General features: G+C 37.8%; 6 protein-coding genes across 11 annotated transcripts; 2 read left to right on the top strand and 4 right to left on the bottom strand.

The window, feature by feature from the left end:
- Positions 1-8030: 8030 nt before the first annotated feature.
- fjx1 (four-jointed box kinase 1) lies at positions 8031-10814 on the bottom strand. Its single transcript, XM_053640825.1, has one exon. It carries the CDS (start codon positions 10510-10512, stop codon positions 9256-9258), a length of 1257 nt encoding a protein of 418 aa, XP_053496800.1. The 5' UTR covers positions 10513-10814; the 3' UTR covers positions 8031-9255.
- Positions 10815-43049: 32235 nt separating this feature from the next.
- Positions 43050-83069, top strand: pamr1b (peptidase domain containing associated with muscle regeneration 1b). Its single transcript, XM_053640813.1, has 14 exons — positions 43050-43286; positions 57745-57921; positions 60178-60303; positions 60544-60658; positions 69237-69454; positions 69688-69795; positions 76301-76471; positions 76797-76985; positions 78578-79483; positions 79577-79762; positions 79930-79996; positions 80573-80805; positions 81260-81609; positions 81985-83069. The coding sequence occupies exons 1-14, from the start codon at positions 43160-43162 to the stop codon at positions 82543-82545; spliced, it is 3534 nt and encodes a 1177-aa protein (XP_053496788.1). The 5' UTR covers positions 43050-43159; the 3' UTR covers positions 82546-83069.
- Positions 83070-96858: 13789 nt separating this feature from the next.
- Positions 96859-127948, top strand: slc1a2b (solute carrier family 1 member 2b). 5 transcript variants are annotated; one of them, XM_053640823.1, is made up of 12 exons: positions 106674-107469; positions 110425-110564; positions 113985-114137; positions 114248-114498; positions 114584-114731; positions 114814-114940; positions 115120-115353; positions 116177-116371; positions 117999-118133; positions 119272-119457; positions 126558-126612; positions 127497-127948. In XM_053640823.1, the coding sequence occupies exons 1-11, from the start codon at positions 107465-107467 to the stop codon at positions 126571-126573; spliced, it is 1590 nt and encodes a 529-aa protein (XP_053496798.1). In that variant the 5' UTR covers positions 106674-107464; the 3' UTR covers positions 126574-126612; positions 127497-127948. The 5 variants fall into 5 exon arrangements, with proteins under 5 accessions (XP_053496796.1, XP_053496798.1, XP_053496797.1 ...); XM_053640821.1 differs by lacking the exons at positions 106674-107469; positions 126558-126612; positions 127497-127948 and adding exons at positions 96859-96923; positions 123679-124364 and having other exon boundaries at positions 119272-119503; XM_053640822.1 differs by lacking the exon at positions 127497-127948 and having other exon boundaries at positions 126558-127186.
- A 7544-nt stretch (positions 127949-135492) lies between these two features.
- cd44b (CD44 molecule (Indian blood group) b) lies at positions 135493-155408 on the bottom strand. The gene is made up of 8 exons (XM_053642030.1): positions 154743-155408; positions 147203-147371; positions 145874-146010; positions 144026-144097; positions 141134-141571; positions 138846-138953; positions 137881-137959; positions 135493-137499 (listed from the first exon to the last, which is right to left on the bottom strand). The coding sequence occupies exons 1-8, from the start codon at positions 154807-154809 to the stop codon at positions 137286-137288; spliced, it is 1284 nt and encodes a 427-aa protein (XP_053498005.1). The 5' UTR covers positions 154810-155408; the 3' UTR covers positions 135493-137285.
- Positions 155409-169597: 14189 nt separating this feature from the next.
- pdhx (pyruvate dehydrogenase complex component X) lies at positions 169598-218812 on the bottom strand. Its single transcript, XM_053641225.1, has 11 exons — positions 218652-218812; positions 210151-210234; positions 201105-201205; positions 191719-191915; positions 188968-189066; positions 182293-182467; positions 179506-179653; positions 178115-178173; positions 175232-175390; positions 172733-172797; positions 169598-170480 (listed from the first exon to the last, which is right to left on the bottom strand). Exons 1-11 carry the CDS (start codon positions 218776-218778, stop codon positions 170231-170233), a joined length of 1464 nt encoding a protein of 487 aa, XP_053497200.1. The 5' UTR covers positions 218779-218812; the 3' UTR covers positions 169598-170230.
- A 9798-nt stretch (positions 218813-228610) lies between these two features.
- Positions 228611-236318, bottom strand: ehf (ets homologous factor). Of its 2 annotated transcripts, none has more exons than XM_053642195.1 (9): positions 236211-236318; positions 233725-233833; positions 232668-232925; positions 231773-231832; positions 231610-231666; positions 231453-231521; positions 230181-230225; positions 229830-230025; positions 228611-229722 (listed from the first exon to the last, which is right to left on the bottom strand). In XM_053642195.1, the coding sequence occupies exons 2-9, from the start codon at positions 233822-233824 to the stop codon at positions 229623-229625; spliced, it is 885 nt and encodes a 294-aa protein (XP_053498170.1). In that variant the 5' UTR covers positions 233825-233833; positions 236211-236318; the 3' UTR covers positions 228611-229622. The 2 variants fall into 2 exon arrangements, with proteins under 2 accessions (XP_053498170.1, XP_053498171.1); XM_053642196.1 differs by having other exon boundaries at positions 232668-232907.
- Between the last annotated feature and the right edge of the window lie 7470 nt (positions 236319-243788).

Here is a 243788-nt window from a genome sequence, read left to right as displayed (position 1 = left end):
TTTCATATCTTTATTCCAGAAATATTTCTCTCTGCAGTAGTGTCACAGCATTTGTCTTATGAAGTAGAAAATGTAGGAGTGAAAAAGCAATAAAACAAAAAAAAAGCAATAAAGAAATAGAAAGGGCAAGAAAGTGAAAATAAAATGGGATAAAATTTCCCAGGTGACTGGGTCTGCCTTGTTCCACATGCAGCAGCTGGAGTTTAGATGCAGCTCACGTGGCAAGGAGAGATGTCTTTACAGCCACCTTGTCTGATTATGTCTTACAATCAGCTGATCCATGGAGGTGCTCTCAGCAGCAGTGTTTAAAGAGAGAGAGAGAGGAGAGAGAGAGAGAGAGAGAGAGAGAGAGAGAGAGAGAGAGAGAGAGAGAGAGAGTATTCACCATCCCTGGTTGGTAGCTGCTGTATGATAGGGGAGAATTGGCTGATGGGTGAGAATTGGCAAGTGACCAAAACTGGGGAGAAAATGGCAGGAAAATTTAAGAAAAATGAAAAGAAAAAGGTTAGATTTCTTGGTTGAATATTTGTGTCAATAGAAGCAAAATCTGTATCTCAACCAGTTTAACAACAACAACAAAAAAGCGCAACCCATTTTTAGTGTATTTATAACAGCAGTATTATCCTATATTCATTTTTCATATGATATCAAAACATGTTAAAATAATAAAATAAACAGTAGATATATAACTGAAATCTGTCTTGCTTTTACATATAGTAATTCTGCTGCATTTAATAGAACAATGTTAATCCAAGGGGGGCACAGTGGCTTAGTGGTTAACACATTTGCCTTGCACCTCCAGTGTTGGGGGTTCGAGTCCCACCTCCACCCTGTGTGTGTGGAGTTTGCATGTTCTCCCTGTGATTCAGGGGTTTCCTCCCCAGTCCAAAGACATGCGTTGTAGGCTGATTGGCATCTCTAAATGGTCTGTAGTGTGTGAATGGTGCCCAGTGATGGGTTGGCATCCATTCCAGGGTTCCCTGGTATAGGCTCCAGGCTCTCCACAACCCTGTGTAGGATAAGTAGTACAGAAAATAGATGGATGTTAAGCACTTCTGCCATGATGAACTTATCAATGGTGTTGTGTGCTGAAATGCATTCACTTTAACAGTCATCACTGGCTATGTCTCGATCAGCTCCCTTGTTCCCTAAGTCGTGACTCAGTATATTGTGTACAAGAGTTTGGGCACCCTGGCTCAATACACATTGGGACATTGATAACTCAATTTCTGGCAACACGATTACGTACTCACGTTGTGAAATATGTAAAATATCACCAAAAAAATAAATAAATAATTAAAAAAAAAAACATTTTATATGTCATATAAATTTGTTAGCTTAATCACACACATTTCTGTTCTGGTACATCAAGCAAGATGCTAGTACACTAGCTAGCAGATTACATTTTTTTAATCATTAAACACTGAAAAGTTGTTTGACTCAAACAAACTTATATATAAAGTTAAAAATTGTTAACATATGTAATAATTTGAGAGCTACTTGTACAACAACGATAACAAGCTACTTACATTTGTTTCCGGAAGTTGGATGAGAGTCCGTCCACCATGTTTTTTGGAACTGAGAGGCTTCAGAAAACATAACATAATTTTCAGTAAGGGAGCATAGTGAGGATTGATGCTCCCTGTTTTTTTGCGGTGCATTGTCGGATTTTTTAGCGAGCAAATGTTCCAATGCACTGGAAGGATTTTGAGATTGAGACATCCCTTAAAATGGCTGACTCTCTGATCAGTGCCCTGACTATTAAACTAGGGAACTGGTTGAGACATGCCAATGTGATTGTTTTAGATTCCGTTGTCCTGTTTGGGATTGTTTTTGGTTTTGAATATGTAGTGAGAAAACAGGAAGATCGATAGCATTAAAATGTCTGAAACATCAAAAAAGTCTCCGGTGCAGGCTAGCCGTGCCTGCCCTCTAACTGGCTTGCTCACCATAAATATTTGCTTTTTGAAATCTGTGGTCACTGATGCCACCCATTTCGTCTGTCTCTGTATCTCTGTGCGGCTTATGGAGTGTTTTTGTATGTGTAGCTTTGGCAAAATCCGAAGCACAAAATACTTCCTCACACTTCAGCAGCTTTTATGTGTTATACAGACCATTGTCTTCTTAACAAAATAGACCACCACACCCACTATTGTACCATAATAGCTATGTCTCAGAGCCTGAGAAGGCCTGAAAGAGACCTGTGATTCTCAGTGACTCATATCTCCAGCCTCCTGGCTGGCAATTCATTGAAAATATCCCTACAGGGGGAGATTTAAACACACGCCAACCGGTCTGAATGTTGTCTTGAATGGACATACACATTAGCAAGCCCATGCAGGCCTAATCTTCACTGTCTGATTCCTTCTCCCAAGCTGTTATCTTCCTCCCAAAGAATCATCTCTGAGACAAACAAGAAGGATTAGTGCTTGCAGGCTGGTAACGTGAACTACTAGACGTGTTCGAGTAGTTAAAGAGCTGTAACACTAAGCTTGTAATCACCTTGCATGTGGCACCACTGTCCTTATCAAGTGTGCCATTCCTTAGCTAGCAAATTCTGGTTTAAGATATGAGAAGCCTGTGAAGTAGCACAAATCGCAATTTACATACAAATGGCTGCATTACTTTGGTTTTGTGCAAACAAATTATGTGCTTACTCAAAGATACAACTGGATACACACATGCTTCTGGAACATTAAATACCTTTAACCAAGAGTCTAAGGGCAGAAAACAGGCGGCAGTTATATGTATATTTAGCATTAGACACGATTTATGTGAAAGAATGTGAACTTTGCTATTGTCCCTTGGATAATATATTTGAAACATAGCACCTTCATTTTTAATGCTGAGGTCAACTCATTTTTATGTGTGCAGCTCCAGGGTGCTGTATTCAGTTTACTGTCTGTACTGAGTTTTGCAGATCCACCGTGACTCTGACCACTGAAGATGAATGAATGAATATTATGTGTACAGTGGTTATCCACATGAAATACATGACATATTAACGAGCACAGAAATATTCTGTTCCACTTTAATAGATGCTGACACTCATCATCTTGAATCTTCAAAATCTTGAATCTTGATTGCTGTTTCTATTCAGAGTGAATGCAGAACTTGCAGAAATAAAGGTTTATCTAAAGGTGAGAAGGTCACCATGTCATCATGTTCTTTTAAATGGGTCATACTCAGCTCAGTTCCAAATAATAAATCCACTGCAGTACATTTGTATAGTAATATTCATCTGCATCCTTATTCAAGTTCCAAAACATAGTTATAATACCATCTGAATTGGGTTTTATATCTCAAAACAGTCCACACCCCCCATTGCACTATTCTTAATAAGAAATTGTCCATTTCCATAGTGATGAGGCCCGTGCAAATAAGCAAGCTCATTGTACTGGAGATGATTCTTTGAAGATTATGCAGATGGATCGGCAAACTTTACCCCTCCAGGATGTATGTAAATTCACTGAGCATGTCAATCAACACAATTTGTTTTCCAAGTCAATCATGCAAATGCAAAAATATAACCATTTTTGGTAAATGAAACCATTTATAATCGATTGCATTTTCATGCATGGCTTACAGAAAAGGATAAATGATGGAATATGTAAAAACAGCAGATATTTTATTGTAATTCTTTCTTTCTTCCTTCCATCCCTCCTTTCTTTCTTGTTTGAAAGCCCTCCAAAAAAATCAAAGGATTGTGTATACTTGGTGTACCAAAAGTCTCCCTACATAGTGTAAATTAATAGTTTTTAGCAAAATGTCTTCCAGAATTTTTCATACTTATATAATTTTTTTTTTCCAGATAGCATTTGGCAAGCACATCACATATGACACTGTTGGCAAGTTGACTGTTGACATGGCAAGCACAGCACATATGACACTGTTGCCAGACTGGGAGCCAAAGTTGAAAGAGACGACTCTATATGTGTTTACAAAAAATGGCAATCATATAGAGGATGTTTTGTACATAAAGTTACATTTTGTAAAAATTGTAAATATCCCCTATGTATGGAGAATTTTGGTACACCCTGTATGTGTGTAATCGAGTTTGACATTGATAAAGAGAGAGTCTGACAGACAAAGAGGGAAATAGATATTGTAGTTAAAGTGAAAGTGGATTTCACAAGAGAGTGCCTAGCATTTATATACAGTAAGTATGTGGATCCTTTGTTCTCTGACTTTATCTGATGTAAGTGCTCTTTTTCTTTCTGATCACCAACTATAAATCTCTACAATCGTGCTTAGACCTTGTAGGGCTTTTTCCATGTGACGTTCCAAATGACTCTTTCAGCAGTCAGCAGAAGTGCCATTAGAGCAAGCCAGCCTTCGCCTCAGAGTTTGTTTATGAGAACATTGTGGGTGGAGGACTGCTTTTTTGCAGTGAAATAACACCCAAACCCACATGCAGTTTGGGTAAGGCTGCTGGAAGATTTGGCTATCTACCTTACGTTAGTGTGGCATCTTGCCCGCCAGCCAAGTCCAGCCAGCCAAGTGTAACTAAATGTCTTTCTCTTCTCTGTTTGTAATGTGATCAAATCACTCATGCACGGAAAGTTTGTAGTCCAGCACGCTGAAAGAATGCCAAATGCGCACTTAAACTGGCAATCCCAACCTCGAGTCCTCGTGGTAGCATTCTCTAGGAGCTAATTAAACTTTTCTCTCAAATTGCCCTTTTATATATAATGTGCCCTGCTACAATGCTTACAAAAACAGGTCCATTAGTAAAAAGGTGTAGTCCTTTGTCAATACAGAATTTATTTGGTCTCTAATCATATTAGTTCACATTATTATGTCTAATACCTCTTTAACTTGATTGAATTTCTTCATGCACTATTGCTTTTTACTGCTTTTACTGGTATAAAACCTTAAAGACGTATTCTATGTGCATATTCATTAATAATAGATCAGAAGTGTATAAGACATGAAGAAGTTATGTTTTTTGAAAAATATATTTCTATAGAATAAATGAAAAAGCCAGATGCATAGTTTGCAGTTGAAAGTGAGGCCTTGGTAAACAGCTGGGCCTCTGGGAATTTGCTGTCCTGAAGGTAATGTATGCACACATCTTCTTCCTCTGGAATGTCTGCTATGTGTTTGTGTCTCCTGTGCCCCTTGAGGAAAACAGAGACGTCCCTGTGAATACCTTCAGACTGGGTATCAGCCAGAATAACAATCCGGTAATCTTAGAGTAACTGTGCTATGGATATTTTTATTTCCCCTGCTCTAATACACCTGATTAAACTCATCTGCTAATTCAAAAACATTTCCTCAGTCTACATGGGTGTGCTAGAGGAGTGCAGAGCAGTCCATGTGAACTGTACGAGCAGCATTGGGAACTAGTTGCATAGGTCACAGGGGTTTCAGTTGGTCCACTAATACAGCTAATTCTACATTAACTCAATATGCCAAACTTTTTATATCCAGAGTTTCCACTTTTCTGCAGATCTGCGACCATTTCTTAACAATTTCCTGATTTTTTTTTATGGTTGCAAGTGCAGCCCAATAAAGCAGGTCCTAGCTAAGGACTAAAGGCCACGTTTACCCTGAGGCTGTCTTTAAGCAGACCCATTGCTGACAGGAAGAATGAGCAGAGAGGTCACAAGGCCATGCCATTAAAACAAAGTCCAGATGGGCTGCCCTGGTCTCTGTAGTGACCAGTGGGGGAGTGTGGTAAACAGGCTATGTTGCACAGCAGGGGGGTGGAGGGTGGGGGGTTAGGGAAGTGGCTGTCTGAGAGACACTGGTTTTGTCTGTGGGATGTTTTTGTGGTTTCGTGGTGGGAGACAAGCTGTAACAAAGCCCAGACATGGATAAGGGGCACATGTGCGAACAAACCAGTGGTGGCTTTGATTTTAGCCCACAGTGCTATTAAGGTCTACTTGAGGGTTTATTTTAAAAGGCTGAATAAAAGAAACAGGGAGGCAACTTTCCTTTTCAACTTAGAACAACATGGTCCAGATGTTGGGTAAAGTGCATATGATTGTGTGTGTGTGTGTGTGTGTGTGTGTGTGTGTGTGTCAGCTTTACATGGGTTCTGTAATCCCTGGTGTCTGCAGACTCTTATAAAATCTAACTACAACACTGCATTATAGGAAAAAAAAATCCCTAGCTACAAAAACAAGGCCCAGCACAATATTAACCTTCATGCTGCACATTCTTGCTGTCTACATACACAGTAACTTCTCTGTCTATATTGTCTCAAAAGAAGATATGACACTCCCTATCTATAGTACAATCAAAACTTCAGTATTATAAGGTTTTATCTAGGTAAAGAGCCATTTTGACATCGAAGTTTGTCTTTTCAGCTAACAAAACTCAGAAATTTATATTTACAGCTCAACAAAGACTACTTTTTAAATTTACATTACTGAAATTCTGAGACATTTTTTTTTTTAAATACAAGCTAAATAGATATATAAGATCAAATACTTGTTGGTTTTATAAGGTTCTACTTGGCTTTTATTTATTTATTTATTTATTTATTTATTTATTTATTTATTTATTTATTTAGCAATACATTTTAACCCTATTAAGACAATGCCATTATGATCAAATATGCTTTTCAGTTTTTCAAGGTTTATTTTTCTAAATGTATCCTCTTATATCTTAAATGATTGCTTAACATTTTTACATTGAAATTTCATTGTAAAACATTATTAAAAATATTAAAATACATTAGAGTACACAGTACTATCCTTCCGTGCAACCACCTAAACACTTCTTACAAGTCTGTTAGCTGACCTTCAGTTCCCAGTTACATGGGAAAGTTTCTTAACTGCATTGCAAGTTGTTAATGTCAGTAATATTTAATGCTAATGTTATCTGATGTTAACCATAATGTTAGCTTTCTAATGCACTGGAGACTTTCTAATGTGCCAGAACATTTTGCACTGTAAAACCAGAGATTATAGGAGACCTTTACTGTACCTGTTTTGGGCACTTACTTTATTTTTTTTTGGAATTATTATTCTCACGATGCATATGTGGAGCATTTACAACTGAAAGTTACTTTTTTTCAAGTCTGTTTTTTTTTTTTTTTTTTTTTCAGTCAGAGTGGAAATAGAACATGGATATTTATTGGCCAAGGCTGCATATGTTGTGTTTATCCTAAATTTATTCTGGGTGATGGGTGATGACTGGTTGGCAGAAAGAACCTTATACAGCCAGGTTTCTCTATGAGTTTTATAAATGGAATGTTTAATTTTTTGTTTAATATTAAGCCAAAAACTTAAAAAGTAAACAGGAAAAAAAAAAACACCACAGGAGAATAAAATATCCACCATGATACTGCGGGTCATGAAATCCTGGTCCCAAATTCTAACAATTGAATTTAAAGTTTCTCTGTGTGTGGTAAATTTTTAACCTTTGACAAATCAGACACTGCATTCTTTACAACAAAAAAAACCTCACAGGATGGACTGAAGAAAAAAGTCCCAAGGAAATCAACGAAGATGTAAGTGTATTTTTCGTGAGCTGAAACAGATGTGAGCATGGACTGGAAAGCATTAACTTTGCTTTGATCATTTATCCCTCCTCTGGTTTTGAGGCACATCTCCCTACTTTCCCTTACTCATAATCCGGGATAGGGAGAGCACCATGAGCTCCAGCTAAGCAAAAAGTACATATAAACTAGAAGCTACATTGTCTATAATTGAACAAACTCTGTGTATTGATGAGTGAACATCAAAAAATGTCCTGGAGTGCAAGAGCTCCGTCACTTGCCATCTGATGTGCTCCTTTCGTACATCAGATGCTTTGAACTAGCTGTTAGCAACACCAATTAACACCACACACACTGAGATATCAGCCAGGTTAACTGATATTTGTACATTTACAAGGCTGATCTCAATCTCCACACCTAAAGTAAGGACTCCAGTCTCCATAACACAGTTAATACAAGCAGCCCTGAAATAAAGGACTGTTGTGTCTGGAGCACTGAAATCACACTGAACTGTGCATTTCCTGCCTCTAATGTGTGCTATGAAGAAAGGAGCCTTATATGAAGTATGAAAGAAGTGAATTATTGAGAATATGAGTATGGAATTGCATTGTCACAATAGGTCCATTGTACACGACTGAGAGAAACGTCTTCCAAATCATCTCTTCTGCATAGAGAAAGAAGACTCCAGACACGTGCTGTAGTGTTCAACATAGTGAAACACTTTAGTTCCACTAGATTTAATGGCATGTAAAAATGACACAACTTTTTTAATATAAAAAAGAACTGGAATGTTATCACAGATTGTGATATAAATTAGTTAAATAGAATTCAGAGTTCACAAAGCAAAATCCCACAACACACTTTCAATTCAATGCACATCCCACCACTTCATTAAGGCCATGAATGAAATTGTGAAGCTACGGAGGATAATCAAAGATGTCCTTTTATATGAATCACTGACCTTTCAGCAGTGTGAATATTACCATTTCAACACTCTCTGAAAAGAACTAAGTACTGTCAATAAATTACAGATATTGTCAGATTCGTGTTAATCCAGATGTAACCGTTTATCAAGGAAAATATTCTAATAAATAGAGATTCATCCATCCAGTACTGAGTATTGCCATTTGGCCTGATACTGTGTGAAATTCTGGGTCAGTATTTATCTTATTTGATGTATTTTCTGATACGAGCCACTGATGTGTCTTGCAACAAATTTGACTGGCCCAAAACAGACCTTGCCTTAAACATAGGACACAACATGTCATAAATCACACCAGCATCACATGGACGATGTTTTGTAAACTTGGAAACAAAAGCTTGCAGAAAATTGCCCGGTTACTTTAAGGAGGTCAATATTGGATCGATATTGGGGATCTTTATTAACAATAATTTAAGCCTGTCCTAAATGGAAATAATGGGATTAGTGCATCCCAATTAATAAAAGACAAAAATGGCAGAAGAAGCAGCACACATCAGCACTTAGGCCTGTTTCCAGTGTGTTTACAACGACATTTTATCATGACTCATTCTATCACAAGTAATATGCATTGTGTTTCCTGTGAAATTAAGACTTTTAAAACTTAAAGTAATGGCACATACAAAACAAACAGTAGCCTATTTAGCCACATTTAAAGGTTTGTCCCTACAGGAGGTAGCTAGTCCAGATATTCAGAAGTCACACTGAACACAGTTCACGGGTCGCGTGGTGTAATGGTCACCTTGGTAACTAGCAGTCCTTATCCATACTAATGTGATAGCAGGATCCACGCGAGGCGGGGAAAAACCACAGAAAGACAAAAACCTTACAGTTTTTCGTGGTTTTCATTGCAGTGCAAAATGTGCTCGTGAATTCTGTTTATTCTGTCCTGTAGTATCCTCGCGTGCTCGTCGGACAGAAAGCCGAGCTCAGCCGCTAAAGGCTCGCTGTCCCGGTAGAGCTGCAGCAGGCGTGCGCGCGTGTCCCTTCGCCGGTGCAGCTCCGCCACGCGCCGCGCTGTTCTCCTCCTGAACACGCACACAGAACGGAGCGCCACGCTGTGATACTTCTCCCACATATCCAGCACACGGTAGCCGTGCACTAGTCCAGCCTCGTTGTCGATGAAGACCAGGCTGCCGTGAGGAGTCCTCAGCAGGTTGCTCGCGTCTCTCTCCATGGCTTTGGCGTCCCACTGCAGGCTAAACAGGTTGCTCACGAGCCGGTCGAAGTTGGCTGTGATGTAGTCGAACACAACCAGGTCACTCCACTGCACCAGCTCGAGCAGCTCCGCTTTCGTTTTGGTTTGGAGCTCGAGCTGTAGCGGTCCCAACCCGAGGCCGGAGCGGCGGAAAGGAGCAGGCACGACGGCCGGGCTGAGCTCGGGCACAAACTCGCTGAGGGACACCACGGCACTCGGTGTCCACTGTAGCGCCTCCATGCGACGCCTCACGTGCGTCCACTGCTCGCCATCGAGGCGCAAAAGCGAGAGCGGCGGCACGTTGGTGATCCCGAGCAGAGCGGCTAGGTAATAAGACAGTGTTTCTCCTTGCACCTGCTCGGGGTTAATGCCGTAACGTACACACGCACGGGATCCGTCCGAGAAAGTGGCCAGCTGGTTGGACGTCCTGCCGCAGCCGGGCTCCAGGGACACGACTCGGCCGCGGCGGACTCGCTGTCTCCACGCGCGGGCGTCTTCCTCTGCGAAGCCCATCGACACACCATCCTCGAGATGTCGACTCCAAAAGATCCCATCGTCTATAAACTGCTCTGATTGGTTTCCTGCTTGAAGCTCGCGCTCTGTGGATTCGAACCCATGTCCGTTATCTTTACTGCCTGAGAGCGTTTCACGGTCGCTGGTGTTGCGCACCGACTGTAATTTGGAGCCCGGCGGAACAGCGAGTAAAGCTCGGAAAGTTCCTGGAAGGTCCGGAGATGGGTCAGGATAGGCGGGATGTAGGCTGTGATCTCGCACGCTACGCGTATTCCTCTCTAACCGCTTTTCCAACCCGCTCCAGAAGTGCAGCACGCCTGCACAAGTGCAGAGCAGCAGCAGCGCCGCCAAGTTTACCAACACTGCCCTCATCTCGTCCGACAGCAATTTACGGGTCCACCCGCCTCACAAGCTACTCATTCACTACATATCCTCCATTCACGACGCTGTAAGACAGAAGTATGCTGAGAAACTGGGGCCGTGCACGCGGCATTTCTGTTGTGCTGCTAGAATTTCACCGCTCTTGTGCACCAAACTGCTCATCTCCGTTCATTCTCAGACTTCCCAAGAACACAGCATAATCTCGTACAACTGAACCGTTCCTTCATCCAGGCGCTGATGTGTGTGTGTGTGTGTGTGTGTGAGTCGCAGATGTTCAGCGCGCTCTCTCGGTGTTCAGGTCCTCCTCCTCCGCCTCCCTTCTAGTGAGCTAGACTCCAGGCTGCTCCGCTCGCAGAAAGAGGCTCGGGCACGTGATCAATGGAACGCACTGGTCAGCCAATCAGAGTGCAGCGCTGGATCGCACACCTCAGGGTGCGACTCACAGCGGAGACCGGAGAGCTGTGTGCACCCTAATTACTCCACACTACAGCGTGACAGAATACTACAGCAGCTAAAGAAACGCACTAATGTGACACACCAAGTACTACAATAATGCAAAAATCTGACCTAAAGACTGGGAAGTTGATTTGACCATTTCAGTGAATAAAACATGATTTATATCCAATATAAAAATATTAGTAAAATATGAATGAATAAAAATATAAAACATTAAATACTTATATTTCATATGTCTTCAGTAAAAAAATCTGAAACATCGTCCTTAGAATGTATGCATTTAATGACCATGTCACAGATAGCATGTTTCCCTCCTATAACACAATTACGAGAAATGTGAACACATCAGGGTTTCGCCCTGTCCCAAATGGTGCACTTGCGTTGGCACGAGCCTGCGAAGTCCTCGAGGCGGCAGTGTGTCCTATTTCTAATTTTAAGCTCTAAAGTGTGCTCATGTGCGCCCTCTATGGGTCCTTACTGCGACCTCTGACTCGGTAGCGGTCTGAGACCCACTACAGGGGCGTAACCTGGACTAGGCATTGGGGGCTGTAGCCCTGAAGATTTTTTCTTTAGCCTCGAATAATTCTCCACTTGGAGCAGTTAGTCACTGCGTAACTGAACGTCAGTAAAAGACAGCAGTGTTGTAATTTTATATCTTAAGTGAACGGAGGCGAGACCAATCAGACAGGGTTTACAGGAAAATATGTGGAAATACTCGTGTCTTATTGGCTGACAGATCTCAATTCTGCCAAACGATAGCTCAAAGTCAGTGTGAGGAAAATGTGATAAATGCTGATATTATTTATTTATTTATTTATTTATTTATTTGAACCAGTAAATGGGTTGAAACTGAAACAGTAACATCCTCTGATGCTGAGCAGGAAAAATAAGGTGTTTAAATGTCCATATGAGTTCCAGTTTACATGAACATGATATGAGCAGAGCATAAGGAAGGATAATGTACTTTGCATGGCACTGTAGCAGCTAAACTCTACACTACTAGCTGAGCTGGAAAAAAATGCAAGAAATCAATACATGGAAATGGTCTATTTACAAAGTACGTTTTTAAATGTTTTTTTGATGGAGAAGAATCTGGGCTCAGCCCCATAATTAACAGTCCAGCTAACGCCCCTGCACACAACCCTTCACGGTTATGAGTGAGGACTAATCACATCAGATGGATTTATACAGACCACATAGAAATCCAATAAGACATAAGGTGTATGCAGTCTGATGTCATCAAGCACAGAGACACTCAGAATATAATAGAAATGAATAGAGTAGAATAGTCTAGAATAATTGTTATTGACATACAGGATGTCCTAAAAGTCTCAAATTTTTTTTTTTTTTTTTAGCAAAATGTCTTCCATTTTTTTTATGTTTAGTTTATATATATATATATATATATATATATATATATATATATATATATATATATATATATATGTATGTATGTATATATAGGAATGTGGAATGGAAAATCTCGAGGACTTTCCCAAATGATCATGTTTATGTGTCACCTGTAGCCTACACCATAGGTCTGTGCCTTGATGACATCACCAAAGTGCAGACTTAGAGGAGAAGACCCGATTATTTGGAACAGGGCCTTTGTTCTGTTAACTGTTCTTCAGTATTTTTATACTGTAACATTTAACTTATAGGCAGGGAAAGTGCAAGGGTCCAAATACTGTCTCCTCTCATTAATGTTTATGTCCTGATGAGTCTGGATGTAATTTTGTAGTCTGATAATGACTTTTTTAAAATCACCCTCACAAATGATAGTGTTCAGGATGGTATGAGGGTAAACATGGCTAAAAGGGGTGTATTGTAAATGATTACAGCTTAGGCTTCAGTAAGGCTAACTATAAGTGCAATGGGCATCATCTAAGTCTTCTGTGAATTACAGTATTGTTTTTTAAATCTATTAGTCAATTACAGTGACTGTATAATGCCACATTGTGTTGCTTGTCCGAGAAGTTACAAATGCTTTCTTTCTGTGGGCAGACATGTTTACAGTTATAATGTAAGATGGTTTTCATATGGTTTTACTGAAATACACTCTCTGATGTGCCATTAGGTATGACCACGGCACAGAAGTATTACAAAGCATCAGTCTGAAAGATAAAGATAACGATAAAAAAACTTTATTGATCCCACACTGGGGAAAGTCCCTCGTTACAGCAACTCAATTACACACACACACACACACACACACACACACACACAAAACAGATAAGAAAGAACACACAATAAATAGGAATAGAATTGAAAAAAAAGTCTAAAAAATATATAATAGGAAAAGAAAAATAAGAATAATAGTAGTACAAAATAATAATAATGGTAATATGTATACTATGAACACCTCAATGTATGTACAGATGAATACAAACATGAATATATACAGATGAGTAACACTTCATTTGTATACAGATAAGTGATAAATGGATTACTGCACAGTTCACAGTAGACGGTGAGCAACAAATAGTAATAACATTTCATGTTTATTCTGTGACATCAGCGATCATTAAAATGCTCCTGTTATGCTTCCTCAGACATTACCTTTCAAGTAGTGTGTTATATAGCTGTTTGTGAATGTAAACATTCTGCAAAGTTTCAAAAATCAAAGTGCATGACAAATGGAGTTATCGTCTCCCAAAAGAAAGGACTGATTCTGAACAGCCTGAAATGAGACGTCAGTAATTCCAGACTTACTTCTGCACAAACCTGGTTTGTAACAAAAAAACCCCCACCTCTGGTCTTCATTTGCTGCTTGCGAACAGTGTGTACTTTAACCAGCCTTTGTTGTTGCCCTAGTATCCAAAGTATGCGCTGTAAAGGCACAGCCCAATTCTGGAAAGGGGCGGGGAGCAGCAGCTCATTTGCATTTAAAGAGACACACACTAAAAAGAGCATGCTTTTGCTTCCACCCAAAAAGGGGCGTATACAGCATGGTATAATAAATTATCCGTAGGGTATTTTGAGCTGAAACTTCACAGACACATCCTGGGGACACCTGAGACTTATATTACATCTTGTAAAAAGGGGCATAATAGGGCCTCTTTAAGTTTAAGTTATAACAGAACAGTCAACAAGGCAATCACTTACACTGGCACATTGCAGCTTTTATGATATATGTTCTGCTCTTGTTACAGTTTTAGTAAGGAGTAAATGAGCCATCAATGTTCAAGCTATAAGTGCTTTCTCTGAACATGATGCATGTAATGTATCTGCCAGAATCTGATGGTTAGGGGGGTGTCTGTATCGCTTTCACTGACCCATCAGAGGGTCTGATGTTTAATATACCAGAAAACCTGTCAAATAATGGAGGCTTAGGACAGATGCAAATGCAGATATGAGCTGTATTAAAGAGAGGCAGGCAGACAAATCCAAATCGTGACTCAAAAGTGTGGTCTAAAACAGGCAAAAGTTCAGGCGATTGGCAAACGGGCATAACCTAGGCAAGGCAAAACACAAAACGAGAACCTAGACACGAGATCAAAACCATGAAACAAAACATGATGAACAAATGTTTGGCACGGTGAATACATTCAATACTTCGCGACGGACATAGATACACGAGGGGTTTAAATAACAAACATAATCAGGGGTGAAACACAAGACAGCTGAAAACAATGGTGACACACATGCAGGAAACAACCAATGAAAACACAGGGGTGGAGACAGCACAGAAATCATCACAGATGAACTCAAATGTAAACAAAGTCACTTAAAAGGTCACTTAAAACCCAGAAGCGTGCGCTCGTGCTTAGCGCGAGGGGAAGTCGTGACAAAACCATTCCACTGGGAATATGTTGAACAGCTGAATATGATAAAGGAACAGCACAATGATAAAAGAGATGAAGAGAAAAGGTTTGAATTATTTCGAAATGTTTTGTATGTGTTATTAGTAACATTATGTCATTGCCTTGAATTTTTGGAACAAAACAGATGTAAAATGGCCAGTCTGTAGAAACACCATCAAAGATGCTTTCATAGCATCCACTCATATTCCATCCATACTACATTCACCTCATTTTAATACAAAAACAGTTTGTTTTGACCTTAGATAGATAGATAGATATATAGATCTATCTATTTTTGATCTAGATAGATCTATCTATCTAGTTTTGACCTTAGATAGATAGATAGATAGATAGATAGACTTTATTGATCCTGCAAGGGAAATTGTTATAAGGTCTGTGTATTATAGCCACTTGTTGTAGGGTGTGTTGCTGTGCACATTGCGCTTGAGTAAGTGCAACCAGTCACATGACCATAATACATACTATATGTAGACTATACCTAAGCTAGGAACTCAATAACCTGCCTAAATCCCCTGGAACTTGCTTCTCTGACAAGTCCTTTCAAACCTCATTTATATTTTTTCGTTTTATGCTTTTAACTCGACCAATACTTGGTTTCAGTGGGAGACAACAGAAAAGAGTGAGTGGTTCCTGAATTGTCTTTATACTGAAGAAATAGCACAACATCTCTTTTCCCACTGCATATATTGGAATCTTTACTAACATATCAATTTGAAAGGGATATACAGCATCATTTTTTCAGACATGTTAGCACAAGTTAGACCTTGCCTCATCCCATTTACATCTTGAAATGTGAATCATTCCTATATAGGAAAATGAAACCATGTTTGATATACAGTAAGAGGAATGCCAGGAAAATCCTCAGTGGAGCTTCAGTTCAGCTGCATTAGAATTCAATAATGTATTTCAATTTTATATAAATGTACATACTACAGAAACCATAACCATAATATACCATGTGTTTCCATATGAGACATATATGAGATGTAGCGATGCCTTGGACTCATACCAAATCAAAAAATGCTGTGAAGTCGAAGATAAGCATGCTAAATTTAGAAGCTTGTGTGTTAATACAATTACATTTATTTGTTACTGTGTTACATTTCTTCAACGCAGCCCTATAGATAAGTAGCAGATATAGCCCCGTATTTCCTCTATAGCCCAGCTGAAAATACAAATCACAGTGAATTCTAAGGAATGAAGAAAAATGGGCATGCATATTTTTGACACATAAAATACATCCATGTAAAGCAAATTAATCCATTATTCTGTTCCATGGGCCAGTTCAAATCATGATACTATTCTTAAACAGAAAGGCAAATACATAGCCTATAATTCCATTAGAATTTTCTTCAGAGGAATGAGCATAAAGTGGCATGTGGACTCCAGGATAAAATACACAATTACCAGTCAAAATATGAAAGGTATGTGATGGACACATAGCCAAAAGCATCTGCAGTCAGGTACTCAAACTGCAGATGGCCATGAGGTATTAATATTCCAGACCTCATTCGCTTGACCCTCATATTACATGAAGGGGAAAGTCTTAAAAATGGACTGTAGAACAGTCTGACTCTGGAGCACTCACATACATTATAAACCATAGATCATTCTCTTTAAATGAATGTAGGTGAACACAAGCACTTTTTTTATTGCATCCGGCAGGTCCAAAAGTAATGATCAAAGAAGAGTAGCTATGGTTTCATGTTAAAAGTTGCACATTATCTGGGTCTTAAATCAAAGTTAAACTGAGCAAGTTGGACAGGGAATAGTAGTGGCCAGAGAGCCATTGGAGCACAGTCTATGGTATGCTCAAACACAAATGTGCCCATCCTTACATATCAACCATATCCATTTCCTGCCATGTGTCATCTGGACGGGAATCCCCGTAACATTCCTCACTGGTTTTCACCATAAACATTTCCCACTGTTTCCCCCAAGAGGCCTGTAAGAATGGCTGCCTGCACCACTCTCCCCCTCTTCATGTCTCGCCCTAATCTAAATGCATTTTAGACAAACTTTTCCCCATATACTTAAACATAACCTGTTCACCAGTGCTCTTGAACATGCAGTGTTAAAGAGCAACTTGGAGGAATTTCATGAAAACACAACAATATAAGCACATGCATTTTAACAATATATGTTTAATCAAAAGTATTGTTCTATTGTTAGTGTATTTTATTTGTTGATTTAAAGTTATGGTTTGGTTAGATGGGAGTAAAAGCCTACGAGTCTACATGAATTGGAGCCTACATGGTATTTGATTCACATGCTGTTCACATGCAGAAATGCTGTACAGTACTGTGCAAAAGTTTTAGGCAACCAATTTTTTTTAGTATAAACTTTGTTATAGATTTTTTATTTGATTACCTTTTACATTATGTAGTCAATACAAAAAAATTTTAGATTCCCAAACATTAGTTTTCTAGCACAAAATTAAATGTTACAGAAAAATTTTGTATGTCATTAAAGAAAGCAACATATTACGTAAGAGACCACTTTTCAGACAAAAAACACAACGAAGGCTGCTGGGTTTTGCTGCAAAAATAAGAAAGTAGTGCAACAGTCAAAGTCTCCAGAAGAACCGTGGTTGGTTCTGCAACATGCTCAATAAACTTTACAGCTCATTTCCTTATAACACTGCACTAATTGTACCTGAGACTACTATTTTTATTTTTATTTGTTTGTCACACCAAATATGTACTTTGTTTAATTTACCACTGTTTACTGCTTTTTACAGTTGAAATGTTGAAACATCTTTGCTCTACAGCATTTCTTTGAATGTGCTGAAACTTTTTGCATGGTACTGTATATATGGCTATGGATTTGTCATTTTTCAGTTCTCTATATTTACATTTATGGCATTTTGGCAGACGCCCTTATTCAGAGCGACTTACATTTATTTCATTTATACATCTGAGCAGTTGAGGGTTAAGGGCCGTGCTCAAGGGCCCATCAATGGCGGCTGAGAATCAATCTATCTGATTAAAAGTTCTTTTACCAGTTCTGAGACATCGCCATGTGTTGCATGGAAAGCAATGTGGTATGTCAGCTACATTAACCATGGGTTGCATGAGACTGAACCACTCTCATATAATCTCCTAAGGTAGGCTTAACCACTTTTAGTCTCATTAAAGACAACACATTTGCTGGACCTATAAAACAGTGCCCCTCTGGAACAGGCTGCATTGGCCCATGACTGGCCTCACCAATTGCTAAAAGCGTTATCTCCTCAAATGCTGATTCTTCCCACATTGCACAGAATTTAGCAATAAGGCCACAGCAAGTCCTGCTTATGGTCTCTAGATGGCCAGCAAAAACTCAGTTTTCATTGCTACTTTTGCTTATGATTGGAATGCTCTGGAGGCTTCATCCCTAATAAGATTTGTTGTCCTGAAAGTGATGGAGAGGTTTGACACCTCTACATGAAAGACCAATTAAAGACTGCAACTCAGCAGTCTAGGAATGTGCCTGTTATCTCAGAACACCACAGCAAACTGGAGGGCATCTCTGTCTAGCTCCTTCAACCACCACATTTTCCATATGACCCTAGCATGGGATCTCTTACTTGAGCAGGAGACCCATGAGACCCCTCTTATGGCCAAGATGCAAACTGAAATGGGTGTCTCAATGCTGTTCTGCTAGCAATTGGCATGCATTGGTGGTTGAACCCAATATCATATAATCAATTGACTTTGCTATGTTTCATGAAGACATTCTTACTGTGGATGTTATCATCATGTCCTCTAGGGGGCTGGATACCCACCTTGATATGCAACTCTATGAGAAGTGTCTCTTTTTGATGGACATTATATAGGGATATGCTGCTCCAGGAAGTACGTGCTACTGACACCTGAATTTATTGAAAATACTGTGTAATATGTAACTTTATAACTTTGTTTGAAGGTCCCTGCATGCATAGCTACACTGTTGGGGTTAATAGAATCACAATGAAATATGTAACTAATGTTACCCTCACTACAGCACTCCACTGCCTTGCATTTAAACATAACATTTTGAGTGACCTCAAAGTGTCGGGAGACATGACATAGTATGTGTTATACAGAAAACAGCCAAAAACTTTTTCAATTTCCATGCTGCTTATCCTACACAGGATCACAGGGGAGCCTGGAGCCTATCCAAGGGAACCCGAGGCACAAGGTGAGGGACAGCCTGCACAAGGTGCCAACCCATCACATGGCACAATCACACACACATTCATCCACTATGGGCAGTTTAGAATCAGCCTGCAACACATGTCTTTGGACTGGGGAGGAAACCCCTGAAGCACAGGGAGAACATGCACACAGAGTGGAGGTGGGATTTGTACTCCCAACTCCGGAGGTGTGAGGCAAATGTGCTATCCACTAAAGGCTAGTTCACACTACATGACTTTCAACGCCGGCAGATCTCTGTGTAGTTCAGACTACACAACTTGCTGTCTTGTAATTGGGAGTCTTGAAGTCGTTGTGGTGTTCACACTGGGTCATTGCTCAGTGACAGGGGGTCACACAGTACACGATCTGACAATGACAATGAAAACACACACGAGAAGTGACACGGATATATGATGCGAAAACCACGCGTGAAAAAGGAGTTGTCAGAAACAAGAAACTAGCGGTGCGCGATGATTTGTGCTGAATAAACCCCAAAAAGGAAAAGACAAAGAAAGTTGTACAGCTTCTCCCCATCATGCTTCTGCCATAAGTTTCACGTGTTTCCCTTCCACATGGTGACTTCACCCCATACCTTGCTTTCTCATTGGCTGTAGCTCATTGCCACAATCACTGCCAGTGACCTCACTTTTCACACCACAGGATGTGGAGTCGCCAACAGCTCCACATATTTAGCATGTCAAATATCTGTCTGGTGTAGGTGATGCCTCGGCGATGTGTCGTTGAGTAGTTCACACATAACGATCGACTGACAATGGGCGAGTGCTGATTGCTCGCCGATTTGTATCCCCTCAAAGGTTTTTTGTCGGCAAGTTCGGTGACTTGCAAATCGGGCTTAAAATCGCGTAGTATGAACTAGGCTTAACCGACAATGCCCGCCAAAAGCTTCTATTTTGATAATTTTGTCAGTCACAATTAAACAACTCACTGGTAAAATGACGTATGTTCTATCTAATCAAATAAAAGTAGATACTGGGATTTCAGTATCTAATTCTTGATATTATAAAATCAATGTTATAAAAATGTTATGTTAAAAAAAAAAAAAAAAAAAAAAAAAAAAAAAAGAGGGTGGCAGTGGTGGCTTGGCGGTTAAGGCTCTGAGTTACTGATCAGAAGGTCAGGGGTTCAAGTCCCAGCACTGCCAAGCTGCATTGTTGGGCCCTTAAGCAAGGCCCTTAACCTTCTCTGCTCCAGGGGTGCTGTATCATGGCTGACTCTGTGCTCTGACCCCAACTTCCTAACATGCTGGGGTATGCGAAGAGAAGGATTTCACTGTGCTGTAATGTATATGTGACCAATTAAGACTCATTATCATTATGCATTTGTTTAAGTAAACACATTAAACAGTGATAATAAAACTGACCTAAACTAAATAATCTAACTAATTACCTAGTGATCACAATCACACAGCAAAATGAATTAACCATTAACTCAAAAAATGGAGTTCTAGGGTACTTTAACTTGTTCTAACCTAACCAACCTGATCTTGCATAAAATTGTAAAATCTTGCATAAAATCGCATAAAAAGCTAAAGTGATTTTGTTGGAATGAAGCCATAAGTAAGTACAATCTGTTAACCTTAACCAATCTTATGACTGTTTTGACCTTACCATAACAACAGAGCAGTGGATACAGTTTAGATATTCTGTCTGGGACTGTGTATTATGATCCCTCCATATGCAGCATGTTGTGGCTCGACCTTTGCCTTGTGTCTGTCACTACACACCAGTGCCGATATCTCCTGTGGCGACTAAATCCTCAGCTGGTCTGCTCACATTCTCCCTGGTGTCTGGACCATATCAAGAAACCAATCAACAGAAACCCAAGCCTAATACTTCACTGGCTGTAAAATATGTGCACACATACAGGGTGTCACACACGCATGCACGCACGCACGCACACACACACACACACACGCACACACGCGCACACACACACACACACACTCACACACACACAGTACTTTATTACTAATGCTTGCCTTCACTTCCCCCCTTGTGTGCAGCTTGTATAATGGATGATCAGACCTAACATTAGCGCTGAAAGCCACAATCATTTCATTTTTGCCAAACATAGCTCAAACGCCAACTGAGGGACATTCATTCTCTACTTGTCCTTGATTGAAAGCGTGTGTGTGTGTGTATTTTGCATTCTCTTTATTATAGAGATTAAAGAAGTTAGCACTATAACAAACTAGAATAAAAAATGGTGATATTCTGAACTACATGTGAGGGAGTAAATGAACAAGACTCATAGACTCAAAAGACTCATGATCTGATGTGCATTTTCCTTTTATTACATCCGGAATGATTACACCAGGCCAGACAACTATAGGAACACTGGAGATATTTTTGGCTTCATATGGGAAATATTATGTCTTTATCAACATAAGCAGGTACTAGCTTTCACTTTATCATAAATGTTTTACAGAGCAGGATGAATTATGATGGGAGACGTATATCAGAAAGTGCAGTCTTTGAATCTGGAGCCTATCCTTGGAACAATGGGCACGAGGCAGTATGAGACAGTTTAGATGGATGGATGGAGCACACATTCAGACCTAAGGGCAATTCGGAGTTCCCAAAACACCTACCAGCATGTTTTTTTTTTCTTGGAGAAACCCAGTGAGGACAAGATTGAAGTGGGGACCCTGGAGCTGGGAGACAACAATGCTACTCTGTGAGCCATTGTGCACCCCACCTTCGAAATCTGAGCATGTAATAAATAAATTGTGTTTAAAGATTTTCAGAGAAATACCATATTCCTAGATAAATGTTGTGAAAGATGGACTTCTATTAATTTCTGATTCAGTGAACACTTCAGGTTAAGAATCAAAGGCCCAATCTCTTTAAATGCAGATATACCCTGATGCTCCATTTCATGAAAGCAGATCCATTCTTTGTGTGAACTGTTGAGTATAGCAGCACATGCACACTTCATAAGCCTCAGGAGCCCAAAGGCTAAAGCTTAAACCTGCAGGCTGTTCTTTCACTACAGGGGTCCTCTTTATTAAAAGAGGGTCCTTTCACATGGGGTCCTCTGCACTGAAAACCTGCCATTTTCAATAATTAATGCACCTTTATTAGCTTGCCTCTGCTGGTTTTTCAGAAGCATTTGGTATTCTCTAGTAAGGCAGCCCATAGTTGTCTGCAATTATTAATATCACTCAAGCTTGGTCGATAAGCTCTTCTCACTCACCTTCCATCTGCACAAGAGTAGTGTAGACTGGAAAACATTAGAGGTGAAAGTTTCTTTGCACTCATCTTCACCTGCAGCACTCAATGTCACTTTCAGTAGTGCTGAATAGCAGCATTATGCAAATGTACTTACTAATCAATTCTGATAGTGAGACAAGACCGTAAATATACTGCCATATAACCTCATTAGGACAACAAGCCTCCAATCTTTCAGATCACTAGCTGTACAGCAGGAGCATATAATCCTCCATTAAACAATTTAGGATGCCAATTCTCTCTCTCTAACTGGCTTACTGACTTCAGTTGGCTCAAGTATTTTATAATGGGACATGTACAAATCGGCTAACAAGGAGCTTAAATGTGCTAGCCAGTTTTGCACAAACGTCAGGGCTCATTTCAATTTATTTTTTATAATGAAATGCACGTGACACAGCTGACCCAGGGAAAGGAGGTATTTGGGTCACACAGCCCATTAGGATTAGTGATTGTGCTCTCTGTGTTTCCTCTGAAGATTTAACTAGTGAATGGAGAAGATGAAAGTGGAACTCTGAGGCTACTAAGCTGCCCATGCTTAGTCACATCACATCACATAGGCAGGACTGTCATACAGCAGAACCCTTCAAAGCCAGTTAACTGATTAACATGGCTGCAATCGAGACAAAAAAAAAAAAAAAAGATGAGTCCAGCTGCACCAGTTCAGCAAACAGCTCCTTCCTCTAATATCTCTCACATAAAACCTGCATGCAACTTGGTGTTGAGAGAGTAAAAATAAAAATTTTCTATCAGTGTTCTGATCCACTGCATCAGTAATCCAATTCATACACCATGAAAACTCAAAAGCTGTGCAAGGCAATGCTCAGAGCTATTATATAGAACAATAAAAGCCCACATGTGGAACAGTCTCTGGCTCCCAATGCAGCGTAGAATGGCTAAGACTCTTCAGGGAGCTCTGAAGTAGCCATTGTACTGGTCTTTTCCAGCCAGAACAAGCTGGAATTTAGCTAAAAAATAACGGAGCATGATAATAGTGTCCCAGTGAAATATGAGTACATAGTGTTTCTTGGTAATTGCGAGCCATGATGTTCACTCAGTGTTAAATATAGCTCAGATTATGCATAATATATGACTCTTCATTGTTACTGAGTCTAAAAATAGGTTCAGCTTTAATGCCTGAGGAAATTAAAATGTGCTTTATATAAAAATGTGCTTTGCATGTGCTGTATACTCATAGCCCAAGGAGAAACAAAAGTACAACATGATGTACATAGAAGTTCTGTCAGTTATAAGAGACTTTATTCTGCCTTTAAAAATAAAACATATTCAGTGCATATTTGGATATTATTACTTCTTGGGTGTCAAGCCAAGTACACCATGCCATGTACACAAGTATGAACCATGCCATATGTTTAAAAATATCTGCTCCATTCTTACAATGTATTTCTTTTCTAACCTGGCTGGTTTTTCCATCTGTTCTGGACAAATGAGCAGTATGGTGCGTGTACTCACATGCTCACATACACATTATAATGTTTAAGCAAGAGCATTTGCCTCCAGCAGGGACTAAAGGCACCACAAAGCCACTTTCACCACTGAATTATTTAGCAAGCCTAGGATGTGGAGATACGCTCAAACTATCTAATGACTTATAGAGGGTTGCTAGGACACACATGCACACAAATTCAAATAAGCTGCTGAAATAAGTTTCAGTGTTTAATACCATAATAAATGTTTAGTTGACATAAGCCACCACATTCAAAAAATGAATAAAGACAAATATCAAATTTATTCGCCTTTCACATTTATTCTGCAAACAGTTACAGCTAAATAGAAGAGAAATATTCGAACTGATTTGCAAAGATGGGTTTGGTTCACCAGACTATCACACCCACTACGATGGCAATGGAATGGCTCTAAAATTTATCAGTGAGCTTATTGCTCCCTCTAGTGGTTAATAAGTAAAAACAGCTTAATCTTTCTTTGAGCCTTGGTCTAAATAAGATATTAATAATAAGGACCTAAATAACAAAGAATCCAGAAAGATGAGTAATTATTATTCTCTTTACTTTAGTTTGACATATAGATCCTTTCACAGCTACAACAGGATTTTTTTGTATATCATTTGCATGCACTTGTACTATTACATTGATGATGCTGGTCAGTTTGTCAAATTTTGGGCGTTTTAAGATAATCATATACAGTATTATCAGTGATAGCACAGGACATAACCTCCCTCATGGACCTTAGATTGTAACTCACTCACTCACATTTATCTGAAGAGCCTCCACAAGGGGGAGCTATTAACACTCAAGTGAGCTTTCTGTGTTTCTATAATGTCCATGCTCACAAATGAATGAATGCTCAGTTCAACCAACCTGATATTCACCCCAGACCTTAACATGTTGCCATGTAACATGTTTCACAATGATATAGGGGTCCTGTTTGCGCTGTGCAATCAGAGAAGTCTGTGCTTAAGATACATTGCATTATGCTAAAATACACATCAAATATTGAATTTACACATTAGATTTAGCACCCAACATTTTTTAAAGATGACAAGACATCAGTATTAGGTTTACTTTTTGGAATACATCATATTATTTGCAGTTAGCAAATGTTTAGGACCGGTAATTTTGGAATTTTGTGGGCAACAGCACCAACAATGGTTGGAAGAAAAATACACAGAATGGTATGAAGATGTAGCTGATATGAGGTGTAGAAGAAGAAGGAGAAGCCTTTATTTGTCACATATACATTACAGCACAGTGAAATTCTCTCTTTTTTGTTTCTTTTTTTCTTTTCTTTTCTTTTCTTTTTTTTTTTTTGCATATCCCAGCTTATCCCAGCAAGTGGTAGCTTGGCAGTGCTTGAACCCCCTTCTGATCAATAACCCAGAGCCTTAACCTCTGAGCCACCACTGCACCACTGTAGCCCAGAGAGTAGATTCATACAGCCTATCAGTGCCAGACATTTCAGGTGATTACATAAAGTAATTTGTTTTCTATTTTGATTTTCATTTTGCCTGCTTCACTGACACATCCTTATCATGTCATCACCAGTAATTGAGTGGCCAGTGCAGTGAACACGAATGAGGTACATTATTTACTCTATCATCCTTTATTTTGTGCAAAATCTATTTGAAGGAAAAACTAAGAGTAGATATACTAAGCACACACTGTACAATGGTAGTACAAATTATCTAACAATACAGATGACAGAACTGCAAGCTTTGTGTTTGATAGCAATCCTTACAACTTGTCTGTTTACCATGTCTGGTGTTCAGAGAAAATATGACATTAACCAAGTAGGGCATTACATAATTGAAACACATAAATTAGCATGAATGCATGAATGCAGGTGTCTATCTGTCTTTGAGTGTGTGTGTAATAGTTTGCTCCAAATAATTGTGTCTTGTGAAATAATGTATGGTTAAACTCTAATAGCTTCACCGTCGTTCTGTTGATAGATAATAAAGATTTTAGCCCTCTAATCTAATATCATGAGTCATCATGATCTATCACTTTTCACAGCAGTATATTCTTGTTTGGGTTATGCCTTTGCAGTAATTAGACTGACTACAACATATTTACAGACTTTGTGCCCTAAGTGGTGTTATCTTATTTTGGTGCTGAAATGAGACTACATCTGCCTGGGCAGTAAACCACTTGCTCCAAGACAAAGAAGCATGATACTTGTACAAAAGATGTCAGTGTGAAAAAGATTAGAAATACCAAATAATAGAATTACCACCTGTAGGGTCAGGACAACCTTTAGATTAAAGAAAGACGTGCACAGTATTTTCATACAGCAATTCCCACCTCAATTTCAGGTTCTTGTTGCCATTTTGTTGTACTGACCTTTTGTAAGTACATACACAGTTTGACTTTTACTCAGTAATGTCCTGAAGACCTTTTTATTGATGATATTTTGTAAATTAATTAAACATACAGTATATTGGTATAACAATACTTGTCAATAATCAATAATGTACCAGGTTTTTAGGGACATATTAGTGAGAAAAACATCATATATGCATGCTCAGACCTGTTTGACCTCAAAGAGAAATAACATTACCCCATAAGGAAGCTATAAAAATGATGTTTTTTTTGTCCGTGTCTTTTAAATTGGCCTTTTATTCTCACCACCCACACAAATATTCATAAATGCACAAAAAGAGACAGACAAGAATGCATGCACCCACATGTAGACACAAACACACACAAACACACACACACACACACACACACAGTGTTTCTGAATTCCCACATAAAAGTGCCTTTCACACATGCACTTTTATGTGGGAATTCAACAGTACATATTTGGAAAGTGTTATGTGTGAACACAAGCCAGAGTCCAGGGAAGATTGATGCAGCAATTGACTGGGAAAATTCCTAGCACAATAGTATACTCAGATAAGGTTCCAAACTTTCATGCTAATACACCATCAGCGGCATCTCAATCTCTAACTATACTAGCTGAGCCTCCACTCTAACTGTTTCGTATAGCTGCATTGAATTCTAGCACAGTTCTGGAAAATAGTGAGTGAGAAAATAAACACTTGCTCTTTTGTTGTTTACTCCTATTATTATCAGAGTTGGGTGTAATGTGTAATGACTTTTTCTGAGAACGCAGTAATGTAACACATTACAATTTAAATGTATGTAATTTGATTACAGTTACTGATGTCAATAAAGTTATGTTACTTGCTTTACAAATTTATTCTTAAGAAAACAATATTAAGTAAAATTCATTTTTAAAATAAATTACGGTTCTCCCCAAAGATTTTTCTTTAGCCCGGAATAATTCCCCACTTGGAGCTTTTTGTCACTAGGTAACTGAACGCCAGTAAAAGAAGAGGTGTTGAAGATGCTGTCATTTTTTTTTAACGGAGGCGAGACCAATCAGACAGAGTTTACAGGAAAATATGTGGAAATACTCATGTCTTACTTGCTGACAGATCTCAATTCTGCCAAATGCTAGCTCACACAGTCAATGGATAAACACTGAGTTTTTTTAACCAGTACAGGGGAAACTGTAACACTAACATCCTCTGATGCTGAGCAGGAAAACAATATGTGTAAATGTCTATATGAATTTCAGTTTACGTGAACATGATATGAGCAGAGCATAAAGAAAGATAATATACTTTGCATGGCACTGTAGCAGCTAAACCCATACAATGATAGCTTAGCTGTTCTTCCCCTTGGCTAGCGACACCAAATTACCCTAGTTAGAAAAATTCTATACTAGTTTTATACTGTTTGTAGGATTATCGTTCTGGCAGTCCTACAAACATTGATAACAGCTGAGGCAAGTGTTACGATAAATCCAACTTTTTCTTATCATGTGATACATGTTAAAATTACTGAAAGAACTATGAGTTTCAGTTTATAGTGTATTTTTGTAGGTTGATAGGCATTGAAAGTAACTTGAAATTAAAGTAATTAGTAATCTGATTACTTTTTACATGCAGTAATCAGTAATTACATTACTGATTACAATTTAAAAGTAGTAATTAGTTACTAATTAGTAATCTGTAGTGGATTACTTTTTTTGAGTAATTTACCCAACACTGATTTTTATATGCCATTGAACTGTGCTAGCAATGTTCTCATGTGATGTCTGTGTGGCACACAATTGCTAACTCCTTGTGGGAGTAATGAAAATACAACCAATTTGCTAAAATAACTGAGCATGTTACATAGATTTTAATGTAAACATATTCATTTAAGTGACAAATGTAAAATACAATTAGAAAGTTGCAAATTTATATATCGTTATGCAATGCTTAAATATTCCCCATCAGGACCATGTAATATACCCCTATTTGTAAGTGTGTTGTCATAGCAAACAATGGCTTTCCCCTAATTACTTCCTGGTATGTATAAAAAAATACTTCTCACAGTCTCAATGACACAGTCTCATAGTTTTCCCCAGTTCATATATGCTTTTGTACTTTTGATCCTGTACTTTTTACCTGTTATACATTTGTGAATTATATCAGTAATTCTCCTGGTTTCCTGGTTATCAAAAGCAAACAGTTACCATTGGGTTGTAATAAAGAATCTGTTTGCATTGGACTCTGATTGTGGCATTAAACCAGGCACAAAATTACAAACACTGCTTCTCAACAGTCCTCACAACACTGTCTAGTCTGTCTTACACACAGCAAAAATAATCCTTTATTATATAGACATAATTACACAGAAGGTTGCCATTCAGACTGTTCCTATGGAAATATAATATGAAGAACAAAAGGGATTAAATATGGAAACTTAGCTGCCATGGAGAACCAAAACAAACTTCAAGTGTGATGTGTCTGTTCCACTTGCCTCTGGCCAATCTCTCTCTCTCTCTCTCTCTCTCTCTCTCTCTCTCTCTCTCTCACACACACACACACACACACACACACAGACACACACATAACTTAAAATGCAGTGTATTGTAGATGGTTAGGTTTGGCTAGGTTCGGTTTATTGGTAAACAGTACAAATTTAGAAGCATTGCTGTGACATTTTGTATGGTTTGGGTGTTTTAGTTATTGTGTGTTTTGTGCATTATCATCGTTATTAATATGTTTGGTTCTTTCTTTTTAAATATCCATTTTTTCCAGTTTCAATTTAAGTGATTCATCCCAGCTACAATTTCCTATGTGTCTAAGAGGAGCAGATTCTGACAGAACACCTAGTTTGAACAAGTCACTTATGGGTATGTTTGAGATAAGGCAATCCTAACAGTTTAACAATACAAACTATAACTATTTAGTAAATTGAACAATGATATAACATGGAGTTGTGAGGGATGATGAGAAAACTAATACTTTAAATACAAGCAGTTGTTGTACTACTATTTGATTTTAATACCAAATTAACTTTCAGTATCCTGAATGTAAGATTTTGATATTTGGTGGAAAATGTAATAAGTTACTCTAAGAATTTGGTAATGTGGGTTGTGATGCACAACTTTCGTCTGTACCTCACACTCTCAGGTGCTAATGCCAAGTAAATACACATTCATATAGACTTCATTTACACTAAGCATGGTGTATAAACAGTAATAACACCAAATATGTGCTGATACAATTTATTACAGTGGGACATGGTCCACGTACAGTATTTATAACTCTGAGGATATAAATAATGTACTGTTATTTTGGTATAATGGTGTTATTGTGCACATTGTGCCTGCAGTGACTGTCACATTAATTGAATATTAGTCACTTGATATTAGCTATCTAGCATAAATATAAGTTTTAGTTGAAGTAAACAGTTGTTTTGCTGTAATCTCATAATGTGTTGCTGACACAGTGCAGAGCTTGGGGCAGGAGAGTAACTCATAATCCCTCACACAAGTATTTTGTTTGGCTGTTTGACTCGTTGCCCTTGTAGTTATTGACAGGGAAACACAAATGTTACTGTCCTTCAAATGTTTTTTTTTTTTTGTAGTTGGCTATAAATATCAGGATGATGGCTAGTGATCTGAGAATAAGGATGAATAAGGATGAATCATGGATCACTTCAATACAGATTTGGATACAAATATTGAAGAAGGCAATGCTCAAGTTTACATGCAGATTCTGTAAACCCTTTCAGTGGTAAAGCATTTTAATCGTAGAGGTTAATATTTCACTATTAAAACTACTGCAGTTCCTTTGCTATCTTAGCCCTCTAGTAGCTCATCAGATGGCAAACAGGCTGTACCGATTAGAAAGGATCTCCTAAAGTAAATGGGGGATCTGTGGAAACACAGTCTTGCTTCCTGTGTAAGTACAGGGTAACACCTCTCCAGCTCTATCATCAAAAGAATTGTTAATGGGCAGGAAGCTAAAGCCCCATCTGGACCAAGCCTCTACAAACTCCTGTAAAAGCACTTAAAGAGAGTTCAGGAAACCTAAATATGAACTTACAATGTTCAAGTTAAGGTAAGACTATGCATACATAGAAATTCTCTGATAAATTTTGAGCACTTTTCCATCTAATGGTGCAGCGCAGCTTTGCAAATTTACCATCATTTCACATTTTGTTGCTATTTCCACCAAGAGGTGAGCCATGCTGTAACTGACTACCTGTGCTGATTTGGGTTATCATTTTACAAGATCACTGTCAGATAGGCAGGTATGGACGCAGGTGCAGACATATAGAGCTTTACTGAACATAGCAGGCAAGACAAAAATACATTATCCAGAATCAAAGTCAAGGTGCAGGCAAGGGGTCAGGCGATCAACAACCAACAGAGGCTAGGGCAGGCAAGAGCAAGTCAATAAAAGCAGAAACAAGATAGAAACCAGGAAGACAATCAATAAACAAAGGCTTGACATTGCCTGGTATAATAACACAGAGAGTATACTTTGCAAAGTAAAGGTGTAGTGAGAGTGCTTATATGGGTGTGCAGGTGATTGAGTCCAGGTGTGTGCCATCAGTAATTGGGTGAACGTTAACATGAGACTGACTCTGGTGTTGATATGACAGTTACCATGTATGCCAAGATGTAGAACTTGAATTAATGACTAGTAAGCTTGAATTTGCTTATTAAAATTCATAACCACAGAATCACCCTGATAATGATAATGGGTAGAATTTATTAATGGAGCAACAACCTTCAGCTGTAGTATAGTGGTGGCCTGCCAGATATTCTTTAGGTATGTCTCAATAGAATCAGTATATTTTGTACACGAGTTTGGGCACTAGTAAGGACCCTGTCTCACTACACATTGGGACACTGATGACTCAATGTCTGGCTACATGTCTATGTACTCGTTCTAAAATGTCACCACTGGCATTTATCAACAACAGGCAGGACTGATATCTTCCTGACATTATTTTTTGTTGTTTAAAGTACATTATGAAAAATACTTTGGTTGTTCTGTTACATCTCCTTTCAGGCAAATATTAATTAGAAATGTGAACTAGATTGGGTTCACTACCTGTCTAGCGATGTGTTTATGGTTATGTTGAAATATAAGGGTTTGTTTTTTCAAAACGTCTATCACGTGTGATGATGTTTATTGACTTTAATTAAACCACTTGCATTAATCCATTCATCACTGCGAGCTGTTATATTTTTTCGAGCTGAGTGGCTTCAAAAACTTTTACCATTATTTTCAGTAAGGGAACTCAGTAATCAGTGATACTCCCTGGTTTTTGTGGGATTTTTTTAGGGAGCGTATATTCCAGTGCACTGGAATGATTTTGGGATTGAGACTTTTGCAGACTCCCTGATCAGTGCCCTGACTACTGAAGTAGGGAGCTGATTGAGATGCACCTTTTATCTTTTCAAAAGTCCAAGTTCTGGTGAATTTAAAAGGCAATATCATAATTTTATCATACACTTTCGTTATTTACAGACAATAATGTTTTTTTGTCACTGATATGATATTTAGCTTGATTTTACATTACTTATACATTATTATGTTATTCATGTCAAATCAGCAACTATCCCATTATGCAGAACAGCAAATGGCTTCCAATTTACTTTGTTGGCCCCCTACATAGGGTATAATATACCTAGTACACTCCAAGGCACATTAGAACGACATTTGGGACACTGCCATGGAAAATGTATGGCTATTTGTGTTTTTGTTCAAGTAACATCATGGGATAAAATTTGTGCTAAAACAAACTCAGGCTCAGTAGCTCACCCTGTGAGGGAGACACATAAAACATTACAGTCATCAAACATCAAACTCAATTTGTGAATTTCAAGTAGTATTTTACTGATTCTGCCCACCTTCACTCACAACAACAAAACCTCCCAACAGCTCTTCTTTCAGTGGTAGTATTATATGGTGGGAAAACTACACAAGGATTTGAAGAGATACGGATAATCCTGGATTTGGATTACTGAGCCGTGCTATGCTGTCTGGTGAAAAAAAAACTATTTGTAAGTGAAGAGTAATGGTTTAGGTTACTGAGTTCTGCTCATGGATGGTTAAGTAATTAGACAACTTTGGAAATACTTTTGACATACCAGATCAAGAGGTCCCAAGAACATAACCTTAAGGTGATTAGCAGAAGGTGGATCTGGAGTTCTCACAGTCAGGTATCCCTGAATATTTCATTTCCCATGAGCTTGCTGCTCTTGGCTATAGAAAATTATCCCTGCTGTGCTCAGAAAAAAAAGAAAACTCCACTTGGATTGCACTTGGTCATTGTTGGAATGGTCGTGGTGTTCTAGGATCTGGGCTTAAAATAGGTTGTCCCACAATTGCATTTCAGTTATTGTTTTGATATTTTTAGTGACAACTATTATATTTTCAGGGTAATAACCATCTTTCCTCTCATTCCTTACAACAGTTTTAATAAATGTTTTATGACAGCTTTGATGTACGCCAAGTTAAAATCAGGTTATAGCTATGTTTTAGAGTAAATTAAATGCATATTTGTGTCTTTGTAAGTATATATATACACTATGGCTTATGTGTAAAGGGTGTGCGATATGAGTGTAGTGTGTAATGTGTGAGGCTAAAGGAAAATATTTAAGAGTCTGGATGTGCTGTGAGATTTTTTCTTCCTGTTTTGTTTCTCCTCTGCACTTTCCATTATGTTTCCTCCAGAATACCTTGGCATTCACCAGAGCTGATGAACCTACCTCAACCTTTTCTCTTGTTTATATGGCTTCACCTTATTATAATGTCCTTGATAAAATAAACAAAAAAACCCACAGGTAATGTCTGGAAGTACTGGATGCACTTGGTAGCATTCTCTGAATGTTTAAAACAGTATCAACGTTAAAAAATACTGTTACTTTAAGAAGATCTTGTTAGGAAATACAAGAGTATTCAGAAATACACATATAGATGGACAAAGAGAAAAATAGAGAGAGATGAAACAAAATATTATGCATGCTATTATCCTATGGTGGTTTAAAATATGGGCATAGCTCCCACAGGTCTAGCTATGACAACATAACTAAAAGAGAGAGCCAGAATGTAACACAGGAATGCGGGCACCCTGGGATATAAAGCATATATAAATCTGATTTCTGCTTTCGATTCTGAAAGTATGTGTGTGTTAGAGCTCTGTAAAATAATATTATAAAAGGAAAACATGCACTACTACAGATGCAGCCAATATATTTAGCACAAGTAATCATTAAAATGTTTGTCTCTGATATTTTATAAAGACTGAATTGTTACACATTATTAGGCTAACAGGAGATATAGACCTGTCAACAGGAGCAATCATGCTCAGTAGAATAACAATCTCTCCATGTTAATACAGGATATAAGTGGCTGACTTTGTCTCTAGTAATGGACAGAGAAGACAAAGTGACCAAATGAGGCTTCATGCAAAACAGCTGCCACCCTGAATCCTGAAAAAAGATGCACCTGAAATTGAACCCTGAGTATGAAACTTTCCAACCAGACTGCCAGTCAGTGAGCAGAAGAACAAAGAAAATCACTGTGAGGATGTGAATTCTAAAGCCAAAGAAGCATCAGAACAACTCAAAACCTGAAAATGATAAATAAATAAAAAAACAAAGACAACAATCAAACTTTCCTTAGTCTAACTACCTACAGGATGTCAGATTCTGGAACCTCAGTCAATAAATAACTTCCCCATGAGAAAGATCACAGTGTCAAAGCTCTCAATGTCAAAACTCCTTGTACACAAATTGGGATTCTCCTCACTTCTAGACAGAACTATGATAAATTGTTATGAACTATGATAAACTATGATAAAAAAAACTAAAATAAATGTTCACAATGTGAACATTTGCTGATGTTCACAATGTGGCACTCTGAAATGCAATATGAAGGTACTGTTTTGTTGAAAAAGTTGTGTCAGTACATCCATCCATCCATCCATCCATCTTCTACTGCTTACTCCTTTTCAGGGTCACGGGGAACCTGGAGCCTCTCCCAGGCAGCATCGGGCACAAGTCGGGGTACACCCTGGACAGGGTGCCAGTCCATCGCAGGGCACAATCACATACACACTCACATGTGTCAGTACACTTAGGTGACAAATAGAAAGACTGGTATAAGTTTGGTTCACTGCTATGTAATGTATGACTACATATAATGAAAAAGATAACGATTGAGTCTGAGTGTGGACTCTTGCTGAATAGTATGTAAAGTCTTAACAGGGTACACCCACAGCTCCCAGACCTTAATTTGGGACAGGGCCCAAGTGTTATGCAAATGTTCCTTATGCACCTGAGAACCTCTGGGCATTTTTTCTTCCCTGTGCCTTATCTGTTTTTCCATTTCTTATTTAAGGGTTTGCTTTTTCTGTAGTAGCCAATTTGGCAGTACTGACCTGTCTTTTTCCATATTTTGACTTTGAAATGTGACGTTTTGACATTATTTAAATAATAAATGCATTTCACTTGTATTCTATTCCTCAGTGCAGTGTGAATCACCATGTTGAGTTTTAAAGACTTGCCATAGATGAGGAAATCATGTGATTCCTGGAAATTGTCATATATCACGGAGGTAACTCTGGACTTCAGTTCCCATCAGCCACTGCACGTACTATAAATTGTCACATAACCACCTGCACCTGAATCATGTTTCTGTTTAACGGGCACACCTATATATAGCCATTGTTTGCACTGCTTCTCTGTCTTACGTTTGTCTTAGACTACCGTGTTTCATGTTACCGTGTTTTGGTCTTGTTAGTTTATGTGTAGTCTGTACCACAGTGTTTTGCATCAGTCTTAGTATCCTTTGTGTTTTGGTTGGTTTATATAATAAAACACTGAAAATATGTGATTGCTTCCGCACCTACCTTTGAAACGTGACAGAAATCTCAAACCTAAGTGTTTATATAGGTCTTATACAGACATTTAAAAATGGTTAACAGTTAACCTATTCAGTAGTGACAAAATAAATTTTCACTTAATTAATAACTGTTAAATGTTCCATTGTATGTCCTCCAACATGAATTTGTTGTTCATGTCATATAAGTCAAGTAGGCTTTATTGTCTTTCCCCTCATCACAGACAGATGTAATGTTAAGAATAACACATAGTTCAATTAGAAGTGTGGTGCTACACTGACAATAAATACAGTAAATACAGACAATGCACTATAGAATAAACTGTACAATAAACAAGACAACAAACAATCTATACAATAAACACTAAATTCTATAAAACATCAACAACAAAACTCTGTAGTATAACAGTTTATAAAATCTGGTCATATACATGAGCAGAAGTATGAACATGTAAAGTAACTTGTTCATCTTGTTAAAATCAATCAGTATTATGAGCAGCAGAGTGAATAGAAATGTAATGGCAATCAGGATCTATTATTATTATTATTATTATTATTATTATTATTATTATTATTAATATTAATATTAATATTAATATTGTTGTTGTTGTTGTTGTTGGAACAACAGGAGAATGCCACCTCCCACCATGGCCAATTTTGTTTCCTTTGCTCCTAGCCACGGATGGCTGTGGCATCATCAGGACATCATCGAACTTGCAATCTCCAGGTGATAGGGTGCTTATCAGGCAGATATATTTAAAAGTCTAATGTCCTATGGGAAGTAACTGTTTATGAATCTGGTGAACTGGGCCTACATGCTCTGTAGCCTTCTTCTAGATGGGAGGAGTGTGAACACCTGAGGGGTTTTTAAAGATTCATCTCATACATTCATCTCAGTTGGTTTTCTGACAAACTCATCACAAAGAAAAGGCTAATTAGGATTCTGCTGTTCTTGATTCTGATTAAAACATTTTGGATCCAGCCATATCAACTGCTCCACTGAATTTGCAGTGACTTGCTGAGTTACTTTACTGTGTTTACTACACAGACAAGCCTGTTTATTCTGCCTTTTAGACACTCTGTTTGTTCTCTTGTTTTTGCGGCAACAGTGCGTGAGCACAAACCTCAGGCAAGCACTAAATTTTTGTAGTGTGTTTTATGTAGAATACTGATATGTGAACTACAGGATATTAATTCACTCCGAGAACAGCATGATAGATGGTGCCATAAACACCTTACCCTTCAACACTTGTGTTTAGCATCCAGCCTTAAGATTTACACAACTGGCATGCTGAGCTGCTTTTATGGTAAGTCGATTACTTGATGTGCAGCCCAGGGTTTGTGCGATTTGTACTCAGAGTGGTTATACAAAGAATAGAAAAGTCAAAGAGTGTGTGTGTGAGTGCCAGTATTCCCAGAAATAACATTTGTACTCCAATATGACAATGTCTATTGTTAAAAGTGCTATATAAATGTAATTGAATTAAATTTTTTTTATATAGTGCTTTCAACAATAGACATTGTTAGAAAGCAGTTTTACAGGAATCCAAATACAGATTTAGAATCCTAATGAGCAAGCCAGAGACTACAATTGCAAGGAAAATCCCTGAGACGATGTGAGAAAGAAATCTTGAGAGGAACCACATTCAAAAGGTAACCCATCTCTTCTGAGTGACACCAGATAGTTGGATTTTAAATCATTACAGTATAGAAGTGTAAAGGCAAACAGTATTAAGCATAAAGGATGTTCAATAAGAGAATATTGTGAATACGAATTCTGGGATTGGCACAGGACAGTCTTTATTATTACAGAAGCATTCCTTATACACAGTACAAATCTACACTAGTCAGCTGAAGTTACCCAATGAAGCAAGGGTGAGACATAATATCCAGGGGGTCTGTTATTATTATTATTATTATAGTGGTGGATAATCACAAAATCACAACCTACCATTATCTGTCATGACTTCCCCTCGAGTTAGCGCTGCAGTATTGCAGTGTGCTCGGAAAACCGAAGTGCAACCCCGTTGCGCGAGCCCGATGTGCGAGCTCTTGGCGAATGCACGCTTTAGGTTCTTCAATGATATTGACTTTGGATACATGCTTTTGTTATGGTTTATATCCTTTCTCCGCCCCGTATTGTCATTGGTTGTTTCCCGAATGTGTGTCATCATTGTTTTCAGCCGTCCTGTGTTTCACCCCTGATTATGTTTGTCATTTAAACCCCTCGTGTCTCTTTGCACAGCGCGTAGTATTGAGTGTATTCTCCTTACCAAGCGGTTGTTCCTGTTCTCATTCTTGATTCATGTTTATTGACTTTGCTCCTTGTTTCTTGTTCCGGATTCTAGCCTAGCCCAGTTTGTGCCTGTTTGTAGATCGCCTGACCTATTGCCTGTTTTGACCACGCTTCTGTATCATGATTTGGATTTGTCTGCTGTCGCTCGTAAATAAAAGTTTTTTACCGCACTTGCATCCATCCAAACCTCCATTACATAAATTACGTGACATAATACTACGCATCACCATGTATGCAATAGGAAGACGTAGGAGACGTCACGCTAAGGAAACCAAGCAAACCATCCCAGCCTTGGATTCGATCCAATTTCCACAATGGACTGCCATGGAGCTCCCAGATCCTTACGATGGATTTTTTTTGCTATCCTGAATATTTTCTTGTAGACTGCCAGTTTTATTTTGCAAGCCTAGCAGACCCCAAGCCAGCGGAGAAGCAATGGCTCAAGTTCATGTGGCCCCGGTTCTTTGGACCAGCCTGCCAGTAGGTGCGGCTCCTAATGAGCCAGGGAGCCAGGGAACTTGGGACTGTAACCCAGTTTGTGGGAATATTTGTGATGACTTTCGGGAGTCCAACATCTAAGGCCGACCAGGAACATCTTTTTTGGAGGGGGAGGTCAGCCTGGCAGATAAACATGCCCTGCCGTTCACCAAATATTATATGCAAGCAAAGAGGGTGGCCTCCACACCAGCGCTCCAGCTCAAGACCCACGAGGTGGTCTCACCTGCCCAGCTCCAGCTGGAGGTCAACATGCCGACCTCATCTCCAGAGCTCCAACCTAAGACCCATGAGGTGGTCTCGCCTGCCAAGCTCCAGCCAGAGGTCAACGTGGTGACCTTGGCTCCAGAGCTCCAGCTTGAGACCCACGAGGTGGTCTCACCTGACGAACTCCAGCTGGACGTCAACATGGCGAACTCATCTTCAGAGCTCCAATCTGAGACTCACGAGGTGGTCTCACCAGCCGAGCTCCAGCCGGAGGTCAACATGGCGACCTCATCTCCAGAGCTCCAACCTGAGACTCACGAGGTGGTCTCACCTGCAGAGCTCCAGCCAGAGGTCAACATGGTGAGCTCTGCTCCCGAGCTACAGCCTGAGATCCATGAGTTGGTTTCCACTGCATAGCCCCAGTCGGAAGTCAACATGGCGACCTCCTCCCCAGAGCTCCAGTATGAGACCCATGAGGTGGTCTCATACTAAGGTGACCTCTCAAGCCAAGTTCCTGTTGGAGGTTGAAGAGACGACCTCTCAAGCCAAGTTCCTGTCTTAGGTCAAAGAGATGACCTTTCAAGCCAAGTTCCTCTCCGAGGTCAACGAGACGACCTCTCAAGCCAAGTTCCTGTCTTAGGTCGAAGAGATGACCTTTCAAGCCAAGTTCCTCTCCGAGGTCGACAAGATGGCCTCTCACACCAAATTCCTGTCCGGAGTGGAAGAGATGACCTCTCAAGCCAAGCTCCTGTCTTAGATCGACGAGATGGCCTCTTGCGCCAAGTTCCTGTCTGAGGTCAAAGAGACGACCTCTTAAGCCAAGTTCCTGTCTTAGGTCGAAGAGATGACCTTTCAAGCCAAGTTCCTCTCCGAGGTCGACAAGACGACCTCTCAAGCCAAGTTCCTGTCCGATGTAGAAGAGATGGCCTCTCACGCCAAGTTCCTGTCCGAGGTCGAAGAGACTGCCTTCCAAGACATGTTCCTGTCTGACGTCGACGAGGCGACCTCCCAAGACACTTTCCTGTCTGAGGTTGACGAGGTGACCTCCCACGCCAAGTTCCTGTCTGATGTCGACGATGTGACCTTCCACACCACGTTCCAGTTTGAGATCGACAATGTGACCTACCACACCACTCTCCAGTCTGAGATCAATGATGTGACCTTCCACGCCATGTTCCAGTCCGAGACCGATGTCACAACCAACCAAGTTATGCTCACGCCAGAGTCTGTTAACATGACCAACCAAGTTCTCCTTATGCCAGAAACCGACGTCATGACCAAACAAGTTCTGCTCATGCCCGAGTCTGCTGACATGGACAACCAAGTTCTGCTCACGCCTGAATCTGCTGACACGAACAAGCAAGTTCTGCTCATGCCCGAGTCTGTTGACACGGACAACCAAGCTCTGCTCACGCCCAAGTCTGCTGACACAACCAACCATGTTCTGCTCATGCCTGAGTCTGTTGACACAGCCAACCAAGTTCAGCCTGCAGAGTCGATGGAGGACGACGCTCCGTCTTCCTGCTCCACTGAGGACGACGCTCTGTCCTCCCACTCCGCTAAGGACAACACTCCGCCTTCCTGCTCCACTGAGGATGTTGCTCTGCCTTCCTGCTCCGCTGAGGATGCCGCTCAGTCTCCCGGGTTCAACTGAAGACATTTTGCCCAAAGGGCCAGGACCGCCAGGGGAGGGGAGTGTGTTCTTTCTTTTGGGGGGGGGGTTCTGTCACGAATTCCCCTCAAGCTAGAGCTGCAGTATTGCAGTGTACTCAGAAGACCGAAGTGCAAGCTCGTTGTGCTAGCCCGTTGCGCGAGCTCGAAGCGCGAGCCTGATGTGCAAGCTCATATCGAACGCACGCTTTTGGTTCTTTAGTGACATTGACTTTGTTTACTTTGGACACATGCTTTTGTTATGGTTTATGTCCTGTCTCCGCCCCTGTATTTTCACTGGTTGTTTCCTGATTGTGTGTCACCATTGTTTTCAGCTATCCTGTGCTTCACCCCTGATTACCTTTGTCATTTAAACCCCTCGTGTCTCTTTGCACAGCGTGTAGTATTAAGTGTATTCTCCTTACCAAGTGGTTGTTACTTGTTCTTGATTCATGTTTATTGACTTTATTCCTCATTTCTCTTTCCGGATTGTAGCCTAGCCCAGTTTATGCCTGTTTGTAGATCGCCTGACCTATTGCCTGTTTTGACCATGCTTCTGTATCATGATTTGAATTTGTCTGCCTGTTGCTCATAAATCAAAGTATTTTACTGCACTTGCATCCGTCCAAACCTCCATTACAAGGATTATGTGACATTATCAAAGTTGTATTTATTATTATTCAGTTCTTATAGTTAACTTGGTAAATAGTTCAAATACAGTACTGCCAACGTGGACCTGCTCAGAAATAATAATAAAAAAGTCTAATAAATACCTAGAATATTATTGTACAAATTTTAATAATGAGCATAATATTTTAATGAGGTGTTTCTTTTGTATTTTTTACATCTAATGGGCTCCATAGCTGCAAAAGGTTTGAGAACCACTGTATCAGTGTATCCATATGGGATGATCCACAACAGCAGAAAGTAAGTCACAAGTACAGAAATCTCCAACTAGAAGTAGAGCACCAAAATCTGAAGTGAAAAACATTCAAATTTGTTTAAAGCCTTCAGAACCCAGCAGCACACTCATAATAACTATCTTAGAGCTCCACAACATCAGAAAGACCCAGATGTGTTGTGAGACATGAATGAGTCCATGAGGAAAGTCAGAGTCAGCCTCAAATGACCCCACTGACTCATAAAAAAAACACGTCCTCATCTGAGCAAACAGAGTGGAGCCAGAAAAAAGGTGAGTGGATGTGGAGGGTGTGGGATCAGCATGTAATTCTGTTATTTTTGGACAAGCTCATTGATATAAGATCCATGGAATGAGTTTAAGCTGCTTACGTTGTAACTGTATACATTAAAATGTTCTGCTGATTCCCATTCACTGTTCCATGTGCTTATATAATACCACCATAAAAAGTCAAGAGACTATAGCTAACCTCACAATGTAGTCAGTTTTCTTCAGTGTCAGATTTTCCTTTAACAATGGTACTGTACATCATGAGACATGGCATGAGACTTTATTTCAACTTTTGAAATGGGGCAGTGGTATGTTCATTGGATAAAATGAAAAAGTACAAAAGTACAATTACTGTAGTAATAATTCACTTGAGTAAAAGTAAAACTAGTGGTCAAGAAAATTACTCAAGTAAAAGTAAAGAAGTCATCTGGTGAAAAACTACTTTACTTTACAAATTACTTTCCTGTTTACATATCTACAATAGACACTATCTGAGGAATGTAGTTTTTAAACAATTATGTGAACAAGTCAGCTGTGCTGAAGTGACCATCACCTCGATTATCAACAGCAAGAAAGGCAACTTAGCTACATGCTATTGGGATTCAGTAACTTGCTAGGTCTCTTATCTAGCTAGCCCATGTTAATTCATGAACTTCAAGCTACATAGTTAGCTATCTAGCAAAAATGCCTCTTACACATTATCCCGAGTGTTATGTGGCAGCAATTGGAGATATTTAACACAACAAACAATCAAGTGACATTTTAATTTTAACACAGAGGTTGCATACTGTAAAATTTCAACAAGATCTGGCTAGCTAGGTTATAGGCAGTGGTAGCTCAATGATTAAGGTGCTGGGTTACTGATAAAAAGGTCAGGGGTTCAAGGGCCTTGAGCAAGACCCTTAACCCTCTCTGCTTCCTAACTATCTGGAATATGTGAAGAAAAGGATTTCATTGCACTCTAATGTATACGTGACAAATAATGGATTAGCTTTATATTTCCACTGGTTTGATGTTGAGCAGTGAAATATCAATATCCACAGGTTCTGGCTGTCATAATTTTTGTTGGGGTACTATGTGTTACTATGAATGCAGACTTTAATGCACTGAAAAAGACACACTATTAGCATCACAAATATATATAAATAAAAGTGGTTTCACTCTGCCCACATTTGACATTTTTGCCTACATGGAATAAAATAAAATATCAGATGCTATGAGTGAACCTTCTGAAATCATTCACACATTTGAATGGCCATGTAATACGAAGCAGAGCCACAACATGAAATGAAAAATTACATTATATGGCCAGGGGCATTGTTTCGACTCAGGACAGCTGTCATTTGCTGCTATTGTCAAGCAACTCTTTGATGCCATACACAACAGCGTTTCACGTGCTTGCTGAGAGTAGGCTAATGATTGAGAGGCAGGAATTTGGCCAATAGATGCTGCAAGCCTTTTATAATCAACCAATTGAAATTAGACCTCTTTGCACATCATAATGAAACTAAATCACAATCCCGGACATTTTCTCAAATTTAGAAATCCCGGGCGTATGCTTTTTTAATGTCTGAAAAAGAGGACATATGGTCACCCTAACAAAAGCATTTCAGAGTATTATTTGTGTTCATTTCTACCAAATTAACTTTGTGCAAAATTTATTTGTGCATGCACCAGGAGGTTGCTCATGTGAGTCACAACTGGCAAAAGAGAACCAGAAGTATAATCAAGCAGCTGTCTATATTATGTTATGTCAAAAGATTAATTTCTTTGGTTTTAAATGAAAAAAAAAGAAAAATTGTAATCCTGATAGTGTTCCCATTTTTTTACAAAATGTACCTGTAATCTGATTTTGTTTTTTGACATAACTGCAACGTATTACAGTTACCACCTTTTGTATTCTGATTATGTAACGTGTGAACATGTGAACATGTTTTCCGTTACTCCCCAAGCCTGCTGGTGTAAAATGTGAAAGACTCCAGTTGGTTAAATGAAGTCTATGTGTTGAGTCTACACTCATTCAGCATTAATGACGTTAACCAGCCAGCAGCAGAAGAGTGGTGTTTTTAGAGGTCTGTTCTAGGTTCAGAGTGGATAGTCTTATGAGGCCACAGTGTAACATGAAGCCAGGAGGAAGAAAAAGAGATAGCAGCAGCCAGACAAAAATACAGAGTTAGAAAGAGGGAGAAAGACTTATAGACGATAGAAATATTAAAGTGAAAATGAAATAAAGAGAGGGAGACAGACAAACAAAAGAAAGACAGACAGAGTTGGAGGAGGAGAATGAGAATGTGAGTGCCAAAGAAAGAAAGGGGAGCGTGTTTGGGAGAGAGAGAGAGAGAGAGAGTGTGTAAGAGGGAGGGAATGAAAGAGCAAGGGGTGATGTCAAACCAGCTGAGCTCAGAAAGTAAACAGCGCTCCAGAAAGCAGCATGCCTTCAGCGGCACGGCTGCAGAGGCAGAGCCAGCGGCAATGCTGCATGCTCCCTCACACCTCCCTGCTCTTCATCCTACTTCTCATCTTCCTACTGGTCTCTTCAGGGATGGCATGGCCATATGGTAAGAGTCTGACTCGTATCTGTCCATTTCAGCTATCTCTAAGAGCAAGTTTTAGCAAGAATCTCTACCCTGATCTTTTGTTCCCTTAAAGACAGCATCAGCAATCCTTTCTCTCCTTCTCCTTCCTCTTTCTTTTATTTCTTTCTTTTTCACTTTCTGTATGACTCTTATTTTAGAGAACTTGTGTATGGACCGTGTTGCTGTTGTGGCTCTGTTTGTTTTGAACTTCAGCATGCTTCACGTCATTCCTCTTAGTCACACTTCAACAGTTAGGACACATTAGAGAGCAAGTGGAAAATATTTATGCAAGACTGTTTCAGGATGTTTCTTAAAAAAAAAAAAAAAAAAAAAAAAAAAAAATCAAGTCACAAGACACCTCAAGTCATTCTTCAGGAATCCTGGGCAAATCCCTGTATCCCTGTTCATGTTTTGAAGGGAATCACCTCTCTGTTGCCTTGTGTTAGTTGTTATTAGGCACTGTGTTCTCTTTCAGTCACTGATAGCATGCTTGTTTTAACAAAAGTATCAAATGCAAAAATGTGAAGTATTTCCCCGTGTATTCCGATACTGATTGTGAAACAAAACTCAAGATGACACTGAATCTTAATTGAACATTGCCTTAGGTGAATACAGTGTGTGTTGGACTCACAAAATGTCTAAGTAATACATGGGTGAAAGAGAAACAATTAATGTCTCACTACTTGTATAGTAATTCTTCAAATGGGTGACAAACTAGTTGTGATAATAAGGTCAAGGCTAAGCAGCTTGGCTGGGAGCATTCTAGGGAAGAAGCTTCTGCAGATGAGACACTGAGACAGTCACCAGGATAGAAGTGAATTCAACAGAGGTGCATCATAAGGATCATGAATCATCTCCAGCTTATTTCAGAGCAGATTTTTGGTTTAGATTAAGGCTGAAAGTACAGTTGTCTTAGGTCAGTCTTAGAGCGGAACCTCATTCAGTATTCAAAACGTACTTTCCTGTTTCTTTTAGGAATATAACTACACCTCATGCTTATGGACAATTTAAGGTCTAGATCAGTGGTCACCAACCCTGTTCCTGGAGATCTACAGTGAGGGAAAAAAGTATTTGATCCCCTGCTGATTTTGTATGTTTACCCACTGACAAAGAAATGATCAGTCTATAACTTTAATGGTAGATTTATTTGAACAGTGAGAGACAGAATAACAACAAAAAAATCCAGAAAAACGCACATCAAAAATGTTATAAATTGATTTGCATTTTAATGAGGGAAATAAGTATTTGACCCCTCTGCAAAACATGACTTAGTACTTGGTTTAAAAACCCTTGTTGGCAATCACAGAGGTCAGACGTTTCTTGTAGTTGGCCACCAGGTTTGCACACATCTCAGGAGGGATTTTGTCCCACTCCTCTTTGCAGATCTTCTCCAAATCATTAAGGTTTCGAGGCTGACGTTTGGCAACTCGAACCTTCAGCTCTCTCCACAGATTTTCTATGGGATTAAGGTCTGGAGACTGGCTAGGCCACTCCAGGACCTTAATGTGCTTCTTCTTGAGCCACTCCTTTGTTGCCTTGGCCATGTGTTTTGGGTCATTGTCATGCTGGAATATCCATCCACGACCCATTTTCAATGCCCTGTCTGAGGGAAGGAGGTTTTCACCCAAGATTTGACGGTACATGGCCCCGTCCATCTTCCCTTTGATGCGGTGAAGTTGTCCTGTCCCCTTAGCAGAAAAACACCCCCAAAGCATAATGTTTCCACCTCCATGTTTGACGGTGGGGATGGTGTTCCAGGGGTCATAGGCAGCATTCCTCCTCCTCCAAACACGGCGAGTTGAGTTGATGCCAAAGAGCTCCATTTTGGTCTCATCTGACCTCAATGCTTTCACCCAGTTGTCCTCAGAATCATTCAGATGTTCATTGGCAAACTTCAGACGGGGATGTATATGTGTTTTCTTGAGCAGCGGACCTTGCGCGCTGCAGGATTTCAGTCCTTCACGGCGTAGTGTGTTACCAATTGTTTTCTTGGTGACTATGGTCCCAGCTGCCTTGAGATCATTGACAAGATCCTCCCGTGTAGTTCTGGGCTGATTCCTCACTGTTCTCATGATCAATGCAACTCCACGAGGTGAGATCTTGCATGGAGCCCCAGGCCGAGGGAGACTGACAGTTCTTTTGTGCTTCTTCCATTTGTGAATAATCGCACCAACTGTTGTCCCCTTCTCACCAAGCTGCTTGGCAATGGTCTTGTAGCCCATTCCAGACTTGTGTAGGTCTACAGTCTTGTCCCTGACATCCTTGGAGAGCTCTTTGGTCTTGGCCATGGTGGAGAGTTTGGAATATGACTGATTGATTGCTTCTGTGGACAGGTGTCTTTTATACAGGTAACAAACTGATATTAGGAGCACTCCCTTTAAGAGTGTGCTCCTAATCTCAGCTCGTTACCTGTATAAAAGACACCTGGGAGCCAGAAATCTTTCTGATTGAGAGGGGGTCAAATACTTTTTTCCCTCATTAAAATGCAAATTAATTTATAAAATTTTTGACATGCGTTTTTCTGGATTTTTTTGTTGTTATTCTGTCTCTCACTGTTCAAATACAACTACCATTAAAATTACAGACTGATCATTTCTTTGTCAGTGGGCAAACGTACAAAATCAGCAGGGGATCAAATACTTTTTTCCCTCACTGTACCTTCCTGAAGACTTTAGCTCCAACCATAATCATGCCCTCCTGAAAATCTAATCATTCTAAGAAATTATTAGAATAAGAATAAGAAGTTCTTGATCAACTAAAACAGGTGTGTTAGATTTTGGTTGGAGATGAAACCTGCTGGAAGGTAGATCTCAAGGAAGACGTGTTAGATGGTGTTTTTTATTATTATGATCTGTTCTGCATGTAGTAATAATAGACAATGGGTGTGGTGGACAGTGGAATAATAGCAGGGCATGATCGCCATGATCGCGTCTGAAGCAGTGGCTGTGCTGAGGTTGTGATACAGACTCCCATTGGACATCAGGTGTGCTCCTACTATAATAGGTTTTAAATCAATACTAAAACATACTTTTACAAATTAACAGTTTAATCTGTGTGACTGTGTCATGTGTGGAATGTTTCTTTTCATATCAGTGGCTTATATACGTTCTGTGTTTTTGTTTGTTTGTTTTTCTGTATACTTGTATTTTATATGATCTTAACTTTGTACAGCACTTTGGTCAATTTTAATTGTTTTTAATGTGCTTTATGAAGAAAAAATGTACTTACTAATTTACAGCGGAACTGGGTGAGCAAGAGTTAAATCTCTTAGTGTAAGAACACACTTGAAAAAGTAATATTAGTTCATCTGAAAGTTATGTCTTACCTCACATGCTAACACAGTACATATAGAACATGGTGGAGGGGAGACCATGGACACATTTCATGTTGCTGCATTCAGCTAGTTTGCAGTTTCCTTTGGAAACAGAAACATTTACTTCTCCAGAGATATCTAAGCTTAAACATGTATAGTGTATATGTGTTTGTTGCGGTCCAAGCAATGCCTGCAGAAACCCAGAGGATTTTCCTTTTCCATGCCTGCTAAATCACTCAGGCATCAGTTAATCACTAGTACAGCTGTAGCAGAGCGCAGCATGCAGTGCTATAGTCGGCTTTTTTCACCACACTCCGCGTCACAACAAATACAGTTCACTGGCTCACCGACTGTCTGCTTTCTCTCAAAGTTTCTTCCTTTTTTTTTCTCAAATCTTCTCCCTATGACATTGAAGTCTTGCTTCTCTTTGCAGTCCTGCTGTATGAAAAAAAACCCAAATGGTTTAAAAAAGCAACTGAATCAAACTCATGAAATCAACCAGATTTAATCCAATTGACTGGATTTCTTTCCCCCAATTTTTTCCCTCGATTTCCAGAAGTAATTTCTTATTGTTTAATGATACAGGAGTGTGAGGAATAACATGAGCTTGTTTAACTCCTGCTCTTTTAGCTTACCAGGGCAGCTAAACATGCTTGGAGAAGATCATTAATTGCTATATTCTTTTTCCTTAAACAGATAAATGTCTGTGAGATCAGGGGCAATTATGCTCACATGTACTCCTGTCCTCAGATGTGGCATAACTCTTCCAAAACTTTACATAGTCACACTACTCAGGAGCCCTGAATCAGCCAACTTCTTACAACATCAGTGAGGTATCAGAGCCGGAGGGAGCTCATCATCCATGACATCAGTATAGTGTGCACTTTGTTAATTCAAATTGCACTTACTCTGTGAACTGCTGATCCAGATTTCAGCACCATCTGTGACTGTGTGCTCGTGTTTTGGCACGCACAAGACTCATCAGCTGCAGTTGCTTGCTTAGTTTTGGGAGCCATCCTGAAACAACTGGAGCAGAGAGAGAGCAGCCAGCAAAACAATGGCGAAAAGATGAGATGAGATCGGGGAGAGGTAGAAGGGCAGCTGCATGGCATGGATGGCTTCATTGTAAAGTCAGAGCATTGTTAAACAAAAACAGTTGGTCTCAGGGTCAAGTGAAACACTGTATGTGGCTTCATTAATGCCTACACAGGACTCTTGACAAGTATGTTTACTTTTGACCATATCCTTATACTAGTCTCATGCAAATATAGAAAATGTTAACTATTACTATACTTTAGAATCAGCTTTTTTCTATTACCAAAGTTGCTAAGTACTAGTCTAATTTGTCTAACAAACAGTACAGTTCACTACTTCAAAGGCTTTCTTGATGAATTGGAAAGCATTTTCTCTCCAGTGCTTTAATATGTTGCAAATGGGAGATGACCACAGGACTATTTTTATTTTTGTGACGAGTTAGCAAGTTCAAAATCCTGCAGCAGCCCACAGTCTTCAGACACAGACTGAACAAAGTTCAGTACCGTAATTTAGGTCTATAGTGAGGTTAAATGTTTTATAGTTTAGCTGGGGTCACAGATGACTAACAAGTCCTGGAAAAACCTGGATGAGATTTCAGAGGGTTTTGTTCCCAGCGATACTATCAGGGCCTGCATCCACTTCAACATTTCTAAAACAACAAATCTACATGCTGTAATTCAAACAACCTGTCTTTGAATCAGTATGCCATATGAGTGTAGAACATCTGCATGGAAGCACTGGGAGAAGTTGCTGTTTCTCTTGATTGAATGTAGGAAAAGCTTTGGGAAAGCTGGTGCTTGGCCAGTGTCTTTGCATTTGGCCTGTGAAACGGAATACGATCTTAATAAATACATTTTATTTATGGATGACTTTCAAGACACTCAAGGACACCTTACAAATAATAAGATATATAAGCAATGTATTAAAAAAAAAAAAACTATATACAATAATATACAAAAGCTATATCAGACAGAATAAGCTATTCTAAAAAAAAAAAAGACAGATTTAAGATGTGATTTATAAATTGAAAGACTAGAACTATTATGTATGTCTTGAGGCAAGGTATTAAACAACTCTGAGCAGTACAACTAAAAGCTCTACTCTCCCATAGTCGTCAAACATACAGAAGGTGTAACAAGAGTTATAGATGCAAAAGACCTAAGGGATCGGATAGGTGAATAAACATGAAGAAGATCATGAAGATATGAAGATGCTAAATTATGAAGAGCCTTATAAGTGAAAAGTAAAATCTTAAATTGAATCCACTCTAAGAACTGGAGACATGTCCTCAATTGATGGTGTTTGTGTAATGATCCATTTGAAGTTTGTGAAGAAGCTTTTGTGAAACACCACTGAGAAGAGAATTACAGTAATCAATATGAGATGTAACTAAAGCACATACAAGGACAGCAGCACTATTAGTTGCAAGAGATGGTCGAAGACGATTAATATTTCGCAGATGATAATATGCTGACCATGTAATGTTATTTACATGTGCCTCAAACGATAAAGTACTGTCAAGGATGACTCTTAACCTGAAGGGAATGAGAGATAGCATAGTTGTCAATAGTAAGTGTGAAATTTCCACAATTTTTTCAGCTTTGATTTAGTGCCTACTAATAAGATCTCAGTTTTCTCACTGTTGACCTTAAGAAAATTGCAAGTAAAACAAGCCAAGAGAGAAGAAGGTGGTAGTATTAAATTAGGCTTTGAAGACAAATAGAGCTAGGTGTCATCAGCATAACAATGAAAATTTATACAGATTTTATGGAAAATGGGACCTAAATGCAAAAAATAAATAATAAACAGAAGACGGCTCAAAACTGAGCCCTGAGGCATGCCACTAGTAATCTGAGAGGTCTGTGCTCTGAAGCCTTTAATTTAAACAAACTGAGTCCGACCCAGTAAATAGGATCTAAACAAGGCAAAGGGAATACCAGTGATTTCAATGCAAATCAATCCCTCCAAAAAAAAATTTTAAAAAATACTATGCAAAACAGTGTCAAAAGCTGCCCTTAAATCACGAAAAATGAGTATTGTTAAAAATCCAGAATCCGCAGCCATCAACAAATCATTTGTAACTTTAATAAGCACAGTCTCTGTGCTGGGATGGATGGATGATACGCAGACCTTGAAATTTCTCAAACAAGTTATTCTCTGTAAGATGAGCATATACCTGTCGAGCAACTATATTTTTCCAAAAATTTAGAAAAACAGTTTTCTGGATTATTATGATCCGTGCCAGGTTTCTTTAGAATTGGGGTTATGGCTGCTACTTTAAGATACGAAGGAATAATACCAGTAGCAAGAGAGGAATGTATGATTTGAGTTATCAGCGGTAAAAACGAAGGTAGACAAGACTTAACCAGATGCGTAGGAATAGGATCTAACTGTAGTTGTAGACTTAGATTTTTGAACACACTCAGTTATTTCATCTACCGTAGACAAATGAAAACTACAAAAATCTGTTAAGGAAGAATCTACCTGAAAAGAAAACCATGTATTACATGCCCCATTGTTGTGAGTCATCAATTTTTGATGAATATTTTCAATTTTATTATTAGAATAAGTCATAAAAGTATCACATAGAACAGAAGAATGCAGATGTAATGAAAACGCATCAGGTGGTTGCAGAATACTATTCATTGTAAAGAACAAAATTCTTGTATTCCCACCTCCAGAATGTATTAAATTGGCATAATAATTAGATTTAAGGCCCATTCGCCACGGGACATTTCGCGCTACGAAAAATGGTCCGTTTAATGCCCCAATAGCTGTCAATGGGAGTGTTCACACTCACACGTAAAACACCTGGCATTAAAGCATAAATTTTTTTAACGTCTAGGCGTTAACTGTCCTACCAGTGAGATTCGCGCTTTTGTTCACACACCTGGAGCCACTGATGTTAGATAAAAGTACGACTTGATGGCGCTCAAGTACAAATCTGTCTTACCGACGAAGAAGAAGCCGAAAAAGAAGCCAAAGAAGAAGATGCATGCAAGTAGCAAGATGAATGTTTAGCTGGTGGTATCTTTGGTGTCTGAACTCTGAGAGCTTTATGATAAATGCCACAGCAACTACAAGAATGTTGATAAAAGGAAGTTGTTGTGGTAAGGAATATTTTATATATATATATATATATATATATATATATATATATATATCTTCTTATTCTCAGTGATAAGCGTGTGTCAGAAACGAAAAGTTGTGCAGCGCCACCTTGTGTTCCGGCCTATTTCTGCTTTTCAATAAGCGCAATCTACTGTCAGGGAGTGAATTTGCACTCTCATCCAGTGCGTCGTTTGCATTTAACGCTTGGGTGTGAACACAAAAAAAGTGGCAAAAAAAACGGATCATTTAACACGCTACAAAAAACTTCCCGTGTGAACAGGCCTTTAGCCGTACAAAGTGCTTCCTTATAGTGTCTGATGTGTTTATCATATATTTGCTTGTGTACAATAAGACCAGACCTTAAATGTAAAAATTCCAGTCGACGACATTTTGCTTTTAACTGATGTACTTCAGGAGATACCAGGGAGCAATATGAACAAATTAAACAGTCCGAGTTCTCACAGGCGCAACAACGTCCAAGATATTCTGCAATCGGTCATTGTCTTGAGAAACCAATTCATCCAGACTAAATAGTATGTTCAACAGGTCATTAACTTCATTAAAAAACAAACAAACAGATAAATCAATATTCTTAATGTTACAAAATGAAATAGTATGACTTGGAACAATCTTTGATCAGCTAAATTGGCACTAAAAGACACCAATTTATGGTCAGATATAGACAGGTCAAGTGCACTAAAATTTAAAGGTGTTATTCCAGTGCAACAAATATCAAGTGTATGATCTTTTATATGAGTCGGAAAAGCAATAAATTGTTTCAGTCCAAAGCTGTCCAAGCATGATAAAACATATTTTGTATCAGTGGCACTTGCCTTGTCGACATGTATGTTAAGATCACCAACCATAGAAAAAAAATAGAACATAATAAGCTGAAAGTTCAGTTAAAAAATTAGTATTGCCTTAGGAGGATGATATACAGTAGTTATAATAGTAGGTATAGGCCCATTAACTTGTAAAACCATGGATTCAAAAGTAACATAAGAAGGAACATATATGGTGGACACCTTCCATTTCTTATTGTAAAGCATCGCAAGACCACCACCTCGACCCAAGACATGGGGTTGACAAGCATAGACAAAACCTGGGAAGGGATTGATTCAACTGTGAGAAGCCATTTTGTTGCTGCCATGTTAAACAGAACAAGTCAAACTTACAATCCTTCAGTAGATCCAAAACCATTGGTGCTTTGTTGTTGATTGAATGGATATTGAATAATCCAAAAGTAAGGTGTTCTTAATAGATTTGGCAATAATTGAACTGCCTAGGTGGGCCAGCACAAAGTACTCCACAGTACATCCCAATTTTTGACGGATGCGAAGAGAATGAACAGAAAGACCGTATGGAGTTCGAATCATTGGGATTGTAATTCCATCTTGACCCATAGTGAATGTATTTACGATGAGGAATTTACGGATAAAAATGTCCTGTAATGATGGAGATCTGGAATAGGCTCATAGCAATAAAATCACAGCTGAAAAAGTTCTTCTGCTGTATATTGAAGTACCAATGCAGCAGGCTTAAAAATGATTGATAAAATCATCCAGTTCAAGATACTCCATGGAAACATCACATAGAACCTCACTGTTAGCTGACCATAGACAGCCGGAGATCATCGTGGGGAAACAGGGAAAACAGTTAGCCAAACACAGAACAGGTGAAATTGCAGAACTGACTAAATATAGTTAGATTTTTCCAAAGATAAGTGCGTGCAATTTTAAGAACATAAGCCAAATTCGTTTTAGCTTAAAAAATACTAAATTAAGTTTAACATAGATTTAAAACAATTGTGGCCCAGCTAATAGCGTTCACTTCCTTGGTGGCATGAGTTTGGAAGCTATTTTGAGAGATATTTTTGGCTTCCCGTTCCTTCTACAGATACTGGTTAGAGCTAAGCAGTGCACATCTGGAAAGGAAAAAGTAGATAGCAATTATACAATCCAGTAAAGTTAAAAGAGAGATTTGCATGAATGTGCTGGAATCTGAAGACTGGAATGTGGAATGTGCACAGAACATTTGGGTTGTCTTGGCACAGAATGAGGAAATTAACTATGAAGAGAGAGAGAGAGAGAGAGAGAGAGAGAGAGAAATGAGAAAGTGAAGAAAAAGAAGATACAAGTCTGGAATGAAAACAAGGTTAATGTGAATGAGAGTCAAAAAAGGTCAACAAAAATCTGTGATTGATTAATGACCGGCGATTAGTAGTGCCTACTCAGCATGGCTCAAGGTCCCTTTCCAGAACCTTCACACTATCTGTCCCTCAGTGGTGGAATGAACTTCCAACCTCAATCCAGACTGCAGAATCTGTCACTATTTTCAAAAAACAGCTAAAGACCCACCTCTTCCGTGAACACGTAATAAACCCCTATAAAAAACCTTACTCTGGGACTTACACCTCTACTCTGCCCACTTTGCTTTTCTAGAGCTCAATTAAAACTCTTGTATGGTAGAACTACTTGTATTGTTTTCTGCATGATATATCGCTTTGCATGTATTTCCACATTTGTAAGTCACTTTGGATAAAAGCATCTGCTAAATGAATAAATGTAAATGTATTAAACAAAGTCTATAAAATGTTTACTTAATTGTTAGTCTGGTGTGAGTTGGTGAGCTGTATTTATGTTCCATATATATTAAATTATTGTTGTGGGGTTTATTTCTTTTCTTTTTTTTTTTTTTTTGGAGTTTTTGCCAAATTCTTTTTCAAAGTATTTTCAACAATATTTTCTCCCAAACCCTCAAACCCTTTCCCTCATTATGTGGGCAAATAATGCCTCTTTCCAAAAATATCTAATTAGTTTATAATAAGTGAAACACACATGCGTGTACACGCACACACACCCACACACACCCACACAACACACACCCACACATACCCACACACACTGACTCCTCATGCTTTCTTCATGCTTTCGGAGATGTAAATATGGCAGCTGTATAATCTGGACACATTTTGCAGGTGTTGGTGGATGCCTGTCTGAAGGTGTGCGTGCTAGCCTAAATATTAACCATTACATTATAAAATGTAAAACTGCTTACAGATAATGATGGGCAGGGGTGCCGTGACACATGCATGATTTTACGACCAGAAGGTCTATACATTTCAGCTTTATTTCTGAAGGTCATAAAGTTAACCATCTCTATATGTTGCAGATGTGCAGAACTCCTCTTTACACTGTCTCCAGTTAACAATATACTCAACCAGTATACTTAAAAAAACTCACTGAGGGTAACATATTTTACTCATATTCACAGAGCATATGGCTTTGCTACAGTTTGACATTTGCTTGTTCTCTGGTAAAGGTTGACTTTGGCTATGACTTTCATAATAGAGACTAATAATAATAATAATAATAATAATAATAATAATAATAATAAAAATAAATAACAGCTTCAACACAGAAGTCTTTAGTTAATGCTTTGTGTCTACTTAACATATAGATGCTTGAAATAATTAACCTTAATGAGTGTGAAACTAGTCAAAGGAAACCACATAAAGGGTCCCTAAAACAGCGGCAAGTATTGTGCACATTCTTCTCAACGCACAGACCTTTTGGGATATCTCTTAAGTGCATATATTTAATAAGTTGTTAATGACATACAGGCATAAAAATATATATAAATAGAAGTAAGTATCTATGACTGATATATATTAGTGAGGCTTTCATTACATACAGTATTATATGAATAATTACTGTGCTTTATAAATAGAATGCACATCAACAGGAAGTTAAAGAATATTGATAGGATGCCTAATATCGTTTATGATGCATAATATCACACTTATTTGATCAATGTTCTTGTCTTGCATTTTGCCTTGTAAGGAAGCCAGTTGAGACTTTCTTCCTCTCCTTAAGTTACATAAATCTTAACATTATTATTTAAACCACAGTGTGCCTAAGAGCCTATAAAGGACTCACACACCCATTGTGTGCATTAAGTAGCATCTTGGTAACAGGAACATAAAACCCCATAGCACTCACACGCACATAGTTTTTCCACCTGGTCTTAAGAGAGTGTCCTCCAGATAGATCTTAGATAATATGCTGGATTAGGTACACTTATTCTCCTACTTAAGATTATGACCAACAGTCCATTAATATTGTGGTTTTAATCTTGGAGGGGGGAGGGGGATGGGGAAGGGAGGAGCTAAAACTGAGTGGTACTATATACTTTACAGTATTCAACTATATACAGTAATTCCCATATTCTCTTAAAATAACATGCATGTACTCTATATGTGTAATATGTATTTTTGGTTTTTGATGTGCAAGAGATTAGAAACGAGAAGCCCATACTAGAAAGGGTTGGCAATATGTTGAGAAATGTCAGTTGTAAAATGACATTTCTCAACATATTGCCACCGTCACACTGGCACAGGTTTTGAGCCCTTTAGTTCCAATGAAGCCGGAAATCTTAATGCTAAAGCATACAAAGACATTCTATACAATTGTGTATTTCCAACTTTGTGAGCACAGTTTAGCGAAGGTCCACATATGGGTGTGATGGTCAGGTGTCCACATACTTTTGGCCATACACTGTATGTCTAGTCTTGTAATTTACATTTGCTGTTTCATACAGAAACAATAGATTATTTAAAAAATAAAAAAATAAAAATTGTTCATGTTATGACCTGTGTACCACTTCAGTCCCGATGACAGCTCTGATACAAAAATAATAAATGAACATAAAAGTCACCTTGATTTTAAGAAAGTTAATAAAAAAAAAAAAATTGGTTTCTTGGTCACTATCACATAAAACTGAATGCATAAAAAAAAAAAAAGTTTGGTTTCTGATCTCCTCCTCATTGGCCTCTTTAAAATGCTAATGCCAATAATTCTGTAGAACACAAGAATGCTACTGTTTATTTTGGTAGATCTGGAAGAAACCAAAATAAATAGAAATAGAAGGCAGACTTCTTTAATCTTCTTAACTTCTTATAATCTTCATTAAACGCTTAAATTGCCAGCAAGCAATTGCTTTAATGATGAAGTATCTATAATGAGTGAGTGAAATTTGCAGAATGGACTTAAAATGTACTTATTAGGCTATTTAGTTAAATTAAAAGGCAGAATAATAATGGCAGTGGCAGAGCTATTATTTATATCTTAAATTATATGATTACAGATAACGTGTGGACTATAATGCCATGTCGGTTTCAAGCTGCCACTGTTAGGCCATTGAGTAAGGCCCTTAACCCTCTCTTCTCCAGGGGTTACGTATTATAGCTTACCCTGAGCTCTGACCCCAACTTCCTTACACACAAGGATAGGAAAAGTCAAAAGAATTTCACTGTACTGTACTTCTATATGAGACAATAAAGGCTGTTTTACTGTCTATATGGAATTTTAAACACTCCTTTTCTAAATATAACCCATTCAATTTAATGATTGTTAAAATGATGACCCCATTTTATTTCATGTAATCTATGTGGTGAGAGCCTTGCATGTTCCCTACAAGCCCCTAAAAGGTTTTAACATGGGCCTGGTCCTGCCTCTGTTTTGGTATGTTCTTTAATAGTCTGTGCTGTTTTTCTCCAGAAGACTGTGATTACTGACGTCTGAGTCATGACGAACTGCTAGCAGTGTTTGGATCTAAAGTTGGCTAACGTTCTCTTTCTTACACAGAAATAACGTGACAACATGGATTCACTTCAGCTGAATGTCCACACTGCACAAGTATAATCTGTGATGAATCATAATTCATCTGTTTGCCAAAAGGAGAATTCCCAGTTTGCACCACAACAACAATAACAACATGGTACAAGGATGTTGCCATGGGAGATGTGGAGCATGTGAGCAGTGAGCTGAGCAGAACTGCTCAGTGCTGCAAATCAAAGCTTCTGTTTTTCTCTGTTTTCTCATTCCATGGCTGAGTTTCCACCTCTCAGCTGAGGACATTTAAACTCCAGGTTACATAAGGCAGGCCGTGTGCTTCAGCGTCTGAGATTTCCCATCTCACTCTTTGACATGCAGAAATAGAGCATGGATAAACAGATATTTAGATTTAATTTAGTTTATTATCAGAGAAGCAATTCCTGGAGTAAGAGGTTTTTTTTTTGTTGTTGTTTTTTTGTTTTGAGGTTATTCCTTGGAAAATGCCTGACATGCCTGATAAGCTGGACACACACACACACACACACACACACACACACACACACACAGCTTTCCTTGTGGGGATCAGCCAAATATCCCCATAAGGTCAAAACTGTCAGATATTCATGAAAACACATTTATTGTCACTTGTGTGAGGAAACTATATGAGGACATGCTACTGTGCTTCACTGGATTTTGTTAACTAATAGAGAGACAAATTAGTTTTTTCTGGGTTAAAACTCAAACTCCCACCGTGGCCCTGTGTGTGTGGAGTTTGCATGTTCTCCCTGTGCTGCGGGGGGTTCCTTCGGGTACTCCGGTTTCCTCCCCCTGTCCAAAGACATGCATGGTAGGCTGATTGGCATGTCCAAAGTGTCCGTAGTATATGAATGGGTGTGTGAATGTGTATGTGATTGTGCCCTGCGATGGATTGGCACCCTGTTCAGAGTGTATCCCACCTTGTGCCCGATGCTTCCTGGAATAGGCTCCAGGTTCCCTGTGACCCTGAAAAGGGTAAGCGGTATAGAAGATGGATGGATGGACGGATAAAACTCAAACTTCAAATGCCCACTCATAAAAGTACAAGTTATTAGACTGCACTAAATCATTCCTGCAACATTTACAGTTTGCTAACACTGCAGAGATGATTTGTAGCAGTGAGGTCATGTTAAAAATATTAACAGACAGTCTTACAGGTTTACTGTAATAACAATCAAAAACTGAATAAAACATCCCATTTTAGTCCAAATCTCAGTGTGTGTGTGTGGAAAAGCAGCCCTCAGGGTCTCAAACATTTAAGCTCAGAAACTCTTCACAAATGTACTAAATAGAATAATATGTTAATACAGTAATCCATTTTGTCTTTCAGACTACAGATATCTGTATAATTTTTGCCCTGGGCCTGAGTGGAATGTAATGTGTAGAGGATGCTGCGAATACGATGTGATCCGATGTAAATGCCCTCTTCAGGGTACACAAGTGGGATATGCTGTTCCATGCTGCAGAAACGCTCGCCATGAATGTGACCCCTGCATCATCCATCCAGGTAAATCAGGCCTCCAACTTTGCACACAAGTTCGATATGAGAGTCATAGAAATGTGTGTGTATGTGTGTGATCCTAATGTCTTATAGCTCAGATACTATACTTTTATACCACAGCAGTTTTAATTCTCGATTCTGATTGGTCAGAAGGTGTTTTTTTATTTTTTATTTAACAATTTTATATAACAGCAGCTCTGACAGTAGTCAAGGCAAATCATAGGAATTTTTATGTCCTCGTTCTAATATGCTGTAAGGAGGACGCTCATATTTTAATCCAAAAAGAAACTAAGTGTTGTTATTTATCAATAACAACAAAAATGTATAATGATTGCTATGGTAACGCTTTCTATAAAGAGAACTCTTTCTTAACATTCATAGAAGGAGGTTCCACATGCTCTAACTTTAAAGCTGTAACTTAAAAGTTTCTGTCTCAAAGAAAGTTCTCAAGATGTAATGCTTTACAGTTTGCGGTTTCTCGCTAACTTGACAAGCTGTGTTTTTTGTCTTAATAACTTCAAGGAAAAGAGAAAAAAAAGTGAGGCTGCTGAGGGAATGACTGTTTATAGCTGTTATAAAGTAAGCGATAACAGAAAGTAACTTGTTTTGTGAACATTCCACATTAAATGTTATTATAAATGGATAAAAATAAAATGTCATTCGAGTCTTTAATACATAAAATTGTGTAATTGTTGCAAATTGCTATGGTAGAAATGGAATTAAAGCTTCAGGGCTTGCTGTTATAGTAGAATAAACTTTGCAGTAGTGCTGCACCACAGCACCTCATTATTAATTATTTTCACCATGTTGGTGGAACATTTATTTCTTATTTATAAAACAGTGCTGTTGAATTCTTGAATCTAATTGGTCAGGAGGTTTTGATTTATTATTTATAATAGCAGCTCTGACAGTAGTTCTGGCTGCAAGGCAAGCCACAGGTTATATTAATGCACTCATTCTAAAACATTACAGTTGCTATAGTAACAGCAAATTCACAGAGAATTTTATGGCAGACACTTTGCAATAATGTCTTATAACAAACAAACAAACAAAAATGTTGATATGGGGATATGTTAGAAAGTAAGTGATCAGAAACAGATGTTCCTTCTTCCACAGACATTCCACAGCATTAAATGTGACTATATATAGGTAAAAGGTATGCCCTATGGTTATAATTGCTGACAAATTGCTGTGATATAAGAAGAATAAAACACTTGTGGACATGCTGTTATTGAAAATTAATCAACTCTCTAATGACTTTCTATCTCTGCCTTTGACATCAGAATATCTTTTACACCCCAGTGTCCTGTTCCAAACTCCCATGGCCATCTTCAGCCTGTGAAACTTCATAAACTGTGCACCTCTGTAGACTTTCATTTCATTGATCTTTCTCGATCAAGGTCTATAGTGTTTCCTTAGATATTTGATTTGGCAATTATACCTCAACTAAACTGTCATGACTGTGTGGAACTGGAGGCAAAGGAAACATTCCGGGTCATTAGGTGAAGGGAAATTGATTGTGATGGCTCAGTGTGAAAACCCATATGACACAATACAGGATTTTCTATCAATCTTGTGCTGTTTTTGCTTGTTTTTTTCTTGAACCCAGTGAGGGTGTATACAGGGAAAACAGACATCTCAACATCTTAACATTAAGTTGTTATATATATATATATATATATATATATATATATATATATATATATATATATATATATATATATATATATATATATATATATATATATATATATATATGTGTGTGTGTGTGTGTGTGTGTGTGTGTGTGTGTGTGTGTGAGAGAGAGAGAGAGAGAGAGAGAGAGAGAGTGGGTGTTCACAAATACCAGATGTTCATAGTTAGATTCATACCTAGGCAACTGTTTTACTACCAAAATGTTAAGCAAAAAGTCTTTAAAAATAATATCCTCATAAACTGCACAGTGACGTAGTCATAGAGCTACTTGTACTGTTCTGATACTCCATACTCCTTACATACATTTTAATGTTTCTCACTCCTTATGTAAAGCTCATCCCTACTGGCAGGATTTCTCCAGAGCTTTGTGAACATGTCTAGTTCAGGAAGTTCCTTCTCAATTAGCTCAACTGTAATACATTTATCAGCTTATATACTTATGTGCGCATGGGGCGAAGCCTGTTAGGCATGGATAAAAGCCAAATTACCACATAGCTTTATAATTTCTTGAACATTGAACAGTCCCTTTCTTTCATTCTGACTGTTTTCTCCTTCCTCTTGTCAAAGGCTGCAGCATATTTGAAAACTGCAAGCGGTGCAATAATGGGACATGGGGGCCGAGGGACGACTTCTTCATCAAGGGCCAATACTGTGCTGAGTGCCGTCCTGGGTGGTCTGGTGGTGACTGTCTGAGTAAGCTCTACTCCCATCCATATCTCACATGTCAATCTTTCATAGATACCTGACACATTGATGATATCTGCAAAGTGCCTGTGGCAATATCAGTGAAATTTTGTGTCAGCTGTAAGTTAAAAGACATTTAAAGACCATATACTGTACTGATACCTACAAATGATATTGCTAGAAAATGTAAATGAAAATCAATGAGTGGATGAACAAATTGATGGAGATGTATATATATCTACATTGTAGCATGTGGTGGTGTGATCAAGAAGAGGCAAGGTCATCTGGTTTTGGAAAGTTACCCCACTAATGCCCGCTGTGAGTGGGTCCTGCAGGTTAATCAGCCTTTCACTATAGAACTCAAGTAAGCATCTCTAAACTTTTGCCACAAACTGCTCATGTACAAACCACCTCTGTTCTCTATACAATCATCTAAATTCACATCCTTTACTGCCGTTCAATCACTTTATATTGTATATCTTCCAATATAACTCGTTAAATGTATGTAATTTATGTAGTAATAGCAATTACAAAAACAATGCTGCTAACTATTCCATCACAAAACCCAGGAAATCAGAAATGCTTTACCTCTTAAAAGAAGAATTTGTCCTCAAAATATATGGCTAACGGCACAGTCGTTTCGAAACCATTCAAATTTTCAATCATTTCTCCTGTTCTTCTTCATTGTTGACTGTATGTTTTTCCATGTTCTAGCTTCACAGTGCTTTAAAATCACCTTAAAAGATGTCTGTGCATCCCTCGATAAATAGTCAACAAAACTTCATTACTTTTCAGGTAATGTGTTGACCTCTGTCCAACATGGGAGCCTGATAATTTACTGGGAACCACACTGGATTGCCAGTCAATTGAGTATTTGCATCAATCTTTCCATGTTTGACAGGAGCTTAAATGATTCTGCATCTGCAAATAATTAAAAACAAATCTTTGGCAACAAAAACCAAGTCGAAGATCTCTAAATGGTAAATAGATTGTGCTGATGAAAAATATCATTTGTCTTGTAAATAAGGTTCAGCTTTTGCATTTATCTTCTTATAAACTGCTTAAAATGTGCTGCATGTCATTTTATAGCCTGCAGTTTATTACAGAGAACCATTAGACCCTTTAGACAAGAAGTCATCAATTAGATTTGAAATATGGCCAAGTTCTCTCTTTGAAAAAGAAAGAAAGAAAGAAAGAATGCCTCACATAAACTTCTTAACAACTTCCTCACTAGCTGGGATATGCAAAGAAAAGAATTTCACTGCACTGTAATGTATATGTGACCAATAAAGGCTTCTTCCTCTGAATTAATAATTTTTTTATACCATAAGATATTCAGCCCCTGAAAAAAAATTAATTATCTACGTTTCTGTCTATGTCATGTAATGGAGGTGAAGATGGATGCAGTTGCAGGTTAACCAGTTTTTTTAAAACACAAGCAAACAAATCCAAGTCGATAAGATAGACAGGTTCGGTGTCAGAAAACAGGCAAAGGTTAGGTGATGAGCAAACACACTGAAAGAGGCAGAAATGTAAATCGATAAACTATAAATAAAGGCAAAATAAGATTAGCAAACAGATTACAGGTTGGTAACTGAGTGTACACTTTACGTTACTGTTCTGACTGAGAGTCTCTTTTAAAGTGTCAGTGATTGCATGCATTTGATTGGTGTGTTCAATCATAACACTGGGCAGTGAAGAATAGCGCTCATACATATCACAGAAACTGCTCTTCATCAACATCATTGGGCAGCCACTGTATAATGACATCTCAGGTCTGTAGCATTAGAGAGATTGGATTACATAAAAAATTAATCCTGGCATCATCAAAATGGTAACATGAGTGAGTTTTCTTTACCCACATTAGTTTTCTTACTGCACATTAAAATTATGTTGAATCTGTAAAAAGAGTAGATTATTCAATACTGTCCTATCATCAAGACACATGGACTTATGGCAAATTACACCACTTTGCTTTATGAAGCACCACAAAACAGTGATGGATTTCACAACAGTCGCTGAGCCACCTGTAAATGGAATTAGGGTATTTTCTTTTATGACATTACTTCATACTGGCAGAGATAATTCTGGCTAATGGAAAGTTATGACTACTGGCATGCTCAAACTAAGCCTTGCTGGCTGGGCACTCTAAGTGTTTACCATGACTGGCTGTGTCTGATCCCTACAACAATAATGACTAATGAGTAGCAAAGTGTGTCTGGACATTTAAGGCACACTTAAAACGGTTGTGTCACTCTCCCAGCTGTGTTGTGGACGCCAATCCATTGCAGGGCACAATCACACACACATTCACACACCCATTTATATACTACGGACACATTTGGACATGCCAATCAGTCTACAATGCATGTCTTTGTACTGGGGAGGAAACCAGAGTACCTGGAGGAAACCCCCAAAGCACAAGGAGAGCATGTAAGCTCTGCACACACAGGGCCGTGGCGGGAATCAAACCCTCAACCCTGGAGGTGCGAGACAAACACGCTAACCACTAAGCCACCATGCCCCCCGATATAGTGACCATTTTTTCCAAGAAAAAGGAAAATTATAAGAACAGTGATAGAAAAAACATCAGAAGTCCTTGTGGCTTAGAGCAACATTATTTTAATCCACTTCTGCAGTTCTCTAAATATGTGTGGTGAGTGCTTGACTAAAAGTGTGTGACCACATCCTGTAATGAGCTATACTGTATGCTTTGAAAAGCCCAATTTTCAAAAAACCAAGGGCAGTGTCCTGCTAAATTATGGTCACAAGGACACGTCTCCCTTTGTATTGGAGTTTTTCTGTACTGCAGGGACGGTCAGAGGGAAGTAGTGTTTGCCCAGAAAGCAATTAAACACTTGAAACAGGACCTAGCATATAACGACTCATTTGCTGATTCCAAATGTTGGATGAAAGATTCAGTAGCGCAGAGTATAACAGACTCAGTTGCAAAGGAGGTCAGTGCACTTGAATCACACTTGAATGTGTATTGGTGTGTAGATTTCTGTGAGTGGTATGCTTTCATTCAACTCTTATACAGGAGAAGATTATAGTATCTTAAAGGTGTGGCAGCCTGGAAAAAAAACTTTTCACCTGGAGAAATTTTGACTATCTACTGTATATAGTTCTGAAAACTACAAGATTTTCTGAACTGAAGTATGTTTCTCTATTGCATAATTTGGAAATTGCAGTTTTAGCTATTTTCCAGAATTCAGACATAGTGATACAAGGGGTTTTGCCAGATTGCTGCACAAAAAGGTACGATGAAAGCACAATAGACTATTATACTACCTAACATGTTGCAACTGCATGTCCATAGACATATTTTGCGTAATTCATCTGTCTAAGTTAAAGACAAAATTCTTGTTTTCTGTACTTTCTATAATATGGAAACTTTCCCTGCATCTGATTTCTTACTACAATACAAAGTGTTATCTACCTGTACATCCACCCCCAGCTGTCATCGAGTGAAAAGGCTCAGCTTTTTCATTTGAAAATGTCTGGGTTAGGTGTGTAACCTTGTTCCATGAGAAGAGAACGAGACGTTGCGTGAGCTTCACACTGTGGGAAGCGCCCTCGCGTGTGACCGGTATCTGAAGCTTGTGTAACATCATGCCTATTTATAGGCCTGCCATGATCAGGTGATGTGGCAATTAAGAGCATATATAAATATAAAAATGTATCTATGTACATCTATTATATCTATGTAGATATAAAAATGGCACCTGTGAACTGTGCCATCAGCCTCTTTTATATGAAGCAATGATGCATTTCACAGGCATGCCCCAGTATGACAAAGTTATGAAATGTATCGTTCCCTTCTCAGGGAACAGGGTTACATGCGTAACTCAGACATTCCTTTTCAAAGGGAACTCAACATTGCGTGAGCTTCACGCTGTGAGAATGAAAGTACCCATTCCATCATACTGAGGGCATGGCCTGTTCAAAAGTTCCAACCCTGAGGGTCACTGCAAGATACTTGAGCCCGGGGTGGAATGTATATCCAGGCTGTAATATTGAATGAACTTGTGCAGCGTAGACCACCCCACCGCTGCACACATATCCTGTAAGGGTACCCCTTTGTACAAAGCCTTTGAGGAGGCGACTCCCCTAGTGCTATGAGCCCTTATACCCAGAGGTGTAGTGAGACTGTGCACCTCATAAGCAATAGAAATTGCTTCCACTATCCAATTAGAGATGCACTGCTTCAACACAGCATCACCTCTACTGTTGCCACCAAAGCAGACCAGTAGCTGCTCCAACTTATGCTACTGGCCAGAGCAGTGGACGTAAGTACAGAGAGCCCTTACTGGACATAATAGGTACAATTTCTCTTGTTGTGGTGTGAGGAATAAAGGAGGGCAGAAAGCCTGCAACATTAGCGGCTGGGCAGCACTTTAGGAATATATAATCCGGCCTAGGATATAGGAAGGCCTTGGTTAATCCAGGGGCAAAGTCAAGGCAGGAAGGGCCAACAGAGAGAGCCTGTGGATCTCCTTCTCGCTTGAGAGATGTCAGGGCCAGCAGAAAGACCATCCTTTAGAGTCAGAAGCTTCTCTGAGGCTGACTCTAAGGGCTCAAATGGGGCACCTGACAGAACTTCCAGGACCACAGAAAGGTCCCAGGAAGGTATACGTGGTCTGCAGATGGGCCTCAGCCGCCTGACACCACACATAAACCTCGATGTTAAAGGATGTTGCCTGACAGAGGTTCCATCAATAGGGGTGTGGCTGGCTGTATTGGCAACCACATAGACCCTATTTGTAGAAGGAGCCAAACCTACTGAGAAACATCCTTGTAAGAACTCCAGGACTGTAACTTTTGCACAGATTAACAGTCTAACTGATGTTCCACACAGCATGAGACAAAAAGTTTCCATAAAATTTCCTTGTGGATGGTGCTCTAGCATTCAACATGGTTTATACAACCTTAGTTGTGATACCAGAATCTATGAGCTAGTGCCCCTCAGGGGCCAGACCCACAGTTTCCATAGTTCCAGCTGAGGGTGATAAATCAGTCCTCCGGCTTGAGACAGTAGATCCCTGCAGACAGGAATTTCCCAAGGGGTGCCATCTAGCAAGGATATTATTTCTGAGAACCATATTCGAGCTGGCCAATAAGGTGCTATTAGCAGCAGATGTAGACAGTCTTGGCGAACTCTCGCTAGAACTTGTGGGAGCAGAGCAGTCAGGGGAAAACTGTATAGACCTGACCTCTGCCATGTGTGCACTATGGTGTCCAGTCCCAATGGTGCAGAAGGAGTGAGGGCGAACCACAGCAGACAGTGTGTTGCCTCCTCATAGGCAACCACATCCGCTTGGCCGACCCTCCACCATATGCACTCCACCACTTGTGGATGGAGCCTCCAATCCCTGGGCCTCAGCCCCTGCCTCAACAGGATGTCTGCCTTAGTTGCCCAGAATATACATTGCACTCACTAGCAAAAACTTTCCCTGCACCCAGAGAATAATTAGTTGCACCTGCCAGAACAGGGAGTGCAAACGTAACCCTCCCTTGTGGTTTATATATGAGACCACCACTGTGTTGTCTGTCACAACTAACACATGGTGACCTTTCAATTGATGAATTTCAGAACAAAATCTCGATGTTGAATTGCCAGTTCCCTGGATCATGCTATAATTAACCAGTCATCCAGGTAGTTTAGAACACGGATGCCCTGAAGTCTCAAGGGAGCCAGAAAGGCATCCATGCACATTGTGGAGGTGCGAGGGGATAAAGCTAGTCCAAAAGGAAGAACCTGATATTCAATTCAATTCAATACAATTTATTTGTATAGCACTTTTTACAATAGACATTGTTTCAAAGCAGCTTTACAGAAATATATAAACACGGTATACAGATATTAAAAGTGCAAATTTATCCCAATTGAGCAAGCCGGTGGCGATGGTGGCAAGGAAAACTCCCTAAGATGTTAAGAGGAAGAAACCTTGAGAGGAACCAGACTCAGAAGGGAACCCATCCTCATCTGGGTAACAACAGATAGTGTGAAAAAGTTCATTATGGTTTTATATGAAGTCTGTTTGGCCTTAGAAGCAGCCGTAGTCCCAGCAATCTGGAATTGGAGTAGATGAGAGTTCCATCCAGACGTAGGACATCCGAAACAGATCAGGCAGGTCCGGAGAGCAGAAAGGATCAGGATCTTTAGTATCTCCATAAAATCGTGTGTGGCTCGACATAAGGAGAGAGGAAGAGAAAAGATTATACGTTTTATACAAATACGTTTTAAGCCTAGACTTAAACACTGAGACTGCATCTGAGTCCCGAACACTAATTGGAAGACTGTTCCATAACTGTGGGGCTCTATAAGAGAAGGCTCTTCCCCTGCTGTAGCCTTCGCTATTCTAGGTACCGTCAAATTGCCTGCATCTTTTGATCGATATTGGTACACATTGCCTCCAAACGCGAACCTCAGGAACGTCCTATAATGGGGCGATATCTCCTTGTGGAAATATGCGCCTTTTAGTTCTACCATCACAAACCGGTCCTCAAATTGAATCTGTGGAATGATAAGTTTGAGCTTCAGCATCTTGAACCTGTATATCCAAAAGGTATGGTTCAAATGATGCAGATCTACAATTGTTTCTGTATTGTGTTATATTTTTATGTTAGTAACTGGTGTTAAAAATTGGTCTAACCATCAATGAGCCGGTGTGTTATGATGTGGCATGTTGTGGGCTGGGTGTGGTGGTCTGCTCTGGGCCAGAAAGTCCAGGGCCACTTTTTGGTCCCAGTCCACCCCTGATTATTGCTATTAATGCTAAATAACGTTTGCTGAAAATTTAAATATCAATGTTAAAACACTGAAATGAGGGCCTCATTCCTATATTTTGCCTAGGGCCCCCAAATCACTAAATCCGCCCCGGTTACCAGTATAATATATGAACTTGTAATCAAAACACAACTCCTGTCACAACAGGTTCATGTCAAAATAGGTTCAGGTCTGGATAAAATCATATAAATTGTTGTGAACTTGTTGGTTATTACTAAGATTTGTCCTGCTTTGCTCATTTTACTTATGACTAATTGTCCCATAAGCAGCATACAGAAACAACTGCAGCCTTGTTCCCTGACAGGCTCTCAACCCAACCATGACCTCAACTTGAAATCATGAATTAATAGCTCTTTCGCCACTTTAATGTCTCTTGCAGACAAGGTAAAAGTAGAAAAACATATAAACTCAAGACTCAAGAATGCTGGTCTGACTTTGGGACAGTGTTTATGAAAGAACGAAAATAAAATGCACCATTCTCACCTCTCATAAAACACGGGACTGGAAAAGTATGAGGAATGGCTCTTGGTGCAGTTAACATATTAGCTAACTAGGATGGTAACTCAATATTAGCTTTAATATCACAGTAAAAAAGACAGAACACAAAAGAGTGACAGAAAAATAAGAAAAGGAGTGTAAGTGCTTCAGGAAAACACTGCACTGTATGCTTGATTTCTTTTAGTAAAACGAAAATTTCCATGGAACTGAAGTGAGTTAATATGGGCTAATGACTTGCAGGACCTTATTGGGGTCTTTGTGACTCAAGTAAAATGCCCAAGCAAAGTATCAATTTTTCTTAATTAAAAAGTGGCTAAAGAAAATAACATCTTGTGGATGCATGACAGCAGTGGAATAATGAGGAGAGCCAAAATGGCATACAGTTAAACATTATTAACCAATTAATATTGGTTATATAAATCCTATTATTAACCAACCTCTATTATTAAACAACATTTTTTACTTGGTAGCACTTGTGCTCCTAACTTGAAAAAGTTAGGAGCACCATAAAAATTATATGTATTTTATATCAAAGCGGCCAACGTGGCATCTATATATGTCTATGAATACAACAGCCATGAGTCGCAGTGGAGTGACATCAACTCCCCTCTTTGATTGATTGTCTAGAGGAGGAGCTGTAGTAGACCAATGGTGACACTAAAGCCTGCCCTGATTTACATGAAACTCGAACTGCAACATTTGAAAAACCAAGCGGAGAATGTGGAAACAAGCGCGATGGGAAAAACAGCATATGCATTCAAAAAAAGAAAACATGAACAGAAAATGTCAGAGAGCACAATAATAAGAGTAATATAACCAAGGAAACATGATTTTGTGTGTGATTCAGAAAACTTTGAATTAATATTTAAGTTTTGTGCAATATAATTGTAAATGCTTTTTAAAATTTTTGAGTCACGCATAGTATTTTTCGATGCGTGACCACGTTGTTTGCTATTCTTATAGCTTTGCATTTATTTTTCAGTTTTGTACAACCACAATACTTGTGAAAGAAAATAAATCCCATAAACCACGGCATTGACAATATGAAGCAGGCCGATGCTGCACTCATACAGAGCGTGAGACAGAAGGGCGGTACAGCGCTAATTGTGGAATTAAATTCTAAAAGAAAGACAGACTACCTGACGTGTTGATTTTATTTGTTTGTGTCTGTGGATTAATTTAATAATTTGATCCGAGATGAAGCGAATACACTTGTGCTGGAATTATAAAGCAGAGTTTTGCGGGATTGGTTTAGATTATGTGCAATCCCCGCAATCCCATGCCGAAATTCAAGCCCTGGGAGTGATTGACGGCTAATAGTAACCAATCTAAAATCTTCATTAACGTTAAGAATGTAAAGATGAAGTTTAATTGGTTATGTAACATTGGATAGAACGATGGATCGGTTACTCTACAAGCTCACAGCATGCACATTCTGTGCAGTAATTAGTGATCTTTTTGTAGAGAAATGAAAATCGTTCACACCACAACAATTATTTTCACTCGCACAAACGCTCCCAAATACATTTTGAGGTCATACAGATTAAATTTTGGAACATATGTGACCAAAATGGTAGCAATTTCGAGCCTTGAGCCTCAGACTCTTTTAAAATCAATCTCTGTCGTGCTCACGCTCTCTCTCTCTCTGTGACAGGTTCATGATGCTGAGTCTTGAATTTGACCACAGTTGTCGCTATGACTATGTAGAAGTCAGAGATGGTGACAATATAAACTCTCAAGTGATTGGTCGATTCTGTGGAAATGAACGCCCCCCTCTGATCCATAGCACTGGAAATTCCCTGCACATACTGTTTGTTTCTGATGGCTACAAAACTTTTGATGGGTTGTTTGCCATCTTTCAGGAGAACTCAGGTAAGTTGTTTAAAAAAACCCTTTCTGTACTTTAGCCTGTATGGTATCTAAATAACAACTACACATATGCCATCAGCTACAACAGCCCAATTTGCAGTAATAATCAAATTATCATTTAATTTATTCATTTTTGTGCATATCATACAGATATTCTTACCTTCTACCCATAATTTACAACTAAAACATGCCAATTGTTGTTGGACTTTTTCTTTTTACAATGAAAAACTGTGCAGCATGCACCTCCTCCCCCTGTCTGCACGATGGCACCTGTATACTGGACTCTTCTCACTCCTATCACTGTGCATGTCTAGCTGGTTACACAGGCAAGAGATGTGAATATGGTGAGTGATCAGCTCTACATACATTAGCTCTCTATATACAGTCATCTGTGGAATTATTGGCACCCTTGATAAAGATGGGTAAATTCTGTGGTTAATTAGCATAATATTGATTACATATATATATATATATATATATATATATATATATATATATATATATATATATATAGAGAGAGAGAGAGAGAGAGATACATACACAGTGCCCTCCACTAATCGATTATTGGCACCCTTGGTAAATATGAGCAAAGAATGCTGTGAAAAATTGTCTTTATTGTTTGAACTTTTGATCTTTTGTTCAAAGAATTCACAAAAATACTCTGCTCTCATGGATATCAAACAATTGCAAACACAATACAGGTTTATCCATATAGGTGTGCAACAATTCTTGGCACCCTTTTAGTGAATACCTCCCTCCAAGATAACAGCTGTGAGTTTTCGCCTATAATGCCTGATGAGGTTGGAGAATACATGGCAAAGGACCTGAGACCATTCCTGCATACAGAATCTCTCCAGATCCTTCAAATTTCAAGGTCCACACTGGTGGACTCTCCTGTTCAGTTCACTCCACAGGTATTCAATGGGTTTCAGGTCAGAAGACTGGGATGGCCATGGCAGAACCTTGATTTTGGGTCAGTAAACCATTTTTGTGTTGATTTTGATGTATGTTTTGGATCATTGTCCTGCTGGAAGATCCAACCATGGCCCATTTTAAGCTTTCTGGCAGAGGCAGTCAGGTTTTCATTTAATATCTGTTGATATTTGATAGAGTCCATGATGCCATGTATCCTAACAAACTGTCCAGGTCCTCTGGCAGAAAAACAGCCACAAAACATTAAAGAGCCACCACCATATTTAACCGTGGGCATGAGGTACTTTTCCATATGGCTACCTCTCTGTGTGCGCCAAAACCACCTCTGGTGTTTATTGCCAAAAAGCTCTTTGGTTTCATCTGACCATAGAACCTGATCCCATTTGAAGTTCCAGTAGTGTCTGGCAAACTGAAGACACTTTTTTGGATGAGAGTAGATGCTTTTATTCATGAGATCCTTCCAAAAAAACTTGTGGTGATGTAGGTGACTTTGGATTGTAGTTTTGGAGACTTTCTGACCCCAAGAGGAAACTAACTTCTGCAATTCTCCAGCTGTGATCCTTGTAGATTTGTTGGCCACTCGAACCATCCTCTTGACAGTGTGTTGAGACAATATAGACACATGTCCAATTCCAGATTGATTCATAACATTTCCAGTTGACTGGAACTTTTTATTAATTGCAATGATGGTAGAAATAGGCATTAACAATGCTTGTGCTGTTTTTTATAGCCACTTCCCATTTTGTGAAGCTCAACAACCTTTTGTCACACATCACAGCTATATTCCTTGGTCTTACCCATTGTTATGAATGACTAAGGGAATTTGGCCTCTATGTTAACTCATATATATACACAGCAAAATCACCAGTATTGATTTAACACCCAGAGTGTTGAATTTACACCCTACAGTGTTTATATAAGTCCATTGGACTCAAATGAACACTCTGTGTGTTAATTCAACACTAGGGACTGTGTACTGTGTACCCCTGTGAAACAGGAAGTCATGGTTAAACAATTTCCTGTTCCTAGTCACCCAGGTATACTAAAAAAATATATATATATATATATCAATGGGAATATACTTCAAATATATTTTTCTCATGTGAAGTCATAGGGATGTCAGTAATTGTTGCACACCTATATTTAACCAAGATTTTTTTAATAAACCTGCGTTGTGTTTGCAATTGTTTGACATCCATGAGAGCAGAGTATTTTTGTGAAGATTTTGAACAAAAGATGAAAACACAAAAAGGGTGCAAATATTAGTGAACACCTTATACACTGTATACAGATCTGACTCTATAGAAATATATAGAGAATTTCAGCATAAATGTTTAAATGACCTACATTTGAACTTATTTAATATGTTTATATGTAAAACATATATTTTAACATTTTTGTTTAAATGATATTATTTTAACAGTCCTAAATTTAAAATGCTAACCTCAGAATAGGTATAAGAGAATCAAGAATGTTTATTATTAAAGGTTTAGTGAATTGAGAAATGTTAGAAAATTATTATTTTTTTTATTAGAACAATCTAATTTTAAAAGGTCAAATTTTTTATCACTCACAAATTAGGCACTTGTGGAAAACATATTTATGTTTTATAGTTAATCCAAACACTGCCTCTGAGTCTTTTATCCATAGGTTTAATGACTTTACCATCCAAATGCATTTGCCTTTAATAAAACACTCATTTAGAGTCTAAGATCCATAAAGATTTAGGTTTCCTTATTTAATTGCTGTTCTCTATTTTGTCTGGTCTGTAGCAATAATACTGATTATACTGGAATAAATAAAGCATAAAGAAACTGGAGGTGGTCAACCACCTTTAACAGGCAGTATAACATTTTCATTGATGTTTTATATATAAGTTGCATTGCAGTGGAAAGTTAAATAGCAAATAGCGTTTTGTCAGTGTACATTATGCACACAATGTGTTTTTGTGTGAACCTATAGTGCCAATGAAAAAGCCACTGTGACTTTTCTAGACCACCTTCCACCCTCTTTAGTTTTTCTCCCTCTCCATCTCTCTCATGTTTGTGTTTGGATGCTGCCACATGTTTCCATTTCCTCGTTATTACAATACCCACAGCTCCTGTGAACACTGACTGGCCAATGAAAAATGTTTCTGCCTTTTTCTCATATTTTGGACCTGGTGGTTTCATTTTTATGGCTAAATGTGATGCTATAAAGCTAATAGCGAACAAACCTTCCTTTAATATGAGCCAACGTTTTCCATGATCGTAAAATCTGTAGGTGGAATTACATACCACACTGTGACTACATATAGCCCTGGTTCTCATGAGAAATATACACTAGACTACCAAGCATGCATCGAGCAGCAATGTGGACTTTAACTTGTACTCTTATAACGTCCTTACTGTAGGAAAGCTTCATGAATTCTGGTTTAGATATCCCTCAGGACAAGAATGTGACAATAACTTATTATACTTGTGACATTAAGTGTATGCTTCCACATTTACACCATACATGTGATTTCAAAGACACAATCGGGTTTTACTTGCTGCAATTCAATAAATAGCTTGCAGGGGAAAAAAAGAGTAGTCTGAACATTCCTGACAGTCAGTGCCTGCATTGTTTGGAGGGTGTGAAGGAAGGACTGAGGCTATGGTTCGGGTCGTGGCAGGGTTTGGGTTTGGATTTGGACTGTGTGTGCTGTGGTTGGGATGACTATCATTTTATCACCTCACCACAAGAACAGCTTTGCAGAGCAATTGAACAGGATGGGTTATTCCCTGACTGGCTTTGCTCACGCACTTTCCAAACTGGATATCCAATTGCATTTTTCCCCAATTTGAGGGATGAGAAGAAGGAAATAGAGGATCATGGAGAGAGTGAGGTGAACTAAGGGAGGACTCCTTTTATGCCTTGAATGTTAGAATTAAATATTACATCTGGAACATGCGTTAGGTTTATCCTTCTGAGATGCACAACAGCATGGCAAGATAACTACCTTGATCAGGAGCCAGTATTGTAGTCATTTATCTTTCCAGACTATGTTTAGATGGCTTAAGCATTGTTGTTGGAATTACCTAACTCCATTCCATTCTGTAAATCTCATGCTCAATAAAGCCACAACAGCATATTAAAGACTGCTTTATCTCTACAGAATACAGCTGTTTCTGTCCTCATTCTTCACGACTTTTTATTGCTTTCCAAGTAAAACATTTTTCTGTCATTACTATGAAATTGTAGTCTTCATCGTGTCTTTTCTACGTAATGACTCAGATGCTCTGACTATGATGCTCTTAGTAAATGTTCAGTAACTTAATTGTGGTTTGGTAATTTTTTTGGGAGCTGTGAAAAGATTTATATGAGCCAAGGGGCTTTTAGCCTTTAAATTTTGGAAGGTGTGATTTATAAGCATTTGTAATGTAATTTCTCTCTCTCTCTCTCTCTCTCTCTCTCTCTCTTACATACACACACACACACACACACACACACACACACACACACACACACACACACACACACACATGCACAGGCTAATTACAGAATGACGGGGGAGTGCATTATAAAGAATGTTGTTCAGCTTGGGGGAAACTCACCAGAGAACACTCTGAGCATGCTGAAGGTTGAACAGATGACAGGAAATACAGTGCGTGTTGTTCTCACAGCAAATGCAGGTCATAAGTGTTTGCTGATCAGACCATAGACACAGCCAAGCTGCTGCTCTATTGCACTGTAATGCAATTTGTTAACCAGAAATGGTTATGCAATAATGCAATTGGGTAACGGTGTCCCAGAGAAGGCATCCATTTTTTATGTAATCGCTCTATAATTACTGAAAAAGGGGAAATACGAGGAAAAAAAGTTGACCTCTAAAAGTTTGATGAACAGTATGAAAGTATGAACATGACAAAAACGGTTTATGTAGTAGCAGCATTGCACGCAAAGTTTCCAGAGAAACAGGATGTTTTAGGTCAGGAGTTCACAAACTGAACAAATAACCCCAAATAGATTTTATTAATTTTCTGCAACCTCAAGCCTTGCCATTGTTATTTACCATCATGCTTGTCAATCCATATTTAATAAATGTTTCATAATATTTACTTGCTCATTTTCTTGACTTCTGTTGTTCAACTGAATCAGAATCACTCAGTGTGTTGATCAGGACATAGCAGAGGTAGCTGGAGAGAAAATCCTGCTAAATACTACTCCTATGGTAGTGCAGCATGTCATGATACAAGTCTTTCATCAGCTGTAAAAGTTACCGTATGTATCATTTTAAATACTACTATTTAAAAAATATGTGTTGGTTTTCCCCCTACACATTTACTGTAGACACACTTTGCTTGCACAGTTGATGGACTTTCATCTGATTCTGATTCTCTGGAGATTTTGCAATGTAAAAATGTAAGTAATATAACAATAATGTATAATTTATTTATTTTTTTCATTTTGTTCACTATTGTTGCAATTAATTTATTTTGTAATGTCTTCTATAGCTCCTGGCAGGCTAACTAGCCTGCTATGCAAACTGTCTACTTAAATCTGCATAATGGAAGGTTTTACATTCCTCATCAATAATCCACTAACAAAACAAATCAAAAACAAAAAAAGTTAATAACTAGTTAGCAAAATCAACAAGATCTAACAAATAATGTACTAACAGAAAGAGAAGGAGCTAAATATGTGCTTAATGATTTGAGGCAGATAATGCAGGATCAGTGGATGGATCTCATCAGAGATGTATAGGAAAACTGAAATATATGCATAATAATATTCGAAACTTTAATTACAGCAGTAAAATATAAAAAGTAAAATAATTATACACAAAGTTAAAAAATAGAAACAATTAATAGTACAAGATATCAGTTTTATATATATATATATATATATATATATATATATATATATATATATATATATATATATATACGTACACACACACACACACACACACACACACACACACATACGTACACACCTTAAAAGGCCTATTTGAATTTTGCCAAAACACACCTTGATGATCCTCAAACCTTTTGGGAGAATGTTCTGTGTACTGATGAGTTGAAAGTGGAACTGTTTGGAAGACAGGGGTCCTGTTACATCTGGCGTAAACCAAACACAGAATTCCACAAAAAGAACATCATACCTACGGTCAAGCATGGTGGTGGCAGTGTGATGGTGTGGGGATGCCTTGTTGATTCAGGGCCTGGGAAACTTGCAATAATTGAGGAGAACATGAATTCTGCTCTCTACCAGAAAATCCTAAAGGAGAATGTCTGGTCTTCAGTCCGTAAGTTGAAATTCACGTGCAACTGGATTATGCAGCAAGACAATGATCCAAAGCACAGGAGTAAGTCCACCACTGAATGGCTAAAAAAAGCTAAATTAAAATTTTGGTGTGGCCTTGTCAAAGTCCTGACTTTGTCCTGACCTTAAACAAGCATTTCATGCTCGAAAACCCTCCAGGGTGGCTGAATCAAAGCATTTCTGCAAAGAAAAGTAGGCCAAAATTTCACCACAGTACTGTGAAAGACTGATCTCAAATTATTGGAAGCGTTAGGTTGCAGTTACTCCTGCTAAAGGTGGCACAATCAGATTTGATTTTAAGTTTAAGGGGACAATTAGTCTTTCACATGGGTGATAAGTGTTGGATAACACCTATATATATATATATATATATATATATATATATATATATATATATATATATATATATATATTTATATATATATATATATATATATATATATATATATATATATATATATATGCATTGTGTGTTTACTCTGGTTGCCTTTGTTTTATCTTGTATTTCGTTTGAAGATCTAAAGCTATTTTGTATGAGATACACAAAAACAGAAGAAATCAGGATGGGTCAAATACTTTTTCACAGCACAGTATATAATAGTGACTGAAGATACATGTCTCATCTCACAGTCTTGGAGTGTAAGACACCTGTGCCACCAGACCATGGCACTGTGGAGAGTTTGGATGTGAGGGTCGGAGGTCAGGCTCTATTTCGCTGTGATCCAGGTTTTACACTCAAAGGCTTCCACATGGCCACCTGTCTGCTGGATGGCTCCTGGAGCACACAGATGCCATACTGTGGTAAGCAGCTGGCAGAGCAGAACACAAAGACAGTAGCAAATGTGAAGTATAAATGGTGGAAATCTAGAGTATGCACTAATTAATGACAAATCAGAACCTTTCCCAGCAAACGTTTGCCTTATTACATTACACAACAAGCAGCAGAGGATGTGTATTTGGCATGTATGAGGTCATATAATTGTATATTGACGTATATCTATCCAACTTTGAATTTCCCATGAATACAGGCAGAAAACCTTTTTTATGAGTGGGATCTTTTTTGATCTCTCTCATTATGCAATTTCATGTTTTGGATAATTAGGTGGTGTATTTTTTGTCTCTTCAGTGCCTGAAAAGAACTGTGGTATCCTTCCTAAGCCATCACATGGAGACCATTTCCTGGTGTATGGTCCAAACGATGCGCTTATTGCACTGCAGTATCTGTGCTATAGACCGTACACACTGGTTGGAAATCCCCAAAGAACCTGCCTGGGCAACAACACATGGAGTGGAACAGCACCCACCTGTGTCAAAGGTACAATTTAATCATAGACCAAAACTAATTGGGGAAAAATTGGTTTAATATGTGGTACATTTACAACATGGAATGATTAAATGAGTGCTTACCTAACCTCATAACTCTTGTTCTAATGCCTGGTCAGTATTTTAAGAGCATGCAACAAACACATGATGTTCATTTATGAGTTCAAGTTCACATTTTATCTCATTTTTATTGTGCATTATGGGCTGTTTTCAGAATTGGCTGCTTACATCAGCAAAGGTTACATCCAAAGGCTTTGTGAATATTAAAGCAGGGAAAGTTATATATTATACATATTCAAAGATATTAGTTACACTTGCTTAAATTGATTTTCTGGGCTCACCATTCAGAATATCAAAATGAACTGCATGCAGTTCATACCTGCAAGTTGCCAGATTTTTCTTGAGTATAAGCATTTGAGATGGGATTATTTAATAGTGTCTACACCACTGCCTTGAAACACAAGCATTTGCCTTTAAGCCCAAATAATGGAGATAGTGAATAAAAATGCAGATAGCATTTTTTTTTCCTTTGCTCTCAAACGTAATAGTACGTAACATAAAAGCAAGAGACAATGTAAAATTGGAAAAAACAACAACAACAAAAAACCTAATACGATAATATTAATAATGTAAGAACAAGACAAGACAGTTTATTTCAATGACAAGCATTGAAATAAATCTGAATCAAGTATATTGCCAATATATTCCTGTATGTGTGTCCTGCTTATAATAATTACTTTAATCACTGACAAAATCTGATTTATTTTAACAATATGGTTTCCACCCTCTTTGTTTACTTATAAAATAGCACTTGATCCAGCACATCTCGTTATTTTGACAACAGTTAATTGTAAGTACAACTTAATGCTGAGATACTAAATCGAGGTCATGAAATTATAATGTATGCATTGGATGTAAGCTATTTTATCACAAGTTTAATTCATTATTTTGATTTGTCAAATTAATAATATAACACTGCGGTTTTTTTTTATTTATTATTAATTAAGTGTGCTGTCCTGTAAAGAAAATGTACTACTTTTAAAGAATAAGCAGACCGATCTAGACCAATGTCCTCTGTGCGAAAAATATATAAATAAATAAAAATAAACCTGGACTTTAAAAGGACAATGTGATTAAGTAATTAATAGGGTCATGTTCATTTTTTTTTTACTACTGGCCTCGAATGGCATTCCCTACTTCTTTTTTTTTTTTTACATTTACAGCACAAAACATACATTTCTGTGTAACATAACATGGGTAAATCAGACAGTGGGATTAATACTGCTTCTCACCCAATCCAAAATAACACAAAAAAATTACTTGTGTTACAAATCACACTTAACTGACATAAGACTCTGCTTTAGGCAGACTCTGCCCTGAGTGCAACTATCGGAATATTGCATAAGTCTGTAGTTGTATCTGAGGTCTGAATACCAATGTTTACAAGGTATTAAATCCTCACTACACCTGCTTAACTGAGCTCTGAACATGTTAGTTTTTCAATATATCAGTGATTTATATCTTGTTAATAGGACAATTAATATCAAGTTAACCTTTTCTGAAATATATATAAATCTCTTTCAGAGGGCATCAAGCCTGTACCAGATAAAGAAAAGGACATAATAAAAGGTTCAGACATCGGAAAAGACAAACAAACTGACTTCATAGGTAAGACTGGAATAGAGAAGACTTCAGACAAAACAGTTAGCCTGGAAATACCGACAAGTGGGAAGGACAAGATCGGATTAGACATAGACATTGGTAAAGGCCAAGAGGTGGAGAAAGGCATAGGGAAGGACCCAGGCAAAGACCTTGGAAAAGAAAAACCAACAGTTGGGCTAAAGGACAAAATTACTGGCAAAAAATCTGAAGATAGCATAAATGCAGTCCGGAAAAAAGACTCAGACAATGGGAAAATTGTTCACTACTTGGACAAAGATGGAGATTTGGACAATGCAGAAAATGTTGTAATAGACCCAACTAATGATTTGGACACGAACATTGTAGATATTGTGCTCATCGATGACAAAAGCACCATTAAAGAGACCAACATACACAAGGCTACTGAAAAAGATAACAAAGAAACAGTGACTGAAATACCACAGTACACAATAGTTAGCCTGAGAAAAGATGAAAAAGATGAGCACATCCCTTATAAAATAGACACTTCAAGCACAAATAACACAAATGAGCCTGTAGATAGCAATGATATAGAGGAAAGCCTGCAGGCATTGCTCCCTAAAGAAACCCCAAAGATTCAACTGCAAGCCCATGAAGATAACAACACAGAGAGAGCCATTGTACCACCACAGAACCCTGACAATGAGAGATTTATGACTGGGGAGACACGGCAAGGTGTGGACCATGAAAAAACAACAGGACCAGACTCGGAGAGTTCAAGCAAAGAAAAGCCTAAGACAGATATGGGTACAAAAGCTGAAATGGAGAGCCAATACACTGAGAAAGAAGTGGAAAACCTCAGCATCATTGGTAATCTTATGTGTTCAAGCACTTCAAGTTACAAACAACATACAAAGTACACTGAATGTCCACTCATGTCACCTTTTTCCCTCTTTCTTTCAGAGGCTGAGGGCAGAAAGTGTCCCCCACCCCCTCGGCTATACCATGGTTTCTACGAGTGGGTGCCTGGCGCAGATCCAGAGATGGTGGAGTTCTCCTGCAACCACTCGTATGCTCTGAGTGGCAGTCCTCGCAGGACCTGCCAGCCTAATGGCACCTGGAGCGACACACAGCCCATCTGTGTGCGGGGTATGTGCTGGCTCAGTGCCTTCCTGCCAGACTGAAATGTGGCCCACTTAGATTTAGAGTAGATAACTGTCTCTCTTTCGCTGATGCAAATTCATGGCACTTTTTGTGTGCCATATCAGTTGACTCAGATAGGATTATATAACATATTCTTGTGTTTGTACGTGCAGCCTGCCGGGAGCCCAAAGTGTCAGTACTGGTGAGACAGAAAGTCCTGCCCCAACAAGTCCCATTCAGGTAGATATACTTAGAGCTTCTCTGACTCATGACGACCTTATAGATGGGTGATGAATTAAAGGAAAACTGTGCTTTATTATGCTGTGGGGGACATTTAGCTGCCATGGTTTGGGTTCACTTGATTTTCTGACTGATCACCTTCAACCTATAATAAAGCATTCCTGGTGGGCATGGTCTCTTCCAGAACGGAGCGTAGTCTACTCTATCCACAGAGTACAAGAGCTCACTGAATGTTTTAATGAATATGAAAATAATGTAAATCATTCTGTATGCTATGGACTTTACATGATGCCTCAATATCTTATTAAGGACACTATATGTTGTTGTTTTCATTAATTTGTTACCCACATGTAGGTAATTGGTAAGGATATGCTATTAACCAGCTAACAACTTTAGCTAATGATTCTTTGTGTAATGCTCAATGCATTTACATTTCATCCATAGACACCCATTCATTAAGCACATCACTCATTAAAGAATCCAATTATGTATGGATAAAGTGGGGAAAGCATTATCAATCATTAACCATAAAAAGGATTTTTTTTTTATTGTTCCTATTTACTTCTTTTGTTGCAGGAAAACGCCTGTGCAAAAGTTTTACTCTGCCTCAGGCTTGACAAAACTCTTCAGCCCAGTGAGTCCAACTAAAGGACCCCCGACTTTGCCTCCACTCCCCCAGGGGTTCCACCACCTCTACACACACATTGAGTATGGGTGCACCTCACCTTACTACCATCACGCTGGGAGCACCCGCAGAACGTGCCTCAAGACCGGCAAGTGGAGTGGCCGCCATGTCTCCTGTTCACCAGGTGAGGGAGCTGGATACAATATAAAACACACAAATGACTCATGACTAAATGTGTTTTCAAAAGATTGTTTATTTACAGTTTCTATATAAGTTAGTATGTGCTATTGAATAAAAACTTGCATGAGCAGTTATGAATTTTTTTTTTTAACAACATGGGCAAACCTTTTGCTGATTGGAAAAATTAGGAAGTAGGGCATCTTACAGGATGTAGAACCCTGTGAAAGAACGTCATACCAAAGAAAAACATGACACACACCCATCCCTTTAGTGTAGCCCACACATTTGGGAAAACACAGGAAAAGAGGATGAACCAGAGACCTTCAGGCATAGAGCAAGCTAGCTCATCTAAAAAAAGGGCTTTTATTGCATTATTACTAAATTGTCACCTAAGATTCATTCCTCTGTCCTCTTGTCCTGACCATATGTTTCTTTTATTTACACTCTCTGTATGTTAGTATGTGGCAAGTTGCCGAACTTTAACCCACAGCATCCAGCAGACTCTCACTGGCCGTGGCTGGTTGCTATTTACCGACGGTCTGGCCAAGATCAAGGAGAAAAGCTGGGGAAAGTGACTAGCCTGGGGAAGGATGAACGTCGGATGTATAAGGAAGATGATATGTCTTTAGAGAACTGGCAACTGGTTTGTAGTGGAGCTCTGCTCAACCAGCGCAGTCTGGTGGTTGCTGCCCACTGCGTCACTGATCTTGGAAAAGTCTACCCACTGGATGTGTCAAAAATACGCGTGGTGCTGGGAAAACATTACCGCAATGACCTGCACCACACTAAGAGCTTGCAACACCTCAGGGTGAGAAATGAATTTAAGGGAGGTTGTGGAAATGAATACCGGCACTGTGAAACAAGGTGTAACAATAGTGATAAAAACTTATTGCACTTTATCACGCTCTTGTTTGCACTGGCCCAGGCATTTGAAGGGGCTTTTTTTTTTTGCCTGTTTTCATAAATTTTGCTTATATTGCTAATGACGAAGATGAAAATAAGAATAAAATTTAAGGTAACTGTACCCATGGTCATGTAAATGTAAAAATTATATTGCTGTAAAAAATAGTCTTGGTCAGTGCTATGTAGTAAAGAGTTCATGAGTATTAAAGCTAAGTCTGCGGTAGTGGTGTTAAGATTTTTGTTCTAACCAATTAATTTTAATTCATCTTTAATTTCCTAGGTGTCCTCCATCACTGTACACCCTAATTATGACCCTCTGGTACTAGACTCTGACCTGGCCATCCTCAAACTGCTGGATAAAGCACGTATCAGTGAGCATATTCTGCCCATCTGCCTCCCAACAGCCCACAATGCAGAGGAAGAGGCTCTCCCCAGACAGGCCATAGTGACGGGCTGGTCCCTCATTCCTGACGCCAGTATTGGGGAGAGCGAGAAGGCACGTGTGGGCTCAGTGATGCTGGGTGATGTGGTACACTGTGAGCAGCAATACGCCCAGTATGGCCTTCCCATCAGTGTCTCTGAAAACATGTTGTGTGGGCGCCTGGGTCCTGGCGTCAGTCCTTCTAACATATGTCCAGCAGAGACTGGAGGGGTCCTGATTGCCCCGCCCACTTCCTCTCCTGACCATGCCCCTTCACTGTTACCAAACCCCATGCAGGAGTGGAAGCTCCTGGGATTGGTCAGTTTCGGGTATGACTCACTAGAGTGCAACCCAGAACTTTATACTGTCTACACACACATCTCTAACTTCCTTGACTTTTTTGAGAGCAATATGAAGTAAAACATTTGCAATTTAGTTCCTCTTTCAACCAATGCCTCCTCTATTCTGCCCTAATAACCCTTTCATATGTAGCTTGATATAAAGGCTGAACTAACACTGGACTACACTGCCATGAGAAGAAAGCAGTAGTTAGGAAGGGCATTTATTTTATGCTGAGCTAGGAGCAGCTTCTCTCAGCTCTATCTTTCGCTTAAATGAGTAGCAAAGGGACCATCAAACTCACCTTAAAATATCATCAAAGGGAAGCTTCTACCAACACTGACCCTTCACTTAACCACACGTGGGTCCTCAGGTAATCGGGTGCTGTAACATTGACCAGAAATCTAAACCACTGGTATTTATTTCATACCAGTGATATTTGATTTTCTGAATATTGGTTATGTACATATAGTGTAATGTATTATTCAACAACTGTAAACATGACAGAAATTATGTATATATTGTATAAAATTATTGTGAACTTCTTGCCTTTTAAATAAAATAATTTGGTGGTTGTGTTGTGAAGGAATCTTTCTTGATTGTTTTGTGGTCTAAGGAAGAAAAACACGAGGATGTATGTTAAACATATCCCACCACCAGACTAAACCCCCAGCCCACATATAATAGTACTGGGTAGTGTTTGCTTACTTTTCATTCCTTTATTTTTAAAACTTGGAAGAAAATTCTTTATATTTAAAGTATTGTCCAATTTGAAAATATTTAGAAGGGAATGGTTCAGGGGTGGCCTACACGTCCAAACAAAACTTGAACCAACACCAAACATGTCAAGTAAATCGAATACACTTAAGCCAAGCCCTTAAACAAAAATAAGCACAAAAGGTCAAAAAAACAAACCAAAATATGGCACCATCAATATCATGTCTGTAGTAAAGCTCAGCAGAGAGGAGTGGAAGCACAAGGCAATGCATGCAGCTACCAGATAAGCTTCCTGTCTTGACAATTTAAAGTGAAAACCTGTACACCTGCTCATTTATGCAATTATCTAATCATGTGCTTGGGGATCAGTAGTTTCTGAAATACTCAAACCAGCCATGTTTGAAGTCCCTGAGATCACCCCCAATCTAATCCTACATGATTTTATGAATTGCACTGCTGTCATGTGATTAGCTGATTGGGTGATTGGATAGTTGGTTAATTGCATGAATGAACAGGTGTAAATGTGGCTAGTGCAGTGAGTGTATCAGTCCCCTCTGATACCTTTTGCACTATTTAGTTGTTCCACAAGTTCGCAACAGTGACCCAAGGCCATTGATTCTAAAGGTAGTCGAAGAAAAAAAAACTAGAATAAACAGAAGAGTGCAAGCTCTTTTCTGGTTGTGTGGTCACACAGACCATCTTCTCTTTCTCTTTTTAATTTTTTTCTTCCTCTAGTAACAAGTGAAGCAGCATGTCTTTCTCCTCCATTGTTCCTTGTGCTGTTGGGATTCTTCTTCACTGTCATTATTCACACCAGAAGACCTGCTTTGCTGCTCTGTACTGACTGTAGGCCAGGAGGGGTAGTGCAAGTTGTCATAATGCGCATGAGTCGACCACCTGTGTCAAATGTCAAATAGATTATACTTTTGAAAGGCTATTGTTAGACTGTGTGCATACGCTAGCGTATGTGTAAAAAAAAAAAAAACACAAAAAAAACAAAGTATACCAAAAGCTTTACTGTGCTTCGGGAATCACACCAGATACTGAAAGCAAAGGTTCACATACTTTTGCCACTCACAGATATGTAATACTGGATAATTTTCCTCAGTAAATAAATGAGCAAGTATCATATTTTTGTCTAATTTGTTTAACTGGGTTTTCTTCATCTACTTTTAGGACTTGTGTGAAAATCTTATAACGTTTTGGTCATATTTATGCAAATTTATAGAAAATTCTAAAGGGTTCACAAACTTTCAAACACCACTATGTATGTATGTATGTGTGTGTGTGCGTATATATATATATATATATATATATATATATATATATAATGGTCTTGGATGATTATATATAACATGTGACATTCATTCATCACACAAATCTACACATTTATCAGTGGACAGATAAAAAATTTGGTCCTTTGTAAATTATTAAATAAAAGGTTATTCTGGTGTTGCTTGATTCAATTAGTATTACAAAAACAATAGGGCATGACCACTAGATGGCCATAATGGTTCAAGTTTGTTTTAGAGAATCACAACAAACTGTATTGTCTGTACTCTAATCAATTGCACAGCTGAGCTAAGTAAGCAATATTAATAAAAACTAAACTCAGATGTCTTTCTTGTGCTGCCACTTTATCTGCCATTTATTATATATGATATATATCATATAGTAGTCGTTTTTTTGGTATCAGGGTATCAGGAAAATCTACAGTTAGTTGGGAGCTGGAGCATTCTCTGGTAAGCACTGACAGTAACATGGGAGTGTATGAGTGCATGAGCACAGTAGCTTTGTTTGAGTTTTTTTTTTTTAAGAGTGTGTGCACATAATGGCCACTTTATTAGTCATTACCTTGTTTGGCCACTTTGAAGGTGTACATCACATTATTTTTTCCATGCAAAAAAAATACCATCCACACTGCAGTACCTTATACATCTATAACAGAGCAACACACTGTTTTCTGTGTTTCATGTGCAGATGAAAATATGAGCTATGGTCAGTAAATGTATACATACAAGGTGTCCTGCATGTTAGTTGGTAGCAAGGCAGGTGTACCTAATCAACTGACACCCAAATGGAATCCTACCCACTGTGTTGTGCTGCCAAATTTATATACATTATATACAATTTAAACACGCATGAAAAAAGAAAACAATCTATTGGAACATTGTTGCATTCACAACAATGAATGATCATGAAAAGAAAAAGAATAAATACATTAAATATTTGTAGAAGGAAATAGAACAAATTCAAATTCCCTTTTAAAATATAGACTAAGCTTTTAATGTCCACGGCTATGAGGTTGTGCGGAATGTGGTACAGGCAAAGTGTCACACACACACACACACACACACACACACACACAGAGACACACCTCACTCTCAGGTGGTATAGGATTAGATCCATCTGCATTGAACCTCCTTTCCGGAAAGATGCACACAGAGATGAAAGTCCTACTATGAGCTGATGCTGTGAGTATAGTTGGTGTGTGTGTGTGTGTGAGTGTGTGTGTGTGTGTGTGTGTGTGTGTGTGTGTGTGTGTGAGAGAGAGAGAGAGAGAGAGAGAGAGAGGGATGGAACCCTTTGTTTCTTCTCTTCTCAGGGGCACACACCCTTCCCCCATTCACAAGCAGAGGTGTTCACACACACGCATGGTGACGTATGATTCAGGATTTAGTGTCTGAGCATGTCCAACAAATGCTCTGTTTAATACTGAGGCAAAGTACTCATGGGCATTTGGATCGAACGTTTTTTCCCATTCGTCCACAATAAAGATTTGTGCAAATGATTTGCTGTTGGAGGTGATTTCACTTGGGAATCTGTGTGCCCTGTGCCTTTGTAAAAGACCTCTTGTTGTGGTACCTCTTTACATTACAGGCAATTCTACAGAATCTTTAAACATGCCAGGCGAAGTGGGAAAAAGCTTTTCCAGTGCCATTGAAGTGGAGCTTCTTCTCACGCTCCATTAACTCATAGGGCATCATTAGCGACTGAGCAGAACTTCTCATTCACCTGATTGGTTGAGGGCTTAAAGTTGACCCTGTTATTTGCAACTGCACTGGGAATCGGTAGCATAAAAGCTATAAAATTTTCTTAAGAAAAAAAGTATACAAGTGGACATTGTGTTCACTGGGGTGCTTCTGAAGCTTTTTCTAATCTAGCAAGCCACATATATGTGTATATATATATATATATATATATATATATATATATATATATATATATATATATATATATATATATACAATGAGGGAAATAAGTATTGAACACATCAACATTTTTTTCAGTAAATATATTTCCAATGAGGCTATTTACATGAAAATTTCAGCAGACATCAGTATTAACTCAAGAAATCCACACATATAAAGAAATCCAAACATGAAAATCCATGAATGAAGTTATGTGTAATAAAGCAGAATGATACAGGAAAAAAGTATTGAACACGCTAACCGAAATGTATTTAATTACTTAGTGGAAAAACCTTTGTTTGTAATGACAGCTTCAAGATGCTTCCTGTTTGAAGAAATTAATCATCTGCAGTATTCAGGTGTGATTTTGGCCCATTCTTCTAAACATATTGTCTTTAAATCTTGTTCATTTGGATTCAAATCAGGTGATTGACTGGGCCATTCTAACACCTTGATTTTTTTTCTCTGAAACCAATCAAGAGTTTCCTTTGCTGTATGCTTTGGATTGTTGTCCTGCTGGAAGGTCCACCCATGTCTCAATCCACAACGCAGAAACTGTCACCATTTTCAAAAAAACAGCTAAAGACCCACCTCGTACATGAGCACTTAACTAACCCCTGAAATGTTAACTCCAACATTATTTAAACAAAAAACAAACAAAGAAAAAACTTACTCTGGCTCTTAGACCTCTACTCTGTGCACTTTGATACTCTAGAACTCAATTATAAATCTTGCATGGATGCACTACTTGTATTGTTCTCTACTTGATGTATCACTTTGCTTGTATTTCCTCATTTGTAGGTCGCTTAAAAGTGTTGTCTAAATGAATAAATGTAAATGTAAATGTCTCATCATCATCCGGGTGGATGGCAGCAGATTCTTTTCAATAATCTCCCGGTAAAGGGCTCCTTTCATCGTTCCTTCAATTATATGAAGTCTGCAAGTACCATGCAATGAAAAACAGCCCCACACCATGATGCTTCCACCTCCAAACTTCACTGGTGGTATTTTGTTTCTAGGGTGATATGCACTGCCATTTCTTCTCCAAACATGGTGTGTAGTATGACAGCCAAAAAGTTCAATTTTGCTCTTGTCTGACCAGACTACACTCTCCCAGTATTTCATAGGTTTGACCAAATGAATTGTAGCAAACTTTAAACGAGCTTCGACATACTTTTTCTTTAGTAATGGGGTCTTGCGGGGTGAGCGTGCATAGAGGCCATATCGGTGGAGTGCATTGCCTATTGTTTTCTCTGTGAAGATGGTACCTCCATGCTGACTACAGGTGTTTCTGGAGCTCTTTCTGAGTGGTCCTTGGCTCTTGGGCTACTCTTCTGACTATTCTTCTGACTCCCTGGTCAGAAATCTTGCGAAGAGCTTCTGTGTGGCCGGTTGATGATGGATTGACGTTGCTTCCACTTGCGGATAATGGCCTCAATGGTGCTTACTGGAGGATTCATAAGTTTTTTTAAAATACGTCTGTATCTGATTCCATCAACATGTTTTGCAACATTAAGGTTGCAAAGGTTTTGGGAGAGGTCTTTGCTTTTACCCATAATGAGATGTTTCTTGTGTGACACCTTTGGTAATGAAAACCTTTATATAGACCATCAATTTACTAACCCAGCTGATATTAATTTGCACAGATAGGAGGTATAATTACTTACGGATTTCATCTAGTTCCTTGCCTTACCTTGCCTTGGAGAACTACTTTTCTTAACGTGTTCACTGCTTTTTTTTCCTGTGTCATTCCACTTTATTACACATAACTTGATTTACAGACTTTAATGTTGCGAATTCTTTATATTTGTGGATTTCTTGAGTTAATAATGATGTCTGGTGAAAATTTCATGTGAATAGCCTCATTGGAAATATATTTACTGAAAAAAATGTTGATGTTTTCAATACTTATTTCTCCCACTGTATGTATGTATATATATATATATATATATATATATATATATATATATATATATATATATATATATATATATGAAAATGACAGGTTTTCCAGAGCTGAAATATGTTTCTATTTTTCATACATTTAAATTACAAGAAAGCTTTTAGCATTTTGATTTTTTTTTTCACACTCCCAAGAAAGAAAAAGGAGATAAGGAACAAATTACATTTAAAGATTATATTCCAAATGTGGTGGACATTTTCAGAGACATTTTGACAGCAGGTATCTGCTTAGGTTAATGTCCATTGTACTATGGCTCCTTACAAACCCTCAATGATTAAAGCCTGATATTCACACAGTTCACATTACAAGCTTTATTGCACAATTCAGATTTTTTTTCTCCAATTGGATCTATCTTTCTTGAGAGCCAAAATTCCAATCAAATTTTATTGGGCACACACAACCATAAACAGTACAACATGCAGCGAAATGCCTTTTACAACTGTCTGGTGACCTGAAACAGAAATTTACTAAAAAACAGAATTTACTTACATAGAAATAAAAATATATATATAAAAGATTGATGGCAAAAAAAAAAAAGTATAAACTGTATGTGGTGTAAAGTGCAGCTATGTGCAACATCGAGTTGAGGTAGTTGCAGTGAAAAAGCTAATAATACAATAAATATTTTTAAATAAGGTATATGTCAAGTGTATTGATTGGAATGTTGGGTGTGTGGGTGTTGTGCAGAGAAATGCAAGGTCTGTATTTGTATGTCGATATATAAATAAGTTCACATTTGTAACCATAAGTGAGCCATACAGTATTGGTTTTTAATGTGAATGCACTTTTTTCCTGAAATGTCAAACTTGTGCAGATAGATTTCTTGGGAAAGTGTTTTGAACGCTACTTGGTTTCATTTGGTTCCTTCCAGATTGTTTCCCCAAATATCAATTAAATCACCAATGACGATGACAGTGCCATAAGCATGCACATTAAAGTATATTGGGAAAAAGCCACATGAATTCTGATATGACAGTTCTCATTCATGCTACGTGGCCACATGTCAGATATGTACAGTGGGGGAAATAAGTACTTAACGCGTGAACATTTTTTTCAGTAAATATATTTCCAATGAGGCTATTCACATGAAATTTTCACCAGACATCATTATTAACTCAAGAAATCCAGAAATATAAAGAATTCACAACATTAAAATCCATAAATCAAGTTATGTGTAACAACATGGAATGACACAGGAAAAAAGTAGTGAACACTCTAAGAAAAAGCAGTTCTCCGGGGCAAGGTAAGGCAAGGAAACAGCTCAAATCCATAAGTAATTATACCTCCTATCTGTACAAATTAATATCAGCTGGGTTAATAAATAGATGGTCTATAAAAAGGCTTTTTGTTGCCAAGGTGTCACACAAGAAAAATCTCATGATAGCATCACTGGGGCCATTATCCACAAGCGGAAGCAACATCACACCGGTACACACAGAAGCTCCTCACAAAATTTCTGACCAGGGAGTCAGAAGAATAGTCAGAAGAGTAGCCCAAGAGCCAAGGACGACTCGGAAAGAACTCCAGAAACACTTGGAAGCAGCAGGTACCATTGTCACATAGAAAACAATAGGCAATGTACTCCACCGCCTTGGCCTCTTTGCATGCTCACCCCGCAAGACCCATTATTAAAGGAAAAGCATGACGAAGCTCGTTTAAAGTTTGCTACAACTCATTTGGACAAGCCTATGAAATACTGGGAGAGTGTAATCTGGCCAGATAAGAGCAAAATTTAACTTTTTGCCTGTCAAACTACACACCATGTTTGGAGAAGAAATGGTACTGCATATCACCCTAAAATCACTATACCAACGGTGAAGTTTGGAGGTGGAAGCATCATGGTGTGGGGTTGTTTTTCATCGCATGGTACTTGCAGACTTCATATAATTGAAGGAACTATGAATAAAGCCCTTTACCGGGAGATTATTGAGAAGAATCTGCTGCCATCCACCAGAATGATGAAGATGAGACGTGGGTGGACCTTCCAGCAGGACAACGATCCAAAGCATACAGCAAAAGAAACCTCTAGACTAGATTATTGTAATGCCTTACTATCTGGATGTTCCAGTAGGTGTATAAACAAACTCCAGTTAGTCCAGAATGCAGCTGCAAGAGTCCTTACTAGAACCAGAAAGTATGACCACATCTCCCCTATCTTATCCACACTGCATTGGCTCCCAGTGAAATCTCGCATTGATTATAAAATACTAATATTGATCTATAAAGCACTCACCACAGTACCTAAGTGAACTTTTGGTCTTCTATGATACGTCACGCCTACTTATATCAAAAGATGCAGGCTACTTGTCGGTACCTCGAATAGCAAATGCTACAGCAGGGGAAGAGCTTTCTCTTACAAAGCCCGACAGTTATGGAACAGTCTTCCAATTAATGTTCGGGACTCAGTCTAAGTCTAAGTTGAAAATGTATTTGTTTACTCAAGCTTACCTTGAGTAGACTTTCTTTTATGCAAAGCACAGTCTTACGTAACAATCTCTCCCTCTCTTTACCTAACTCTCCCTCTCTCCTTCTGTTGAGCAACACATGATTTTATGGAGATGCTAGTGATCCTGACCCTTTCTGCTCTCCGGAGCTGCCTGATCCGTTCGGGTGCCCTACCTCTGGAAGGAGCTCTCATAAACTTCAATTCCACATCAACATTCTCACTGTGGTTGCTGGGTCTATGGTTGCTGCTCTGGCCTTGGGACTACAATTACCACATGCAGTTTTGCACTCGGGTCTCCTTTGAAAGTGGACTAGTTCAACAAAGACTTCATGTACAAACCATAATGAACTTTCTTTTACTTTCACACTATCCGTTGTTACCCAGATGAGGATGGGTTCCCTTCAAGGTTTCTTCCTCATATCATCTTAGGGAGTTTTTCCTTGCCACTGTCGCGACCGTTGCTCAATTGGGATTAATTCACACACTAAAAATCTGTTTCCTGTGTTTATATATTTCTGTAAAGCTGCTTTGAGACAATGCCCACTGTAAAAAGAGCTATACAAATAAAATTGAATTGAGTTGAATTGAAACTCTTAATGATTCTCAATGAGAATGAAACTTGTTTCAAGCCAATAATTAAAATTAATTTGATTAAAACATGACCTGTGATAAAACAGCACTAGGCTTTGACTCATGCACTTATTTAATTTAATGATGTTTAATGATATCAGGTGCTAATTATATCTGCTCTTCATTTTTCACACACACAAAATGTGCATTTTAATGTGCAGATTATACTATGTAATGTGTACATTTAGATGTACATGTGAGTTTAATTTCATCATCACTCACAGCCCACTGTTGGGGGATTAACTACAGAACAACATTATGATTTATAGAGCTTAATTTTTTGCCTGCTGCATTCCAAGACAGCTTGTTTTGGATTATAAGGTTAGAGACCACAGCTAAATTTGATTTCCAAGAAAAAAAATATATAAATCAATTGATCCACATCCAATGACATATTCAGAGATTCAGTATGTGCACTTTGCTGACAGTTTCATCTGTTAACTGCTTTAGTAATTTACAGGATGTGAAATCAAACGAAGATGCATCATGATGTGAAATTGCAAACCACCTCACTCATACCATACCCATTAATCTTCCAGATGTTAATGAGGAACCAGCATCATTAAGAAAGGCAGCTATTTTTGCCTTTACTATGACACAATCCTGAGGTGATGGTTGAATCTGTGTGCCTGCTGCCCATCCCCCATACTGCTCTCATGAGTGGCCTTGGGCTTTGCTGCCTTATTAAGGATTAAACATGTTTGGAGCAGATTCACTGCTTTCCACAGGAATGATCTAGGTGCATTAGTACACAGAAGCCAGGATTCTATACATTAACACCACATTGTGCCTTGCTTACACATATACACTCACCCACACTGGAGTTTGGCAGAGAAAACATCAGTCAATAAGTCAAAGTCAAAGAATGCTGAGACTAGCTTTCAGTAACCATGATTGGTTGAGCCTAATCTTATTTTGATCTCTTACTACTAGTATGTTTTAGACTCGTCCAATGATTAAAAGGCAAGGTAAAAACAGCCTTACAATTGAAAAAAACCCCTGCAATATTCCGATTTGTGTCTCTTCACTGTCTCATAACTATAACACACAATCCATGGAGTCCTTGGATGATTCACACATTCTACACAATCTCTTATCCATCTCTTATTACTGGCTAAGAGATACACCAATTTATCCCTTATGTTATCTTTGAGTAAAAATAATAACAGCTCTGACAGTAGTTCTGGCTGTTATTTAAGTTTATATTAATGTGCTTGTTACGTGCTTGTAATGTGCTTTATTTAAAGCATTATTTTTTCTATAGTAACAGCTCATACACAGGGATTTTGGTGGACTATCCTTATAATCTAATAATAATTAGATTTTTAAAATGTGTTCTTATTTAACAAATATAAACACATAAACATTGATATTGTGACCGTTTCTGTAAGGACAGGTTTATTTATTGTCTACAGAAAGAGTATCATGATTCATCACTTTGTAACAGTTAAAATGTTTTCTGACACAATAGAAACAACAGAAACCCTCATAGAATTTGTAATGGTTTTAATAGTTATAATGGAAATTGTAATGGTCCCCGTGGGTCTCTACTGGTAAATTGTTGCCTTCCATTGGTGCCATGTCTAGTGGGTACAATTTAGGACCAATAATGGTAATGGTTTTAATGGTTAACTGGTGGTTTGCAATAGTATTTGTAGTGGAAACCATTTGAATCTCTGTGATGGCTTCTGTTGTTTATTTTTCAGCCGGGAGGAGACAGGACTGTGTTTTCTGGTCTCCCTGTTACAATTTGCATTTCTAACTGCATTGCATGTTTATTGCTTCTATAACGTAATTGATAACAGAAACTAACTTGTCTTGTGGACTTTCCATAATCCCTGCTTCATCTTGCTTTCCCAAACATATATTAAGCCATTCCACTAATGATTACAAAAAGGATTTGACAGAGAAAAGGTTCTGTCCCTTAATTGCAATAATTGCCTCAAATTAAGTGATTTACCCATGACAGCAAACCTTGTTAGTAATATGAAATATTTCCTCCAAAAATTACTGTGAAACAGAACATAGTAGCATAGCAACACCTGGAGGGGAGGCTTCATCTGGAGGCTGTGAAGTGTGACAACTATAACTAGAAGCTTCCTCAGAAATGCAGCAAAGCCACTTCATTAGCAGATCTACACAGACATAATAGAGTGCACAGTATAAACATCTCAAACCTGTATTTGATGTCTGAAGTTAAACAAGAATCCAAATCCAAAGTTCTCCCACAGGAACTGTGCTGAATGATGGAGCAATGATGGATAGATCAATATCAATTTAGATCAATTAAGCAATACCACAAGAATAACAGTGCAGTTACACTGAATATTGACAAAAGTGTGATTTGGCGAGTACGATATCGCTTTTATACAATAAATTAATATTGAGTAAGTGACAATTCAAACACAATGTGGGTTTTATTTTGTGCTCTATTCTCGGAAATAGATCCTAAAAAAGCTACACTCACTTAATAGCATGCAAGCGAGCTCACATTGATTTATAAATTACAGGTCCATTAAAGATCCTTATTTTTTTCATATTTGTCTGACAAGCTTTCATATTTTAAGTCAAAAGTTATATTCCTGAAAAGTATCATTTGGCATGTCTGCTGATTATGTCAATAAGGCTACTGTAGAGTGATACACACAGTGAAACATCCCAGTGCGATTATAGGAAACATAAGCACGCTTGAAACACTGGTCACCTAATCAAATTAGTGGAACGGAACAAACAGTTGTATTATATAACAATACAACAGTACATGGAGTATCTCTTATGGCACATCCTAAACTCAAAAACTGTTTCCTAACTGTATTACATTTGAAATATGATTATATTTGAATATAATATATTTTATGTACATCTTTACATGTGGTGGAATCAAAACCCCTTATGCATCGGTTCATTATGGTTTAATGTTCCCTTATGGAGAAATCTCACACATTCCACAGCTGATCATATGTTTTTCACATGTGATTATGTGACTAATATGTGATCACATGAAAACATATGAAGTTGCAATTCCCCATGCCCTGAAATTGTGAATGTGAGTTCAAACAAACAAAGGTGGGGAAAAGAGAAACACATAACCTATGTGCAAAAAAAGTAAATAAATAATTGGGTGGAAAAAAAATCATAAGTGAAAAGTTGACATTAAAAACGTGTGAAACACAATGTGTAATATTCACATGAATCATGTGATTATTCATATGAAGTCTGTGTCTTTTCGATAAGGTCTAAATGTAGTAATTCATACAATTATTTAAAATATTTAAATTAGTCCATTTCAAAGAAACCAAATTTCTCATGTGACCTCCTGTAGTTTTTAAGGTTTAGTACCTACTTTTGTATATTGTTTAGCAATCCAGTTACTTTTTTTTTTCAGGTTTGTGAACCTAGACTGCAGATAGAAACTACTAATTTATAATTTGCTCAAACATTTAAGACTTAATAAAAAGAAAATATCCATGTATTTAGGCATCATAGAAATGAACAGTCAATGTACATTATGTCAGCTGAAGAGATCTAACTCTCTAAATGAAGTCTGCTCCATATCATCCCACACAATCCATCATGACTGCTCTAATCTGTCAGCATGCCAGTGAAACAGCCTGAGGTGTTATCAGTGAGAGAATCTAAATGGATTCATGCTGTTATGTTGGGGTGAGTGTCACTATGTAGATTCAAAGCCTTTACTACTGAAGGTAAAATCCTATCTTTATTCTCCTTATTCTGTATTCTTTTTTGTGTCTGAAAATGAAGACCCCTAGGTTTCATAGCAGCTTTCTTAGAAACTTTGAGTTCACAGTTTAAAAATAGCACACTTGATAAACGGTGTTATCACCATAAGCTCCTCTTTACACAGCTCACTACATGGCTTATCTTGGATTAGAATCTATCCTGCGTGTTTGAGTAGTACAGAAGCATGAATTAATATTTCATCAAATTTTCATTTAAATTTTCTCTTTATTAAGTCTGTTGATTTAAAGGACACCTTTGGGTGCCGGTCATTTATGGGTTTGGAATTCAGTAGCTATGGTCTGTTTCACTGTTATTACTGTATAAAGGAGCCAAGATATGCAAATTCATATCAGTTTGGTATGAAACATTACAGAGGTTAAGGTTATGTTTTGGTATGAGGTTAGTGTCTGCATCATATCTTACAACTTTATTCATATGAAATCAAGCAAAATCCAAACAGTCATTCTTTACTCAATTGTATTTTCATGAGTTCATAACCTGAAAGAGAACTTGTACTGAATTGCACGTTCAGTAGAAATGCGATCCAGTGGATTTCCACTGATTTAATAGAAATGACATATATATATATATATATATATATATATATATATATATATATATATTTTTATATATATATATATGTATATATATATATATATATATATATATATATATATATATATATATATATATAAAATGAAATGAAACTAATAATAATAATAATAATAATAATAATAATAATAATGCACACACAACAAGGTATCTGTAGTTTTCCTTGTGCAGGGATGATTTGCATCTTTAGTATGCATCTTTACCTAAGAGTGTGCATGTGGTGTACTTACAGTTGCAATCAAAATTATTCAACCCCCATTGCAAATCAGGTTTATTGTCAAAATTAACAGACTTTCATCTGTTTGCAATGAACAAATCAAACAAAAGCAACTGAAATAGTTTAAAACAACAAATGCTTCAATTAGTTTCCCCAAATTCAACTGAAAATGCAATGACTTCTCCAGTCTCAAAATTATTCAACTCTGATTGCAGCTTTAGACAGAGTAGTGGTCCTTAAGCTCTAATTACAATTAAAGATTCTAAATTATTATTATTATTTTTACATTATTTTAGGTAAAAGATACATACTGAAGGTACAAAACTTGTACCCATTATGGTGCCACCCCAGTGACAAGGAAAAGAACAGAATGTGCTTTAGCCATATGCTTTTTGTGAGACCATTTGCATGACCATGTTAGTTTTCATAAATGTCCTCCTTCTCTATATCTTGATGTCCAGAAAAAGAAAAGTACCTACAGGGAACAAATTATACAATTTGTGTATACAAAAGCACACTTATAAGCTTGAATTGGAGCTTGACTTTCAGGTGATTGCCTGTCCACTTGACCTACACAACATCACCTGTTATAGACAGAGAGGAAGACAGAAAGAGAAAGAGAGGGAGAGTAGAAGAGAGAAGAGGAGGAGGAAGAGGAGTAGAGGGTGTGTGTGTGTGTGTGTGTGTGTGTCTGTGTGTGTGTGTGAACGACACACAGTCAGTCGTCAGTGAAGCAGCCTTTATTCAGTGGGATTGTTGAGCTCGGTGCTCCACGGATTACCCCGTAGAGACCATCGTTCTCTCTCTCTCTCTCTCTCTCTCTCTCTCTCTCTCTGTCTGTCTGTCTGTCTTCACATCGCAGCGGATTTTCACCCAAAGACGTGGATGCAAGACAGCAGCGCGCCAAACAAGAATCTGATTTCTCCCAGGTTGACAACAAAGGTGAGTCTCTCTCAGTTTACAGAGCCACATGCGATAGTGTGTCTTCCAGAGCGCAACATTAATAGATCAGATATAAAGCTACAGTAATTATTTCACAATGGGAGTACATCCACTTAACAAAGCGGAACTAAAGTTTAACCTGCGTGCATATCATAAAATAAAATCATGTTACAAAGTATCATTGTATGTTATAGCAATATAATTTAGAACCATGTCTCATTTTGTATAGTGACCGGATTGCCATGATTTCATCTAGGCTCCATGATGGAAGTCTGCGAATAATTAAACGGCCGACTAATCCAACTATTCCAAACCCGTTTGGAAAGTCCGACTAAGCATGTAGTAAACAAGAAGATTACACGTCACTGAGTGCATTTGAACATTTGAGTCTTATTGACAGTAGCTGTGCACTGCGTGAGCGCGCGCTTCACTGCAATACGCGCTGCAGAGCGACGCGCAACCGCGTTTCCGGCGGGGAAACTCTTATACTAGTGTTCATCAATGTCCACCTTCAAGCAAATGAACACCAAGGTGTTAATTCTGCTCTAGGTATTTTGTCTGGTTCAGTAAGTACTTTAAAAATCAATTAACGAAAAGTCAACCAGTTGGCGCGTGCATTATTGGGCCAGTGCGCGGGTCGGCTATAAGGCATATTGGTTTTTGGTCCGAACATTTACTGACACTTACTGAATTGTGTTGTAAAGTACTAAAAATTGACATTAATGTAGAAGAATAGTATTTTAATGAGGTCACATACCAGAGACAGAACAGAGCGTTTCTTTGTATTTGATAGCTAGCTAGCTTAGCTAGCTAGCTATCTAGATATGTAGATAGCTTACATTTGGGTAACAATTGCACACTGCTATAAATAAATCACTGGTATAATATTTTCTGTAATGCATGTCCAGGACACACTGCAAAAATTTTTATAAGTTTTTTATATAAGTTTTTTATTTTTATAAGAAATTCTCATTACCTCGTAACCTCTTAATTTGGAGGATGGATGGATGGATGGATGGATGGATAGATAGATAGATAGATAGATAGATATGAATGAAATAAATTAAATAATGTGGAAAAACTTACATATGTAAAGTCCATTACATGAGAAAAATGTGTGAAAAATGAGGTTTGTCTGTCATTGTAAGGGGTTTGGAGGATTTCCTTTGTTAGAAATTCCAGTGCGAGATCTAAACACAGGGCAATGTCTGCCCTGGGGCTTGTAGCTGATGGAATGTTGTGGTCTGTGTGATTGTGGCGGAAACCTGAAAGGGTGAGACAACTCATGTAGGTAATCTGTTTTGGTTTGTGCATAGAGGCCCTTCTCATTAAACTCCTTACAGCACAGGCAGGGTGGAGCTCAGTTTAGCGGCCCCTATAAATGATAAAATGTGTGTTTATTTGTGTGCCTATTGAGGACATTTATATTTGTTTTTTTTTTGTTCATTATTGTACATAGATATATTCATGTTTGTCCATCATCCACGTCTCCTATTGCTCAGAAATTTCCTATTGTTTCACATATATGTAGTGTTATATATGATAAGGGTAAGCACATACATTATCTGTTATTACTTTTCTTTGATTAGTTAATGAACAACAACCATATGCTAATATGTCTTTTCCCTCATATTTATGAATGTACAGCGTACCAAGAGCAATTTTTTTTGTGAATTAATGGGACAAGAAGTCCTCATACAGTTTATAGGATCTATCTTCTGTCAGTTGTGAGAATTGTGAGAATAATGCCATTTCTTTTACTTTGATAGCAATAGAAACAATAAAAACAGCATAATAAAGAAGAATTTTAGTCTGTGTTTAAAATGAACAAGTTTTTTTGTGGCCACACTAGCCTTTTAAATGGGGTAAAACAAAAAATGTTGGCAAAAGCCCCTACTGGTTTTCTGTAGAGAGTAGTGCATTTGAGATTCAGATTGAGATGAAAGACAGTGGGGCTCTGTTCATTTGGGGAGCTGTAGGAGATTTGGGAAGGGGTGATGTGGCAAGGAAAGGAGTGGACAAGAGATAGACCATATCAGTGCCTGATGTTTGGGGCAGGTGAACCTAACCTGGCAAACTGCCATAACAGGGAAAATTTAGAACAGAAATGCTGTAGCATTGCACAGAAAGAAAAAAAAAACACAAGGAGAAATGGAATAGGGATAATATAAGTGGGAATAGATAATCCTGAAGTGGCAAAGACTCCATAATTTGTGTGTGCTTGTGTATATGTATGTGCGCATATCCATTCAGTCTTTTCAGAGCTGTGGACAGGGTGGTACTGGGCGGCATCTACTGTAGCACTTGAGTAACAAACATGGGAACATGGAGACACTGTCTAACTCCAAGCCGTCCAAATGCTTTTCTCTTTCCTCCTCATCACTTCTCCCTGTCCTTGTACATCTGTTTTGCTCCACATTTCTCCCTCTTTCTCTTCCCATGTTCCTGCTCACCCAGTGCCTGTGTAGACTATAAATGAATTTGAAGGAGCACAGGGATTAGTCACTTGCTCTTTCCACTGTTTGGAGTGCTACAATCTGTGAACATTTCCAAAAAGAGTGCTAACAAACCAAACCGTTCCCCTGAGACTTAGAATGCCAGAACAGCTCTCCATAGACATGCATCACTGTTCTAATGGACATCATTCACGCCTTTTTAGCCTATCTGCTACCCAGATAATCCCATGTTTAACAAATTGATGACATATTTTTTAGCAATATAGAGTGCTATAAGTAATAAATCCACTGGGATGGTGAGAGAGGCTTGGCTCTGTTTCTCTCTCCACTATTTAATAAAAAATTGTTTTGCAAAAAAAAAAAAAAAAAAAAAAAAAAATTGTCAAAGTATGGTTGAAATATAATGTCTCTCAAAACATATACTGTATATATAATATATATTTGCACTTTATGTAGTCTTGTGCACTGTTATGCTTTGTACCGCGGTCCTAGAGAAACAACATTTAATTCCAATGAATACAAGCTATATAGAAGGATGACAATAAAAACCCAGTTGACTTGACTTAAAATCTGCCAAGGCTGGACAAAATTCACAGAGACTTTTGTGTAAACTGAAAATGACAAATCCTTACAGAAAAACTCATATGCAAAGATGAGTGCAAAACTGTAATTTATGCTTTCAAGTGATTGTTGTTTGAGCCTCAATTATCTACAAATGCTGTAACTCATACAGTATGTTAATTCAACCCAGTGTTTATTGAGTATTAAATGCAGCCTTGAAGTATAGTTGTGGAAGAACAGAACAAGTTGAGTCATGCTGTCTAATTTATGATCTCAGTTTAATGTGTTTGCTGTTATGTGCTTGTTTTGTAGGTGTGATGTTTCCAGAGTAGAATGCATTTTAATGGTTATAATTTGTATGGACAAATTGATAGTGGCCTAGAAAGACAATGCACAGTCTGATTTACTCTGTGTTTACTCTCAAAATTACTGCAGTTATCAATTTAGACATAAGTACTGTTATTGTGTATTGTGGCATTGGTCAATTCAAAATTTTTAATTTTTTATATTTAGTTGATTGTATAACTATGTATTTTTAATTTATTTAAATGACCAGATTCACTGTTTGTTGAGCCCTGTGATGGACTGGAGTTCCTGCCCCATACCCATTATAAGCTCCATATCCACCATGACCCTGACCAGGATAAAGCAGTTACTGAAGATGAAAGAATGAACATTTGTTGAAGATCTAATAGTGAATGAGCTACCAATCTTACCAAGCCTTAGTCTTTAATTGAATCTATTTTATTAATTCACTAAACCACTTTAAAGACATCAAATCATCTTCTGCACATTTGGAAAACTATGAAAAGTACATGTCAGACCTGTCCCCCTCAATACACAATAAAACCATCTATAAAGTCTTGGACAGTCTTACGATGGAACGTGGCCTTTCTGTTCATATTAATAGATGAAGGAGAAAAAAGTGTTGAGTGGTCCTTTAGGAGTCTCATCGGTTAGTGGAACAATCTCTTCTCACCTCAGACCCTTCTTAAGAACTACGGATGAACCTCGGGGCATCTCTGCATCCCTCTTCTGTTTTCCTCTTCTATCCTCTCTTCCCTCATTTAATTTGCAGCTAAATCTCTAATGGCTCTTTGAAGAAGCTTTGTGTGCATCTTTGTGCCAGCTTCAGGGACTGTAGGGCATTAATTCCACTCTTGAGTATGTAAATAGCCAGAGCTGTGGGAGCGGAGGGCCGAGCTGCCACTTACTCACTTAATCTCGTAGAACTTCATCACTTTTACTTGATCTTAACAGGCACGCATGTGAACCCTGATGCCATTCACAATGTTAGCTCTCCCCAGGAGACACTACAGCACCTTATACCCACCACTTTCTTCTTCCGGAGGGCCCCCATTCCTCCTCATCTGCTGTGTTTTGCCCACCTCTTCCCAGCAACCCTGTGGAGGCACACAGGGACGTCTGTGTTTACCTCCGGCCTGGACCAGCGGAACACTAAACAATCCCCTTCACTGCTTCTTTGTCAGTCCCAGTTTTGAAAGCAGGGGAGAGAGAGAGATGAGGAAACAATTAAAAAACCCCTCCTGAACCTTTGTGCTAAGAGTTTCCCATCACAGGGAGCCTGTGAATGGGCATGGAGCCCTATAAACTGCTCTATTATTCCTCTGCACTTGGCGCATTTCAAGAGCGATTTGCTTCAATGGCTGGCCCAACACAGTGGACGTTTTGTGGTGGACTTGGCTCACCATACCATGCACTGGTTAATTAGGAATCACATTCATTTATTTATCTATCCATCTGTCTGTCCACCTACCTATGACCTCTCATGCAGGCTCCATAGCTACGCCGCATTATCTGTTTCAGTGTGTTGTTTTTCACTATATGAAAAGGCAGTGATACGAAGGTTACATCTCAGAAATCTCTCAACTTTGAGGTTTCAACAACAAAGGATGACGTAATTTATAAAGTATATAAAGTTTATAAAGTTTGTATTATAGTTTGTACCATAGTAGCAGGTTCATGTCTTTTTTGTTAATATTAATACTGATACAAATCATATTAAGTAAAACATTGAGTAATTGAGTAAAACAGTTTTTTATTTTATTTTACATTGCTTATGTTTCATCAGTACATTGGCATTTAATAGTTTTGGTGAGTCTGATGTCAAATGCCTACACTTTTCTGGAGTACAGACAGCTGATGAGCAGCTCCATATACAAAAGGAAATACAGGGTCAGCCTGGTAGTGGCATTGGTATACCTTATGGCCAAATGAAATTGTTTAAAAGGAACAGTTGGAAGACTGTCTAAATAATTGGCGAAATCTATGTGAATCCAGTAAATATGCTGCACAGTTACACAGCTGGAAAAAGCATTTAGTAAATCATTACGTGGAAAGAAAAGCCTTATTATTTTCTGTGCACTATTAAAATAAAACATTTCATCAAGGATTTTTGGATAGTTAGCAGTTAGATCTTTTAAAAGGTTATACATGGAACAGTTTCTGTAAGAGATAGTTTTTGTTTTAAGGTTCACAAAAGAGTTCTCCCAGGTGGGAGTATGTGATAGAGATTGGTTTTATGTTTTGCACTGCACTTGTGTAAAGCTGTTAATTAAACATAACACTAACAACATTTGTAACAAAGATCTCTGCAGCATTTGGTCTTCATCTTCTGTGTGGTTCTGATGATACTGTTACTGTGTGGTTCATGTGATACATGAATTTCATTGGACATAGTTCTACATGAACCACATTCCTTTGCAGTTCTTTTGGTGGTTGTGGAGTTTAGGTTTTATTTCATATGTTGACATGATCCACTTTATTTTCCCCAAATGAATTTGGCTGTTACGGTGTACATTATTAACAGAGCTTCATGGAATGTGTGTAACTAGTGCTGAACCAATTTCCAAAGCCCCTATCCAATACTGGGTTTATGTCATTGGGCATTCTTCAAATTATAGGTGGCTTTTTTGTAGGTTGACGTAGTTTGTGGAATTTCTTCCCTCTGGATGGTCAGGTTTTGTTCTGTGGAATCTGCAGTCTTTTTTAAAGAACACATTACGGGTACGAGCAGTGAGCTAACTGTGACGTCTTTGGCCCTTAATGATTTTTAAAGTGAAAATTATTTTCATATTCATGTGCATTCATCATATATGACCCGTTACATACACACATACATACATACATATATAGTTTTATTGCTCCGTTGCTGTTTTGTGTGTTATGTGCGAAGTGTTCAGGTTTGTCTCTGCTGTCAAATCCATTCTGCATAAACTCTTGCCACTCCCCATCTTTGATCCAATCAGCTACCTCAAAACACAATGATAACCCCAGTCTTTTGCTGGCCCTCTCTCTCACTCTCCGAATCTGTGTTCTTTTCCCTGTATGGATGACTAGTAGAATGGGGGAGGGGGTGATGGTCCAGGCTGATTTAATGTGATCCTTGGGGATTCACACTGAGCTGAGCTGATCAAAAGCATTTCATCACAACGACAAGTCCTTAAACATATACGCTGATGCAAATCATAAAGCCTTGTCATGCTGTACTAGATAAAGCAAGGCGATTTCCCACTGGTACATGTTAATCAATAAAGTGGTGAATGTGAGATCTCCAACAGTCAGATACTGATCACTGAAAACCCTTGTGGATCTGGACAAAATTCTTGAGAGTAGAGTTATTTCAAGCAGTTGAGATGTAAAGCAAAAGAAGCATTGGCCTAGGAATAATGGGATGGAAGGTAAGAAAGAAAAGAAAATAGAGCAGAAAGTGAGAAAGTCCTTCATCCCTAGGGCCCAATTTTATTCATTTACAATTTATCAGATGAATAAGTATTCTCCAGTGTGCTCTAGCTACAGGTCTTGGCATAATGGCTCTTTTAGCACATAATTGTGATGGAGCTGCGCACATGTGAAAGCCTTCTACATGCAGTGGCATGGCAATTTCCCATAATTCCCTAATCACCTCCTCATTATGAAAACAACAAGGTTGCTCCAAACAAAGCAAAGAACTTTGCTCTTGTTAATAGCATCGTATATAATAGCCAGTAATGTGTTTTTATGTAGGTCCAACGTCTCAGAACAGGTAGATAAATGGGTAGATGAAATAACTGTATGAAAACCTCACTTTTAATAATCTCTTCTCTTTTATTGACATGGATGATACCTGTGACAAAATTCATTTTGTACTTTTTTAAATAGAAAGGATGAATTGATGTTACTGTATATAGACAATGCAATTACAAAATGTGAGTTAATTGAATCATTATGAAAAGCCTGAGGATATGGTTGTTATAACAACAATGGGACCAATAATAAAATGCCTTGTGTATATAGGGTGTCATTAGGCATCCTAAGACATTGCATAACTGTACAATTGACTCATTAGAAGAGCAGAATCAACCACATCCATATAAAGCATCAGTACATCACATGAGGGCACAGCCAAAAAACATACAATAGAGATAGCATTTTGTATTTTGCATGTGTTTAAGTGCATTTGCATCCTACAGCAGTAATTTGACCTTTGCCTGGATTTGCTCAGATTTTGAGCTGCCTCTAGCTCTGACGTCAGACTGCGTGTTTATATTGTGGTGTGTGTGTGTGTGTGTGTGTGTGTGTGTGCCACTGATAGTCAGATGGTCATGTTCATTTTCTGCCCCTACTTCCACCTGCAGCACAACTGAAATTTACTGTGCACTTTCATCCTGTTCTACTAATAATTCCTTATGTAACCTGAAAATGTCTGATTCTTGGTACTACCAAACATAATTGATCTTAATAATTTGCTTATATTAATGTAGGTAATTTTCCAGTGTTTGATGGTTAAGGTTAAACACATTGGACATGTGAGTGTGAGGCCCAGAGGGGCAGAATGTATCCAAACTGCTGGAGATCAATATGGCAAGAGGTTGATCAGGGGGTGGGGGAAGGGGGCCTAGCCAATATAGAGCCTTCGCAATGTGTACTAATAAGAACATATGAGAATATATGTCAAGTGCAATGAGGGGAAATGTTGCGTTTGTGTGGATATTTTAAGGCAAGACACTACGTATGAATAGCGTAATTTCTTCACCAGCTGACTGCTGATATTCTTAGAAGTATATTTTGTATTGGAACTTTTTTATTTATGCTAATGAAGTCTGATCAAAATACTTAAATAAAACAAAAAAATCTGGTCTTTAGATGATGTTCGAATGAAAATGTTTATTCCACTGTAAAGATCTTTGTCATGTCAATTTTTGTCACAAAGCTTAAATACTTCATCAACATTGGAAAGTTTAAAATATTGAAGTGGACGTGTGTGTTCAAAAAGAGTCAAATGAACGCTTTTCTGTTGTTTTGATTATTTTATTACTATAGTTTAAGAGAAGATATATTATGGAAGCAATGTATCCCAAATAATCAGAAAAATGATTGACGTGACCAATGCTGTTTCTACATATAGTGTCTTGCAACCGATTCTGCAGTATCGGTTATTTGGAATTTGGCATTAGTGTATATCTGGTGACAGTCGGTCTCTTCACATATATTTTTATATTCTTGTATTATTCAGCTGCTACTTTATTAATTCTTTAGAGTGACTTGAGCCAAGGTGGAGCAAGGTTTCTCTCTCTTTTTCCCTCTTTTCTTTTCTGTGGTTGCTAAGACAACCTGTCAGGCCATCATTGCCTTGCATCCTCTATGAAAGGACTGGAGATGCACAGAAAGAGAGCAAGACCAAGGGAGAGAGAGAGAGAGAGAGACCTCTCTTCGGGAAGGCAGCATAAAATTGGGATAATCACTGTCGATTATTCTGCACAATGGGCTGCCGTTTCTGAAAGATTCATTCATACCGGAAAAGAAGGGCTGAAGAGAGAGGAGAAAGGGCCTTCCATCACCCTCTAAGCCCCTCCACAGCTCTCCCACGGTGGGCACAGGCATGACATCAGTGGCCTAAATGGAGCTGGCATTCTGCATGTGCCCACCATCCCTCCCTCCACTATGCAAATTCGGAGGCTGAGCTTGGGCACCGAGGCTGGGTGCCGTGGGGTGGGGGGTTATGGGATAGCAGAGGCCACTGACACTGTTTGAGTGTGGGACAAAGAGTTCTCAGATGAGGAGAGGGGTAGCAGGGGAACTTCACATGGTGCTGGCCAAGAGATTGAGAAAGATGGAGAGAGAGACTAATATGCCTCTCACTGGCCTCTTTTGGCTGGCTAGTGTGAGCCTCACACAGCAACAAATGCACGCAAATGTCCACATTTCCTATACATTCCCTATACATCAAGATTCTCTATACACAAAAAGCAGAGTGTCCTTGGCCCCATAGAAGATTATGGGATTCCAGTGGCTGTTACCTTGGAGCTGTCTTTCACTCTGCTTTAATATGACCCCAGCTTTCTGTTTTCATTCTTCAACCAAACTTTTAATGGACTTATTGCTTTTTCTAACATGATATATGTTGTTTTTGCAGTGTTCTTTTAGAACCCAAAGGTTTAAAATGGCTTTCCGGATAAATTTTCGATTCATTTGCCATTCTTGCATAATACACTCATTTCTAATGTTTCTGTTTATAATAATAAATGTTGTTAATGTAGGACTAGGGATTAGCACAAGCATTGTGCCCTTAGTCATTATTATACACTTCCTTCAATATTGAAAAATTCTAACTTCAGAAATACTGTCTTCAAACCAGTAGAATACCTTAAGTGTGCTTTACAGTTTGATATTGTAGCTTCCCATGTTATGTTACGTTATATTATGGTTATCTATCTATCTATCTATCTATCTGTCTATCTATCTATCTGTCTATCTATCTATCTATCTATCATTTGTCATATACAGAGGATAATATTAAATCACAGTGGTGGTTTCGTAGTAATGTACTGTTATGAATATGTTGTCAGGTACAAACACAGTTTTGCATTAAAAACACAGTACAATGTATTATTACTGTAATCAAACATTACAGAACATATCTGCAAATATTAATTACAATAACTTTCAAGAATATAGTTAATAATAAGGTACTGTAAATGTTCAAGTACTGTGTACTTTTGGGACCTTTAGAAAAAATTCTGAATATGAATATGTTGTGACAATTTAGCCCTGATGGGATGTTTGGTCTGCTATCATGGTAGTGGTTCTTGCATAGAAAACTTATCCTGAAAGTGGGTGAGAATGCTTTCTGGGGGATTAAGGTTAGAAACTCCTCCTTCCCACTGTAGCTACTTCCTTTGGAGAATCTCAGGCTCTCTCTGTATCACTAAGATGGACTTGCACTGGTGGAAGGCGTTCAGGATTTGAGGCTTTACAGTTGGTCTGCAAGTTAGATTGCAGTCAGGATCTGAAATCTGGAGGTGGCCTGGGATTGGATTTGGAGTGGAATGAAAGGCCTTTAAGGGGCTCACATGGAAACTTGAAGCTAATCTGGAAGTTATCGTTAGTGGGGAGTTTGGAGCCTGGGACTCTGGAAGTAATAGATTTGTTCTTTTATTTATTTGGAGACGTTTAAACCAGGAACTTGAGCATTCTCTTCTGGATTGAAGAGTTTGGTGGCTATTATCTATCAGAATAACTGTAATGACGTAAGTTTTTCCCCCAATTATTTTTTCCTGAAAACTTGCATCACAAGTATAATTTTTTTGTTTTGTTTTGTTTTTTTTGTTGTTTGGTTTTTTCTGGCAGCTTTAAATGCTTGCCATATTGGATTAAGGTTATTACTTTATATATGGTTAAATGTATTAAATTATACTTTTTGCCCTTGTTGTTGTAATTGATTTGTATACCCAATTCATTTTTGAAAAGTTCCTTGAATTGCATATGCTATAAATTAATAGTCTTTATAGTATTTTACCAGTGACCTCCAAATGTCAGTGCTCGAAGCATGTGTCTAGTGATCAGACCATGTTTTTGTAGGGTCATGTGTTGTGTTGACTGTAATGAGGAAGAGAGAAACAGCCTCAGAATATTCATGTTAATGAATCAGTGTGTTCTCTGCATTGTCTGTTGGCTGGAGTGAGACAGGGCCCAGAGCTTTCCTTATTACACATTAGCCCAAATTTACTGCAGGTTGTTGTTTGTCTGACCTTGTTCTATTTCATGGAAGGTCACCATATGTGATTGGAATAGAGAGTGGGTCATACATATGCTCTATCAAAGAGTCATTGTGTTGATTGAACTTAAGTAGCCTTCACTGTGGTGGCAGGGGAGTAAGAAAGCTAGAAATCCTTTTGCCAACTTTAGCAAGTAAAATATATCTGTTTTCAGTAAAATCATTAAACACAGCGGCTGAGATCAGAAAGAAAATTTTGAATGAAGTATTGAGAAAACTATCTGAAAGAGGGAGAGAAAAGGAGAAATCATACCGGAGATACTTGGCATTTTAAGGCTTGATAAAAGCAGATGGTGCAGAAACATCACTGTGATTGGCACCTTGAGGGAACGTGTGTTAACCTTTTCACAAGGCAGCCCTGAAATCTGTTGTACCAGGTCTGTGCCATTTATTTTTCTTTTAGAAGTGTTCATTTGTCAATCTTTGCTGCTGAGAAATTCAATTACATTTTCAGCAAGAGCCTAACTCATTTAGAAGGTCTAATAGAACAAGAGCCTGCATTAAATAAAAATAAATGTACATCCTACACACTGATTTACCTCACCATTTCTGCCTATGGTTTGTGTCACTTCCATTGTCATTCTACCAGCTGGTTCAGTAATAAATATTAGCATTCTTGGTGTCGTACATTATAGCGATATGCAATAGCTCTGATCCACAATAGCTGACATTTTTCACTCTTTGTTATCTGGATCTCACTTAGTCAGGATGGTGTCAGAGCATTTGCTGAGACGCCTTGCTGGTAAAATGCCACTATTACACATTCACACGTATGAACTATTATGGCGCTCCATCTGTGTGCCTGAAAGTTGACCAGCTGTTCTGCCTATAGGGAGCCTGCAGGGAGTGCGTTGTTAGGACAGAAAAATTTAGCCTTTACTTCATGATTTTATCAACACACCTTACTTATCTAACAAAATGTGCTTAATTAGGTAAGAACAAACATGAAAAACAAGGAGAAAAGATGAAGTACATAATTTGAATGCACTGTAGCACTGGTTAGAATACACACACACGCACACACATTACTTGTGCATTTTAGCAATATTCTACTTCCATACACTAGGTAGGTCTCCTCAATCATGTGACAGCTACCTGTGTGGAAGGATATTGGCTAAAATTCTTCTGAGATACATCAATCCAGCTATTGCATATTTTCAAAAGTTCTGCTTGTGCCAAATCTTAGAGGAGCTGAATTCACATGGAAGTGACCACTATTTCCCTATTAGGTGTTCATGAGCTAAAATACTCTGATGTACAGGGAAGAGAGAAACACCTTCCTTTTCAGCCAACAAATTCATCTTCTGATAATAATAAATCTAATTGAAAGCTCTACTCTACTTTTAATATGTTACACAACATTACAATACAATATAAAGTGTAAGATTGAGAAACAGTTCATGATTAAGTTTTAATAACAGTTTAAAATGATCCCTAAAACAATGAGAAATTCTCCACTGGGTTTCCAATCCTCCTGAGTGTATTTACTCAAATAGCTAGTTTGACACCCATATGGTGACTATAGGAGAAAACTAACCATAAGTCCTTCATGAGAGAAAGATGAAGCCAGTATCTTCTGTTTTCACACCTCTCTCGCTCTCTCTCTCTCTCTCTCTCTCTCTCTCTTTCACATACACACACACACACACACACACACAATAATTAAAACATCTAACAGGCAGTCTGAAATAGAACTTTCTCTCAGATTTCAGAGTTTCTGAAAAAATGTGCGAGCATCACTATATGTTTATGGAGAGTGCAAAGCAGGATGGAAGTCTGTGCAGTGTTTTTATGGTAATGTAGAGAGTTGGTGCAGAACTTAAAAATGGTTGCATATTTGTTTTCAGAAACTCCATGTATAGGCAAGACACTGGCATTATCTATTTCTGGGGGCCAGGTCATGGATAGTACTCATTACTCATTACTCTGTGCAGTGTGCAATATGAGCAAAAGCATGCATAACCTAATTTAATGTTAGTAACGTCCACGATATACCATAGTGAAATGCACACTTATAGAATAAACCCAGTGCATTGCATCAGTTTATTTTTAAAACATATGCAATAATTTTGCCAGTCTACTTACTAATTGAAGGATAACTGCTGTGTCATTGACAAGCATACAACTAATGCCTGGTTTCACATATTTTTACTTTTGACGTGTTTGTGATAGGAGCCCAACAGCACTCCCAACAACTCAACATCTGTTCTTTCTTAACAGCTCAGTGTCTCATGCTAAGTGTACTATAGATAAAATCTGCTTTTTTTTGCTTTTAATCATCAGCAGCCTACAGTCACTCTACAACCACCATCCATCTGTTCCTCTCCCTAAGTAACTGTTTACTTAGTATAGTTCAGTTCAGTTCATTCTCTCAGTGCACTCTGTAATTATACAGTACTGCAACTTGATTCTTGGTCTGACCCTACAGTGCCAACAGCATGCCTAAGCAAGTGGAGGTACGAATGCATGAGAGCCACCTGGAGCCCATCGAGGCCACACCACACTCAAAATGTGCCCTCATCTGCCAGAAGATGCTCAAGAACCTGCTCCTCACACTCACTGTAATGGGTGAGTATCAGTCTATCGCTCTATCAGCCTGAGTTGGCTTTCCATTTACCATATGCTTAACGAACCTGATTGAATGGAACATTTGTAAGAATAGGACTTTGACTTTAATGGCCTATCTAAACCAAAGCAGATCCAGGACCCATTTCCGGAAAAGTATCAATCAGGGTTATAAATTTTTTTTAGCAAAGTGTGAGCATCTTATGGAGCACCATTAAGTACATTATTAAAAAAAGACAGCATATGGTACAACCATATTCCTAGAGGAGGAATATGGTTCCTTAGAGGAGGCCATCCCCCAAAAGTCAGTGGCCAGGTAAGGAGGGAATTAGTCAGAGAAGCAGCCAAAAGGCCAAGAGTAATGCTCAACATGATGCTACCACCATCATGCTTCATTGGGTATAGTGCTCTCAGAGAAATGAGCATTTCCAAAAATAGAGCTTTGGGCCAAGCCCAAAAAGGTTTTCCACATTTGCTGAATCTCTAATAAGACATTTGGCAAACTCTAGTTTGCCAAAAGGAGTTTGGGAGCTACGGTTGTCCTATGAACAGCTTCTCTCATCTGAGCTGTGGATCCATCCAGCTCCATCAGAGTTCCTCCAGAGTTCTTCCTGGCCTCTTGATTGCTCCTCTGACTGGCCTTCCAGGAGTAGGTGTATTTACTTAGATATCACACTTGAGTTGACTTTTGCACCGGAAGTAATTTAGTAATATATTCTAACTATATTGAATTTTCTCCGACTTGAATATTATAGGCTGTTTTATATAGATTTATGACATATAAATACCAATTAAATCCATTTCATTTACAGGCTTTAAAATGTGGAAAAGTTCAAGGGGAGTGAATATTTATGTAAGCCACTACATGAACATTTCTATGATGAAGATGTGCTGACATAATTTGGGGATGTATTTAAAAGGCATAAACTGTTAGTCATGATTATTTTCTGTAAAGTTATTCAGGATGAGCAAGCACAGTGCGGATTCTAGTATATAAACAATACACTGTCATTTTGTATGAACATCACATGTTAAGTGGTGCCTAAAATGCACATACAGTAAACACATGCAGCTGTATTTAGGGCATATCTGAAATGCATATGGCACCCAGCTCCTTGCTTTCATTGCTGCAATGGGAGCATGCACAAAGTAGTGATTCAGATATAGTCATGTGAAAAAATAGGTGCACTTCATGGAAATTGTTGGTTTTTTTGACATATTTGGACAAGCAAATATTTGATCCTTGTTGAAACAGTACCTATTAATGAAGCTGATACACTATCAAATGACACATATAACTGACATTTTGACAGTTTCACAATTTAAATTAACAAAAAAACATCTCAGTTACATGGAAAAAGTAAGTATACCCCTGCGTTTATCACACCTTCAAATCCATAAAACTAGAATCAAGTGTTCAAGATTGGGTGCCAGTGATTAGAACCTACATATATCTAGTGTCTTGTGTTGCCTTTGCTATTAAGCTGTGGGGTGTCATCATGCCAAGACTTAAAGAGTTCTATAAGGCCTTCAGAAAAAATGGATTTAAAAACATTTTAAAAGGTCTCAAAATTATTGTAAATGCATCATTCCACTGTAAGGAAAATCTTCTACACTTGGGGCACATTTCAAATGACTGCCAATTTGTACAGGACTAGCCATCCCAGTAAATTCAGCCCAAGAGCAGAGTGTCTGATGCAAAAAGAAGTCTCCAAGAACCCCAAAATTTCATCACTAGATCTGCTAGTAAGTCCTCCAACTGTTGTTGTAAAAAGTGCATGCTTCTACAATCAGAAAGTGATTGCACAAATTTGACCTGCATGGGAGGCATGCCAGGAAAAAGCCTTCTCTGTTTAAAACGAACATTAAAGTAAGACTACAGTTTGCCAATGAGCATATAGGCAAAGTCCAGGCCTTTTGGAATAATCTGCTCAGGAAAGACAAATCAAAGATAGAGATGTTTGGCCACAGTAACAGCAGACATGTTTGGCAAAGTCCACAGACAGCTTTTCAGGAGAAGCACCTCATACCAACTGTGAAGCATAGTGATGGAAATGTTATGGTTTGGGATTGATTTGCTGCCTCAGGGACTGGACAGCTTGCATTCATTATTTCAACTATGAATTCTGCATCATATAAAAGAGTGCTTGAGGATAATGTGAGGCCATCTGTCCAAAAGTGGAAGTTGAACCGAAGGTGGACCTTTCAACAGGATAATGATCCTATGCACACTAGCAAATTTACCAAGGAATGGCTAAAAAAAGAGATGGAGAGTTATGGAATGGCCTAGTCAGAGCCCAGATTTGACATTGATATGTTGTGTGGAGATTTGAAACAGGCAGTACATACAAGAAAACCCTCAAACATCTTGCAACTGAAAGAATATTGCATGGAAGAGTGGTCAAAAATTCCAGCAAGTCGATGTCAGAGGCTGGTAGACAATGATGCAAAACAAGAAGTTATTTCTACTGAAGGGCTAAATACTAGCTTCTGAGACTTACTTTTTTCACTGAAGAATATTACATCTATTGATATTTCTGTTGAAATGATTGAAAATGCTATTTTTCCTTGTGGTTTTGTTAAAGTATATCAACTTCATTAATAGACACTGTTTCAAATATGATGAAATGTTTGCTTATCCAAATATGTCAGAAAAGCCAACAATTTCCATGGGGTGTACTTATTTTTTCACATGAAAATATATTTATGTTAAGACATGTTTTGTGGATTAAAAACATCAGACTCTTTTACAGATCGGACCTTAAGAAGCCAGTGGGCTTGATTGAAAGAGGGTTTTGCTGGTAAAAGATATGCTTGCTAAGGAATCAGGTGTGCTTTAATAACGTAAAGCATTATTGAACAGTATCTCTGGATTTTAATCTTTGGCACAAGAACAAAAGACACACGTCTGCTTTCATGGCAGATGGGCTACTGATCTTGCACACAATATTGTCTGGCTGTGAGGGCTCTGTTCACTGGCCCACAGAGAGGCCATTAATACAGAAAGGCCTTCCATAATCTCTGGGGAAATTATTGTAGGAAGCCAAGATTTTCAACATGGCTTCCAATTTAGAGTTCAGAAGCACCATTCCAACCCACCTTCAAAGATGTGTTTAAAGACCCTGCTTACTCCTTATGGGGAATATTTTTGTCTGTTTATGACACTGATGATGCAGTGCATTTTTATGTCCTTTCACTCCTCTCACTTCACAGTCTTATCTTTTTTTAATCACATGAGATATCACCAAGATTTCTAAATCTATGTGTTGGTAATCAGACTGCTGGATATTCTATCAGATTTTCAATTTTTGGAAAATCTATGCAAACTACATTCCAATAAGAATGGATAATGAATGGGTCTATGAGAAATGAATCTGTTAATTTCTTCCACTCAGTCCTATTTTCCATCTAATATCCCCCCAGGTGTGATATTGGGAGCTGTAGCTGGTATGCTTCTGCGTGTGGCCTCTCCTATCGATGACAACATTGTCATGGTAATTGCATTCCCTGGCGATATTCTAATGAGGATGCTAAAAATGCTTATCCTTCCTCTCATCATTTCCAGTTTAATCACAGGTAACTACATATTTAAACTATCCGGCCATCAGTATAAAGGTGTATGGCAATATACAACTCACAAAAAATTTGAGGTACATGCACTGACCTGTTACATATCCTCAATCCAGGTCTTGCAGGTCTGGATGCCAAGTCTAGTGGCCGTCTTGGTACTAGAGCAATGATTTACTACATGTCCACCACTATAATTGCCGCCGTGCTGGGAGTAATATTGGTGTTGATTATCCATCCTGGCAACCCCAAACTAAAGGAAAACCTTGGGGAGGGACTCAAGAACGATGACGTCTCTAGTCTTGATGCTTTTTTTGACCTCATTAGGAACCTCTTCCCTGAGAACTTGGTGCAGGCTTGCTTCCAGCAGGTTAGTGATAAAATATTTTAACCCTTTTTAATGATTTTAAATGTCAGTTATGACATTTTGCCCAAGCCTTTGACTGCATTTATAGATCCAGACTGTTGTGAAGAAGGTTGAGGTTGAGCCAGAATATGACACCAACAGTTCCACGCAGAACTTCCTTTCGGGTGCCACTAAGCCTCCTCCCATATTCAAGGAAAAGAAGTCCCTACAGTATAAGAGTGGAATGAATGTTTTGGGTATGGGACCAAACACTTGGCAGAATTATTTTGTTCACAATTTGTCTCAAATCTGAATATCAATGTCATTGCAATCTCTCAGGTGTGATTGGATTCTTTATTGCCTTTGGAATCTGCATGGGGAAGATGGGTGAGAGGGCAAGGCTTATGATTGACTTCTTTAACATCCTGAATGAGATTGTGATGAAGCTGGTCATTATGATCATGTGGTAAGTGATAATACTGCAGTTGGGTTGTCTGTGAAATAGGTTTCTCCACCAGTTACTGTGCATGCAGCTGGGGACTATTTCCTAAAAAGAAAAAAAAAAAAAGAAAAAGAGATTGACATTGCATGGTCCAAGAAATGTTTAATTAAATGTCCTCAAATAGAGTTGTACTTTACGTGCAGGTATTCTCCCTTCGGTATTGCCTGCTTGATCTGTGGCAAAATTATCTCCATCAAGGATTTGGAAGTAGTGGCCAGACAGCTGGGGATGTACATGGTCACAGTCATCATTGGCCTCATCATTCATGGTGCCATATTCCTACCATGCATTTACTTTGCCATTGTGAGAAAAAATCCCTTCAGCTTCTTCATAGGCATCTTCCAAGCCTGGATCACTGCCCTGGGAACAGCTTCAAGGTGTGACACATTATTTCTCTTTTTACCCTGACAGACACAATGTCTGTGATATACAGATACGATCTAAGCTACATTTTAAAGTAGAAATCTTAGACTTATATTCAAAAGTATCGTGTTAATTCAGTTATGATAACAGATTTAGTGTCAGGCTTGGTAGGAGGTTGAGTCCACAATTGTGGTGCCATTTAGCCCTTTAGAAATAGCAAATTTACAAAATGGGGTTAACTAGCATCCATACTAATGAAACTACAGAAAAAAACAATTTTTTCTTCCCATACTCTAAGGAAATTTGTATGATGCAGTTTCTAGTTGAACGTGTGACTTTTGGAATATTCCAAATAAGTTATTCTCCAGGGTTGATTGAATGTTTTGAAACTCAAATGTACAATTGTACAATTTTCATAAGCTATAATGCATTGCTTATAGAAAATGATGTTTCAAGCATGATGCATGAAATGGAGTCAGACATTGGTGTAAAAATAATAAGCTTTAAGTTTTTTAATAATGTAATACTGTTGATATTTTTTTTTAATTTAGGTTTAAGCTATTTATCTGAAACATGCATGTAGTTTGTTGTGAAGGTAAAACGTATTTTATCTTTACTTTATACATCTTTGTAAATGTAATATCAGTGGAATACATATGGCAGCCCAATCATGTAATCGTTCAGGGGACACTCTTTTAGTCCTTAGCCTCATTCTTGCCATATTAAGAGTGAAGTTGGAATGGATTTCTAAAACATTGCATGGTGATAGATTTCAAATGACGTACCTCAGTACAAGATTCAAATAATTGATTTATCATTTAACACTACCTCCTATAGTGCTGGCACACTTCCTGTCACCTTCCGCTGTCTAGAGGAGAACCTGGGCATTGACAAGAGAGTAACACGCTTTGTACTGCCTGTTGGTGCAACAATCAATATGGATGGCACTGCTCTTTATGAGGCAGTAGCTGCTATCTTCATTGCCCAGATGAACGGCATTGACCTGGACCCTGGCCAGATTGTCACAGTCAGGTAAGCCCTTGTGTGCGTATATATATATATATATATATATATATATATATATATATATATATATATATATATATATATGAGAGGCATTTAGGGCCTCAACTAACAATCATTTTGATAATCGATTAATTGATTAGTTGGATTAAAAGGCCCATTTTTATTTTCTGTATTTCAAAAATAAACTTTATTTCACATTCTGCCCAATGTTGTCCTTCAGACATTGCAAACAGTGCAAATTGAAGGCTATTAAAAAGGTATTAAATGTATCTATGTGGGCTATACTACAGTGGGGGAAATAAGTATTGAACGCGTCAACATTTTTTTCAGTATATATTTCCAATGAGGTTCTTCACATGAAATTTTCACCAGATATCAGTATTAACTCAAGAAATCATTAAAAACATAAACATCAGCATTAACTCAAGAAATCATTAAAAACATTAAAGTCCATAAATAAAGTTATGTGTAATAAAGTGGAATGACACAGGAAAAAAGTATTGAACATGCTAAGAAAAAGGCGTTCTCCAAGGCAAGGTAAGGCAAGGAACCAGCTGAAATCTGTAAGTAATTATACCTCCTATATGTGCAAATTAATATCAACTGGGTTAGTAAATTGATGGTCTATATAAAGACTTTTCGTTACCAAGGTGTCACACAAGAAACATCTCATGATGGGTAAAAGCAAAGAGCTCTTCCAAGACTGAGACACCTGACAAGTTGACACCTGTATATTAGCGATGTAACAGAAAATGTGGCAGTGGTGGCTTGGCGGTTAAGGCTCTGAGTTACTGATCAGAAGGTCGGGGGTTCAAGCTCCAGCACTGCCAAGCTGCTACTGCTGGGCCCTTGAGCAAGGCCCTTAACCCTCTCTGCTCCAGGGGTGCTGTATCATGACTGACCCTGAGCTCTGACCCCAGCTTCCTAATATGCTGGGGTATGCGAAGAAAAGAATTTCACTATGTATATGTGATCAATAAAGACTCCTTATCAAACAGATACGAACAGGATGTGCACTATTTGTGTTTCTTTATTTTTAGAAAGCTTGCCAGAAAGGTTTACAGGGTATCTAGTTGAGACTAGATGTGTGCAGTGTGATCCCACAGAACTCAACTAAAAAATTTGCACAAACAGGATGTTTTTACTTTTAAGCTGGCATGAGTGAGTGTTCAGACATGAAGGTTATGGGATAAACAAAGACCATGTTCATTAACATACAAGACATTTACAGTTTATTCATTTACATTTAGCAACTGCCTGGTTTTGGTTGCAGTAGTTTAAATAAGGCTATATTTTGGAAAGAATAGAACCAATTAAAATTGTAAGAAAATATAACAGGCAGGGACAAAAAAATATAAGAACTTTGTGAGCAGTATTAAAAATACAGTCCGGTGCACATCTCTACACCAGTTATGTAATTCGAGTGATGTAGCTGAGGTTGAGGAACTGTCTCTCTCTGGGTTTTTCTAGTGTTTTCAAGGTTTAAATTTGAATCAAGATACTGATACAAATATTTAGAGCACTAGACAGATACAGATAGTGGCAGTGTGTTTTACCCTTACTGTATATAGAACATATACAGAAGGATATTTTATCTTAACACCTGTGAAAATGTTTAATACCCTGTTATCAGTCTTACAGCTACACTGGCCAGCATTGGCGCTGCCAGCATTCCCAGTGCAGGGCTGGTAACCATGCTGCTCATTCTAACTGCAGTGGGACTTCCGACTCAGGATATCAGTCTTCTGGTAGCTGTTGACTGGCTTCTGTGAGTATAATGTCAATAGGTCTCATGGTCTCAGTTAGCAGTCATTTTGAAATATAGGTGCATCCTCAGCTGTACCTGATGCACCTGTGTGTGTGTGTGTGTGTGTATATGTGTGTGTGTGTGTGTGTATATATATATATATATATTAAACAAAAATAACAAAAATGTTCTCTCGTATTCAACTGCTTTTATTTCCAGCAAATTTAACATGTGTAAATATTTGTATTAACATAAAAACATTCAAGAAGTGAGACATAAACTGAACAAGTTTCACAGACATTTGATGAACAGAAATGGAATAATGAGTCCCTGAACAAAGGGGGGGTCAATATCAAAAGTAATCACCAGCTGCTTTAAGTACTACAGTGCATCTCATCCTCATGGGCTGCACCATATTTGTCAGTTCTTGCTGTGAGATGTTACCCCACTCTTCCACCAAGGCATTTGCAAGTTCTCGATCACATCTGGGGGGACACATTTACATGCAATTTGCCACTGCAGGGATGATCAACTGTCCTTCCTGTCTCCCTCTAGCACTGTTTTAGGTATCTTACATTACAGACATTGCAGTTTATTGTTCTAGCCACATCTGCAGTCCTCATGCCTTCCTGCAGCAGGTCTATGGCATGTTCACGCAGGTGTGCAGGCACCCTAAGCATCTTTCTTCTGGTGTTTTGCAGAGTCAGTAGAAAGGTCTCTTTAGTGTCCTACATTATTGTAACTGTGACCTTAATTGCCTACCATCTATAAACTGTTAGTTTCATAAGGACTGTTCCACAGGTGCATGTGCAATAATTGTTTATGGTTCATTAAACAAGCATGAAAAATATCGTTTAAACCCTTTCCAATAAAGATCTGTAAAGCTTATTTGGATTTTACAAGATTATCTTTAAAATACAGTCTCCTGAAAAAGTGACGTTTCTTTTTTGGCTGAGTATGTATAATATTTGAGCCCATGATAGCAACTTCATTTGAACTGACATGAAAATAGTGAGGAAAAAGAAGTTGAATTGCTGCAGAAAAGGTCGATTGAATAGATGGCATCATTCTCAAGTAAACAGAGAGTGGAAGTTTACATGGAATGTTGCTTCATGCAGACTCACGCTTACTTACTTATGTTTCTTTTTTTCTATTTTAGGGATCGTTTCCGTACCTCTGTCAATGTGGTGGGTGACTCATATGGTGCTGGGATCGTGTATCATTTGTCTAAAGCTGAGCTGGATGCCCTGGATGCTCAGCATGGGAACTCTGATGACATAGAGATGACCAAGACACAGTCCTATTATGATGACCTCAAGAACCATCATGAAAACAACTCCAACCAGTGCGTCATTGCTGCTCCAAATTCAGTCATAGTAGATGAGTGCAAGGTACAATTCACGCTTATGGACATAGAGACTTGTATATAGCTCATCCCCGCTGCATGCTGACTGCATTCCTTTCTCTGCTATTTACTGCAAGTCTGTGCACTTGATGCGAATATAAATATGTGCACAACCCCCCAAACTCAATGGTGTATATACTGTACAGGTGCATCTCCAAAAATTTGAATAACGTGGAAAAGTACATTTTTTTCTGTAAATTTAATTCAAAAAGTGGAACTTTCATATTTTCTAGATTCATTACACATAAAGTGAAACATTCCAAGCCATTTCTATATTATAAATTCTTTATTTGAATATTTTGAGATACTTGATTTTTGATTTCCATGAGCTGTAAGCCATAATCTGTAATGATCAAGATTAAAACAAAAAAAGGCTTCAGATATTGCACTTTATGTGTAATGAATCTAGAATATATGAAAGTTCCACTTTTTGAATTAAATTACAGAAAAATTTTTTTCCATGATATAAATTTTTTTTCAGATGCACCTGTATTTCAATGGCCATTTTCTTGAGGAAGCAGTTTTCCTGTCATTTTTTCTTCCAAAATTTCTGTTAAATAGGATTTACATCATGTAAAAATGACTTTACAGAATGCCAAAACCTCTTTATATAATAGCCATTTTAGTAGATAACAAAGTGGAATTCAATTGTTCACCTTTATGCCATACTACTTAATGTCATCATTTTCAACAACAGTTTGAAATGATAACTCTTCACTGCTAGGAATTTTTGTGCCATTCATTTATTTATTTTTTCTCAAATGCGTCAAAACGCTTCATTATCAATGTAAGGTAATGTTGCACACATCAGGTTATGTGCACTCCAAATTGCATGCCTTTAAAAAGACTGCTAATAAAAAGCTTTAAAAAAAGTGTAATATATATTTTCATTGAGCTAACTGTGTTCATTTATAGCACTATACCAACACCAGTAAACAACATACTGTATATATTTAAACAACTCTCACATCTAATTTAGTTGTTAAGATACTATTAGCTCTAATACATACTACATAAAGAGGATTAACCTTAACATTTGGAACCTGAAGTACTATAAGGATGACAGGAATGCTGCTGCTGTTATTGTCGTTTGTGCTTGCATGTCAATATAGAATAAATTAACTCCATCTAACTTAATTTACCCAAAGAAGCAAACCATTGTAGTGGCTTTGCACAATAACATTGAATAGATCTAATACTGCCACTTAACTATGTGTAGGTTATTTTGTTGTTAGGTCTCTTTGTATATAGTGTCTTATTTTATTGTTATTTTTTCTTGTTTTATTTTGTGGTTTGTGTCTTACAAAATATTCTGAATATATAAAAATATACAATGCTGTGTGAATTTTGACTGTTAAAGTTTGATCTGCATGATAATGCATGCTTTATGAGTAACAATGAAACAAACAGTGTGCATGAAAATACCAGTGATTACTGCATGCTATTTATGTTTTAATGGGTTGTTGGAGGTGTTCTGAATGTAACTATTTTAATATTTATGTTTCAAACTTGCAACCTCAGAGTTTTTACCAGGTTGAAATCTATAACAGATAAAGAATACAATAGCAATGCTTCACCTCTGCAGCTTTGTAACAGGACTGTAGGCTCACATTGTCTTAATATCTACAGTTTCTCAACATGATCCATTGTAACTCATAATGTTAAAGATTGACAATTTGTTCATAGTGTCTTTCAGCACCAATATTATTTAAATCTTAAAAAAGTAAATATAACTAACAAATGTATCCAAAAAATGTCCAAAATGGTTCTTTGTGCCATAAATCAAACAGGACAATGATTTATTGTATACTATATTGCATAAAATCATGCAGATACAAGTCAAGAGAGGAGAATGGCCAGAATGGTTACAGCCAAAGTAAGGTCTGGGTTACAGATGTAACCCTGTTCCCTGAGAAGGCAGCGAGACATTGTGTGAGTTTCATGCTGTGGGAATGCCTCTGTGTTTGACTGCTATCTGAAGTATGTTTAAAATCGCGGCAATTTATGGCTTGCCATGGTCGGGTGACGTGGCATTTAGCGCGTCGCGTGACCATAAAGCGGTAAACCACGTCATCTGCTTCTGTTGTCTGAAGCAAAGACACAATTACAAGCATACCCCAGTATAAAAAAGCTACGCAACATCTCATTCCCTTTCAAAGGGAACTCAACATTGTGTGAGCTTCATGCTGTGGGAACAAGTATACCCACCCTCCATCATATTGAGAATATGCTGTCCAAAAAGGTGTGTGTCTGAGGGTCACTGCAAGATCCTCAACCAAACTGTAATACCGAATGAATGTGTGCGGCATAGACCACCCCACCGCAGCAGACACATCCTGCAAGGGTATCCCCTAGATAAACCTTTGAGGTGGTGACCCCCCCCTAGTGGAATGAGACCTTATGCCCAGAGGCGTAGCAAGACCATGCACCTCATAAGGAATAGAGATTGCTTCTACTATCCAAATAGAGACGCATTGCTTTCACACAGCATCACTTCTACTGTCACTGCCAAAGTAGACCAGCAACTGCTCTGAATTACTCCACTGGCCAGAGCTATGGACGTAAGTACAAATATCCCTTACTGGACACAGTAGATGCAATCTTTCTTGTTTTGGTGTAAGGAATGGAGGAGCGCAGAAAGACTGCAACACTACCGAATGGGCAGCAGATGTAGGCACTTAGGAAAATAATCTGGCCTAGGATGTAGGAGGGTCTTAGCCAAATGAGGCACCTGACAGACCTTCCAGGACCACAGAAAGGTCCCAGGAAGGTATGCATGGTTTGTAGATGAACCTCAGCCATCTGACACCATGTATAAACCTCGAAGTTAGAGGATGTTGCCCCACAAAGGCTCCATCAATAGGGGCATGGTGTTTACAGTGAGTGCAGTCAGCCCCCTCAAGGGCTGCTGCAGTATGCTCCTACTCCCATACACTTCACACAGAAAATGTGTCCATCACCCTCTGTAATATATCTTTTTTTAGAGCAAGGAGTGTCACACTCTCTGAATTTTCATTCCATTTCAACAGGATAGTGACAGAGGAGGGAAGGCGTCATTTTCAGGAAAGCCCTAAATTGGCTGAATTTTACACAGACTTCAGATACTGGTCATGCGCTGAGGCGTTCCCACAGCTTGAAGCTCACGCAAAGTTCATGCATATAACCACAGTGGGCATAGGATTACTAAAAATGGACAGTTTAAGATTGGAAAAAAAATTACCTGGTCTTTTTCCACTCTTCAACTATCCAGTTTTGATGATCCTGTGCCCACTATAGCCTCAGATTCCTGTTCTTGACTGACAGGAGTGGAACCCGATGTGGTCTTTTACTGTTGTAGTCTATCCACCTCAAGTCTGACGTGTTGTGCAGAGAGGATTTTCTGCTCACCACGGTTGTAAAGTGTGGCTATTTTAATTACTATAGTCTTTTTGTCAAGCTAGACCCAGTTTGGCCATTCTCCTTAACCTGTGCATTTACACATGCAGAATTCTAGAGACTGTTGAGTGTGAAAATCCCAGATCAGTAGTTTCAAAAATACTCAAACCAACTCGTCTGACATCAATAACAATGCCATGATCAAAGTGATTGGGATGACATTATTTTTCCCATTCTGATGTTTGATGTGAACATTAAGTGAAGCTCTAGACCTGTATCTGCATGATTATTTACTGTGCTACTAACACTTAATTAAATAATTAGATAATTGCATAATGTACAGGTGTAAAGTGGCCAGTGAGTGTATGGTAAAGCTTAAGACATCATTAGACTTTATTTATGGCATTGAACAAACCATGGACTTCAGCATTAATCTGCCACGAAAACATAGTTTCATCAACATCAACATAATTAATGACCAAAATGAACAACACCTTAATTAACATGCCTATGATTTTTAACTGGCAAAATTACAAAAAGGTTTATATGTGCACATGGAGACCACAGTTCTCAAAAGTTAGCAACATTTAGGAACATGCTGTAATATATTTTTTTTGCTAATTTAGGTAGCTTAGTCATTAGTCAAGGCAGGTGTATTTTGTCAACATTTAAACAAACATCAGCCTGCTAAAAAACTGAAAATTCCTGTTTTTTTTATTTATTTTTATTTTTAAAATATTTTTGAATATGCAATGTTGTTTAGATTTTGCTGATAATTGCTTCCAGATAACCTCGGCAACCACAAATGGCTCGACTACGGAGTATGCGCTCATTGAAGAGGAACCACGAAAGAGTGATTAATGCGAGCACACAGACCCCTTCTGTATCCAAGTCTCCAAGCTTTTTATCTACTGAAAAAAGAGAGGAATAAAAAGACCTGCTAAAATCATGCAAACAGAACAAATAATGTGTTTTGTAGTTTAGGCTTTTATGATTCCCCAATTAAGTTCATTTTATCTGAAATAACATATACTAATGTAAAGAGGGATTATAAACACATTGTCTGATAGTGCCCTAACGTGCCTATGAACTAACACTTGCACAAAAAAGCAAGGCTTGGCTGGGCAAAAGTAGAAATAATATATTGTATACTTTAAGTTATTCCTGATATTAATATATACCATATGCATTCTATGTCTCTCAGAACTTGTACTATGTGAATAGTTAATGACTTTAAGATATTAGGGAGAGAGTACACAGAAAACCCATCAGTTCAGTTTGAACTAAACAAGCCTGAGCAGAGCCAATGCCTTCCTGTTCTTTTACCGCAATAGTCATTTACCCCCATATAACCTCACTCCATGATCTCTGGCCTACAGTGTCTGGCACAATTTGTTAATGCCTTTACTATCTGAGTGTGTCTGAGATCCCCAGTCATCTGCAGGCAGATCTGGGCTTGTGTAACACCACCATTTCAAAAATCACCCCAGCACTAAAATCTATTTAAATGGGGTAGCATATGTATACCAGGGGATAGTGTTTATTCCTCCTCTGTACTGAATGAAATGAATACAACCAGTAAGTTGGTTTACAAATGCAAAATTTTAATGATTATACAATGAAATTAAGGTTAAGGTTAGCTATATCATTTGTGTTTTCATCTCTTTGCCCTCTGTCATGTTTGACTGAGTGAGTTCTGAATGAGGTTCTCTTTTCTAGCAACTATTCTGTCTAACAGTATCTGTGTACACTCTCTCAAATGATTTTTGAAAAGTTTTCTTAGCAAGTGTCACTTGTAGAATGAATTCTTATAAGAACTCCTCCATCACACCCCTGGTGTTACTAGAAATAGCTAATAACTGTAGAGGTCTCTGTACACGCTTGAAGAAATCAAAAGCACAAGCCAGAAGGCTTTGGGACCTTTTAACCTCTCTTTCCCTTTTTTCTCCTTTTCTTTTCACATGAGGGAACTGATAAGAGAAGGTGAGATTAGGGTGAATAAGAGCATCAGAGAATGGACAAAACAAGCAACAGCCCACAGTGTCACTGACATAACCTAAAAATGATGTGAATAATAAACAATCTACCTTTAGCCTAAAAGCACACACTGCCTTCTATAGACAGCACCAGAGCCTGAATATCTCTGACTACTGATATTTAGCACATCATTCAGTAAAATAATAAAGCTTTTTTTATTGTTATTTTATATATTTCAAAATGCATGTGGTGGAATGTTATCCACAGTTAATCTCTACATTTGCCTTGATTGGGTGAAACATTAAAATTAGTTGAAAATAATAGTAAGTATTTGAAAATAAAACTTTGTGCCCAAAAACTACAATTATAAGTAAGTACTCTAAATGAATGAATGCATAGCACAAGGCATTTACACTCTCCATTCTTTCTCCTCCTATTTGCAGATTGTAGAACGTTAGATACTCAGGCAAATAAAGATGCACTCAGTGTTATCAGGGAAGACACATTCCTAATGCAGCCAGTTGAAATATTTTATACTAAGCCCTCTGAACATGCTGTAGAGTGATTACTGTTTACAATTTCACAGTGGGTTTACAGCTTGCCAAATGCCTATTGCCTTTATATTATAAAAGCTTGCACTGTATGTATCTGCTTCTTTCACACTTACTGCCTATGATTTTCCATTATAAAACAAACTTTTTAAACCCCAAGAAAGCAAGCATATCCCCCCAAAAGGAATATGTTTAAAATAATATAATTTGAAAAGCACATTTTAAGGAACAATGTTAAGGCTAACATTCCAATTCATATTACCTTGGCTTGTTTCCTTTTTAAAAGCACACTAAACAATCACACTTAAGTAAAATGAAGCAATTCTAAAAAGGATCTTGATATATTAGAGAAATGCTAGACAAAAAGGATAAATAAAAGAGGAAGTGAGCAGGCGTGCATGAGTAAACACTACCAGTAAGTGTACCTCAATACAGTAGAGTTGTGTACTAGAGGCACCCACTGCTCTCCATAACTTCCTTAGATGTCTCTGTCCTTTAACACTTACTCCATAAAGATTTCCCCTCTTCGAAACATGACTACGACTGTTGTGGCAGACCCACCATGCTGCAATGCCTACCTACAATGACAGCACAAACCTCGAGAAATATAGTAACTGATACCAGAAATGCAGAGTGTTACCAATTAACCAAATGATGAATGAAAAGAATGCACAAATCATATACATAGGCATGTTTTTTCTAATGGATGGCTGTGATAAATTTGCATAGTAACCTCCTTTAGAATCTGCCTCTAAAACCATTAAACACTATGTATTGTTTGTGTGGTATATGCTGTATGTTTGTTTTTGTTTTTTTTTTAAATAAAGCTTAACACATGTTTTTAGCTGTCTAGCTGTTCCAGTAGAAAGCTACATTGTGAGGAGCACTATCTCATAACAAAATGCAGAGCTCTTTGTGACATTTCACACAACTGATTTCTGTGCCAAGAGAATCATCACTTCATCTCAGTATTGTGTTTTGATTCACTGTTCCAATATTGCAATGTTAATGCATATCAAGCACTACCACATATGAGGAGACGTTGATCTGATGATGTCCTAGTACATAAGGACTGTCCTCAACTCATACAAGTGTGGACATTTCTTTCTCTCTCTCTCTTTTTTTTTTGTTAACCAGATACTTCAAAGCATGATGTGAAAGTGCCTCCATGCACTTTGTGTACATATTGTAGGTAATGGATTTGTTTTTTAATGTAGTGTTTAATTGTGTGACTTTTTATAATCTTATAGAAGTGTACCTTCTATGTAATGGATAAATTAATTAGATTAGAAAATTGTGTGTAATATGTTGCTTGTTCCTAAGCTTAAAAAGCTGTATGTAGCTGTCTCACATAAATGTTCTATATCCAATATATCTTTTTTTTTTGTATCTAATGTAAGTTTTGAATGTTTGTTCTCTACAGGAAAAGTCATGTGTGCATTCATTTTCACTGTACATAGTTATAAATGTATACATATATGATTTACTATGATTATACATACATACATACATACATACATACATACATACATATATATATATATATATATATATATATATATACACACACACACACACACACACACATACGTACATATATATTTAATATATTACTCTGGCATTTGCTTAGAATATCTTAATGGAAGCTGACACTATAAGGATGTGTTAGCTCTTGTATGTGAATATCTATAAGCACTGAAAGCATCTAATGACTTTTTGACATCTCAACTAGGATGCCAAGAGTAATTTCTAATACAGAGTAGTATTGGTGATCAAGTGTAAAGCTCCAAAATAAGTCAAATGTTTCCTTGAAAGCTAGTGGCAGTAAGCAAGAGCAGTAATTTTCGTCAAACTGGCAACATTCTTATTATGTCCTATGCTCCTATCTGATTTCTGTTGGACTGTCCAATAGACAATCCAGTAATTACAAGTCCAGTGGTCTTTGTTCCCTTCCAGAATTAAGGAAACCTAGTCAATCCCCAATCATCCTTTTATACAGGCATTTACTGTGTATAATCCCTTTCCATTTCCACTAATCCTGATATTCTTTTTTGTTCTTTATCAATCTGTCACTAGCACAAACTGGTAAACCCCAAGGCAAACTGGTCCTTTCTTCTTCTTTCTGTTGAATGGATCAAGAAAATACACCTGACCACTATATATGACTGAATACCACAAAATTACTCACCTTATGTCATTCTACATGCATAATTTATGTTTTAATTCAAAACTTAAAATCATTTGATATAACCCATCTCACCCTTCAATTCTGCGACTATCTGTTCTGTTTCTAAATTCCTCTCATTCATTTTACGATGTTTCTTTTCTTTTGACTTAAAAAGGAAGGATAAAACATGAGCAAAGAAATAAACAAAATGTACGCATGGAATAAAAGTATGTTCATACATATCAATATGTGTTGTACCATTGGTGTACATACAATTATTATAACTAATAAATGTTGATTCATAACTAATTCTGGCCTTTCTTTGTTTCTCAAGATAGAGCAACCTGATAGAATAACTAATTCACAGATAATACCTCCACTTACTGCTTATCAATTTAATCAAAGTACCTTAGTTAGCTAAAACTAATGCTTAGCTTCAGAGGTAATTATTTTAATTAGGTAAAATAATAGAAAGAACAGCTTCTTTGGGCTAAAATAATTAGCCAGCTAAAGGTTAAACATTGTAAATAATGTGTACCTTAGTACAAAAAGACATAAAGTCACACACAACACATAATTTAAAGAACCAATCCTAAATAAAGTATGTAGTATCTGAATATTTCTATATACAATCAAAAAGGAACATGCTCTAGCTTAATTTACCTCAGCCCCAACCAGCTTAGTTTACTTCAGCCACCATAAGGGGCTTGGCGGTTAAGGCTCTGGGTTAAGGCTAAGGCTCTGATCAGAAAGTTGGGGGTTCAAGCTCCAGCACTGCCAAGCTGCCACTGTTGGGCCTTTGAGCAAGGCCCTTAACCCTCTCTGCTCCAGGGGCACTGTATCATGGCTGACCCTGCACTCTGATCCCAACTTCCTGAAATGCTGGGGTATGCAAAGAAAAGAATTTCACAGTACTGTAATGTATATCATAGCATTAAATGAAGCCAGTCCTCCTGGATACAGTTATGTACATCAGCCTCGTTCAACTGGTAGAGGAGGAGGTGTTGGTCTCATCCATAGTAAAAATCTAGTCGTCACACAAAAACCTAAGCATAAATTTAATTCTTTTGAAATTCTTTATACCAGTATAAGTTATGTAGCCACAAAAAATAAGTCAATTCCTCTAATTATTATTTACAGACCCCCAGGGCCATATACTGAATTTCTTAGTGAATTTGCAGACTTTGTCTCAAACCTGGTTGTGTCTGTAGATAAAGCATTAATCGTCGGAGACTTTAATATTCATTTTGATAACCTGGAAGACCCTCTAAGATTAGCAGTTGTGTCCATCTTAGATTCAGTAGGGATTAATCAGAACGTAATCGGGCCTACTCATAATGGTGGTCACACTCTCGACCGGAAAAATATTATAATTTTTCCGCAGTCTGAAGTTGTCTCAGACCATTATCTTATCTCGTTCATAATACATATTGATCATAATATTTCCACCCCGTCTCGCTACCGTGTAAAACGTACCTACACATCAGCTACTGCACCGAGCTTCATAAATAACCTCGCAGAAACATCAATTAGATTTGGATCACCGTCAGATCCCATAGAACTCGATCAGGCGACTGAAAGCTTGGAGTCAACACTCCATAGCCATAGAGTGGCTCCACTAAAAAGAAAAATAATTACAGAGAAAAAATTAGCACCCTGGTATAACGTTCAAACACGAACCTTAAAACAGACATCTCAACAATTAGAACGTAAATGGCGTCAAACCAAACTGGTGATATTTCAAACAGCATGGAAGGAGAGCCTACTGAAATATAGGAAATCTCTTGGCAATGCTAGAAAAATCTATTTCTCCACCTTAATAGGAGATAACAAAAACAATTCTAGATTCATTTTCAACACGGTAGCAAAATTAACTAGGAATAAAACCACTACAGAGAGAAACACTCAATCATTATATAACAGCGAAGATTTCATGAAATTTTTCATTGATAAGGTTGAAAATATTAGACGTTTAGAGTGTTTTGCTCCGCTTAAAGAGACCGAACTAGCTACATTAATCTCTTCAGCCAATTCATCAACTTGCATACTAGATCCCGTACCTACACGTTTGTTTAAACAGATTTGTCCAGGAGTAATTGAACCACTTTTAAATATAATCAATTCTTCCCTTAGCACTGGCTATGTACCTAAATCACTTAAATTAGCAGTTATTAAACCCCTGATTAAAAAACCTGACCTTGACCCGTCTCAATTGTCCAGCTATAGACCAATATCAAATCTCCCCTTCATCTCTAAGATTTTAGAAAAGGTTGTAGCAAAGCAGTTATACTCGTAATTAGATAGGAATAACATTCATGAAATGTATGTCAGGATTTAGACCTCATCATAGCACAGAGACAGCGTTAGTTAAAGTAATAAATGACCTTCTACTGACCTCTGATCAGGGTTGTGTCTCGCTGCTTGTGTTACTCGACCTTAGTGCAGCTTTTGATACTATAGATCACACTATTCTCCTTGATAGATTAGAAAATGTTGTTGGCATTAAGGGAACAGTCCTCTCCTGGCTCAGGTCTTATCTGACCGATCGTTATCCGTTCGTAGATGTAAATGGTGATTTCTCCATGCGTACTGAGGTTACTTTTGGAGTTCCACAGGGTTCTGTGTTAGGCCCACTGCTCTTTACTTTATATATGCTACCCCTAAGACAAATTATTCGTAAACATGGAATTAGCTTCCACTGTTATGCTGATGAAACACAGTTGTATGTTTCAGCGAAGCCAGAGGACAGACAGAAGCTTAGTAAAGTTGAGGATTGTGTAAAGGACATTAGACGTTGGATGTTAACTAACTTCCTTTTACTTAATTCTGATAAAACAGAAATACTTTTATTAGGCCCACGTGTACCTAGAAGTAATCTTTCTGATCACATGGTTACTCTGGATGGTCTTTCTGTTTCATCATGTACAGCAGTTAAAGAACTTGGAGTGATTATTGACTCCAGCCTATCATTTGATGCTCATGTAGATAATATTACTAGGATAGCTTTCTTTCATCTCAGAAATATTTCTAAGATAAGAAACACATTGTCACTACATGACGCGGAAATACTAGTTCATGCATTCGTCACCTCTAGATTAGATTACTGTAATGCCTTACTGTCTGGATGTTCCAGTAGGAATATAAATAAGCTCCAGTTAGTCCAGAATGCAGCTGCTCGAGTTCTAACTAGAACTAGAAGATACGACCATATCACACCAATATTATCAATACTGCATTGGCTCCCAGTAAAATGTCACATTAACTATAAAATACTATTATTGACCTATAAAGCACTAAACGGTCTCGCACCACAGTATCTAAGCGACCTTTTGGTTTTATATGATCCGCCACGCCTACTTAGATCAAAAGATGCAGGCTATTTGACGGTACCTCGAATAGTGAAGGCTACAGCAGGGGGAAGAGCCTTCGCTTACAGAGCCCCACAGTTATCGAACTGTCTTCCTATTAGTGTTCGGGACTCAGACACAGTCTCAGTGTTTAAGTCTAGGCATAAAACGTATTTGTTTACTCAAGCCTACCCTGACTAGATTCTATTTTACTACTTCGCAGTCTTAATAATCTTTTTTCTCACGCTCTCCTTTTGCAGAGCCCCACACGAATTTATGGAGATACTAGAGATCCAGATCCTTTTTGCCTCTGGATGGAGCTCAAATCTTCTCTAATTACAGACTGCTGGGACTACGGCTGCTCCTAAGGCCATACAGACTTCATATAAATCCATAATTAACTTTTTCACACTATCTGTTGTTACCCAGATGAGGATGGGTTCCCTTCTGAGTCATTTTCCTCTCAAGGTTTCTTCCTCTTAAAACATCTTAGGGAGTTTTTCCTTGCCACCGTCGCCACACAGTGGCTTGCTCAGTTGGGATAAATTCACACCTTTAATATCTGTATACCATGTTGATATTTCTGTAAAGCTGCTTTGAGACAATGTCTATTGTAAAAAGCGCTATACAAATAAAATTGAATTGAATATGTGATTAATAAAGAATCATTATCATTATAATCCTCAACTGGAGTTTAAAAAAAAAAAATATTAACCCTTAATCTGTTAACATCTAACCATATATATACTTAGCATTAACCTAATTACAAAGCCTTTAAGGTAAAGTGGGTAGCTAGCTAAAATGTAAAAGTTAGCTAGAGAAGGTAGGTTAAAATTGTAGTGTGGCAGAGTGCATTATCCTGCTAAAAGAGACCACTGACATTAGGGAATATTGCTGCCTTGAAGGGTTGTACTTGGTCTGCAACTATGTTTAGGTAGGTGGTACATGTCAAAGTACATCCACATAAATGCCAGGACCCAAGGTTTCCCAGTACACTGCCTATGCCAGCTTGCCTTCTTCCCATAGTGCATCCTGGTGCCATGGCTAGCTCTTCTGCTCCTCTGTGGGATCAGACCAGATTTGCTAGCCTTTGGACCTCATGTGCATCAATGAGCCTTGGGCACCCATGACATATATATATATATACAGTGAGGGAAAAAAGTATTTGATCCGCTGCTGATTTTGTACGTTTGCCCACTGAAAAAGAAATGATCAGTCTATAATTTTAATGGTAGATTTATTTGAACAATGAGAGACAGAATAACAACAAGAAAATCCAGAAAAACGCATGTCAAAAATGTTATAAAATGATTTGCATTTTAATGAGGGGGATAAGTATTTGACCCTCTCTCAATGAGAAAGATTTCTGGCTCCCAAGTGTCTTTTATACAGGTAACGAGCTGAGATTAGGAGCACACTCTTAAAGGGAGTGCTCCTAATCTCAGCTTGTTACCTGTATAAAAGACACCTGTCCACAGAAGCAATCAATCAATCAGATTCCAAACTTCTACCATGGCCAAGACCAAAGAGCTCTCCAAGGATGTCAGGGACAAGATTGTAGACCTACACAAGTCTGGAATGGGCTACAAGACCATTGCCAAGCAGCTTGGTGAGAAGGTGACAACAGTTGGTGTGATTATTCGCAAATGGAAGAAACACAAAAGTCAATCTCCCTCGGCCTGGGGCTCCATGCAAGATCTCACCTCGTGGAGTTGCAATGATCATGAGAACAGTGAGGAATCAGCCCAGAACTACACGGGAGGATCTTGTCAATGATCTCAAGGCAGCTGGGACCATAGTCACCAAGAAAACAATTGGTAACATACTACGCCGTGAAGGACTGAAATCCTGCAGCGCCCGCAAGGTCCCCCTGCTCAAGAAAGCACATATACATGCCCGTCTGAAGTTTGCCAATGAACATCTGAATGATTCAGAGGACAACTGGGTGAAAGTGTTGTGGTCAGGTGAGACCAAAATGGAGCTCGTTGGCATCAACTCAACTCGCCGTGTTTGGAGGAGGAGGAATGCTGCCTATGACCCCAAGAACACCATCCCCACCGTCAAACATGGAGTTGGAAACGTTATGCTTTGGGGGTGTTTTTCTGCTAAGGGGACAGGACAACTTCACCGCACCAAAGGGACGATGGACGGGGCCATGTACCGTCAAATCTTGGGTGAGAACCTCCTCCCTCAGCCAGGGCATTGAAAATGGGTCGTGGATGGGTATTCCAGCATGACAATGCCCCAAAACACATGGCCAAGGCAACAAAGGAGTGGCTCAAGAAGAAGCACATTAAGGTCCTGGAGTGGCCTAGCCAGTCTCCAGACCTTAATCCCATAGAAACTCTGTGGAGGGAGCTGAAGGTTCGAGTTGCCAAACGTAAGCCTCGAAACCTTAATGACTTGGAGAAGATCTGCAAAGAGGAGTGGGACAAAATCCTTCCTGACATGTGTGCAAACCTGGTGGCCAACTACAAGAAACGTCTGACCTCTGTGATTGCCAACAAGGGTTTTGCTACGAAGTACTAAGTCATGTTTTGCAGAGGGGTCAAATACATATTTCCCTCATTGAAATGCAAATCAATTTATAACATTTTTGACATGCGTTTTTCTGGATTTTTTTTTTTGTTGTTGTTGTTCTGTCTCTCACTGTTCAAATAAATCTACCATTAAAATTATAGAATGATCATTTCTTTGTCAGTGGGCAAACGTACAAAATCAGCAGGGGATCAAATACTTTTTTCCCCCCACAGTGTATATATATATATATATATATATATATATATATATATATATATATATATATATACATACATATATATATATATATATATATATATATACACACACACACACACACACAGATCAGCCATAGCATTATTATTATTATTATTATTATTATTATTATTATTATTATTATTATTATTATTATTATTGACCTGTGAAATGAATAACATCAGTTCACTTAGAAAAGTGTTGGCAAAATTTTTTACTAACTAACACTAACAGGAGAAAAAAGGATTGTTTTTCTTTTAAATGGTTGATGTTGGTCTCCCTACTTTCTGAACTGCCCAATCAGGTTATTTACAATTGTATGCCTGATATTTACATATAGATCACAAGCATTGAAAGAGTTAAGACAAACCAAAAACACAGTCCACAGTTATACCAAATGGAATCTGTGCAAGACAAAAAAAGTATTCAAATAGAGCTGAAAACCAGAGAACTGGCCAATCAGGAAGGAGACATTTTTCTGATGTGTCTATGGGCTGGACCTGGAATACAAACACATACATACACATGAAATATTTTGACTGAAATTTTTAACATTGACTTTTGAACATGGCAGAGATTATCAGCGATCTATCTGAAGAAGAAAATTGCAGAAGAAGTAAAAGTGGCTGCCTCTCGATATTGCAGAACACTATTGCAAAACACTATTTACAGCCCACTGACTCCTACACTTTCTGCTTCATTCCATTGAGTGGTTTCTACATGATCTGTTAAAGCTTAGTAAAATAAGTTTCCAAGAGGACACACTTCCTGAATTTCATAGTCATTGCTTACTGCTTACTGCTGGTCAGGGGACTGAACTGACATCATTTACATGTGTGATTCTGGGATGCTACAAACACACTCTGTTAAGCATCAAAGATACAATAATCCATGAGGTTCCTCATCTACTGGGCACATACTGAAGGTGAGGACATCACCTGTGATCTTGTGACAGTTGAGATGTGGGAGCAGCATGGCACTTTATTGGGCAAGTCAAAATATGGCAATATGACACTGGAATGACATACATGGAGGAAGTGGCCCAGGTCAATGCTGCCTCTCTTGAGGATGAGTCTGAGGCAACAAACCAACAGGGAAAGTAGTTCAATATTATACTGTATATGACAGCTCTAGAGAAATTAAGAGAAACTCAGTGTGCAAAACACTTTGAAAAGTAATTTCTTTTTTTAATGTAAAAACTTTCATGTGCATTATTTAAAATTCTATAATAATTGTATTTTGAGATTATGGAGTCACCAATTGTAATTTTAATAGTCTGATGATGTCCATTTCTCTGTTTTGAGGTCATATTTGTTAGTGTAGTTACTGTAAAATTAAATGCACACCATTAAGTCACATAACTCAGCGTGCTACTGTAAGTCCATGAGAGCCATATCAATATTCAACAAATCTTTCCTGGTATCTGATTGGTTAAATATCATTGTACAATTCTTTTTACTTTGTCTTTGTCATATTTCAGTATTTAGGTGTAATTTAAATTTAACAAAACTTTAATTCTAAAGAACAAAAACCATAACCAGAAAAATTCTATTTTCTCAAAATGGCTTCCATCTCTCGTGTCTCTATGCTGGGGGGAGAAATAATACCCTCTTCCATCATGACTTGGATGCCATGGCAACTACACTTCCTCCTGCTTCAAAGAAACACACCATCTTTCACCACCCGCACCCCCCACCTTCCCCCTCCAAGTCTTTCTCAAATACATAGTGCTCTTAACAATCGCTCATGCAGTTGCATATCAAACAAGAATGATGCAAGAAAACACATCTATACGTTTTTTATTTAATCCTGGACCTCACAAAATTATTTTTAATTAACAATAATGAGTTATTTGGTCAATGTACACACTCCTACCACTACTGCATATGCTAATCTTTCTTAAACAAAGCACGTTCAAGAGTAGATGCCATCATAAAAAGACAAAAGAGAAAAAAGCAGAAATATGAAACTGAAATGTCTGTATGTGGAGAAAGCTTATGTATGCTAATATGTACATATGCTTCAAGCTTTTGGTGGCAATGTAAGGTGCAAAGTATGAACATTAAAAGACATAATTTAAGCACTTTGTTCCATCTTAAAATAAATAACTGCATCACTGGTTATGTTGGTACACTCTATTATTGGCATTTTATAGCCCAACTGTCATGAGATTAAATATATGTAAATTGCATATGCATGATCACATGATAAGAATAATGATATATAATTTTCAATAGCTTTTCTTGTTCCAGCATGTTCTTTGATAGACTTTTGGAGATCAAAAATATTAAAACATTGGTATCAAGTTACAGTGTGATATTACTTCATCAATAAGGGTGCAAATGGGTTTTCAGTTACACTGACTAAAAAAATGGATATGACGGTCTGACTATTCCAATCTCATACAATAGTAAACAAGCATAGTGGTATATACAAAAGGATAAATTAAATGCAAAAAAATTTAAAAAAAAATACCAATCATCCAACCAACCAACCAACCAGCCAACAAACAAACAACAAACAAACAAAAACCAATCATTCGCAGGGGTAAAAAAAAAAAAAAGTCAGAAAAGACATTTTCAAAAGACTCTAAAACACGTATCAGCATCTCTGCCTCTTCATTTCACTTTATTTGTCCTTTCTTGTTTCATTTCAAACCCACTGAAGAGGAATTCTAGCACTATGATCGCTTTGTGCATGGACTTTAATGACCTTTATTAAAACCTTACATCTTTCTCTGCCGCCCGCATTACTATCCTATCACCTGCACAGAACCACACTGCACACCACAATATTGAAATAAAGTTTAAGTGTTTTTCCCCACAAATGCAATTTAAATAAATATTCGTTATAATTGTGAAATGGTTTTTAGATAAGCTTTAAGCTATAATCGACTTTTACATCTAATAACTGACACTAAGAGATGATAAATGTGTCTTATCTGTGTTAAGAGGCCTCAGTAGTATCAGGCATGAGATGGGGAAGTTAGGAGACATGAGCTGGTGAGCAGTATCACCATCTCTGTAACTATTTTATTGAAATCAGAAAATTTGGTTTCCGTCAGCTTTTGTTTCATCCTTAACATTATTTATTGTAGTGTAGGATCTGTAATGTTGATTAGCCCTAAATTGGGGGAGCAAAAAAAGGTGAAATCAGTTCAAAAGAACATTCTCATTTGTGCTAGATTAACCATCAGGTTTTCTCACTGTGAAAGGCAAAATGAAACTAGAAAAGAATTAAGAGCCCAGAGGTTTAAATTTAGGATGTCTCCATGGCGTGTAGAGAAATCTTTCATTTTTCCCTTTTGTCTAAAATATAACACTTTGTTGTGTTGTTTGTTTTGAAGCCACAGGAAAATTATAGTAGATTCCTTACCCTTAAGGAAATGGAAATTTTTCATATAAAAAGACCAAACAAGACTTTTGACACTTTATGTCACCAACAGTATCTGAGTGTCTGTCTGGCTCCCAAAGTGTCTAACAGCTTCTATCTCTCTGGTTAAGACTTAAGCCTTGACCCATCACTCTCTCCCCCAACCTTTTGACCCCTCATCCTCAGACCGTCTCATTCAGTCTTTCATGCTTCCTGGTTTTTCTCTGGTGATTCTTCCAGGGTGATCACAGTAAACTCCTCCGTGTTGCCATTCTCCTGGATCTTCTCTTTGTTCATAAGCGTCACCATTTCCTGCTCTCTCTCCTGAGCCTCAGGGCTGGCCGCTGATGCTGCTGTCCCATTGCCCTCACCGCTGCTCTTGGAGGTGATCATCAGAGTCTGGCTTCTCCCACACCACCTATGCCAACACACCAAACACACATTTAGATTCTGGGAGCATGTGGTTTTGGAGTCCACTGTTCTGCATGCTTCATGCCATATTGCCTCCTTTTAATCTGATTCACAGTGTGTACTGTTGATCAATACTAGATTAGTTTTGCTAAAAAGCATGCAGACTGGTAAGCTCCTCCCAGTAGTATAGTGCTGCTGCTATAAGGGCACCATCTGGTTCACTGTTCACTAAATTATGTCAAATAACCATTGACAGTGCCCAAATATTGCATTTGTATGTTTCATCAACAATACATTGCTTATGCACATTGTTTATAATGGTGAAATACTAAGAACACTTTCATTATATTAGTGTAAGAAGGTCAAAAGACCTATCAGTGAGGTTTACCTGTTCCTTGTTACCACAAGAGCACCCAGAATAATAATAGCAACGATGGCCACAATCACAATCAAGATGACCAACCAATCTGCACAGGAGACAGAATTCATTTCATCAGTTTATTAATTTAGAAAGTAAGGAATAAAATGCAAATATGCTCTTACAGGGAAATATTTAATGGTGGGGTGGTATTTCTCTTACTATAGCAATTTGCCAACTATTTTTTTTCTATTAATTAAAGACAACACGTCATACTATTATTAGGTTATAGTTACATTTCATGTTGTGGAATATCCACAAAACAAGTTGTCACTCATGCTATAACAGATATAAAACAGTCATTTCCTTAGCAGTCTCTCATTCGCTCTCTCTCTTGAATTTAATACGAAAAAAGAATGCAGCTTGTTATCTACTGAGAAACCAGAAAACTCCTGAAGATTTTCCTGTGGCAGAAAACTTGACCATAACATAGTGTTGACACTGGAGACTCCTTCCCTAAGTGTTACATCATTTAATTAACAAGACAGATTTTAATCTGTTTATTTTTACTCTTAGATTATTTTGAGCAGCCAGTATACAAGTCCCTGTGAATGAGTTGTTAGTATAGAAATGAAAGCATATTAGAATGAGTGCATTGATATAAATCTTTGTTTTAAATTACAGCTGCTACAATTGTTCTATTATGTTCTATTACTATTGTACTATTGGTATAAAAAAATAATCAACACCTTCTGACCAGTCAGATTTGAGAATTCAACAGTGCCCACTGTTGGTGGAAATATGCCATATTTGCATTAGTGTTTCATGACTAATATTAAGTAACACAATAATGACATGACTGATTAATATTGACTGATAACAATGCCTAAATTGGAAGGATCCTGGATCATTTACATTTCATATTTGTGCTTTTAGAGATTGAATATGGATTAACCAGGTATATGAAAATATGAGTGTGATGAATGTGTGTGAACCTTTAGTGCCGCCACTGCTGGTATTCTCCTCTGGTGATGAAGCTATGCCAGGTCCCTTCCTCCCTTTCGATTGCACAGACTGCCGTGAATTCACTTCAGTGGTTGGTGCTTTAGAAATAATATGCAGAAGAAAGTGCATTAAAGTTTTGTTTGTTGTTTTTGAGCTTTAAAAATATATATATATATTACTTGAATGGTTTTTCTACTGGGAGCTATTTCTATACTCAGTTGGAGGCTTCCCAGAGGGGAACCCTTCAACAGAGAATATAAATCCTTCAGGTTGCTAGATATAAACATTTTTTTAAAGAGTGTATACACATAAATGTATATATACATTTGGATGTATGAATTAGTAACCTTACACCTGGATTCAAAAGGGAAAAAATGTTTGCAGTAGTTGTCACTGAACAGTAGGGGGCGAGTGCAAGTTAGCAGCAAGCATTGTTGAATGTAAAGAGACACCTGTTACAGCATGAGAAACTTTAACTGTCTAACAGCAGAGAGGGCTTTGCACTGCACTAAAAAGGTGAGTCACAAGTCTAAATTGCTTCCACCAGGTACTAAGGGGAATATATATATATATATATATATATATATATATATATATATATATATATATATATATATATATATATATGTATATATATATATATATATATATATATATATATATATATATATATATATATATATACACACACACTCTAAAAAAATGCTGGGTTGTTTTTTCTACCCAATTGCTGGGTTGAGCCTTTTGGGTCATTTAATTCAGTTATTCTCTCAGTCTTGGGTACCATTTGGGTAGTTTTGTGTAACCCAACCACTAGGTTAGTGACTGGGTCATTCTCACTGACAGTTGAATCAATGTGACCCCCCAAACGCCTCAGCCCAGCTCCTTGGGTCAAATCGACTCAGTGCGGACTTTTGTTTGGAGAAACAAGGTTCATATGAATATATTTATCCATAAAACCATTACTGTTCACTACAAAAAGCAAAAATGTGCAATAACAGTCCAGTTTACATAAAATTAAATGCACTGCTTTCATTGTTAGCTTTGGCTTACTTATTTGTAATGCCCTCTGGATCGTAAGATGTTTTAAACATCTTCCTTTGATCTAAATCTGACGTTTTCGTCTTAAATATGTCATATTTGATTCATTTACTTCAAAGTCTAAATATAAACACCACTTTAGCAGCTCTAGCAATACATTTCTGTACACCTCGTGTATAAATAAATGAGACACCATGTTGATATATTTGTTTATAATGTGGTATATTTAACATTTTCAAAGGGTAAAAATAACCCTGAAAATATTAACCCATTTATGAAATAAAATTAACCCAGCATTTTTTTAAAAAATGAAACCATGCTTTTCGTTGAAAACAACCCAAAATGTGTTCTGTCTTATATTTACCCAGCCATTGGGCTAAAAATAACCCTATATATAGTGGCCCAGTGTTTTACCCCTCTGGTTCTGTTCACTGTGTCTGCTCTTAGGGAAAAAAGACTTTCTCAAGTGTTAATAGTTTCTTAAAGAGGTTCTACCAAAAACCATTTGTGTATGGGAAACACTCTTGTAGGTTTCTACATTAGGAACATTAAGGGTGCTAGATTTAAACTTTGTTCGAAAGACTGTATATTGAGTCAGACCATTTTTTGTATTTTTCATGAAGCATCTTCTATTGTAGATTCTAAAAATATATTGTTTAATACATGAGGAATAATTCCTGTTATCTTTTATAACATAACAGCTATAAACAGTTGTTCCCTGACCAGCCTGTCTAACTATTGAGGTTAATAAGAAAAACTATGCAGCTTGTCATACTACTGGGAAACAGCAAAACACAAAGTCTTGAAGACTTTCCTGTGACGTAAAAAACTTATTACAGCTTTAACTCTGATTGTTATAAAGCAATGATGCTGGAGAGTCCTTGCAAAAATGCTAAATAAAAGTGTCCTCAGAGAAACCGTCAGCATATCAAAAAGTACATGTTTTTTTGTTTCAGAATTTGATGATGTGGATCGCCTGCCATACAAGACCCTACAGTATGTATGTATTTACAATATAAATGTAAAAATTAACATATTAAAATGAGTGCTTTAATATAGACCTTGCATCTGGAAGTACTGTCAGAGCTGCTGTTATAGAAACAATCCTTCTGACCAATACGAATCGAGCATTGAGACCAGTCATTTTAAAACTGCTAAAGGTAAGAAAAAAAATAGAGGCAAGAAGAAAAACTGTTAAGTTTCATGGTGGGGAATCTTGTTGTCTCTTGTTCCATACCTGGTGGACTCTCAGATGTGTAATTTATGTGGTCCTCTTGTGTGTCCTTTGAGCCTTCAGTGTTTGGTTCACTTGTGGTGGTGTGTATTGCCTCTCCCATACCTGAGCCAGTGTTTACTTGGCTAAATATTATGGGGGTATTACCTGCAACTTCTCTATTTTTTTCTGTAAACTCAGCACTCTCAGTGGTCAGATCATCATATTTTCCAGAGGGTTCAGTAGTCGTGGTGGGAGGTTGTGTGTTCTGATCCAGCACATCTCCTGATACATCAGGCTCATCATGAGAGTTGTTTGCAGTGGGATTCGTCTCCTCTGTGGCAGGAGTTAGGTCATGAACAGCTGTAACGGTGCGACTGGTGTGTAACTCAACTGAATCCATTGCAGAAACGTGCTCAGCTGGAATTCTAGTGCTGTTAAAAACTTGGCTTCCACTGTTCTCTGAAATAGGGCAGAATGGAATGAGGAAACATACAAGGCAATATCAGCGTTCAGCATTTATCAATATGTTATGTCATTATCTATAACAGTAGCACATAAAGTTAATGACACAACTATTTCAAATTTCCTTATAGTACAGAACCACTTAGATGATGCTAGAATGAATTTCTGGATTTTTTTAGATTTCGTACTTTGCTTACAGTGGAGGACAATTCTATAAATGTACTAGTACTATAATGTACTAGTCCTATGTCGACTAGTACAGCTTTAACAGCTTTAATTATATATAACTTTAATATAATATATATATATATATTAAAGTTATATATAATTAAAGCTGTTAAAGCTGTACTAGTCTATAATGTACTAGTCCTATGTCGACTAGTACAGCTTTAACAGCTTTAATTATATATAACTTTAATATAATATATATATATATATATATTAAAGTTATATATAATTAAAGCTGTTAAAGCTGTACTAGTCTACATAGGACTAGTACATTATAGTACTAGTACATTTATAGAATTGTCCTCCACTGTAAGCAAAGTAAGAAATCTAAAAAAATCCAGAAATTCATTCTAGCATCATCTAAGTGGTTCTGTACTATAAGGAAATTTGAAATAGTTGTGTCATTAACTTTATGTGCTACTGTTATAGATATATATATATATATATATATATATATATATATATATATATATATATATAGTATCTCACAAAAGTGAGTACACCCCTCACATTTTTGTAAATATTTGATTATATCTTTTAATGTGACAACACTGAAGAAATGACACTTTGCTACAATGTAAAGTAGTGAGTGTACAGCTTGCATAACAGTTTAAATTTGCTGTCCCCTCAAAATAACTCAACACCCAGCCATTAATGTCTAAACCACTGGCAACAAAAGTGAGTACACCCCTAAGTGAAAATGTCCAAATTGGGCCCAAAGTGTCTTGGGCATAGAGTTCACCAGAGCTTCACAGGTTGCCACTGGAGTCCTCTTCCACTCCTCCATGATGACATCACGGAGCTGGTGGATGTTAGAGACCTTGTGCTCCTCCACCTTCCATTTGAGGATGCCCCACAGATGCTCAATAGGGTTTAGTCCATCACCTTCACCCTCAGCTTCTTTAGCAAGGCAGTGGTCATCTTGGAGGTGTGTTTGAGGTCATTATCATGCTGGAATACTGCCCTGCAGCCCAGTCTCCAAAGGGAGGGGATCATGCTCTGCTTCAGTATGTCACAGTACATGTTGGCATTCATGGTTCCCTCAATGAACTGTAGCTCCCCAGTGCCAGCAGCACTCATGCAGCACCAGACCATGACACTCCCACCACCATGCTTGACTGGAGGCAAGATACACTTGTCTTTATACTCCTCACCTGGTTGCCGCCACACACGCTTGACACCATTTGAACCAAATAAGTTTATCTTGGTCTCATCAGACCACAGGACATGGTTCCAGTAATCCATGTCCTTAGTCTGCTTGTCGTCAGCAAACTGTTTGCGGGCTTTCTTGTGCATCATCTTTAGAAGAGGCTTCCTTCTGGGATGACAGCCATGCAGACCAATTTGATGCAGTGTGCGGCGTATGGTCTGAGCACTGACAGGCTGACCCCCCACCCCTTCAACCTCTGCAGCAATGCTGGCAGCACTCATACATCTATTTCCCAAAGACAACCTCTGGATATGACGCTGAGCTCGTGCACTCAATTTCTTTGGTCGACCATGGCGAGGCCTGTTCTGAGTGGAACCTGTCCTGTTTAACCGCTGTATGGTCTTGGCCACTGTGCTGCAGCTCAGTGTCAGGGTCTTGGCAATCTTCTTATAGCCTAGGCCATCTTTATGTAGAGCAACAATTCTTTTTTTCAGATCCTCAGATAGTTCTTTGCCATGAGGTGCCATGTTGAACTTCCAGTGACCAGTATGAGGGAGTGTGAGAGCAATGACAACAAATTTAACACACCTGCTCCCCATACACACCTGAGACCTTGCAACACTAACAAGTCACATGATATCGGGGATATATATAGACACACACACAAAATGGAGGGAATAATATCTAAAGTCTACTTTTACTGTCCCTGACCTCAGGCATTGTAAACCCAATGTGTGTCTGAACAACATAATCAGCCAAAACATAATTTTTGGCATGAATATGCTGACACTATTGCAGGTGTCATTGTGTCTGCATGTGTGTCTGTGTGTGTGTACTACTAACACTAAGATACTACTACTACCACTACTACTAATTATTATTTTGACAACTATGGTATAACAATAACAACAACAACAACAACAACAACAATAATAATAATAATAATAATAATAATAATAATAATAATAATAATAACAACAACAACAATACTACTACTACTACTACTACTACTACTACTAATAATAATAATAATAATAATAATAATAATAATGATGATGATGATGTTTTCTCACCACTGGTCTCAGGATGTGCAGGATCATTCTCCACAGATTTTATTTCAAAATTGCAGCTTCTGTTAGACAGATCTGTTTTGGGAAGCATAGTTACATTTTATAAAGTCCTGAATTATTTGCCTATAATCTGTCCACAATGAGGTACCAATCAGAATGACTCAAACTGTTTACCTACAATGTATCAAAATGAAAGATCTTCTAACACTGTATCCTAAACACTATAGTTACAATCCCCTCTGAAACTATTGGAATGGCAAGGCTAATTCATTTGTTTGAACTATACACCAAAGACATCTAGGTTTGAGATCAAAAGATGGATACAAGATGAGAGTTTAGGATTTCAGCTTTTATTTCCTGATATTTACATCTAAACATGTAAAAAAAAAAAAAAAAAAAAAACATTAAACATGTAACCTTTTGTATCAGACCACCCAATTTTTAGGTGAGCAAAAGAATAGAAATGAATTAAAATGAATAACACCTAATATTTGATTGCATATCTTCTGATTGCAATAACTGCATCAAGCCTTCAACTCAGCGACATCACCAAATTATTGATTTCTTCTTTTGTGATGCTTTGCAAGGTTTTTACCACAGCCTCTTTCAGGGTTTTTTGTGGTTTTTCTGTTTGTTTGTTTTGTGTGTGTGTGTGGGGGGGGGGGGGGGGGGGGGGGGTCTCCTCTTCAGGAGGTGAAATGTTGCTCAATTGGGTTAAGGTCTGATGATTGACTTGGCCAGTCTAAAACCTTCCAGTCCCCCCCCCACCAAATAAACTTCTGAATTCATTCTGCTACTCACTGAAGATTAGTGAGCCTGTTCCAGAAGCAGCCATGCAAGCCCAGGCCATGACATTACATCCACCATGTTTCACAGATGAGCTTATATGTTTTGGATCATGAACAAATCCTTTCTTTCTCCACATTTTAGACTTTCCGTCAATTGTGTAGAGGTCTTTGCATTCCTATGCAGAAATCCAATCTGACTATCTGATTCTTTCTGCTGATAAGTGCTTTGCATTTTTTGGTTTGGCCTCTATATTTCTGCTCTTGAAATCTTCTTCAAAGAGTGGATCATGATGCCTTCACCCCTGCCCTGTGGAGGTTGTTGGTGATGTCACTGAATGATGTTTTTGGGTTTTTCTTCACATCTCTCACAATGTTTCTGTCATCAGCTGTTGTTGTTTTTCTTGGCTGCCCCATTCGGTGTCTGTTGTACACCATGGTTTCTTTCTTTTTCAGGACATTATAAATTGTTATATTTTCTATGCCAAATGTTTGTGCAATGCCTCTGATTTGATTTTTTCAGCTTTAAAATGGTTTCCTTTTCTCCCATACACAGCTCTCTGATCTTCATGTTGGCTTATCCTTTTTAAATAACAAATGCAGTCTTCACAGGTGAAACTGAAGGCTAAAACCAATTATAGATGTTCAGAGTTATTTATTGTTTACACAATCAATCTAACAGGACACACCTGGGTAACAAGAAACACCCGTCAGTCACATGTGCCAGTATTTTTGCTCACCTACAAATTGGGTGGTCTGATACAAAATGTGCTATGTTCTATGTTGTTTAACAGATCTACATATACATACCAGTAAATAAAAGCTGAACTTCTAAACTATTTTCTCATTTTCATCTTTTGATCTCAAACTCAAATGTCTTCAGTCTACAGTACAGCAAAAACAAATTAATTGGCCTTGCTGTTCCAATAGTTTCAGAAGGGACTGTATATGTATCACTACAGATAGATCTCACAGCTCAACCTGTGTAGGTATATGCTATAGTCAGAAAAATATCAAATAATAGAATTCCAACTCTTAATAATATTTTTTTCTTCATTATAATTACCTGTCTGATTATAGCAGTAGGCATCATAGTGGGAATCTGTAGGTACCAAAGTGATAACGCCCGTCATGTTAGCTGCACACAGGGCGTTCGGCACTTGTCGAGAAATGGTGATGTTTCCACTGCTGATCCAGCCATACCTGTTCACAAGTTACAGTGCATTTTCATCACTATTAGCTGTATTTATAGCATGTATACTGAACTTGTAATCAATTAATAAGACTGAATTCCAATTGTTAATCTGCTGTCAGAGAGATTATAATTAAACAGAAAAATCCCAATTACCGCAGTAAAGTTGTAGTAAAATTGTATTTAATGGCTAGTTGTCTTTGGAGATAATACTACTTTAAATCAGTAGCAGTAACCTTTGAAGAAATCCAAAAGCTGAAGCATAAAAATACTTGCAAAAGGTATTGTAGGACATACTGGGGATTGTTCCTGTCTGCTTTTTCCTAATACCACAGAATGGGCTGTGCAGATGCACTTTCAGGTGAGTATTAAGGCAAATATAATTTACATTACATAATTAAGGCATTTGTGATCCAACCTGTGCTACTGACATTGAATGCTATTTTTTATGGACACTGGAGGGCAATGACTAACACATGCTTCCTCCATGACACAAGAAGCCATTCACTGCATCTGTTTAGACTGCGGCTCATGTAAAATTATATGATAGCTGAATACACTTGGAGGAAGGATTAACTATTCTATTCTATATACACAAGTTACCATGCCTATGATTGTTTAGTGTTATTAGTGTTCTATTCGACACTGTAGAGAAAAATGTCTGGATTTGACCTCTGACTATTGTGGCACTAAGAATATGTGCTACGATTGGTAATACGATTGGCTGTTATCCGATTGGCTTGAGTAGATGGTGGGCAGAGTCCACCTATTTGTTGATTTGTGTGCACTCTTGATGCAAGAAATGTTTAAAAATCCAGAAATGCACAGGACACGATCCACAAATGAATGCCAGGCAAAGTTGTGTTTGTGACATAAAAACATATTTGTAAAAAAATGTCTTTTGCAAATCTCATTTTATGTATTTGTGAATTTAATTAACTTTTGTGAAACTCCTAACATATATTTGTGGATCTAATTCTATTTATTTGTGAATTTATTTAATTTTTGTGAATCTCACTACATTTATTTGTGGATCATAATCTATTTATTTGCAATATAAAACAATTCTAACCCCATATCAGAAGCCCCCCCAAAATCATCTCAACAGATTTGAGGATTCTTTATCAACTTCTATTATTAATTCAGCTGACATCAAGTGAGGACAGGCATGTAAATATAGATATATAGAGATTGAATATTCACCTGCAGCTCTCCAAGCCCCTGCCATGAGCAATAGTCACCTCCTCATTACTGGCTAAGGTTGTTCCCAGCACTTCACATAGTTTCTTAGCAGCCTCAAAGTCCAAAGCATATCGATAATTGCCCTGAATATGGAATACTCCCGCATAACTGCAGGATCGTAGCTTCACCTCTGAGTAGAGACGGAGAGATAGAGAGTGAGAGAGAGAGAGGGGCAGACAGAGATGCATTATTGGTGTTTACTATCATCAGCAAAAAAGCTGGGAAATAAAAACAAAAGCTGAGAAAAGTTGATAGAGGGCATTTAAATGTTCTATTTGTTTGTCACTCATTTCCAGTAACATATCCTACAAGTCCATTCTTGCTGGAAAGACATGAAAATACTGTCAAATTGGGAACAGCACACATGTGCTCTAAATTATTTTCACAATTATTTTCAGTTTACAGGGAAGGGGAGAAATCTTCTGATGCGTTTAAAATCAAACTTCCTGATCAAGTACACACACACACACACACACACACACACACACACACACACACACACACCAGATAAATTCCAAACACAAATAACCCCCAGAAGTGTTGGTACAACACTCTAAAGATTAATTCAGTTCTGGGGAATTTGCTGCTATGACGTTTGTGTCCCTGTGTTTTCACCTCTCTTTTCTCTGTCTTTACACTGAATTTTTATTTTTTTGCTTTCCCCAAAGTAACACCCTTGACTCAGCTCAGTGTCTAATTATCACACCCCTCATGAGCGGAGCAAAGCTGTATATGAGCAGAGAAAAACTGTGGATTGTTTCCCAGGATTCAAAGTCACTATGCAGGCTCCAATGGCTATACTTCAGACATATTGCAACAGTCAAACTGAATTATTCTCTGTAAAATGCAAATCAGATTAAAGATCTATTTAAAATGATGAATGTACAAAGAGAAAGAAAGCTATGCAGAGGCTGTGCTGAAGCACACAATAAAGTTTCATTATAACAGCAACCAGCACGGTAGGTAGAAAACAGCATTAAGAAACATCAGGGGAGAAAATTCTAATCTGATTTTACTCCATATTGACTGTGGGAGGGTGACCATGAATATGGATTTGAGATTTTCATTTTTAAGAGCACAATGTGGCTTGGTCACCATGGCCACACACTTCCTCATTTTCTTCTAGAGTTTGTAGATCCAGATCTATGACCAGAAAATATGTGAACTGCTCCATCATTAAGGATATCTTTCTAATATAACTTCAAGTAATATTAAAAAATGCATGTTTATAAATAGTTTCACTGTAATCAAACCTGTTTTTTTTTTTTTTTTTTAAATGCTAACATGCTAACATTTGCAGTAATTTTTATATTACATCATTATTATACACTCTAATAAAAAAAGGTACAAAATGGAGTGGAGTGACACTATCAACGGTATATTTTATGTGGCTATACAATGCATCTTTTACATACAAATGTACATGCACCTTTCAAGGCAAAAATACATACTAAAGATACAAAAGGGTACCTGGTCACTCCAGTGATAAAGGAAAGGTGCCATTTTTAATTATATCCTACTGCATATTCTGTATCCTACATTTATTGTTTGAATTTCACAACGATATCAGCTGAGAAAAACAAGACTTTATTTGATTATACATTATATAAACAATATGTTAATATCAATAAACAGAAAGTTTTTGAACTTAAATGCCATGCAACTTCAAAACTAATAGAATGTGCCACCAGTTCTATTGGACTTGTCTTGAAAGTTCTCCCTTATACTATCTTTCTTAAATTACACTACCAGATATCATATCTCCAGATAAACCATGTCTCAAAATTAACTATGATTCTGAAGAGACACCAAACTTCCCAGCATCCAGTCGCCATTGCAACAGGGAAAGCACAAATCAGTTTTCATTTCAATGAGTAAATTTTAGTGTTGCACAGTTCACACAAAGGCCACTTCTCTGTTTCTGCATTAAGTGCAGTTTCACATCCTGCTTCTGTATCTTGTGTTGTTGCAAAAATAGCCAGGAAATCGTATTGCACCTATTTAATCAGCAAACTGTTGCCATGGTGACATGCACAAACAGCATGCATGTATTTAGATAAATAAACGCAAGTGACTGTATCAGTCTCATTTAATTGTTTAATGGTTTCCATTACATGTTCAGCTATTAGAATGTAAGGTTCATAAGCATTTTTTAAAAAAAAAAATACTGGATCATTTCCATTAGGACCTACTGGTTCCCATTGTAATTTTTCCATTAGGTTTTTAATGTTGTTCATTAGCATTATCCTCTAACAGATGCATAACCTAGGGGATGACTCAATTATACTCTCAATCAAGTTAATTATTATTAATTATTCACTTGCATATACCACTTTCTGAGAAAATAATAAATCAGGTATTAAAAAATGGTGCACTTCAGAGCTGCGATGGTGACTTCCATTAGTTCAAAATATACGCCATATTTACTCCATATTCAGAGTTGATTTATGCAAGTGATTAAGTTTATTTTGTGCATGGCCCATTCAGAATATTAAAATAATTTGTGTAGTTCACTTGTCAGATTTTTCTAGATTAGAAGCATTGGACACTTTAGACCACTAGACCAGCACCTTTAAACACAAGCATATGCCTTAAACCCCAAAAACAAAGTGGGTGTTAGAAAATGTTGACTGAAGAAGCAGATTGAATTTTTATTATTGGCTATCAACTATAATAGCATGTAACATAAAATCAAGATACACATTAAAACAATAAACAAAAAAGAAAGACTAATACGATGATATATGCATAAAAGATGGCAAGCATTTAAATAAACTAATAAGAGTGTGGGATATTGTCATTATGTCACTGCATGAATTGTTACTATCACATCATTCACCTCAAATGTTCCTTAATTTAAAATATTGCTTCCATTTTCATTATTTGGAAACTTATAAAATAGCACTTGAGCACAAACAAGAATCCTTCTTAGCTCATTTACATTTATGGTCAGAGATTAAAATATTGCAACAGCCACACAGTTTACTTCCATTGCTCAGCATACTGCCTCAACGCACATCAGGAACTCAAACAGGAAGAAGAGCTAGTGTGGCTGTTAATGACAGTTGGGCAGAGGGTTACTCTGGCACACTTTCAGAATCAACCCAGCAGTGGCACACAGAGACTTACTGAATGCAATGCCATGAAGGAAAAGCATAGCTTCTGGGCCTGCAGAGTCACTTTAGAGATTAAAGACAGCATCACAGGATGGAAAAACCCATCCAAGGTGTCTTCATTTACATGCAAAATTGGTAGTCAAGCTGGTTTACACAGCATGTTGAGTCCTGCTAGTTCAAAAGCGCTGATTTTGAAAGCAACCATTGTCTCTTAATGGAGTTAAGGGCTTTGGGCAGTAAACAAATGATGTGAAAAGAAAGAAAGCGTGAGTGATGTTGTCTATAGAGAGGTTGCCAGAACCTCCAGCTGCTCTAGGTGGGGTTTGTATTTCTGCCCTGGCTTGCGGGTTTCCGATTAAACCACACAGAGAAGCAGCAACAACAGCATCAACATAGAAACGATCAGAGAATGTGAGATATTAAGGTGACTCTAAGCCTAGCTTAAAAGGCACTTTCCAAACTGGAGTTACTTTATTTAGGAAATTAGACTTGAAATTGTGATTTTAACTCATAATATGTCAATTGAATAAGTGAATTTTGGCACAATCAATGCACCAATTAACCAATTATAATATAATGAAGACTGAGCAAAGCTCATGTCAATTCAGCACAAAGCTTTGAGTAGTGTTTGTCCCCAGTATATGGTGTTCAGTCACAGTCACAGTCTTTTAAGACTGATCCATCCACATACACTCATGAGTGTAGGCAGGCAGTGAAACCAGAGATCTAATGCAGCCATGTCAAAGTCAACTGAATGACACCCCTCACCCCCACCTGCCATTCTCTACACCTCCATTGTTTTTGGAGGACATTGTCTGCAAGAAGTACTCTTCTCTAAAGAAGGCACTCAAAATTTTGAATAGGTGCACTTCTCTCTCTGCTTACTTGCTATGATATTCTGTTTAAGCATCTCTTTATTTAAAACAATTGAACCATATTTGAAAGCTGCATTAAAACAAATATAAATCAATTTATGCAAATAATAGCTCATCTGCACTATTTCAATTACTTTCTATTTCTCAAAAGATTTGAAACATGCACAAAAACTTTAAGCCTCCTTTCCACTGGATCGTTTGGATCCCCTCCTTTGATAGGGCAGTGTGGCTCTAGAAATTAATGCAGCTATATAGTGGTATAGTAGGCAAATTTGGGGTCTGCACTGAACTTGTTTTGGAGTGCAGTTTCTTCACCCTACAAAGGGTTGAGTGTATGTTAAAATGAGTGAGAAGAGGGGAAGAAAGCATTAAAATGTTTAAATGTAAACAATTTAAAATCTTAATTAAAAATGAATATGTTTAACAACAGTCCAGGAGATACAGTTCAATTGTAATATGAGAGCCTTTTCATATATTTAAGTTAAGATTTTCATGTTGAAATTAACAAAAGTCAGAAACCAATTTAGCTTGTATGTCTATGAAACATCAGTTATATGGATCATTTTGAATATTAGGTTAATACTAATTTAGGCAATTGGATTTGTGTTATATTGAAAATGCTTCACTGCTCATTAGTTCAACTAGTATGTTGTATAAATGTCTTTAAGATTATATCACAAATCCAGTATCACTGATTTACTACTACTAGACATGCCAGTAAGCATGTTTGTACTAATGCCAGCTGGTCCCTGATCAAAGATAAAAGAAGATATGAAGCCAAATCAGTAGCACGTGGAAAAGCTGGGAAAAAGCAGGTGACGCCTGTCCACGTACAAGTCTTCTTTGTGAGGCTTGAGTCGACACCAAATGGCCTTCCTCACCTTGAAACATGACACTCCAGGTAGCGTGAGGGTCTTCAAGTTTGTCGCTGTGTGTATGCGTATTTTAATGTGTCTGTGTGTGTGGGGAGGGGGTGTTCAATGATACACACATTCCTGTGACTAGAACTCCACTCAAATGCTCCTTGTTCGGCGTAACTGCATATGACTGAGCTGCTTGCTGCCGTTCAGCAAAGCTGGTCATTCACCTTATGTAAACACACACAAACACACACTTCTTGTGGCTATATAAAGGCCTTTGCAGCACATTTGTTAGAAATTTGTATCTATGAAGTGGAAAAACATTTTTTTTAAACCCCACACACTGTTGATCATGCTGATGTGTTGCATCTAATGTGGGAGGAAGATGGAAAGGTAACATTTACTAAAAAAAAAATCCCCATTAATGTTATAGATTAGGAAAACCCCCACAGGAAACAGAGAAGGTGACATTTATGTATGTTGAATGAAGGAATTTCAGATGTATTAAAGGAAGGTGTCAGTGATGTTTAGGTCTGAACATTTTTACACACTTGTAATATTTGTGATATATGCACATCCAGCTAATCAGTATAAAAAAGCCTGTGCTTTGAGCATGTCATTTTACAGGATGCGCTAAAGGGAGGGGCTGCATTTGGTTGAGATTTGACTTTCAAAACAGGAAACGTCATTTAACTTATGCCCAAACTGATGACTTTATTTTTACTAGACAATTGACAATTACAAAATACAATCAGAAGGCCCAAAATAGAAGAAATTGGTTAACTGATTAATTCATTTTCTGTTTGTGACCAGATCATCATGAGTTCAAGTCCCAGAACTGGAAAGAGTTGATGAGAGTGAACTTGCACCCAAAGATAGACTAGTTTCACCATTCTGTCTTACTACATTTGGGGAATCTGTCCTTACACTTCATCTCATGTGTAACAAGGAAAGTCAGGATATGTAAAAAAAAAAAATCCTAGCTATCCAAGTGAAGCAATCAAAGTTGCTTGTTTCATCAGAATGCCCTTGAAGACACAAAGTGAAGGTCATGTACAACTACAAAGACAGACTGAACCAAGCATGTTCCTGAGAGCACCAGAGAAAGCCCATGTTCCTGTATCTTGGCTCTTGAGAAATCTAGGCAGACTACTCAGCCTTCACAGGAAAAAAAAGAACAGTACACACCAACCACAACATGGAGTCCAGTAAGACACACCCAGTTAGTGTGTATGTTGGGTGAATTTGTGGAACCTGGTTTCAGGAAAAACGAGCGAGGGCAACGTGGTTGGAAATCACATACAGAATGTCAAACAGATGGTCATGTATTAACCCTGCTACTAAGCCTATTCTTTATCTTTACAACTTGCACAAATTAAGCTAAATAAATTATTACAAATTTGTAAGAGCCTGTTGGGCTGTGTTGGCTCTCTCAATGTCATATTAGCTTCATGCCACCCTGGCTGTGATGGATAGTAAGCAGTGTGGTGCTTTACCCTTGGGGTATCTCACAACAAATCTCATTTTCTCAGCTCACCATGGAGGTTGTGATTTGTCTGCTGACTTGCTACTTTTGAGCTACCTTTCTTTTGCACTCACTCTTTTCCATTTTCACTTTTGCACAGTGCACAGTACAAGCCCTAAACCTACAAACACCATCCTAAACCACCTCCTGTTTCGCTTGCTTGGCCATGGCAGACATTTACAGCTCCACAGTGGTAGCTCACTGGAAGCCATCCAAAGAGTCTCCCCAATTCTCCCTTACCACACACACACACACACACACACACACACACACACACACACACACAGAGAGAGAGAGAGAGAGAGAGCTAGACCAGATATATTCACTATCCACTTCCCAATTCAAAGACATACACATACAATTATACCTGCTAGCTTCACTACCAGCTTCCTAAGCTGAGATTTTCAGGACTGACACACTTCAAAACCACAACTTCACAATAAGAATAGACTGAGCTAGAAACAGTGAGTGAAGGAAAAGCAGAATAATAGCAGCACAGTTGATCAATTTCCTTTGTGTAGCTCAGTTCTTATTGTAAGCTGGAAAAGCTGTGAAAGGAAGAAGCACACTGATCCAGCCGAGCGTTTCAATATATAGGCAGAATAAAATGATGTGATATTGAAGATTAAAAAAAAGATAGACCTGCATATATTTAAAGCACAGACTCCATTTCACCAAGTATGTCTGTGCCTCTTCCCAGTTCTCTCTCTCTCTCTCTCTCTCTCTCTCTCTCTCTCTCTCTCTCTCTCTATCTCTCTCTCTCCGTCTGTCTATGTTTCTCCATATCTCCCTCTTTCTGTCTGGCAGCCGTGTCCTTTGTCTGCTCTGTCTGCCACAGGAAATGCATGCTGTCTCACCGGCATCCATGTATTCATTTCTTACAGCCACACACATTTGCATGCACACTCAATGAAATCACTTCACAAAGCACAAAAAAGCACACAGCAGTAACATTTACTTCCTTCAAAAATCAGTACAAAAAAAATATATATATATATATATATATATATATATATATATATATATATATATATATATATATATATATATATATATATAATTTTATAAAATATATATTCAAGACACGATAAATTACCAACATTGAAACAAGTGCTTTTCTCTCACCTTGAACAGAGCTTGCCCAAGAGGAGGCCAGCAATCCAGAGGTGAGTCCGAGTAGGAGAATCCACATGCTGGCTGAGGAGAGACTGTAGAAGATTCCTATATTCCTGTACCTCCTCTCTGACTAGTAAAGCTACCGAGAATATGGATTGATTGAATGAATGAGTATGAGTAAGGGAGTGAGTGAATGAGTGACAGAGAGAGAGAGGGAGGGAGTAGGGGTCCAGTGCCCACAGGGGAGTGTTCAGTGGGTTGCTGCTAGCCTGTCGAAGACGGAAGACTTTGCTCTAACTTTTCACTGGTGCGTCTGGGTGTGCGTGTGTTTGAGAGCGAGAGAGCGAGAGAGAGAGAAGGTCTCACTATCACTGCTATCATGGAAGAGGGTGGTGCGTATATGAACACACCCTTCTACCCCTCCCTCTACTTCTCCCTCCCTTCCTCCTTTCCTCTCACCCTCTCTCTTATCCTTAGCTTTGGTTTGTATGGTTTTATTGCTTCAGTTAAGGTCTCCTGTTGCTCCATGTCAAAGCCTCTCTCGCTGCTCAGCCGCTTCTCTTTTGCTACTCGGTGTGCCAAGGTCCTCAGCATCCACACAGCACACATCTGCTCCTTTGTAATTGCCTCCTTCTGAACTGGCACTCAATTCACTACCTTTTCTTTCAGCCAGACGTCTCACCCCCTCACTCCTCCTTGTGCAGAGTGCAAGAAGAAGAATCCAACTGTCACTCTGCACACAAAAATACTTTTCTAAGCAATAATTACACAGTGTTTCAAACTGTTTCAAACATACTCATTTAAGGCATATGTGTGTGTGTGTATATATATCACAGCATTGTTTAAACTGAACATCATGCAACAGCCATAAGAATTTGAATGAACGAGAGCAACATGAGTGAATTGTGCTTGATTTTGTATGAGTTAAGAGAAGAGACGGGACTGAACTCTAACCTTCCTGAAGAATTTTTACTTTGATTTTTTTTTTAAAAGGGGAAATGGAAACCCTCTATAAAGAACCATTAAGGAAATGGACAAAATGGACCCCAACCTCTTAAAGCTCCTGTAAAATTTGCCTAAAACTCAAGTGCCTAAAAATTCAAGGCATACCCAAGGTAAAATTAAAGCTGTTCTTGAACCATTTGGAGTACATGTATGGTTTTGGCCTCTCTTGAAAGGTGATACTCCAGAAGTCACAATTGTACAGATGTCTACAGCTGGGAGCTATTGGCTGGAAAACACAACTGGACCACAGCATGAAGCATTTCCTAGTCCAAGTTCAAATTTTATACCAATACCAAAGAAAAGTAATAACTTACACATGTTTTTCTAAGGGTATGTCCATGCATTTTACCAAAATCACCTTTTGGAAACTCCAAAGGGCTCTTGGTCACCATGTACACCTAGGTTAAAAAGGCAACTACTCTTGATTTTTCCCATAATTTTGGGTACTAATGAAAGGTGACACTAATAGCTATCATATCACATATCCAGCAATCTACAAAATGTATATTTATATGTATATTCATAGTTGAATCCTTTGTGTGTTTTTCCTACATATTCTTTTTACCCCCTTAGAGTCTAACCTTCATAAGAAATCACTCATGCAAATTCTAATTTAAAAGCATGATTCATTGACTCTATGTCAAACAATTCAGCAACTGAGAAGAAGACTTTTAATGTCTCCAACAGCCAACACCCATCAACGTGGTTTGGAGAAATCAAAACAGCTAAACCAACGATGTGGCCAGCAGCATGGTGATTCAGAAACCATAATCATTCCAGGTGTTATTACTCACTGTGGCATGAGCAAAATCAATGTAATATGTATAAAAAAAAATCCCACCCTCCTTCTGTTTAATGAACATGATGGCTCATGATAGATCATGTCTGTGGATGAGTAGTGTGTATGCATTGTAAAGGCTTTGAACTCCTGAGTCCTATCTGACATTTCATGAACAGGTGACAGACATGGCGTAAATGTTGAATGTTGCCGCATCTATGAGGATTATCCATGCAGTAAAGACAAATTACACCAATAAAAATAGTAATGATTTCTTCACAGTTGTTACAACTCACCTAATTTAACATGAGTATAATCTACTCTCTCCTACACACAGAGATGTTGTGAGAAAAGCTGTGGTTGCAGATTGCAGGAGATCCACATGACATATTGTGACACCTAATAACACCAGCAGGCAAATAGAGAAAGTTGCTTTTAAAGATCTCAGTAAGAGCATTACCTGTATCATTTCCTATGTTTATTTTTGATGCATTTCAACTGACACTCAGGATTGACTGCATATGTTTTGAAAAAGCTGGTGTGAATCTAAACAGCACATTAAAGACCAATGGCAGTTTAACAACAGACTCAGTGACCAATTAAAATAAGAAAATTCCCAACTTGTGAAATGCTGGTGATTTGACCATTGACCAGTGACAGTGATGTCAGTCCATGTGCAGAGGGAAAGTAAACGAAACACTTTAGCTATACAGTAAGTGACCACTAAGCTACAGTACTGTGCAAAAGACTTGCAAAGAAATGCTGTACAGCAAAGATGCCTTCAAAAATAAAGAAATTAAATGTTTCTACATTTAAAAAAAATATTATAAAGTGCAGCAATAAACAGAAATAAATGAAACAAAGTCATTGTTTAGTTTGATGACCCTTTGCTTTAAAAAAAAAAAAAAAGAAAAAAAAAAAGAGTACTCTCAGGTACACTTTCTGCAGTTTTATAAGGAAATTAACTGTTAAGTTTTTATTGCGCATCTTGCAGAACCAGTCACAGCTCTTCTAGATATTTTGACTGTCACACTTGCTTCTTATTTTTTCAGGAAAAACCAGCAGCCTTCATTGTGGTTTTTTTTTTTGTCTGAAAAGTGTCTCTTAGGTAATATGCTGCTTTCTTCACTGACATACAAACATTTTTATGTAACATTTAATTTTGAATATTGTGCTGGAAAACTAATGCTTGGAATCTAATATGTTTTTTGTACTGACTCGATAATGTAGAAGCCATAAAATAAAATTACATAAAGTTTGTACTAAAAAAATAGAGTGCCTAAGACTTTTGCACAGTACTGTAGTCCTACATGTCATCTACATTAGTCTGTCATGACAACTGACATAACAAATACAAATACAAATACTTATTTGAACATGTGTCATGTGGCAGAGCTGGAAAAAACAATGTAAATACAAATGAGCCCTTGTTGTTACCGTTATTGCCACCCCCCAATTAGCAGGGGAAAGTAATTACCGGACGTGAAACGGGATATAAATGGGGGAGTGAAGGAAAGAAAAAGAGAGGCGGGAAAAAGAGAGAAGGAGAGGGAAGTGTGAGGAGAGTGAAAGACCGACGGAGAAAGAACAACGAGAGTACTTGAGCGGAGTAGGACGCAGCAACAGCTGGGCGCATGCTGTGTTATTGGCTTTGTTGTGGGCCGTGATTATTCTTTGTTTCTCGGAGGTGTTCTTGTTTTTCTGGGGTCAAACTGAGAGTTTAAAAATGAAAAGAAAGAAGTGTGAAACATTTTTTGTGTGTGTGCATAAATATGTAATATATTGATGATTTTCGTGCAAATATAACTCAAAGCTGAGCAAAACTCCTTTTTCCTCTTGCCATCATTTTGTGTTTTTTTTTTTTTTTTTTTTTTTTTTGCATGTATGTAACCGGTGGCTTTTAGAGCTTATCTGGGTTTCCTTTTTGTACATTTTGTCAGGCTTTCTCCTGTCTGGTGCCCGAATAATTTAATTTAATTCAATTAATTTAATTATTGATTTAAATTGTTTTCTTGGGAGCCGCTACTGTTACAGTCAGCTGTTACTTCTGCTGTCAAGCTGATGTGACACATGAGGCAAGTGACAGTTCTTTGCTGATATAAGGAAGTACTGTACTATGACATTTACCATACTGGTTTACATTAGAACAGTGGTGTCCAATCATATCTGCAAAGTTCCCACGTGGCTGTAAGTTTCCATTCCAACTGAGAGAGAGCCACACCTAATTCCACTTGTTCAATCAATTTGTCTCAGTCTTCAAATGAATTCAGGTGTGGCTTCTGCTTGGCCTGAAATTAAAACGGCAACCAAACTGACACTTTGTGGGTAACATTGGTTCCCTGACCTTGTAGTTCAGTGCATTTTTGGTATGTTACATGTCAAGCATTAAAATCACAAAATCAATCTCGCTCTAATTTAGCAACACATAAATAGGCTACAAATGATAAATTATATACTATGTGGCCAAAAGTACTTGGACAGCTGACCATTGCACATCCCATTCCAAAACCATGGGTATCAATATGGATTTGGTCCCCCTTTGCTACAATTAAAATTGTAACAGCTTCCACTCTTCTGGGAAGGCTTTCCACTAGATTTTGGACCGTGGTTTTGGGGATTTGTGCTCATTCACCCACAAGACCCACATTTGCACTGTAGTCTTGTATACTGTGCTCCTATACTGTTGCACCATGGTTCTGGAGAAATGACATTTCGTTCCAATGTATACCAGCTATGTAGAGAAACGAGAATAAAAACCCACTTAACTTGACTTAAAAAGCACAAGCGGTTGAGCCCTATTGTCCAGCAAGAAGGCCTGGAGAAAAGTTGGTGTTCCAGTTCATCCCAAGAGTGTTCAGTGGGTTTGAGGTCAGAGCTCAGTGCAGACCACTTGAGTTCTTCCACAACAACTTTGGCAAACCATGTCTCCATGGAACTCATTTTGTGCACAGGGACATTGTCATGCTGGAAATCCAAACAGGTTTGGAGCAACATACAAAAACATTCTAGACAACTGCGTGCTTCCAACTTTATGGTAATGGTTTGGGGATAACCCATATATGGGTGTGATAGTCAGTTGTCTACAAATAGTGCATTATAGTGTCATTATGATGACTGTCAAATATTTATTTAAAAATGATAAGTAACTTTGCATCAGTCTGCATCACACCACCCTAAAGTTGATTATTTTGACAGCACATCACAAGAGTTTTATTCCATTCATACCACATCAGTTTGTTAATAAATACAATTCTTAATTTATTAAAGACTGACACCCAGTTACGTTTAATATCCATGAAAAATTAATTCTTGTTATCAGTTATCTTGAACCAGCTATAAACAATCATTCCCTCATCAGCTTCGCGTTTTTTTTCGATCTTGAATTTAATGACAGAAATATCAAAACGGCTTGTCAATTACTGAGAATCTGCAAAGCTCCCATGTCAGAAAACTTAGTTATAGCTTTACCTCTGACTGTTACAAAGTGCTGACACTGTAGACTTCTTCCAGAAATGCTGTCCTCCAATCTCCTCATTGGAAACACTCACCATTTCAATAATTATAAACATTTTTGTCCATTTTGTGGATTGTTAGCCACTGGAAAAATTAGGTGCTACTATAAAAATTATAACATAATAGAAAAAGTGCATTAATTATGAACTGTTACAGAACGTTCATCAAAATCTTCTGACCAATCAGGAATGAGAATTCAACTGGGCTTTGGTCTAAGCAGAAATAAGTAACACAAACCCAAGGGATCTGAGTAAATATACATACCTATCTGGGTAAAGTGTAATGATTGTCACTGTCGCATCTTCATTATGTCATAGTGTTATACAGAAGTTTTAATGTCAGTTTTACCACCAAGTGTGAAGTTCACGAGACAGTGCTCAGATTTGTTCAGTTTTTCCAATTTAACCTACACTTGAACAGGTATGTTGCATTATAACCATAATGTGACTCTGACATACATGGTATAATATAATAAGTTTGCCTGTAAAGTGTTTTAACTTTATGTTACCTTATGTTACTATAAATCTTTGTCACCTGACCAGGTGATACGTCAATCATCATAATCTTAAGCTTATCGAAATAAGCTTTTATAAATGTTTATGTAGGTTTTCATCAATTCGGCATGAAGGGTTTATTCAGGTTTCATTTAGTCCGATTTACACTATGTGTAAAGGTGTTACTGATTAGTTTATACATGAGGCTGCAGCACTTGACACTAAAGAACAAAGGGAACAAAGAAGCACGCTGGACCTCACAGGCACCGATTAAGCTTGCACTTGGATTTGACCAGACTTGAGTCATAGTTGAATGAATGATGTTTGGTATAAGCCATTTTAGGGCGGTTTGAGGAAGTGGGTAAACAGAGGAACATGGGGTAATGAGTAACTCTGCTGCCTACAGTAACTGATCTAACACCTCCTCTGCTCACCTCCTGTTTCTTACCATAGCAACGACTGTTTGTTTTCATGGCCATATACTTGTTGACACTTGTGATAAGATACTGATAGTAATATTTGCCACAAGAATTAAAAGTTGCCACCTGTCTCCGTATATGTTAAAACACTATTTAAATAATATATTTTGGGATTTTCCTCTCAAAATGTAAAAAGAATATAATATAATATACCTTCTTTACACTATATTTTTGTGTAGTGATAACATAGACACCTCCCTTTTTCTTTCCAGATACAGCAGGGCAGAAAGAAGAAGCCCATTTCCATAGCACCTGTCCCACTTTCCCTCTCCAGGGGAAATAAGTGTCTCATACAATACTGCCAATCTCTTCTATAGGTGCAGAGGAACTGTGAAATGTTTGCTGATGCCTTCTTTTAAGACTTTTAATAAGAGTTTTGTTAGCACATGTTTTCATAATGACAAGAGAGAACTTTTCTGCATATATGCAACTTTGGAGTATGCAGGTTTACTCAAGATATTTCAATTAAACTTAGTTTATTTAAAGCCCAAGTTAATAATATTCAGCAGACTGTATCTATTTAAGGATGAATTCAACAAATTAGGTTTACTGCAAAAAAAAAAAAAAAAAAAATCTGAATATGAAATTTGATTTCTCAAAAAACACCTGTTATCTTCAATCATATTGAAACCAAAACAGTTTCATTTTCAGACTGCATTAACTCAAATGTGTCTTGAATGTGTCCAACATAGGGCAAGATGAAAACCATAGAAAATAATGACTCACAGCATTAAGAGAAAGCTCACTCTGGCTGTGTCAACGTCAAAGGTAATCTCACAGCTGGTGATAATGTGTCAAGTTTTAAAATAGCAATGAATGTTGATTAGACATTAAACCACTGTCACTTTGACTGCCTTGATATATCTCAGGCTTAGCGTTTAGCACGTTCGCCTCACACCTCCAGGGTCCGGGGTTCGAGTCCCGCCAGGGCCATGTGTGTGCGGAGTTTGCATGTTCTCCCCGTGCTGCGGGGGTTTCCTCCGGGTACTCCGGTTTCCTTCCCCAGTCCAAAGACATGCATGGTAGGCTGATTGGCATGTCTAAAGTGTCCATAGTGTATGAATGGGTGTGTGAGTGTGTATGTGATTGTGCCCTGCAATGGACTGGCACCCTGTCCAGGGTGTACCCTGCCTTGTGCCCGATGCTCCCTGGGATAGGCTCCAGGTTTCCCGTGACCCTGAAAAGGAATAAGCGGTAGAAGATGCATGGATGGACTTATAAAACAGGATAATAATACACATTTCCAATCAAATCACTGATAACCAAAACACCATGGCAGGTTAACAGTGTGGAAAAAAGGCAGGTAGGTGTAATAATTTACACCAAATCAAATAGTAACATGCTTTTGACCGACTGAATGGCTCATTGCTGAAGCCATGTAAAATCTTTGAATCTTAATTCAAAATATGCACATTTGGATTAATTTTTTTAAATTTACAGATTTTCCGGAGAATCATGAGCAATCGAGTCATTGATGGCTAGAGTCAAGGTCCAAAAGTCATTTTAATCATAACTGAAGACAGACACGTTTTTTTTTGTTTGTTTGTTTATTTTTTTGCCAAGGGGAATCTTGAATTTCTGAGGACAAATGCTACACTATCACGTTTACAAATATAGTACTGAGAGTGATATAACAGAAACATGCAAAATAATAGGTTTATCAAACAAAATCTTCAACTATAAATCTGAATTTTCAACAAAGAAACCATGAGCCCTGAAAAGTTGAAAGTGAAATAAATCACGGAAGTTATAGAGAACTGTTTCTAATAGAGACTAAGGTGTGTGAGCGTATATATTTTATATATATATATATATATATAATATATATATATATATATATATATATTAAAGCAGATATCATAGCCATCTCTGCAGTGCAGGCAGATACAGAGCACTCGAAATGGTCGATTTATAAAAACACTAACAAGGATGTAATAAAGCTACCCAGTAATGTCAGAATTAGACATTACATAATGGAAAAAGGGAACACAGACAATCCTGAATGAGTTATAATAGCACACAGAAGGTTTATCAATGTTGCCAAACGATTTACCCAAGAATTACATCTTAGACTATTCACTCATCAGTAACTCACCCAGTAAGACTTTCCATCAATGTGGTTTTTGGCATGACTCAGGCCATCCGAGCTCTTCTCGGATATCATCTGGTGGTTGGTTCGTCCTGTGTTAACGCTCTAGCAGACTAATGGAACTTCCTCTGCATTCCTACAAAGCAACGTGCTTTTTCCCTTTTAAGCTCAAACTGGCTAGCACGGCTCCCTGGTGAGGCCATGTGAAAATCAGACCCTCCTACACACTACACCTTTTGAAAGATGTTTAACTTTTAATGACACTCAGGAGGCTGACAACTAGAATCAAATGCTTCAAAAGCAACACATGAAGGAAGTTTTAAAAATGCCACTAAATGACTGGTATCTTGGTGTAGCAGGACTGTAAGTGTGGTAACAGAAAGTGGCTGGTGGTAGAAACTAGAGGGTTTCCTGTGGTATGAAACATCACCACGGAAACATGCACAACATTTAAGCCTTCACCTTGTAACCTTTTTACTGAAAACCAGACATACCATTGTGGCCAATACCATGATTCGAGAGTAAATAGAGAACATAAAAGAGGAACGTGGTGCGGAGTTTACAGTGTAAGATACTGAATCATTACATCAGCACCATTCTTAACGGGGATTTCTAATGCCTTCCTTAGAACATATAAAAATGTTTTCACTCTGATTTTTAAATAGTGCCCAAGTGCTCTCTCTCATAATATCCAACCTCACAGGTACCTCAAACCAAAAGTCAAGTGGGGGTCTGTAAAATAGAAAAATAGTCATTCAGTATTGTCCACTGAGACCTGGTCATAGAACACAGACTGGGACCCTCGCCTATTCACTCCACGGCTGATTAACATAGCTGAGCGGGCTGAGTGGGCTTTTGGACAGCCAGGATCACAGGGCCATGACTACGCCTGGTTAAAAGACCAGGGCTTTGTGCTGTACAAACACAGAGAGAGCCCAGCTTGTGTTTGGATGCGCTGGAAAGGAAGACAAGTCCTATTTGGATTAAAATCCCAGGCGTCACTGTCTGTACAGTCAGCTGGATTCCTGCGTGTCATATGCCTGACTAATGGAATCTCACAGCACAGTCACTTAATGGAGACCCAGATATAGATGGGATGCACAAGTGTGTGAACTGTTACAACAAAGTGCAACACCACAAAGTCAAGTCAAAGTCCAGGTTTATTTATATAGCACCATTTATACAGCGACAGCTGACCAATGTGCTTTACACTACATCATAAAACAAAACATAAGGGAACCTAGCGGACAAACACCATATAAGAAAGAAATACCAGTATATACCAGCATCTAATGAACATCAAAAGCCAGAGATAAAAAATAGGTTTTAGCAAAGACTTAAAAAGAGGAATGGTTGGTGCGGATCTGATCTGGACAGGCAAACTGTTACAGAGTTTAGGGCCCACAACAGCAAATGCACAATGTCCCCTTTGCTGTAATCTGTATCTAAGATAAAAGTTTTTTTTGTCCCAGATCTGAGAGCTCTTGAGGGATTGTGTAGGACTAATAAATTAGAGAGGTAGGAGGGCACCAGCTTACTCAAACATTTATAAACAAATAAAAGGATTTTAAAATCAACTCTAAAATGAACCGGGAACCAGTGAAACAAGCCTCCTTGAACAAGCTTCCTTAAACACAGCTTGTTTCACAAGAAAGATGCCAATGTCATGAGTGGGTTGTGAAATGTGCCTATATGCTTGCCTTCATGTACAGGAAAATAGCAAAAGCAGACTGCAGCAAAATGTCGTACAGAGGAAATCCTGTCAACTGTTCTGGTACAATCCCAGGTGTGGCAGGGTGCAATCAGAAGAGGGTCACACCACTCAATTAGTCAAAAAACTACATACATAATCCAAATCCTTTAATATCACATGCTCAGTACAGTGAGCATACATCAAATATCTTTACTTAACAATATACAGGTCAAGAAGCAGCTTTACAGAAATCTGGATGCAGATTTAGACAGTTGCAATCATGTGAGCCAGTTGGAACAATGGTAACGAAAAACTCACTGAGATGACATGAGAATGAAAAATTGAGAGACTCAAAACAGAACCCATCCTCTTCTGGGATTCTAAATCATTACAGTATACAGTTGTAGGAGCATAAAGGAAAACAGTAATATGTTTACTGAAAACATGTTCTGTATGAGCATAAAATGAATGAGTCTGGGGATGAGAATGCATTTGTGGGTTTTGAAACATTTCTAGTGTCAAGAGTGCACACAAATCCACAAATAGTTAGACTCCGCCCAATGTCTACTCAAGCCAATCGGATAACCGCCATATTGCACTGACCAATAGTAGCATGTTCTTGCTCCAACCAATCACGTTTTGTTTTACAATCAGGATGGGAACAGCGTCATATTGCACCGAACTCGCATATTATGGAGGCTGTCCAAAATGTTCAATCAGGAGGAATGACAACAGGAGAGTGGTTCTAACCATCTAACAGCACCACTGTAACATCTAAAAGAAAACAAGCAACATTATGGGTTATAAATTCTTTATTTTAAGGGAATATGTGTGTTTTCACCAGTGCTTCTTGCATTACCGAATCCACGGCAAAACCCGAGTTGTGATTTTACAGTAAATTGACTGAGGTGAGAGTAAAAGGGAAATTGGCAAGAAAATGTTGTCCTCACAGGTAGCCTGCCAAAACACAGTGCGACCAGGGTCATCCAATTCTAATGATTACATTCTCTAAACAAACTGTGCTAAAAGACTCAGGAGCCTTAGGAGTTACTGGTTTGAATCAGTCTAATGAATCCTTACTGAATCAGTGAATCAATCATTACTAATCCATCAGACCACCCATCTATAATAACAGTAAATGTATGACCCATAACGTTGCTGGTTTTCTTTTAGATGTTGTTACAATTATGCTGTTAGTTGATATATGCAACTTCAGTGCAATATGACTCTGTTCCTATCCTGATTGTAAAACAAAACGTGATTGGTTGGAGCGAGAACGTGCTCCGATTGGTCAGTGCAATGTGGTGGTTATCCGACTGGCATGAGTAGACAATGGGTGGAGTCCAACTATTTGTGGATTTGTGTGCACTCTTGATGCTAGAAATGTCTCAAAATCCATAAATGCATGCAACAATCCACAAATGCACAAGATGCAATCCACAAAGGCAGAGGACGCAGTTCACAAATGAATACAAGGCAGAGTTGTGTTTGTGACATAAAAACGTATTTGTAAAAACATTTTTATTTGCAAATCTCATTTCATTTATTTGTGAATTTAATTTATTTTTGTGAAACTACCAACATATGTTTGTGGATCTCATTCAATGCATTTGCGAATTTGTTTACTTTTTGTAAATCTCACAAAATTTATTTGTCTATCATAGTCTATTTATTTGGAATAATGAAACAATTCTAACCCCATAGGAGAAATGATCCAAAGCTTTGGCTCAATACACTGATTAAAAAAGGCAATGATTTAAATTAAAACAATATTACTACAATAAATTGATTAGTATCAAAAAGGGCAAACATCAGCTATGCAAAAAACAAAAATATATTTTTTAAAAAATAATTTAAATAATTTAATAGGCTAGAAATGTGATTTACCCATAACTCTGATACTTTTAAAATAGTCCTTCTCGACATCATCATCATTTGTGAATTGGCAGTAGGCCTAACCCAGATTCTGAAAGTTGTACACATCGATCAGCGGTTACTTAACAGATTCAGTGGTATCGTCAAATATTGATCGTTGCCTTATGAATCAAAACTGTATCTGGCAGATGCCTGAGGTTTTCAACCCTATAAAGTATCAATCAATAGCAGTCAAATGGCTTGACAATATAGCAACAGCGAACACATTAATTTCCAGAAACTATAAGAGTTAATGAATCCTTGCATTTATTTGAACATGGGAAATTGCCAAGCTTCTTATTGGGGAAAAAAAACGAAATAAACTGACCGAGGGGTTATAGTAGCCAAGCCCCTGTGGATATCTGTTAGAAAAAGCTAGCTATCATATTAAAAACACTTCATATGTACAGTGTTCTCTAGATTTGCTTTCTTAGATGCACAACATTCTTTGATATCAGGATGATGAACATTGATATACACCGATAAATCTGAGAGACATGTGTAGCCTTATAATTTATTATTCACTTTTAGCCAGCTGCCAAGGTGTGGAAGTGCCACACCTTGCCATAACTAAAAGATCTCATTGGTGCATAACACCAAGTGATTAAATTAGTGCCATTTCAGTTCTGATTTTATTGGTGGGGCTTCTTCGGGCAAGTTCCAGTATGTTAAAAAGAAAGGCATATCCAGACAGGAACAATAAAACAAATGTGACCCAGTACCAGGTTACTTTCCACACCTAGCCCAGCTGTGGAGGCTATCCTGTTTCAACGTCCCAAAAAATGACAAAGGTCTTTCAATATGCTTGTCAAAAAGAACACAGTGGACTTTCTTTAGGTTTTTGTTACATCACTAACATTCATTCCTATTTTAATCAAATATTAATTTTAAATAGATCATGTTTGTATCGATTGAAAAACATTGGGAGTAGTCTTTTAACAAGGGCTAGTGCAAATGTTCTTTGAAGTAGCAGACAAGCTGGGACATCTCTCTAGAGCCTCGTTCTGACGAAACATGAGTAGTTCAGTTCCTCTTTCTAACCTTCTTGAAGTGAGCTCATCGAGACAGGAATCTTGGGTACTGCATAGACAGGGGAAGTTTATATTGTTTTTATTCTCAGCACGATCTGTTAGCTTTACTCACGTGATACTGGTGTGGATCCAAGCTGGAAACAGTGGTCCATTTCAATTTTACTCTGCTTGAATCTTAAATAATGAATGAAGATTTTTTTTTTTTTTTAAATCAGCCTCCTTCCTGGGAGTATGGGAAAGGACCAGAAAGTGACACAGCTGCACGACTTTGTAACTATATATCACATTGAGAGTGAGCATTTGGGTCAGTAGATTTTTTTCAATGGTTAAAGTCCATAAACCAATGCATGACCAGGCAAGGAAGGATTTTATCCTAAGGACTTACAAGAGACTAACAGAGACTCTCAATGGCAGATTTTATTTTCCACCAGCCTTACCTCCAACTGTTTTATTTAATGAGATATCCATATCCCACTATGCTTTTCTACCAAAGGCACAGAATGTCAAACTGTGGCTAGGGGCAGGTAAAATGTCAAATTTTGCTTTGCTGTGCTAATTTGGCTTTTACACCTGGAAGCTTTCCACAAGACTTTCCCAAATTCATTTGAATGGAATTAGTGCTGGCTTGAAGGTGCTTGTAAAGCCAAGCTAGTCTCGTATTAGTGGCTTCACTACAGGGAAGCTAAGATCTTTAATGAGTCTCCTCCCTCTCTGATCCCACTCCATTAGTAATTAACAAGGTTGTTTTTAACCATAGGCAACATGCATGACATTGTAAGCAAAAACAACAAAAGCCAGTATAACTGATTTGGTGCTGAAGATTTTCATATTCTAACAATGCTGTTCCAAAAATAGCCAGAATGGTATAAAGTAGAGGCTTGGGGTGATTTCCCCAGACTGTAGGTTTCAAAAAACATGAATAAGGTGGATTACATTCTCGATTACCAATTTCTGAAAAAGCCTTTGGAGAAGAAACTAGTAGTAAAGAGACTAAGTTAACATTATCCAGTCAAAGTGCAAATTACATGAAGGGCACATTTTGTATGGTTTGAACAACAGAGCTGGCTAACAACAACTGCAGCTTTTCTTTTTACCATGCTTGCTATTTAGATGAGATACAGCATGATTACAGACTTGAAACTTTTGGCTTAGTAATCACGAATGACCTACCTATCTTTCAGCAAGTGTGCTCTTATGTGTATGTGTAATAGTTTTATGCCTGTAATTAATTGTTTCAAATTGGAGATCTCTCAAATTTTGCAAGAGGAGACATGAAAACAGCATCTTGCTGGTGTTTATATGGTTTGTCTGTATTCTAAAGGGAAAATGGGTTAATGTGGGGCAAGGGAATGTGAGTGACAATGACAACATCAACGCGGTCATCAATGCATCATTGTGAAATCTGTGGTTATAAAACCAGTCCTTTTGTCAAGACAGGGATTTGTGCTTTGCTTTTCTTCTGCTGTGCACTTTCCATCCCCGTGGTTACTAGGAGACGGTGAAGGGGTGCATGGGGAAATGGAGGAACAGTGGGTACACTGGTACACTGAAGCAGGCAGCTGTGAGGAGTGAGCACACACACGCATACACGCACACACCTTCGCCTCAGTGTTTCTCCCACAATCCCACGCCTATTCTGTGCACCCCTCATCTCAGAAAACACACACACACATACACACACACACACACAGGTCTCTCTTTGAAAGTGATGCAATGGTACAGAGTTGAAAAGCAGCACACAATGTTCTGTGAACACTATTGCTCCATGCAGTACACATGGCCGCCAAAGCTCACTTTTACACCAATTATCTACTGAGACTTCTTCAGTATCCATATTTTTACATTACAAACATATTACACACAATAACCTTGGATCTGTAGACAATTTTATTTTGTGTTACTATTTGGTATGACACCACAGAGTTCCCATTTATACATATTTTTTCTCATATAACATGTTAGTTGTTGCTAATTCCCAGTTAATGTCTAAATCTCTTGTCATCCAGAATATTCTTCCAACAACCATGTCTTTTTTTTTTAACTGTTGTTCATGTCATGTCATAGGGCATTTGAAGGAGTATGGAGAGGGCCGAGTGATTTCAGATTTTACTGTACTCCTCTGAGATTTTGGAGGAAATGTAGAAAGAATGCATGTTTGGAAAAAGAAGACCTAGTTTATGAGAATAATAAATTAAAGTGCCATATTTTTACTCCAACCCATTTGTGAAATATATTATTAGTTAAATCTTAAAAATACCCAAATAAGTCCAAATGTACCAAAACAAATTCTTGTCTTTTCATTAACAACTAATGTAACTTAAACAAGGGATTGGGTAACATGGTTCATTTTACCTATGTGCCAGGTTTTCTTTAATTAATTATTATTAAAAAAAAAATAGCTTTCTTTAGTGAATGTCAACTAATCCTGCTATACTAGATAATTGGTAACATTCGGTCCGCTATACTCCGCTCTCTACTTCTCTGTTCTTATGTCCTCTTTTCTAAGCAAGGGCCATGCGCTGGGGCTTCTCCAAATTGTTGCGAAATTTTTCAAGGAAACGTGATGCAAGCTCATCGTCTACTAGACGTCCATCGCTGGACAGGGTGACAGTCATTAGGTGCTGCGTGCAGAGGCCCTCTGCTGCCAGTGTAAGCTCAGCCCTGGAGCGCCCCACTGCCAGGATACACGCCTGAGGAGGGTTAATCACTGCGCTGAAGCCACTGATGCCAAACATTCCCAGGTTAGAGATACTGAGGAAAGGAGAAAAAACAAGATCAAGCAAGACAGCAACTACAGTGCTGTGATTTAGGGAAAAAATATTTTAAATGTGGCAGTTTGGGTAAACCAGTGAGCTGTCACTGTAGCTGAATTCTGGAAAACAAACAAATCTAAAAAATCGGGTTTTGACCACAAAAGAGGTTTTTTTCTGTTTTTCTTAAGACTGAATAAATATGTTTCACCAGAATTCATGTTTAGGGGTCAACAACGCAACAGTAAAATCACTTAGACTGCCTAAAGAAGTTTAAAGATTTACTAGCTTTCCTCACACAGTGACAGAAATGTTACACTTTGATCAAATTGTTTCACAGCTGTTCCAATGAACATAAGCCTTATCAATTCAGTTTGTAAACAGATATCAGCTGTCAAAATGTCTACTCCTGCACCATCATATCATCATCAAAACTGAGAAGAATGCTTACACACACTTTACAGCAGACATGTTAAAATGTTTCAATGATCTAATAAAAATATGAATTGAAATTCAGCCAAAGAGAACAGAACTCACTAATTTAATCAGCAATTATTTCAACACTGATGTTAAATGGAGATTATATGTGAGTGACTCTTAGCTTAGACTTGTAGCTAGAGACAGAGACTGATGTAGATAATGGTGATAATCACAGTCCGTACAGGATTTTATTCTTTTTTTTTTTTTTTTTTTTTTTTTTTTTTTTTTAGGAGTTATTTTGTGATTGTTGCGGCCAAAAATTTGTGATGCAATTTGCAGACTATTTTGTGTTTTTTTTTTTCGGGAAAACTACTTGAATTGGCGAAATTGTAACTGCACAAAACTGTTTTGCACGTTCTTTTGCAGTGATGTTTGTTGGTAAATGAGATCTTATAGCTGTACTCATGTTCAACACGTGAATTGTGGAGGGCTTTGGCTGAATGTGCATTGTGATGACATCACATGACGAGTCTTGGCCCAAATCTGTGGAAAATCTGTGGTAATTTAAACAAACAAACAAACAAACTCGTGCTCATGCGAATATTGCTGAGTTTCCTTGATTTTGTGTTAATTTCTGCAATAGCAAAATCCTGGAGGGACTGTAACCAAAAACTAAAAATACTCTCAATAAATACTTAAAATACAAAATACGCCGCTATTGTTTTCCCACAAGGCAGGGTGTTTTTCTGTGGAATTGGAATGAAATCTTTTTAGTTTTGGGGGTAAACCAGATTTTAAAATGCTATAAATTTACGTGTGATTACATGTGTGATTACATGTGAGACACATGCAAAAGAGAAACATCTTTCAGTTCATATATTCAATATACTATAATGGTATATGGTAGAAAATGTAAAAATTTGACCATGTGAAGGGTTTTCCAGGCCACCACCCAAATACAAACTTTAACTTATTTTTCCACCAGTAATACTCACAGAGGAAGTGCTTACACAAATGCAAAATCAGAAGTAACTGCAAAACCTATACGTCATGTGATTAAAAGTATTGAAGGGTGGAGGAAGCTTCAGCTAAAGTGTCACTTAAAAGCAAAGTTCTCACTAACTCTACCCTTACAGTAATGCCAAAGAAATATATTTTCAGTTCTCAAAATGAGATGACACAGAGTGCATTTAAGTTATCTGATCTACAGAGGAGTCAAGGATTTGAACTAGAAAAAAAAGAAAAAAAAAAAGAAAGAAAGAACAAAAAAAAGCCTACACTGCTTAGGTAATGTGGCTCAGTGGGACAGTAACAACAAATCATGAAATGCAAAAGCTCAGTAATAAGACAGTGACTGATGTCTTACTACTGGGATTTCTGTCCTATCTTTACCACAGAGAGCCCATTTATTTCTAATCGACCCCATTAAGTCTTAAATGACTAAAAAAAAGTGGCAGCCTGAGCCTTGGGTGGAAATGAGTAAATTGATGACTATAATTTATTATCCTCATTGATTTTACACTCAACATTCACCATCATAAGAGGGGAGGAATAAAATATGCAGGGGCTTATGCTTTTTTTAGAGTTCTTCTCAGGCAGGGCAGTGCTTTGACTTCATGAGCTTAACGGTGTGTTTAATGGCTTTTCATAAGGGAGGTTTCAGACAGAAAGTAAAGAGAGGAGAATGGATGACATGCTGTCCATGATTTGTGGTGAATAAATGCATTTCTCATCAATCTTAAACACAGAAACAAAGACAAAAAGAAAAAAAAGCATTAAATTACAAGCATTAGGCAATTTAAATCTGTTTAAATTTCATTTAAAGCTGTTTACCTGAAGGATCCTCCCTGATATTCTTCTGGTAACAGTTTCCCTGCTCTTGCTTTCTCAGCCAGCACCTGGCAGAGAATAAAAAAAGAGGAAGAGCTGAAGGGAACTGTGATAAACACTGTCTATGACAAAAAAAATTACACAAGAGACATATGCCTTACCCTCATAACCTACTGACCGCAACCCCCTGCTGATACATCAGCCGTGCTTCATACTCTCAACCCTGGCTCACCTTGCACAATAGCTTTGTGTGCTCCTTTTTTATCACACACAACAATATGCTTTTCATCACTGAAATAACAACAAAACTGCCTGTTACCCAGAGCAAACCCAGGAAAGGGGAAAAGAACATCACCATGGCTCACATCCTTGTGTCCATTAGTAATACAGCAATGTTTAGCATTTAAGAAAACTGCATTACTCATAATGAGCATGAAAACACCACAGTGCTTCAGTGGAGTGCTTCTAAATAATAAGTGACAGGTCAGCCAACAAACTGATGTAGACTCAGTATGGAGCACAGCAACCTCATGGCCTTTTGTTACCATGGCATAGAATTCAAGCATAGAAAAACTGACTTGTAAATCAATCTGATTCCACTGATTACACAAGTGTGTGCTAAGGCTGTCAAATCCCTTTAAAACAGTGTTTGACATAATAATTGCTATAACGATTTAATAATCAAATGCATTCAGACATTAACTAGCCTATAATTTTACACTACCACAGACAGAACAAACATCAGCCATGGCGCTACACTATACATCTGGACAGATTTTATTTTTCACAAATGAGACCACAGAACTTGAGTCATATGACTTTGATTTGACTTGGACTCAAGTCACAGATGTGCTCACTTTTAACTCAACATAATCATAAACATCCTGCAACTCGACTTTGACTTATGATTTGACTTGGACTTGAGCCTTTTGACTTGGAAAGACTTGATACCTTTCCCAAAGCAAAGATTAAAATGATAAATTATAAATAAATCAAATTGTGACCCCCCTCAAAAAACAAAAACAAAACAACCCAAAACAAAATCAAAACAGACAAAAAACATTCATCTTTATTTGCCAGATTCCCTGTAAACCAATCAGACATCCAACATGACATGCACATGGCAATAGTAGGAAAAGCATAACAATACTGTTTTTTTCATTTGTAGAGCTTATACCAAAGACAATATGCAAAATGCAATACGCACAGATAAAATTACAGATGCAGGCACAACCATATCGAATTCTCTGCCAACTGAAGCTGGACAAAGACTAGTAAACTGAGACCAATTAGGTTATAGCTAGTATTTAGCAGTCATTGCTGAACTGTTTTCTCAGCAGTAGAAATGAGGACCGTGTGTACATGCTTTATTACCTGCATTCTTATTGATTGCTGCACATTTAGGAAAACTTCTCTTAAGCTGTTAAATGAATGGCCTAAAGTTGACAGTTTTTGCCCGACATGTTAAGGATTTAAAACACTACATTTATTTATTTTGTTTAACTTAACTTGGACTTAGGCTTGACCTGTGACTTGACTTGTGACTTGGATTTGTCACTCCTGACTTGGGACTCGACTTGGCACTCGTCAGTACTGACTTGAGACTAGACTTGGCACTCGTCAGTACTCACTTGGGATCGACTTGGCACTCGTCAGTACTGACTTGGGACTCAACTTGGCACTCGTCAGTACTGACTTGGGACTCGACTTGGCACTCGTCAGTACTGACTTGGGACTCGACTTGGCACTCGTCAGTACTGACTTGGGACTCGACTTGGGACTCGTCAGTACTGACCTGGGACTCGACAGTACTGACTTGGGACTTGACAGTACTGACTTGGGACTCGACAGTACTGACTTGGGACTCGACTTGGGATTTGTCAGTACTGATTTGGCACTCGACTTGGTGCTCGTCAGTACTGATTTGGCACTCGACTTGGTGCTCGTCAGTACTGACTTGGGACTCGACACTCGTCAGTACTGACTTGGGAATCGACTTGGCACTCGTCAGTACTGACTTGGGACTCGACTTGGGACTCATCAGTAATGACTTAGGAATCGACAGTACTGACTTGGGACTCAACAGTACTGACTTGGCACTCGACTTGCAAAATAACGACTTGGTCCCACGTCTCCAGGGCTGCATAAAAATGTTACCTTCAACTTATCAAAGCACGAATCATAATTTTTTATTCAAATTCCTTCAACACACAGTTAGGCTAAATCACAACTGATATCCATTATGGCACTACAAGCCTCTAAGATCTAACATGAACAATATACAATGATCCTGTACTATCACATAAAATAAAAGAGACAAGGAACCTCAGGCTTTATCAAAGCTAAATGACTCACATTAGTCAGGGAACACAGCAGGTAATTTGCCCCAGCAGCCAGAAGATTTTCTCTCAGGTGTTTAAAACATCAGTGTGCAGTCAGACCTGCCCTTTCACTTTGTCTCATTAATGCTAGAAACTGCACTGCTACCATGGTGACTGTTACCTTGGCGTTGGTGGCGATCTCCTGCACGCCTTTGTCTGCTGCATCTTTGATGATGGGGGTGATGAGGCCACGCTCGGTCGCCACGGCGATGGAAATATGGATGGAGTCCAGTGCTTGTGGTCCCTCTCCTGACCAGGTCACGTTGACTTCTGGCATTTCCTGTTTGAGAGGTCAAAGGTCAGGCATAAAGCACTGTTGAGAAAGTTCAGACACACTGTGAGGAGTAGGTCTGAAGATTGGTGATGGTGTATGCAACAGACGTTGTTCAATTTCTGAACAAAGTATAAAGCACACCTTTTCACCTGTTTTAGTTTTGAATAGCTTTCTTGTGGCTAACAAGTACATAGTATTATACAGCAGTACAGCACTGCTGACTTCTCGAACCTGACTGATGTTGACCAGTTAATTTTCTATAAGAACATAGACAGTAGTGCTGTCTGTAAGTCATTTCACAGGTTTATATTAATGTGCTAGTACAATACGTGCATTCAAGCATTTGAATGTCCGAGTGTGCATGAAAGTGATGACATGACAGTCCTTGCCAACAAGTTAGCATGCTAATTCTACAGCGTGTCTCAAAAGTCTTTTTTTTTTTTTTTTTAAAAAAGACTTTTAACAAAATGAAAAATCATCCAAAAAAAATAACACAATTACTTATATACAATATAAACTAAAATAAATGAATAATATATATATTCATTTATATATATATGTGTGTGTGTGTGTGTGTGTGTGTAAATATAATTTACTTATTTATTTTATTCATTTATTTTAGGTTATATTGTATATAAGTATTTATGTGTTATTTTTTATGGATGCACAAAAAGCACCGAATTAAACTACAGTCCTATATTAATAATAAATCTACCTTTCACTGCACCTTGTGGTTTCTGTTACTCACTGCCTTTAGACATATTATTTTACCTGTTTACTTTTGATCATAATGTTTTAATGAGACATTACAGATCTTACGCGCTACACTCTGCTTCACCACGTCTACACAGTGCGTGATCAGCAACGCGGCCTCGTAACTAAGACATCACTTCCGTTATAAGAAACGACAGAATTTACACTGCAAGCGGGCAAATACCACATATAATGACAATAAACTTAAATTAAACTAATCCTTTTAAGCAACCCGCACCAGTTTCCCCTGCCTCTTACACACAGTGGACACACAGTATTTTGAATATAAACATAACTTTGCGCTTGTGCATCACTGTTTGATCTCCACGGCGTTTAATATAAAATGCTCCCTTCCTTAGAGGACGTTCGTCCTCAGTCATGTGACGATTTCGCCTCCGTCTGATGGTGACTGATGTCATGTTGAGAATAAAAGGTAACGCTGACAGAAAGTAAACTGAAGAAAGTCATTGTCCGGGAATCTGGGTGTCTGCTAATGCTGGCGTGCATATGATGTTATGCGCCGTCGCCTAGAAGCGGCTTATACTTCCGGTTAGTAAAATCCTGCTAGTGATATATTTGAGATGATCTTACCTTTCTAAAATTCACACACTAGATGGTAGAGTGCACAGTGCATAGTGTACAGTACTTCATTTGGGACACAACTTTAGTATTTGCTCTCCGAAGCGTGTTTTTGGAAGAGAAGTAACGTAATGAGTAAATCTCCCCCGTGCCGCGCACAGACCAACTAATCGATAATGAGATTTGCTGACAACGATTTTCATAACTGATTATTAGTTGTTGCAGCTATATATACACATTATATATATATATATATATATATATATATATATATATATATATATATATATATACACATACATACATATATACATATTATATATATATATATATATATATATATATATATATATATATATATATATATATATATATATATATATATATATAATATGTATATATGTATGTATGTGTATATATATATATATATATATATATATATATATATAACTATGAAAAATTTTATTTTCCCTATGTATGGAGACTTTTGGGACACCCCATCTTCTGATTTCTGCATATGTGCCCATGCACACAGGTCAGAAAACAAAAAATTACCCGATCATATTATGTCTCTGAACTATTCCTATCACCTGTTGACTGTCTGATCTCACTGATTTAATCAAATCTCAAGACAAACATAAATATCTGAAGACATAAAATCATTAAAACACCACATTTACACATTGCACACAACTGTGTTCATGATTAAATATTCAAAGTGCCCCAGGGTGATAGAAATATCCACCTATGCTATCTGAAGCCTGTGTTCCAAAGGTTCATTGAGCTGAAGTGTATGTTCCTTGTGATTAAGGGCTACAAACTCGTTTTCCACTCCCACTAACAGAGTTGCATGCCCGCCATGTCAGAGGAAACAGCTGGCAAGCTACGAGCTATAGTGCAGGAGAAAATATCGCTCCTCTGAGTGGCACGTTTAGTGTTGTGACAGACATCAGCGAGTGTGCTGGCAGAGGCAGGATGAGAGGGAGCTCCAAACAATGGTGTGACAATCAGACATTAATAGTTAGTCTCCCCACCCCCCTTTCCATTTTCAAAAGCCGGTCTGTTAATGGTGGCATACATCTGGATAATTTCCTTTTTACTCCTACTAACAGATGGAGAAAAAGGGGAAGAGACCCTACTTAAAATGTGTTCTATTTTAAGGTTCGTTATCACGCCATAGAAGTGGCCTAATGGATCTACATGAGGAGCTTCAAGGTAAAACCAAGAGGAAGCCGGAAAGTTTTTCTTGACTGACTGCTGTTCAAATGTTGCAGTGTTAGTCCTCGCAGCAAATCAACACTTTTCACTGTATATTCATTGGCCTCTATATTGATATTTTACATGGCATAAATGGCAAGTGATTTCAGATGTCATAAATCTGTGAAAATATAAACTTACTTTGAGTGTAACAGCAGCGGCTTTGATAATGAAATCGTTGACAGACACCTTGATCTCCTCTAGAGACAGAGACAGGGAGAGAGAAAAAGAGAGAGAGCGAGAGAGCGAGAGAGAGAGAGAGAAACATAAATGAATAAAATGACCTTAGTGAGACTGAAAGTCTTCATGCTTGTTTTATTTTGTTTTCACTTTGGAACATTTTCACATAAATCAGTTGACATCATAAATAATGACCCTCATTTCTTGAAGTACACACACTTATGCACTTTCTAATGATATATACATTTGCCCAAGGGATGCAACTCAATATGAATACATAAAGCTTGCCAGAAAGGATCACAGGGCATCTGGTCAAGACTAGAGTGCATCGGGAATGGGTTCCTGCAGGGCGCCAGACAGAACTATGGCACAGGGGAGGTTTTTACTTTCATGCAGGCTTAACGATCAGAAAGATATGAATCTCAAGGGACAAACAAAGCCTCGTCCTTACTTGTGGCTGACTGGTCAGGGTCACTGTAGCATACATTAGGCTACTAGTTTGTTTAGGAAACAGAACCAACTAAATTTGTTAGAGCATTTCTACCTCACAACTCTAGGGTCCTGGGTTTAATCCTCTAGTTTCTATCCATCTCCCAAAAACATGTAGGTAGGTGGAGTGGCTAATGTAAACTACTGCTAGGTGTGAATGAGTGTATGAATGTCTGTGTGCATGGTGTCCTGCAACAGATATTCATCTGAAGTGAATTCTTCCACTTCAGCTCTGGTTCCACCACAACCCTGACTGGGACAAATCATCTACTGAAGATGAATGAATGAATGATAAATTCACTAGAAAAAAAATTTGCAGACAGATACAAACAAAAATAATAAGTGCTCAAGTGGGATTAAAAAGCAGTCCCATGCACATCTCTGGTAGAGATTCATTATGAACTCAAGTGACACAAAGCAGTCAGCGCCAGAATACACAGACCATGTTGACAGGGATGGCATCTCTATTCTGATGAAACTAGATTTTCAAGGATGCTTTTCTATACACACACACCCACACCCACTCACACACAAAGCCTTTGATTAGTCATGGTACATTGGAAATCACGGCACGTTAGAAGTGTTAAAAACCTGCAAGTGGAAAGTAAACTAACTGAGCATGACATGGAGTATTGTTGGCTATTGAATCAAAACAAAAATTCACCGCAAACATAAAGAACTAATATAGATGTATAGTTAAGTTGATGAGAAGCATAACCTAATTTATCAGAACTGATTAAGTTCTTGAAATGGGTGGTAAAATGTCATTGTGTTACCTTATTAGTTTTACTCATTTCCCCCTGAAACAGGGTTTAGCAAAGTGAATGAACTCTCTATGTCCCAGCTGTACTGTGTTCTCTTACCTCGGGCTAACTCCTTGCGAAGTTGCATCACAGCATCCAGATCACAGTCCACTGAGGCATACGCATGAGGTATGGTGGTTTTGGACTGCGTTAATCTCTGTGCGATCACTCTCCGCACATTAGAGGCAGGGATCTCTGTGAAGGTGCCCTAAAAATCAAAGTTTGGTCAATGGAGCCACTAAAACCATATTTGGTTCCAGGGAGACCATAAATACCCTGATGTTCTACAGTGAGCTAGCAGCTGAATTGCTGGCATTAGTGACCTATGGGAAATGAAATTGGTGAGGTTATTTTTGGATGAATGCCATTCAGTTGGCACTGATTTAAAATGAATTGATCACTCCACTGTCTACTGCAACATCATTTGCTGTGCATGTTGTATTATTAAGATTGAATCAAATTAAGAGTAATGGTTATGTGGAATAATGATGCAGGTTTAATAAGTAGAATGACTGAAAATTGCATATTAACAAAAATATTGCACCCTGTTTTCATTGCACTGATGTGAAATGTTATTAACAGCACAAGGTACCATTTTAAAGAATATAATGCTATACTTCCCCTCCACTCTTTCTCCATCCAGCATGTTAAGGCCTATCAAAAGCAGTAATCCAAATTACAAATTGTTTTGCTTAAAGATAAAGGCTTCTGGGGTGAACCATGCTTCAAAAAGAGGTCAAACGGTTTTAACCGGCAAATTTTAAATAAAACTGTTATGTTTTGTCAGATTGTAGAAGTTAACATATTCCCCATGGCCCATGTGAACAAGAATACTGAACAAAATGTTAATCCCTCCACAATTTCCTCTTAAATGCTTGTTCTAAACAAATAGAACTTGGTTCTCAGGGAGAGCATTATCTGAACAGAGATAAACCACAAACCAGAATGTGTTGAGTTGTAGTAGAAGCTAAGAGGAAAAAATGTGAAGAGAAAAATGCAATTTGGAGTTTTTCTGGTTCCATCTTTTCATGCACCATTGAAGAGTTATTTTTCATTGAAGAGAACTCATGCAGTGAAATGTCATTCTTCAGTGGATTACTACACAGCCATCTGCTACTTACAATATCACTCATCTACTGATAAAATATAGGAAATGAGATAAAAAAAAAAATGGTTTTAAAGTCACTCCAAAGGGACTCTTAAGGGAATACTTAAGACAAGGAAATGTAACAGGTTTTATAACAATATGCACATCTCTTCAATCTAATTAATTAATTTGTATAGTGCTTTTAAAAATAGACAACGTCACAGAGCAGTGTTTATAGAAATCCAGATGTAGAGGTGGGTGACTGTGGCAAGGAAAACCTTCCTGAGACAACATAAAAAGTGTGTGTGTGTGTGTGTGTGTATGTGTGTGTGTGTGTATATATATATTATATATATATATATACACACATATACACACACACACACACATACATACACATCCATCCATCCATACATATACACACACACACACACACACACACACATACATATAAAATCATCACACTTAGAGGATGCTCACCTGGCCATTTCGTAGCAAATTAACAAATCACAAATAAGAGAGTTGTCAACTGAAAAAAAGGGAAAGGATTATAAAACTCCTTCAAGAAGGAAATCCAACATGGAGTGTGGCAAAAGATGTCGGTTGTTCCCAGTCAGCTGTGTCTAATGTTTAGTATAAACAACATGGGAAGGTTATAAAAAAAAAAACATATGGGTCGACCGAGAAAGATGGCAAACTTCAGGATAGAAAACTCAAAGCAATATGCCTTGAAAATAGAAAATGCACATCAAAACAAATGAGAAACAAATGGGCAGAAATGGGGTGAATGTTTGTGACAGAACTGTAAGAAATAGGCTTAATGAAATGGGATTTACATACAGGAAAAACGAAAAATAGGACTAACACTTAAACGGAAGAAAACAAGGTTACAGTGGGGTAAAGAGAAGCAATCATAAAGTGTGGATGATTGGATGAAAGTGATATTCAGTGATGAATCATGAATCTGCTTTGGCCAAGGAGATGATGCTGGAACTTTTGTCTGGTGCCGTTCTAAAGAAACGTGAAGATAACTGTCTGAAGAAAACTCAAATTTCCACACTCATTAATGATATAGGGTCGCATGTCAGGATCAGGGGAGGCCTCAACAGCCAATGCACGGGTGTACACTGAAATTCCATCGATGCAAAATAGGTTTGGTGATGATGAAGTCATTTTCAGGATGATTATGCATCTTGCCACAGAGCAAAAAGTGTTAAAGCTTTTCTTCAGGAAAGGCATATCAGCTCAATGGCATGTCCAGCAAACAGTCCGGATCTTGATCCAATTGAAAATTTATGGTGGAAATGTTAAAAATTGGTCCATGACAAGGCTCCACCCTCCAAAGCTGATCTGTCAGCTACTATTCGAGAAAGTTGGAACCAGCTTGATGGAGAATATTATTTTTCATTAGTGCAGTCCATGCCTCAAATAATTCAGTGCATCATAAAAGCCAGAGGAGGAGCAACAAAGTACTAATTGTGATTATTTTTGTTGATGATTCCATAATTGTTTCCTTAATCTGGAAAAAGATATGCCTGTAATTAAAACCATTTATTCAGCTATTAAACAAAAATTGTTTTGTGTCATATCTGTGATTTGTTTATTTGCTACAAAGCAAAAAAGCCGGGCAAGCATCTTCTTAGTGTGGTGATTCCATCAATTTTGCCAAGGGGTGTGGGTGTGGGTGTGTGTGTGTGCGCGTGTGTGCGCGTACGCATGTATGTATATTTAGGTTTAACCAGTTAGATAAAGGCACTCACTGGTGCTCCAGGTTTTCCAGGGACTGAGATGGCTGGGTGAAGGGGCCGTCCTGACACTGGAGCTGGTGGAGGAACATGAGGGGAGGAAAGAGGAGGAGGAGATGGAGGAGCAGGAGCAGTTACTGGAGCTGCTGGTTGACCTGCATCTCCTTCCTTCAGGAGGTTTAGAGCATCTCTGTACACAGGAGCAGAGACAAATGACCAAGAGTTTAAAAGACAGAAGACTTCTTATTTTAAAAAAAAAAATAATAATAATGAATAAAATGTTGATACGAATGACATTTCTGATAAAATGCAATAAATTTTCATACTTTCAAATTCTTAACTCTGATCTTTACTTATAACATGAAATCAGGTTAAATGATTATACAAAAAATTAAACGGGTCCACGATTTTGTAAACAGAATTAAGGACTCATTAATAGCAAAAGCACTACAACACTGAATGAGTTCAGTACCTCATTTACAGACACTTTTAATAATCAAATTATAACATTCTGAGTTTCAGAGTGGAACAAGAGTTTGATTACTATTAATGCAATAGAGCTTCTAATCATAAAGCGTAAACATAAAGATGTCTGCATCATCCATGCTTACTTAGGAGCAGTGAACTATGTGAACAGCATGAATCCTACTTTTCAGTTTGTATCTACTTCTTTCTGCTTGCATGCCCGTGGCTTTTTTGTACTGATGGTATCTAAAGCCAAAGCATGAACCAATGAGACCAAGGGACCATTTAAAAAATCTCTGTCAGTCTGATGCTAGGCCAAGTAAACACTTCTACACTAATAATCTAGTTGTTTACAGGCCTAAATAAAATGATCACTGTAAAATAAACCAGAGGTTACTTTCATTGTAGGAACAGGTGCTGTGCAGGAAGAAAATCTTCCAGTTAGTAGAGGAAAGAAGCTCAAAAATGCTTTGTCAAAATTTCCATCACCCACCATCACACCTGCACATACCATAATTGAACATAGTGCAAGCATTTAAATCAACAGAAGTCAATACATTCTAATCAAGAAAATGAACATTTTAGTAATGCCATTGCTATAATCTAAGAATTTGCAGTACCTATATTATTCCAAATGTCATCTGTGTCCCAGCTGTACTGTGTTCTCTTACCTCGGGTTAACTCAGAAATCACAGATAGTCAGAAAACTATTGATACAGAAATGTGTGAAAACATGTCAACGCACGGAAGGTCAATGCAAAGAGTATAAGATAAGTGTTAAGAAAACATGAATGTCCTAAATAAAGCCTTGGCTTGTATGTTAATCTATGACTGAAGGAAGTGACAATGTTTTTTTAAAAATTATTATCCTTATATAACATGAGCCTGTGAGGTCCTGAAGTCTTAGCTGTTAGATAAGAAATGAACTGTTTCAATGGTTTCCTACACACACACGCACGCACACCCATCTACCTACTCACCTACACACAACTGCACACTTCCCCAATTTGAACTTAATACCAAATGTGTATTAAAATCAACATACTGCCAAGCATCTATGTACACAAATTAAAAGAATATTCCATCCCTGTTAAATTCACAAACCTCATTGTTCAGAAAGTGTTAATGAATTTTCTATAACAGCAGCTCTGACAGTAGTTTCAGCTGTTATTCAAATCACAGGCTTAAATTAATGTGCTCGTTCTAATACGTTACTGTTTCTATAGAATCAGTTCTTTTACAGGGACTCGTATAGTGGTTGCACCACATAATCTAAGCTTAATAATAAATCTATTTATAAAATGTGTTGTTGTTTTGTATTTAACAAATGAGAACATCATTGATATGATGAAGCGTTCCAAAAGGAGATGCTTATTATCTTTTATGCTTTTAGGTCTTATTAACTACAAGAGGGGGGAAAAAAGAAAAGCTGGTGATAACAGGAACTAACTTGTTTTGCAGATGTCCCAAAACATTAAATGGAACTATAAACTGTAAAAATGTATGTATGTATGTAAATATTAATTATTCATTAATATATTAAAAATTGCAATTGATGGTAAATTTCTGTGCTATAACTCCTGTCTCACCAGCAGGAGTTGCATGCTCGGATGTGCACGAGATCTCAGAGGTGACTGCTTCAAAACATTAACGACTAACATATAAAACACATGACTGCACCTCAAACACAAGTGATCTAGCGTGAGAAATGTTGTTACATAATATGAAGCTGTTGGATAAGCAAACAAGTTTCTTAATTATTAATTTACACCTTTGGGCAGGCCTTTTCCCAAGTGTGAGTAAAAGATGGTGACAAATAACGGCTAATAATGATGAATAGTGTGGTAATTGATTATGAGGGGTTAAAAAGCATGTGTATCTAAGAGCACGCTCACGTATCAAGCCATGTTTGTTCCCCTAGATTCTTTTGTCTGTATGGTATATAAATGAAGATTGCAAATTAATGTGTTTGAAATGTAAATGGGCAGATCTATAAACACCTAACAATTAGGTTAAACTTTGATTTAGGGTGCCAAGATCATAAAATTTGTAACTTCTGTACCCTGCATTATACATTTTCCCGGTATGACCACTTGCTGCTTGCAGCAAACAATATTATTGATTTAATACCATGATCAACACCAGACTTAGTATAGTTCGTTTTCATTTTTCTCCCAGCTGGAAACATTTAATACTGTTCAGTAAAAGATGACGCATAAACCTGCATAAAAGCCCGATTATGGTTGATGCAGAATATTTTACAAGAAAATGGAAGAAACTGATTATTTCTCCTATTGTTTTCTATTAGTTGTAATAAGAAAGAGTTCTACTGCAAGGATTCATCATTCATTCTGACCAAACCATCATTTCTGACATCCATCTGACAACACTTAATACCCAAGCTGTACAGTTGGTCCTCAGGCCAACATTTTTGCAATCTCTACAAAGTTAATTAAACCAGCTTTTTTTTCACCCACGTGAATATTTACAGGATATATTACATCTGAAATACAACATGCTATCCATGTGATTTTCACAGCATAGAGAACAATCACATACCTGGTTTTTTTTCTTTCTTTTTTTTTTTAAAGTGATCCTGATATGGTATATTCCTGTACTTAATCGTATGTGAATGACATGTGCATGGCAGAATAGCTTGCAAGTCACTTCAAATGGAAAGGTGTAAGAGGGAGCGGGAAAGCATATATGAGAAAATAAACGAATGTGAACACTGAGGTAATTTTAATCGCAAACATTTTATACTAACTGAGAATAAGCAGCATATCAAAAACATCAACTCAAAAGACATTTCTGAAAATATTTGTGATGTGTTGTGGTTAGTAAGTGTAGGCAGGTTAGCCGTAAGATGTGTTGTAAAATGGAGTTGTTTTGTCACCACAAAACAAGAAATGTCCTGTTAATGACTATAAAGAAGATGAAACTATTGACTAGTTTCGATACACTGCCCATTCTCAGTAGAAATGTGGCACAAAATAAAAAATCTAGACATAAACATGAATGAAAAATCTATAATATATGGAATTTTTGATAAAAAAGCTTGCTAAAAACTGGTTTGTTATATGTGTCGTTATTGACAAAATATGGAAAACTAGATGCAAAATGATCCTTAATCAGTGCCATATTCCTCATGAGACTGTTTTTAAACAAGTAATGAGTGAACTAAGATGACCAAAGACAATGGACAGAAGGACAAAAAAAAAAAATACCCCTGGACTCTTAAAAATATGAACTCTTTCTGATGGTTAAATGTGTGCAAATGTGTGTGAATGTTTGGACATGTGGACTTTAACTGTATATTGCTGTACTGAATTATGTGAATTTTTATACTGTAAAATGTTACTCTTTTTGTAAAGTCTCTTGAAATCAATCAATAAAGTTTGATTTAAAAAATATAAAGGCAGTGGGAGTGGATCAGTGAACACATGGTTTTAGAAAGCTGTGATGTACAGGAATCAGGTATGCTGCTCCCTCTTAGCTCTCTTGCTATAGCCCAGTGCACTGCGAACTTTGCCCTCTCTACACATATTAGGCCTTTCAGTGTCAGCCAGCTGGTCTCACATTTTCATTTCTCTCTCTCTCTCTCTCTTTCACACACACACACACAGAGTTTGGAGATGGTGGGAATCCCCCAGCTGACAGAGAGAGCAGAGAGTACACAAAATTGTGTGCCACCTTTTCTACATGGAGTCATACAACTGTAATCTAAAAAGGAGCAAATCCCTCACTAAGACTCCAAGGAAGTGACAAAAAGAGTGAAAATTAGCCATCTTCATCTTAATGACTAAATATAAAGAGGGAATAGGTGAAGGGAGGGAATGTGTGTTCCTGTGCACCACACCTAATGGCTCTTTCAGGACTCTTTCTTCCATGAGTGCACCCACACAGACATGCTCTAGCATGATCAGTACTTAATAAGTGACCTGGAACTGTATGAGAAAGCTCGGATGCTACACCCACAGCTCATTTTGAAGCTCAATAAAATAATCATAAAGGAATGACATGAAGCTTGGGTTACTGGAGTGACATGTTCTCCTTTTGTCTGAATGAACATTTTTTAAAGTCGTACTGTTGCTAAAACATTTTCTTAAATACACTAGTTATGCAGAAAACCTTTTTTCATTTCATTTTTGCTCAAGTGTTTCGTCTACACTGACCACTGAGCTGTGAATGAGGGCTTCATGAAGATTAATATTTCTTGAATGGTTAATACAAATAGTGGGGCTCTGCCCCACCTGCTCCTGTGGATGAGCTGCCACTATTTAAATTTTTAAAAAAATAAATCTCCACTCACTGTAAATGTGAATATTAAATAGTGGTGTTTGGGTTGAGTTAACTCAACTTAAGTTCTACTGTACGGGGTCAAGGTGGCTTTGTGGTTAGCATGTTTGCCTCGCATGTCCAAGGTTGGGGGTTCGGTTGCTTGTTCTCCCCGGGCTTCCTCCGGCTTCTCCGGTTTCCTAACCAGTTCAAAGACATGCATTGTGGGCCGATTAGCATCTTTCAAAATTGTCCTCAGTGTGTAAATGGGTGTGTGAATGTGTGAGCAATTGTGCCCAGTGATGGGTTGGCACCCTGTTCAAGGTGTCCCGTACCGTGTGCCCCAAGTCCTCTGGGATAAGCTCTAGGCTTCTTGTGACTATGTATAGGATAAGTGGAACAGAAAATGGATGGATGGAAATTCTACTGGGTTTTGCCAGTCAATTAGTTTTTTAATACGCACTTTTTTCAGTGCAATAACTGAGTCAGGGTCATTTTGGTACTATATTACCTCTATGTCTTACTTAATCATTTGTTTACTGCTTAACCAACAATCTACCGTGAACTTTTAAAATGTCTGTAAAATTCCCTTTCAAACACCTTTAAATGTTATGTCACTGTTTGTACTATTTCCACGCAACAAGGCTACCACCAGTACCAGGCATTTCAGAGACATAGTCACTGGTGTGTCATTCCCTGCCCACACTTCTCTGATTCTGTGTGAGACTTATTTTATACCATGCCTCAAAGTTTGTGGGAATTCCCAATGATTTGCAGTGAGTTACTGTGGATGTTACACTTTACGTGTGCCTCAATTTGTTAAACTGAAAACGTACAACAAATAGGGATATCAGCTTTTACACAAACTGGTACAATGACAAATACAGAATATTGAGCTATTTTCCATGTAAGCAGAATAAACTGATATTGAAATGCAATTAATTTTTGATGGCAAAGATAAATGCACTCAATGCCCCCTCCTCTTTCTTTTAGAAGATTACGTAATCATGGGTGACCTCATCCAATTGCACTGTGCCATGCCGTCATGCCACTTTGCAGACTCAGAGCAATAGGGGGACTGTGCTCCTGAGAATAGTATCAGATAAACTTACACAATACAGAGGAACAACATTTAGCCTTAAATGGTGGGTCATGAAGATAAAGGCAGGAAAATACTGTGTGAGACATTAATAAGCAATTGTGTGATTATGTGCAGACATGCAGATATGATCTCTTTTGAAATGACGAGGAACAGGGATATGGTCTTAAATTAAATGATGGAGTAGGAGTGTAATTTTCTATACAGTGGGCAGAGAGGGGGAAAAAAATTAATTTGTCCTATTGATTCGGGCTTGAGATTTCGCATGAGGGAGGAAACACGCGAGATCACACCAAGTGTAGGGAATTTTCAGTGTGTTTCTATACTTCTCTGTTTGCCATAAGCTACTTCCCCAAAACAGACTTCATGTTATAGTGTGTGCAAGGTTGCCTAGCCTCTTTTGCACTTGAACAGACAATCACAGCCACACACACACAGACACAGACACAGACACACACACACACACACACACACACACACACACAACATGGTCACTGTTTGTGTGAGAAAGCAGGGAGATAGGGTTGCCATGGGAACTCATGTTGCTAAGGAGGATGGTGGTCATTGTAGCAGGCATTCTTTCTCGCCTCCAGTGGCAGAGAGAGTGCAATAGAAACAGGCGCAGAGATCCCAAGGCACACATCTCGGTCTCTCTCTCTCTCTCTCTCTCTCTGTCCCCCCCCTCCCCCTCCCCCAACAAACGTTCTGGTAGTTCAAACATCCTACTCTGAGATAAAGCCCACTACAACAACAGAATTTATACAGACCCCAACTGTAACACAAATCCAACCTCTCTCTGTGTGTAAGCATATGTCTGTGTGTGTGTGCATGTGTGTTTTCACACTGACTCTTTCGTGATGAGCCCTCGTGGCCCAGTGGCTGTAGCCAAGTGAGGATCCAAACCATGTGTGTCTAAAATGTGTCTGGCAGCAGGACTCAACCGCAACCTGAGAAGAAAAACAAACACACCCACACCCAAAATCAATCAACACATAGATGGGAGATGGGAAATTAATATTGATATGGATTATGATGATAAAAGTATAAGCCATCACCAGAGCTACAATGGTTATTGGATTATTCACTTGGATATTTTATTAATTTATTCAATGGAATGCTTTTGTGTTGTAATGTCATATGTATATACATCCTAGATAATTCTCTGTTTAGTGCAGTATACCGAGTATTGCTCATAGCTGGCAGTATTTAGGAGTATGAAGCCAAAAACATTTATTGCACAGTTAGGTTCATCAATCTTACATTTCATCTGAATCACACTGAAGAGTATACTTACTCTGTATTATTATTAATAATAATCATCATCATTTTATACCATCTATTGCAAAAAAAAAAGAAGAAGAACATATATAACATAACCTTCCACCCAATAGCACGGTGATAATTAAGTAGATAATGATTTTTGTCAAATCTAATTTTGTATTTGCCCAACTATAAAAAGCATACATGTGCAAAATTGTTACCAGGGTATCTGCCTTTTAAATGGTTTCCCCCCGCCCCATTGTTGAGATTTTTCTCGATTTTCTCCACCACTTCTCAGCCACCAGCCAGCTGAAGGGGTGAAGGCAAACTCATGCTTCTTCTGAGACACATGAAGGCAGCCAACCGCATCTTTTCAAACTGCTGTTCATGCCATGTCACTAGACAGCATAACACATTTGGAGGAAAGTGCTATCTACCCTCTTATGCATACACAAGCTCACAGCTAGTGTCTCTGTGATTGACAGGGGAGAGAGATTTTGCCATCCCTCCCACACACACACAAATTTGCTCACTTGGCTAATGCCCACGGATGGCTGTGGCATTGTCTATTCGAATTTGGGATCTCTTCATGATATAGTGCATACTTACGTTGCGCCAGTCTGGAACCGTCAAAAAATTATAATAATAAATAAATAAATAAATAAATAATAATACCCCCAAAGAATAAACATGATTAGGATATATTTCCCTGTTTATCTTTTCAGCAAGGCAAAAGAAATACAGTGTAGGAAATAAGCATTGAACGTGTCAACATTTTTTTCAGTAAACACTTCCAATGAGGCTATTCACAGTTTGGTATTAACTCAAGAAAGCAGTGGAGTGCATTGCCTAGAGTTTCTGGAGCTCTTTCCGAGTGGTCCTTGGCTCTTTGGCCATTCTTCTGAGTATTTTTCTGACTCCCTGGTCAGAAATCTTGGGAGGAGCTTCTGTGCATGGATGGTTGATGGTGAAGTGATATTGTTTCCACTTGCGGATAATGGCCCAATGGTGCTTACTGAAGGATTCAGAAGTTGTGAAATACGTCTGTATCCGATTCCATCAATATGATTCACAACAATAAGGATGCGAAGGTCTTGGGAGAGCTCTTTGCTTTTACCCATCATGAGATGTTTCTTGTGTGACACCTTGGTAAGGAAAAGCCTTTTTATAAATCATCAATTTACTAACCCAGCTGATATTAATTTGTACAAGTGGGGGGTATAATTACTTACAGATTTCAGCTGGTCTCTTGCCTTACCTTGCCTTGGAGAACTGCTTTTTCTTAGCGTGTTCAATACTTTTTTCCTGTGTCATTCCACTTTATTAAACATAACTTTATTTATGGACTTAAATGTTGTGAATTCTTTATACTTCTGGATTTCTTGAGTTAATACTGATGTCTGGTGAAAATTTCATGTGAATAGCCTCATTGGAAATATATTTACTGAAAAAAAATGTTGACGCGTTCAATACTTATTTCTCGCACTGTATACAGAGAAAATAAATGCTGTAATGGTAGGCAAATAAATATCACATGAATCCTTAAAGGTGTGCCAAGTAGAATTTTCTTGGCAGCAGTACAGAATTAAGGGTGCTGCTACGACTACCATAGTGCAACCCAATGGAATTCCACAGACGATTTGCAACACATGACCTGTTTGCAGTACAACATCATTATGAAAAGAGAGTTGCAATGTCACAAATGCAAAAAAAAACAAAGACAAATTGTGAATAAACTATTTTTGTGCTGCATTATAAATTATCATTCTGCAACAGCAGCCCAATTTCTGAACCCTACCCTTTATGTAAGGAAGGCTACATTTCACTATGAAGCATTTTATGCCTCAGCCACACTAGAGGATACTCAGGGCAATTATGAGCCTGAGTTGCCCTTCTTGACTACTGCAAAAGATATCCTTGCTTCAGAATTGTCTTAAACAACTATCTGCATAGTGGTGAAGATAACGTGATGTGGGGAGTGCAAAATCCGATCAAAATCCCTCTGATGTAATCACAGGCCAGTCATGGATGCCCCAAATTTAAACAGGAAATATTAAACATGATCAATATTACGACAGCATTCTGTGATGTGGGGGAATGCTGACTGTTTCATGTAAAAACTCTGTCTTGACGTGATCAGTGAAAGACCCACAACCAACATGAGCTGAGCTGAATTGTTTTGATTCATGAGCAAAATGTATAGTATTTACTTCTGTACAAATCTTGTAGCATGGAACAGTTTGATGACTGAAGTATGATAAATCTCAAATTTTAACATTGGTTAGGATTGTAGAAAATTTAAGTTTGACCCAGGCATTAAGAGCAGCATTGTTACATACGGTCCAATGGCAGGCGCAGCTCTGGAGGGTGGGGCTACAGATGCTGGAGGGGTCGGTGCAGCTAAAGGCGGGGGAGGAGCTGGAGCAGGCTGTGAGGAGACAAGAGGAGGGATTTCAACTTGTTTCCAGTCTTCCCCTTCTTCGACCATCAAAGCAATGAGAGTCCCTAAACGCACGCTCTTACTACCTTCCTCCATCTGAGAAATAGAGAGAAAGAGAGAATTTTCATTAAACCAATACGCTAGGATAAAATATTACCCCAGGAATGTATCAAAGAACATATCCATACCAATGGGAAAAAGTTAACTACTCAGTGAGAGTCTACTGTTAATGCCATTAACACAGGGATCAAAAGCCATAGAAATATACTCATTTGGAAACCAATGAAATGTTTATTCAAGCGTAAATACATCCTTCATATGACATGACAACCCACAACCTCCCCAGTAAATTACATCACAACACACATGGCCTATAATCACCATTCCCACCATACAGTAATCATGGAACACAAATGTAATTGGTGTACCCAAATAACAAATTATACCCAAACTGATCTGTGGATATACTTAGAATTTAGGCAAATCATATTTTGCTATGCAAAACAGAGACTATCAATATCTAAATCTTTTGCATAGAACATCTGGAAATGAGAACAATACAGGAAGCTGGTTGTCTGAACAAGTATAAATGCATTTGGTTAAAATTTTCTCAGGACACAATCCAGAGAGAAGATGCATTAAGAGGATCTATATTTTTCAGTCTGCACAGACATCGCTCTCACAATTATTATGCTTAAATGTGAAAACGTTTTCTGCATTATTATTTCAGACACACCCTGTATATAAATGATGACAAATATTATTCAATGATGACAGTGAGGCAATATACCAGTCAGGCTCTAGCATCCTCTGCTGTGTATTCATCTGCTTGTGATGAAGCCAGTGAAAGTAACAAAGTGGGAATAAAATAAAGCATGAGAGAGATCAATTTAAGAAAGGCTGAATGGCAACTGAGTCATCATTCCTCCACAGGGCACAGTTCTACCAAAGTAAAAACAAGTCATGACACAGAACAATCCTTGATTAAATCACAAAGTTAAAGGTGCAGTTTATCTAAAAATAAAATGTACACATTTTTAGCTAAACCAAAATCAGCAAAGACTGATGTGTCCAAAACGTGCTTTTTTTTTTATTATTAATTTTTTATTTATTTTATTTTTTTTAAAAAAAATTTTATTACCGCTAAATGTAGCGAGTAAATATTTTTACAATCAAGTAAACTGTAAGTCTACATCATCACATGATTCATGTCATTACTGAACAGTTAAATTTTAGGTTACAGGGTAAACATAAAGATGCACGCACAAACATACCCTACCCACCCCCCACTGGAACTTTACATTTCCTTGTACTCCAAACACCTAGCAAAACTATAACCAAAAGTCTTTTACTCAAACCAACTTGTGCTGAAACATTCTTGGTCAAATGATTACATGTGGAACATATAAAGGGACTTGTTATGCTGTCACTGCTGTACTGTAGAGCATGAATACATGTCAGTTATATGTCCTGTATTATACACATTCTCTGAAGATGTGGAGGATGGGCCAAGAGAACTCAGACAATGCTTAACAGACTTCAAGTCTTTGATTTTGGAGGAATTTTATTGTTAGTTGGGAGTATTTGCTTAGAAACTGACAATGGAAAAACCTAATAAAAGCCTCATTTTCCATGATTCTCTTTCATTTCTAGCCATGTGCTATAGGAGTCATGCAAGCATTTACAATAAGTAAGTTGGAAATTGTGCAAATGGGAAAAAACTGCCACATAGTAAATAGAAAATCCACATACTTCTGGGAGGTTGGTAATAACACAAATATACTAAGCAAAAGAAAAAAAAAAGAAAAAGAAAAAAGAAGCATCCTCTCACATTCAAGTACTTTTATTTCCTGTAAATTTCTTAACATGTGTAAATATTTATATTAACATAAAAACATTCAAGAACTGAGACATAAACTGAACAAATTTCACAGATATTTGATGAACAGAAATGGAATGTGTGAGTATCTGGTGTCCACCAGCTGCTTTAAGTACTACAGCGCATCTCATCCTCATGGACTGCAACAGATTTGTCAGTTCTTGCTGTGAAATGTTACTCCACTCTTCCACCAAGGCATATGCAAATTCTCAATCACGTATGGGGGGGGACGGACATGTTTACATGTAATTTTCCACTGCAAGGACGATCAGCTGTCCTTCCTGTCTCCCTGTAGCACTGTCTTAAGCCTCATAATGTCATATATCCGTGTCACTTCTCGCATGTGTTTTTATGACAAAAAATGGTTTGGACACCAGATAGAATCATTGGGTGAGTCGTTGTCAGATCGTGTAGTGTGTGACCCCATGTCACAGAGCAATGACTTTATGACTCCTCATTACAAGACAGAAAGTCGTGTAATGTGAATAGCACAGCGATCTGTCGGTGTTGAAAGTTGTGTAGTGTGAACTTAGCCTTAGGCGTCTTACATTACAGACATTATAGTTTATTGCTCTGGCCACATCTGCAGTCCTCATGCCTCCCTGCAGCAGGCCTATGGCATGTTCACGCAGGTGAGCAGGAACCCTAGTCATCTTTCTTCTGGTGTTTTTCAGAGTCAGTAGAAAGGTCTCTTTAGTGTCCTAAGTTATTGTAACTGTGACCTTAATTGCCTTCCGCCTAAACTGTTAGTGTATTAAGGACTGTTCCACAGGTGCATGTGCAATAATTGTTTATGGTTCGTTGAACAAGCAAAAAAAACATTGTTTAAACCCTTTCCAATAAAGATCTGTAAAGCTTATTTGGATTTTACAAAATTATCTTTAAAATACAGTCTCCTGAAAAAGGGACATTTCTTTTTTTGCTGAGTATATATATACCACCCACATAAAAAGTGGTAAGTGCATGAACTTGGAAAAAAAAAATCATATTTGCATGGTTAACTGTTTGTATGATTTCGATATACAGATTGATGTTTTGGTCAAATTTGGTAACCCAGAACAAAACTTTCAAGTCACTACTTCAATGAAAAAGGTTCGGAAACAAAGTATGCAAGTTCACTAAAGCCGTGTTAGCTTTGAATATAAATTATATGGCCAAAAGTATGTGGACCCATCCATGGCTCTTTTGTCTTGAGCTAAAGCCATCTTAAGGCTCTGTCTGCAATTTAGGTGATACTAAGGATGGCTCTTTGTTTCTCCAATCCCATGAAACCAATCATGCCAAGGGCTTTGGACAGAGATCTAGTGTCAAAGCCCTGGCTTCCGACCTCTACTGGCAAGCACCCTGCCCTCCAGCCACCCTACTGGCAGTCGCTGAGCATACCCTCATATTTGGCCAGCTTCCTTCCAAAGGTCCCTTCCAAGGGGGCTTTCCAAGGGACTGTAAGCTCCAGCAGGACAAGTGGCTGACTTTGACAGCATGACAATGTTTGAGATCAAAGTGGTAGTTACAATGTGACTAGGGAACTTCAGCTGCCTCTTGAGGTTTACCAATAGACATTCACAGAGCTCAGAATTTCTGCAGATGTTTTCACTGGGGGACAATGTTGCTCACAAGCTTTGATGAAGCTGATGATGCTGACTAATATGTTGGTGATAAACTAGCATTACTGAATATATTTTAACAACTTTTGGATATTGGATCCGGTAACAATCCGAAAGACTGGAACTGGAAAAGAAATTTATTCTGGAACTGGGAAATACTAATTTTCCTTTTTTTTAAGGACTGATTTTATTACATATATACTTTGTTTTATTAAATTTAAAAAGTTAGTGTTTTTTGTGCAAAAGCATCCAAGGGTGAAGTGCTTCATTTAAAAAAAAAGAAAAGAAAAAGAAAACAAAGAATACAATATTGAATCAAGATCTGCTGATACTCCAGGTTTCAGGATCAGTATCAGAAAAGAAAAAGTGGTATCATGTCATATCTAATTAAAGTAAAAATCTAATGATGCAAATTGAGTCTCTGATACTGAAAATTTGACATGCTATTTTATGATACTTTGTGAAGTAATGGTTACATCTACACCCCTAAAGCATTATTTGCCCATCTGGAATAACCCTTAAAGGTTCAATGAAAAACTCCACAGAGGGTTTTCCTTGCAGAACAAGAACCCTTACAGCTAGAACAATTAAGCATCCAATTTTGAAATATCTTATCTAAGATAACTAGCTGGGTGTTTGTAATGGCTGTAAAACATTAGGGCTTTTCCAAATGTATATTTATAGATCCTGAGAATAAAGGTGTTGAGACAGTACTAAGGCAGTTTAGTAGTTTCTCAGGCCTTACAAAAAAACATGGAATGATTTATTATTCAAGACAGATTATTTATAATGATTAAATTTATGTTCACTAGATCAGTCAGTGCTACATTCCACCATTCTTCCTCTGGTCACAGATGGCCAGGCTTAATTGGGCTCAGGCTAAAATGAAGAGCTCAATACTGCCATCGCTTGGATGGACGGGGAAACTGCACACTAGCACTTGCCTTTTTGCTTTTTGTTTCATCTCATCTAGACTGTTTGTTTGACAGAGACTTGCTTTAAAGCTTTAATAGAAAAAGGTATGCTTTCAGTAGCAACAGTTAAATGTAATGTCAAACTGAGAAAAGTGCTGCTACCATAAACCAAGGGCTCTGTGTATTCATAGCACATGAACACCCTCTACACACCGAGATCACACATATGAGACTATGGGGGAGGTGTGTTGGCTTCCTTACTTCATAGAAAATACACCAGGTACATTGATCGGGTCAGAGAAGTGTCAAAGACTACCATGATCAAACCCAACACCCTGGTGCTTGTTACTAGGCAGAGTAGCAGTGAGCTGGTCTTCTGGGAGCTTTACAGCAACACTGCCTTTGATTTTTGTGAATAATTCAAAAAACAAACAATGCGTGAGAGGCTCAAAGCACCTCAGGGCTGCCCTTAATAAAGAAAATAGTTATTCTTCAATCCGTTTTATGAGACTCGTGAGCCTTGTTTTTTTCATGAGCCTTTTTTCAGAGCAGATTTTTTGTAAGATACTGATTTTAACAACAGTGCAGGACAGTATACTTGAGCCACTGCTCAGTAATTAGTTAATCTCAGAAGAATTGCGTGAGGAGAAATACGATCCTTTATGAAGAATAAAACTCAAAAGCTGCAGTGTAGGATTATTTTTGTTCAAACTGAAATAAAAACATGGGGGATTATTAAATATGTTATACTGTGATATTCCTGAGTTGCTGTGAGTGGCCCTATAACAGTAATTCATAGTCAGCACTCATTTACCATATGTCTTATAAACCGGTCCTCTGCTTTCCTGATATGTCATTCTATTCTATGGTCTGGTTTTAGCTAGCTTGCCAACACTATAGGGCTTCTACCAAACTTTTGTTGACAGACTGTAGGATAAAAGCCACAAAGATATATTACTTATATATTAAAAAAAAAAAAAAAAAAAAAAAAAAAAAATCACCCAGAGATTATATATTTTGGCTCTGTACACTATATTTTCACTAGCTAGCTAGAGATACCCAGCTAGCTATGACTACCAGACCGGAAATCTGCAAAGTCTCAGAGAAAGCCACTACATTCACCCCATCTTCTGGCCCTAAGCAGTGCTTCTTATCTGAGAGATAACAGCAGAGTAACCCTTTTCTCTTCAACCAGAGCATGTACTTTAGCTAACAATCATTTGGGTTAATTCTGTAGTGGCTGCCTGCATCATATTTGTAATACAAATAAAGATACAACTGCAGTGATTATATACCAACACATTACTAGATATCTAGAAAAAAAAAAAACAAATTAAAGATTTCCACATTAATTCAACAGAATGTATGGGGAACTGAGCAATTATATGCTCTAGTAACCTACTTGCTATTGATAATATTAAGTTAAAACAGCAAAGGTGAAGCCCCACTGAAATGGAGCTGCAGATGGTGGATGGCAAGGGGGCAAGGGGCACATGGCTGGCACGTGTAGTGAAGACAGGACACACCAAAATGAGTATAGCGGAAGGGAGCCAAGTCACGCTGATCTAATGAAAGGAAAGATACAACGTGCGGCAGCAAGTGTTCACTGACCCAAACAGTGTAAGTCTTTTAATTATTACTGATATCTATAGACACATTCTGACCTAAAGGATGACTTGTATAAACAGTCTTGCGGGGGGGAGGGGGAAAAAACACCTTAAAAATCCATTTAATGGGGGGGGGACAGACACTCTTCCTTCCTAAAAGCAGTGATTTAAAAACAGTTAAATGGAAATCATAACACAAATTTCTGAAGTCTAATTTTTTTTGAGAGAGAGAGATCAATATTAATGATTTGTGCACAATCTAACAAGAGACATGAACCAACAAGATAGAAAAAAAGGTCAGATTTGATGTCAGTTTGTCTTTAATGTCATCCTAACAACTGTTAACTATACAAAGCATTCAAAGCAATCTCACCAGAACACATTCAGATGTTAAAGACACATAGCACAGACACACAATGGCGGCTGTTACTGAAAAATCAATAGCACCATGCAGGCTCTCCTCTCATGAACATGAAACAAAACCTTGAAAGAAGAGTTAAAGTACTGAACTTAGAACAACATCTTACACAGAAAATTACACCAGTACAGTACATGTGAATCTTAAACTTATCTCTAGAGTCTCCAGCCCATCCATCTCTCTCACAAGATCCCACCTCTCTGTTTAATATGCAGTACCATACAGCCACTCTCTCAATATCGACAATATTGCAGCAATTTCAAGTTGAAGGATTTCAAATCATGGATTTGAGGTGGCCTGACATTGAGGTGTGTTTGATATGGAAGATCTGTGAATTCAATTCCATATTGCTGCTTTCCAGGACACTTCTAAACACATAAGTGCGAAAGAGACGTACAGAGACGTTTAGAAAAACATCATGTGAACCAGGTTTATTTTATTTACCATCGCATAGCAATAAACACGAAGATACGTATTCATGGTTCAGGTGCTTTGCAGGATGGAGGTGGTTAACTAATTCAGACCATTTTTCTTCTGCTCCTACTTTAAGCCCCCAATTACCATTACCATGGCCTGTTGCCATGGAAACTCCCTTGCAGAGGAAGCTGTAGTGTGTGTCTGTACGTGTCTAAAGGTCAGCATTTTATTGCAATATTTCAATGTGACTATTACAGACTAATCACACATCTACAAACTGCACGTGATTTTACTTCAAACAGCCCTATCTACTCAAGTCTGGGAGAGATGGAGGGCAAATCAATCCACGATGCTGTGTTATTATCTTGTATATAAAGCAATGCTGTTTTTGTTTTATTCTACACTTTATTTTCAGCAGGAAAAACACATCAGGATGAAGTACATGTCACCAGACAGACACACCACCACAACTTCCCATTACCACTTGCAGTTGGATCCCAGTGAGAAAAATAGGAAAATGTGGAAATAACAAAACCGTCATTATCTATGTTTACATGCAGCCTAATGATCTGATAATTCACTAATACATTTTTTATTCTGATTGGTAGATCAGTTGGAATAAAAAAAACAAAACAAAGCAAAAAAAAAAACTACAGCATATACCTAATTTAGTAAATCTAAAATTAATTCCTCTCCAATTGAAAGACAGGTCAAGTTTGATAATCTGTTTAACAATCTGTTAAACTGAAGAATAATTTGATAATTTTTAATAAATAATCAAATTAAAATCAGAATTTTAATTCTGATTACTTTCACAATGGGAATCTGTGCACAGATCCTGCATAGTGTGTGTTCATGTAACACAGCCAAATTCCATGTTCAAAAATCTTCTCCTAGTGTAGAAACAAGATTTAAAACATTTAAATAACAGACATGGTGGCTGGGAGACAGGAGAAGTGTCAAATTAATATTTCAAAATGAAACAAATTCCCTTGCAACATGTAAACTGAGAGTCCATTTTGTTGAGATGGACATTATTAACAAAAGTGAGGTGATTAAAATCCTGAACTAATGTGGAACTAATAACTAATGCATGTTGAACTGAATTTGTTTACCAATGGTGAAGGTATCACAATCCACCATTCGAAGAAGACATCAAGTGCAGAAATAAAGAGGTGGACCTACAAGATATAAACCCTTCATGAGCAGTAAGAAACGGAAATCCAGATTGGAATTTGCAAAGAAATACAGAGATGAGCCACAAAAGTTCTCAAACCAAGATTAACCTCTACCAAAGAGATGGAAAGGCTAAAGAGTGGAGAAAGAAAGGGTTTGCTCATGACCCAAAACATACAAGGATATCTGTTTAAAATGGTGGAGGTAGTGTCATGGCTTTGGCTTGCATGGCTGCTTCTGGAATGGGCTCACTAATCTTTATTGATGATGTAACTCATGATGGCGGCAGAAGAAGGAGTTCAGAAGTCTCCAGAAACAATCTGTCTTCCAATTTAAAGAGAAATGCATCCAATCTAATTGGAAGGAACTTCATTATGCAGCAAGACAATGACCCAAAAAGCACTGTCAACACAACAAAAGACTTAAACAGCGTTTGTCGTTTTCCTAAGCTGACTTGTTCCATACCTGGTTGTTAGTAGACCATTGGTTTCTTTCTTTTTCAGGACATTCCAAATTGTTGTGATGAAGACGTGAAACATGAGGATGTTTGACCATTAACATTTAAGAGTTTGACATTGATAAAATGAACTTAGCTACTAATTTAATGGTAGGTGTCATGTGCTTGTTATTAAAATATTGCTATGATAACACATCCTTGTATGCATCAGTTTGGTTCGGGTTACATGTAACGTACATGCAAATTCATTAAGACTGACAAAAACCACTACATATAAACATTAAGATGGTTGAACTGTGGGAAGCTGCTTAAACTATAAAGAGATCTCCAGATTATGGAAATGAGTCCATGACTGACAATTCCTTTATCTACTGATGGAAGGCTTTTTACTATAAAGAGGTAAAAGGGAGGTATTCACAGCAAACAGACAAATTCCTTACATCATCTGTTTAAGAAATCCTGTTTCTCTTCGACATGTTAAATGTGATAGGGAATGAGGCTGACCTGACACTAAATACAGAGATGAAACCAGGAGAAGGAGCCAGAGGCTTATTAGGGCCTGGTTCTGCCCATCAAGTCTTTACAGCAGTCTTAATGAGGAGTTCTTATTGGAGGAGGCAACGCTCACTTGCTTGCCCCCCCCCCTCTCTCTCTCTCTCTCACACACACACACACACACACCCTCTAAATGAGATAAGGTAGACAGCTTATGGCGACAGAACTCAGGGGATTGAAGTAAATAATAGTGAAATCAGTTTCATTTTCACTCAATACACATTTAATTTCTGCTACCATCCCACCACACACACTCACCAGGATTTTAGCTAGTACTCCATCGTCACTGGATTCCATGGTAACCACAGCCTTGTCTGTCTCAATTTCGCAGAGAGCATCGCCAGCTGCCACAGCTTCACCTGCTCATATAAACAATTAATAAATAAACAATTTCTCTGGGTCTAGAATTTTCAATAGATTTTTTTCATTGACATACATGAAATTTCTTCTTTACATAATAAATAACTGTCTCTCTTTAGGTCACCCTACTACCCATACTACTAGTATATGTCAGGCAAAATGAAAATCATTATGATCTTACAAGCTGATGGAAAAAAGGGATATTGTAATATGTGCAATGAAATATAATACTGAATATTAATAATACAGAATGTTGCTGAAGAAATCCATTGCTAAATATTCAACAACAATGTAAAGGAGAAACAGGGATTCTTTCTGATGTGTGTTCCATCTCCATGATCCTAGTTTGCCTGTGCTGCACAGCAGGCCATCAAACACAGCAGCACATGATAATGTTTAGTCATCTGCACTTGCATTCCAGACATGGGAGTGCTCATGAATACATTTACATTTAATTATTCATAAAAATTACTGCAATTAGAACACAACTGGTTCTCACACGCACACACAGATTTATGGAGGAAATCTGAATGCGGTGAGCATACTTTGGATTTAAAAAAGTATAAGAAATAAAGTGGATCCTGAAACCCATGGCCCTGAGGGAATAAAGTAAACATTAGACAAATGTTCCCTTACAATGTAATCACTTCAAATGTCATTCATCCAGAAAACTGCCATTACTGCCAGATACAGATCATATGAAAAACCCATCATACAGTTAATAATAAAGCTCACTGTGATTGAGAGTAAGGGAAAAAATAACAGGAGGAAATATAGAAATCCAAATAATCAGAGCAGGATAGCAACTCAGTCATGCACATACTTCTCACACTCGCTCACTTCTGGAAGCTGAGGCTGAAATACTCACTGATGCCTACTGAAGTTTTCTTTTCACACCACAAGTATGCTGGAATCCAAGATCAGGCCAAACAGCTCTGAGGTGACGTATAGTGACTATACGAGAGAAAAACAAGCACACCATGCCACTCATTCAAAGTGGTGTTACCTGTTGTTGTTTGTTTTGGCCTGTTATGAGCTGTAAAACCTAGGTCATGGTACTCACACACACACACACTCTAAGCGAATTTTTTATTGAAGTGCTTAGGCATCTTTGGAAAAAAACATCTAGAGAAGTGGTGTACCCAGAACTGGATCTTGCACCACGACAATGCACCTGCACACACTGCGTTGTCAATCAATGAGTTTTTAACCAGAAGCAATGTGGTTATTGCTTCACATCCACTGTACGTGCCAGATCTTGTTTCTTGCACCTTATTTTTCTTTCTGTAATTTAAAATGAGACTGAAGGGTAAAAGATGTCACCATGGAAAAAATGCAGAAAAAAAAATGCAGGAGGCTCTAGACATGATGACAAAAGGTGACTAAAAGGAAATTCTTCCAGGAATGGAAGAAATGCTGGGACAAGTGTATCGCATGACAAGGAGCATACAAGGAGATTAAAGGATAAATGCTGCAGGTTTTATAACACTAGTTTATTATTTTTTCAACAATTCCTTTTTTAAAAAAAAATACTGCACACTTGTGTGTGTATTGTATTATACACACACACACTTATATTTATATATATATATATATATATATATATATATATATATATATATATATATATATATATATGTGTGTGTGTGTGCGCGTGTGTGTGTGTGTGTGTGTGTGTGTATATATATATATAAATATATGCACACAGACACACATCTGTGTTTGTAGTCCATATGTGAAGGTATATGTAGCCTACATGTGAATGAAATTATCCATGCATAAGTCAGGCAAGCACGTTAGCACGTTTGCTTCACACCTCCAGGGTTGGGGGTTTGATTCCCGCTGTGTCCCTGTGTGTGCGCGGAGTTTGCATTTTCTCCCTGTGCTGAGGGGGTTTCCTCCGGATACTCCGCTTTCCTCCCCCAGTCCAAAGACATGAATGGTAGGCTGACTGTCATGTCCATAGTGTCCGTAGTGTGTGAAAGTGTACGTGAGTGTGCCCTGCGATGGATTGGCACCCCGTCCAGGGTGTACCCTGCCTTTTGCCCCATGCTTCCTGGGATAGGCTCAAGGTTCCCCACGACCCTGTAGGATAAGCGGTACAGAAAATGGATAGATGGACTGAAAGTCAGGATGGATACAAAAGCTACTTGAGTGCTAGTATCTCCTTAGGCAGATACATGTGAATAGGAAGGCTCAATTAGGTACAGCACAAATAGGAAAGAAAGAAGGAAGGAAGCTAGTCAGTAATAGAATAAATAATGACAAAGACATAAATAAAGAAATGAAGACAGAAGAGAGAAGACAGCGATAAATTAAAATCCAGTTTGCCTTTAAAACTGCATTAGTGCTTCTGCATGCCCATCATTCTTGAACAGAAGCATCTTATGAGGCAGGTAAAAGTTAAAAGGGCAACCTATTAATCTGTCCTTCAGCTTCAACCACGAATTGTAAATGTGTGCGAGTGCAGGCTCTGCAGTTTATTCTTGCACCATTATAATGCATTAATGATGTCAAAAGTGATGTCTAATCTTGACAAGACATTCTTCCTGTTCCACTCAAAAGGAACCCCGACTACGAAGACTTGTATGGCTTATTAGATTAATGCTGACATCAGCTATATAAATCCGCTACACAAAAACACTCTAGATGTCAGTTTGAAAATAAATAAATAAATAAATAAATAATTCCTTGCACTCGTAGGCTGCCATTGCTATTTACGTTGCAGTGCATTCTGTGTAGTGATGTCAAATGGTTGCAACGGTCTTGATTCTCCACTGACCCTACAGTGATATAAACATGTCTATAACCTTTTCAATTTGAACGTGAGCATAACATATGCGAGGAGGCTAATATAGAAGACATTACTCAAAATGTACATCAAAATGAAGACGATCAGAGAAGTGAGGAGGCGACAGTAGGGCAAAATCCATGGTGTGTGTGTAGCAACTGCACGTCTTTGCCAACTGAGAGCGTTTGTTGTTCAAGGTAAGCATACGGATTAAACTATAGTTTTATGATGAAACGTATTCTAATACCAATAATTTTTTAGAGATTATCAGTCATCTTGCCGTCATATACCTTATTCTGTTAAAATTCCGACAGCCAGCGCGCTGTCACCACGTTATGACAGCAAATCTATGCTATCTACAGAGGTTCTGTGTGTACGAAGGTACTCGTATCTTTGGAAAGCTAAGATTCTTGTGATTTGATTGATATAAACTGTTTTTGAGATACATTCACAACAGCAGTTACAATCAATGTCTCCGTCAGACCAACAATATACAAACACTTACAAAACGGAGGCAACTCACCTCATATGAAGCCTCATAGTAATCCACTGATCCATAACATCCTGACAAAAACAGTCTTGTTACACTAGCAAAGGGTCCAAACAATCCAATTATGTAAAAATATTTAGTCCACCTTTCAAAAGAGACCAAAACCATTCTTGTACTCCAAATAGTTCAAGAACAGCTTTAATTTTACTTTGGGTCTGACTTGGATAGGCGTTTTAGGATAATTTTACACAAGCGTTCCATTATGAGAATATACAGAAAAAACGCACTAACAAGATGTTTACAGGTTTGATTATATTTACAGATGTCCCCTGTATCACAGCACACAAGAACTAGAAAATTACAGCCAAAAGCATCACAGTGTGGCATTCTTTTCCTGCTGCGGGGGCTAGTAGTTAATTCTTTTGAGTGCTCAAGTACAACCATTTTACGTCATCGATTCAGAGTGCATTGTGCATGTCATGTAACGGCGACCTCCATAGGTTATAATATGTATTAAATATTAAGGATTTTTAAAGTAATGTACATATTTCATGTGTTTCTAACAACGCATTTTTGTAGGAAAGGGCAATTATTGCATGTCAAGGCTTACAAGCCTTCGTAGTCAGGTTCCTTTTAAACAAGTGACTACTTAACATGTATTTAATTTGATCTACAGATGTAAAAAAAAAAAAAAATTAAAAAAAAATAGATACACAGGGAAAAATGGGTAAACGTGTATTTTTATAACCTACTCTCATTCATACGATTCTAGCTCTTTATGGCACACAATGCAACTGCTCACAAACTTCTGCTTTATACCAATCAGTTGTTTGTACTGTATGCGGAGTAAAAGGAACAAAACAAATTCCCCTAATAAATAACAGGATAAAAGAAAAAGATGTAATGAATATTGCATAGTCAGACCTGAAAACTTAACCAGTCCAGTATGCAAAATAAATAAATAAATAAACCCAAAACAAAACATTATACCGTTCACCTACATGCTGCTAATGCATGGCCCTGTTGTACATGTGCTCTTACGTTCCTGGGAAGGTAATAAAGCCCAGTTCTCAAGAAGTTAAGAAGTTAAGATAAATCAGAGCATCTAACCAAATCTGATATTAATAACCACAAAAATCATAAATATGTCAACTGTTACCCAGCATGTTCTGTTGTCATTACTGCATAGGGGGAAAAAAAAGAAAAAAGAGCTTGCACTTAAAAAGGTAAAAGAACGTATGTGGTTTGATTCCTGAAACTTGAAGTTAAATAGTGTTTTTATTAGACCTGCAACAATTAATCTATAATAATCGATTATGAAAATCATCGTCAACGAATCCCATTATCAATTAGTTGGTCTGCGCACAGCACATTTACATTTACTCATTGCGTTACTTCAGTTCTGAAAACATGCATTGGAGAGAACAGACCAGCATTTTGTCCCAAGTTATGTACTATACACCCACACTATGCACTTTGTACTCTACCATCTACTGCATTTTAGAAGGGTAGTAACGTCTCAATTGGAACTCTAGCATAAGCCGCTTCCCAGTCAATGGTACATGACATCAAATGCTCATAATGCGACGCCACTAGCTTTAGCAGAATACCCAGAGTCAACGACAATGAATTTCTTTCTTTAAGTGTTTAGGTCAACGTTACCTTTATGCCCAACAGTGACCACCATACGGAGGCGTAATCGTCAAGTGACAGTGGAAAAACAGGAGTGATCTGTTTGTAACAAGGCCGTGTTGCTCCTCACTTGCAATGTAGATGCGGTGATAAACAGTGGGAGCCCAAGTAAGATCTGTAATATCTAAGTAAAACGGTACAATCAAAGTAATCATAAGTAAAACAATATGCCTAAAGGCAGTGGGTAACAAATTGGAAGGTGCAGTGAAAGTGAGATTTTATTATTAATTTAAGACTGTCATTTAATCATCAGTGCTATTGGACAACCAAAAAATAAAAATAAAAAAAAAAGCACCCATAAATTCTACATAGTTGTGTTAATGTAAAATTTTAGTCTGAAGTTTATATTTTTAACAGGATTTTATTTTAAATAACCAAAAAATAGTATTGAAAGTATCCAATTAATCGAAAAAATAATCGGCCAATTAATCGATTATGAAAATCGTTAGTTGCAGCCCTAGTTTTAATATTTACTTTTGATATTATGTATTCATATTGTTCCCATTTTGACAGTGTTCTGTTCTGTTCAATGTCACTTCCAAATAAAAGGAGAAAAGAAAACATGCCTCACTGGTGTTTAGTTCACAGAAGTATCAAAACACATTCATGAATGCATGCAGCTACTTTGTATAAATCTTTTTTTTTTTTTTTTTATAAATTTTAGAGAAAACATAATATCATGATGTTAATCATTTCAAGAATATGAAATTATCCATTTTATGGTATAAGATTTTGTCCATGTTTCCCAGGCCTACTTTCTCCTACTTTGGAGAATAGTCATATTTTAGGTTTCCCTGTGCTTTTATTTTTTTTTTAAACTGTCCGATGAAAATTTGGTTTGGTGTGAGAAGGGAAGTATTGTGAAACATGATTTACAGATTTGAACCTATATAAAAAAGCAAATAAACAGATAATGAGGAAGAAAAAAAAAAAGAAAGTCATGTACATTTAGAGTATATTAATTTGGTAAAATGTATGAAAGCTGCATCACTTGAGAGCCACATTTTTACTTTGTCTATTGTTATTTCTGTTTGAGAGATATCAGTGTGGCCTTGTTTAATTACAACTACTGGTGTTTGCTTAAAATCCATAACAGCAGCTTCTTAATATCAGTTTGAATTCATTCACCATAGTTTTGTTGTTTAAAAGGGCTGCAAGTATTGATTTTTTTTCTCTCAAATATTCTCTCAATTCCTCAGACATCAAGACTCAAAATTGCGACCATTTTGGTCACATACACTCCAGAAATGTAATCTGTGCGAAAAGAGTTAATAAGTGTCCTCAGATATCAAGGCTTGAAATTGTTCCAGAAATTTAATCTGTTCGACCTCAAAATATATTTGGAAGCATTTGTGTGAGTGAAAAGAATTGTTGTGGTGTTTTCATTTCATTTCATTCTAAAAAAAGTTCGCTAATTACTGCATAGTATATGCGTGCTGTGAGCTGATACATTGACCGATCCACCGTTCTATCCAACGTTACATAACGAATTAAATTTCATCTTTACATTCTTAACTTTAACGCAGATTTTAGATTGGCTAGTATTAGCCGTCAATCACTCCCTTTCACTGCGCTCCGATGTCACGTGACAGGGAGCTAACTAGCGTGCAAAATGTAAAGATCTGAAGAGAGAAGATGAAAAGATACGGCAGCAAATCCATGCCAAAAGTCACAGTGCGTTATTGGAGCTATAACATATAGCAATAACATTACATAGCATTAACATTACAACGCGTGAGGAAAACAGATGTTTTCTTTTTGTCAGCAGTGGGCAGGCCCAACTGGCTTGACTGTAGCCTCAAATATCATTTGTGAACTCATTTTTCAAGAAATCAGTTCTGAGTGGCTGCCTGCCATTGCAGTGAACCATTAGTGAAGTTGCCTGTTCTTTCATGAGAGACACAACTTCATCCACAGATACTCTTCCCGAGAGTCATTTATTTTTTCCATTTGTTGATAGTTTTTTGGCACGGATTTGCCGCCATACAGAGGTTGCAAGTAACACTACGTTTGCCACCGAATCCACACAATTTTAGCACGAGTGGTGGTGTTTTTAAATAAATAAAAAAATCTACCCGTCTCTCATTTTTTATATATTTTATATATATATATATATATATATATATATATATATATATATATATATATATATATATATATATATATATATATATATATATATATTATATTATACACACACACACACACACACACACAGAGTATCTCACAAAAGTGAGTACACCCCTCACATTTTTGTAAATATTTGAGGATCTGAAAAAAGTATTGTTGCCCTACATAAATATGGCCTAGGCTATAAGAAGATTGCCAAAACCCTGACATTGAGCTGCAGCACAGTGGCCAAGACCATACAGTGGTTTAACAGGACAGGTTCCACTCAGAACAGGCCTCACCATGGTCGACCAAAGAAGTTGAGTGCACATGCTCAGTGTCATATCCAGAGGTTGTCTTTGGGAAATAGATGTATGAGTGCTGCCAGCATTGCTGCAGAGGTTGAAGGGGTGGGGGGTCAGTCTGTCAGTGCTCAGACCATGCGCCACACGCTGCATGTAATTGGTGTGGATGGCTGTCGTCCCAGAAGGAAGCCTCTTCTAAAGATGATGCACAAGAAAGCCCACACACAGTTTGCTGAAGACAAGCAGACTAAGGACATGGATTACTGGAACCATGTCCTGTGGTCTGATGAGTCGAAGATAAACTTATTTGGTTCAGATAGTGTCAAGCGTGTGTGGCGGCAACCAGGTGAGGAGTACAAAGACAAGTGTGTCTTGCCTACAGTCAAGCATGGTGGTGGGAGTGTCATGGTCTGGGGCTGCATGAGTGCTGCCGGCACTGGGGAGCTACAGTTCATTGAGGGAACCATGAATGCCAACATGTACTGTGACATGCTGAAGCAGAGCATGATCCCCTCCCTTCGGAGACTGGGCCGCAGGGCAGTATTCCAGCATGATAATGACCCCAAACACACCTCCAAGATGACCACTGCCTTGCTAAAGAAGCTGAGGGTGAAGGTGATGGACTGGCCAAGCATGTCTCCAGACCTAAACCCTATTGAGCATCTGTGGGGCATCCTGAAATGGAAGGTGGAGGACCACAAGGTCTCTAACATCCACCAGCTCCGTGATGTCATCATGGAGGAGTGGAAGAGGACTCCAGTTTAAACCTGTGAAGCTCTGGTGAACTCCATGCCCAAGAGGGTTAAGGCAGTGCTGGAAAATAATGGTGGCCACACAAAATATTGACACTTTGGGCCCAATTTGGACATTTTCACTTAGTGGTGTACTCACTTTTGTTGCCAGTGGTTTAGACATTAATGGCTGTGTGTTGAGTTATTTTGAGGGGACAGCAATTTTATACTGTTATACAAGCTGTACACTCACTACTTTACATTGTAGCACAGTGTCATTTCTTCAGTGTTGTCACATTAAAAGATATAATCAAATATTTACAAAAATGTGAGGGGTGTACTCGCTTTTGTGAGATACTGTATATACATATACACACACACACACACACAATTCCAAAAAAGTTGGGACACTTTGTAAAATGTAAATAAATGTGAATAAAACAGAACGCAATGATTTGCAAATCTCAAACCCATATGTTATTCAGAGTAGAACATAGAAAACATAAAATGTTTAAACTGAGGAAATGTACCATTATAAGGAAAAAATTATGTAATTTTGAATTTGATGGCCGCAACATATCTCAAAAAAGTTGGGATGGGGCAACAAAAGGCTGGAAAAGTAAGCGTTACTAAAAAGAAACAGCCGGAGGTTAACTGGCAACAGGTCACTAAAATGACTGGGTATAAAAAGTGCATCTTAGAGAGGAAGAGTCTTTCAGAAGTAAAGATGGGTAGAGGTTCACCAATGAATGAAAACTTCCATAAGGTTGAGCTGAATGCAATGCGTGATTGTAACAGAATGTAAGAGCAACCAGCTCCCGCTCACCTTCCTTCTTCAGCCATTTCACAATATTGCCCTCCTCCATGGTGGGTGAGAGAGCAGGCATCTGCACTTTGAGAGGGGCGACCCCTGCAGGACACACACAGAAAGGCACCATTAGGAGATGCTGACAACATGTGTAAGAATTTTAATTAATATTTTATTTCTGCCAGAAAAAAAAAAAAAAGATGGAGAAGTTATCCTAGGGGGGAAACCGTAAAACGCCCAACATTGTCTGTAAGATTATCCTGGTTAGTGAGTAACAATATGTTCCTGCTCACTGACATTTATAAATATCACAACAGCATGAAGAACATGCCAGTGACCACAGGCAGTGAAATGCACAGCAGCTACACACACACACACACACACACACACACACACACACACACACACATAATAAGGGAACCAGAATACATCAGTGTCACACTGCAGGAAAGAGAAAAAGCAACACACAGAAAATAAATAAATAAAACAAAGGACAGCAGACCACTGGAGAAAGAGTGTGTGTATGAGTGGGTGGTAGTGGCCCTCAAAACCCTGCTTGAGCAGCAGTGACACCAAGCTGCTGTAATCTAAACCAAAGTTTGCAAGAGCACACGTACCACTACTGAGCTCGAAAGACATGGAGGACGTCTGTGTGTAATTGATACCAGGTGCTTGCCACACACACACATACACACACACACCATCCTGAGTAAACACAAAATACAGTTTTTAAATGATAATGTTATTTATTGAAGCAAAAAAGTTATCCAATACCAACTGGGCCTGTGTGAAAATGTATTTGCCCCCATAGTTACTAATTCCCTAAATCTATGAAACTGAATTCATAATTGGGTTCAGCTGGACTAGACACAACCAGGCCCGATTACTGCAAACCCTGTTATATCAAATCAACACTTAAATAGAACTTTTTTTGCAATAGCACAAATTGGTTAAACTGTCTTACACATACACAGAAACACACTATGCCAAAATTTAAAGAAATTCCAGAAATGATGAGGAAGAAGGTGATTGAAATACATCAGTCTGGGAAGGGTTACAAAGCTATTTCAAAGGATCTGGGACTCCAAAGAACCACAGTGAGAACCATTTACTGCAAATGGAAAAAACCAGACACAGTAGCGAACCTTCCCAAAAGTGGCCAACCTTCCAAAAGTCCTCAAAGTCCTCTCTTTCATCAATAAAGCTCACTGTTGATGTTCTACTATCAGAAAGACTCGAAGCAAAAACAGAATCCATGGAAGAGTGGTGAGGTGAACACCACTGTTAACCCAGAAGAACATTAAGGCTCATCTGAATTTTGGCAAAACACACCTTGATGATCCTCAAACTTTTGGGGAAAATGTTCTGTGGACTGATGAGTCACAAGTGGAAATGTTTGGAAGACAGGGGTCCCGTTACATCTGGCATAAACTAAATACATAATTCCACAAAAAGATCATACCTACGGTCAAGTACGGTGGTGGAAGTGTGATGGTGTGGGGATGCTTTGCTGCTTCAGGGCCTGGGAAACATGAATTCTGTTCTCCACCAGAAAATCCTAAAGCAGAATGTCCCCAAGTTGAAACTCAAATGCAACTGAATTATGTAGCAAGACAATGGTCCAAAGCATAGGAGGAAATCCTAGTCCTAGAAGCAAGTGAAAGACTGATCTCCAGTTATCGGAAGTGTTTGGTTGTGGTTATTGCTGCTAAAGGTGGCACAACCAGATTTTCAGTTAGATTTTCACATGGGTGATAGGTATTGGATAACTTTTGCTACAATAAAAATAAATAAAAACTGCATTGTATGTTTACTCAGGTTGCTTTGTTTTATGCTGTAGTTTGTTTGAAGATTTTTGTTTGAAGAGAGACATTATTCTGAAATTGTTCCACAAATTATTTACACAGTTTTTCGCACATTGGTGAACCTCTACCAAATCATTGCATTCTGTTTTTATTTAGTTTACTTTTTTGTAATTGGGGTTGTAGGTCTGTCACGATACCCAAAATCTAGCAGTTGGTACCGATACCACCAAAAGTACACGATACTCAATACCAAAGTCGATACCACGGTGTGGTATAAAAATAACATTTTAAATATTTAATTAAAAACACTCCTGGAGGACATCTTCCTCTGGCTGATACTGGCAAAAAGAGGGGGGGGGGGTATTTTAGTTATCAAACACTGTCTTACAATGACTAATAAAACAGTGGAGGCTGCAAGTGCTAAGGTGCACTCCTAAACGCACATGCGTGCACACCTTATACTCTGGATGCAAGCATTAGTTTAAATTCACTGATATGGTGGCAGGCCAAAAAGATTTATTAAAAGCATTAACATTAAAATAATTATTAGTGACATTAGGCTACATTTTGCTGACAGGACATGGGCTGAATGGCGATGCATGGTGGACCATTGGGAAGTAGTTTATAACACTGCATATAATAGTGTTGTCTTAGTGATATAAGTGACACATTTTGCTTTCGTATCACTCAAATTGAACAGCAATGCTATAGAGTTTGTACAGAGGCAACACTGGCTCTACTGTAGATCTACTAATGAGTACATTTTTGATAGGTAGGATACACACTGCATGTTTCATGTTCCTTCATCTTTACTGTCAAAAACTCTCCTTAAGAAACGCTCACACACATGCTCACACACACACACAAACAATTGCACCTTCACACCTGACTCACACATAACAACAGGTCTGGCACAGCTCATCGGTCTAGACATGCACGTTTCCTCTTTCCCTTCATTTAAATGGATTCATTGTAATAAGATGAAACATGAGTTTGAGATTGTCTAGCACATTTCATAACCAGGATGACTGGGTTATACTCTATATCAACCGGTTTGTTTAGTTTTAATGGGGGAAAATGGAGACTAGAAGACGCCACATATTACAGGATATATAGTAATTACAGGAGATACATTGAAGAGCACCTTAATGATGATAGCGATGAGTAAGAGAGCAATTTCCAGGCAGCTACTAAAACACTTATGCTTATGGCCAGCAGTCTCACTAGGACAGCATCTCTGAGTCTACTGCTGCCATCTACTGAGCAAACCAATATGGCCTGTTTCTTTATCCTTAAAAGTGTGGGATACAGTTTTATATACAGTATACAGTGTACATACAGTGTGCTCTTCCTGGACATAACCAAGCACAAGGACTCAGTGGTTATTTATGATTTTTTTTGATGAGCCTGAAAACAATGTTAAGCCCAACGACATGGCTATTTAACTATTAACTAATATTTATATACAATAACATACTAAATATTTTGTTAAATAAAGTGCACATAGCAATGTTTGTTTAAAATAAATTTGTCATAACTGATAAGGTGAAATTTGTTAGTAAAGCCACCTGAATTACAGAAAACTAGTCTTTTCAACTAGAACACAAGCACATTTGAAGATTTAGGTTTTGTTATATATGATCAGCTTACTGTCTGATATAAATATAGAAGTTATTTTTTAAAGTGTTTGTTACACACACAAAAAAAAAAACCAGAGGGAAAACTAACAAACATGCTTTCGACTTTTTATTGTATTACAATATTAAAATACCTTTTAACAAAAGTAACAAAGTGGTATATAGTAATTATATTTCAGGCATGGAAAAAAATTAGAAGTTGTTAGCTAGCCCACCAGGCAAGAGGAAGTTCTGCTCAGTCCTATGTTCCGGTTTCTACCTGAAAACTTGTGGTTAATGAATGGTGAGTTAGTTACCTGGTTTTGAGCATTAGTACAGACTAAGGGAAATAAAAAAGTATATTACTGCATTCTACTTAACTCAGAGGTGGGAAGTCTGAAATCAGAATTATTTTATTTCCAAGCTGTTGCATTCAAGCTACAAAGTGGGAAAAAAATAATAGATACCTCCATGGCAGCATGTTTTCTGTCTATTTTTTTTGTTGTTGTTACAAGTTAACTAACATACGTTAGTAATCATGCATTTATCATGTATTTTACAAAACAACTAACTTAAAACAACAGATGCAGATTTAACCAACTAATGTGTTGATGTATGATGCTTTAAAATACATACTACTGTAAACTCATTTAAAATACTGAAGTGATATTTTATTTACTGTTGATGGTGTGAGTGGTCATGTTGACATGAAGTTATATGCTGAACTCAGGGATTGAGGAAACCTCCTCACCTTTCCGAGTAGGAATTTGAGGTTCTTTAGTCTTTCCTAGTTGGAGGACAGAAATTATTATTATTATTATTATTATTATTATTATTATTCACACTACTAGCATATTTATTAATTGGTGCTGGGAACTGCATGCACACAACAGCCTTCACCTCACACCCACAACAGCCAAACCTGGAGTGATGTCAGCTGCATGAGGTCTGTCATATACCAACACTGTTTATAACCAATACAGAATGACTTAAGTGTTGCGCTTTTAGCTTTGATTAAATGGAAAGTACAATCTTATAGTGAGTCAAAGGCACTGCATCAGCATCAACAGCTTTTTGGTCTATAATAGCTAAAGGACCCGTTTAATATTCTTAAGTAATAGCTATAATAAACCTCCTGTTTCTTGTGATATCCATCAAAGAGGAGCAGTAAAGCCTTAGTGCCTTAGAGTCCATTATGAGAGACTGTGGAGCACTTAAAAACACTCAAAAACCAATGATTAAGCCAGGGATCATCACTATTGCAACTATAGATAGGCAGTATCTAAAAAGGAGTATTGAAATGCCCTTTTGTAATAAATAAATAAAAATAATTGAAAAAACTATAGCCAAAGCATATTTCTCATGCTTCCAAGTTACACATCTCTACTGTTTTCAATTTCCATCATCACCTGTCACGAATTAGTACCGATTAAATGCTAATCATCCTAAATATCCAATTATTATTCTTATTCACTCACACACACACACACACACACACACACACACACCATCCAGAAAAAGAAACTGCAAGACTTTCAAGCCTATTTGTTTTTTCTTCCGTCAAGAACTACACATTGTTTGCCAAACCATGGCACTGGGAGTGTAGTGGAGAGTTTGGTCTGGAGACTGAAGAGATCTCCTTTTTATGATGAGATGTAATATACTAAATGCATTTTCTTACATGTAATCCTAGTTTTCTGGTACTTATACTACATTCAAGTATTTCACAAGCACCTTATGTGAAGCCAACACATCAAGCTGAAGCATCTGTACATTTTCACCAAAATAATTGATCAGACATGATTTAACAGTACATACGCAAATCACTCATCAGTAAGATTTGTGGTCAATATTACACAATGATGTCCTGTGATTTGTGATAGTCATAATTTGCATTTGACCTTTTGCCAAATGGATACACCCCTTAACATCCCATGACTTGTCCATGGGTCCATACATTGCTTCCTACTATAACTATGTGAAGTAGTTATCAAATCAAATCCGTTAAGACAAGTAACTAAATAATAGGCAAAGACGTTAAGAGTTTTAAAATGATACATTTCATAATTTGGCCAGTAGGATTTTTATGAGAACGAGTATTTTATGGAAGATCAGAGACAGTGTTGACTGATTTTACAAAGTCGTTTATTTTCTGAGCCTCAGGTAAATTGAGCTTTAATATTAAGTTGTAAGAGCGCAGTGTCATATCACACACAGAGTCAAAACTTCCAGTTTATGATACATTTCAGCCCACACTGGCCGCATTAGCGTCACGCTTGAGGCGTGCCAAATTCTAGCTCACGTGCAGCACTGTCCTTGTTTTACAGGCCAAATGAAGCATAAAACAAGTGATCAAAATGTGAATGGTTTTGTAATTACAACTAGCAGACTACAGACAAACTGATCAGAGCAAACAAGGCTCTTCTTGTTGTTTTATCAGTGCAATATATCCAGTCTTCTGTATTAGCTCTTAAAGACATGTATAAAAAGCAAGGTAATGAGCAACATGTGAGTGCAATTCATCAGTAAAAACAGGAGAGTCGGCTCAGCATGGCTTATAGGCAGAGGTTCCATACAGCTCTTACATTAAACAATTATTAACATTACACATTAAACAATTATATTGCTCCAAATGGGGGAAAAAAAGTTATTAGCCAGAAATGCCAATAATCAAAAACAGATTATACATGTTATTAAGACATATGTAAGCTGTTAGGAAGCGCTTGGGCCTGTATAGCTTTAATAAAGCCCTGTAAACAACATCTTTAAAGAAAAAGTTTCCCATGAAACAAGTTTATATTGAAATATTTGTGATATTCTGGTGATAATTTGTTTATTGATGAAGTCCCATAATTCCTGGGGTTTGTGCCACACAATACAATGCTTAAAAGAACAAGAAAACAAATAGACTAATGCCAGTAAAAGTACACAAAAAGTCAGTTCATTAGAAATGAAATCTTGGATGTTATTGAAGAACACATTAATTCTTAGAGATGCACCGATACTAAATTTCTCAGCCAATACTGATAACCGATTATTCACCGTGCTATCGGCCGATACCGATAACTGATAGTTCTGCCTTTTATGCCTTCTTTTAAATTAATAATCATTAATTCCACAATTCTGAAGGAAATGCAAATAAAAACTTTATTCTCTCCGTTTCATCAAGTTGTTTCACAGTAACTGGTCCCATAAACAGAAAACACAAATTAACATTAACACATTAACTAAATTCTGAAGATTAAAGTAAGATTTCTTAACTTATTGAATGTTATTAATTCATATTAACATTGACTGAATTCTAAAAAACCTCCTGTTAGTCTCACATTCACTCACCACAAACACAAGCATTTCTACTTCATCACTGACATCAAACTGGTAAAATATAATATAAATTTATATATATATATATATATATATATATATATATATATATATATATATATATATATATATATTTATTAACATTAACTGGATAAGAAATACACTACTCTATAAATATATTTTTCTGTGCAATATATACTTTGTCAACTCATCTTCATTTAAATCTTTCAGCGGTGTAGTGGCCCGTTAATTCAGCCTAGAAAAAAAAATTTGACTCAACGCTGAAACTCCCACTTCACTTCTGCTCACTTATGGTGTAAAATTTTAACAGTGCAGAGCTTGTAAACTGCAGATTTGCCATCATTCCACACAAGAGACATCTTTACACACAGCATGAATTTGATGTTTTCCCGCCCTCTCTTGATCGACAGAATATAATCGGCCCTGATCCTCTTAGGTTTTTAAACCTTTATCGGCCAATACATCGGTGCATCTCTATTAATTATAAATATTCACATCCACAGAGGGTGGATTAATATTAAGTCACTGAAGGAGGATTGTTCCAACAGCATTTGAGATATGCCAAACCCTGACCAATATCTAAACAAACTTAAGAGTAGCTTAGAAAACTAGCTAAATATGCAGAAGAGTGGTGATGGAGAGAAACAGGGTGAACATTGGGAGACATCAGAATTATAGCCTTATAGCTGAAGGATTAGGGTACTTGAGAAAATGATAACACTTACTGCTGGTGCATAAAAGACATTGAAATGCCCCCAAGTTGGAAAAACACCACCTCCGAAAAATGCAGAACCTGTTACATAACCTCAAACTTGCAGTAAATCCACCCTCTTCTAAATGAATAAACTTCAGCCATTTTTCCCAACCAAGAAATGGCAGGAAAAGGGAATAAAATGTGCGGGAAGACACACAAGCAATCCATGTTTGCTGGTAACAAGCTGCTATTATACAGCAGCATACAATGTACATACAACATACATATATGTACATACATTATAGAGAGCATTTAGTAGTACAGACTGAATCATTAATATATGTATGCATGTATGTATGTATACTACTGTGCTGGTGACTATTACACTATGGTAAACAGCTTTAAAAACATGTTTAACATCATTAGGAGTTGTTCATCAAATCCAATTTGAAATATCACACAGTCCTGTCTGCTGTCACATATCAGATCATGATGCTCTTAAGAATTAATGTTTCAGCTGAAATAGATGTACAAGTGCACGGGAAACATGTAATACTGCAGTGCTGGATTTGGGCACCCTGAAGAACGAAAATGCATCAAATTTAAATTAACATCTGAATCGGTTAACTAACATGTCTAACTGGGTTTGACAGCTGCATGAATGTCATTAAAACTACACAGACAGCTTACTAACTTCAATGACCTCCAATGAGTGATACGGATATGTACAGGGACATAAATAGTATACTTTTACATTACAGAAAGTCCTCTCCACCGTCTGTCCTTGGCACCACAAAACAAAAACACACAAAAACACACAAAAAAACACACACACACACACACACACACACACACACACAGAGAGAGAGAGAGAGAGAGAGAGAGAGAGTCTATATAGCCAAAACGTTGCGAAAACTAATCGTGCATATCTGCACGGACTTCCTAGCAAACTGTCTTCACAGGTAACAATCCTGCTAGCTAGCAGACACACTTAGCATTAAGCTACAGTAGACTAACAAGCTAGCGAAAAGCAGTTCAGAACACAGGAAACACACTTACCTAATAAATACGCAGACTGAAACAGTTGTCTGAACGAACTCTGAGTTACGTGAGGGCATTTTTGAAACGGAATAAACCTCAAAACAGTTAAAACGGCTCGGTGTCCTAGCCGTAAGGAGGCCGCCATGTTTGTGTCCCTAAGCCTGCCCAACACAAGCCTGTTCACAAACCAGTCAATAGCTTTTTTTTTCCCCCCTTTTTTTTATTTATTTATTTATTTAAAAAAAAAAAAAAAAAAAAAAAAAGGGTAACCTACACTGTGGCTAAATTTATCCAAATATATTCATTTTGCTCAGATTTTCTAAAAAAAAAAAAAAAAAAACTCCCTGAAAAATATTGATATTTTAAATATCCTTCTTTAATGTGACGATGCAGCGCGCTAATATTTCAACAGGGCCATCTAGTGTAGTAGCATTAGCATGGTGCAGTTCAGAAGACAGGAATACCTCAAAGTTGTTTATTGTTGTTGTTGTTGTGTGTTTGTTTTTGCATCGATAGCATCCGAGATTGTTCCTAGTAGAAAGGACATGAGTGTACTAAAGCACCCTTACCAAAAATAAAGAAATAAATAAATACCTGCAGGAATATGATGCAGATATCCTACAGGATTTTCAGCTCATTTTCCTGTAGAAATAGCTGCAATTCCATGAAGGAAAAATTATATGCAGGAATGTTATCCTCCAGGAATTATGTCCTGCAGGTCTATTTAAAACACACACACACTTCCTGAACCTGCAGGACAGATCTGAAAATCTGCAGGACATGGCGAATGTTTGTGTCCTGCAGGATTCAAATTAAATATTTTATTTACTGAAATTATGTTGCATAATGACTGATGCAATCTGTAAAGTTTCCAAGCTGGAGTACAATTCACACCTTAAAAAAACAGAATTAAAAAAGTTAGAATTATTTTTTGTAAATAATAAAATTAGACAGATTTACTAGCAAGCGAGCTAACATTTGCTAACCGCTGTGTGTAAATAATAAAATTAGACAGATTTACTAGCAAGCGAGCTAACATTTGCTAACCGCTATGTGTAATTAATAAAATTAGCGATGTTTGCTAGTAAGCGAGCTAATGTTTCGCTAACCACTGTGTGTAAATAATAAAATTAGACAGATTTACTAGCAAGCGAGCTAACATTTGCTAACCGCTGTGTGTAATGAATAAAATTAGCCATGTTTGCTAGTAAGCGAGCTAATGTTACGCTAACCACTGTGTGTAAATAATAAAATTAGACAGATTTACTAGTAAGCGAGCTAATATTACGCTAACTGCTGTGTGTAAATAATAAAATTAGACAGATTTACTAGTAAGCGAGCTAACATTTGCTAACCGCTGTGTGTAAATAATAAAATGAGCCATGTTTGCTAGTAAGCGAGCTAACATTTGCTAACCGTTGTGTGTAAATAATAAAATTAGTCATGTTTGCTAGTAAGAGAGCTAATGTTACACTAACGCTGTGTGTAAATAATGAAATTAGCCATGTTTGCTAGTAAGTGAGCTAACATTTGATAACTGCTGTGTGTAAATAATAAAATTAGTCATGTTTGCTAGTAAGCAAGCTAACATTTGCTAACCACTGTGTGTAAATAATAAAATTAGCCGTATTTGCTAGTAAGTGAGCTAACATTTTCTAACCGCTGTGTGTAAATAATAAAATTAGCTGTATTTGCTAGTAAGTGAGCTAACATTTGCTAACCGCTGTGTGTAAATAATAAAATTAACCATGTTTGCTAGTAAGTGAGCTAATGTTATGCTAACTGCTGTGTCACAAATACATAACGGAACAGTAATTTAGTACACCATAATGATTAAATAAATAATTTAATAAAAGTGGGACTATACCTCCACAGACACACAACGTTTGGTGACAGTTAAATTTGTACATTCGAATGCCTGTGTGACTACAGTGCAAAGAGGGACGTCATCTCAGTGAATCAAATCTTTTCGAGAAAAAGATTCATGTACTGGCCTTTTATGTAAATTGCATCATTATGCCAGTATGTACGAAAAATTAGAGTCTTTTTGTACATTGTCAATGACTCATCAAATCATTTACTCAACCGATTCATTCCTACCATTTTTTAAAAATTAATTTTGTTGACTATTGTACATGACTTGCAGAATTTTCTTCATTTACAGGAAATAAGTTGGCCTGCAGGATAGATTAAGTACTTGGGAGCTTTATTTTATTTCTACAGGAGGTGTGTAGCAGTCCTACAGGAATTATAAAATCCTACAGCAAGTGTGCCGGAAATTCCTGCATGTTTCTGTTATACTGAAGGCTACATTCTAAAACCTATAGGAATATCCTGCACAGTTTGTCAATGTGTCCTGCAGGAAATATTAAATACCAGCAAACATCTTGCAGAAAAATGAAAATCCTGCAGGATTCCTGTAGGAATTTTTTTTTGTAAGGTCACACTCATTCAGCAGCCATCCTTACAGAGGTCCTTTATGGTCTCAATCAAAAACACATCCTGATGCTACTACAAATAGGCCAGGACCTAAGAATACAATCAAGCTAAAACCTTATTAGTGAGAAATTGGTACCTATAAATAAATAAGTCACAAATCAAGGTATTTCTTTAATTAAAATAGCTCTAGCTTAAGTGTCTGGTGAACACTTAGAGATAGTGTCATAATAATCATAGGTACTATAAGATAACATATATTTATGGAATTTGGCAGGCACCCTCATCCAGAGCAACTTACATTGCATTAATTTGTAATGGTTTTAATGGTTAAAATGGGAATTGTATTGGTTTTAATGGAAACTCTAATTGTCCCTGTAGGTCTCTACTCGTAATTTGTTGCCTTCTGTTGGGCGGCTGTGGCTCAGGTGGTAGAGTGGGTTGTCTACTAATTGTAGGGTTGGCGGTTCAATTCACGGCCCACTTGACTCCACATACCGAAGTGTCCTTGGGCAAGACACTGAACCCCAAGTTGCTCCAGATAGCAAGTTAGCACCTTGCATGGCAGCTCTGCTACCATTGGTGTGTGTGTGTGTGTGTGTGTGTGTGTGTGTGTGAATGGGTGAATGAGACACAGTGTAAAGCGCTTTGGATAAAAGCGCTATATAAGTGTGCCATTTATCATTTAGTTGCCTTGCATGTAGTCTACAATCATGTCAGCATGGCAACATGTTTGAGAAAGAGACAAGACAATCCACAACAGAGAAAAAGTGAAAAAAAAAATGTATATACATATTTCATTATCACATAATATCCTATATATTTTGGAATTAGAGAATAATAAATCTGATCTATGACAAGCGTACCACATTGAGCCCATATTAGTAGCTAGATGAGCTGAATGAAATGTGATGTGTAAATGAGGTAATCCTGACTTCTAGGACTCTGTGTGCATAAATTAACAGCCATTATGCAACCCCTTAATACTTAACACCTGAAAGGTTTTACAAACATGGTGTGTAGTATGATAGCCAAAACATTTTGCTCTCTTCTGACCAGACTACACTCTCCCAGTATTTCATAGGCTTGTCCAAATGAGTTTTAGCAAACTTTAAACGAGCTACGACATGTCTTTTCTTTAGTAATGGAGTCTTGCAGGGTGAGCATGAGCAGTGGAGTGCATTGCCTATTGTTTTCACTGTGGTGATGGTAGCTACTGCCTCAAAGTGTTTCTGGAGCTCTTTCCAAGTCATCCTTGGCTCTTGGGCTACTCTTCTGACTATTCTTCTGACTCCGTGGTCAGAAATCTTGCAAGTATTTGCCGGTTGCCGGTTGATGATGCAGTGATGTTGCTTCCACTTGCGGATAATAGCCCCAATGGTGCTTACTGGAAGATTCAGAAGTTTTGAAATATGTTTGTATCCAATTCCATCAATATGTTTCACAAAATAAGGTTGCAAAGGTTTTGGGTGAGTACTTTGCTTTTACCCATCATGAGATATTTCTTGTGACACCTTGGTAATGGAAAGCCTTTTTATAGACCATCAATTTACTAACCCAGCTGATATTTAATTTGCACAGATAGGAGGTATAATGACTTTCGGATTTCATCTGGTTCCTTGCCTTACCTTGCCTTGGAGAACTGCATTTTCTTATCGTGTTCAACATTTTTTTACTGTGTCATTCCACTTTATTACACATAACTTTATTTATGGAATTTAATGTTGTGAATTCTTTATATTTCAGGATTTATTGAGTTAATACTAATGTCTGGTAAATACCATCACTGGAAATATATTTTCTGAAAAAAAATGTTGACGTGTTCAATACTTATTTCCCCCACTATATATATATTTACTCTGCATAGATCAAAGTGAATCGTGTCATTTTAAATAATCAGTTTATTGAGCAACCTGTTCATTTTGCTCCAGGAAACAATTGAGTTTGAAGACATTTGCATTGGGAGTTAGCCCACCTGGGGAAACCCCACACAGAGGCATGTGATCATAACAGGAAATAAAATATGTGATGAATTTGTAAAACACAAGGATGGGTTTTTAATGCAGTAGCAAGTTCCTTATATGACTTTTGAAAATTACAGTCAGTCTGGAAAATATGTTAGACAATATGTGATTGTGTTTTTGTTTTTTGTTTTTTTGTAAAATGTAGAATCAGTAAATAATTAGAACTTATATGAACAACGGTGAGTTGAATTTGTTAATGATGTCTACATGACAGTGCTGTTGAATTTTCTTATTAATTAATTAATTAATTAATTAATTAATTTACTTTAAGAGAAAAGTTTTTTCTCTTGTTTATTTTTTATGAGGTTAATAAAGAATCACTGTGCATTGTGAGAACTGATAACTAGGGAATCAACTTATTTTTGGTCTATTTTACTTTCTTTGCCTGAAGAACCTATTTAAACCACTGTAACTAATCCAACACCTGTCTTCATGGCTGTAACTAGCTATACTGACACCAAGGTACAGACCTCAGTAGTTTTGGCATGGGTTAGTTTTATTCGTTTTTTTCCTCCCACGTACCCTATATCCAGTTTATCCAGTTGTCAAATTCACTATGGAATATGGAAACAGCAACATCCTGATAATGCAATATTTCCCATTCAACAGTGTTGTCTGTTTCTCATAGACTTTCCCATAGACTTTATAGTTTTTATTGTCCGGGGGTTGTAGTGTGTATCATAGAAACAGAAGACAATATAAGGTGCAAATTCTGTCATAAGACCTTGAAATACCTTGTTAGATGACACATGAAAGTAGAGACACATACACAAATAATCTGATAGTGGCAACGACTGCTATATGGCTGGCCAATACTGTATTCAAAAAATTTGTCTGTAATAAACACTGCATATTTAAACCATTGAAATTGCACATATTAAGAAAGAGAGAGAAAGAGAGAGAGAGAGAGAGAGAGAATGCTGTAACATTAACTACTAATTTACTCATTCAGATCTGAGTAATTATTGTACTGTAGCACTAACATACATTTCTAGTAATTTTTGTATCACTATATGCTTGAATATCCAACATGCATGGTATATACTGTATCAGATAATACTTGTAATAGATATCAGATAATACTATGTAAGATAAAGTTAAAGATAATACAAAATTAAATACCAAAGCTCCTACCTATTAAATTTAGAATTAGACATCTAGATGTGGGGTGTACATTTAAAAATGCCCATTGTCCATATTTTTGTATGCAGCTATATGGAGTTCATCTATAAGTGGCTAAATAATTATTAATACAAAAACAAAACAGAAAAAATCATTCTACAATATGTCGCAACAAGGTGTGTTAAATAATCAGCAGTGTACTATAGCTAGCTAGCTAGTTGAGACCAAAAAAAAATGCAGACTCTTAAGATTCCAGTAAACTAACTGAAAGTCGAGCTTGTTTGAATATGCTATTTTATAGTTCTTGCAACATGATCGTTTATGAGTGAGGGCAATCAGATGCTGTGGCAAGAACAAGGAAGTGATGGCAGATATGGGGAAAGACAACAGAGCAGATGGCATAGCTGTTAGCAGCTCTGAGGAGTTCACAGGAGCCATTGTGTTCTTTCTGCAGATACAGAATAACAGGCTCTTATCACTGCACCTCACATTCAAAAATCCCTTTGACATGTCCGATGGGAGACATCAGTTGAGATGACATGCTAAAATGACATGCTCTGTGCTTTTGTGTGTGTGTGTGTGTGTGTGTGTGTGTGTGTGTGTGCACGTTTGTGTGTCTGTATATAATCAAATCATGCAGAATAATAGAGCTCCCAATCTTTCTTTTGCTGATATGAAATTAAAGGAGAGAGAGATTAATAAATATGTAATTGGACCAGTTGATTCTACAATGCATGATCTAACTAAAAGTAAGCAAAGCAAATTCTTTTGCATGGTGGAAATGCCAGACCATAGAAATGCACATACATGGCTCAGATGATCCATCTGTGTTTTCATGTAACAGGAATGGCTTGTTATTTAATAGTTTTGTGTTTCTCTTCATAGAGGGGGAATGTGGCTTAATTACAACCGGTTTTGTTAGATGCAAATCAGTTGAAGACAGCTTGCCCACTACACCCACATTCCCACTAGAAATTACTTGTACATTTTCTTTTCCCAACACTGAGCGGCTCAAGGAATTTCTGCATTACGAAATCTCTGCTCATGAGATGCACAGCCTCATCAGAGCTTAACCTTTGCAGTGCTATCAGATCTCAAGCCTCTCCTTTGCATGTTCTTGCTGCAGTGGTGCGTTAGGGAAATGAGATGGATGCTTCTGTACAAAAAAGGGAGTCTGTATCACACCTAGTTATTTGCCTAACTGGTAATGTTAGACTTCTCCCTGCACAGTGTCATTATATTACAACATGAGGAGAATTAAGCATTAACAAGTATGGAGTAGAATCTGATAGCACCTGTGTATCATATTAAACGTATTAAACTTATTTAAAAAAAAATAAATAGATAAAAAAGATTAGGAAATGTGAACTATAATCTGTCTATACTGTCTTTATTATCCATCTATATTAATATCCAGTCTATAGATAATAAATTATATTATTATGTTATTATTATAACCATAAAGACCTCTTCCTGCATGATCTTGTTGTCATTATAAACAGTCACCGGACACTTTAATGGGAACACCATGTCATCACTGGGTGGAACCCCACTTTTGCTCTCTGATCAGCCTTAGTTGTTTGTACCATGGATTCCACATCATGCCTTTGAAATTCTGGACCTTCCTTGTTGACATCACATAATTGTGGCAGATTTGCCAGCTGCACATTTATGCTGCAAATCTCCTGTTTTACCACATCCACCTGTCTGGACTGTTGATACAAGGCAGGTTTGGGCCAAGGATTCATGCTGTTGCCACCCAATTCTGATCCTACCATCTGCAAGCCACAGCAGAAATCAAGATTCATCAGGCCAGGTGATATTTTTAGTTTCAACTGTACAGGTTTGGTGATCCTGTGCCCACTGTAGCCTCAGATTCCTGTTCTTGGCTAACAGGAGTGGAACCCAGTGTGGTCTTCTGCTGTTGAGGTCCATCTGGCTCAGGGTTCAACATGTGTACTCTAAGATTGTTGTATTGTAGGGTTATTTAAATAATTGTAACCTCCTCTGACTTCTCTCATCAACAAGGCATTTCTAGCTGCAGAACTGCAGCTCTCTCAATTTTTTTCCCCTGCACCATTCTCTAGAAGCCAGAAGCTCTTGTATGTGCATGATTTTATGCAATGCAATTTATGCAGTGCTGCTGCCACATGATAAGCTGACCAGATAATTGCATGAATAAAAAGACATATCAATAATAAATTGCCTTACTAAGGTACTGGACTACCACAAGACACAAAAGAAGGAAAAAGGGGAAGAAGCAAGCAGCGAGGCAGGACACGCACACATACGTGACAGTGGCTGGAAAGCTGATAAGAATGGTCTCTCTCCTACACACACACTCACACACTCACACACACACACTCACACACTCACACACACACACACACACACACTCACTCTCTCTCCACACACACCTTCTGTTCTGTTCTATAGTCTGTTCTTTTGTTCTCTGTTGTCTTGTTTAAATGCAGATGCTGACAAATTTGTGTAAATAAAGACAGTCATCTGTTCGGGAAATGTTTGTTTTTGGTGTGTGTGAGAATTTGTGTTGAAAATGACAGGTTATGTGTTAGTGTACCCATCACAGGACTGGGATATGCTGCTTCATCTTAAACCCAGGTTTTATATCATATAAACAGAACAGACAGACTTTCAAGGAGAGGTGTGACTTACAGTTCTCCGTGTAGTCTGAGATTCAGGATTTTCCCTTCATTTTATTCAGATCCGAAGTAACTATTAACTTGCTACTTGAGTAGTCTTCTCATTGGATACTTTATTACTTTTACTCAAGTAATTATTAACATTATTACTTTTACTGTTACTTGAGTAATTATTTTTATAAGTAGTTTTACTTGTACTTTTTCTTGTAATTTTTGCCTACTCTACCCACCTCTGTATAATGGATAATTATACAACTCTGCATTTAAGGAAATTATATGCATGGATATGTGTACCATAAATATTACAGTAACACTACAAGCATCAAGTATTTTTTTTTTCTTTACAGTTTTCTTTTCATCACAGTACTGTTGTAATTTCTGGAGAACCTTTAAAGCAATAAAGTATCATTTTACAGCCCATAATTAGTAACCAAACCTCATTTTGTTATAATGTTACAGTTTGCCACTAGTGTTACAGTGTTGTAGTGTTAAAAAAAATTAAATCACCCTTTCCTCTGTCTTTCTGTTCTGCTAGACCATACACTGTATGTTAGCAAGCAAAAATATCTTTAACATAGACAAATTGAAACTATGTAATATTCTTATTATGAGATTATTACATAATAAATCTGATAAGATTATTACACCAATTTCTGCATATTTACTAACCCAAAGCTTTATAATGTCTTTCTAGAAAAAATGCTTACAATCTAGGAAAAAAATGTGTAATCTTATCAGTCCCTCCAGGATTTTGCAACTGCAGAAATTAACGCAAAATCAATTAAACGCCACACTATTCGAAGGAGCTTGCAATTATTCAAAATTACAACATATTTCCCTCAGATTTGGGCCAAGATGTGTCATGTGACATCATCATAACACACATTCAGCCAAAGTCCTCTTCGATTCACGTGCATCAAACATAAGTACAACTAAAAGGTCTCATTTACCACCAAACATCACTGTAAAAGACCGTACAAAACTATTTCGTGCAATTGCAAGTACACCAATTCAAGTAATTTTCCTTAAAAAAAGCACAAAATACTCTACAAATTGCATCACAAATTTTGAACAAAGCCACAGCAAAATCAAGCATTTTTTACAACAACAATCACACAAAAAACCCCCACCTGTACCGTAAAATCCTGAAATCCTGTCTTACATTATTGCATTATATATGTATGTGAAATTTTCACCAGATACGATATATTCTTTGTGTAGAAGTGCTCACAAATGTGTAAGCAGTAATGGTGCCATTCTTGGGCAAATATTATGGGCTTTAGTAATGATTATATAAATTCCAGTATGCCGTTATAACTGTTATGGAACGGTGATAAAGCATTAATAGTCTGGAGAGTGATAGAGGCTGGAAAAATCATGCATGCTGGATTTGTCTGTGAAGTATTAGACATAAGCAGATCGATGGGGACATAAAGCAATGAGATGCTAATCTCAGAGAGCATCTGAGGGCCAACAGCTGCCTATTGCCTGGAGGTACAAACACACTGGCCATGGCACACATCACAGAACAGTTAACACCCTAGCATTTGGTTTTATGAGAGATTAGTTGGCTGTGATTGCTCTGATAAAGATTTAGTGGCAAGTCAGTGCTGATGGAGTTGCCCTGATATCTAGCTGTTGATGAGTGATTGAATAATGGTTTACTAGTTATTTTCTTTCTTTGTATTTTATGTAAAGAGTAAATGCATTTTAAATGTATAAAACATAAAAGTGAGTTTAACAGTGTTTATTTTTATTGAAGCATACAGATTACAAATGTACTGTACATATACATTGCTTGCTCCTCAAAGACAGTTAAAAAACTGTACAGTATAGAATATACAGTAAACTTTAAAGCCTTTGTGGTTCACAATAAAATATATTTTAAAAATCTGACCAACAGTAAGTGCCATAAAGAAAGGCAGTATAAGATCGATGCTTAATTTTAATCAGTGTTTGGAGAGGTACTGCTTGAGAAGGTACCTTTCATATTTCTCTTCAGCCATGAATTTAGAATTTAAAGTAGTTGTATTTTAAATAAACTTTCAAAGTAGTCACATACAGTTGGAAAACAGATGCCAAATATAGCAGTAATATTTCATCATCTATTCAAACAGATGAAGATTTAGGTGGAATATATAGTGTGGGTGTACCTTATACACCTCCATGTTAAATGAATAAGTGTGTTGTATAAAGTGTCTCCAAAGTTTCGGGAAAAAGGTCTGTAAATAGTACTATGCACTATAAGACATTTCAAATGGTTAAACTTAGAAATGAAACTTGCTGCCTTAAACATGTGAGTAAACTTAACTTGAAGATAACCTTTGTTTCAAAAAGTTATGTTTTACAAGATTTACAGGTAACGACAATGGATTACTTTAAGTTTCATTTTTGAAAATTTATATGCTTGAGTTCAATATCCAGAGCTTGTCATGACAATTGGAGCTAAATAGAAAAAATAGATTCATATAACTTAAGGGGGCTATCATGTTTTACAGTGTGGAGAATTTGTCTGTGTTCAGCTAAGCACTATTGGTTCACAGATCGATGTATCAAAAAAAAAAAAAAAAAAATTCAGGTATAAACAAATAAAAAACAGGTATAAATACAAGCAACATAAAAAAGACATCACACTCCTTCTTATAATGAAACAACATAATGTAAAGGACATAATGTTATAAATAAGAGACTTCACATTTCCAATTGAAAAGGAAAAGAGGAAAATAAACATGTGGCCAACTCCTTCACTTCTCGGTTTCTCTCCATCCCCGTGCATTCCTTCCAAACTTGTAGACCAGTCTGCGTCCATCGACGCGTTCTAAAATCTCTCGTTTGTAGTAATATCTTCATTAAGGAAGAACCAGAAGCAAACCAATCAAAAAATCTGCTTAACAGTTTTGTTAAAATGGGTAGATGGATGTGTCAGTAAATAATAGGAAGATGTCCATTACCTCATTGCTCGACTGAGCTTCTCATAGGTCATGCTGCTGTTGTTCTTCTTCTTGCCCCATAGCTGTGCTACAGCCTCAGACTTCAGGAAGCGAAATACACCCTCTGATCTGTTCTCCCATTTAATCAGGCCTGGGTTCCTCTCTGGGTTCAGCAAAATATCTCGTATGAACTCCCACAGATGGGTCCCACGAGGGTCTAAAGAACCGAAAACACAGGTGTGCTGAGGCTTGATTTAAAAAATCCATTGAGCGAATGCACTATTGCTCTGAGTGATTAGACATAAAATGGAGGAATTTTACAACAATAGATGAACTAAAAAAAGTGTAAAACAGGATATAAGAGTTACTCACTGTGTTTTTTCACTTGGTGCGAGCGGCTATGGGGTCTTTTAGGGTCTGTGCAGTCAAAAATAGGTAATGGTTACAAAATATAAATAAATAAATAAAATGAATAATATGAGTGGTATTCATATTTTGTGTTCTATATTCACACTGTATTCATGCAATGGTCAGTGATTACAGCCTTGGGTTGCTGATCATAAGGTTGTTACTGTTGATTCTTCAATTGCTCATTTGTATCCTATCTGAATTGTAAGCCATTTTGGATAGAAGGATCAGCCAAATGAGTAACGTTAATGTACAGAGTTACATTTAATTATAATGGTTTATATTATGGTTTTCTTTACCAACATTATTTATTACATTACTTATTCATAAAAATGCCTAAATCAAAAAGAGTCATTAGCAAATTAACACATGTATTAATTGACATTTTATTTTAAACACATCTGCCTTGACTAATGTTTATTTGTAAAAAAAAAACAAACAAACAAACAAAAAAACAAACCAAATAAATAAAAAAATCACAGCTCATTCTATAACTTATTCTGAACTCTGGCCTCCATGTGTAAATATTGGAACTTACTTCAACCTCATTTCTGAATTTTGCCAGCTAACAACCACAAACATGTTAATTAAGGTGTTGGCTCATATTAGTCATTGTGGGCTTACTTTTAGCCATTGATGGTATGAACATTGGTTAAGGCATGTGTTGATTAGGGGTAAATGTCAGTTAATACAAGTGTTAGTTACTTTGTTATTATCACTGATGGTGCATTAATGCTGATGCACATAGTTTGTTCAAGTTATCTAATGTGTTAAATAATGCCGGTAAAGGAAATGTAAAGTACTACATGTCCAGTTGACCCATATAATCAAATACACAAGGCAGGCTAATATGAAGTCCCTGACAAAAAAATGTAGTGCAAGGAAAATCCTTAAGTATAACTAAATGACTCAAAGGTGTTTTGACATGGCCTATAATTGAAAGGCACTCCATAATTCAAAAGTTAAATTTAATGGCCCTAGGCAGGGAATTGGTTTTTAAATGAACATAATGTGGCCTAGTGTCAGCACTGCTCATCCTTCCTATTTCATTAACATTGCCTTAAATAACGAGTCTGGGAGTAAAAAGAAAAAAGCTAAAGTTCAGTAATGTTGCTGTCACTTATCCACTCTGCGGTAAGAACGCCTCCCGTGTAGTACATGATCAGCTCACAGTCACCATTAGGTGACTAATGGTAGGTGTGTTTTGATTGGTTTGGACAGAGTCATGCTTCATACCTGGACTATAGGAAGCTGGTGAAGTCATCACTGTTGTTGGCTGAAATGGGGTTTTAATGTCAAAATGCTCTGTTAAAGAATGATTGTGCAGATGATTAGTGCATGACAGTTTAATAACCTGATAACATCTGTAATCAAACTGAAAGTGTTGCTCTACCTGAGGTGGCATAGAAACTGGGCTCCTCTTTGTAAGGTAAGACTGAACATGGAAGATCTGTTAAACATACATGCTGGTTTATACAGTCATAATAACAAGTAATTAAAAAAAAAATACTAAAATAAAATTTTGAGGTTTTATGATTTTGTCAAAACATACTTACCATCTAATTCTGTTTTAATATCCCCTGGTGTAAACATATCTGCTGAGGAGCTATACTGACCTGTCCAAAGGACATTAAAAATAACTTTAGATTGAGAAAAGTATATGTTTTCTTTCTATTTCTCTAACTACAGTATGAAGCAGTTACAGTGCAGTACAGGCTGTATATTTCATTATCAGTTGTTGATTTTTTTCATTTCCCTAATTCAAACCAGCAAAACGTGTTTTTCTTGTTCTCACACTTCAACTGAACACCTCTTCAAATAAAAAAAGATCACTAAAGTTCACAATAAGAAAGCAAAAGTAGCCTTCATTCATTCATCTCAGTGTTACAGTAGATCCGGTGTCAATACCCGGAACACTGCCTGTGAGACGGCAATCTACCCACACATTCACATACTCACGTGGGATGCTGAGGAAGCCAGAGAATCCAGTGCAAACACTGAGAGAACATGCAAATAACCTGAGCTTAGGCTCAACCTGGGGACCCTGGAGCCATGAGGTGGAAATGCTACCCATTATACCATCTTGTTACTGCAAAAGCAGTTTTGTGGCTATTTTCTGGTTATGCATCAGCTGCATTACAAATGGCGCAAAAACATGTCACATGGAGGAAAGTTTTGAACTTGGACTAAACATCCAGGTTTCTTCTACGTACAGTATATGTGACTAAACAAAACCTATATTTGTAATGCACTTTTAAATTGAGGTATTAGATTTGTTTAAGATACTAAAACTACCTGACACTGTAAAGCTTTGGGGGCTAGTATGAACCAGAAATTATTTACTCATTTGCATGATGCCATCTGGTCCTGCTAAGTTTATTTCATTATTAAGTAGGAGGTAAGCCTCAGAAAGTCTCGGATATGTAAATTTGAACCCAAACTAAAACTTACTGCTCCACTTGAGATCAGTCAGGCTCTGGTAGAGGACCGGACCAACAGATCCAGCCAAATGAGTGAAGTCCTGATAGCTCATGCTACTCAGCTGCCTTCCATCAAGGTCAAAGTTACTGAATGGGATGGATGTGGCATCAATCTGGTGCATGTCCAGAGTCTGCTGAAGCCACTCCCACACCTGATATTTGGACCAATACTGTGGGTGGAGGTCCTGGGACCACAGACGACTAGCATAACCTGGTGACACCATGGACACTTTAAAACAAAAAGTAACAAGGTCGAGTTTTGGTGGTTTGATTATGCAGGTTTACAAAAAAGACTTAAGGTTGTAGTAGACAGTATCCTGCTTTGTATGACTGTATCTTGTACATTTACTAATCACATATTACTAGAAGCAGTGACTAGTGTAAATTGTAAATAGTGACTAGTATAAATAATTAATCTTAAAAAAAAAAAAAATATCATAAAAAAATAGTTCAGCATCATCATAAGCCTAAAACAGGACTGAAGGCCATATAAATGTTTTTGGTCAGAGTCAACACAAGGTATTTTCTATTGTAATTCTTATTTACACTATGTACTTTAATACTCTTCAGAAATAACGAAGTAGATTAACCTGCACAACAAAGTCTACATTGTTGAATCACCTATGAGGTTGAATAACCTCTGGTCATTTGTGCCTGAATTTTGCTGTATTGAGACCTTGGAATTATAAACTTCCTGTGACCTTTCTGACATTTCTGTGAATTTGATTAATTATATTAAGTTTAATATCAAATCCACAATGTTGATATAACACCTACAGTGTTAATTCATGTCCAGTTGGACACTATAGGTGTTAATTCAACACTGGGGATTTTGCTGTGTGGAACCTTATAATAGCAATAAAACCTTAATAATAACCATATAGGTATAGGTACATTAAAAACTTTAAGAAAGAGAGAATGATTTCACTTTAGCATTCAAGGCTTGTATAAAATCAAAATTTGTAATGATGTGGAAGTATGCTGAAATGAGCATGAGGGAGGTTTAATGTAATGAAGGTGGACACTACCATCTGGGCTGTTGTAGTGGGGGCTCCAGGAGGTGGGCAGCTGGCTCTCAACACTCATACTAGCAGGGATGCTCATGCTACAGCCACTATGAAGGACCATGGTCCAGAGCTACAGGCATGGGAAAAATTCAGAGCAGAATTACTGCATTTGAAATGTGAGAACCATCATAGGAAACAGCTATATGGCTTAAAATGCTGATGAAATATTAATTTCCTGTCAACTAAAGCTGTTTAAAAATAAAAGGACTTGTATCGTGTCCAAAAAGCATATCATCAGGTGTGGGTGTGTTTCATGCCTTGCTTAACCACACAAACAAAACCACATTTACACAGGTACGACACTGTCTGCTTTGCATAAATAAAGGGTCACTTGTTCTTCTTCAGTTAACAGTGCAATCAATGCCTTAGTCATGGCTCTCTTGGCACTGAATTCGTATGCTTCTAGATGCCACTCTCTCTGTCAAACAATGTTTTTTAGGGGGAGTATAACAGGTGGAAGCAATCTTGGGCCCATGCATTCCAGTGGAATTTGCCTATTCCATCAAAATATGTCAAAAACATGGTCAAAAACCTAGATTTCCTGGGAATTATGTATAATTGGCTTGCTTATATAAAACATTATGGGCATACATATTATTATTAAACCATGCTCGTAAGGCCCAATCTTCGTTCTTCAGTGTTGGCTCTGCCGTTGTGAATTGAGATGACTTCTTCACTGTGTCTCCATCCCTTGTGCAAGGATCAAAATTCTTCAGATAATATCTAGGATAGCATGTTGTTTTTTTCTCTGTCTTATTATATTAATTGTTTTTGAATGACTTGATATTGTGAACTTTCACTAATTTAGGCCCTCACTTTTATTTGAAATTGTCCTTTTTTCCCAGGTACATCACTCTAGAACAATTACAAACCATCAACAAACTCTAGTGTTTTAGGTTATGAATCCTTACAGTTTTTCCAAATACTTTGTATCATTGTGCCCTTTATGTAATCATTCTGTGTAGGAATCTGCCATTGGCATTGTGTAGCATCCAATTTAATGTGTATGATAACAACTTATAAATAAACATATAAACTTATAAACATATGAAATAAATTAGATTAATTGTTACATTAAATTAATAATATCTTACGCTGTAGTAAACTATGCCAAATTTCTATCCAGTCTTCTCCTCTTCAGTTTTATTAATGTGTTTGTTTCCTAGTCACTAAAGCTGTGGTATTCCTTGTGTTTTAATAATGACTGACAACATGAAATGAAAGTCTCTATGGCTTAGATCTGCTTTAGCAAGAAAGGTCCTTCTAAATTACTGTTAATAAATACTGACTATTTACTTTTACTAGAGTGCAGATCTTTTCAATGCAGAATTGCCAGTGTCCAACATTCTGAGGGTCTGTTTGTTTGTTTTTTAAAGCCCATGATTAGTCATGAGTGTGTAGACTGTTTGGTAAATGCACTGCTTGTGAGTTTCAGTCATACTGTTATGTTTATTTTTGTCATTTGTTTCGGTACTAAGAATTTATCTATATGTTATAATGGTCCTTAATTAGTGATTTCTATTAAAATTGCAGTTGAATACACTGTTAAACATCTGAGGATGTTTGAAAAACATTTCAGAGCATGCTCTTATTTCATTGTGAGTTCACTGTGATCCCATCCACATCACATTGATAGGAAGTGTTTGAAGTGAGTAATAATGAATAATTAGCATGGATATCCCAATGCCACTGAAATATATTTATATTTATTTGTACTAACACAATTTGCACATCACATAGACAACTAAAATAACTTGTGTGGAGGGTGAAATGAGGATCAGAACCAGAGCGACTAGAGCTGTAACATTTTCTTTATTTTGTAATAGTTGCAGAGAATATCGAAAATTGTCCTGTTATGAACCCATAATAACTGTCATAATAACTTATAAAAATATTATTTTACAGTAACTGACTTGTTTATGTATGTATGTATGTATGTATGTATATATATATATATATATATATATATATATATATAAACAAGTCAGTTATTGTAAGTTACTATTTTTATGAGTTATTATTTATAGATGAGTTCATATATGTATGAATGTATGCATGTATGTATGCATGTATGTGTGTGTGTGTGTGTGTGTGTGTATGTGTGTGTGTGTGTGTGTAAAGTATTTCCTTATTTACTTATTTACCTATATATTTATCAATTTATTATTGGTTGTTTTATAAACATATTTACCTAGGAGCTCCGTACACTATAGTGTATACAGACAGCATTCTGTAAAATTCCATGCTTTGGAACACACTCACTCTCACATACACACACGCACACGCACAAACTGAAAGGGTTTTGAAAATAAAACTATAGCACAGAAATCCTCTACTAATCCCTGAGATCTCTGAAATTGCTTTGTTAGAAAATTAAGTGGAATGCAACAGAATTTCATACACATAATTGATAGTATTTTGAAGGAAATCAGAAAGTTATTGCTTACCAGAGATGTTGAATATTGTCCACTGCACAGAGTAGACTTTTAAGGTGTCCTTGTCACTGTTTAGCAATGACTTTGGCTCACAGAACTATAATGGAGAATGTGAGTCCTCATTCACCAATGGGAATTTTAGCCTGTCTGCTTCCTGTTCCTTGGATTGGTCTATTTTTGTGACAGGTAAGAATTTGCATACTAAGGAGGAAGAGAAAGTATACCTGTTGCTGTACACCTCTCTCTCTCTCTCTCTCTCTCTCTCTCTCTCTCTCTCTCTCTGTTGATCTTGTTAGATTCTAATCATGTTCTATGCAGCATGAGACCTGAACTTAGCACAACACACAATATTAATAAGTAAATAATGTGAATAATATTGTAATAAAAATAAAGATAATTTTAATGAGGTGAGTCATTTACATATGACAGTCATTGTAATTTCTTTTTGATAATTATTGTTTTAAGGTAATTCTTTGTCTTTTTATGGCACCATCTGCATTAATGACTTTAATAAATTAGGCTCTATTATGAACTCTACTTAAAGTAGCTATGCCATACCAGTTCATATTCTCATTCTTTTAAAAATGTATTCTCATTTTTTATAGACAATTTATTGGTAACATATTGTAGGGTTATTTTAGGGTTGTGTTCAGCATCCTAAAAGGTCATGGAAAACACTTTAAGGTTGTATGTAAAATCTTCCAGAGAGAAAGAGATGATGTAAGTGATCAGCAGGCCTTTAGCATGCCTTGTACACACAACAGGATCTTCTAAATAATAATAATTTTAAAAAATGTCATTCTTGTTTTAGCCTTCATTCCTATTACCCCTATTATTTCTATTACCTGATGACAAATACATGACTTACTTCATGTACTGTATCGTTGTGTTCTTCACAATGAGACTGTGGGAGTTCAGTGGTGCTTCAGAGAGCTGGTAATGGTGTTATAATGTCGACTGAAGTGGATCTCTTAAGTAGTTAACTAATTAGAAAAAAGTGGAGCACAGGCAAAGAGGTCGGGGTCACTCTAGTAAAGCCCCATCATCATTTGCATCAGTTGTTGTGTATAATTATAATACTGAGGTATTTCTGCTCTTCCTGTTTACTGTATCAGTGAAGAAAACTACTTATCTAAAATACATGGGTCAGTTCCAAGTAGTTAATGAGTGACAGAGCTATACACTGTTAATATCACAAGTGATATAATTTGAACATTTAAAGAAATTATATACTGCTAATTGATACTACTGCCAGTGTCTCTTGAAAAACTGCCCCAACCTCATTATCTGTATATAATCAAGCACAATTTGGGAAGTGTTCTTGCTTTTCTTTCTTCTTCATCTTCATCTTTTATGCAAATGTGACATGTTTAACTAGATGTACAAATTCAAGTGGTAACTGATAACACTTCACAACAAGAAGATCTCTCAGTTTAGCTTTTTTTTTTTTTAATGAGATTACTCTGGCCTAATCATATGCGTTGGGAGAAAAACAACCGTTTATATTTTGTAAAAAAACGTTATTTTTTGTAATAATAATAATAAAAAAACATTAAAAAACAAAACAAAACAAAAAAAATACAAAACAAAAAAACAAACAAACAAACAAAAAAAACCAAACGCACCTTGCTTAAGTATTCATTCACTTAGAATTTTCCCACATTTTGTAGTGTTAAAACCCGGAACTGAAACGGATTTAATGGGCATTAGATGTCTACACAAAATCTAGAATCTACACAAAATAGGCCTTAATATTGAAGTTGGGGGAAAATCAATATAGCTTGTTGATGTTAAACCCCTGCTGATGTTTTAACTAACCAAACTTTAATTGATAGTTTTCCAGAACTTACAGCTGGAATTGTTTGAATAGTTCCTTGTTTATTCATGATGCTGTTTGTTTAGATAGATTCTCTAACTGGCTCTGGGGCTCTGGGGCATGATGCTGTTTGTTTAGATAGATTCTCTAACTGGCTCTGGGGCATTCCAGTGTTTATACTGAGATCACATGACACTTTAATTGCACTTTAACTCCGTTATTAATTATTTGCAAATTAATTTAGGAATTACAGAATACATTTGTAAAGTACTTTAGGAATTAGTGAATGAATTTACTTATGCAGTCACAACATTTTTTTTCTTATTTAAATATTATATATATATATATATATATATATATATATATATATATATATATATATATATATATATATATATTGTTGGTGTAGTGGGAGATTAAAGGAACAATTAAAGGAAAAGTTCAACCAAAAAACTAAATGTTCCAAATTTTACCCAAGTGCCCCTATTGTAGCCAAATAATCATGACATATTTTGTGCTCAACATTTGCTTCTTGATAAACCATGTATACTATCACATAATGCCTGTTACGCCACGGCCAGCAGAGGGCGCTGTGGCTCGAATCCTGACGAGTCACGTGACATTGTCTTTGTTCGCTCGCTTCTGGATTGAGCATTTTGTATTAAGTGACTTTAATTTGCCCCAGGTGTCCATGCTTTGAGTTAATCATGTTCTTTATTTAAATGCCTAGGTGACTGAGCACTTCGCTCAGTATTATATCGTGCCTGTAGCTAATCCTGGTTAGTACTGTTTGGCTCAGTAGCCGCGGTTGTTTTCCATGCCTCGAATGTTTTTCTTTCCTGGTGAAGACCGTGTTTACTTTAAGCGTGAGTTTTGTGTCTGATAAAGACTGTGACCTGCATCCGCCTCCATTCTACGTTTCGTAACAGAATACTGAGCCCAAAATGCGGAAGCAGCAGGTAGCCATGAGCGCCGCCGAAGAGGCCAGGATTTGGGCGCTTTACCGTTCATCCATGGAGATGAGCAAACAGCTCGAAGAGGAAATTGCTCAGTGCAAAGCAGAGCTGCATGCTGCGTCATCCCTCGCGCCATTTACCCCGTCCCTGCCACCGAAGAGCGATGCCGTACAACACCGCCAGCAAAGTGACCTGAGCATCTGGGGCTTCCCACTGCAGGGGAATTGCACCATGCTGCGCAGTCCAGAGGTGAAGGCTGGCCCAGAAACTTTTTTGGGGGGGCAACGAGGACAGCAGCGCTCCAGCCTGAGGCCTACGGGGAGGTCTCAGCTGTGGAGCTCCCATCTGAGGTCAACATGGCGACCTCAGAGCGACAGCTTGAGTCAGCTGAGGAGGCCGTCCTGCTGCCCTGCCCGGCCAAGGAGGCCGTCCTGCTGCCCTGCACAGCCGAGGAAGCTGTCCTGCTGTCCAGCCCAACAGAGGAGGCTGCCCTGCACAGCTGAGGAGGCCGTCCTGCTGCCCTACACAGCCGAGGAAGCTGTCCTGCTGTCCAGTCCTGCTGGGGACGCCGCCCAGCCCTCCAGTCCCGCTGGGGACTCCGCCCAGCGTTCCAGTGCCGTCGGGGGCAGCGCCCTGCGCTCCAGAGCCGGCGCCCTGTGTTCCAGAGCTGCCGGGGGAGGCGCCCTGCGCTCCAGAGCCACCGGGGGTGGCGCCCTGCTTCCACTTCCAGCACTGCCGGGAGCTATGCCCCGACTTTCAACCCCGGTGGGGGTGCTGCTCTGCCCCTCTGCTGCCTGACGGAGGCTGCCTCGCTTTCCGTAGCAGCGAGAGACCGCTTGCACAGGGGCCCGGGACCCCTGTTGGAGGGGGGTTCTTGGTGCTCTGGGAGGAGCACCCTTTGGAGGGGGGTTCTGTTACGCCATGGCCAGCAGAGGGCGCTGTGGCTCAACTCCTGACGAGTCACGTGACATTGTCTTTGTTCGCTCACTTCCGGATTGAGCATTTTGTATTAAGTGACTTTAATTTGCCCCAGGTGTCCATGCTTTGAGTTAAACATGTTGTTTATTTAAATGCCTGGGTGACTGAGCACTTCGCTCAGTATTATATCGTGCCTGTAGTTGATCCTGGTTAGTACTGTTTGGATCAGTAGTCTCGTTTGTTTTCCATGCCTCGAATGTTCTCGTTTCCCGGTGAAGACGTTTACTTTAATCGTGAGTTTTGTGTCTAATAAAGACTGACCTGCACCTGCATCCGCCTCCAGTCTACGTTTCGTAACAATGCCATTTTAACATAATGACATTATAGCATCAAATAAAGATGTTGAATTCTTTTTACTTCTGAGTGTGGCCTTGCATCTCCAGTGAAAGAATTATCAGACAGCAAATGTCTGCAGTAAGTGATAAACATCATTTGGGATGAGGAGAATTGTGTGTGTGTGTGTGTGTGTGTGTGTGTGTGTGGCGGGGGGGGGGGTTTATTTATTTATTTTTTCTCTAAAGTATTCCATTAATCTTCTGTACTGGTGACCAGATGAATGTTAGGACTGTCCCAGGATTGTTCCTACTGAGCCCTTAATTGCTCCAGTAATGCCATATAATAGCTCTAATTGCACTTTAATTATATTAAAATTAAGTAATACCTTACGTGTAACCCTAATCAAGTGACGATACAACCCTAACACCATGACACATCTTTCTTTTACACATTAACTGCCACATTACATCACCACACACCAGAAGTCTGTATAATGTTCACCTTCTCATTCTTCAGACTGTCAGCATTAATATTTTACACACTAATCATTAGAAAATGGTAGAGCTTCGTAAAGAGGAGGAGAAAATGAACATGAGAGAACCTGGAGGGGGTGCAACTTTATTAGGGTGACATACAGCTACAAATGACAATTTCTCAGGCTAAATTACAATTTTACATTTGTTTTCAAAGAGAATAATGGGTATGCAATTATTCTAATGAGCACAGCAGTGTAGGAATTATTTATGCCAAATGAGGATTTCTCTCTGTGTGTGTGTATGCTACGGCTGTCCACTTGTTGAATATTGTGTGCGACAGTTCTGTGTAATTACATGATAATATCTAATTACAAGAGTCGAACTGGGAGGTCATATGCTACAGTGTGTCATGACTCTGTGCCTGATTTCCTGCCCCGTCTCCCCCTGGTCACGTCTGCTCCGCACACACACATAGGCAGCATTGCAATCTACTTGAGGCCTCTTGGTGGCACTGTTGGCCCACTAAACTTACAAGAAATAGCCAAACCCAACACTAAGCAATTGCTTTAGAGTGAGTAATGTTTTTGTTTCTGTGGTTTATATATGTGAATGTTGCAGTAAGTGTGAATTAGCTGATAAACTGATCCGGATAATCATAACCAACAATAGAGGATGTATAAGGGGCAAAGGAGGAAAATACCCAGGTGTAGGTGGAGAGAAAGTAAAGAAAGAAATAAGGGAACACTGTTGCACAAAGATGGAAAGAAACAATCAGAAAGAGAGTAAAAGGAAGAAAGAGTATACGAGGCACTAGACAGGAGCTAAAGACTCCTAATTAAAGCAAGGCTACAGCCTCAGTGGATTGTGAATGCAGTTTTATGAGGTCGGGCTCTTTGCAGCTGCTTCCATCCCTGTGTGTTTAAATGAACACAGCTCTCTGTAGAGCAATAAGTCTTTTCACTGGTAGTAGTCCAGCAGCCCTCGGGCACCATTTCTAACTAATATCTCCAGCTCTAATGTCTTCAGTAGCACCATCACACTGCTCTGCATGTGTAGAGCAAACAGACAGCCTCACTACTGTGGTGGAGAATTAAAATAATGTTAATTTTTCCCCCTTCAGTGTTAACCTGGCTGGGATTCTTCCAAGACACCAAAAAAGAGAATTTATAGTCTTTATTTCAAATGAAAAAATGTTGACAGGGTATTCAAACAATTCTCACTGACATTCCTGTCAAGGGTGGTGGGATAGAGTAATTCTGAACGCTACAGTGGTAGAGAATGCAACACTGCTCAGTTATAAAATGTGCTCCCGGCATATACTTTGCCCGGAAGGCTGAGGAAATGTCAGGGAAACAAAGCCAGATTTAAACAGGCAAACAAATGAGATAGATTGCCCAATTGTGCTGATAAAAGTACACATTTGGTGGGGGGAAAGGAAAGATAATTACACAGTGAATATTTTTGTCCCTCTTCAGGACATTTTCTCATTTTCTCTTTATAATACAGTGTATGAGGTCTGCGAGGCTGCAGTACAGTGGTGTGTCCTGAAGGCAGATACAAGAGCCTGCTGCCACTCTCAATATCTTTATTCATGCGTTACCTCTGAAGTCTTTCAAAATCCTTCCATTCTTACCTCTCCTCAGGAGTGCTTTCTGCACAGACCTGCAGGGAACTCGCAAGGCACATGTGTTTATGTCATTGTAATGCAGCACTACTTTTGAAGCTGCTGAGTACAGACACGTGTGGCATCATTGGTGGTGCAGAAGTTCTTTCAGAGACACAGTGAGTCTCCCTCACACACACACACACACACACACACACACAACACTCTAACTACATTATAGAGAAGGACATTGAGCCCTGTATACATGAGGACAACCGCAAGCAAAAATGAAATCATGGTGTGTGTGTGTGTATGTGTGTATGAGAGAAATGGCTAGAGAACATGAGTAGGAGGGCAATTAGCATTCTGTTGACTAATTATGTGTGAGGGATATGACAGAGAGGCTGGTGAGTGCTGTAATGGGATCCCTGCTGCTTAATGAACATGTCACAGTCTTTTGTGATGTCCACCAGACTGCCAGCTGAGTGTGTGCGTGAGTGAGCATGTGTGCATGGTGGGTAGATTTGTGTGTCCTGAATAAGGACATTTGCATCAACTGCAGACATGTTACTTTGATTGGCCCTCATTGCTATTTATGAAGTGAAATGCTGTTTGAGAAAGTATTTGCATGAAATATTGCTAGATTTTTAGTAGAGCAACTGTAAAGTAATAACATACAGTATCTCACAAAAGTGAGTACACCCCTCACATTTTTGTAAATATTTGATTTTATCTTTTAATGTGACAACATTGAAGAAATTACACTTTGCTACAATGTAAAGTAGTGAGTGTACTACTTGTATAACAGTGTAAATGTGCTGTCCCCTCAAAATAACTCAACACACAGCCATTAATGTCTAAACCACTGGCAACAAAAGTGAGTACACCCCTAAGTGAAAATGTCCAAATTGGGCCCAAAGTGTCAATATTTTGTGTGGCCACCATTATTTTCCAGCACTGCCTTAACCCTCTTGGGCATGGAGTTCACCAGAGCTTCACAGGTTGAAACTGGAATCCTCTTCCACTCCTCCATGACGACATCACGAAGCTGGTGGATGTTAGAGACTTTGTGCTCCTCTACCTTCCATTTGAGGATGACCTACAGATGCTCAATAGGGTTTAGGTCTGGAGACATGCTTGGCCAGTCCATCACCTTCACCCTCAGCTTCTTTAGCAAGGCAGTGGTCATCTTGGAGGTGTGTTTGGGGTCATTATCATGCTGGAATACTGCCCTGAGGCCCAGTCTCAGAAGGGAGGGGATCATGCTCTGCTTCAGCATGTCACAGTACATGTTGGCATTCATGGTTCCCTCAATGAACTGTAGCTCCGCAGTGCCGGCAGCACTCATGCAACCCCAGACCATGACACTCCCACCACCATGCTTGACTGTAGGCAAGACACACTTGTCTTTGTACTCCTCACTTGGTTGCCGCCACACACGCTTGACACCATTTGAACCAAATAAGTTTATCTTGGTCTCATCAG

Source organism: Ictalurus furcatus, chromosome 14, assembly GCF_023375685.1.
Source record: "Ictalurus furcatus strain D&B chromosome 14, Billie_1.0, whole genome shotgun sequence".
NCBI classification, from domain to species: domain Eukaryota; kingdom Metazoa; phylum Chordata; class Actinopteri; order Siluriformes; family Ictaluridae; genus Ictalurus; species Ictalurus furcatus.
The sequence above is the reverse complement of the archived record's forward strand: the minus strand, read 5'-3'. Positions and strand labels throughout refer to the sequence as shown.

Bases quoted from the DNA above. Each gene is read 5' to 3' on its own strand.
- fjx1 (XM_053640825.1), bottom strand. From the start codon at position 10,512: ATGAGGGCAGTGTTGGTAAACTTGGCGGCGCTGCTGCTGCTCTGCACT.
- pamr1b (XM_053640813.1), top strand. From the start codon at position 43,160: ATGCCTTCAGCGGCACGGCTGCAGAGGCAGAGCCAGCGGCAATGCTGC. The intron at 79,484-79,576 runs GTAATCTTATGT...TCTTTCTTTCAG, and splicing joins GGAAAACCTCAGCATCATTG to AGGCTGAGGGCAGAAAGTGT. The intron at 80,806-81,259 runs GTGAGGGAGCTG...TCTGTATGTTAG, and splicing joins CCATGTCTCCTGTTCACCAG to TATGTGGCAAGTTGCCGAAC.
- slc1a2b (XM_053640820.1), top strand. The intron at 114,138-114,247 runs GTAACTACATAT...TCCTCAATCCAG, and splicing joins CATTTCCAGTTTAATCACAG to GTCTTGCAGGTCTGGATGCC. The intron at 116,372-117,998 runs GTAAGCCCTTGT...CCCTGTTATCAG, and splicing joins GGCCAGATTGTCACAGTCAG to TCTTACAGCTACACTGGCCA.
- cd44b (XM_053642030.1), bottom strand. From the start codon at position 154,809: ATGTGGATTCTCCTACTCGGACTCACCTCTGGATTGCTGGCCTCCTCT. The intron at 146,011-147,202 runs GTGAATATTCAA...ACTTGTGAACAG, and splicing joins AGGGGCTTGGAGAGCTGCAG to GTATGGCTGGATCAGCAGTG. The intron at 144,098-145,873 runs GTAATTATAATG...TTCCCAAAACAG, and splicing joins CTACTGCTATAATCAGACAG to ATCTGTCTAACAGAAGCTGC.
- pdhx (XM_053641225.1), bottom strand. From the start codon at position 218,778: ATGGCGGCCTCCTTACGGCTAGGACACCGAGCCGTTTTAACTGTTTTG. The intron at 172,798-175,231 runs GTAACAGTCACC...ATTCTCTGCCAG, and splicing joins AGATCGCCACCAACGCCAAG to GTGCTGGCTGAGAAAGCAAG. The intron at 170,481-172,732 runs GTAAACAGCTTT...TCCTTTCCTCAG, and splicing joins TATCAGGGAGGATCCTTCAG to TATCTCTAACCTGGGAATGT.
- ehf (XM_053642195.1), bottom strand. From the start codon at position 233,824: ATGGTCCTTCATAGTGGCTGTAGCATGAGCATCCCTGCTAGTATGAGT. The intron at 231,833-232,667 runs GTAAGTTTTAGT...TCCTTTGGACAG, and splicing joins GACTGATCTCAAGTGGAGCA to GTCAGTATAGCTCCTCAGCA. The intron at 231,522-231,609 runs GTAGAGCAACAC...ATTCTTTAACAG, and splicing joins CAGTTTCTATGCCACCTCAG to AGCATTTTGACATTAAAACC.